The sequence below is a fragment of the Sarcophilus harrisii genome, chromosome 1, assembly GCF_902635505.1.
Source record: "Sarcophilus harrisii chromosome 1, mSarHar1.11, whole genome shotgun sequence".
In the NCBI taxonomy this organism is placed as follows: Eukaryota; Metazoa; Chordata; class Mammalia; order Dasyuromorphia; family Dasyuridae; genus Sarcophilus; species Sarcophilus harrisii.
Genome location: NC_045426.1, coordinates 218,998,798 through 219,287,155, shown reverse-complemented (window position 1 = coordinate 219,287,155; position 288,358 = coordinate 218,998,798). Strand labels below are relative to the sequence as shown.

The window sequence follows — 288,358 nt, the reverse complement described above, 5'->3', positions numbered from 1 at the left end:
TTCCTCACTTCCCTTTCTCATTACAGGGTGAGGGTTGAAGCTGATTAGCAGCTACTTAGCACCCCACGGGTAAGTAATATAAGTGAAAAGTTCCTACTGTATACCTGGGACATTGTGTGGGAGTGGGAAGCCAGGGAATGCGGAATCTGGCACTCCAGAGCACAAAATAAATCTAGATAATCTAGCCTCAGAAACAATACAGAGGCAGTGTATTGGCACTTGTTTGATATTGAAAGGCAGGCTGACCCTATAGGGTCATTCAAAACCAAAGGGGAGCATTTCGGCTGATTAGCTAGATTCATTCAGAAAAGGTTCCTAAGGAGGTAGAGTTTGAGCTAAAATGGATGTATGCTGGGAAAATCCCAGGGGCCTGACACTTGCCTAAACCTGATCTTCCTTTCTAAAAGAGGAAGATTCTTTAGAAGGAGTTTTTATGGAACATACCTTAAACAAGAAATGATAATGTGAAAAATACTGAAAAATTGGGTTTCCACAGAGTGTTGCAAGCTTTGAGGTGGTGAAGAATAGTGGGCGGACCAAGAGGTTTTCAGAATGTGAGAGGCTAAGGAAGGTTGAGATTCCACAGAACAATTGTTTCAGTTTCTCAGAAGCTTCCAGCAAACAAGGACTTGGGAAGTTAGGAAGTCACAGGTGGATTCAGCTAATCAGAAAGAATTTCAGTTTTGAGAAAACCACAAGCTTAAAATAGTAGCTGATCCAATCCATACTTGAGGTAAGTGATTTGATTTGACCAAGTTACTATTAAGTAATTAGACTTACTAGTCTAATTGAGTATTAAACAATACACCCTGTAGAAGGAGTTTTCTGCCATTTTTGAGCATGAGATATATGGAGAAGAAAAGGGAGCATATTTAGGGGGAAACATAAAATGGGCATCAGATAGTAAATGGGAAGGGAATGGACCCATTTGGTCTCTGAAGGGAGGGGCTGCACCAAACTAACAAAGCTTCTCCTGCTTCCATGCTCAGGGGTCCCTCTTCCTGAAAAGGAACACAGTCACTTCTGGCCAGAAACTTTAAGAAGACTCCTTAAGATTCTTCTTTAATAAAATTTCCTGGATATCTGAGAGTATTTCTAACAATAATAATCATTCACATTTACATAAACTCTTCAAATCTACAAAACACCTCACAACAATAAGACTAGATAGATATCTCCATTTTATAGATAAACAAACTGAGGCTTAAATTCTCACAGGTAAAATTTGAACTCAATTTGTCACAATTCTAAATCTGATGCTCCATCTACTTTTCTTTATTACCTCCCATTACCAGCCCATCTGGGGCTAGGATGGATTATGGAGGGCTGAAGATTAGTACTTTAGACTTTACTCTGGAGACAATGGGAAGCCAGCCATTAAATGGGGAGCCATTATGATGATACAAGGAGGGGACCTAGAATAGAGTGAAATTTTATAGCTGGAAAGCTCAGCTGAGACTTTTGCAATAGTTTAGTTTGGAGGTGGTGGGGATCTAAGTTAAGGGAGTGGCAATGAGCACCAGGAAAAGGGGATAGATATAATTCGGAAATGCAATCAACAGGGATTTGTGATAGAAGGAAGGACCTCTCCTAATCAAGGACTGCAAGGGATAGGAAAATAGAAAAATATGCCCACTTTTTTCATGACAGTCAATATTTTATTCTGTTACTGCTTCCCCAACTAGTTACCTTCTCAACTGGTTTCTCTTATTTCCTCTTGTCTCCTAGGACCATATATATCATGGACCAGGGCTGATTGATCTTCATCACTGGACTCATAAAAGCAGACCAATGAATCCTGATTGAAGACATCACCAACCCTAATTTGAAACTCTTCAGTTTTATGGAAGCCTGGGTTTTCATCTACTAGAACATCTTTCAGGGCAGACTTTCAGTCACTGAAACTAAGGGGCTTCTTATTGTTTCCCAATCCTCCTCTGGGCTCCATCTCTCCCCACAAAGTCAGCTTTTGTGCCAGACATCTTGGCTGTCTCCTTATTCCCACCCCCCAGGCCCACCCATTTGGGCATATATTTTTATACATTCAAATCCGCCAAAATCTCGCTGCCTTTGTGCTTATTTATAGACATATTTACATATATTTGACACTATGAGTATTTTATCATTTACATGTATGTATACATGCATGTGAACTACATGGGGAAATATTCATGCATGTGTGTGTGTACTATCTCCTCCATATCTACCATAGTATACAGGTTTAACCAAAAAAACAACTTCCTATGTTTATGATCCCAAGATATGATTCTTTGAAAAATGGCCAAAGTCCCACCTGGAGTCTCACCCATCTGCTCCTTTCACTTACACTTAACTCTACCTTTGATACAAAGCCATGCCTTTGATACTAGTTTTCCAATCCCCACACTTTCCTCTTCTCACAGAAACCCTTTGTTTGTATATATGTGGTAGCAGAGAATTTAGTCTAACTGGAAGCACCTTGATAAAGTTGACTTTTCTTAAACCCAGTTTGAGGCTCAACTCTGACTGGAAGAGGAGGTACTTTAGGGTTATATGCATCAGGATAGACCTCAGAGATTTTTAAAATGTTTCCTCTCTGTCAAGGAAGCCATGGCAAAGAGAGAGTACAGTAAGAAGGCACAATTCAGGTTCTTCTGGAATTCATAATAAGCCCTCAGACACAGAAAATTCTTGTGCCAAATCAAATTCTTTTGACAATCTAAATTTTTTTGCCCAGAATTTTCTACCTAACACTCTTCCTTTTTCCTTTTCCACCAAGAACACCATACTCATTCATCTCTGGTTCATCTCATTCACTCATCCTCATGGGAAGCTGAGGAATAAAATAAAATATAAATAAAAGAAAAAAAATAAAGTTCTATTAAATAATTTGAGGAATTTTGTTCAATTGTTTTAGCCATGTCGGACCCTTCATGACTCTACTTTGGGGTTCTCTTGACAAAGACACTGGAGTGGCTTGCCATTTCCTTCTCCAGCTCATTTTACCGATAAAGAAACTGAGGCAAACAGGATTAAGTGACTTGCTCTGGTCACAAGTTAGTATCTAAGGCTGAATTTGAACTCAGGTGTTCATTGTGACATTTGGCTACCCAAATAATTTGATGAATATATAAGTTCTGTTCCTCAAACTCAGATTCAAAACTACTTCTTAATAGTCCAGCAATTCCTATGACATTTACTAATATGCTCAAATTCTTATAATGTCTACAATGGCCCTGACCTTGAGTTTCAATGCTTATACCATCAGATTCTTCTCTCTAACTTCAGCCATAGCTCTCTCCTTTTTGTTCACATGATTTCCTGGTCACCAATAAGGATAGTTCTTGTAATTGTTTGGTGGTGGGGTGGAGGGGAGGGTAAAAAGATAAAATACTTTACCCCAAATCCTGAAGGTTAGTCAGACAGTCAGACCCTCTTCTCTACCATGCTTTCTGCTTTGTCATCTTTCCAACACACTCTCTATTCTCCCTCCATCTCCAGGTTAATCCTGAGGCAATGTGTCCAAACTGAAACCTCAACCACCCTCCTAAAATGAAAATTGTCTTTTAGATTTCAGGAATTCCTTTCAGCATTCAGGACCTGCTAGCAAATATACCTCATCCAAAGGCCTCTGGAAATAATCCCCTTCATATCCATTCCAAAATCTCTAGATTTTGTATGTACTATTAGGGAAAATACTTCTCTCTGGACCAACCATAAGGTGGTACGAATTGGTCAGCAGCAGGAATGGGACCCTCATTGGAATCAATACCTTCATTCTTTGGTGGGCTTCAGCAGCAGTGACCACACTGTGACCTCGATGCTTGCCCAGACTGGCACAGACTCCACATATCAGTGCTCGGTCCTGCTCACAGTAGACACTCAGGGGGTCCAGATGTTCCTCACAATGGCCCTGTGGCACCTGAGCCAGGCTCTCCACTAACCGTGCCAGCTGTTGGTTGGTACTAAGCCCATCAGGTTTTGTGGGTGCCTGGCAAGAAGGGCAGAGCACGGTCCCAGCCTGAGGATCTGAGGCCAGGCGAAGCAGGCAGTTACGGCAGAAGCTGTGGCCGCACTCAGCTGTGATGGGTGCATCAAAGAGCTTGAGACAGAGTGGGCAGGACAAATCCTGGTACATGCCCTGCATCAGGGCAGGAGCACTCGACATGATGAGACCTGAGGGCAAATAAAGAAGGAAGGAGTTAGAAGTGCTTCTTGAGACAAATGCCAGCATTTCTTGAGTATCCAGTTAAGATTTAAGCATTCTTTTCTCCCAAATCAAACCCAGACATCCCCACCATCTCATTCCCTTCCCTGTCTAATCAGATAGAACATTGGGTCAAGAGGCAGGAAGAACTGAGTTCAAATCTCTGGACAGTGTGATCCCAAATAAGTCAGTTAACTTCTGCCTTAGTTTCCTCAACTTTAAAATGGGGATAATAATAGCCCCGTTCTCCAAGAGTTGTTATGGAGGATCAAATGAGATATTTGTAAAGTACATTGCACTTGGCATATAGTAGTGGTTTAAGAAATGCTCATTTCCTTCCTTCTTTTCTATGTTCCCATCTCCCTAGCTCAGATCAGAATATACTCATTACCTCAACATAAAAATATCTGAGTGTTCCCAGCTGAATCCTAGCAAGGACCTAGTTGTCCCCACAACTTAGAGCCAGAGAACTCTGTCTGCCCAGACCAGATCCCAGCAATCAGATGATATTAACTTAGAAGCAGACATCAGTGTTCCCCCAGCAAGATTTAGAAATCCCCATCCCCCATGAAAGCATGAGGCCAGAAGCAGATACAAGTTCTATAAATAGTTCTAACAGATGTACCACAATCCAAAGAGGGAGAAAGAAAATACCACAGGCCACCACCCCAGAGGACTCAGTTTAGAATCAGGGGTCTTACACCCATGAAAGAACCCAGTCTTCCTGCTGTCCTCTTTGTCTTCCTCTCCACTACCCCAAGACCCAAAATTATAGACCTCCTAGTCCTACCACCTATTCTTTTTGGAAAACTTACGTCCTTCGGGGAACCTCACTTAAATTTTTCAAGTGTTTTCATATCCTAAGGTCTTCCCTCACCTACAGACGAGGGACTTTTCAATAACCCTGTCCTATCACAGATCCCAGAGTTTTTGACCATCCTGTCCTCAGGCCCTGTTTCCTCCAATCTTCAAAACTCTTACTTCTTCCCTCTTTCCCTCTGTCATACCTTTCTCAAAACTCAGACTCCCTAGTCCTTTCTTCTCTACTCCTTTTTATTTTGAAGAAAGGATCTCTTCCCTCTTTGTTTTCACCCCTTACTCTCTCCCCTTATCCCCAATGGGAATAGAATGAAAGAATGTCTTACCAAAATGTGGGGTCTTTGCCTGAGGTCAAAGTTGTGAGATAGAGATAGGAAAGGGGACTCAAGAGCTTGGAGTCACTGTGACCCAAAGTGAGTGTCCCAGCCCAACTCCTCTCTGACTTTACTGGAACTCAGAGTGATATTTATATATCTCAGCCTGTTACATCCCATCAGCCCAACTAGATCTAAATATGGGTTGTGATGGGGGATTGGGGGCGTGGTGTCACATGGCAGAGTCATCTGTCAGGCCTGAAGAATTCTCCTGGAATTAGCCATCTCCCCTCTGTACCCACCCCCAGCCCTAAATATCCTACCATCTCTACTCTCAGGATAGCCCAGAAGCAGGCTCAATCCAGAATCTGCCCCGGTGTATTGCAGAGCCAAGTCTTAAAATTCCAGCCTAGAATACAACCAAAATCCCAGTTGTCTCACAGAATCATAGCATCTAAATTGGAAGGAACCTCAGAGACCATCCAGTCCAACCCATACTTAAGCAAGGACTCCTTCTACAGCATACACAATAAATAGTTATCTAGTCATCTTATATCTTTTTTAATATCATTTTTTATTTTTATCTTTCAATTTCAAATTCTCCCCTTCTGCCTCTTCTTCTCCCACACTCTCCCACTAATGGCAGTTAAATGGTACAGTGAATAGAGTGATAAGTCTGGAGTCTGTCCAAATCTGACCTTGTTAGCTATGTGACTCATTTAATGTCTTTGTCACAGTCCTCAACTGTAAAATGGGGATCATAATAACACCTACCTCCTAGGCTTGTTGTAGGATCAAATAAGATAATATCTGTAAAGTGATCAACATAGTGCCTGGCATATTTTATTGTTTGATCATTTTTCAGTCATTTCTGACTCTTTGTGACCCATTTGGGGTTTTCTTGGGAAAGACACTGGAGTAGTTTGCCATTTCCTTCTCTAAATAATTTTACAGATGAGGAAACTGAGGCAAACAGGATTAAGTGACTTGCCCAGTATCAAACAGCTAATTAAATGTCTGAAGATGGATTTACACTTAGCAAAATCAGTCTTCTGATTCCAGGCCAGAGTTATATTCACTGTACGATCTAACAATTTGGCCCATAGTAGGAACTTAATAAATGCCTGTTCCCTTCCCATTGAGAAAGCAAAAAAAGAAACCAGAACCTGTAACAAATATTTATAGTTATGTCAGATATATACATATATAATACATATACAGATACATATGTGTGTATGCCTCATCTGCACTCTGACTTCATCCCTGATCTAATATAGAAATTGACCCTTCCATATAACTTATATGTACACTGGTTTATATGCTGTCTCTCCTATTAGGCTATAAAGTCTTGAAAGGAAGGACTGACCGTTATTTTACCTCTTTGTTTTTCCAGTGCTTAGCCCAGTACACTTAAGAAGCACTTGATAAGCAAAGTGGGGATCCACCACTGCCATAGCAAGCCATCCCACATTCAGATATCTCTAAATAGCAGGAAGTTGGGGGGGTTTTTTGTTTTGTTTTTTTAATTACAAGGCTAAATCTGCCTGTTCATAGCTTCCATCGATTGTGCTCAAGTCATGATTCTACTTGTAGTCACTTCAAGACAAAAATAACTTAGTACACATTTATACAATCATACAAATAAAATTAAAACTAATTAAACAGAAGAACTGTTTGGGTCTTGAGTTACAAATAGGACATTCAATAATATTTCTCTTCATTTCTCTTCTGTTCTTTTTTCTTCTGACTTGTAACTTTCTCTCACTGTCTCCTTTTGAGACTTTCCCTTAAATTATTTCCCCAAAGGAGACCCTTGTGGTCAAAGAATTATTTCAAACCTTCAAATCAACAGGGAAATATACATGTAACAGCTTCTATCCTATTCCAGAATATGAAGCCACAGATTTTATCAGGGCATTTTCTCATAGGGAGATCAAAAGTAAATGCTGAGAAGAAGAAAATTTGGTTGGTTGGAGGATTAGTGAGAGTTGTTTAGGTAGATGGTTTGTCTCTGAGTCAAAGTTTTGGTTGCTTCTAAATAGAAACCAGTTATCCCTGAATTGTTATTTGTTCTTCTCTGAGATAGGATGATACCACCTTTGGTAGTATCCTCACTATTCCCTAAGGATTATTCATAGGTTCTCCTTTAGCAGGTACATGTCAGTCAATAAGCATTTTTATGAGAAAATATAATATCTATTAGAAGCAACTGCAAGATACCAGACAAAAAGTTTTTCTTTTAAAATAGGAATAGAAAGAAAAAATCATTTTGGGTACATTAAAAAAAAAAAAAACTAACTCGGAATCAAGGTGTCTCTAATAAAGTGAAGTCTGAAACAGCCAGAAAGGATCCTAGCTACAAGTGGTTTAACCAGCAGTTATAAAAACAAAAGGATCATTAGGCAGCAGAATAATAATTAATAAAACCACATGTTCATATAAAAAAGCAAAAAGTTTTAAAAAAGTTAAATTCAAGTAACCCTTTAGTTTGTAAATTGCAGTATATACAATATTTTTGTGGGGAATTGTTGACATAACAATGACTTGATTTTTTAAAATTCTGAATACAAAAAAAAAGGATGTCACAATCCATTTGCCCAAAAAGTTAGCTATAATATTCTGAATATTTTGACAAGCATTAAATAATTAGTTACTTTGTTAAAAAAAAAAGTATATTGGCATCAATAAAAATGTAACCAACATTCTTGAGTAATGGACATAAAATAGCAGTTGTTCCTCTGTGAATTTGTATTACAGAACTCTTGGCTGAAGTATGACAGATTTATAAACCAAGTAGTAGACAGGAGGAAAGGATCCTGTAGAAAACATGAGCAACTTTAAAGGTATGGTAGAATTGTGGAAGCAGACCTCTATAAGCAATATTTATTTTTGCCCTTTTTTTGTACATTTCAACACAGAACATTTCTGATAAAAGAAAGCAAGTCTATTTGAACAAAATAGGAATTCCTGACAGAATAAATCCTTCTAAGAACTAATTTTTCATTTAGGGAGGTATAGAACATTGAAATTTTCTTAGGGCTCTGCACATAAAATGAAGTAGATTTCATATGGAATCTTTTGGAATCACCTTGTGGAATATGAGTAGTAGCTGTTATCAGATTAGATAACAATGGTACAAAAATCTAATGTTAATGAGATTCAATCAATCATTTAAATATTTCCATTCATTGAAATAAGCAAAATAACAAAATATTTTCACTGAGTTATCAACATTATGTACATTTTGTTGTAATGGGTCCTAAAAATACATTATAAGAATAATCATGGTCAGGTTATGAAAATTAAAGACATCCCCTTTGCTAACCTATTGATATGTTTTAAGAATCAATGTGTGCGATTGTTTTGGGAAAACACAGGACATTAAAGTTTTAAAAATTGTGCATTAGGAATGATAAAATGGTTTCATTTATTTTATGTTTTTTCAGTATTTATTATGTTGATTTCAAGAGGAATAAAACCCCAAGATTTGAGTAATGAACAAATGTTCCCCTTTACCCTGGAATTTCTCAATGCAAAACTGTACTGAAATCTAAAGTCAACATTCACAGGTAAAATGAGGAAGCATTTAAGTCAACAACCATTCATAAACTGTTTACTTGGTACTAAACACTGTGCTGAGCAGTAGACATACAAAGAAAGACAGAAATATGGTCCCTGCTAACTTTAGAAGGAAGACCTAATGGCATTGGAGGTAGGATAAGAGGAGGAGGAAATAGGAAAGGCCTCTTGCAGATAGAAGAGATCAAGCTGATTACTGATGAAAACCAAGAAGCTGAGGTAAGGAGATATAAAAGAAAAAAAACTGAATTAGGAATTAGGAGATCTGAATTCTAATCCCAACTTAATCACTTACTTTAGGACAAATCATTTTCCCTTTCCAAAAGATTCAGGATTTTGACCTTGCTGAAGTAGGAAAATGTCTCAACAATTCTAACTCCTTAGATCTAAGGGGCCTGATCCTTTGGCCCCAGTATTTCACCTTTTACTACTTTAGAGTATAGTTTAGATATTGATTCTGCTGCTTACTACCCATTAGATCTTAAGGTCTCATTTCCTCATCCATAAATTGAGGAGGTTAAAGTAGATGACTTCTAATGTCCTTTCTAGCTCTATGACATTCTAAGCTTTCTCTTATTACTAAGTTTGTACTCAAGGACTTGATCTCCAAGTCTGGTTGACTTCTTAGTGCAAAGATTTAATGTATTTTATAAAGGGCCACCAATAAGCAGATCTCCTAAAAAGCTATACAGGAGTTAACATATTCTCTGTGCAGCTGTGAATTGGTTTGCAGCAGGCTCACCACTTCTTCCTGACCAAAGTTGAGAATGGAATGAGCTGATCTGATGGATGCCAAGAAGTGCTGCTGTCAAAAATGTGCAATCTAGGAGTTTTTTATGTGTACATGCAGACATCAGAAAGGCATGTCTAATGTAAACATAGGATGGTCTTGGCAAGGAATGCCCATGTCAGGAAGCATAGATCATAAACTAGACAATTTTATAATTATGTGGCCATTAACAGATTGGTTCTATTAGTTTTTGCTTAATGTTAATTAATGTATGTAACCATGGAATGTAAACTACTTAACTTAGAGACATTTGGTGCTATTGCTATCTTAGCTTAAAGAATTATATAAAGGGGGGAGGGGGGGACCAAGATGTCCCAGAACAGACATGGCTTTCTGTGACCTCCTCTGATCTCTCAAACCAACAGGAGATTAAGTCTCTAAACTGGTTTTGGAGTCAAAGAACCCAAAATATTAGGAGCACAACACATTTCTAGAAGAAGATACCTTCTGAAGAAGAACTTCAGAACAGATCTGTTTCAAACAGGCAGGGGGACAGTCTGCTGACCCCAGATTGCAGCATAGGGAGCTTTGGGGTGAAGAGCCAGAGTGTTACAACTTCCATGCACCTGGGAATCTTCTGTGAGTCTCTTAGGCTACTTGGTCCTGGTTGCAAGTGGGTGATCTAGCAGATTTGCTATAAAAGGCAAATTGTAAACCACTGACCCCTGGAAGAAAGGGGACCTAGCCACGATTACCCAGCACTGAAAGTCAATCAGCAGAACTGTCCCAGGGCAAACTAAAGCAGCTGTTGCTCCTTTGCATTAAGAACAGACCTCGAGCCTTTAAAAAAATGACCAAAAAAACAAAAAGAATTCTCATCATAAACTTCTTTTATGGAGAGAGAGAACAGACCTCAAAAGGAAAATCAACTCCAGATGAGGACCCAAAGGGAGATATGGGCTGGTCGCCATTTCACAAGGCTTTCTTGGAAGATTTCATAAAGGAAGTTAAAAGAGTTAGAAGAAAAATGGGGAAAGGAAATGAGATTTTTACAAGAAGGGATGGGAAAAGCATATAGCTCTTTACAAAATAGATTTGATGAAATAGAACTCCTCACAAAATAGATATGAAAAAAGATACCAATTCATTGAAAAACAGAATTTGTGAAATGGAAAGAAATGCAAAGAATATATAAACCCTGGCTCTCAGATCAATAAATGGACTTCTCTCATGAAGATCCTTTTGTCATACTTTTTCTTCATTGAGTCCCTTAACTGGTCTCAGTATTCCATCTGGTAGCTGCACAGGGGTCCCCAAACTTTTTAAATAGGGGGCCAGTTCACTGTCCCTCAGACTGTTAAAGGGCCAGACTATAGTAAAAACAAAAACTTTGTTTTGTGGGCCTTTAAATAAAGAAACTTCATAGCCTTGGGTGAGGGGGATAACCGTCCTCAGCTGCTGCATCTGGCCCCCGGGCTGTAGTCTGAGGACCCCTGGTAGGAGATAGAGCATGGGGTTCTAAATTCAAATCCTGCTTTAGATACTAGCTGTGTAATCTAGGGCAAGTAACAATCTCCCTCATTATCCCTTTCCTCATCTATTAAATGAGAGAGTTAGACTTAATTATTTCTAAAGTCTATTGCAGCCCTATATTTATGAATCTTTTACCAGTGATTCTATATATAAATTGATTTTATTTTGGCACTTGCTCTTTCTTTCCCTTCTATCCCTTGTTGCCACATACTCCAAATGAGAAAAATGAATTTTCTAAGATTTCTTCACAATGGGGCATATATATATGTTTAGAAATCACAGATATCAAAGAAACACAATTAGAAGAAATACTACCCAGTTCCAGACTGTCTAAACTACTCTGCTTAGCAATAACTCATTTTCTCTGTTCTACACCACAGCACCTAAATACTTGTTCTATAAGAATATCAGGTCTTCTACCTCCAAAACATGTTGATTTGAAATCCCACTGTCTGTGTGTTCCAAACCAGCTCACTTCTAGGTTCTATTAACCATTTACAATTTAGAGAACAATTTCACATGCAGTTGTCCCTTTGATTCTCATAACCTGTAATGTTCTCTTGTTCAGTTTTCTTGAGATTTCTGGGAGCAGCTTTCTTTTCAGTTCAGTAATCACCACACGAGTAGCCAGGGGGTTAAAGTCCAAATCATTTATTATCTCCTTGCCTGATGCTGGGCAGCCTTCTGGAGAGCCTTTCAGTCTGGCCTTGGTCTTAGTGGAGAAACTAAAGAGGAGAGCCTGCCACCAGCCTTCTGTCCATTTGTCTTCTCTGGCTCTGTCTCTAGCTGAGTTTGTCTGAGCTTATATGCTCTCTTATCATAGGCATGAATCTTGTAGAACTATATTAAATACTAAGTACGAGTACTGAACTAGAGAACTGTTAAGCACCATGCTAAATAACTATTGTCTCTATCAATTCCACTGAGTTAACACCTTGTAAGAATCCTTTGTTTCAAGTTCAGAGTTCTGGCCCATAATAATAATCCTCATGTAGGTTGGGTGTTTTTGGCCCCAGGATCACTCTCATATAATCAGGAAATCCCCTAACTGCTTGCCAGGGTTTTTGCAGTATAAAGATAACAATTTACTTCTTCAACGCCTACTTAGGGTAAGAAATCATAACAATTCCAACCATAGGTAATCCCTAAATTTCACATAAGATGATGTCAGTTTTTTCATCTGTAAAAGAACAACAACAACACCTTCCTTGTCTAAATGGGGTTATAAGGATCAAAGGGGAAAATTGGTTGTGAAATCACTTTCTAAAATATAAAATACTAGACATATGAAAGGAATAATTTTGATTATCAGTCTGGAAGGGAGGGAGCATCTATGAAATAGGTAAAAGAGGCCAAAGGGGAAAAAAGGAAAACCCTTCTAATAAACCAGTTTGGGAACATTTTTTGAGAGGGTTTAGTTAGGCTGAGGGTGGGAGTATGAGACATGAAGGAACATGCATGGAGTGAGAAGTTTCAGGTAATCCTTGCTATATAGAATAAATTAATAATCTCCATAAGAATAGCATCTATTTCTTCTCTTCATTTTTTAAGTGAACCTGGCATGGTAACTGGGACATAATTTGAAATTAATAACTGCTTATTAAATTTCATGGAAATATCTAAATTTTGTGTCTCATTACACAGTAGGTAGTTAATATTTGCTGATTTGAAATTGAATTGATTTGAAATATAAAAATCACAAAATGTTAAAGCAAAAAGATACAGATTTGAGTTCACTTTCTTTTGTCTTGTATTTTTTATGGTGGTGAGTAGGTTTTAGCACACAATAGCAAAATTGGTGATTAAGCAAGTTGGTAAACCTTATTTTTTCTAATAATTTACACAATGAATTAAAAATGTATTCTCATAATTAGAAATAGAATCCCTCAACCTCACAGCAATAAGTTTCAGGAAGATTTATTTCAGCACAACATAAACAAAAGCTTCCTAACTATTAGAGCTATTCTAAAGTTGAATGTCATAATTATTAAGTTAGTGAATTCTCCATAACTGGTTATCTTCCACAGGAAGCTAGATTCCCACTTGTGGAAGAGTTATAATTAGCAATATTCAAGGCTAGGGGCTTGGGACATGCCTTCAGTTTACCTTGGAGAACAGATTTCTATATTTTAGTGCTATTCCAGACGATTACTGAAACTCTGGCTATGTTCTCCTCCCTTCCCAGTATTTACTCCTTGGTGAAATATTAAATGAGTTGGAGAAGAAAATAGAAAACCCCAAATGTGATCACACAGAGTTGGACACAATCAACAACCACAATAACAACAACAGGGCCTTCAGTGCAGCAAGACCATTTTATTGCTCCTTGCTAATGGACTTCCTTTTACACTCACTACTGCAGCTGTTCCAAATCTTCTGTTCTCTCCTCGGACCTCTCATGTCAAAGCCTTCCCCAATTTTCTCTTCTGAAAATTTCAGGTCATATTTAGCCAGGCTGTCTAGCAATCTTTCCTCTTGGGCCCTATGACAATGTTTCTGGAAGTCTGTCCACCTGAGTGAATCTGGTGACAGGCACTAAGAGGTGGCCAGAATAAATAAGTTAAGCTTTTAAAGCTCCAACCAATAGGATATTATAAAATTCTTTCTGTAATTGTGGCTATTCCTAGGTATTGTTGTCTTTTACCCTTTTCTGAATCTACCTTCTGGGCTGTATAGAGCTAAACAAAAACACTGTAAATCCCTCAACTCCTACCCAACCCAAATATATGTACCTTAGACTGTCTCAAAGGTATCCAGTACTTTTGAATTTAGCACAGTCCTAGGTATAATTCATTTGGATAAAAAGATCTTTACTTTTGATGCAAGAGCACCATGAAACTTCTGTAAATAATTTTTGTGTACATTTGGTGTGGGCTTAAAAAATGTATTGTAATTGCTCTCTTTATGGAACCATATTGGAAATAATATGAAATTGGGGGTGTTTTTATTTTGGGGGAGCAACTTTATCTCTTCCTTGGAAATGGGGCTACTGCTCAGGTTGTGCATACACATACACACACACACACACACACATAACCCCAAACAAGGTACTCACAGGAGAACTTGCTTGCTTACCTACTTGCTTGCTTACTACTGGGCCCTAGTGTCTACTGAATAGATGTTGTTTCGTCATACAATTATCCTGTGTCCAGAGTTGCCTTGTAAGAGTTGAATAACACAACATGATCCCTCTTTAACAAGGTAAGTAGAGCACAAGAGGCTTCTATCATTAAACAGAAATGACACCCCCAAAGCACCATTGTATGGGATCCTCTGGCATTAGTGCCCTTCCAAAATAAATGATGGGGGACTGCACCAGAATCTGAAGCCTACAGCCCAAATCTGAAATTCTGCTTCTTCTATTGACCCAATGGGCCCTCACCCAATAGGAGCTGGCTCTTAAGGAATATCATTCTATTTTATTATCAATGACTCTGTATGCTATGACAAAGTTATATGAAATTGTTCGTCAGTGGTCCCTAAGCTAGTAACTTAGAGTCCCTTAAAGAATGGAGGCCTTGCAATTCCAATAGACTTGTAATGGAGAATACCATCTACATCCAGAAAGAAGACTATGGGGTTCTGAGGGCTGAAACTCTGAATCAGACAGGAGAGCACTTAAGGCTACTTATTTGATGTAAGACAATGGTTCTCCTCCCCATTGGTGCTTGCTGACTGTCTGGTAGTGAGATAATGATAGACAAGAATTGGAGGGTAAAGGGAGAGAGTCAGAAGTGACTTGGCCACAGGATGAGGAGGAAAGAGGCTGGTGACTCTGGACTGGAGAATCCAGGGGAGATCTTTTGCAAGCCTTGTGGCAGCTTGCCCGCCTCCCTCACTTCTCCCCCTAAAGACCAAGGACTTTAATTTATCCTGATTTTGGCTGACCCTGAGGCCCTCCAGGGAGCTAGCCAGTACTCTACAATAACATAGTATTTTAACTTTTTTGTTGTTTTTTCCTTGCTTTTTCCCTCATTTCCCCCCCTTTTTGATCTGATTTTTCTTGTAAAGTATATTAACTGTGGAAATATGCTTAGAAAAATTGCATATATTTAACCTTTATTGGATTACTTACTGTCTAGGAGAAGAGCTGGGGGAAGGGAGGGAGAAAAATTTGGAACAGTGTTTTACAAGCGTGAATGTTGAAAACTTTCTTTTCATGTATTTTGAAAATAAAAAGCCACTATTAAAAAAAAAGAATGGAGGCTTTGGCAACTCCTTCTATCTTTTAGGTTGCATGATTGACGTGTAAGTGAGTTTTAAAGGATGAGGTAGAAAATATCCTTTACACAAATTCCTGAGTGTTGGCTATGGTTTGACCACGTGGTCTGGGGCTTAGAGAGCACAGAATTGGACAATAAAAGGTGAAGACTAATGGAGAAATTTTGCTAATGCCTCCCACTATGCCAGTTGTATGTGGCACCCATCAAAAATATCACGTGATAAATAACCATATTGGAACTGTTATAAGAACAGCAGAAATTCGAATCTGAGGCTAGTGCCAATACGGATATTGGGTTGACAATACTATGTATGATTCCTGCAAGTATAAGGCAATTGGGGGAAGCTAAGTGGCCCAAGGGATAAAGGGCTAGACCTAGAGTCAGGAACTAGTCTCAGATACTTACTAGCTATGTGGTCTTGGGCAGGTCACTTCACCTCTGTTTACCTTAGTTTCTTCAACTATAAAATGGAGATAATGGTACTTACCTTTTAGGGTTATTGTGAGAATTAAATGAGATAACATTTCTAAAGCATTTTACACAATGCCTGGTACTTAATGTTGCATATATGTTAGCTATTATGGTTATCATTACTATGTTCCTTGTGCCAATTGGAGCACCCACCTAACCCCAGAATACCCCCAAGCTGTCCATAACTGTCAAAATGTCAATCTCCCATCTCAAGGGAAAAAGTTTGCCCCTGCTAATCAACGGCTGCATCATTATGTAACTGACTTCACAGACCAGGTGTCCATTTCCCCAAAAGGCACATCTATAATGACAAATCAATGCCAGCTTTGTAGGGAGAAGGTTCTCTCTGGTGCACTGATTTCTAGGATCCATTCTCTAGGAAGATTTACTTGATGAGAATGGAATGTTTTGGGACTTAATTCTGGATGAACCTCTATGGCCCTTCCTTATTTCTTCCCCACTGCCCTGGCCACAAGATATCAGAAGGCTACATACAGCTTGGAGAAGTCATTCAGGTCCCCCTCAGCCAGTAGGCTTCCTATGGGATAATTCAGACAACTCTTTCCCAGAAATGATTTAGGGGACTAAAGAAGTATAATTGTTATGAGATGCCTTGTTTTCTTTTTTTTTAATATGGTTTTTTGTGGTTATACATGTACATTCACTTTTTAAAATATACATTTCTTTATGAATCACATTGGGAGAGAAAAATCAAAACAAAAGGGAAAAACCATAAGAGAAGTAAAAGTAACAAAAATAAAAGAAAAAAGTAAACATAGCATGTATTTATTTACATTCAGTCTCTATAGTTCTTTTTCTGACAGAAGATGGATTTTTCTATCCAAAGTTTATTGGGATTGCCTTGCATCACTGAACTGCTGAGAAAAAACAAGTCTTTCATAGTTGATCATTGTACAATCTTGCTGTTACTATATACAATGTATTCCTGGTTCTGCTTGTTTTGCTCAGCATCAGTTGATGTAAAGCTTTTCAGGCCTTTTAAAAATCAGCTTGTTCATAATTTTCTTATAGAGCACTAATATTCAATTATTTTCACATAACATAACTTAATCAGCCATTTCCCATTTGAGGGGTATCTACTTGTTTTCCAGTTCTTTGCACCACAAAAAGAGCTGCTGCAAACATTTTTGCACATGTGGGCCCCTTTTCCTCTTTTATGATTTATTTGGGATACGGATCCAGTAATGGGACTGCTGGATCAAAGGGCATGCACAGTTTTACAGTCATTTGGGCATAGTTCCAAATTCCTCTCCAGAATTGTTTAATCATTTCACAACTCTACCAACAAAAGATGCCTTGTTTTCTAATAGCACAAAGGAGATGAAACAGGCATTATATAACTATGGTGGATGTGTATTTACTTAAAACAAAAAAAAATTCCCTAATGTAGTGCTAGTATTCTGAGTCTGTGGTATAGTGGTGAGGTAAAAGTGCTGATTTAGTTCCCGTGAAAATGCGTAAACTCTCCACAGGCTTCACATCTCAATTGTCTCTGATACTAATTTTATCACTTCCTTGTGGCCTTGTAAACCACTTCCATCCTATCTTAGACTTGACTCTCAATTTTTTCTTCTTTTTTTTCTTTTGAATTTTCTTTCCTGATTGGCTTTCTAAACTCAACTCTCCTGAGCTCTTTGAAGTTCTGGCCCTCTAATGGCCCCACAGTCTGGTAGTCCAATTCCATCTCAGCCTGAAAATATTAACCCCAGAACTGGTCACATCACAGAGGATGAGTTTTCTTCTAACTTCCTAGACTTTTTTTTTAATCTAATGATGAGTCTAGTCCCACTGGAATCCATAATTAGCATTTCTGAACCTTAGATGAAACAATTTCTGGCCTCTTAGCTTAGGTCACATCTTCCCTCCTCATCTCTTCCAAAATATTTAGTTCCTTGAGAGCAGAGAATGTTAACCTTTTGTCCCTGTAACCCAAATGCCTAGCAAAGTGTTTTGCACATAATAAATTTGGATCATATATTTCTTTATAAATATCTCTATTGATAAACATATAGCATATTTATAAATATAATAACAGAGGACCTTAAAAAAAGAAATATTTACTTCAAAAGCTCTAATCACAAATATACAAACTTACTCCCCCAATATGTGAGATGTAATCCCTTCCTACATATGCACACACATTATATGCATATATATATATATATATATATATATATATATACATATATTTGATTAATTATATTGAGTTTGACAGAGCTGACTTGTTAGATTTCATTTTTAGCTGTTCTGGAACCTGAGATTCAGAGGGGAAAAAAGGGTGAGAATCATTTAGTTCAAAATTTCTTCAGATATGTACATCTCCTTCTATGGAAGCATCTGGTATTTTTCCTTCTCTTCTACCTCATATTACCAACACAATCCAACCAAAGTCTCTCTAAGTTGAAAAGACACAGGTCAAGTGTCCCTAAAGTGATGAGAGGGAGGGAAAAGCTATGGACTGGGAAAGTTGAGTAATAATGATAGTAATAATAGCTAAAAAGTACCTACAATATGCCAGGTACTGTGTTTGCTAAGTACTTTACAAATATTATCTCATTTTTTTTTCTAGACTTGCTGTGTATATAAGTGTCTGTCAATATGTATGTTTTCTTTTGTAGATGTTTATAAATAAATAGATCAATGTTTCAGCAAATATAAAACAACATGCCTATTACCTGTGTGATTAATTGTGTCAGCATATAACTGGCATTCCTTAAAGCCTAATTTCTTTTTAGCTTGACTTTGCATAGAAACTGTGAAAGATGGAATCCATTGTCAGAGAATAACAGAGCCTTGATAGCAATGATGAGGATGGAACCTAAACAATAGTTGGGTCAGTTCTGCAGCTCAAATTTTATAGGAAGGTTGAGACAAGGAAGGATTTGAGAGTACGACTATGACTTTTTTCCATGCAAACATGTATGTTTCTATCATCACATATGTGCTAATACCTGTATAAGTATTCTGTAGTGATATATACATGTCAGAATATTTGAGTAAGTATTGGGGTGGGGCTATTCCCTCCCTCATATCTGCAAAACCTTTTGAGTTATGCCCTTAGAAAGTCAAATACCTTGAAACTACATATTGGATACGAAAAGGTTAAGAAATTCAGGAAGTTAGGAAGAATATAGAGCTGAAAATAGCCCCCAAGGAGGAAGCCTCTGTATAACAATGAGTTATAAACACTGAAAGCTAGATATGAGACAGAAGGGAAGGGGGAAAGCGGAACAATTAAGGGGAAAGTAACTGTATGAGAGTGGTTTTCACTCACCTGACTTTTGTATTAAGGTCAGGGAGCAGTTTTCAGTAATCTCACATACCAAGGCTAAATCTGTTTTAGAGGATTTGGGAAATTTAGGAAATGGGCAAGAAGAAGCCATAATACAGGGCTGCAAAAGGAGGGAGACAGGAGATAATCTTGGTTGGACCGATAAAGAAATAAGCATTTATTAAGGACCTATTACCTGGCAGGCACTTTGCTAGGCATAGTAAAAATGAAGCTCTCCTTGCTCTCAAGGTACTTCCATTCTATAGGGAGAGATATTTATCCATGTTTACATATGCAAAATAATATATTTTGCATATAAAGTATAAAAAATATATAGAAAAGGAAAACAAGGTAAATTTTGTATGAGCTCTTATAATTGGGTAGGTTAGGGATTCAGAAAAAGTTTGAGTTTTGAAGGAGGTTAAGGAACCTAAAAGTTATAGGTGAAGAGAGAATGAGGAGAGAGACAGGAAATGGAATGTCAATGAATCAATAGCAAGACAGTCAGTTTAGCTGGATTACAGAGTGTATGAAGAGGAATAATGTATAAAAAGTCTGAAAGGTAGGCTGGAATCCAGCTGTGAAAAACTAAATAATAAAGAGTTTTTATCTTATTCTATAGGCAATAGCCACTAGAATTTATGGAGGAAAAGAATAACATAGGCCCATATTTGGGGACTATTATCTATTTTATTTTTAATTTATGGACTAAAACAAGCATTTCCATAAAATAGTACAATTTTTTAAATTGACTATACATGAAACTACAAATCTACTATGCACGACTGCTATTCCTTTCAAATATACAACAAAATTAATCTTTAAATTTATTTTTTTCTTTTTTTTTCTCCCCTCCCCACAGAAGTATAGATGTGTATGAGTGAGTTTGTGTGTTTGTGTGTGTTTGTGTGTGTAAAATTATTCTATACATCTATTTATCAGTTCTTTGAGTGCAGAATTATACTTAATTTAGGTATTTATAATAGACAAAATAACTCATTGCTCAAAGATGTTCTTAAAACAATTTTGCTATTACTATTTACAATGTTACCTTGGGTCTACTCATTTTGTTCCTTATTATTTCATGCACATCTTTCCATATTTTTAAAAAATCCTTGAACTTGGTTACTTTTTTCCTATTAAACCTTTCCAGAGACTGGAGAGGAGTTGGAAGCACAATCCAAACAGTTATGACTATGGCTGGCAGAGTGGAAGCTCTGGAAATTGATATGGGAAACCACACCAAGAATCAAATCCTAACATTATATAGGGTACGGAGGCCTGCAAAAACAATAGAAGAGAAGATGCAAAAGGAGGATGTTAGTATCTACTGGGGACTAGACCACGATCTAAACATATGTAGTACCCATTCTGGACAACAGACAAACTAAAGCATCCTTAGAAGCAGTCACCAAAAGGACTGAGAAAGCAAAGGCTCCACCAAGTATGAATTTGGCCATCAACTGTCTTTTCTATGGTTGTTGTCTCCAATGCCAAGCATAGTACATGGCACTTAATAAGATTAGGAGTTCAATAAAGTCTTTTTTCATTTAAAAATCCTTAAGCTCTTCATTTCTTTTAGCAAAGTAGTATTCTATCTTGACCATATACCACAATTTGTTCAGCTATTCCCCAATTGATGGACATTTTTGCAATTTCAACTTCTTTGACAATACAAAGAAAGCTGTTGTAAACATTTTAGAACATGAATTTTTTGGTTGTTTACCAGATAAAGATCTCATTTTAAAATATATAAAGAACTTTGTCAGTCTATAAGAATGAGTCATTCCCCAACTGATAAACAAAGATTCTGAACAGGCAGTTTTCCAATGGAAAAAAAAATCAAAACAATTTATAGTCATATAAAAATGCTTTAAATCACTTTTGATTAGAGAAATGCAGATAAAAATAATCTTGAGATATCATTTACACTTACCAGATTGGCTAAAATGATATAAGGAAGGGGATGCAGAAAAAAATTGAGACACTAATTCTTTGTTGGTGAAATTGTAAAATGATCCAACTGTTTTGGAAAGCAATCTGGAATTATGTCCAAAGTATGTACTCTATAACTAAGAAATATCAGTAATTAGTCTATTTCTAAAGATCATTAGGAAAAAGGGAATATCTTTCAGGTGAAAGATAAATTGGATAGGGGAGAGACATGAGGGAGAGACCAAGTAGGAAGCTATTCGAATAGCCCAGTGCCTGTTTTGGGATAATGTTTCAATAAGTAGGGATAGGAAGATGGATATGAGAGATATTATGTAAATAGAATCAAGAGACTTAGACACTGATTAAAAGAAGGAGCTGCTGAAGAAAAAGCAGATTGAAAACCTGAATAACTAGAAAGAGAGGGGTGTCATCCACAGAAATTGGGAACATGGGAAAATTATGGGTTTTTAAGGAAACAATTATGAATTCTGTTTTGAACACACGAGTTTGAGATGACTATTGGATGTATATATGGAAATGGTTTGAATGTGCATGGATATGGTTTAAAATGTCAATAGGAAGATGATATGGTACAAGAACTAAAGAGAGAAACAAGGGCAAGTCAGTTGGATTTTGTATTTTTCTACATAGAGATGTAGGGCAGTGTGCTCTAGTGGATAGAAGGTTGTCGTTTGAGTAAAGAATAATTAAGTTCAAGTTCTGACACACACTAGTTGAGTGACCATGGTTGTATTAAACTCTTACTTCTCTAGGCAGCTCTTTAAGACTTAAGTTATAGAGAATTTACTTATCTGCATTGGAGGGAGTGTTTTCATTTGGGAGTTCCCCAATCCAGTGAAACCATAGATCTAGAATCTATCCCTCCATAAAATAATATATAAATTATTTTTTGTTGTTGTTAATTTACTTTAAAAACAGAATAAGAAAAATAGAAAAGGAATACAAAATAAAATAAAACAAAAAAGAACACTGTCATATGCCTAGGAGAACATCAGGGAGGATTAAAAATATATAACAACAAATTACCAATTCAAGAAAGTGTATATATATATACTAGTAAAAGAAATTATATTCTTAAGTGTCCATCTTTTCTTTATTTCCCTATACATTATTGCATTATGATCAAGACAGTTGATGTTGCTTCTACTTACTGAGCTGCCACTTGCTGCTTCCTCAAAGAGAAGAAACATGCCTAGAGCTAATCAGTATATTTTTCACTCTTGAAAATAAGACCCAAAGCCAGAGGACAAAGAACTTTTTGGATCAACATGTTTCTTTTTAATAAACATTTCTTCTCAGCAGGAATACACACAGTCTATTTGATATTAAGGTTGAGATGAGTAATTTTCTTTCAACTTCCATAATGCTCCGATAGCTAGCTCTAGAATCATGCAAATTAATTTAGACCTAGATTTAGCACTAAATGATACAACAAACAGCACTAGCCCTTGAATCAGGAGGATCTGAATTCAAATTTAGCTCCAGACACTTATTAGCTGTGTGACCCTGGACAGATCATTTTACCCTGTTTACCTCAGTTTCCTTATCTGTAAAATCATCTGCAGAAGGAAATGGCAAACCATTCCTAAATGGGGTTACAAAGAATCAGACACAACAAATAGATTAAAAAACAACAAATACTTATCATCATTAAAGGAACTTGTAGCTTTCATCCTGCATTCTTGCCATAATATGGAAGTCCAGTATTTACTATGCTCCCAGTATAACTTGAATTTCCTTGGGGCAGAAATACACTCTCACTCTCTCTCTCTCTCTCTCTCTCTCTCTCTCTCTCTCTCTCTCTCTCTCTCTTTCTCATCTTCTAGGATTTTGCATATAGTAGATGAGTAATAAATTTTGTGGTTGTTATTGTGCTGTTCTTAAAGAGGACCAATGACATCCCAAGAGTGATGCCTTTACTTGCATATGAATTCAATTTAATTGAGGAAGAGCTGCTCAAAGTATATATTAAAAACTATTTATATTTAAATTTATACTTATTTGTATTTGAAAATTAATTTCTAAATACAAATATCAATCCTGGCTTTTTAATTACTCCCTCTGCAAGTTTCTTCCATTTTGTTCCCTCATTTTTTGTTTGTTTGTTTTTGAGTGTCTCTTTTTTTCTTTTTCCTTTTATTTTCATTTGTAGCCAATTCTTTATGTGACTTCTTTACATTGATACATTTCTTTTCACATAACAGACTCTTTCCAACAAACACTACTACAAACCTCCCTAGGAAGAACATTCCATGAAATAAGTTGGCAAAACCACCTATAGTGAGATTGTGTTTGATAGCTGATCACTTTTCACTTTTGTGATTTCCCCATTGTTAACTAACAATAAGGAAAGTATGATAGTTTTGAGTGAAATGGGAAACTGAGGACTTCTCAAAATGATAATTTTGGGTAATTCAAGACAGCATCAAGAGTCTGTTTAATTAGTAGGCTCTGGGAAGAAGAGCAAAGACTTGCTTTTCCAGCAGAAAACATTTAAGAGATAATCCCTTGATCTTTACTCAATTTAGAGAAGAGCCTGACTAATTATTTAATGGCCTGGAGATATTGGAGAAGTCTCCAAACTGGCTATCTCTGTTGATTGAGAAAAGACTGAGGTAAACCAAATCTCCTTAGTTAATCTAGGAAATTTTTAACCCCTTTGGCTTAATTGATTATTTACCATTAAATAAATCTCCTTGTTGTGAGAGATTGTGATTATTAAATCATTAATTAAGGTAGAGTGAATCTATAACTTAAATTTTAGTTTATGAAGGTCTGATGGGTTTGAGAAAAATGAAATTCTTTGTACAAACATTACAATAGAGTGCTCTTATCAGCTCAAGCAAGCATTTACAAACATTGTAACAAGATGACCACAATAAATTTAGGCAAACACACCTGCAATGTCAACTAAATCTTCTAGACTAGAATTTAGCAATCCTTTGCTACTTCCACTTGAGCAAGCAGTGAAAATTAACCAGATAAAAGGAAGGGGTCATGGGTTCCTGTGACTATTTAATCGCTTCTAACTCTGTAATCAGTGGCCATCTCTCAGAGAACTCAGTAAGCAGACTGCCCGCTTCTCTCGAGATTCTAATAAAACTTCTACTCTTCATTTTGAGAAATCTCTGAGTAGTCATTTTGAATCAGGGGTTGCGTTGCAGTCCCACACTATTTGATAGCAAAATGATTCATTGTTTTTAACCTGAATTTTGTTGTCACATAGTATTGACTCAATTTACATTATTGCAGTCATGGATATTGTTCTTTTGGCTCTCTACATCATTTCTTATAAGTTTTCTCATGTTTCTCTGAATTTCTCAAGTTTATTATTTCACAGTCCTCAATCCTGCTAATTACCCTTTTCTCTTAATACTCTCTTCTCTCTAGGTTGGTTTCCTCCTGCTTAACTGACCACTCCTTTTTATCTAAGCATGTCTATGGGTGTTCCACAAGGCTCATTTCTTTTATCTTATTATATACTATTTTATTTAGTTATCTTATTAGCTCCCATGAATTTATTTATCATCTCTCTGTTTTGCATGTTTTGAGAGGTGATTGGGATTAAGTGAATTTTCCAGGATCTCATAGCTAGGATATGAGCTCACATTTGAAATGAGGTCCTGCTGACTTACAGGGCCAGTGCTCTATCCACAGCTTCAACTAGCTACCCCACTATTGATGATTCTGAGAACTACTGAGCTAGACCAAAACTCTCTCCTGCTCTCCAGTCTTGTATTTCCAATTGACTGACTATTGGACATCTCATTTGGAAACTTGGTAAACATCTCAAATTCAATATCCAAAATTGAATTTATTTCTTTTGCTCACCAAAGCTTCCTTCTTCTTAACTTTCTTATGACTATCAAAGATGCCATCATCCTCCCAGTCACCAGGCTTGCAAACTAAGTGTCATCTTCAATTCCTCACTCTTACTCACTCCACATATCCAATCTCTTGCCAAATCCTATTTGTTTTTTTACCTTTGTACTAGTATTTATCATATATATATATACATATATATATATATATATATATATATATATATATGAGTATATTTGAGTTTATCTGCAATGCCACTGCCATTCATAGGTACAGGATCTCATCATCTTATGTTTGGACAATTTCAATAGCCTTTTGGATGGTCTTCCTGCCTTAAGCCTTTTCCCACTCCAATCCCTCCTTCATTCAGCTTTCTTTACACATACAAACATATATACATACATACATGTACAAAATCTCCTCCAATTACATATTAAAACATTTTTCAGCATTTGGGTTTTTTTTTTTACTTTCAAATGTTATCCTTCCCTTTCTCCCTCTCTTTCATACCCCATCTCCACCCCTAGATGATAAGGAAATGTTTTACTTGATTTTACATCTGATTGCTTACCATCTGAGATGGGAAGAGAGGGAGAGAAGAACAAAATTTGAAACTCAAAATTTTAAAGAATAATGTTTAAAAAATTGAGGGAAAATTTCCATATTAATGATTTTGTATAAGAAGACTTGAATAAAAGAACAATTTCAGTTCTTTCTCTGGAGATGGTTAGTATGCTTCATCATTAGTCCTTTGGAATTGTTTTGGATCATTATGTTGCTATCACTGTATATGATATCACATCTTCCTGTCTCTGTTCACTTTCCTTTATGTTAGTTCATGTAAGTCTTTCCAGGTTTTTCTAAAATCATTCTGTTTTCCATTTCTTATAGTACAATAATATTCCATTACAATCATATACCACAACTTGATTAGCCATTCCCCAATTAATGGGCATCCCTTTGACTTTCAATTCTTAATCATCAAAAAAAATGATTATAAAATATTTTTGTACAAATTTTTTTTGCACTTGAACACAAACAATTTCTCCCAACTTAGGACATTTTCTTTGGCTCTTGCCTATGCTTAAACAATTTCTCTTTGCTTTGGGAGCTCTGGAATTTTGCTGTAATATTTCTGGGAATTTTCATTATGAAATCTCTTTCAGGTAGGTAATCAATGGGTTCTTTTCATTTCTATTTTACTTTCAAGTTTCAAAATATAAGAGCAGTTTTCCTTTATAATTTCTTGAAGGATGATGTTGAGGCTCTTTTTTTTTGTTCATGGCTTTTATATCTAAAAGCCAAGTAATTTTTAAATTATCTCTCCAGGTTCTATTTTCTATGTCAGTGGTTTTTTCCAATGTCTCCTTTCAAATTTTCTGCTATTTTTTCATCCTTTCGATTTTTGTTTTATTGTTTCTTGGTGTCTATTGAAGTCATTAGCTTCTACTTGCTCAATTCTGACTTTTAAGGAATTATTTTCTTCAGTGATCTTTTGTACCTCCTTTTGCATTTGTCAAGTTATACTTTTAAAGGCATTTTCTTCAATGGTTTTTTTTTCCAATTTGACTAATTCTGCTTTTTAAGAAATTCTTCTCCTCACTGGCTTTTTCCACTTCCTTTACCATTTGGCCTATTCTTTTCCTAAGGTGTTATTTTCTTTAATCTTTTTATGTGTTTTCTTTACTATTAGGTTGTTGACTTGTTTTTCATGATTTTCTTAACATCACTCTCATTTCTCTTTCCAATTTTTCTTCTACCTCTCTCACTTAATTTTCAAAATCCTTTTTGAGCTCTTACATGGTCTGACACTGATTCATATTTTTCTTGGAGGTTTTGGTTTAGGAGAATTGACTTTGTTATCTTCTAAGTGTGTATTTTGGGCTTCCTTATAACCGTAGTAGCTTTCTATGGTTCAGATTCTTTTTTTTTTTTTTTTTTTTTTTTGCTTATTTCCCCAGCTTAGTGACTGACTTTTAACTCATTATTAATATAAGGCTTTTCTTCCAGGGTAAAAGGTGCACTGTCCCAAGTTCAGGGCTGGGGGTGTGTGATATGTAGTTGTTTTCAGAGGTATTTCTAGGGACTTGTACATTTTTACTTCTTCTAAGGTGGTATAATCTAAGGAGAGGTGTATTTACTACTTTCATGGTCTGTCCTCTGATCTGTGAGAAACTATAGGCACTCTTTTCTGTCCTAGAACTGTGAGGAAAGTCTCTGCTCCACTGTGACTTCAAGCTTTAACATGCTAGCACTCCTTAGCCTGGGAATGCCAGTCAGGCCTGTCCAGACAATGGACATAGCAACAGAGTCTTGCCTCAGTGCTAGTAAAGAGACTCTTATAATCGCTTACTGACAACTTGATAGATTCTTTTACTGCCTCTAGGCTATGAGTTCTGGAAGCAGCCAATACTGCTGACTCAGTTGCTCCAAAGCTTTACTGGAGTCCAGTGTGTACTAGCTCAGTCTGTACTGCACTGCATTCCACTCCTAACTTAGTGTGACAGACTTTTTCTGCTGACCTTCTAAGTTGCCTTTGGTTGGAAAATTGTTTCACCTTATCTGTTTGTGGGGTCTGATGTTCCAGAATTTGTTTTGAGATAGTACATAAAAAATATTCAGAGGAATTTGGGGGAAAGTTCTGGTGAGGTTCTCCCTCTTCTCTGCCTACCTGGTTCTGCCTCCTGGTCCAACAATTCTATAAAACAATTTGGAATTATGCAAGAAAAGTTGGTAAATAAGTTACATACTTTGATCCAAAGATTCTACTTAAAAGTCTATATTCTACAGATGTTGACAGAAAAAAAATTAAAAAGACACATGTGCACAAAAAAGCCTGCAATGGAATTAATTGTATTAAGAAGGAGCTAGATATAAAATATTGTATCTAGAAACTGGATAATAACTAAAAGAATTATGGAATGCTAATGTAGAGCTTTAAGTAGCAGTTCTGGTCTGTGAAGTATGCAGTATGAAAAGTGTCCTGGGGGAAAGTCCAGTCACACTGAGTTATGTCTACATGTATGCATCTTAAGGAATGACAATATAAAGAATTCAAGGAAATTCTTTACTATTTAAGTAGTAAATAGTAAAGAATGAATAAAACAGTATAGTAAATAAAGTAATAGTAAAGAATGAATAAAGCAGAACCAAAAAATATGCACAATGACTATAATAGTGTCATAAAAAAGTTAGCATGAAGAGGCAAACAAACTCTAGTTAGTAAAAAAAAAAAAAAAAAAGTTAGTATTAGTAGCATCCAGTCAAATTTAAGGAACACAAGTCAAATGGGGAGAGAGTAGTGCATCAAACATATCTGATAAAGATCTGATATCCGCCATATGCTGGGAATTTATACAAATATGTAAGAGCTATTCCCCAGTTACTAGTTGGGGACACTTAACCTTCTTGCCTTAGTTTTCTCATCTGTGAAATGAGCTGAAGAAGAGAATGGTGAATCACTTCAGTACTATTGCTGAGAAAACTCCAAACAAGTCATGACTAAACTACTGAACAGGGTATATTTGAACTCAGGTCTTTCTGACTACAGGCTCAGCCCTTCGTACACTGCACTACCTATGTACCTCCAGCTAAATAGAAGTGAAGGGTAGCATTCCAGAATGGGGAACAGCCTTTGGAAATGCTCAGGGTCTGAAGATTGGAAGATTGTATGTGAGGGACAGCAAGGAGGTCAGTGTCATTGGATTGCAGATTATGAGAAGATTGGAAAGAAAGGAAGAGATCATATTGTGAAGGGATTTAAAAGTCAAATAAAATTTTTTATATTTGGTTCTGGAGGTAACAGGGAGTTACCCGAAGTGGGAAAATACTACCCACTTCCAGATAAAGAATTATGGATTCTGAATGAATAATGAATTCAAAGCATCCTATTTTCACTTTTTTCTTCTTTTCCTTCTTGTGGTTTTTCTATTTTGTTCTGATTCTTCTTTAACAACACAACTAATGTGGAAATATGTTTAAATGATTGTACATGTATAATCTATATCAGGTTGCTTGATGCCTTGGGAGGAGGGGACAGAAAAGGGTGAAGGAGGCAAAAAAATTGGAACTCAAAATGTTATAAAAATGAATGATAAAACTATTTTTACAAAAATTTAAATTCAAAAGAAGAAAAAAAAGCCGGAGGAAGGGAAGAGGAGGAGGAGAAGGAAGAAGAGGAGGAGCAGGAGAAAGAGAAAGTTCATTTACTTCTTTGCTTTTTAATCCTTTAGCATAAAGGGATACTTTATTTTATCAAATGCTTTGTCTTTGTCTCCTGTGGATTTAGGCCTTAGTCACTTTCTTTTTGCTTCTCTTTTCACAGTATGCAGTTAAGTATTGGGTTCATCACTGGAGCCCCAGTGGAATATTAGCAATCACTCAGAGTTCAAATCTCCAGTGCCTATATACTGAATTGGTATGGTACCCTTCTATGGTTTCCAATAATCCAAGGAATACGCTACCAGGTTTGGTCTCTCTACCTCATGCTCTTAAAGTAAATTGTGTTTTCTGTTCTGTTCTAAGAGTCCAGGGCTGGGGTCTAATTTCAAGTGTCTGATTCTTAAAGTTGTTCTTGATTTATAAGGATTTTGTGCAGAGTAGTAGCTGATTTCAGATCCCTGCTCCATCTGTCTTCTAGATGTAGATTCCATCCCTTTTATCTGAGCTGGCTTACCTGCATAGTCTTTTGGCTGTCTTTTTGTGCACTTCTAAAATGACAGGAAGATGTTACTTCTTTCTTTTTCAAACTTTCATTGGGGTATCTATGTGAGAAGTGAACACATGCCCCATAAAAAGGGGACAAAGGGGTAAGGGTTTTCAGTGCTAGAGAGGAGTGGAGCAGAGTTTCTTGACTGAAAGAGATTTCCCTGAGGAAGTTAAGGGACCAGGCTCAGTCCTACTTGGAGGAGACCAACGTGAGAGGGAGAAAACAATCAGAGACATGGAAAAGATTCAGTTGTGATAGTTTTATTTGACTTTTAAAGGCAATTTGGGAGACCAAAACAGGAGAGAGAAAACATACATACAGGAAGAGACTCGATTTTGATACTTTGATTTTTTTAAGGCAATTTGCAGTGTCTTGAGAATCAAGCATCAAAGTGCCAGGGTTAGGGCAGAATGCTAGATGCTCCTCAGCTTTTCTCCAGTTCTTCCACCAGAAAAGGGTTGTTTTTCCTCAGAGCTTCTAAAAACATGTCTTTACATGCATCATTCCAGTTTCTCATGAAGGTGTAGAGTTGTCTCATCTGTTTCTGTACGACGGCCTCAGCCCTGATGGTGTCATATTGCTCTGCATTCAGAACCTTCCCAAACAACTCATCTAGGACTGGGTCTAGCACAGTGACACGATTGATGAGGTTTGTCCGATGCTGATCCACAAAATGTACCTCTAGGGTACACAGGAGGAAGAGAAAAATAGGGAAAGGGTGAGATGATGGCTCATGCCTCTTGCAAATTTAAACAGAAGGGGGCAAATGGTTAATTCCTGGGAGGGAGAAAAATCATTCAGACCCATATGGGAAAGAATAGGAGAGGAAGAATGGATACTCCATCATTGATATTGATACTTGATTAGCCCTAGGGCAGGGGAAATCCTTCTAAGCAAGTATATTTTGTTACCCCAAGGTTGTCTGACTGCTCCTCCTCTTCCCCCCATAAAAAGACATTCAATAATCCATAATTATAACTTGTGAGTTTTCAGTGGGACCATTTGCCTATCTATGCCTTTTAGCTAATCCAGCCTTTTCCTCTCTCTCATATCTTCACTAATTGTCTTCTGTGAAGAGACTAACCTCACTGTGTTCACTAATTCCTTTCTTTATCTGTCACCTCCATTCATTCTGCAATCCTTGAACCATTTTGGACTAGCAGAAGCTCTGGTCTTAAGGTTTTCAAACATAGATAAGCCTCAATTGAAATATCCTTCAAACCTTCTTTAAAAAGTCACTACTCTCAGAACATTGAATTGGGATTCTGTTTCCCAAGAATCCTTTAATATAATATAAAACAATGCAATAAAACTATAATAAATAATACAATACATATAATTATATATTATAATATGAATAATACAATTTTATAAATAATGCTATAACATAATAAATATAAATTAATATAGCATAATATTAAAGCACTATGAAGTAAAGCCACTGGCATGTTTTTATGACTTGTTGATATTGGGGAAAGACGTAACATGAAATATCCCCTTGGCTCAATTTCTATTTCTTTTTGACATCTTCCACTCATGTTCTTCCATCTCTTAGAATTTACCAAGACAGACTGCCTGCCTTCTCCTCCCCCTATTATCCTCTCTAACCTTTATTCCAAGCATCCCTGTTAGCTATCCTGTTATCTCTTTTCTTTTCTCCTTCTTTCTAACCCTCTGTAATGTCTGATTAGTGACTGTATCAGTCATCTCAAACTTCTCTCTCCAACATCACCAAAGCTAATTGCTAATCTGATTGCTGATCTGATAATTTTTGTCATCCTTTAGTCCACTTTGCAGCATCTGACACAATTGACCAAGATGATACAGTAGCGCATATCTTGGATCTAGAATCCAAGGACCTGGATTCAAATCATGCTTAATCTTGGGCAAATTATTTAACCTCTAAGAGTCTTGGTTTTCTCATTTGTAAACTAAGGATGATGGATTAGATGGCCTCTGAGATCCCTTTCAACTGTAGATTGATGATCCTCCTGGATACTGTCTCATCTCTGACTTTTCATGATAACTGCTTTCTTTGGGTCTCCTCCTATCCATCTGACTTGTTTTTTCTCAGCCTTCTTTGTTGATCATCAGTTATGTCAAGTCCTCTAACTGTGGGTATTTCTCAAGGCCCCATTATAGTTTCCCTTCTCTTTTCTTGCTATACTCTTCTTACTTGGTGATTTCATTAGCTTGCATAATTTTATTATTGTCATGCAGATGATACACGTTTCATACTCAACATGTTCAAAACAGAAGTCATTATTTTTTCTCCTAAGCTCAACCCTCTGCTGAACTTCCCCATTTCTACTGAAATAATACCAAACTTATAGTCACTGAAATTTTTAATCATGTTTATGTGTGTGTCTGTGTGTGTCTGTGTGTACTCCCTTAATTTACATAGTTTCCACCCTAATTCAGGGTAGTAATCTTTCAACTCTATTATAATAGTTATTCTATTTGGTCTTAAGTCTCTCCCTACTGCAGTCCATCATCTCCAAAGTGACTTCCTTAAAATGCAGGCCTGATTATGCCAATTAAGTACTCAATAAACTCCAATAGTTTCCTATTCTTCTAGCATTCAAAGCTCTTCACAAGCTGGCCTCTTCCTATCTTTCCAGTTTACTTATATATACAAAATTGCAGTCTAAGGATATTTGCTATTCCAAACCTAGGATATTCTATTCCCCATCTCTATTACTTTGTAGTACCCTATGCCTAGAATTGCTCTCCCTACTCACTTCTATCTCTTGGAATCCCTAAATTCTTCCAAGATTAAATTCAAGTACCACCTTTTATAGGAAGCCTTTCCCGGTCCCATCAAATGATAGTACCTTCTTCCCTAAAAACGTCTGATATGTGATTAGTATATGACATATACACATATATAAATATAAACAGTACATATATGCATATACATATATGTGTATATGTATGTGTATATATATATATATATATATATATATCTCCCTCATCAGAATGTCAATTCCTTAAGGGAAGACATCATTTTGATTTTGTCTTTTTATCCCTATGTATGCTTGCTTACTTTACTGATTCCACCCACATGTATCTCAGTGCATAGTCAGAAGTTCAATGCAGGAAGTCTTCCTGAAAGATGTACTGGCTGAATAACAAACAAGACTCTACCTACATTCCACATCTTGGAGGATGCTCCCTGGTCCTGAACCTTTATCCTTCACCCTTAGTGTCTACCTTCCACAAGCTATGAAGAGCAAAAGACTTCAATGTAGAGTTCCTTGGGAGAAAATGAATTAGTACCTACCTGATGCAGTGCATGCTCTAGCTGAATGCTGAGTGGATTGGGCTGCATTTCCTTTTGGGTCAGCCCTTGAAGCTGTAAAGAATAGAAGAGTGATTGTTCCAATTTCTCTTAATTCTGAATTTCTTCTCTCTGGGGATCCCCCTTACCATGTGACACCTCTTCTTCTTTCTTCCCTACCTCATTCCCCAGTCTTAAGCTCCCAGAAAATGTGATTCTTTTGCTCTTTCTCTTGCTGAATGTCTGTATATGTGAACATTCATGAGTGTTAGTATATATCAACTTGTGTGTGTATTAGTGATGATATGACAATGTGTGACAGGATGTGTGTGTTTAAATATTTTCTACAGTCTTTTGTGCCAGTATTTCCTTACCCCAATTTACCCAAGGGCAGTGCAAGAAAATGAAAATAATGCTGAGTGGAAAAGGGACAGTAATGAATGATGTGTCTGGAGGCCAGATATATAGTGAAGAAGCTACGGTAGGCAGGAAGGCAGAGGATGGCTATAGCTTGGGATGGAGGGCAGGGGTTTGTGTCCCAGGTGAAAACTCAGGTCTGTAATGGAGTTCAAGGCGGGAACTTGAGCCTGGAGACTTGGTACAAAGTGTAGGAAGTGGAATGGGAGGGGTTCGAAATGAGCGGGTTGAGGATGGGTCTCGGCCTTTGCGAGGGAATAGGAGAAGAGAGCCTCACCAGGCCTCGCCGCTTGCTGGAGTGCGACAGCTTCTTCTCGTAAACCCATATCTAGGATCACCTCCGCAGTCAGCTCCATCCCATAGTCCTCCAGGTAGTGACAGACGATCTTGTCACTGAGATCCACGCGGTCCAGAGATGACAACTTCCCCCGGGGAATAGGGGTGAAATTTTCCCGCAGCGGCCACGTTCGCAGCTTAAATTTGAACATCTTGAACTCCTCCTCCTCCAGGTTCTCCAGAGTTTTCAGGATGAGGTCCCGGCCGCGAGCCATGGCTCCCCAGATTCAGCGGAATGAACTTTTTGCTCTGTGTCTCTCCCTCCGTGGGCGGGACTGGGGTGGAGACTTCATACTTCCTATTTCCCGTCCTGTTTCTACCTCTCTGTCTCTGCCTCTCTGTGTCTCTGTTTCTGTCAGTCTCCCGTGCATCCCCTCTTTGCCAGAACTCAGGAATGTTCTAGGACGGGATGGAGATGAGATAGCCAATAACACTAGCAAAAGCATGTAATATGCATTCCTCCGTGGCCCCCTCCCTCCTGCCTTTCCTCATGCTGCATCTTGTTAGGAATGGAGGTGGGAGTGTAAAGTGAATAGAAATTTCAGGTCCTTAGGCTCTGGGATCAGTTATAGGGATTTGAGCATACTGTTTATGTAATGTCATATGGTAGAAAATGTTTGTGTGTGTGTATGTGTGTGTGTGTGTGTGTGTGTGTGTTTGCGCGCGCGCGCGCGCAGGGAGAGGAATAGGAGTTGGTTCTCTTTGGATGCTGAGGAACCAAGGCTTAGACAGGGACCTCGGCTTTCATCATCATCCTAATCTTGAGAGGGGGAAGAGAGACAAAAGTGGGGAGGAAGAGAGGAAGATAGCAGAGACAGACAGACGAGAGAGAGAGAGAGAGAGAGAGAGAGAGAGAGAGAGAGAGAGAATTATATATTCTTAGCATAATTCCAAATTGCTTAATTGCTTTCTGACAAAAGTGACAAAGCTCTACCAACAGTAGTAGTAATCAGTAAATAAAATTACTATTTAGAATAACATTATTTAAATAAAACAATTTTTTAAAAGGATTTCACTTTGGATGGGATAATCATCTCCACTGCCTAATTTTCCTATCAATTCCTCCCCTCCCAAGACTTCCTGGGTTGAGGGGGATAATGAAATGGATCACAAAAGCCTTCGGGCTGACCCTTAGAACTGTTGGTAAAATAAAGGAAGAGAGAATTCTTAAGTTTCCATGTCCAGGACTTTTTTATAAAAAAATTTTTTGTTTGTTTGTTTGTTTTTGTTTTTGTTTTAAAGCACAGAGCCAACAACAAATCCCTGGAATCCTACAAGGGAAACCTCTTTCTAATTTGGTATCAAATTATAGATATAGACTATTGACTTCTCCTTGGGGTAATCTATATGAAAATGAGACTTTTTTCCCCACTATGAAACAGAATCATAGCAGTGCTTAACCCTACCATGAATTGATTTGTCTAGCACTGAATTGTAAGTATGCTTACTGACACAGGCTGACATTTCTCAAACCAAATGGTGATTCTATCAGTTCAGAGTCTACTTGAGACAAGATTCCTCGGTTTCTAGCTAAGATCCATTCAAACCACAGGAAGAAATGTCAGAGCCAGGGAGATAAAGAGGAGCTTCCTAACAGTTAGTATATGTGAGTTGTGTTAGAGGAAAGTGAAATGACTCAAGCTCAGAGTTCCACCTGGTGGTATATATTGAGATTGCACGTTGAATAGCTATTGCCACTCATTGCTATTCAGCATAAGACAGGCGTTTCTGTGGAAAGGATTAATTCCTACATGGTTCACATTTATAGAACAAATTACCCTTTTATGTGAGCCATTTTCAAAACTAGAAAAAGATAATGCTGTAATTTTTTCTTCTAAGACAAATTATGGTTGCAATTTCAAAATGAAGCAAAAATAAAGTAGAAAAAGGGAACTATGGACCATCAGTTAGTCAATAAGCATTTATTAAGTGTGCCAGGCATTGCGCTAAAAGTTTGGGATACAAAAAAGACAATAAACAGTTTTTTAACTGGAGAACTTCACAATTTAGTAATTGCCATCAATAAAGAAAATCAATGTGAAACTATTACATTTAAATGTTAATTTTTACCCTGAATTTTACCCCACATACTAAGCCAGAATAATACTTTCTATTTGTATGTGCAGTCTTATACTCAGTCCCAGGGATTTTTTTTTCATTCTTTGTACTTGTAGCCTTAATGTCTAGCATAGAGCCAGAAATATAGTAGGTGCTTGATAAATATATGCTGTGGACCCAGTACTACTGGACCCACACCTAGGCAGGAAGCAGATCCTAAGGCTTGCCTCCAGACATATACTTCTCCCTTTCCACCTCCTAGGACCCATCACTACCAGATTCTGGAAATTTTTTTTTTTTTTTTTTCCATTTTAACCTTTAGGCTTTTTTTTTTTTTTTTTTTTTTTTTTTATTTAATAGCCTTTAATTTACAGGATATATACATGGGTAACTTTACAGCATTAACAATTGCCAAACCTCTTGTTCCAATTTTTCACCTCTTACCCCCCCCACCCCCTCCCCTAAATGGCAGGATGACCAGTAGATGTTAAATATATTAAAATATAACTTAGATACACAATAAGTATACATGACCAAAACATTATTTTGCTGTACAAAAAGAATCAGACTCTGAATTATTGTACAATTAGCTTGTGAAGGAAATCAAAGATGCAGGTGTGCATAAATATAGGGACTGGGAATTCAATGTAATGGTTTTTAGTCATCTCCCAGAGTTCTTTTTCTGGGTATAGCTCAGATTCTGGAAATTTATGAAGCTACCCTGACACAAGCCTGCCGGTACTTATTTTGGAACTCCCTGTGACTCAACTCTACCTACCCTTGACTGTGAGGAGGCAGGTCCACATACAAAATGAGAAAGATGTTAAAAATTAAGGGAAGCCATAGAGTTAAACCCAGACAAAAAGAGTAACTCGACAATAAATATTAGTAGAGGCACAGAGGAAAAAAAAGCGACTTGGCTTTAAGGACTACATGAAGGGTTGGAAGATAAATGAAGAAATGAAATGAAGAAAGGAACAAAAATTCAATTCAGAATAAAAATAATAGCTATGAGAAAAATTAGAAAGAGAATAGTTTAGAGCAGAATGCAGAAAACTTTACACAAGTAATAGATGGATACATAGAATGTAACAGAACTTATTTGTTCATGAGAGAAGAAAAATGCTCAAAGCTAAAGGATTTTTTTTTAAAAATCGAAAAAAAACCATTTACCTGGAAAACATAAAATGTTGCATTAAAATGAAATGCCCCTATACTTGGTGAAATGTTATTGAAACCATTAACAGAGAGTCTAGACACCTCAGCACTCTTAAGCAGTACCAGAGAATGCTGAGAGAGGGGTAAACTGTAACATATCTAAACTATAAATTGTGGAGACCATGTTAGTATTACAAAAATCTTTAATGAAACATTGTACCATGAGAAATGGCTGAAGGGATTGTATCAAAATAATCTGAGAAGACTTAGAGAAACTGATGAAGAATAAAGTGAACAGAACCAGAAGAAAATCTGTATAACAACATTGCAAAGACAAATATTTTGTTTTACTGTACATATTGATAAATTTATTGCCTCAATCACAAGAACAGAGTTCTTATTACTATTCTTATTCAAGAATCAGTGTCCAAAAAACTCAAATCTTTTGACTGAATTAAATCTCAAATTCAATAAAATGTTTTGTTGAAGAACTTCTGCCCAATACCTTGCTAAAGTTTTTCTTACAAATTAAATATTCATGTTTATTCTCTGGTACTTTGGAGAAATGTGTTTTGATATGCTTCTATGCAAAAAAAATTTTTAACTAAAAGAATTAGAAAAATTTGGTTCAGAAGGAATAGACAACCTCTTAGGAACTTTTACTTCAGATTTGAGATTTGTAAAATAGTGTTAAGCTTGTCTAGGAAGAATTGAAGAGAAATAGTTTTGAAAGACCTAAGACCTCTGCTCAATGCAATGACTAATCACAGCTCTAAAAAGCTGAGGATGAAGAATGCTACTCAACTGTCCACCTAAACCCCCACAAAAATAATATACCATCTGCTCTGGGTGGATAGGAGCTATTACACATTTTGTCATCTTTTTTTTTTTTTTTGGGTCATTTTCTTATCTGTTGTCCAAAGAGGTAAGAGATTTAAGATGCAGAATGAGACATTACATTTTTACATGGCCAGTCTAGGAATTTATTTTATTTTATTTTTTATTATAGCTTTTTATTGACAGAACATATGCATGAGTAATTTTTCAACATTGTCCCTTGCAATCACTTCTGTTCCAACTTTTCCCTTCCCTCCCTCCACCTCCTCCCCTAGATGGCAGGGAGTTTCATACAGGTTAAACATGTTAAAGTATATCTTAAATACAATATATGTGTGCGGATCCATATAGTTCTCTTGTCGCACAAGAAAAATTGGATTCAGAAAGGTAAAAATAACCTGGGAAGAAAAAAAAATACAATTAGTCTACATTCATTTCTCAGTGGTCTTTCTCTAGGTGTAGCTGGTTTTGTCCATCATTGATCAATTGGAACTGAATTGGATCTTCTTATTATTGAAGATATACACTGCCATCAGAATATATCCTCATATAGTATTGTTGTTAATGATCTCCTGTTTCTACTCATTTCACTTAGCATCAGTTCATGTGAGTCTCTCCAAGCCTTTCTGTATTCATCCTACTGGTCATTTCTTACAGAACAATAATATTCCATAATACTCATATACCACAATTTACCCAACCATTCTCCATGGGCATTCATTCAATTTCCAGTTTCTAACCACTACAAACAGGGCTGCCACAAAACACTTTGGTACATATAGGTCCCTTTCCTTCCTTTAGTATCTCTTTGGAAAATAAGCCCAGTAGTAATACTGCTGGATCAAAGGGTATGCACAGTTTGATAACTTTTGGGGCATAATTCCAAATTGCTCTCCAGAATGGTTGAATTTGTTCACAACTCCACCAACAATGCATCAGTGTCTCAGCTTTCCCTCATCCCCTCCAACATTCATCATTATTTTTTCCTGTCATCTTAGCCAATCTAACAGGTGTGTAGTAGTATCTCAGAGTTGTCTTAATTTAAATTTCTTTGATCAATAGTGATTTGGAAGACCCTTTCATATGAGTAGAAAAAAATTTCAATTTCATCATCTGAAAATTGTCTGTTCATAATGTCCTTTGATCATTTATCAATTGGAGAATGGCTTGATAGGAATTTATTTTAAATACACATACACACATATTTCTAACAAAAGTTTTGTTTTTCCCTTTTCTTTTTTTACCAAAGATGAGGGGAATTGGAGAGAGAAAATAAGTATTTATTAATTAAAAGTAAACATGAATGTTTTATTATATTTATAATAATTATTATACTTTCTGGGAGGGGGTTGCTAAAAAAATCAGAACAAAAAGGAGTTTATAAGACTGTTGATTTAAGAATCTTGCATTTTACTTTGGTTCTACATTATCCAAATAATTGTTATTTTATGTCTTCTAAAAAAGGCCCAGCCTGGTCCTAGTGACTGGAATAAGGAATAAGGCAAGTCACTCATATCCTCATCCTAGCTTTTCTAGCTTTTCTCTATTTTTATCTTGTCCCCAAATACTTCATTGAAAGAAGGGAATAGAGTTTTGAGGTTGGAGACACCCTCTTTTAGATATATATTGAGTCATTAGTATTTCATATTCCTGTATTACAATTGCCAGTAAGGGGATTCTTCATCATCCTAAAGTGCAAGCCTTTTAGGCATTAAGTTACAAATGGCCAGAAGAGTTCCCCAAAGTAGGGTCAACTGGAAATAGTAAGCACAACCCTGAACATATTTCATGGTCCTTATTACACTAGCAAATAGGATATACCAAAATAGTCCCAATCATCACACTGATCTGGATACCTCAACTCCTAGCCCTTTGCAATCTCTACTCTCTGACATCTACTTTCCATAGCTCTCTTCTTATGTGTTTTTCCTTGCAATAGCTTCCTGTTCTCTCTCTCATTCCAAATGTCACATTCAGAGTTGGGAATTCTTGAGAATTCTGTCCATTTGGTAGATCATTCCCCTCCTCAAAGTCTCTCTACAAACTAATAAGGAATATGGACCCAAGTGACATTGATTTCAGCAAAATAGGACATAAAGTCATCTGTGAAGTCTAAATATGTAGTTGTGTTCACTTCCTCAGATAACATACAAATATTTTGGAATAACTGCTAGCTGGAGTATGAAGAAGAATTGACCCTGAGATGAAAAAAAATTTTTTTGACTTGAAGTAAAGGTGAAAGACTTAGAAAAGTTTCACAATTTCTCCAAAATAAAGTGGTATAAGGGCCACTGCCCCTCTTCTAAAATTACAAAGCCGAATTCAGATATTATCACTAACAGTCATCATATCACTGAGTATTTCTTTGGTTCAGGAAATTGTGGAGTCTCTCATTATCCTTGTGGTATATAAAATGGGCAACTCTATTCAGATATGAAATTATTGGAGCCCCCTTTCAAATCAAGACATGATTCTCTCTCTTCATTATCTCAAATCCCTATTCTGACACTATTCCTCCCACAGGAATACAAAATCATTCTCTAACACTTACTCTTCATTGGGGAGCTGTGTTTCATAGGACATCATTAAAAGTTAGTTTCTTTTGCTCTCTACCATGGAAGTACAAATAGGTTACAGTGGGACTCAATCCCATAAGTAAGTGAAGTATTTAATTTTAAAGGATGATCTTATTAAAACTAAAGTTGCAACTTATTTCTTCTCATTAAGTTTGCATTTTCTCCGAAGTGACATGGTCTCTAAAGTAATAATTGTTGTTGTTTGTTCTTCTTTCCCAAAAAGGACCGTGGCATCAGGAAGCTGCTGCCATGATATGAAAATGAATTGGACTGAAGTTAGGGAGGGCTGTGAAGAGTCATCTGTCTCACTTTGTCCCCTGGAGCCATCTAGTTCCTGTGGTAAGAAATAGATCAAGATGACTGGAGATGGCCCTGGAGGTAGTGGAAGACCCTGGGTTTTTTCAGTTAATGTCTTTAATAGGTCTCAGTTGGACTGAGGCAACTCCCATTCAGTGATTAAGGCTAAATAAGAATTTAGGCAAAGAATGACATATTTTCATTTAGTTAAAAAAAAAAAAGGAGAATTTATACTATATTTTTTTCTTAAGAGCCTAAATGGAGATGAAAAGAACTAAGATTATCCAGAAAAAGATCTCAGGCCCAGGATCTATTGTGAAGAAGAGAAAATTCAGTCTCTGATGATTTCTGCTAATATCAAATAGTTCCAAGGAATGGGACATTAATAATAAAAGTTTCATATATGTTTGGTTGAATATGTGACCTAAGTGATATGGGCACTCCCTTCATATCTTAACCCTATTAATCCTATTTAATTCTCATAATCTCTGATTATTATCCTTTTTTCCTCTTAAATCCTCTGAAGAGAATCTTCATCATTTTTGCTTTCTTTGAGGAAGATGTTATTATAGTCCCCATTTTATGGGTAGGGAAATAGCATAAGAATCTGGGAACATTAAACTTGAAAAGTAGATAGTTCATGTGCTTTAATCTATTTATGTATTTTTGCAGTTTTGCATATTCTGAGAATTTGATATTCCATCATTTGATATTATTTGAAGTATTGATGGGAGAATATATAGTATTAATATTATCTCATGTATATAGTACTTTCCTCATAACAATTCTTTGAGGAGAGTGTTATGATAGCCCCCATTTTAGAGTAGAGAAATAGAATAAGAATCTGGAAACATTAAACTTGAAAAGTAGATAGCTCTACAAACAAGAAGAAAAAATCTCAAAGATACTCTCATTTTTGTTATTTCTTTACTTCCTTAGCTATAAAAGACTGTCAAAACATTCTCTTGACACTGACAATAATTATTTACTAGTATGTGTTTATTCATTCATTCTTTGTTCTTATGGGAATCAGACTCTTTAAATAACATTATACACACACATACGACATATATTCTTTTATTGTTTAAAGAATTTTTATTTTTTAAAATCCAGTTTTATTTTCAGGTTTATATCCTTTTCCTCCTACTTTACTTTCTTTTTTCATTGAGAAAGCAAGAAAAGAAAAACCAATTACAAATATGTGTAGTCAAGCAAGACAAATTCCTACTTTAGCCATGCCATATATGTGTGTGATATTTTATTAAAATATATGTTATAAATATGTGAATATATCTATGCCTCAATTTTTACAAACCCATCATTCCCTATCATGTTCCAATATGTGTTCTTTAAAGTTGTATTTGGTTATCATGCTGACCAAACATGATTCCAGGATACTGATAACAGGTCTACTTCATGGTGGATTCAAGTTGCAGAAGGAGACATACATTATCATAAACATACAATGTGGGACCTTTTGTTCTTGGATAAATTCAGCATACTTATTAATAAGGACTTTGTGTTTGTTTTCAATAGAAATAACTATAGGAAGGGAATAGCTTATATAAAAAAGATCACAAAACTATTTGTCTTTAAAATATAAATAATGTTTATATATTTCCACAAATTCATTTACATTGTATTCATATTTACAGAGTATATATTATTCACACACTAAATATACATAAATATGATATTTTAAAACAACATAGATGTTCAAAAGAGAGGAAAACATCTTAGAGGTAAGTTCTAAATTTTCAAAAAAATTTTATTCTAAACTTAACATCAAATAACAATGATCTTTTTCACATACACACACATATAGAGAATATAGTATATAACATATATAGTATATATACACATATTTGATATAATAGAAATGAGCATCATAGATGAAACTGTGAATCTCTTTTAGATATTGTTACCTATTCTCTAAAAATCTAAAATAAATAAAGCATATAACTTTAAAAGCTGTCCTGGTTATCTGTGACACTTTCAATTCTTCCTTCTGTTTTTTTGTTGTGGTTTTTTTTTTTTTGGTTCATTAAAAAAAATACTTCAATGAAACAATCAGGATACCACATTAAGTAATCTGATTTTTGATTGATGAAAAATTAAGGACTTTCTAAGTTTGGCGGGGGAGGCCAAGCAGGTACAAGTTCCAATACTCAGCAAGAGCTGTCCACTTTACCCAAGTGTCAATAAACAATCAAAGGAACATGGAAGCAATAATTGAATGATAAGTATAGAGTCAGTTTTAGAAGAAGACATAAGGGTTGTTTAAGGGGTATAATTGTGAGATAATTCCTTGGATCAATCTTTAGGTCTGAATTTTTGACCAACATCACCTAAGTTCTTAATTAAAGGTCTCTAAGCCATAAGGAAAGGTGGTCCTGTTTCCCAGACTCAATCCCTTCTCTTTCCCACTTTCTCAGTTCCCAAGCTCCTTCTTTTTTCCCACTCCTTCAACTGAAAATAAGAAAAAAAATTAACTTTTAATATAGTCAAGAAAAATAAGTTTCTACATCATTGATGTCCGAAAATGTGTCTCATTTTATGCTGACTCCACACTCTCTGTCAAAGTGTGTAACTTGCTTCATAAATGATTCTGTGGAATCATTGTTAATCACTGATATTTTCTTACACAATGTTATTGGAAAATCGTTTTGCTGGTTCTGCTCCTTTATCAACATATTAGTTCATAGACAATTCATCTCAAGGTTCTCTGAATGCCTCCCTTTCATCATTGCATTTATATCATTAGCTCAGCTGATTCCAACTTTTGTTTTTAGTGCTTTGTTACACAAAAATTGCTGCTATAAATATTTTTGTACACCTGATTTCTTTTCTCTTCTTTGGAGTAGAAGTAGCAGCATTTTGATCTCTTTGACTCAGTAGTAATTTAGTGACTTTGTGGATACTGATCTACCATTAGAGTGTCTGTTTTCTTGAAGGAACTCCAACAATTGTCATTTTCCTTCTTTGCTCATCTTTGCCATTCTTATGGGTACAAGGTAGAATCTTATAGATGTTTGAATATATATTTATCTAATTTAGAGATGTTAAAAAATGATTATGGATAACATGGGTTTCTTCCTTTGAAAATTTCCTGCTCATTGTGATTTGACCATTTATGATTCAAATAATGGTTTTTGTTCATCTTTCCCTGAAGTTTAAGTAGTTCTTTATATATCTTGGATAAGAAAACTTAATCAGAGAAATTAACTTTAAGTTGTTTTCTCAGTTCACTATTTCCCTTCTATTTTTGACTGTATGGGTTTCAAGTATTTAAAAACATTTTTAGGTTTATCTTCCATGATTGTTTATATTAGCTTCATCCCTTCAATTTCAGTTCTTTGCCTTTATATGCTTTCCTAATATTTTTTCAAGATGATCAAGGTAAAAAGAAAAGAACCTATGTGTTCTAAAATATTTATAGCAGCTTTTTTCTGGTAGCAAGGAACTGGAAATTGAAGGGATGCCCATAAATTGGGGAATAGCTGAATAAGATGTGTTATATGATTTGTGATGGAATATTATTATACTATAAGAAATGATGAGCTGGTTGATTTTAGGAAAACATGAAAGGATTGGATAAGATAATAAGTGAAATGAGCAGAACCAAAAGAAGGTTGTATACAGTAACAGTAATATTTTTCAAAGAATAATTGTGAAAAACTAAGCTATTCTGAGTATTATAAGTATTCAAAACAACTACAAAGGCCATATGAAGAAAGATGATATCTATCTCTGAACATGAATTGATAAATAGAATTTTGCATAGGATGTTGTACACACACAGGATCACACACCCATACACCCACACATCTGTGTCAAATGATGGTCTCTAATATGGGATAGGGAAGGAATGTAACAGTCCAAAATTTTAAAATATAACCAAAAAATACATAAAATTAAATTTTTAAAAAGCCCAACCAATTACTTCCAGAGTGCTTTCCAGTTTTCCAAGTAGTTTTTGGCCAATAGCCTTTACTACAGTAGTTAGAGTCTTTGCACTAAATATGTTTTTGGTGGTTATTTTTTTCCTTATTCAAGAATTCACATAGGATTTACTCCCTTTTCTGTTATAAGTGCTTTTATTTGGTCCAGATTATTTAATTGGAGGAATACAGTTCATCTAGCCCAACTAAATAAATGAAGTAAATTGACTCAAATTACCCAAAACAGCAGAGCTATGATTTAGCTTTATTTCCTCAGAGTTTAGAACATTAAGACCCTTAGTAAGTGCTGCTTGGGATCCAAGGACAAAACTGTTTCTAACTACTGGGACACAAGAAATGTAGAGTGGGAAGTGGAATCAGGGAAGATTTTATAGAGAATGTAGGAATCCAACAGACAAAGTTGGGGAAGGAGGAAATTCCAGGCATAAAGAATGATATAAGTGGGGCATCTAGATGGCACAGCGGATAGAGCAGCAGCCCTGAAGTCAGGAGGAGCTGAGTTCAAATCTGGTCTCGAACACTTAATACTTCCTAGCTGTGTGACCCTGGTCAAGTCACTTAATCCCAACTGCCTCAGCAAAACAAACAAACAAACAAAACAAAACAAAAAAAAAAAAAAAAAAACGATATAAGCAAAGACATGGCAAGTTATTTTTGCAAAGCAAAGTGCACAATTTGGCAAAAACAAAGAGTACATGAAGGAAAGTAATGACCAGTCAAAAAGCATTTATTAAACATTTATCTCATGCCAGAAATTGTGCTGATCACAAGAGAAGTAAAGACAAAAGAAACATTCCCTGCCTCTGAGGAACTTATATTCTAATGGGAAACACATCTATTCAAAACAACCATAAGCCAAATATAAGGAAATTTTGGTGTAGCAGGCACTAGCTGCTTAAGTGACTAATGTAAAAAGCCTTATATAGAAGGTAGCCTTTGGGGTGAGTTGATGGAAACCAGGACTACTAGATGAAGAGATGAGGAAAGAGAGAATTTCAGAAATGCAAGACACTTCAAAAGCTAGTGCATAAGCACATGGAGATGAGATATGAAGTGTTCCTTATGAGAAATGGCTGGACTATAGGGTGTGTAGAGGGGATGGTGGAAGAATACTGTTTAAGTTACCTTAAAAGAAAAAGTAGGATAGGGCTGGGCTAGAAAGATCTTTAAATCACAAACAGAAGAATTTATCCTCAATGTAATAGGGAGCCACTAGAGTTTTTTGAGCCTAGAAATGACATGATTGGATTTATACTTTAGAAAAATCACTTTGGCAACTGTTTGAAGAAATAAACTGGAGTGGGAAAAGATATCTTTTAGGAAAGTATTATAGTAGTCCAGAAAAAGTGATGACAGTCTGCACTAAAATGGTAGCCACTGGAATAAAGAGATGTGTCCAAATGTGAGAGATGTTGTAGTCATAGAAACAAGGGTAGGCATTGCATGAATGAATATTTGGGGTAAGTGAATGCGGAGCCAAGCATGACACCATATTTGCTAACTGAAAGGATAATGTCACCCTTGACAGAAACAGTGAAGTTCTGAAAACGTATGGGTTTGTAAGAGGAAAAAATACTGCACTTTGTTTTGAACATATTGAACATATTGAGTGTGAAAGACCTGCAACATCCATTTTGAAATGTCTAATAGGCAGCTGGTAATGCAGGATTAAAGCTCAGGAGAGAGACTAGAACTAGATATTTAAATCTTGGAGTTGGCTACAAATCATAAATGAATTCCTGGGAGTTGATGAAGTCACCAAATGAAAATGAGATAAAGGGGCTTAGTGACAAACTATAGGAAGCCTTGAATGTCAGGCAAAAAGATAATTATTTTACTTGAATTCATTGGGAAAGACATCCTAGATGTAGTGACTTTTGAAGAGCAAGTATTTTCTAAATTGAGGGAATACAAAAATTGACAGATACAAAGACATAATAACAAATATTAATGCTCACATCTATGGAACATAAAAGAAAAGTAAATAGAAAACATTAATACATATGTGGTGGAATTTACTGTTCTGTGTTTAAGCAAATATTCCATCTACTTATTAAATAATTCACATTTTTATAGCACTTGGGATCTTACAAAGTTCTTTGTTCACAAATAGGTAGGTAGCATGAATATCATTACACTTACTTTACAGATAAGAAAATTGAAACCCAAAGAGATTAAGGGACTTGCCCATGATTCACAGCCAACAAGCACCTGAATCATAACAGAGATCCTGATCCCAAATCCAGCATTTTATTCTATGACAGCATAGTGCCTCTAAGTAAAATATATGTCTCTTATATTGTAATAACTGACTTCTTTTGCTATCAGCTCATACAATAAAGAGTCAAAGACAGAGCTTTAGATGCTAAATGACTTTCCTTGCTATTCTTCAAAGTAGCCACATTATAATGATCTACTCCTGCAGTTACAAAGTGATCTTAACCCAATCAGAATCTTTTATGTTTGTGACAAAGGAGAATTTCTCTTAAATAGTTTTTTTGCAGCCTCTTTGACTTCCTTGTTCCTCAGACTGTAGATGATGGGATTTAGCATGGGCGTCAGCACCCCATAAAGTAAAGAAATGATTTTGTCTGTTTCTTGAGAACTTGCTGTTGAGGGCTTGAGGTACATGGACAGGGCAGCCCCATAGTACAAAATCACCACTGTCAAGTGGGCTCCACAAGTAGAAAAAGCTTTGTTTCTTCCTTCAGCTGAGTTAATTCTCCAGATGGTAGAAAGGATGAAAAAATAGGAAATACAAATTAAGAGCATGGGAATGGGAAGGAGAAGCACACTGACCACTAGCATAATCATGTCCATGAGCAAGGAGCTGCTACAGGCCAATTTTAGCATGGCAAGAATTTCACAAGTGAAATGATCAATCACATTCCCACAAAGAGGCACTTGTAGAGCAGAATTTGTTTCTAGGAGGGCTGTGAGGCAACCAGTTATCCACGATCCAGCTGCCATTTCCACACAGATCCTTTGATTCATGACAATAGTGTATCGCAAAGGGTTACAGATGGCCACGTACCGGTCATATGCCATCACGGCCAAGAGGACACACTCTGTGGACCCCATGGCAAGAGAGAGATACATTTGCAGAACACACCCTGAGAAGATGATCGTTTTTCCTGTGGCCAACAAGTTCACTAGCAAAGTTGGAATAGAGGAGGATGTGTAGCAGATGTCCATGAAGGAAAGGTTCCCTAAGAAGAAATACATGGGGGTGTGAAGGTGAAAATCCAGGATGCTGATTACAATAAGAGTACTGTTACCAAGCAGTGTGATCAGGTACATTATCAGACTGAATGCAAAAAGAACCATCTCTAATTTTGGATACTTAGAAAATCCCTCCAAAACAAAATAGGTCCAAATGGTGTGATTTTCTCCTTCTATCATGTTTTTCCTCTTTTATCTGTGGATATGGAAAGAGGTGAACATTTCATAATATTTAACTGAGTGACAGTAAATTTTATCCTTAGCAAGGATTATTTCTCTAGCTTACACAGAATTTGGCCCAAAAAGATTATGTTAAATGACAAAATTTTATTTGTTTCACAATCTGGCTCTCACTTATCTCTCTATCTTTTCTAGCTTATATTCAAATCCCATACATTTTACTGTTCAACCAAATTGCTGCCTTATTTTTCATTACACATAAAATTTCCTCTTCAGTCTCCCTATCTTTGCAGTCTACCATGCCTGATATACATCCTCTATGCTTCTTAGAATACCTAATTGCCTTCAACTTTCAGTTCACATACTACCTTTTATATGAGTTCTTTACTGATATCTCCTCCCACAATTATTAATGCCTCCTCTCTGAAACCACCTTACATATATATAGCATATGTTTTGTATATGTTTTTATGATTACAAGTTATCTTCCCCCAAAAGAATATAAGTTACTTGAGACAGGGAAATTTCATTGGGTTTTGTTTGGTTTTTGTACACCCACTGCCTAGCACAGTATCTGGCATATTGTTATTGTTCGGTCATCTTAGTTTTGCCTGACTCTATGACTTTCATTTGCATTTTCTTGATAAAGATACAGGAATGGTTTGCCATTTCATTTTTCAGCTTATTTTACAGATGAGGAAACTGAGGCAAACAGAGTTAAATGAATTGCCCAGGATCACACAACTAGGAAATACCTGAGACTAGATTTAACTCAGAAAGATGAGTCTTCTTGACTTCAGCCCCAGCACTCTATCTACCATGCCATCTATCTGATCCACCTGGCTCAGAATACCAAGCTTAATAAATACTCATTGATTGGTTATTGGCTGTTTAATTAAAATGACTTCAGGTTCAGCTTACTCTAGAAAATTGTTTGTGTTGTTCACTAGAACTTAAAACACTTTAAAAATATTTCTTTCATAGTAATATTTATAGCTAACATTTCTATTGTCTACTATGTAGAAGGTGTTTTAGAAATGTTATCTCATTTGATCCTTATAATAACTCTCTGAGGAAGTGCTATTATTATTCCCATTGCACAGCTGAGAAAGTTGAGGCAAAGATAATATTTTGCCCAAGTCACACACTTGGGGGAGAATTTGAATTCAGGTATTCCTCACTCTAGGTCTATCATTCTATCTACTGTCATTATCTTAGTTGACTCATAGCAACTCACTAAGAACATAAAATACTTATAGGAAAGAAATGTGAAAAAGAAATTCATGTTATGGTAGAAATATACAATTTTATATTCTTTTCCTTCAACCCCAGAATACAGTATCCCATGAATGTCATATCTCAAGAAAATGCACCTCCCTCCCCTACTTCTTTATGAATGTGGAAGACAATCAGTGTGAAGCATTGCCTATTCGGTCCAAATTAATTATTAAAACAACTTTGAAAATATAAACTTTGATATTAAGGATTCTTCACTTCACACCTTTTTAACACCATAGATATCTTTGGCAATCTGGTGAAAATGTAAGGACTCCTTAGAATAATTTTTTTTAGAAATTATAATTGTTTATACTTGTTACTTGAATAAATTTTAATTTAAACTTTTAAAAATTCATAGTTGAAGAAAATGCTAAGTTTCAATTAGATAGTGAACATAAAGAGGTAATTTTTTTTTACCACTATATTCATAGTTACCCTGAAATCTATCCCTGCCCTTCTCACATGACTTTGATTCTCTTGCTTGTTAGGAATAAGGATAAGAACTGATCTGTAGTCTCACTAATATAGAAAACTAAGAAATACAAACACTTTGTCTACCATGCAGCTCAGCATCTTCTCTGTACCTTAAAGCTTTAATAAATGTTGGAATGCTGAGAGGATAAGTGAAGACACATATCCAGTCTGCATCACAAGCAGGTTTTGTATTTATTATAACTTTTTCTTTCCTTTCAGTTGTGGTTTTTCAATTAAAAAAACTACCAGAATATCCTAAATTTCAGTGCTAAATTGTGCTATTATTATAACTAGATTGAGCCTGACTTTCTAGGATACGAGGTTGTGTGGAATTTGATAGCATTAAGTATATCAGAAGTAAAGATGGCTTATTAGTTTCCCAATCACTGACACTCTATTTAGCTTCACAGTTGACAAAATTTGATAACACTAGGAAATAATATGCATTGATATTAAAGGTTAAGAATAAGAAAGAATTTAATGCAAAGTCCAAACTCACATATCCATTTCTTTCAAAATTGTTCCGAGATGGAGAGAAAACTCCAAAGAATTAACTATTGAAGCTATGAGCAAATTTAAATCCACTGTTGCTTTCTGGGGATTACTTTTAGTCCCTGAACAATTTAAAGTTTAGAAATTAAAATCCTTCAAAGAGAAAAATTTCAGATGCCTTGAGGATAATGTCCCAAAGAGCTAATTACAAAGAATTTCTGTTAATTGACACTGAATTCAAACAGTGAGGTTCCTGTATTACTTTCAGAGAGTTCATGATGAATTTCTTACCCATTAATCAGTCAATCAACTAGCATTTATTAAGTACTTACTATTTGCCTGGCACAATCCCAATAATGAGACACAAAGAAAAAGCAAAAACAGTTTCTGTCCTTAAGAAGCTTACAATTTGAGCAGAATCAACAAAATTATGTGATGATCAACTGTGATGGACTTGTTTCTTCTCAACAATTTGGTGTTTCAAGGCAGTACCAATAGAATTGGAAATGCCATTCACTAGAGAGAGAACTGTGGAGATTGAATGCTGATCAAAATATAATATTTTCACCATCTTTGTTGTTTTTTTTTTCTTTCTTATGTTTTTTTCCCTTTTAATGTGTTTTTTCCTACAACATGACAAATATGGAAATATGTTTAAAAGAACTGTACATATTTAACATATATCAGATTGCTTGCTGTCTTGGGTTTGGGGGAAGTAAGGGAAGTGGAGAGAAAAATTTGGAATACAAACTCTTACATAAATGAATGTTGAAAATTATTTTTATATGTATATGAAAAAATAAAATACTATTGAAAATTTTAAAAAATTATAAATGAATGGTGGTTTGTTGAAATATGTAAATTAACAATATGTAAAAATGAAACCTGGAAAAATATATTACCCATTCAAAGTATTTTGATGAGCATTTATCAACTAGCTCTTCTAAAAAAATGTACACATAACATCCTCTTAAATTAATCTGCAATATTTTCATTTTATCCTTTTAAAAGTCTAAAAATAAACAAAAGAAATAATCAAGTTCTGATTTCTAACATTTGCCAATTTTTTAGGGGTAGATACTCACAGTGAAAATTTCACAGTAGTCTCTAAAACATGTTCAGGTCTATTCCAGACTACCCCTGCAACCATCCCCTTGTTATTTTTAAGTTCTTTCTTAAATGTTTATCTGGACATACCCCTCTCAGATCTTTGGTCATGGAATAGAAAACATCATTTAACAAATCCAATATTGAATGAATAGCTTATGAACATTAATATAACTATAACTTAGCATATAGGCTACTTGAAGTACACTGTACATACCATCTACATTAAAGTTGCATATAGGGAAATGTATTGCCTCCACCAATGAGCACAATCTAGAGAGATGCATAAACCTCGTTAACCATAATTCCTGGAATGTCTTATATCAGCCTGCTCCCTGGCTAGATAGTCCTAGCATTTCTGTCATGTCCCATTCAGTGATATTCCTGCAACTGTCATATACACACTCCTTATAGGTGGGTCAGTCTTAGCCATCAGTCCCAAATATGGCCCCCAAAAGAGCCCAGGCTAAATAGTACTGTCTCTATAATAAGTCAGAGCACAGACATATTGCAAAGGAAAGATAATAAGCCTGTAATTTATAGACCATAATACAATAAAAATTATAATCAGTTCAGGAAGAATAAATAAAAATATAGACCCAAATAAAGATTTAATAATGAAATCTAAATAATAATGAAATAGGGAACAAAATAAAATACTATTGAAAATTTTAAAAAATTATAAATGAATGGTGGTTTGTTGAAATATGTAAATTAACAATATGTAAAAATGAAACCTGGAAAAATATATTACCCATTCAAAGTATTTTGATGAGCATTTATCAACTAGCTCTTCTAAAAAAATGTACACATAACATCCTCTTAAATTAATCTGCAATATTTTCATTTTTTTTATAATTCCTTCTGTTATTTGCAGTCTACATAGATGAACTCAAAAATGCTTGGCAACAGCTTGGATATGAGGGATGACAGACAGTGGAAATGTAGGATAACTCCTTGGTTGTAAACCCAAGGGACTGGGAGGATGCTCTTGCCTTCTATAGTAATAGGAAAGTTGGGAGGGGGAAAAGTTTAAGAAAAAAGACAAATATTTCTGTTTTAAATATAGTGAGTTTTAGATGTCTACTAGATATCTGATTTAAGAGGTTTAAAATGCAACTAGAAATGTGAGACTGGTGATCGGATGAGTTTGGGGAGAATAGGTAGATTTGATAATCATTAATATGGAGATAGCAATTAAATCCATGGGAGTTGATGAGATCACTCAGTAAAATATTATACAGGGAGACAGAAGCCTGTGGCAATAACATAGAAACTGTTTTGAAGAGGGAACTCAAGATAGGTAACTTAGAAGCTCTATTTTCATAAGGACCATAGAGACTAAAGAAGAAATAGATTAAATGGAAAGACCATGAATCCAAGAATAAAAGTCCAGAGCAGACAGAAAAGGAAGAGAATGAGGGAAATCCTTTTTAGCAAAGGTACAGAAAATGAAATTTATTTATTTAGGACTTTTTCTTTCTAGTTTATTGGTCTCTTCTCTAATTTTTAAAAAATACTTTTATGCTTATATTAAATGTTTATTTTTTTCAGTTTGTTAAAATTTAAAAATGTTTTGTTCATTAATCCTCTTATTTTTTCTATTGTTAATTTATATTTTTGAGACATAATTTTCCTCTTAAGGACCTTAACTGAAGCTTTAATTACATCCTTGAAATTTTGGTATGCTATTTCATCATTATTTTCTTTCACATAATTATTTATTGTTTCTATGATTTGTTCCCTATTTCATTATTATTTAGATTTCATTATTAAATCTTTATTTGGGTCTATATTTTTATTTATTCTTCCTGAACTGATTATAATTTTTATTGTATTATGGTCTATAAATTACAGGCTTATTATCTTTCCTTTGCAATATGTCTGTGCTCTGATACATGGTTAGTTTTTTTAAAAATTACTGAAAAGTATGTACATTCTTTAGCTGTCCCATTTAGAAGATGTCATTAACTTTTATGTAATAATGCTATTAGCTCTAATTTCTCCAGAAATTTGTTCAATTCTATATTTTCCTTTTTGTTTTCTTATTATGTTAGCTTTATCCCAAACTGGAAAATCTCCTACCACTATTGTATTAATATGTTATAATTCAGTTAATTTTTCTTTATGGATTTAGATCTTAAGACATTTGTAACATGTAAGTTAAATACTGAAAAATATTGATATTTATGATTCCTTTCAGTATAATATAGTTTCTTTGTTTATATGTTTTAAGTGTTTGCTTTTTGCTTTGTCTGATAGCATAATTGCAATTCCTGGCTTCAAATTCACCTGATGCATAGTAAATTTTGTTCCAGTTCTTCATTTTTATTCTAAAATGTCTTTGATTTTTAAGTGTGTTTCTTATAAACACTTTTTTATTTTATTTATAAATAAATAAAAGATTATGGGATTCTATTTTTCTAACCAATCTATCACTTTTTTTGCTTTATTGTATTGTTTGATATTTCATTCAGTTATAATATCCTTTTTCAAATTAGGATTTCCCTCTCTTTTTCAGTAAATACAATAATTTGTTTCCTATTATTATATGAAACTGAAAAGCTTCAGCACAAATAAAAGTAAGAGAATAAGAAGGGAAATAGTATAATGGAGGAAAAAATTTTGTATCAAATTTCTCTGAAATACCAACAGTTTGGTGTCTAGGATGCCTAAAGGTAACTAAAAGAAATATATAAAACCAAAAAACAATTCTTGAACGGATAAATGGTCAAAGGATATTAACAAATAATCTCAAAAGAATAATTAGACTTTTAAAAAGTATATTGAAGATACACTCTCCTGCCTTTGATAAAGGAATTAAAAATTATATTAACTAGTAATAAAAGAAATTCAAAACAAAAGAGCCCCAAGGTTTTATTTCATATCCTGCAAATTGACCAAAATGACAAGAAATGTAAATAGTCAATGTTACAGTGGGTTGTGGGAAGAAAGATACATTAGTGCATTGCTGATAAAATTGTGAATTGGTATGATCAATTTGGAAAGCATTTAGAATTTTGCAAATAAAGTGATTAAAATGTTCATATTCTTTGATCCAGAGATTCCATTACTAGGGGTATGCTTTTACGATTGAGTTACTGTATCAGCTTTCCTTTTCATTAAAAGACTGCTCTGCTCAGGACTTTCTGTGATTAAAGTTTGGTGCTAGAGAATCCTTGTCTCTAATGAGAAAGATAAAGCTCCATTTTTTCACACATTACACTACTAACTCTGGGCACCTCAGAGATGATTTATTTAATACTCAGGATAGATTCATGTCTAATATCTCTCCAATGAGGAAAAAAAAGAAATCTATTCAATTTATAGTATGAATCAAATATGGATCAGCTAGTTAAATCTAACACACAAAAGATATGCTAAACACAAATTACTTAAAAGTGTACTTGACAGAAAGACTTTAAATAGGATCTAGTAACTTATAACTTCAGTTCTACCACATATCCCTGGAAGATTATTTAAATCCTATTTAAACATTCAGCATTTTAGGGTACTGCTGAGTTAACATTTTATACTTTACCTTGGCTCTGCATTGTAACCCAATTGTAGATTTCTTCTGGAAAAATCAAGGCTGGATTTGGGCATATCCTCTTTTTGTTGACCATCTGTGCCAAGAGTACTGTAATAATTATCAGCAACTCCCCTTCCTGTTAGTTTGCTCACAACAAAAGGTCCAAACCATAGAAGCTCTCAAACTCATGAGGTAGCCTCTAAACCTTGATCCCATTGATCTGGAAATCAATATTCATTCACCTAAAATAAATAAAAAGCAAACAGAAATGAGTCAGCTCAAAACTCAAGCCCAAGTTTATCTAGATAGGATATAGAATGTATTCATGGTCATATGGGATCTGGGATTGGGTATAGGGCAAGCTGTCCTTACCCAGATCTCTTAGGAAGCAATTCAAAATAGTTCCAACACAATCCACAGCAGGGAAGGATAAAAGATAAAAGGGAAGGGGAGCACGGAGGAAAGGATAGAAAACATTTTCCTTCTAAAGATCCACCAAAGCATTGTCTCTTCTGGATTACCAGTCAATAACGAATTCCCTCATTATCTCTAAAGTTCCAACCTTCTCTTGGTGTTGAGTCACAAATATCGTGGGAAATATCAGTTTTCTTCATCCTCAAAAAGTACAAGTACATATCCAATATATACCAGAATCAGCAGCCAAGCAGCATTGTGCACCTTACTTACTTTTCTTGGATGCCTTTAGTTAAGCCATGAAATCTTTCCTATAGCATGCCAAATAAAAATACCCATTTTTTCCCTCTACTTGTTTAGATCCTAATATAGTACATGTTGTGTATAATGGGTATCATATTGTTGGTATTCTCAATGGATGGTAGAGAGGCTAGAAGGAGGGAAAGAATCTGACTCAAAATTTTTAAATGAATGTGTATGTATATATATATATATATATATATATATATATATATGATCGTGTATGTTGGAAGGGAATTCAAAATATCTGTTCATCAGGACTGCAAAAGTATCTTCAAAGAGGGATACAATATGTGTTATTAAGTATTGGCCTTGGTCACATGTTTCCTGTATGTATCTCTCTTCTTGTAACTGCTTTGTATGTCCACTTCTTAATGATCCTGAATGTATTTTTGATAGAGTTTATTCAAGGTTTTTTGAAGGAGATACTTTATTATTATTATTGCTACTTTTTTCTTGCTATACCATTTCATTGGATTCCTTTGTATTGGGCAAATTGTAGCTTCTGACTTAGGCTGGTGAGCATTTAGTCTTAGAAGTTTGGACCCACACAAGTACCTTCAAATTGAGCTAGTCATCCTCTGGAGTTCTTAATCCCTTGAGTATTAATTAAGGAGAGTACCCCTAGGTGATGGCCTTATGAGGCTGAAGTTAAAATATAAATATTTAATATTGAGTTCTTCCACATTCAAGCCTCCTGGATCCTATCTATTTGTAGCCTTGTGGTATTGATCTCAACTGTCTCCAGTTCTCTTTATTTCTGGGTTGGGGCTGGTTTATTCACCCCACCTGTATCCATGCTGGCAGGTCAGAATGGTGTCTCCAGATACAAAACTATAATTTATTCAAGGTTCTACAGTTTGGGGATATTCTCTTGCTATAGCCATTTTAGCTCTTAGGCCTCCTTCAATGTGTTTTTCATTTATAAAATGCAGTCACAATGACACTATTAAATCTTAAACATAATACATTTATTAGCCAAGAATGCAGAAGCAAGAACAATGAAAACATTTCCCGAAAAGAATAAAAAAGCAGAAAAAATGGAAATATAAGAATTCAATCCATAAACCACTTTCCTATTAATGCCTAAGTCTGGTCTAGACAATGGGAATACATTCACAGAAACCCAGAAGTGGGGCACACAAGTAGAGGATTCCATGGACCGTAGGCAAAAATAGGACTCTGAACTCCAAAGTTCATGCTAGAGTTCTTTGTTAGGTCACACTCTGCACAAGTTCCTATCATACACCCTTTTACTCTCCTCTGGTTAAAAACCACTTCTTTGCTACTCTCAGGCTGCTACAATGTTAACTGAGTAATTGAGTAATTAATTAGTAAAGCTTCAATATTAAACTCTTTCAGTGAAATAGTGATCCTAAACTTAGCGTATTTAGCTTTCTAGGTCTATTCCTTTGCTTGAGGACTGAAATAGAGAGTTAAGCTCTTTCTATGACAAGCAATTAATTCTCTTATTAAGCCATAAATCTTCAAAGTTTTTGGACCTGCTCTTTGGGAGCTCTGAGGAATTGTTTATATATATTTCTCTCTCTCTGCCTCTCTCTGTTTTTCTGTCTCTCTCTATCTCTGTTTCTCTGTCTCTCTCTCTCTCTCTCTCTCTCTCTCTCTCTCTGTCTCTGTCTCTCTCTGTCTCTCTCTGTCTCTCTTTCCTTCCCTTTCTTCCTCTCTTTCTATTTCTCTCTGTGTCTATCTCTGTCTCTATCTGTCTGTCTCTCTCATTCACTCTTTTGTGCTCTCTCTCTCTCCCCCTTTTCTATTTCCCCCCCTTAATGCTGTGGACTGGGCTAAAGGGCAATATAATGCAGCCTGCTCTCCTTTAGTGAGCTTCCAACAGCTACAGAACCTGCTGGGCTTCAGTAAGCTTTCTCAGCTGACTCAGACCAATACAGTTGTTTTTATCTTCTATTTTGTCTCTTTCAGGTAGCAGGGGGTAATATCTGCCATCAACTCCTCTCATTGGGGGACTGCTGCATCTTTTTATCCTTCAGATGTCTGGATTTCTGACTGCTCATATTTTCTATGGCTTCTAAAGCCTCTTCATGATTAGTAATCTATCTCTGACATTTTTTTTTAAATCCCAAATCTACAGTTCACTCATAAAACAGCAATAAGTAATATACAATTTCTCATAGCTCCCAAATAGCTCTGTAATTTATAATTATTTAGCTATAGCCTTCAAAACCTTGAAAATTGTTTTATATAAGGGAACTAATGGACCACGTGCCTTGCAGCCATCTTCATCTTTAGTTAATGCTCCTGACTTTTTTTTTTATAAGAGCTTTTTATTTTTCAAAATATATGCAAAAGTAGTTTTCAACATTCACTGTTGCAAAACTTTGTGTTCTATATTTTTCTCCCTCTCTTCCCCCACCCTTCCCTTAGACAGCAAGTAATCCAATATAGGTTGAACATGTGCTATTCTTTTAAACATATTTCCACATTCATCATGTTTCACAAGAAAAATCAGATCAAAAATGAAAAAATGAGAGAAAAAACAAGCAAGCAAATAACAACAACCAAAAAGGTGAAAATACTATATTGTGATCCAAATTCAGTTACTATAGTCCTCTCTCTGGATGCAGATGGCTCTCTCCTTCACAAGTCTATTGGAACTGGCCCATATCACTTTATTATTGAAAAAGAGCCAAGTCCATCAGAGTTGATCATCCCATAATCTTTTTGTTCTTAAGTACAATATTCTTTTGGTTCTACACTTGGCACCAGTTCATGTAAGTCTTTCCAGGCCTTTCCAAAATCATTCTGCTAATAATTTCTTATAGAACAATAATATTCCATCCCATTCATAAACCATAACTTATTCAGCTATTCCTCAACTTATGGGCATCCACTCAGTTTCCAGTTTCTTAATGTTCCTGCTTTTTGCTCTGCTTTCATATTGATCTCTGTATTTTTATCAATGGGGCAGTTTTCTCTCAGATCATCAGAACCATCTCAAAATTGTTTATTCACTAAATGTCCTTTTTCTTCCCATTTCAGAAATGCTGCTCATGTACAAAAAGGATAATACCTTACAAGTATTTTGTCTGGTTGAGAGGAGAGTCTTATTTTTGCTAATCCTGGGAAATTTTCCTTGACAATTTCTTGTAATATAGCATTCAGATTCTTGCCCTCCTGCCATAGTCATCATTATCTCCTCCTCCAATGAGGAAGGTAGAAGAAAGGAATTCTCTAATCAGCTTCATAAGCTTTGGTGTGGTATTTTATAGCTTCCTGTGAAAGGTTTGGACATGTCCCTGTTAGTTGAGAACAAATGTGGAACTGAAATAATTTAGACCAAAGTTTACTAAGTCATTTAGCAGAGAAGAGTTGAAAAAAAAAAAACAAACAGGCCCACTCCTCCCAAGTGTCTGTAAATTACATATTATATAGAATTCAAACAAAGGAACAAAAAAAAATAGCTGATTGACCAATAGAGAAGTTACCAGATAAGACATGTTAGTGCCTGAGATGTATAACAGGAGAAAACTTTTTACATTACTTAGAATAATCTTTGGATCTTACCGAGTTTCTGGTCAGTATAACCTAGGTCCTGAATCAAACATTAAACACATCTAGAGTCCAAGCAACAGGTCTAGTTTTCCAGCACAGGCTTAGCTTCAAACAATGCCATAAAAGTTTTCCCACAACTCTTAGAGATTCCCAAGGTGTCTGAGACATTTATGTCTGAGACATAAATACTTGCTTTATTGGATATTATTAATAAGGCCTGTCCTCAAGATGAATTTGTTAGTTCTCATTGTTATGGGATAAGCTTTTTTAGAAGGAGCCATTTCTTTGCATTGGCCAGTAAAAGGGATCTTTCCTTACCCCTTTATTCATTTGCCTTTCTTTTGGAGAGAGATTGTGGATGAAGGAAGTCTTGGGTTATGGTAAGGTAGGAAAAGGGGAGACTACATTTGAGTTTCCCCTTTCCCTCTTCCTTAATCATTAATGACTGCCTTAGAGCACATAATGATGAATTGCATGTGTTCAAAGCTGTATGGCTGAGAGAGAACCTTGATCCCAGAGAACAACCAACCATCATCTTCTACTAGTTGGCACAATGATAGAGTCCTTATCTTGAAGTCAGAAAGGCCTAAGTTCAAACTGGGTCTCAGATACTTACTGACTCTGATACCCTGGGCAAGTCACTTAATGTTTATCTGTATTAGTTTCCCCAACTGTAAAATGGAAATAATAAGGGCATCTGTCTCCCTGGGTTATTATGAGGATCAAATACCAATGCCTGGCAAAGAGTAAACACTCAAAAGATGGTAATATATAGGGCAGTGGTGAAATATTAAGAGGGCCTAAGGAGGCACATGGTGGAAGCAGAAATATTCATCTGTATAACCTAAAAGTATATTCTGGATTCTATCAAGCCTGAATCCCAATCCTCAGGTTAGAAGAAGTTTTTGAGCCGCTTAGTTGCTTTATGATTAACCCCTTAATTCTAGAGTTTGCCTTCTATTAAAAGAATCATGATCCTTGGAATAGAATACCTGAATGGTCCCTAATATGGATCATTGTCAAAGGACTCAAACCATAATATGGAAGAGCAAAGGATATGGACTTGGCACTCTGCTAATAATAAGAGTATGAATTATTTAGATGGGGTGGACCTAGTGGGAAGGTGCTGTTTATTTAACAATCACAAGAGTGTTTTCCTTCTGGGGAATCTTAGATTTGTAAGTCTTTATGAAGTAAAAAGTTTTGATTGAAATGTCAGATACTGTTTTTCTAAGTTTATTTCCTTTCTGAGGGGGTCATCAAACTATTTAATATGCCAAAAGTTTAAAAGGACCTCATGCTTCCTTGTGGAAAGAAGATGAATTAGTGATATTTTAGTTTCACAATGGATAACTTAGAAAAGAGAAGTGATTAATTTCCTGTCATTATTTCTTATATTCAGCAGCAAAAGCCTGTCTAAATAAATGATTTCCTGCTAGGAAGGAAAAACATAAACCCATGCACAAAACTTACACATACGAATGGAATATAGTAAAGTATATTTTACAACAGAAGTTTCAAATATATAGCTCCTGGGCTACATGGGGCCCACAAAACTCCTGAGTGCAGACTGAGTTAGATTAAAATGTAATTGGGAAATATTTGAGAAAATAAACAAAAACACAATAAAACAAAGATATTACATTTTGAAAATAAGACAATATATGGTCTGCAGATATTGTCATGTATGGTTTGGTCTCTATTTGAGTTTGACACCGCTGTTTTATAACAATATGAAGCCCCAAGAAACCTGCACTAAAGATGGTTTCCCAGCTAGCACCAATGATAACTATTGGAGGATATATGGGAAAACCAGGACACTAATACATTGTTGGTGGAATTGTGAAATAATCCAACCACTCTGGGAGCAATTTGGAACTATGCCCAAATGGCTATCAAACTATACATACCCTTTGATCCAGCAGTCTCACACTGAATCTGTATCTCAAAGAGATCATAAAAAGGAAGCAAGGACCCACATGTGCAAAAATGTTTGTAGCAGCCCTTTCTGTATTGGTAAGGAACTGAAAACTGAATGGAAGCCCATCAGCTGGCCAATGACTGAATAAGTTATGGTATATGAATGCAATGCAATATTATTGTTCTATAAGAAATGCCAAGCAAGGTGATTTCAAAAAAATCTGGAAAGTGAGCAGAACCAAGAGAACATTGTACACAGTAACAACAAAATCATGTGATGATCAATTATGATGAATTTAGCTCTTTTCAGCAATAAAGTGATTAAAGGCAATTCCAATAATCTAGAGATGGAAAGTGCCATTCAGAGAGAAATATGGATACTGAATGTGGATCAAAGCATAGTATTTTCATCTTTTTTGATGTTTGTGTGTTTTTTCCTCTTGTTTTTTACCTTTTGATCTAATTTTTCTTGCACAGCATGATGAAATATGTTTAGAAGAATGGCACATGTTTAACATATATTGTATTACTTGCTGTATTGAGGGGAGAGGGAGAAAATTTTGGAACATGAGGTTTTGCAAAGGAAAATGTTGAAAACTATCTTTGCATATATTTGGAAAAGTGAAATACTTAAATGAGAAAAATGGGATTCTTTTAAAAAAAGCCCCAAAACCAAAAGGCAAAACTATCTTGGAGCCCAGGAGCTCATCCCTTGTACAAATAGCTTTGGATTCTTTTTTTATTTTTAAAATTTTATTTATTTTTAATACATATTGCTTTAAGAATCATGTTGGAAAAAAATTCAGAGCAAAAGGGAAAAACCATGGGAAAGAAAAAAAAAAAAACAAACAAGAAGGGAAGATTTATATTCAATCTCCGTAGTTCTTTTTCAGGATGCAGATAACATTTTCTATCCAAAGTCTATTGGGGTTATTTTGGATCACTGAACCACAGAGAAGTCTTTCACAACAGATCATCACATATTTTTGCTGTTTTTGTGTATAATGTATTCCTGGTTCTGCTTGTTTCCCTCAGCATCAGTTTGTGTAAATCTTTTCAGGCTTTTCTAAAAATCAGCTTGTTCATCATTTTTTATAAAGCAATCAATAATATTCCATTATCTTCGTTATTTGTCCATTCCCTAATTTTCCATTTATTTGTTACTACAAAAAAGAGCTGCTATAAACATTTTTGTACATGTGAGTCCTTTTCCTTTCTTTATGATTTTTTGGGATATAGACTCAGTAGTGTCACTGCTGGATTAAAGTTTTATAGCCTTTTAGCAGAGCAGGCTTTGGCCTCAACTTCCTGTTTTTCTTCCTGGCAGAAAAAAAAGACTTTCTTGGAGAAGGTGGGAGAGCAGAGAAACTAGGGATTCTTGTTTATTTTGAGCCTTTAGTGAGTGTAATAAAAGACTCAGTAGATGAGAGGAGAGGCAGGGCAGCACACTTCCTTCTTCCACTAACTGGCTCTTGTTCTGGGCTCATTTTGGTATATTGAGTTCAATCCTAAGGTCTGACCCTGAGAGAAGGATCAGGTTCTTTTTCCCATTGTCTATGTCCTTGTAGTCTCTACTGGAGAAACTTTGGAGGAAAATCCCTTAAGGTTTAATTATAATTCAAGTTTAAGGTCTTCTAAAAGACATAGTAGAGTACTTATTATATAATGTAGGTTAGGTATAGAATAGTTATGTATTTCCCTACACAAAAGAAATACTTAAGAAAACAAAAGATTCATTGTAGTATTTGGTCAAAGATTGGAAGCATAATATAGTAATTCTCAGGCTGTAGATACTTTTTTTCTTTTAAACAGTATTTTTTTTTCAATTAACATAAGGACAATTTCTAGCATTCATTTTTTTAAAAATAAAATTTTGAATGCCAAATTTTCTTTGGCCCTCCCTCTTAAAATGGTAAGCAATTTGGTATAGGTTATATATTTGCAATCATGTAAAACATATTTCTATATTAATCGTGTTGTAAAAGAGGAAACAGGATAAAAGAGAAAAACAACAAAAAAAAAAAAGATAAAGTGAAAACAGTATGTTTCAATTTGCATTCAGATTCCAGCATCTCTTTCTCTGGATATGGATAGTATTTTCCATTATGAGTCTTTTGGAATTGTCTTGGATCATTGTATTGCTGAGAAGAGCCAAATTATTCATAGTAAAGCATAGCACAATGTTGCTATTACTGTGAACAATGTTCTCATTCTGCTCACTTCACTTTCCATGAGTTCATATAAATTTTTCCAGATTTTTCTGAAAACCATTTGTCCATCATTTCGGGTAACACAATATATTGTATTCCATTACATTCATGTATTATAAATTATTAAGCCATTCTCCAACTGATGGACATTCCCTCAATTTTCAATTCTTTGCCAGCACAAAAAAGAATTGCTATAAATACTTCTGTATATGTAAGTTCTTTTCCCTTTTTATGATCCCTTTGGGATACTAATCTAGTTTATTAGTGGTAGTGTAAGCTCAAAAGGGACTCGCAGTTTGATTATAAAGAGGTGAAAAAAAATTTCAAGTTGCCAAAAGGTTGATACTTAAAACATTCAGACATGGAGCACTTTCTGGTGATATCGAATAGACATTTTACTTTCACCTCAGCTTTGTTTTTCAGAAGAACTCCCTTAAGATCTATGTGTTCTGCAGTGGCAACAAGATTATGTGATCATCAATTGTGATGGACGAGACTCTTTTTTAACAATAAAGTGATTCAGGACAGTTCCAATGGACTTATGATGGAGAGAGCTATCTGCATTCAGAAAGATCACGTTGGGGACTGAATCTGAACCACAACATCACAACAATCACCCTTTCTATAGTAGTCTGCTCACCTTTTTTCTTTATTTCTCATTTTTTTCTTTTTGATCTGATCTTTCTTGTAGAACATGATAAATGTGAAAATAAATATAGAAAATTGCACATAGTTAACATATATTGGATTGTTTGCTGTCTAGGGGAGAGGTGGGAGAAGAGATGAAGAAAAACTTGGAACACAGTGTTTTGCAAGGATGAATGTAGAAAACTATCTTTTCATGTATTTTGAAAATAAAAAGCTATCATTTAATTTTTTAAAAAGATCTCTGCCTTCTAGCCAATTAGGCCAGGTCAGGGCTTATATTTAATGGTTCTTTAAAGTTGTCTCATCTTAAATGGATATAGTTGCTGAATTTTCCTACTAATGTCAATCTTCTCCATCTGAGGGAACGAGGAACTCCTGAACTCTTAATATCATAAGGATATCTTCAAAGGCTAGAAATTTCAGGATCACTATTTAGACTCATGGACATATTATTTTTTATTTTATTTTTAAAATAGCTTTTAATTCATACAAATATAGTTTTCAGCATTCCCCCTTGCAAAACCCTTTGTTCCAAGTTTTTCTTCCTCCTTTCTCCCTCCCTCTCCCCTAGATAGCAAGCAGTCCCTATATATGTTAAACATGTGCAATTCTTCTATACAAATTTCCACATTTATCATGCTGCAGAAGAAAAATCAGATCAAAAAGGGAAAAAATGAGAAAGAAAGAAAAAAATCAAGCAAACAATGACAAAATATGCAAATACTATGGTGTGATCCACATTCAGTTCCCATAGTCCCCTCTCTGAATGCAGCTGGTTTTCTTCATCACAAGTACATTGGAATTGGGCCTGAATTACCTCATTGTTGAAAAGAGCCAAGTCCATCAGAATTGATCATCACATAATTTTGTTGTTACTATGTAAAATGTTCTTTTGGTTCTACTCACTTCACTTAGCATCGGTGCTAAGTCTCTCCAAGCCTTTTGGAAATTATCCTGCTGATCATTTTTTACAGAACAATTTTATTCCACAGAACAATAACAACTTATTCAGCCATTCCCCAACTGGTGGGCATCTAGTGACCAGTTTCCAGTTCCTTGCCACTACAAAAAGGGCTGTCACAAACATTTTTGCACATGTGGGTCCTTTTCCATTTTTTATGATCTCTTTAGGATACAGACCCAATAGAGACACCGATGGATCAAAGGGTATGCACAGTTTGATAGCCCTTTGGGCATAGTTCCAAATTGCTCTCCAGAATGGTTGGATCAGTTCACAACTCCATCAACTATGTATTGGTTGGACTTCTAAGAGAAAAAAAAATAATAACACAAACAGCAGAGGCAGACAGGGGCCTGAGGCCCAAGTTTGGACTTGTCTGGGCAGTACATTTCATTCCATAGCAGCTCTTCTGACCTATCTTCTTTTGATCATTCCACATCTCTGTTGCTGCCAGGGAAACCAAGGAATTGCTGTATTCTTCCACTAAGTTCTCATCACTGAACCATAGTACTCATAGCCCATCAAAATTAGCACAGCTCAGCTCCATACATGTAACATAAAGAAAGATGTCTTCAAAATCCAATTCACAGCCACTCCCATATCCTTTGTGTTTGCAAAACAAGCCAGAATTATTGCATCTTTTGAGCTTTTTGCATTTTTTTTTTTTTTTGTGAGATAAAGTCTACAGTAGACTTAATAAATATCTTTGTTACTTGAATTCTTGTACAGGAGATTTCGATGAGAAAGCACAGATTTTAAGGAAAGGTCAGGAGCATAAGTCAGGAATCATCTACTTCATACTATCCTGTTTACCTTTTTTTTTTTTTTTTAAAGGTTACTGTATTGAAACACTCAACAACTTGGAATAGTTTAGTCATTCAACAATCAACAAGCATCTATTAGGAGTTTATTATGTGCCGAGCACTAAATGCGCAAAGTGCCGGGGGTACAAAGACAGGCAAAATACGGTTCCAGTCTGCAAGAAGCACACATGCAAAAATAAATAATCACATGAAAAATCAAAACTGTCAATGGAAGAAATTAGTTTGAAAACTTGGTTCTCCTTCCAAGCTTTTTGATAGTTCCCTCCCTTGCCCTGGCCCCCGCAAGCTCTGAAATGAGATGGACCTCTGGATGGTGCAGAAATTCAGGGTGTGCGGAAACAGACGTGAGAGAGGAGAGAAGCGCGCGTGCCGGGACGGGTACCCGCAACAAAGAACAGACCAGACCCTCCCTTGCCTCCCACCCGCCCTCCACTTTGGGGCGCATTCCAGCAGCCTGGACTGTTAGGAATCTCCGCGCGGCCGCAGGGTGGGGCCAATCAGAGGGAGGGAGGGGGTGGAGCCCCTTCCTGAAGGTTGAGGCTGCAGCGGCCAGTCTGGGTCGAGGGGAGAAGCCGCTCGGTTGGATCCCCGGCCCAGCCTGGCCCGGCCCAGCCTAGCCCACGTTATGGAGGAAGAGGCGGCGGTCCCGGCCCCGCGCTACTCTATAGTCTTCCTCCTGGCGGCAGCGGCGGCGGCTGTGGCGGAGGCCGCCGTGGGACTGGTCCCTGGCACTTCTGGTGAGTTGAAGGGGCTTTCGGGCCAGACCCCTTCCGTAAGACTTTACCAACATGGCGGAGGGGGCCCCGGCCGGGACCCTCTGGGCAATGGCGAATAGTCCCCTGGATCCTCGGTCGCACATGGACCGCTCCGACCCAGGCCCACGCCTGTCGCCGCCTGAGGGAAGCAGTGAGAGAGTGAGGGTGGGGTGGTCCTGACCTCTTGGGATGCTGAGCTAGGCCTCCCGTGGTAGGAGAAGCGGGACTACGGTGGGCCGATGCTTTGCCCCCATTTCTTCTCTAGCAGTTCTTGTTACGCGAACCTCCATCTCCCACCTCCGAGCTTTTTTCCTGGCCGTTCCCCCACCTCCTCAGCCCCTACCCCCGGTTCCAGAAATTCACTCCTTTCCCTCCACCACATCTCCATCTCTCCTGTCTTTCTCTCCGTCCGCGTTAAAACCTTTTTTTTTTTTTTTTTTTTTTTGCAAGCTTTCCCTCATTTTTGCCCAAATTATCTTAGGGTTTTTTTTTTTTCTGAGGTGATCTCCAGTTTATCCTGTAATCAGAGTGTCCCAAAAGTATTCGTGCAACCTTCAGCTTTCTTAAAACTTTTAAGAAATTCTGTATATCCTATTTTTACCTGGCTATTTTCGTGTTGTCTTCCTCATTAGAGCCCCTTGAGAGCAGGGACTTTATTTTGCCTTTCTTTGTATCCCTAGTGTTTAACACAGTACCTGGGTTAGTAGCTGGACTGACTTAAGGAGATTCTTAACCTTGGGTTAACGAATTAGGATGGAGGGAAAAGTAAAGTATTTATTTTCCCTAAAATCCTGCTGAAATTAACTTAAATTTCAGTGATTTAAAAACATGATTCTGAGAAGGGAGCAGTCCACAGGATTCTCTGGACTGCTAAGGGGAATCCTCCCCAGACTAAAAAAGAAAAAGAAAGAACCCCTACGTTTGAACATCTGTTTATCCTCATTCTGGCCAAGGAGTAGAAGGATTTGCTATTTGTATTTCCAAAGGAATGACTTTTTTCCTCTTGATCTGAAACAACCTTTGCCGGTCCCCTAACAAAAAAGAAAGAAATTTTACTGCTTATTGCTCTGTTCTTAAAGACTTTGAACTGAGGGAGAATCCTAGCATGTTGTTATTGTTTGAGGGGGGTAAACTTTCTGACAACAATGAGTTTTGGTTTCACTTAGGGTGTTTGCTATAAAGTTAGAGTTAGTTTGGAATAGAGCTTGAGGTACTATCTATTAAAATTCAGAGAAATTCTGAAATAGAGTAGTACAGAGAATAGAAATGTGGGAAACGGTTTAGTATTACATAATTTGAGAGGAAAACCAAATGTCTAGAGAGATGAATTGTGATTATGATCCTCTTGCAAGATCCTCTGGCATTAGAGGGAATTAAAGTAGTAGAAAATTGTAGTTCTTTGTACAATGAAGTCTTTCATATTAGAAATCATAACTAGTAAAATCTAGGAAATTGTTTAGATTACACAATTAAAGTGTCTTTTAGAAGTTGCTAGAAGCGTGGCAAAAGTTCTGTGTATTTTAGTTATAGCCAGGTTATATAACCTCTAAGGCAGATCATAGTTCTTGGGAGCATTGTCTAATAAAGATCATAGCTCTTGAGAGGATTGTCTAATAAAGCTCATAGCTCTTGAGAGCATTGTCTAATAAAACTCATAGCTCTTGAGAGTATTGTCTAATAATTTCCAACTTGAAAATTTACTTCAGGCAAAACCCTGATTAATTATTAGAAGAAAGAAAATGTCTCATGTGACCTTTTTTTCTATTTACCCCTTTTTACAAGTTTTTATTGGTACAATTTTGTTTTTGACACAGTAGACATTTCCCAACAGAAATCCCAGATAAATCCCCTCTTTAAAAGTACATTCCTTGAAAACAGTTTATAGAATATTAAAAGAAAGGAGGGCTATTTTTTGAAATTTGATAGTATGATTCTAACATTGATCAGTTTTGTTGTACATAAATCTTTATTTAATAAACTACTGTAGTTGTATTTTGTCATTTTTGGCTCTGCTTTCTTTACAGTTTGTAATGTCATATAAGTATTTCCAGTTGGTTTGAATTCTTCAAATTAATATTTCTTACAATGTAGTTCTATTCCTTTATAGTCATGTATTACAGTTCAGCCATTCAGTAGTCCTTGAGCACATATTTTGTTTCTGAATTTTTAATGTCACAAATAAAGCTTTTTGGCATAGTTTTGTAAATATGTTTTCTGGCAATAATCTCCTTCATATAACAACACTCTATTGAACCAAAGGGTATGAACAAATTAAAAGTTTTTCTAACATAACTCCAAATTGCGTTCTAAAATACTTAAGTGATTTAAATCAGAACCTAGGTGCTCCAAATATACAGAAAATTGGTCTTTAAGAAAAGTGGATTGTTAAGTGTATTAACTGTAGTGTTGGATAGATAGCAGTATCTCAGTAGGTGAGTAGAAGAGGTTGGAAGACTTTTACTTGAAATAATTTTATCACAATAGGGAAATAAAATTACCCTTTAAAAAGTATTATAGATAAATTATCCTCTCTAGAAGATCCTAAATAAAACCAAGTGATATCACTAATCAATTATTTATTGAATATTTACCATTCTATCTACCTAAAATTCTGGTAGGCTTTTAGGAGGGGAAGGGAAAAAGCTGGGGTTTGGAACAAAGAATACAAAATAAGTGTTAGATTTGATTGCTTCATTCAAAACACCTATATAACCAAAGGAAGTAAAACTAACATGAAAAACACATAGGATAGTTACAACAAAATGATGGGATCATATGGATTAATAGTTCAGAAACTATTGGAGAGATCAAATTTGAAGTAGGATTCATATGAGAAAGCTTTCTGTGGGAAGCAGAGCTTGCTTGAAAGATGAACAAGATTTAAATAATAGGAGCATGAACAAAGTTCATTCTGAAGTGTTTTCATGATAATTTCATCTTCTCTAGAGCCAAAGGATATGGATTTAAATCTTGCCTTACTGATCTTGGATAGATCAACATCCCTGGCCTTCAGTTTTCTTATTTATAAACTGAAGAATTCAGAGTACATGACCTTCTAGATTCTTTTAACCTCTGAATATATGCTCCTAAAGACCTATATGAAGGTTAATATACATCCAACTCTTATCCTGAACCTTACACCCACATCAATATCTCACTGTTAATCATCTCCCTTGGCACCTCAGACATAACATGTCCAAAGCAGAATTCATTATCCCTTTAAACTTGATTCTTCCTCAGACTTAGTTGTTTAGTTGAGAGGAATATTAACTTAATAGGTACTCAGATTTGAAATCTTATTATCACCTTCAACTTTTCCCTCTCAATTTTGTATTCATCCTACCTCCATGTAGTCAAGTCAGTAAATATTGTTGTTCTACCTCCACAATGCCTCTTGTCTACTTTTTTTCTGTTTACTCATTCAATACAGTTCAGGCCTTCATTAACTTTTTACCTGAACTGACAGGACCTTTCATTTAAGTAGAATAAAAACCTCCCAAAGAATGAATGAATGAATGAATGAAACACTTGTTAAGGACTCATTATCACTGTGTCTTTACAAGGGTTCTCACTATTTTTGGTGTCCTCCTGATCGACGTAACTCTCACCTGTTGCTCTAAGAAGCTTTAGCATGCACACTGGCCACACTTTGGGGGTAAACCATTTCAGCAGATGGGCTAAAGCATGTTGAGAGTAACCAAGAGGTCTCAAACCCTGTTGGGGGGGGAATGTCTACCCCTGGTGGAATGGACAGATGAGAACAGTTTGTTCCAATAGCCATGAAGGCAAGTATTGTGGAGCACTTTGAGCTTAGACAAGACACCAAGGTTATTCCCTGCATCTTGAGTCATCATCACTCGTCTTGACTTTATCATGCCATTGTGGTAGCTCTGGAAGAGATATCCAATTTACACATGAGTCAAAAGACATCAACCGCCACCTTCATTTATATTACTTTTAGATGTAATTTCCTTACATAAGATTGTTCTAAGGAACAATTAGTTATTTTTATTTGTAATGATTATCTATCTATGAAATGAGAAATTTGAACCAGATGGCCTTTAAGGTCCCTTCCAATCTTATACCTATGATTGTTAAGGTTTACTTTCTCCAGAAATAAGTCATCTTGGTCATTGGACAAAGATCTTATATTGAATACCAAAGTTGTTTATAGATGGTCTAAAAACTAATTTACTGTATTGTTTGTTCTATCTCCTTTTCTATAACTCCGACCTTGTTACAGTTAGAAGCAGAAGGGAACAACAACATATGGAAGGATATTCTGTGTGGCGTTTTTGTTTTGTTTGTTTCATGAATTGTTCTGGCTAAATAATTTATCTTGTGATGGCGAACTTAGTGGCAATGGATTTTTCCAAATTTACGTAGGCTTAGCTTTAGTTAATTGACATAGACTGCTGCTGGAACTAAATATTTGTTCCTTTCATTTTCCTTTTTTCTTGTTCACAATTTTTAAAACCATTTTTTCAATATATAATGGAGGATATGTACATATTCTCTATTTTGTCCTGTGAGTCCTTTATTTCTCTATCAGAAGATGTGAGAAACATGTTCATCATAAGTCCTGTGGAATTGTAGTTGGTTACTATGTTGGTGAGATATCTTAATTCATTCACTTTTATCTTATTGTAAAAATTGTTCTCCTGGCTCTGCTAACTTTATTGTGTATCTGTTCACAAGTCTTCCTTGGTTTCTTCGAAACTAATCTTCATCACTTATTATAGCACACTAGTATTCTATCACTTTTATATTGCCATAACCTATTCAGCTATTACCCAATTGATGGATATCTCTTAGATTCCTATTCTTTACTGCCTCAAAATGAGCAATAAATATTTTTGTACAGTCTGAGAATTTAGATTACTTAGGACTAAATCCCTCACTTACTCTACCCTCTCTTTTATTTTCCCTTCTTCCTTTTCTCTCCTGTTTCTCTGTTGAATGAAATATATCTTAGAATATCTATTATGTCTATGTGTATTCTTCCTATCATAGATGAGTTCAGATAAAAGTGAGGTTTGCATCTCAGCCACTTCCCTATCCTTTCCTCCCTCTTTAAATAAACTTCTATTTGCACACTTTTGATTATATTAATTTTCCCTAATCTTCCTTTCCTTCCTTCCATCTCTCACCCTCAGTATATTTTTCTTTTCCTTCTTTTCTATTCTATTAAGATCATCAGGACATAATAGCCACAGGTCTTCTGTTTAATTACATCCTGATGACAGAGTTCACGAAGATTTTAAATATGTTTTCTCTCCTTATATTATTACAATATAAATAATTTATCCTCATTTAGTCATTTATGATTGCTTATTCATATTTACCTTTTTCTGTTTCTCCTGACTCCTGTGTTTGCACTTCAGAGTTTCTGTGCAACTATCATTTTTTCATCAGAAATGTTTAGAAGTCCTAAAGTTCATTAAAGTGCATTTCCCCTTCTATGATTACATTTAGTTTTACTGACTGTTTCTTGGTTGTAAGCTATATCTTTTATGTTCTGTAATATAGTATACCAAGCTTTCTATTTCTATTCTTAGAGTAGATACTAAATTTTATGGGATCCTGGTTATGGCTCCTTGATACATGAACTATTTCTAACTGCATTATTTTTTCTTTGACTTGGAAGCTCTGGATTATTGGCTACATTGTTTCTAGGAGTTTTCATTAGGAGTTTGTTTTAGGAGCTGACCATTGGGTTTTGGTTTTTCTCCTCGTTGTCCTTTGACTCTAAAATATTTGAGCAGTTTCTTTTATGATTTCTTAAAATGTGTTGCCTGTGCTCTTTTGGACATGATATTCAGGCAGTCCAATGATTCTTAAATGGTGTCTCCTCAATCTTTTTTTTTTTTTCCAGGACAAGAGATTGATTTTGTTTTGGTTTGGTTTTTGACTATGAGATAATTTATATTTTCTTCTTTTTTCAGTCTTTTGACTTTATTTTAAAATATCTTTTCTTGTTTTATGAAGTCACTGGCTTCTATTTGGTCCAGTTGAGAATTTTCAGGGATTTATTACTTGGGCAAGGCTTTGTATCATGTGCCAAGCTGTTAATTCTCTTTCTAATTCTGTCTTCTCTTGGCTCTTATTTCTCTTCCAAACACCCTCCCCACCATCCCTACATTTTCATTTCATTTAACAAAAAACAAAACAAAACACATTTTAACTCTTTGAGACTTTGTAATTTTTGGAATTACTTTCTTTTGGGTTTGTCTTGAGTATCTTTATGATGGCTTTTTATGGTGGGATTTTTTGTTTGCTCATTCTTCTAACCTACTTCCTGACTTTGCACTTTATATTAAGACCAAGCTTTATATACTTTTGGAGAGAATGTCTGGGCTGCTTCTGCTATTTTTTTTTAGGATATTGAGTTTTGTATTCAAGGATCTCAGGGGACAGTTCAGGTTGGAAATCTGCATGCTTTTTGTGGTCTGGTCCAGGGCAAAGTCTGGTTACTGCCCTCCTGGTCTGAGAAATAGACTTGTGGTTTTAACTCAGTGGGAGCTTGGAAGACTACTACTGGACTCAGCCATGATCAGCCAGCTGGAAAATCCTGATAGTTCATAGTGACAATTCAAGTACTCAACCTTAGCTTATAATTCCTTCTCTTTTTATTCCTCCACAGATTTCACAGTGGTCTAGAAGCTGGAATGGGAATCCTGTTCCACTTCTGGGGTCCAAGTAATACAACTGCTTCTTCTGAATTTAGTCCTTGTTTAACCTAGAGCTCATGATTGATCCTCACCCTAGAATACAATTCTTAGGTGCAAGTTCTCTCCTCAGTCTATTCCAGATCTAAGACTGAACTAGGTAGGGAGTAACAGAGCTGCCAGTTTATTGTTACACAAGGTTAGGCGCCTTTATGTTGAATCTGAAACCTAGGATCTGAGATGTGGCAGGTAGGTAGCAGAGTGAATAAGGCAGTAGACTTGGAATCAGGAAGACCTGAGTTCAAATGTGGCAAACAGACATTTGCAAGCTGAGTTACCCTGGCAAGTTAAGTAACCATTGCCTGGCCTAATTTCCTCAACTCTAAAATGGGAATACTACTACTACTTACTTCCCAAGGATGTTGTGAGGATCATATGAGATAACATGTGCAGTGCTTAAAGTACAGTGCCTGGCATATAGTAGATGCTAAATAAATGCTTATTAGTTTCCTTTTTGCCCTGGTGCAAAACTCATCTTGTTCGGGGCTATTGAGTTTGATTAGCTCCTGGTCAGATCCTATCCTCATTTTTCTCTGTATCTTCCTATTCTAGTCAGTAAAAATGATTCTGTGATTTTTTTCCCCTTGGATTTCTTAATCAGGCCTCAGTGTGTTTTCTGGATCTAGAGAAGTAGTGGGCAAAGCTCAATGTTTTCTTTTTTGCAACTTCATCATCTTGGCTATTGCTAGTACCAGTTGAGATCATTATATTTGAACTGGAATTTATGTAATGGGTTGATAGATTTATTTTTCTTGAGGTGCTAAAAGTGTTTTATAAATAATTCAACTTTGTTCACACTTTGAAATTCTAGATTTCCTGTGCAATAGAAGATAATAAGTACCTTGAAGTGGTAGTCAAAAAAAAAAGTTAATGTTTCTAGAATGTGGGTAGATTATAAAGTCACTGTCAGAGCAATTTCTAGAGTATTACAGGATATGGTATTTTAAGAATACCCATGAACATGCCCAAAATAATGAATAAACCATGCCATTTTAATAAACATTTGAAGGAATTAAGGATGCTTTTCCTGGAGAAGAAAAAGGCTTAGCTATTTTAAAATATTAGAAGGTCTGTCATGTGGAAAAGTCTTGTACAGGTAAGCAGATTTAGGACCAGTAGGATAGAAGTTTGAGGGAGATAAATTTTGGCTCAATATAAAGAAAAAATTTGTAACAACTAGAGCAGGACAAAGGTATATGGATTTTTTTTTTCAGAGACAAACTAGTTTCCTGTTGCTACTAAGAGGATTCGTCTGGATAACCATTTCTTGGGATGTTTCATGTCAGGCTAGTTGACTTCTGAGACTTTTTTACCTCTGAAATTTTGTGATTTTACAAATCATATTAAAAAGGTCTCAGTGTGTTAAGTTCTCAGGATGATTCAAAAATCCAATTGGATGTTTACAGTCTCTTCTTTGGATGCAGTATTTAGTTGTTTCTTTTGTTGTTTAGTCTAATATTTTTAGGGAGGATGTATACGTTATATTTTAATGAGGAAAGTGAGATAGAGATATTAAGTAACATGGAGTTTGGAAAGGCATTTTATAAAATATAAAAACATGTAAATATAGTAAAATTTCACTTCAGAGTCCTGTTTTCCAAAAATTTCCTTGTTTGCTCTTTAAGTACACACACACACACACACACACACACACACACACACACACATATATACTTTTTTCTGTCATTTAATTATCTCTTGTCATTTTGTGATTTTACATTGTTTTCATATCAAATTCATTTTGGGCTGTATTAATAGAGAGATGATAGGCCTGCAGTATTTTGATCTCATCACAGCTGCTGTGTTGTATTCATTTTTGCTACTATTTTTTAAGAAATACATTGATGAGCTAGCCAAAGACTCTGATGGTAAGAGAATTGATAACAATGCCAGTCTTTATGGATTTTTCTAAAACTGAGAATAATGTCATTTTTAAAAATGTTATTTGTGGTATTCTAATTCAAGGTGGAGTGTTTATTGTAGCTATATGTGAGTGTATTTAGTTATGTAATAGTTTGGAAGAGTGAGAATTCTATTTTTTTTTCTCCCTAGGTGCCTTATGTTGTTATCATGCAAAGGATAATCTAATGTGCCGGGATGTTTGTGTACAGGTAAGCTTGTATAATACTTGTAGAGACAGTTATATAAAACTTCGAATCCTGACTCAGTGATGACTTGCATGTCTATTCTTTAAGAATCTGCTTCACTAAATATAAAGAGGTAGAAATTTTTTTAAGGGTGAGGTGGGAACTTAGAAATTCATGGCAAATACAACCTCATAGGAATCACTAAGACATGATGAGATAACAACTCATGACTTGATTATAGCTTGAGTGGATATGACTTAAGCAAAAAAAAATAGGCTCTCAGAAACTAAAATGTAATAAGGGAAGTCAGCCTAGGAGGAATGGGAATTAAGAATGAAATTCTGAAGACACAAGGAATCTCTTTCAGTGAGAAGGGAACAAGGAATTTATTTATATAGGATCTTAATAACTGAAACTCTAGTAATCAAAAATCTGCAAAGAGAAGTGATAACTAAACTGACCAGTAGGGCTACATCAAGAAAGATCATGCCAAATTAACATCATTACCTTTTTTTCTTGACAATATTACTAAGCTTTGTAGGTGAGGGTAATTTGGGATAGAGTTTATGTGGATTTCAGCAAAATTTTTGTTAAAGTGACTCATATTATTCAATGAATTCTGAATAAGTTTGATAACTGCACTCAAAGAGCAGTTATTAATGTATCAGTTTTAATATAGCAAAAGTTTTCTAGTGAAGTACCTTAGATATCTCTGCTTGGTTGAACTATGCCATTTAACATTTTTGGAAATAACTTAGAATAAAATTACATCTTCATTACCTTTACAAATGACATAAACCTGGGAGGAGTAGCTAAGATAACGGAATAAATATGAATAACAGAGTAAATATCCAAAAGGATCTTGATAGTACTAAATCATTGGTCTTCAACAAATAAGATGAAATTCAATAGAGGTAAAAGTTAATTATATTTAGATACACAACAATCAACTTCAGAAATATGAGGCATGGTTAGACAACAATTCTGAAAAAAGATATGGGATTTTGGGGGTATCACAAAATGTTACTTAAAGGCTTTCCAACAAGATATACATGTATCAAAATTATAAAAAAAATTCCTAGAAATATTAAAACACTCAGTTTGCGCTTTTTAAAGTTACACATTTTAAAGTACACATACTGTACAACTAGTACTGTGGAGGAGAAAAGGTACAAAATTGAAATGGTCCCTGCTTTCTAGGAATTTATATTCCTCTAGGAGAGAGAAGTCTGGGGAATACAGTAAACTATATATTAGTGTATATAGGGACAGATAGAAGGGCTGGACCTGATTTATTTAATAGGTATGTGGAACTCCTGAATGAGGAAATTCCTAATCCAGGAAATTGAAATTTATAGTTTTAATTGCCTAGGATACTTATAAGTAATGTGACTTGGCCAGAATGGGTCTTAAACACAGATTTTTTTCTTGGTTCTCTGTTCACTGGACTGCTTCCTTGAATACTAATGGTGTCAAACTCAAATGGAAATAGACCCTTGTAGACTGTATATTGGTTTAGAAAACTATAAATTAACATTATCTATATTGTGATGCATTTTTATATATTTTATTAAACATTTTCCAATTTCATTTTTTTTTTTTTTGATGGCAGTCGGTGTTGAGCTACTTGCCCAGCATCACACAACTAGTAATGTGTCTTACGCCAGATTTGAATTCAGATCCTTCTGACTCCAGGATTGGTATTTTATCCACTGAGCCACCTAGCTGCTTGTCCAATTACATTTTTTCCCTCAATAATAGCTTTTTATTTTCAAAATACATGCAAAGATAGTTTTCAACATTTACCTTTGAAAAACCTTGTATTCCCAATTTTTCTCCCTCCCTTCCCTCCATCCCCATCCCCTTGACAGAATTGCAACATGTGCAGTTCTTTTAAACATATTTTCACATTTATCATGCTGCACAAGAAAAATCAGATCAAAAGGGGGGGGGGGATGAGAGGAAAGAAAAAAGCAAGCGAACAACAACAAAAAGTGAAAATACTATGTTGTGATCCATATTCAGTCAGCTAGGATAGTTAGGCTGAGCAGTATTTTATTTATAACTTTGACTCAGCCTATTTTTCTAGCTCTACTACATATTATTTCCCTTTACAATAGAATCAGAATTAGATTTCTTACTGTTTTTCATAGATAACACAAAGATTTCTTATTATTTTTTATAGATAGTACTCCATCTTTAGTCTCCATGTTTTTGTATTGACTGCCCCTTATATTTGTAGTACCCTCCCTCAGTTTTTTAAGATTAAATTATTTAGTTTCCAATCAGTTTTTGGTCTATTTTCCATGGCACTTTATTTTATGTAATTTTTATTGCATTATGACCCATAAAAGATGCCTTTCTACATTTGATTGTGAGGTTTTTATACTCTAATATGTGATAGTTTTTGTGTAGATGCCATATACTACTGAGAAAAAGGTATATTCCTTTTCATCCCCATTCAGTTTTTCCATAGGGCTACAATATTTAACTTTTCTAAAATTGTATTCTCTTCCTTAACTTCTTCATTATTTATTTTGTGGTTAGATTTATCGAATTCTCAGAGGGGGAGATTGAAATTCTCCACTAGTATAGTTTTGCTGTTGATTTCTTCCTGCAATTCACTTAACTTCGCTGAGAATTTGTATATTATACCACTTGGTAAATATATTTTTAGTATTGATAAATTCTTTATTATCTATAGTACCCTTTAATAGTTTCCTTATCTTTTTAAAATTAGATCTATTTTTGCTTTTGCTTTATCTGAGATCAAAATTACTACCTGCTTTTTTTTTTTTTTTAACTTCACCTGAAGCACACTATATTCTGTTCCATCTCCAGAATTCAAAGAGACAAAAATGAGGAAGGAGAGTATTCCAGGCATTGTGACTAAAAAAATATTGAAGCATATCTCTTTGTTTCAAATGTGTTTCTTGTAATTAGCATATTTTTGGATTCTGGCTTTTAATCTACTCCTCTATTTGTTTCAATTTTATGGGAAAGTTCATCCCATTCACATTCAGGGTAATTATAACTCTGTTTTTCCCTCCATCCTGTTTTTCCCATTTATATGTTTTCTCTCCTTTCACCCTTTTCCCTCCTCACTAGTGTTTTGCTTCTGACCCCAAACTCCCTCAATCTCCCCTCCCTTCTATCAGTCCCCTCTTTCTTACTCCTTTACTCTTCTACTTTTTTCTTCCCTTCTATCAGCCTTCCTTCTTCCTTTTTCTTTCCTTTTCCCCTTTCTACCTCCCTATCAGATAAGATAAATTTCTATACCCAACTGATTGTGTATGTTATTCCCTCCATGAGCTAAATCCAGTGAGAGAATTCTGGAATTTAACAATATTTCTTGGAGTTTTCATTTGGGAGTCTCTTTCAGAAAGTGATTTGTATATTCTTTCAATGATTATTTTGTCTATTGGTTTTAGGATACCATGGCAATTTTCCTTGATTATTTCCTGAAAGATCTTGTTGAGGGTCTTTTTTGATCATGGCTTTTACGTAATCCAATAATTCTTAAATTATCTCTCCTGGATCTGTTTTCCAGGTCAGTTGTTTTCCCAATGAAGTATTTTACAGTTTCTTTTTTTTTTTAATCTTTCTGGTTTTGTTTGATTCTTGATGTCTCATCAAGTCATTTGCTTCTACATGTCCAATTCTAATTTTTAATGAATTATTTCTTTAGTTAGCTTTTTCATTTCTTTTTCCATTTGGCCATTTCGTCTTTTAAAGGAGTTGTTTTCCTCAATATATTTTTGTGATTCCTTTTCTAAGCTGTTGGCTCTTTTTCCCCAGACTGTTAACTTTTTTTTCATAATTCTCCTGTATAGCTCTTATTTCTTTTCTTCATTTTTCTTCCCTCTTGATTTTTTACGCTTACTTTCTTTTTGAGTTCTTCCAAGAGAAAGAACTTTTTGAGCATGAAGCCAATTCATATATTCCTCTGAGGATTCACATGTAGACATTTTGCCCGTATCTTCCTCTTCACTGTGTTCTGATCTTCCCTGTCACAAAATAACTTTCTAATAGTCAGGGCGCTCTTTGCTTATTTTTTTTTTAAATTTAGCTCTGCCCTTAGTCACAAGACACACTGTCTGAAGCTACTTTTGCAAGGAGAACAGAGACCTCTTACTAGCTTACCATGCTGGGGCCAGAGGTTGCTGGTAACTTCCCTAACAAGCTGCATTGGCCTGGCTTCCTGTGAGAGAGCTCACAGTTTTCTTTCTACATTGGGGCTGGAGGTCTTACAGATGGTCTTTTGAATCACTGATTGGGTGAATTAGAACCAAAGGGCCTTCACTGCTAGTCTTTGCCATAGCTAAGAGCCTCCTATTAGATTCCTTCTGCACCATGCCTGGTCTCCCCCTCCACTCAAGTGAGACATATCTTTCCTGAAGTCCTTCTGTGATGTTTTAAGCTAGAAAATTGCTTCACTCAGAATTTTTGTGGGTTCAGTCACTCCAGAATTCATTTAGAGCCTTGATTTCTTGTTATTTCTAAGGGAAAACAAGGAGAGCTCAAGTCAATTTTCTGGCACCTCTCTGCCATCTTAGCTCTCCTTTCCTCACCTCTTCCTAATAAAATCCTTGGCCAAGGTAAGTCAACAACATTTATTTAGCACCAACATTCTCTGAGAATGGATAGCATTTTTTTCATCATAAGTCCTTCATACTTGTATTGCTAGGAATAGCTAAGTCATTCACAGCAGCTCATATTACAATATTTTTACTTTTTACACAGGACATTTCACTTTGCATCAGGTCATGTAAGTCTTCCCAGGTTTTTCTCAGCTCATCCTACTCATCATTTCTTATATCACAATAACATCTCAACAGAATCACATAAAGCCACAATTTGTTCAGCATCCTCTCAATTTCCAATTCTTTGCCACTAGAAAAGAGCTGCTATAAATATTTTTGTACATATTGATTCTTTTCCTTTTTATTTTTTAATCTCTTTTGGGATACAGACCTACTAGTGGTATTGGTAGGTCAAAGGGTATGTATGCATGGTTTTATAAAGCATTGGGCATAGTTCCAAATTGCTATGCAGAATAGTTGATTCAGTTAACAATTTCATCAATAGTGCATTCATTGATGTCAGTGCCAAAGGACAGTAGACATGCTCCTCTGATAGGTTCTCAATAGCAAAAGAAAACAAATATTTTGGGGGGACCTTCTGTGGCAAAAAATGGATGAGAGTTGCATAAATTGAGTAGAATGGACATGTTAACTACATTATTTAAGGAAATCTCATATCTATGAGATCACAGAATAGATCCATTTTGATTGAAAGTAAACTAATTTCTTTGAATCTTAAATATGTTTTTTATACTGACAAGTGATCCTTTATAATTGTTTGTTTTTTTCTTTTTTACTCTAATTCATAACATTTCCTTTGAAAAAAGGGTTAATTTCTATTTAGATTAGCCTAAGATAATTTTCAATTAATTTGGAGATTTTTTTTCCTTCTGTTTAAAATTTTTTTTTTTGAAAGCAGTTTAATGGAACTGTATAGGAGAGTGTTGCTTTGATATTTCACCTTTTTTTTTTCCATTATTGGCTAGTTAAAAGCAATGTCTCAAAACTGTAGCATATGGTGTTTCTTATTATTTCCTAACTTATGATTGCACAGTGTTTAAAAATTAATATAAGCAGCTGTATTTGAAAAGTGGATAAAGATCTTAAGCATTCATTGAAACTAGAAAAAAATGTGATGACTGATAACTCAAAAGTTTATGGAGGGTTTTTTGTTTTGTTTTGTTTAGTTGCATTGATCCTTTTTTTCCTCAAATAGATTTTATCGTCAAAAAGTGAATCTCGTCTAAGACATCTTTTGCAGAGAGCACCAAGTTACTGCCCAGAATCAATGGTATGTCTTATTTTAATTTAAGTATGGGGGGAATGGGAGAGAGGTAGGGCAGAGGGCAGGTATCTGTCTGTCAGTCTTTTTTTTTTTTTTTTTTAAAAAAAAACTTAAGCAAATAGTGAAGCACTTTTCCCCTGGCTTATCAATTTTATGTGCTTGGGGTTTATATTTTGAACAAAATGTTAGATTTAACTTTGTGGAAATAAAAAGTTTCTACATATATTACTATGTTAAGAGATTATTTCATAGTCTCCCACTTTTTCATTCTAAAAATTGTAATTACAAATATGATAGAATTTTTAATGTGAAATATTAATTGAATGTGATGATTTTTCATTTTATACCATTTTATCTTGAGGAATTTTATGAAAACTAGAACAATCATGAAGAGTTAACCACAGTGGTGGTTAGAGTTCAGACCTGGAGTAGCAAAGACCAGGATTCAGAACAATATTGCTTCAGACACATACTGACATTGTAACTACAGGCAAATTACATATTTTTTTAGTCTCCCAGGCAGCTCTTTAAGACTCTGTCACAGAATGTTATTGATCTGTATCAGTGGAGGTGGTTGGTCCAACAATAAAATCACCCTGATTTTTCTACCATTTTCCCAGATGTAATAACTAGGTACTTGAGCCTAATTTTTTTGTTTTAGAGTAATAATCTGGCAAGATTTATTAGCTTGTAATCTCTCATAGTGACACTTTCTCTCATTTTTCTACTTATCATGGGGAGATAGGTTTGCTGTTTGTCCCTTTTCATCTTCGACATTGATACTTGAGATAGCTATAGATATTTCATTATTTCTAGCAGCTTGTGTCATTACAGGGACAAGACCAAGGAATCCCATTGCCTCCTTTGGAGATTCTTTTCAGACATGGAATCATACATAATCAAAAATGTTAAATTGGTAGCTAAATAGTTGGTATTTTAGTTTTATTTTTTGTGCTTTTGTGATTTTTAAAAACTTAAAGCCTTTATCAGTGTAACTTCATTTTGCAGTAGACAAAATAGGCCATATTTTTTTCCCTAGTCTAGTTCTGACAATTGGTCTTACTGGCACTAGGTTTTAAGAAGTGTTCCTACTAATTTTTAGTAAGATTATTTATATTTAGTAATATGATCAGAATAACCATTATTTCAATCTGGAATGAATATGATTTTGCAACAATGAATTGTATTAATCTGGATATAATTAAATTGTCAGCATCTGTTGGATATTTTTTCAAAATTGTAATGCTATTTAAAAAATCACTAATTATTTTTGCATAAAATATATTTTTAGGTTGATGTTTGGAATTGTATGAACTCTTCTTTACCAGGTAAAGATAAACTTTAGCATTATTTTTTTTTTTACTTTGTACTCATATAATAATTATTTGGGCAAGTCATTTAACTTTTTGGCCTCAATTTTCATGTCCTTAAAGTGAGAGGAGAATGTTGGACTTGATCAAGACTTTAAAGTCATTTTCAATTTAGATCTGTAATCATATAATCTTTTATGGAAGTTGAATTGTTTTATTTGATTATTTGACTGCTTTTTTTCATTTGACTATTTATTGCACTTTTTAAAATAACAAAAAATCCTCATGATTATTACAGTGTTTGATTGTTAAAAAACAAAACATAATTAATTATATTAGTAGTAATTGATACACAATTTCAGATAGACTTCTCTATGATTTACTCCTTTGAAATTTCCTGAACCTTTTTCATATATGTGGAATAATTTTAATTTAGTATAGTTATCTATTTGTGTTTTATACAGAAATGTAGTTATGGCATATCTTAAATGTTTATGTGGAGGTGTAATTTTCAATAGCTGTACAGTAATTTCTCTTCATAATTACTAATTTTTTCTTTAATTCTATCCTAATAGCTTTTCATTGTTGTTTTCTAAAGTCTATTTTGAATCTTCCATTCTATGATCTGTGATCATTAAAGGAATTTTTTTAAAATTGCATCATAGATTATGAAAAGTACATAGAAGAGTACAAAGTACTATTAAATTAGATGAAGAAAAGAGCACTATTGGTTTGGAGTAGTGGTTCAAAGTAGGACATAGGAATTTAAAAACTGAGTGAATTGAGTTTTAACTTCTCTTCTTATCCTTTTACTGAGTGATATATTCACCAAAGGTGAGAAATGATTAAGATCTCAGTAATGAAGAAGAATTGTAGGAAAATTATAAAAAGAATTATCATTAGATAATTCTTAAAAATATTAGAAGCAGTTCCATCACCTTTAAAAATTGAGAGATGGAAAAGGGTGGAATTTTCAGAGTTTTTCCAAATTTATATTTCAGTGGTTGATATTTAAGGAATATTATATACAATGCCAACTGTCACTTACATTTGGATTTGAAAGAATTGTAATGTGGTTACTTAAATCACTGGAAAACATATGTGTATTTTTATCTTAAAGGTGTTTTTAAGAAGTCTGATGGCTGGGTTGGTTTAGGCTGTTGTGAGCTTGCTATTGGTTTGGAATGTCGACAGGCATGTAAACAGGTAAAATTTTTTAAAAACCTAAATTCCTAGTTATTGGGAAAAGCATAGTAGAGAACATATTTAGCTGTTAGTTGTAAAAGCCTTTTGTCCCCTGCCCATATCATAGTTCTTGCGATGTGATATAGAAAGAGCTACATGATTCTTACTGCTCACATTGAACATTTTGCTTTGTGTCTCATTGCATTTTCAGTTGTGTAATAGTAATTCCCCCTATTCATGTGGCATCAAGGGTTGCTTAAGTTTCTTTCTAACCTATACTATTCAAAGCAGTCTTGTAGAACTGAATAAATAATTTTTATATATATGTGTACATATTCAACTTATTCAACCAATTATTATTCCATATAATTCAAACTACATTATTTATAAAACTGGTCAAAAATTTTGTCATTGCAAAAATCCATTTCTATGATAAGTGTTTTCTTTCATTTCATCTTCCCTTTCTTGGTTTTGGTTTCTCTTCTAATGTTTTGCTTATTAATTCTTTTTAAATTTTAAATTTTGATACTTTTTTCTACTTCAGTCTAACAATTTCATATTTTTTGTATTTGCTTTTAGTGTATTAGTTTGCCTAATTTAACTTAATTTAATTGTTTTTTTCCTGACAATTCAGCTCGTACAGTTTTTTTTTTTTTTGATGTAAGCATTCTTCTTAATCCTAATTTGACTATACTCCAAAAATTTGGTATGTTGCATTTGCATCGTCATAACTTTAAATGTAATTTATTCTTTAATTCAACATTGGCAAGTGATTTTTTGACTTGTAGATTTGTTTTCTTTTGCTACATTTTTTCTTGTTAATTATTATTTTTATTCTATTGTTTTCTGATGTTTAAAATGTATGCATTAATTGCTTTGAATCCTAGAATGTGATTAGGGTTTGCAAATGTTCCAAATTTATATTTGAAAAAAAAAAGATTTCCTCCCTTCTCCATTCAGTTCTTATAAAAATCAAATGCAGTTTTTTCCCAATACTTCATTTGAAGTCTAATTTCTTAATTTTTAAAATTTTTTAAATATATTATTTCATTAGTAGAGTGCTGAAATTTCCCTCTTAACACTGATAATTCCGTCTAATTATCTTTGCAACTCACTTGATCTTTCTTTTGAAATTTTAGTTGATATGTCAATTGTTACATAGATGCTTTTATTGATTTCTCTGTCAGGATATTTTAAGCATTATGCAATTTACCTATTTATTTCTTGTAAAATTTTATAATTTGAATTCACATTTGTTTGATATTCCAATTCTAAATTTTCTGGAGTTAGCTGAAATTTGGAAAATGTTGTCCATTTTCCCCCATTTAAATATATATTTCTAAATGAAGCATATTTCTTCTAAGCAACATATTATTGGATTATTTCTTGTAATCTATTCTGAAAAACTTTTCTGCTTATCCCATTTACAGTAAAGGTTCTAATTGATAAATTTGACTTAAATATTCCATCATAATCAAATTATTTGTTTTGTTAGAGGGATTACAACTTTCCTTATTTCATTATTATTAATCCTTATCTTTAAGAATGGCAATTAATATCAGTCATTACACATACATAACACTAAACTTATTTCTAATACTCTACACTTTTAATTCAATAATTATCAGAACAGTATACAAAATAATTGGATAAATCCACAACTCTGCAAATAGTGAATTAATGTTCTGCTTTCCTGAATCCCTCTGAACATTGAATTTTTCAAATTTTACCATTTTGTCTATTTGTTGGGTATGAGGTGATACACCAGAGTTGCTTCAAGTTTTATTTATTTAATTATTAATGATTTGAGTTCTATTAAAATAAGTGATGATAATTTACATTTATATTCAGAACTCCTTATTCTCTGACTATATATGTACTAGAATATGGCTATTCATCTTGTATATTTGTATCAATTTCCTGAAAATTTTAGATGCAAAACTTTTACCAATGATTCTTTATATAAAGATTTTTTCTCTTTTCCTATATCTTTTCTTGTTCTAAGTTTATGTATTTTATTTGTGCCAAAACTTTTATTTTTGTCAAATCAAAATAGTCTTTACAATATTCTCTTTGTAATATTTACAAATAGTTATTTATGAATTCATTTCTTATCCATAGCTGCTATGGAAAAGAAATAATCATCTATTCTATTCTGACTTTTAAATGTTAATTATAATATTTTACTTCGGATATTAATTACCTTTATAGTAAAACTTATGATTGCCTTCAGCTCATTTATACATTTGGAATTTATTATGGAATATGTTATAAGCACTAGTCTAAACCTGTTCTGCTTCTAATTATTATCAATTTTTCCAAATGGTTCTTATTCAGTGATGTATTCTGTCTTAAGTAAATTTTATTTTTAAATTGATTCAATATTAGATTAATAACATGTTTCCTTCAAAGCCTTACTTAATCTGTTCCACTGATCAGCTTTTTTTCTTTTACATTATCTCTGGCATCCATCACCTCCTTTATGCTCAGGCAAAAGCTTTAGGCTTTTTTGATTTGTCACTTAGATTATGGTAGCAGCCTCATCATTTATTTTCCTGCTTTAAGTTGCTCTCCATTCCAATCCATTCTTCACATAGCTGCCAATGTGATTTTCCTAAAGTACAGATCTGTCATTTCCTTTCTCAGTAAATTCCAGGGACTCCCTAGTGCTCTTAGATGATATATAATATCCTCTATTTACCATATAATGACTTTTACAGCCTACCTTCATTCTACCTTTCTAGCCTTGTTGTGCATTTTTCAGATACAATGTATTGGGAGTGAGGAATTCAAATTCACACGCACAAAAAAGGGAAGGAATCCTTGTCCTCAAGAAGGGGCTGGAGAAAATAAGAGGGAATGGAATCACGGTGGTTGGCTTTGAGAAAGGAAATTAACCACCTCTTCATCAAAGTCTAAAATAAAATTAGAGTGACTCTAACAGGGAATAATATCAAAAGAAAGGGAAGAAAAAGAAGCTCACAGCAAATAGTTTCTGTATTCTCACTAATATATGACAGAATTCTCAACTGAGGGGATGGGAATGAGAAAGAGGAATAAAGATTGAGGGTAAAAGCAAAGGTTAAGAATAGCTTCTGTCAGGAATAAGATAGAGAATCAATTAATAAATCTTATGCTATGTTGGAGACCTAGCTGGCATTAGATAACAGAAATTTCTAATGGATCCAGTTAGCTTGGTTATATGGCCTTTATCCAGCTCTATTCATCAGCATTTGAGTAGGAGCAAGGAAGTAGATGGTGGGAGTATTAAAGATTTGGGATTTGTGGTGCATCATAATGTGCCATACTTGAATTTTAACAGGATAGTCTGGCCTTGTGGACAATATGTAAAAATGAGGGCTGGATGGTAGTTCATTTAAATGTTTTTTACTGGGTTAAAAGACAGTACAGTGTCTTTTGTGACATTTTATGGTCCCTGTAGTTGTCCTTGTGCTTTTTGGTTTTTAATTAATAAAGTTCTAATTGGTTTGTGGAAACCAGAGAACCTCAGGAATTATTACAAGGATAAAACTATGTGGATACCACGTATTGGCATTTTTATCTTTAATTCCATCAAAAATCATAATTCAGTAAAATAAATACTATAAACATACTGAATTAGTAATATATCTTGGACATATTATCATTGATTATGTAGATATTGTCATGACAAATAAAATACAAATTTACTTAAAAGCATTACTGAATTGATTTTAAACTTTAGTCATATATTTTGTTAATGAATGTCAACAGTACAGCTGTTATGTCAGGACATGTGAGCATTTTGACCTTAAGATGTTTTATGTTTTGTTTTGTGGTATTTAGCATTTCCTAAAAATTAATGAAAAATCTATTGACTTTTAGGCTTCTTCTAAGAATGATATTTCCAAAGTTTGCAGAAAAGAATATGAGGTATGTATTTTGCTTTAGAGTTTATAAATAATATTCACATACTATTAAATTAAGAGAATTCTTATCTTTTATCTCCGAATGAACTAGTTATACAAGTAACATACATTGGCCTTTTTCTAATAGCAAGTTTACTTTAGTTTCTACAAAAAAGTTTCATTTGCCTTATTTGAGAATTTGCTTTTAAACTTAGCACTGATTTTATGAGATACATAAATGTAATGTACAGATAAGTTAAACTGAAGATTTTCTTCAATAGCTTGTTATTCTTTGTTTAAACATGACCCAGTTGTAATTAGAATTTTTAAATGAGAATTTACCAAGCTTCTCCACACATTTCCCCTTTTGCTATTCCCTTTCCTTACATGATTGATTCCCTATCTAGAATCATTACTGTAGTGCTAATTAATGTGAATAACTTAATGTGGTACTTATCTTAGGAGAATTTGTATCTAGAGAACAGTGCTTAATCTTCCAATGAAAAAATTTCAATTATGTGTTAACATGTACAGAAATGGGCTTTTTTGACCCCTTTAAATGAAACTGTCATATAGGCTATTCATTGTCTCTGTAAGATTGAACTTTACAAGATATGTTGAGTTTTCCTGTTGGCTGCCTACAACTTTCAAATTTAAAAGAAGAATGTTCCATTGTTATCCATTGAGAACAGTTTTGCCTTTCATGGGATAAGACTAATAATTTACATATAAAGACCAGGTCCCTTCATAATTTCTTTTGACTGTATAAAATTGGTTAACCTAATAGATTCTTTTTCTTGGGTAAAGAAAAGATTACCAAGTTAAAACTATTCTTTTTTCCCCTCAGTCTGTTTCTGGGTTGTAATCAAGATTTCTTCCTTCCAACATTAACATTTGAAACATTTATTTAAACTGAAGAATTTTGTTCATTTCTTGTCTTTTTGTGCTTTTGACCAAGTTTTTTAATCTTTTATCTGTTCTTCTGAAGACAGTTTTCAAATGAATTATAATTTATTTCTGTTCTTATTGAAAGAGTTCCTTGATTAAAAGAAATGAAAGGTCCCCCTCTTTTTCTTATGCTCTTTACTTTTGAAATGACCACTATTTAATTTCTCTTGGCTAATTTAAATAATCCTATCTTCTCTCCCAAATTATGTATTACACTGTCCATCTTCTGTAACTTTTCCTCTATTATGTTAGTCTGTTTCCTTTCCATTTCTGGATTTCTACATTGCCCTAGAAAGTCTGCCAATATGTGTTGATGGAGGACGAGAAAGGAAAGGTAAGAGAGATTAAAGCAATCTGTGATAGAAGTCCTGAGGATAGCTTTTTTCTTTACTGACTAGTTACCTGACTCATTTGCTCAGTTTCCATTCCATCATTTTTGTCTGAAGTTAAATTCTGGGAGGATTCTTCTCTTTAATATGAAATTTTACCTTTGAGATTTTCCAGACTCACTTAGAGACTCCATTCTATTAATAATATATTTTGGAGATAAATAAGGTGAAAAAACAAATAAAACCTAAATCAAACATAGAATAATTTAGAGATAACATGGCATATACCAAACAGCCAGCGTAACCATATTTATTGAGACCAGATACAATGTGAACATAGAAAATTTGGAGAATGTTTTCTTAGGATCTTTCTCCTTCTAGATGAAAGAGCCATACAAAGAAAGTTTCATCCAGACATATAAACTATGTCCCACTATGGAATTCAGGATATTATAATTTTTCAGAGAACTTGTATTCTCATTTGGTATAAGGGTTAGGAAGTTCCAAATAAACTAATATCAGAGAGATCTAGATAGAAGGAATAAATGTATTAGGTTGCATTATTTGTTGTTAATAAATTTAGTCTGGTGGATGATCTGAAACATTTCTTTAAAAGTACCTCATGAAAGGTTATAAAGGGTTTGTGTAGATTTTTTTTTGCCTTGAAAATACAAAAAAGTATAGTACAAATTAAAGTAAATCAACCGAAAGATTTATAGCAAAGAATACACAGTTATTTACTTAACTAAGTATGGGTTAATTATTTACATTTTTATTATCTTGGCCCATCTTTTTTCAGCTTTGTCTACCTTGAAATTATCAATTTTGATTATCTTTAGTGGATAAAAATTAGTAAAAGAAAATTACTAAGGTCTATCTCCCTGTTGGTAATTTGAGAAAGAATTTTAGAGGAGTGAAAATTTATTAAAATAAGATTTTTGTATTTTACATATTCATCCTTTCCTTACTGCTTTTCAAGCATTTGATATAAAAGCAAAATTATGTTATATAACTTTCCTGTGATAGAAGAAATTTACTCATATTTCTTAAGGTCCTTTGTTTAAAATGTATAATACAGAATTTTTAGGGTTTTTTTTTTTGTTTTGTTTTGTTTTTAAGGTATGTCCTTTTTTTTCATTCAAAGTACTGTGCAGAATATATGACCCATACTAGAAACATCTAGAAGACAATATGAGCACATATAATAAAATAATATACTAAGTATAATAATGCATTAAGTGTATATTTAGTGGCCAGAAAGCATTTTATACTTAAAATATATTGGCGGGAATAAATCATTGTTGACTTGGATTATCATGGAAAATTTAATGAAAAAAAGTGGGAATTGAGATGGTTTCAAGAATGAGATTATAAATGGTTTCTTCTGTAGGAAGTGGTAATCATTTTGTATTCATTCTTAAACTGAAGAATTACATAAAAACCATTGTTTTAGAAAGATTAGTCTGGCAAAGGCATTCTACAAAATGTGTTTTGAAGGGATGTGGACTATGATAAAGAAAGCAGCTTGGAATCTTTGGAGATTTGATGACAATGGAAGTGGAAGTGAAGAAATGAATTTGAGATTTTAAGGAAAGAATAGGACACACTGAATATAGGAATTTGTGACGACCGCGCTAGTACCCAGGATACCTCAGAAGCAAACGGAGTCAGGATAAGCAAAAGTCCTTAGTCTTTATTCTTGGTCTTTAGGGGTAGAAGTGAAGGGGATGGAAGTAGAATTTTTGCGACCCCCTTCTTCCTTGGCTACCACAAAAAGTGACTCTGGCTAATCTTACTCCACCCCCTAGTCCTTCCTACAATCCTCTGTATACACCAATCATTGAGCCAGGAGGACAGTGGGAAGGGCCATTTTCCAAGCATATGCCCATAGAGTATTGTCCAATCAGTAGTTAGTCTCAAGTGCTAGGCTGTCCTGACCTCAGTGCATCGACTCAAGAGTTTCAGCCCTCTACAGGAATTGAGCATGATCAGTTGATAGACATTTACAATTCTATACCAACCAGGCTTATAGATGATGCATTTAGATTTGAACATTGTATATGAGGTTATTTATTGGTAACATGGGGCTTTGAAATTCAAGGTTAAGTGACTTTAGAGTTATCAATTTAGAGTCATAATTGAGAAAATTTTACTAGGGAAGAAAATGTCGAAATAAAAGAAGCAAAGACAAAGATTGGGGGAACTTGGATGTGGGAAGAGAAATTAGCTAAGAATATGAATATTGGTCCAAAACATAAATATTAGAAAGAACTTTATAATAAAATTTAGAGTCATCCCAAAATGAAATGGATTGCCTAGTAAGATAATAACATTCCCAGTAAGGGAATTGGTCAAGTCAAAAATAAAACACACATATTAGAGATGTTGTAGGATGAATTTATGTATTGAGTAACAGGTTTAACAATTCATTTGGAGTCAGCAAACATTTATTAAGCACTTACTATGTTTAAATTGGGTAATGCAGCAATTCTCATTAGCATTTGTGTCCTCAGATGCCATCATACTTTCTCCACATATCCCTACTTGCCATTTGAAATATTGGTGATATACATGCAGGCAGAAATGGAGGCTTTATATAAAAGTTGTATTGAAATTTATTTTTGCATTAGCTATGGAAAAAGGATTTATAAAATGAATGGAGGAATATAAAGGACATACAGCACATGTTCAACTTATTTAAGAAAAACTATTTTAATGACAAACATTATTTTTAGACAATGGATGTAATTTCAACAATACCTCTTGTTTGAAATTTAGAAAGATTATACCTTGCAAGAACTGGTAAGAATATATTTACCTGTATAAGCAAAAAGATTTTAAACTGAAAAGAAAAAAAGAGTGGAAAACTACATATTGATAGTTACCAAGATAAATGTAGTATAAATATACAGCACGCACACGCACACACACACACACACACAAATAGCAGTGATATAGTCATGGTGAAAAAATTTGGGAGCCAGAATTGAGAAATATTTTGGAGAATATTAGAATGAAGAACCTTAGAAATAGAAATAGAAGCAATAACTGGATAAAAGAAATAGATGAAGTTTTTGGGAAATATTCTCAAGTCTGGCACAATGTAGTAGTTATAGAAGACTTCAGTTGTCTGTTCAACTTCAGGAGTTTGGTGCCCAAATCATATCTAAAAGTGTCTCTGTTGCTTTGTTGATAATTTTATCTTTCAAAAAACGAAAGGAGAACTTCTGGTTTAGAATTGATTCTCAATAACAAAAAGTAACTAGTTAGTACTGGGAGGAAATTGATGGAAACCTTTAGGGAAAGTAACTACTGAATCTTCAGATTTGGAATCTTAACATCTTTCAGTTTTAGGACAGGAGATTTTGAAGGATTCATACAGAGGAGGAATGTTAGAATCTTGTGAGCTAAAAATCTAAAGGGAAAATAACCTCAAACAAGATGAGAAGCACTCAAGAAGGAAAATCCTAAAAATACAAGGAGAAAAGCAGCTGAGGAAAAGTGAATTTTCTCAAGAGACTAGTATGGATACACTGAGAATTTATTAATTTAGTTTTTTTAAAAGAAAGTGAGAAGTAGATAATAGAGGATAAATAGAAAATAATAATGGCACAGCCCTGTAAAAATGTGATGGAGAAATACAGAATAAAGTTGGGCCAGAAGGAAGGCTAAAAAAAAGATTTACTTTGCTGTTTAAGGTACACTGGAAGCAATAGTAGAATTTAGCATTGCATAATAGATGAAGAGCTAACATTGGAGTCAAGAAAAATTGGGGTCAGCTCTGCCTCTGGCACTTACTAATTGTGTGATTGGACAACTCCCTACCCTAGACATCTCTCTGAGGCTATAAATTGTAAAATTGTCACTCATGGGGAACGTGTAATTAGATAGCTCTTTGTCTTTTTGCACTTTAGGTTAGCTTGTCCTATTAGAAGATGATAATTCTTCTAATATTCTGAGATATTCTGTGACTATCCTACTGTAATAAAAAGATATGGCAACTCTTAAGAAGTAGATGGAAGAGTAGGACACAGCTATTGTTTTTGTCTTCTTTTTTTAATTGAGTTTAGTTTGCCCACAAGCTGAGATCCTGACATTGAGCTATGGGCTTAATCATTTCAACATAAAATCCTTCCAGCAGGCCTTTTGTAAGGCATCTACAAAAATGGAAAGATAGGTATTGGCACATGTGATTTCTGGGAAGCAAAAAAACCTATACAGAAAACAAAGCTCAAGGCATGAGACTGTCAACAAAGGTAGTGAATAGTTAGTAACAACATATCTTATGATTCAGGCTTTATTGATTCTAACCCATAGTTCTGTCTAATTGGAATTTTTGAGATTTTACTGTATTTGCTTATATATAATTATTTTAGTAAGCATTAGATATTAGTATTTTCTTTTGAGATGCCATTTGTTTTTCATTATATTTCACCAAAATGTGGTCTGCTCTGTGCTGCTACATTCTGGCAACTGAGTAGGGGGCATTCTAGTTGGCATTTTCAAATGGTTCATTGTGATGGGGAATTCCTGTCTTGTATTAGGTTTTTTTGCTTCTTTATAGAGTTATTTTGTTTGTGTTTTGGGAGTTATTGATAAAATTATATTTTATTTTTTGTTTGCCAACCACTGGTGAATAACAAAGAAAGAATTAAGTTAGAATTTAAGATTGAAGCAAAATCGTAACATTTTATGAGGATATGGAATGAGTGTCTGCAATAATTATAAGGAGTAAAAAGGAAAACATATCTTCTTAGTAACTTAGATAATGGTTTTATTTTGATAACTAAAAATTATTTTTCTCCTTAATAGAATAGGTATAATTAAGCTTATTTGATTAGTGGAAAGCTTCATGAAATAAAACTAAAGAAATCCCTTATAAGATATATAATTTTAAAATGTTGAGATTGATTTTCAAGTATGATTTACAGTTAACATATTTTATTGTCAGATCTTGTTCATTTATAGTATCATATTTCTGTTAGCATTACAGATCCTTATTCTAAAGTATAATAGTATCGATTTGTCAAGTGATTTTTTTTCCTTTTAATCCTTCTTTTGTTCCCAAGTCTTTCTACAGTCTTTTCTTTATATTCTCTTTAGAAATCTCTTTTTCCTTCCTTTCTGTTTCTAGCCCTTTTCTGTACTTGATGCTCTTTCAATAAGGTAGGTAAAAGAATACGTATTCTCTAAAAAGACAATATTAGATATTTTGGAAAATAATCTTTTATCACAAACATAGAGGGTTTTAAATAAAAAATTCATTAAGCTTTTATTAATATAGTAGTATAAATATATTCAATAGATAATAATATAAAATGCCTGAGAGTTGTTAGAAAGCATGTTAGTGGCTACAGTGTGGACAATAGTGATTTATTCAATATGTTCAGAATTAGGAGAAATAATATACCCTTGACAGGATATAGTCATTCTGCTTTTTTTTAATGTAGAATATTTAGTATTTATATATGATTTTCATTATTATATAATTAAACCTTTTTTTACCCCTTCTAAAAAGCATGAGTAATTGTAAAGGAAATGAAAGCTGATTACTATACATGTTTTGCTTGATTAAGGAAATATTTCAAAATGATTAGTGAACAAGTGATTATTCCTTTGTTATGTAATATTTAAAATTGTTTGTTTTTTGTACTTGTTTGGAATATTTTCATTGCCCAGAATTGTAATTCCTGCATTAAGAAGACAAATAATTTTTTAAAAAATTACTTCTAAGTGTATAAGACTACTCTTACATCTTCTTTGGTACTATCATACTGAGACATGTGTAATCATTTTTTGTGATACATTTTCCAGTTGATACCCTTAGGTTGTTAGTATAAAATTTATATGTTAACCTTCTTAGTAGAAAATCTAAAGGAGACTAATCTAAACATGGAAAATGAAACTGTCCAATTTGATTATTAGGCCGTTACCTGCAGCTGATGAGCTCCAAAAAGAGCGAAACCAATTAGGTCCTGCAGTACTGGCTTTAGCATAGATAAAGAATCTTTCTTAAGATCACATTCTACTAGGTTTTTGGGATGTCACTTTTATACTATACTTTTCTTTTTTGTGTGTGTTTTAGACAATTAAATTAAACCAGGGTTTTTGTTTTAAAAGAATTATGTGTTAAATAGATAATCTATGCACAATGTCTAGTTAGCCAGTCTCCTTAAGAATTAGTGGAAATGACAGTAATACCAGAGCCTTTCTCCCATAAAGACTTTGTAAAAGAGTTATCTATGAATTTGCTTAGGAATGCTAGTTCAAAAACATTCCTACAGTTAAATAATTAGTTACTTCCCAAGGTCATAGCAAACAAATCATTCTGAGACTTGTTCTTATGTCACATTTTGTTTCCATTTTCAAACTATTAACCCTCAAACTTAGGATGTATGTAGTTGACTTTATAGAATCAGTTGTAGTTTTGAATATATTCCTGCCATTGAGTCTGATTCTTTTGTTTTTTTTTAGTTCCATATAATGTCCTTTTTACTAGCTAATAATCATAGCAGAGAAAATTCTTAAATTCTCATTTTTGTAATTAGTTTTATTCTGAAAGCCAATTATTTAAACTCATTGAATTGTTTGGAGATGTTACCACAGAAGAAGAAAAATTAATGAAACTTAGTTTTTGGTATAAAAGGCACAATGTCAAATATGCAAGAAATTTAAATATATCTGTGAAATGCAAGCAGTTTTTCATTGATTAAAGACTTAGTCAAGGCAGAATATCTTAAATAGCCTTCAGAATAAAAGTATAAAATATTCATGAACTTATTCATTATTCTTCTCTTCTGTGAACCTTAGCTGACATTTATTCTTTAATCATCACATTACTTAAAGTTACCAAATTTTAATGTGCAACTTTAAAAAAATTTTACACTTTTTTTTGTTTATACCATTTCTATTATTAGAATCAAAGATCAGAAGGGAAGAGAATCTATAATGACTGAAATTTCAAGAGAAGAAAGTCACTAGACAGAGGAAGGACTGGGACAAGTAAGAAAAGTAAGAAGAGTTAGAAAAGGAGAACAGATAAGTTGATAGGTGAAAAAACAAAACAAAAAAAAGCTACAGCACCTAGATCCTGAACTAAGGAAGTTATGCCAATATAGTCTTAGAACAAGTTGTTACTACTGAATGAGTATTTTTTATTTATTTAGTACTTTTTCCCCAGTTACATTCAAAACAATTTTTAAACATGTATTTTTAAGATTTTTAAGATTTATCCCTACTCACAATTAAGAAACCACTTGTGAAGTTATGCAAAACATTTCCATAAAAGTCAAGTTGTGAAAAAAAAACAGATCTTCTACCCTAATAAAAATAAAAACTCTGAAGAAGTATTAAATTAAAAAATAAAGAGAAAGAGAAATAGAGAATGTTTCAATCTGTATTCAGATTTGATCAGTTCTTTCTCTGGGTATGGATAAGATTTTTCATCATATGTCTTTCAGAGTAGTTGTGATGACTGTATTACTGAGAATAACAAAGTCATTTACACTGATCATCCCAAAACATTGCTGTTGCTTTGTATACAGTCTATTTCACTTCGTCCATGGAGCACTTTCCAGCATTTATTTTTTCCTCCTGAGAGCATCCTGCTCATCATTTCTCAGAGAATAATAATATTCCATCAGAGAAACTTGCTTCAAATTTTTTTTTACAATTACTGATTGCTAATTGTATTTCCCCCCTATTTATTTTCTCTCTCCTTTCACCCTTACCTTCCTCAAAAGCATTTTGCTACTGATCGCTTCCTCTTCCACTATGCCCTTTCTTTTATCACCCTCTTCCCCCTTTCCGTAATCCCATTCACCTCTTATTTTCCTGCAGGCTAAGATAGATTTCTATTACCTCTATGGAGTATGTATATTATTTTCTATTTAAACCAGTTGTGATAAGAATAAAGTTCACTCACTCTCTCTTCTCCCTTTTCCCCTCCACTATTAAAACTTTTTCTTAACTCCTTTTTTAATGGTAGGTAATTTGTACCTGAATGAGTACTGTTTAAAGAAATTAATATTATGACCAGAACAAAACTTAAGAACATTATCTCTGTCCCCACTCCCATTGACTAAGAATTTCTTTCTTTCTGTTCACTTCTATTTGGGGCCCAAACATTACATTGGATTACAGATTTACAGACTGCAGTATTCTATGCTATTTATATAAATCTTTGTTAGGTTCTCTGAGCATAAAAACAAATACTTTATTGAATAGTCTGCCTGTTTGGAACATAATTGAAGTCTTACTCTTGAAGATATCAGGCCAAAGATATCTGCCACAATAAAAACATTCAGTCAAATGCTGAATTTTCCTAAAGTGGCTATTGAAAATAAATCAGAAAATGTTCTACCCTTATATAAAATTGTTGTGGATTCATACCTAGGATGCTAAGTAGTATTCTGGCCTATAAAAAGGCAACTAAAATAATCAAAACTATCTTGGTCAGAGGGACTAGATTATCAAGAAAGGTCAGATTATAGATAAACTTGATTTTGTCCCATGAGTATCTGGAGATCAGCAGTAAGTAGAATAGATAAAAAGGTTTATCTTACTTTCAGTGTAAATTTACAGACGGTGTGGCATAGTAGATAACCAGTAAGTCCTAGGTAAAAGTCACTTAACCCTGGGCAAAATGCTCTGAGTGACTCTTTTGTTTTGTTATTTTGAGAAGCAATAGAGGCTAAATGACTTGCCCAGAATTATATACATCTAGTTAAGTGATAATGTCTGAGACCAGATTTGAACTCAGCTCCTCTTGACTCCAAGGCTGGTGTTCTATCCACTGTGCCATCTAGCTGCCCTTCTTTAAGACCATAAATTATGACAAGGTTTTCCAAGGGCGAATGTTGAAAACCATCTTTGCATGTATTTCAGAGTTTTTTTATATTAAAGCTTTTTTTTAATTTTCAAAACATATGCATAGATAATTTTCAACATTCACCCCTGCAAAACCTTGTGTTCCAAATTTTTTCCCTCCCTTTCCCCTATCCCCTCCCTTAGATGGCAAGTAATCCAATATATGTTAAACATGTGCAATTCTTCTATAATATTTCCACAATTAGCATTTGCATGTATTTTGAAAAATAAAAAAACTATTTAAAAAAAAAGACTAAGTTATGAAGGAGTTGTAGATCTATAATGGTATAAGGGTTTCTTCATGGGGAGTTACCTGCACTAATAAAAAATCTATGTAAAAAAATAATTTAAACATATATATTAAAAAAAATACTGTGGTACAGAGCAGCATTTGTTTTACTTAGGCTAGACTGGTTCCTTTGAGGACATAAGGAAGATATCTTTAGGATTTGGTTGATTTGGGAAAGTAAGGCATGAACCATTGATATGGTTTTCTTGTTACTTGAAGCATAAAAAAATCCTAGACTAGAAAGGTCTCATAAAATTCCTTTTTCTGTATCTTTCTTACCCTAGTTTTGCCACTATGGATAGTGCAGAAATAGAAGAGGAGAAGCAGCCATTTTAAGCAGTAATTGTGTTCTTTTGCATCTTTTATTGTTAAGTACTTTGTAAAATGAGATAAGGAAGAAAATGACAAACTACTCCAGTATCTTTGCCAGCAAAACTCCAAATATGATCACAAAGAGGAGGACATGAAAAACAACTGAATGCATTTATTTTTATTGAATTTTACACATTCTAGAATGTTCTGTTGCATCCAAACCTGAATCATTGGACTAGCTTGAGCTAAATCCAGCCTGGAACATTTGGCATTAGTTGGCAAGATTGACCCTATGACTAATTTTATTATTTAAGTTGGTCAAGGAATATGGGAAGGCCACATAAATAAAGTAGGTGGCTTCTGATGTAGTAAGGGGTCTTCCATTGACCCTGTAAGATTAGGCTAAGGAAGATAGCATAGAAAAAGGCATATCACACGTTTATATGCCCTGATTCTTGCTCAGTTTTAGAAAAGCTAAATTGCCAGTGTAAGGAAAGTAAAAGTAAGTTATCTTTGTATATTCAGCAATTAGAGGTAGATATGAATGCACTTTTGGTTTTTAAGAATTATGTTTTGGAAACCAAAAAGAGATTCTTATATACTTACTATTAGTATAGGTGAAGGAGTATTATTGATGAGAGTGTGGACCAATAAATTATAGGTAGAAGAATATGGTCTCAAACACTAAGGTTTGATTGGAGAATTTGTTAAATCCATTGGGCAATGAGAAGGGAATAGGAATTAGGATAAGACCTAGAAGACCACCCTGATGGTAAAAAACAAAACAAAACAAAAAAAAAAAAAACCTTAGATTTATCCTATTACTAATCCCAAGATATGACTTCCTCTATAGGTGAGTAGGCTTTCACCACCAAGGAACTTGGAAACTTTCAGGAGAATTAAAACAACATTGAGTTAGAACAATAAATGGTAGAAAAGTGATTTACTGGGGCCAATATAGAACTCTTAGCTGCTTGATTCCATCTTCTTATGGAGCTTGCAGAAAATTTAGTTTCATAAAGTCAAATGAATCAGAATCAAATGGGGATTGACCTTTATCCCTTTTTAGGCAGCTAAGATGGAAAATTCTGCATTTCATAATAAAGATGAGTTCCCTTCTAGCTAGTTCTCTGAATTAACTAGCTAGCTAACAAGAGAGGGAATGAAATTCCTAAAAGAAATAGGTTTAGTGGACTTCATCCATGCTGTTCCACCGTGCCTTGACATATTTTGATCAACATATGTGAGTAACAATTAAATCCCCATTTGAATGATATCAAGCTTTAGCTTTGGGTCTCCCCTGCCACAGCATTGAACAGGCTTGTTCCACCAAAGAATGAAATGTAAGCTGGAGATTGATGCAGCTGTAACTATTTGGACACATGCATCAAGCCATATAAATAAATGCCATGAGGAAGGCAGTGGGCAGTGACAATACTCTTTCCTTTAATAAACATTGGATGTGATTCTTGAAATAAGATAAGATAATTTGCAGCCTATGGGAGTATTAAACTGTATTGGGAATAGTAGGACCAGAGCAATGAGAGTTGTCCTGCTCTATCTAAATTTAGTCTAATAAATCCTATATTTAGAACTTATGTTCCAGATATTGTGTTAAGCATGAGGGATATAAAGAAAAGCAAAATCACACCTTGACCTCAGGCAGTTCGTGTTGTAATGGAAGAGACAATATATAAATAAGTATATAAGATACTTATGGATTAGATGAAAGATGTTTACAGGAAAAGGCACTAGCATCTAGGTTAGGGGAAGAGTGTGGGAGACAGGAAAAAGATTTGAGCTGAATCTTGAAGGAAGATAGGGCCTACACTGAGAGTTGAGGAGAAAGAACATCCCAGACATGGAAAGACAGTTAATGCAAAGGCAAGGAGACAGAAATAGAGTATTATATAAAAGGAACATTAAGGTACAGTGCATAAAACATGGGAATTTAACCAGGCTTTGAAGAACTTGAAATATCAAACACTACAGTTTATGCTTAATCTTGAAGGTAATAGGAAGCAACTGGAGTTTATTAAGCAGGGGCAGAACCATTCTATTTGGTCATTCCAGTCTGAATAGCCTGGATCCAGACCTGAGGGACTCTTGAGATGAATTCTCCTAGGGCACAGATCAAGATTCTCCCAAGACTGGTTAATCTAATTATAAGACAGACATATGTCTAAGCCAGTTACTTAGAGGAAGGGGTTGCCAAATATGTAAAATAAAGAGTTTGGGGGTATTGGAAGCTTTGCTGTTGTTATATTAGAGGATCCTCAGGAGGCCTACAGGGATATTCTAGTTTCTATTGGGGATTTTGGGAAAGGATCCATGGAGGGGATGAAGTATCCTTTTTCAGGTTAAAATTCTTCCCCATCCTCTCTGGATCACAGTTGTGGTGGCTAATCAGGGTGAGTATATATTATGAGAATGGATATTAAGAGTTTTGAGGAGTCAGACCTTATATAGATCCAAATGGAACCTTGGAGTTGCCTGATTCATTTATGTAGTTAACATTAAATAATGAGAAGTTTGGGGGGATGAAGGTAAAATGCTGAAAACTATCTCTTTACTAGCAGTAGAAATGAAGGAAACTAAAATACTTCATTATCTCAGCTCTTCCCATGGGCAAGGCTACTTTCAGAGAGCCCATCCTATTTTAGAGTTGGAAGAATCTATGGTAAAATCAGGGGCATCAGATCAACACAGAAAAAATGAATACATGTTTTCAAATGATTAAACTGGTAAAATGTCAAGCTCTGAAAAATAAGAGTGGGAACTATGTATAGTATTAGGATTTTTCTGTCTGGAAAGATAGGATTATGATTTAAGTCTGTAAAATGAAGGATCTGAAGAGAAATAGTGGTCAGAGATTATCAAGTTCTATGTTGTAAAAGTAAGCACACTTTTACTCTTTGAAAAGATAAATTTGGAATAAATTAAAGAAATACAATAAAAGATGCAGTGGGAGCAAAGCTGTTGTATTCTTTGGTTTAAGAGGTGCCATAGTTTGAAAATATAAATAGGTTCAAAATAAATTTAAATTAATTTTTATGCACAACATCTTCATGACAGAAATCATTAAGAGACATTTTAGATTTAGAAGTAGAAAAGAGGGGCAGGAAATATCCCAAGTCTTTTAAATAGGCATCAAGGAAAAAAGTGATGTCCTTTAAAATTTTTCTGTTGGCATTTTTTTTAAGAAAAAGTAATAGCAGACCATGTGAATTTTGAATCTGGCCTGACATAGTCTAAGAGGCTTCATATATTAGTGGGAATTATGCTATACTTTTAAGAGAATACCTAAGGTCAGACATTTACTGGCTGCTTCACCAATGTCCCTTTTAGAGAATTTGTCGCACCTTTCTAGGGAATATGATAGTGTCACAATAGTACAAGCCTTGGCTCTGTAGCCAGAGGACATTACCTAAATTTGAATTACAGTTTCTCTACTTAACTAGCAGACCAAGGGAGCTATATTTAATCACTTTCAGGGTTCTTTTAGAACCAAATAATGTAAACCTTTTAGCCTCAGTTCCCTTATTCTTTATAATAACTACTTCAGATTTGTTGTAAAGACCAACTAAAGTGATGTGTGGAAAGCATTTTGTAAACCTTAAACACTGTTTAAACTTGTCAGCTATTATTTCTTATCCTCTTAAGGATAAATATCAAGAATCCATATTAACCAAATACAGGACTATTGAGGGACTTGAATGGTAAATAAATGGTAATGATGTAAATGGTTTAAAAAAAAAAGCACTTCAGAGGGAAACAAAGAAATATCAGGTTTGTACATAAAAAATGAGAAATAATAAAGGCTAGTAGCTTGAAAAAATATATAAAAGTGTCAGCAAAATTTTATTCCACTATTTACAGAAGCCAAAGAAAATATCACCTCACACCTTTATAGGGAAAAAATTATCTGGTAACAAATAGCTCTGAAGAAGTCAAAGCCTTTAGTAATAGAATCTCTCATGGAAAAAGTTAACAGAAATCATATAAGCACAATCAGTGCCAGCTGATAAGAAAATGAAAAGCCCAGTTAGACTAGGAAACAAAAATGAACACCATTAAATATGTTTTCATTCTACTATGCATTGCTTGGAGAAGAAAGCTCTGACAAACTCTTTTCCCTAAGTAAATTTTGTTCTTTGCAAGGTTATGTTTAAAGTCTTGCAAAGTCTTGTCTTTCAAATAAATCTGTCACATATCATATTTTTGATTACACTATAGTTAAAAGTCAAGGTGTTCTTTCATTTTCTTCCTTCAACCACAAGAACTTTTCTATTTTCCATCTACTTTATGCCTTTAAAATGCATTTTATCTTTGCTCTTTTACATCAGGGTCCATTTCTTGTTGAAGTTCAGCTAATAAATCATTGCTATTAACCTGTTTTTGTGGATTTTGTTCACGTATCTCTGTTATTTTTTTCCTACTTACATTTTGCTGACAGTTCAATTACATCCTTTAACTTGAGTATGATAATTCTATCTCAAAAAAATGAGAGAAAAGCGGGGTCTTGGTGACAACTTTGCCAGTAATGATCTATATAAATTTGGGCAATTAAGATTCATTACCTGCTATGTGCTTACATCCTAAACAGATCACTTCAGCAATCTAAACCTCTGTTTCTTCATCTGAAAAATGCTAGTCTATACTTGATGATTTCTCAGGTTTCTTTCAGCTCTATCTATGAAATACATGTTTCTACAAGTGTCTAGAATATTTGCATTCAGTTATTTTCTTTATAATGTTTTATATACATTTCTATAATTTATAAGATTTTGTACTTAAGTACAAATTGTCCCTTTATTTAACTTGTATGTAGTTTTCATCATGTAAAAAAAGAAAAAAATCACTTTAGTTTCCTCATGTGCAATATGAAAATTTAATTAAGATCATCTCTATGTTCACTTCTTTTATTACAACTTTTTCTAATCCCATTATGATAGCTATCTCTATACATGGATTTGAAAAGAATATAGTTTAAATCAAGTTGCTGAAAATAACTACATATAGTGAGAATCTGACAGAACATAGTTAGTCTATAAGGTCAGTAATAATTCTGTCTTATACCAGTGTTTTAAATTCTTATTATTTATCATAATTTGTTAAATGTTTTTAATATAAAGTTTCAGATCTAAGACATAGCTAAATATTTTATTATTTTCATATCTTTTGTGGAGTAGAATAAATTATCATATATTAACTACAAAGTTGTGAGAACTATTTCAGAAATTATATACTATTGTTAATTATTTGGATTTGTTTTTATTTACAGAATGCCCTTTTCAGTTGCATTAGCAAAAATGAAAGTAAGTATTTTATTTAAAATTATACAGCAAAATCTCTTGAAATGAAAGTAGTTTGGAGGACATAATTTAAGTGCTCTTTGTATTGGCAGAGTCTTAGCACTAAAAGCGAAAACCAAAATGAATGTTCAGTAACAGAATTCATCTTATGATCAAAATTAAAATAGCTTAGACCATCTATTCTTGGGAACTCAAAGCTATGACATTTTTAATATATATTTTGTCCCAAAGTAGATCTATAAAATAGGGAACTTACAGGTGTTAGGAAAAGACAATTTAGAGGCAATGAATGAATAATTCTGATTATCTTCAAAAACTGAACTACTCTGTCTTTTGAAGAATGCTTCCTATAACAGTGTTCTCAGATGAGAAGACCAGATGGTCTTACCACAGTACTCTAAAAGTGAATTTTCTAAAAAGATATTTTTCTATTATTCCTTTTATTTATTCTCTTATTTATTCTTCCTTTCTAGTGACCTAATAGCAGTATTCCTGCCACTAACATATCATTATCGATTTCAGGCTGAAGGAATGGAGGCTGTGTACCAGTGATTCTCAAAATGTGGTCCAGTTCTTCCAGCAAGATCCCTGAGATCTTTTCAGGGGCTCTTCAAAATCAAAACTATTTTCATAATAATACTAAAAATTCTAATACAATAAATATTGATAGATATAACTTATGTAAACAAATGCTCTTTGGGGAGGAATCCACAATAATTTTTAAATGTATAAAGTATTCCTGACACCAAAAAGTTTGAGTACCACTACTAGATAACCTCTCTAATGTTCTTTTCAAAGCTCACATAACCCTTGTTTTTTCTGAAAAAGAATGAATACAGAATATTATGATACTGCAATTTAATATTCTACAAAGAAAAGAAACAAAAGTTTAAAAAATGGGTACTTCACTTATCCACAGGTCACTGAGATTACAACCTTAGGTAGCTACCATATGGCTAACAATCAGTCTTGAATTTTTGAATTCTTGGGGAATACCCACAGTTGGGTCTGATATGAATTATGATCTAGCAAAAGAAACTGAGGAGTAATCCGTATGGTAGGAGAAGAATCAAGACTAGTGCTCTAAGAGTCTATAGGAGAGAGTATTAAGGAGATAGGGATCAGTAATTTCAAATGCATCAGATTAATCAAAAAGGATGAAGATTGAGAAAAGATGATTCAAATTGACAATTATGAGTTTATTGGTAATTTTTGAGAAAGTATTTCTATTGAGTAATGAGATTGGGAATCATTTTTGGAAAGGATTTTGGAATGGACACAGTTTTGTTTTTGATTTTGATTTTTTCCATCTTAGGAGTTTGGCTAAGAAAGAAAAGCAAAATATAAGAAGATAGCTTGAAGAGATGGTAGGACCAGTTAAACTTATTTAAGAATAGGGTGACTCTGGGCAAGTCACTTTAACCTCAATTGCCTCAGCAAAAAAGAAAAAAAAAAAAAAAGAATAGGCAGCTAGGTGGCGCAGTAGATACAGCACCAGCCCTGAAGTCAGGAGGACCTGAGATCAAATCCAGTCTCAGACACTTAACACCTCCTAGCTGTGTGACCCTGGGCAAGTCACTTAATCCCAATTGCCTCAGCAAAGAAAAAGAATAGGGAAACTTGGGCATTTTTTGAAGGCAGGTGGGAAGGAATCAATCTATGGAGAAAGATGAAGAAGGGCAATGATTGGGGTATAATCTGCTGAAGAACCTAAGAGAGAGATAGAATCAACTTTATATCTAGAGGGAATGAACTAGGCAAGAGGTGCCATCTTCTTGTTAGAGACTGGGGAAAGTAGAATAGTGTGGGAAATGATGGCAAGAGTGGGTTGAGGGAGAGAAGAGGGAATTTCTGTTGATTGGTTTCAATTTTCTCATTAAGAGAAGAAATAAGAGATGTGAGAGACAAGTAGAGATTAGGAAGTTTAGAAATGCTTTTATGGAGAATTGAGGTAGGTAATCATTTAGGAGATAATAAACAGAACATCTTTGGAAGACTTAAGAAATGTGACTAATGCAGTGACCAGTCATGACTAAAAAATAATGATGCTCAGTAGTCCCTCTTAGCAGAGAGGTAATGGTTTAGGACTGCAGAATGGGACATTTTCAGAAAGTAAACATGTTGATCTATTGTGCTTGATTATACTGATTTGTTATAAAGAAGAGATTTCTCTTTGTTTAAGATATCACTTGGAATATTGATAGGAAGTTATAATTCAAAAAAAGAGTCAAAACATGTAAAGGGAAGTTTTGAGAGGGTTATACAAAGAATGACATTTGTTACTGTAGTGTTGAATTTAATGCATATGTTTTTTAAAAATAAACAAACACCAAGAAATTTTAAAAAAGACCAAACTCTGAAAGAAATTCATGGCTTCATATATAGTCTTTTTTCTGTTGTTCTTTTTATATTGAAGCATTCATGTTTGTGGCTTTTCATGATAAAAACACTTATTAAAAAAACTGAGGTTATACCTGAGTGGCTGGGTCAAAATAGTAGATTACTTACTGTTTCTTGGCAGTACAAGAACCTTGCCATGCTTCATTCAGCCTATACTTAAAAATTTCTAATATTTAAAAAAATTATTTCTGAAGGTTACATATTATAAGTCACAAACATACCCTATTTGCTACCTTACATTGTTTCTTGGCTATTGTGTTGAGCTTCATCACTCTCCCATAATGTAGTTCTAGCAAGTAGCTTATTTTTGGAATATGATAAACATTGTTAGGTCTATTGTAAGGTTTGCCCCAATACCTTAATCTCTTTCATAACCACAGCATGCTCTTGCTAATTATCTGAACTTTTTACACCTCTTCCTCTTTTTTTTTATCCTTGCTTCACTAACTTCCAACCAAAAGAAAAAAATCCCTCTTAGCTTCATCATCTGTCCAGATAGCACTCCTGTGTTTTTGCTCTGTGACTCCCCTTTTGTGAATCTCATGCCTACCTCTTTAACTCTCTTTTGTCTTTTGGTCCTTCCCAAATCTCCAGGCCTATTATTTCCCTGATTTAAAACAGAGATATTTTTCTATTGACTGTATATTTTATCTCTTCTTTTCATTTGTATCTCAAATCCTGTCAACACTTAGAGCAAGACTGAAGCTTTTTCTCTTTTTAGAGAGGTCTAATGACAAATTTCAGTTTGGAACCAAGCAAAAATAAATATTAGTTCCATTAGGAATATTTTTTTCCTTGTTAGGCTTCAATAATTACCATTATCTACTTTTCTAACTTCATTATTCTTGAACATATCTTGTACCCACCAGTTATGCCTGTCTAACAGTTTTGTTTTCAGGTTATTTCATCTAAGATTTTTCTATAGCTAGCATTACATTTTGTTTTAAACATTGAAAGGCAGTGGTCTCATTGTCCTGTATTCTCATTGTTATAATGTCTTTATTGCTAGCAAATGCATACCCATTTAAATTTCTTCCTTTCTCCCCCTTCTTCCCACCTCCAGTGGGCTCAGTTTGTTGTAGTTATGCTGGTCATCACACAAACTGCCGGGAATACTGTCAAGCCATTTTTCGAACAGACTCTTCTCCTGGTCCATCTCAAATCAAAGCAGTTGAAAGTTATTGTGCTTCTATTAGCCCACAGTTAATACACTGTGTGAACAACTATACCCAGTCTTATCCAATGAGGAATCCGACAGATAGTAAGTAAAAAAAAAGTGCTATTTTCTAATGTTATAATTTATGAAATCCTTGCAGACAAGTGAGATAACATTCTAAAAGAATTCTGAAGTCTATATTAGTTAAGTACATCAGCACAAATGAATAGCCTTTATCAGTGGACTGAATTCCTACCCTAGAGTTTTGGAAAATTAATAAAATCCCTCCTGCCTCATCTCACCCTCAAAAAAGTAGGTTATGAATGTATACTATTATGGAAAAGCATTTATTGCATATCCACTTAGTACACTATAAGAAATATTTTTAACAGTAATAGGAAGAAAGATATTCTATTCAAGATCTTTTTGACTCGGAGAGAAGAGGGAATTAGAATATAGTCACAGATAAAAATAGCTTTTTTTCTTTTTGTTGCTAATAATATTGCAGCCATTTATATCTATCACAGTGCTTTATAGTTTACAATCCCTTTCCTTCATCCCTGTACTATGCATAACAACAAGCATTATTTTTCCCATTTACATTTGAGAAAACTGAGGTTCAGCATAAGGGAAGCTTGCTCTTGGTCATATTGCAGAAGGTAATAGGAATATTCTGGAAACTGGTCCTTCATCCTCAGCTCTACTACTTTCTGTATTACTCTATCAGAATTCCTTCACTTCTCTCAATCTTGTTTTCTTTATACTGTAAAATAGTTGGATGACATGATGCCTAAGATCTCTCCAGTTTTATAAAGGATGGCAGCAAATAGCAACACGATATCATGTTTTTCTTCTTTCCTTGCCCACTCTCTAATAATATTTATTCAGAGTGAAGTCATCATAGTTAGAAACAAAAGAAATAGAGGACATATCAGATCCCCAAATTGCTAAACTAGGTCCTGCAGTCGTGAAAATAAACACTAGCACACGTGCCCAGGTTCTGAATCAAATGGTCATATGAAAAATCAGACATCAGATATGATGAATAATGAAATATCTTCAGACTTTCTGTAATTTTTTTCAGTTTTCTTGGGAATCTGTAAAGGAGTCCTCAGTATTTTTATTTTATACATATTCTCCTAGCTTAAGGATATAGAAAATAGAAGTATATGAGAATGGAGGAGGTACGGGATTGGCCTTGATAAACATGACTAGGGTCAAAGCAGTTTTAAAGTAAATAAAGTGTTGGTATAGATAATAATTTTTATAAATTACTTGTAAATCTGGTATTTCTGAGGAAAGAGATTAGATGTGAAACTCATCCAGTTGCTAATTTTTAAACTATTTTGTGTATTCTAATTCTGTCTAATGTATATCTCTTAGAATGTCTCACACTTTCCCCAAGCCTCTCCCTTCCCAGAAATTTTCAGTAATTTACCCTTTCCTTAAAAACAAATTCTAGGGGACAGCTAATGCCACAGTGGATAGAGCACCAGCCCTGAAGTCAGGAGAATCTGAGTTCAAATCTGACCTCAGACACTTAACACTTCCTAGCTGTGTGACCCTGGTCAAGTCACTTAACCCCAACTGCTTCAGGGGAAAAAAGATGGAAAGAAAGAAAAAGAAAGAAAGATAGACAGACAGACTGAAAGAAGGAAGCTTAGCTTGACATGGAAGACCTTCCACAATGTGGGCTGATCTCCCTTTCCAGGACTATCTCCCACTACTCTTCCTTATCTCACCCTTTAGCCAGACTAGATACTTTCCATTTTAGAGACAAGTACTGAGCTTTTGTATGACCTCCTGGAATGCCCTTTTCTTTATCTCCAATACTTCAAATCCCTAACTATACCCTTTAAAGAACAGGTCATTTGACTCTTTTAGAAAGCCTTCCCTCATATCTGGTAATGATCTCTAGTCTAAACACAATACTTTGAACTTCTTTTGGGTATTTGCAGCATAACATAAGCTACCTGTGGTTTATTTATTGTCTGTATTAGATTGTAATTTTCTTTAGACAGGAGTTGTTTCTTCTCCAATACCTAGTATAATTAGTGTTGCAAAACATTCAATTGAGTCTTTATATTCCATCAATTTAGGTTTATATTGCTGTGATAGAGCTGAAGATTATGCCTGCCAAAATGCTTGCAAGAGAATTCTTATGTCAATGAAGAAAGAACTTGAAATAGTCGATGGACTCATAGAAGGTTGTAAAACAAAGCCTCTGCCACAGGATCCACTCTGGCAGTGTTTTCTTGAAAGCTCAAGGTCTGTTCATCCTGGTGTTACTGTATATCCACCTCCTTCAACGGGCCTCGATGGCGCCAAATTACATTGCTGTTCTAAAGCAAATACTTCCACATGTAGGTCAGTATCTCTTTTTCTTTATTAAAGCTATTGGAAAGCAACACATCTATGGACTTTAAACATCTAAAACTTCTAATAAATATTTAAGATCCTGCAATTTTAACATTATAAAGACTTTGGAATGACTGGGGAAAAAATCAGTATATTTAGTGGTCTTGTACTTTAGTGTACTTGTACTTGTTGGATGTTTCCATCAACAAATTTTAAACATATGATCTTGAATATATTACTGTTATATTTGTGAATAACTACAACCAAGATTTCATATACAATTTCCCTTCACAGCAAAAAAAAATTAATGATAATTTAGACCTGGGGAATAGACCAGACAACATCCCAAGGTACTGTGAGTGTCAGTTATTCATTCACTATGCCATTAGGATATTTGGCTTTTGCATTCTCTCTCAGCTTCTAATTTCATTATTGTAGGAGATTTTATCTATTGAGTGACAAAATCTCAGAGACTAAAAACAGCACTCTTGATATCAAGACCAGTGGTTCTCTACCTTTATTATACCACAAACCCTCTTGTCTATTTCTATGTTCTCCGATATGTGATGGGCTTTTTGAAATAAATAATCTTAATGAAACTGTTACAACGTATTTTAAATGTTTGTCTAACTCTTCTAATTAGCTAAATATAAATTTGTTTCAGGGAACTATGCACTAAGCTTTATAGCATGAGCTGGGGCAATACACAGAGCTGGCAAGAGTTTGATCGATTTTGTGAATATAATCCTGTAGAAGTTTCCATGCTGACCTGTTTAGCAGATGTTCGAGAACCTTGTCAGTTGGGCTGTAGAAATCTTTCTTACTGCACTAATTTTAACAACAGGTAAAGATGAAATATGTAATTTTAAAAGGAATTCTCATGTTTCAATTGAAAATATGTTTTTGTTGCAAATGTGTTTTTTTTTTTTTTTGGTAGAATAAGTAAAAAAACAAAGCAAAATCCCAAACTCAATTCTGGGGTTATAAGAAACTACTCCTTTTGATTTCCTCTAAAAATGTAGTAAATGGTACAAAATGGTAAATCAACATTCGATCGGAAAATATAATAGCCAAATTCTTAAAACATGGAAAATGTATCATCAGGATATTAATGTTCTTTGAAGTATACTGAAGTACACTGAAAATTAAAATGTAATGATATAGCCATTTGTTCCCAAGCTATAAACCATGGAATTATTGCAAAAGTTCTCTGAATTCATATGTAAATCTATAAATAAGCAATCATGCCTTTTTAGACAGAATAAATATTACTTCACATATTGCTATTTTCATCTGTGTATAATTATGAGTAATAATGTTGCAAATCGATTTTAAAATAACACTAAGTTTTATAGAAACGTTTTTGTTGTGTATTTTCTCAGTCAATGAATGGTACATTTTTTAAAGAGCTTATTCACTTCAGGATGACACATTTTGTGTTCTTAAAATTACTTTGAGCAAGTATATTATTATATTTTTACAGCTGGTATTAAAATATTAGAAAATAAAGGTCTAGCTTAAAAAAAGAAAAAAGTTTGAAATATATCAAAAAGTTTTTTAAAAAACACAGTTCAGTGAACAATGCAGTGATTCGAGGCAATTCCATTGGACTTGGGATGGGCGATGCAGAGATAGAACTATGGGGACTGAATGTGGATTGAGGCATAGTACTTTCACCTTTTTTATATTATTGTTGTTTTTTGCTTGATTTTTTTCTTTCTTGTGATTTTTTCCCCTTTTCTTCTGATTTTTCTTGCATAGCATGACAAATATGGAAATATATTCAAAAGAATTGCCTATATTTAACCTATGTTAGATTGCTATCTTGGGGAGGGAAGAATAAAGAAGGGTAGGAGAAAATTTTGGAACACAGATCTTTACAGGTGTGAATGTTGGAAACTATGTTCATATTTGGAAAAATAAAATACGATTAAAATATTGTTAAGTATATCAATTATTTATTAAAATGTGAGATCCTAGAAATTATTACAGGAACTTTTTGAAAAATTAGGTCATGGCATGTGAACTAAGGAAACACTATGTTATATTAAGTTAAAATCTCATATAATTTTGTTTGATTTTTTCCTTTGGGGGTTTCATGTGATTTTCCATTGACTTAAATTCATTTATCAGTGTTGCATTGTGTACATGCACTGATATTGCTTTACTTTGCAATGGCTTTTATCTGGAAGGCCATTGTCACTACATACGTCTTTTTTTCCCCAGGCCAACAGAGCTTTTCAGGAGTTGTAATGCTCAGTCAGACCAAGGGGCCATGAATGACATGAAGTTGTGGGAAAAAGGAAGCATAAAAATGCCATTTATAAATATACCTGTTCTGGACATTAAAAAATGTCAACCTGAAATGTGGAAAGCAATTGCTTGCTCCCTGCAGATTAAACCTTGTCATAGTAAATCTAGAGGAAGCATTATTTGCAAGTAAGTCTTTTTAAATAATCTTAACATTACAATTTGGAATCACAGTGTTTATTATTTAAATGATAATTACTTTAATGAAAACTTACCTTCTACTAAAGCACTTTGAGGATCCATAATTTCATCACTATGGAAATTCCTTCACTAATGTAGATCCCTGCTCTTTTGAGCCTTAATGGATGCTTTTCATGAATTGTTATATTTGTAAAATACAACACCTTGTTAGGGGCACCCTTTTCATAATTAATTTCTCCAAATTCCGAGTGACAATTATGTAGTTTAATAATGATATGTATTGTATAGTTTAGGTAAACAATCCCTTTAGGCATAGAGCTGTGCTCTTAAAGAGATCTTGAGATTCATGTAAATGCTATGTTTTTGTGCATAATATTTTTCTTTTCAGATCTGATTGTATAGAGATTCTTAAGAAATGTGGAGATCAAAATAAGTTTCCTGAAGACCACACAGCTGAAAGTATTTGTGAGCTTTTGTCTCCTACAGATGACTTGGAGAACTGTATACCATTAGATACATATCTTAGTAAGTAACATGTCTGTATGAGTTTTCAAATATGCTTTATTTATTTTCTTCTCATGGTATTTATTTTTAACACTTGTCCTTTATGTAAAATAAAATAAGTTAATGATAAACCTCTAATTATAAATTCTAATTTGATGTTTTTAATCTAGGAAAGTATTTTAGACATGTCATTACTACCAATGTAATTAGAAAGAAATGACCATTTATTCATATTTCTCGTTTAGTATTAGATTCTTGATTTGAATCTTGGTGTATTAGGATCAAGATAAGTATCCCTTGCCTAGTAGAATTTATATCTTCTCTAGGCAAGGCATCTTGGCTATTAAATAGATTTCTATCAGTGACTCCTGTTGTCTCAATAGCTTTCATTATTAAATTAGAAATTTGTTTTATTAGAAAAATATTTTGGATCCCTGGTGTAATTCAATCATACTTTAAAAAAATAAAAACTTTTAAAATAAAAAAGTAAAAAAATAATTAACAAAATACTAGGAATGCAGATGCACCAAATTTCAAATAACTTCAATATTTGAAAATCCAGATTTTCAGAAAAATCAATCTTCCTTCAGATCTTTCCTCTTCATGCATTTGACATTACAGACTGACTAGACTAGTTGATTGTTGGCCTATCTTGGCCACCCCATTCCCAGTTTTGTCATTCATGCATACCATCTTTCCATAACCTAAGTAGGCTCATTGCCTGCCAAAACCCCTCTTCTTTCACAGTTCATTTTGGGTATCATCTTGTCTATGACATTTTCCCTGATTTTCTCAGTTGTCAATATTTTGTTCATCATATTTTCTTACGGCCCTTTGACTATATTCCTTCTTTGTCCTGGTTTCATTTTACCTCATATTATACTTGTATATATGTTATACTTAAGGAACTATGTTATTTTATTATCTGTATGTCTTCAGTACCTATCATAGTGTCTTAGATGTGATATAATGTGCTTGACAAATTAAAATTAGGTTTTTATTTCCTTTGCACAAGAATTATTTACTCTAGTGAGAGGTTCACAATAGGCTTCTAAGAGAGCAAACTCCTCTAATTTATTTAAAACATGATTTGGTATGCTAAAATTAGATTTGTACTTTTCCCCCAAAAAAACATATTTATTACACAAAATAGTCATATAATTTCTACATGGCTTAGATGACTTAGTTTAGATAAAATTGCAGGAACAGGAACTACTACTACTCCTACTGGGTCAAGGATTGGCTTGAAACTTACAGGACTTAGAGAGGAAACCTTTGCCTTCCTCTTCTACCTGCCTATATGTCCACCCCATGTGTGTATCTGGTTTTCGTTCCCCTGTGCTCTTTTTTCTGTCTTCAGCCTCCACATAATTTTGAACCATGTGCCTCCCTCAGCAGGCAGCCCCTTTCTCCCTCACTCCCCCATCTGCAGGCAAGTTTACATTATCACTTTATGTAGAGGTCTGTTAGAGCAAGACCTGGTTGTATAAAATAATCTGTTGAAAATCTGTAGTACTGTCTTTTGACTATGTATCACAAGGACCAGAACATTGTTAAGTAAGTCAAAACTAATTTTCTTCCAAAAAGCTAACCATTTTCAGTTTTGAAAAATGTTTCTTAATTGGAAACAACTTCTTCTGAAGTTCCTACAATTTGAAGGATCCTGACAACTAAAATCTTAAATTTTCACATATGGTATTCACTAACCCCATGCTGATTACTCAAGTCAGCCCTTTGATCTATGATATACTGTATTCTATATCTATAATAGATTATTTTTTCAAATGTAACTAGAGCTTGCAGCAACAGTAACTGCCATGAAAAGCCTTTGATTTTTCAAAATGAACATATACTGAATATGGGGGGAGGGATGGTATTCTTTTCACTGTGCTCCTAAATTCTTTGAGGAATACAGTTCTGACTAGTGAATTTATTACACATGAATTTTGGAATTCTATTGAGTAGATTGCAATCAAGAAACCTATACTTGTACATAATGTAATCTGTCTGAAAAATTACTAGACTGAACTTAAGATAAGCAGAGACAATCTCAATAAATACATATGTATGTATTTTACATATATAGACGTTTTGATTTGATTGAGTCAATCATTCCACTCCACTTAAAGTAACTAAGAAAACATTCTGCTTCTGGTATCTTTAACCATTGAGTGTATCTTTACCAGCCAAAGATGTTAAAGTAATGATACTCTGTGAAGTCAAATGTATGTGCATTTAAAATGGTATTAAATTTTAATTTAAGTAGTTTTGCATATGGTAGATGTTTAATAAATATCTGTTGAATTGATTATGAAACTGGGCTATGAGTTAACATGATTAAGCATGATTCAGTATAACAGACAAATAGAATTAGTGAAAGGAATAAATAAAAGCATTTGGCTTTATTGTGAGCACAAGAAATCAAGACCATCTGCTTTGGCTCCCTTTTCTGAGAGTATGTCTCTAGGATGTTTGGAGAAGGTGACACAAAGTTTGCATTTTTTGATAACCTATTTCAAAATGCATTATGTCCTATAGAAATGACTATGAAAGAAAAATCAAGTATAAAATCAGGTAGGCAATGTCCAGATACATGCAGATTATTATTAATCCTATCCATTTAGAGGCTAACTACTGTGAAAGGAAAAAAAATTCAGGAAATTTTAAGTTATCTGAATTTCATATGAACATTCTCCATAGCCTATATTTTAACAGTTTAATTCCCACTTTATTGAGTACAATTCAGCAAACATTTGTCAAGTATCTATAGTTAAAATATGATACAAAATCAATGATAAGCAACCCAGAGAAGTACAAAAACAAGCTCTTTTTGATGTCTAAGAGGAATAAGGGAGGCGGTCAGCTCCAGAGGAAGGTAACATTTGAGTTGAGCTTTAAATTATAGGTACTAGGAGGAAGCAAGACACATTATTTATTGTATAAACAATGTGTACTATCTAACTTGCCATAATGAATGTGGCCCATTGTAGAATGACTTCCATCTTGGAATTAGCCAAATTTTAAACCAAATTCAGTAATGAATCAAAACTTGAGATTGGTTGACCAAAAGTGAAGCCAAGCTCTATCTTCATTACCTTATTTTTTTATTTAAAATAATATTCAAAATTCATAGGTTTCCATTAAAAGTCATTTAAACTATCTGCTATTGACTTTTCAGGGCCAAGTTCTTTAGATAGCATTGTCGAAGATGTTACTCATCCCTGTAACCCAAATCCTTGTTCTGCTAATGAATTATGTGAGGTGAATAGAAAAGGATGTCAATCTGGTGATCCATGTCTACCTTATTTTTGTGTTCAAGGTAAGCAGTATGTGTTTGTTTGTTCTTCAGATTTTATGTTTCAAACTAAATTACAGATGACAGGATTTCTTTCCAAAAGAACTTGATGCTAATTTTCTATACTTTTCTTTAAACTTACTTTCCTTCTTCTTATACTCTCGATATTTTTTCTTTTTCTACCTCTGAAGTTCTTTTTTAAAAATCTAAATGACAAAATGATTAATATGGAAATGTTTTACATGATTGCATGTGTATAACATATCTCTGATCACTTACTATCTCAAGGAAGGGGAAGGAGGGAAGGATAGACTTTGGAACTGAAAACTTAAAAAAAAGTTTAAAAATTTTATTTTAACATGTAATTGAGGAAGTGAATAAAACATATGTATATATATTTTAAATGCAAATGATAGATCATCAGTATAATCTATTTATTGTCTCCGTAAAATCAAATAAATATTGAGTGAAATAATAATATAAAACATGAAAAGTTTGCTTAGTAGAATTGTTTCCAGCCAATTTCTTTGGATGCTCTAAGATTATTTAATTATTGCACTATTTTCCTTATTTTGTTCATTTCCTTTCATTAAAAAAAATTCTTCCCATTTAAATCTTTTTTCTTTGCTGTGTTATTGTAAGCATCTGAAGAATAAATGAAAGATGATCTCTAGAAGACTCATTGAACCAGTAATGAAGTCCATTTTTTTTATTTGGATCTCAATGGATACAGTGTATGTTAATTTAAAGAGCATACAAACTGGAATTAGAGAACCTGGGTTCAAATTCCAGCTTTGTTTCTCCATAGATAATCTTGAACAAATCCCAGTTTCCTCATATGTAAAGTGATGAAGTAAGACTACGTTTATCTCCTCTGAGTCTTCTAGCTTGACATTGTAGGGAAGAACTGGTATAGTAGAGAGGTCAAAGGATCAAAAGACTGGATTCATATATCCCGTCTGTCACTTACTGTGCAATTTACCTCCATGACCTAGAGAAGTCATCTAATCTTGCTACGTCTGTTTCCTTATTTGAAAATGAGTGTTGGACTAAAAGGTCTCTAAAGTCAGTTCTAACTCTAAAACTATAATTTTGTGATTAATTTGTATGCTACTTAAGCCTTGGAATCACGATAGAACTGTAAACTTTTTCATTTTGTATTTTGAGGCCAGATTTTTAAAATTCTACTCAAATGTTTACACATTAAAGAATTCCAAATTCTATTGCTAAATATTTTTCATATTTTTATTTCATTTGCTTGAAATTTATACAAACAGTTCTGACTTTATGTAAATTCTTACTACAAATTTGACTTTGCATACAGAAGTCTAAAAAATAATCCTCATTCCCAAAAGTCCTATTTTAATTTTACTGCCAGTACTGTGCTCTCTCTCTCTCTTTCAGCTCCTGCTCCTGGTTTGGTGCTCTGCAAATACCTACCCCTTACAAAAACAAACAAAAAAAAAACCCTTAAAAAACATTAAATACTCTCTGAGTTAAAGCAAAATAGATGTGCAGAAAAATTGCTACTTCCACTGAATTGAGAGTTTGGCTTATGACCTCCAATGCTGACAAAAGAGATCTTTGCCCCACTCTGCTCTCCTCCCCAAAGTGTCTGGCCCTGTCTGTCTACATTTTGAGTACTATATCTTTCCTTAGTCTCCTAACATTTTGCCCATTCTCTCCTGTCTAGTGAATTTCCCTGAAAGTGGCCACTTGCCTGTGGAGGGAAAGGGTCAGTACACAGTTAAAGGACATGCGGGAGGACAGGGACAGAGAAGTGAGAGGAGGAGGAGGAACACATAGGGGCTAGGAACAGCTATGTGGAGACCTGGCCAGAACCAAGAAGAATAAGAAGAGGGGCAGATTTGTGGGGACTGACAGGCAAATTCACATTACATAAAAATCATTTTTACATAGACATCTGTAAAACAGTCCACTTAATATAAAGTGGGAATTATCTGTAGCACTTTTAAATCTTTGAATATTCCCTGTAGAGAAAATGTGCATTTGGATACCACTAAGCTATCTTTGAATAACTCTCAGCAATAAGGGGCCTTAGGCCAATCCTACTTCTGTGCTTATACCCAAAGAAAGTCAAAGACAGAAACAAGTCTCCATTATATACCCAAAGCTCTAACAAATACCAATGCTGTCATGAATATAGAATCATTCTTTGTAATAACTTATAACTATTAACAAAATATAAGACTAACAACTGAAGAATGATTCAAAAAACTATATTATATAAATGTAATATAATAGTTGTTGTATAGTATGAAATAATAAATGTGGAGAATTTATAGCTATATAAAAAAACTTGCATAAATTGATATACACCAAAATAAACTCAGCTTTTATATGCAAAAAGAGGGCATTGGACCATAACTGGCCTCTAAGGTTTCTTTGGTTATAAATCTATGCTCTGTGGTCCTAAGCAGAACCCAAAGAACCATACACATCATGATACTGTTGATATATATATATATATATATATATATATATATATATATATACTTACGAAAAAAATCATCCAAAAGTTCTAAGTAATTTAAAAGTCACTGAAGATAGTGAAACATCACAACTTACTCATGTCAGAGAAGCATGTTATAACAAAATGCTGAATAAATGATCAGGTAGTCATTTTATCTGATATTTTTGTTTAATGGATATTCTTTGTCACAAAAGAGAGTTTAGCCATAGGAGAGGGAGGAGTACTAAATAAACAGATATTTTTCCTCTAGAGATAACCAATTTAAATACAAAATGCATCTGTAAAATGTGTTAAGATAAAAATAAATTTGAGGGGGATAGAAGAGACTTTAGCTAAAAACACTAAGGCAGAAGCTGTATTCTTTTTAATCTACATATAACATAAAATGTTTTTGATAAATATTTTGCAAATTACAAAACAACAACTCTTCTTTAGTTTAGCTCAGTTAATTTTTCTTTGCATAGGTTGCAAATTAGGAGAAGCCTCAGATTTCATTGTCCGGCAAGGAACTCTTATCCAGGTACCATCATCTTCAGGAGAAGTTGGTTGTTATAAAATTTGTACTTGTGGACAAAGTGGACTGTTAGAAAATTGTATGGAAATGCATTGTGTAGACCTGCAGAAGTCTTGTATTGTTGGAGGGAAAAGAAAAAGTGAGTATTGTATGTATTTTATAATTACAAAGACTTATACTAGGTTAAATATAAGTCAAAAGGAAAGCTTTTTTAATAGTTATAGCACTAAGTGAATTCTGTACCCAGCAGTGCCACAGAAGAGATTGTAGCCATTCTGCAAACCAACTATTTCTTATTCTACCATCTTCCCAAATAAAATGTAATGATGTCATATGTTGCAGGAGGTAAGTTTCTGAATGCTGATGCACTATGGGAATGCAGAATAGAACAGATTTAACTTAGTGTGAGCAATAAAAAGTAACATTTCAAGTACTTATATTTTAATTCTGCTTTATAAAACACACTACTGGTTATTTCTTAAACATATGACATATTCCTGGATATATAGTATTCACAAATATTTTCATTCTTTCCTCTCAGGCCATGGAACGTCTTTTAACATAGACTGTAATGTCTGTTCCTGTTTTGCTGGCAATTTGATATGCTCTACTCGTCTGTGTCTAAATGAACATAGCTCAGAAGATGATCGCCACACATTTACAGGTAATCATTTCAAATCACAGGAAACAAGCTGGTCTTTTAGATATCATGGAGATGGGGTTTTGTCCTCTTTTGTGGGATTTATTTCTGAAATTTTGGTACCAAGGTAACTGGGATGTCAGTCATTCTCAGATATTAGATAGTAACAAAAACACATAAATAATGAATTTAAGGGCAAACAGATATGGGGAAAGAAATAGAACCTAAGCTACTTAGCTGGGCCTCAGTTTCTTCATTTATAAGGTGAGGTAGTTGAATCAGGGAAATCTCTCAGGCTCCTTGCTCTAAATTTCCAGAAGAAGACATGGTGGAGGTATCTAAATGATTGGACTATTATTAGTTAGGTCACACCAGTGAGTTTAGTTGATATGCAGTCACTATGTATTGCACAATGTGCAATCACTAAAAGAACTACTCATTAAAAAGGCTTCTTTGGTAGCACATATAAGAGATTTGTTTTTGATTTTTTTTTAACCTCTGGAAATCATTATCCAATTTTACTAAGTTTACTAAACCAGGAAAATTTTTATCCCTTCTCAGGAACTTAAGCATATCATGTGTTTGACCTCTAATGCATAGACTTTGCAAAAATAATCAAGATAAGCCTATTCTTGTTAACACAGCTATCAGACTTAGAGATGGAAGATTGACCCAGAAGGTCACCTCATTCAGACTCACTTTACAAATGAGAAAACAGACTCAGAGATAAGGTGACTTGCAGGTAATCTGCAGACACATGATTTGAATTGAGGTTCTCTGACCTAAGCTAGCATCCTTCCACCACCATACCTCACTGTCTCTCTGTACACCTGTCTCCAGAGAACTCGCTCACTTCCACTTCTTTCTTCCCTGTATCTTAGCAAGCACAACATTAAGATTGCTTCTTCTCTAGTTGAGATTAAAAGTACTCATTTCTCCCTCTTCTCTATTTCCAAGTTGAAAGAAGGCAAAGGAGCTGCCCTGATGGCTATACCTAAGAAGCTCCTTTCTCCTCCTGCCTAGGGAGGAAAAGGGGAATGAGGAGAGAGTGCCAGGGCTGAGAAGACGATGCTTCAGTTGTTTTTCAGTCATGTCCAGCTCTTCATGACCCCATTTAAGTTTTCTTGGCAAAGATACTGGAGAGTTTTGCCATTTTCCTCTCCAGCCCATTTTACAGGAGAGAAAATCGATACAAATAGTTAAATGGCTTGCCCAGGTTCACTGTGCCACTTAGCTACCCCAAAAGACAAATAGAGAACCTAATTTGCAGTTTTTCTTTCTTCCCTGGAGGTGGCAGCAGAGAGAGGCCAGGATTCTAGAATGCTGAATTACTCTTTGCCCCTGCCTAACTTCAAAATGTTAATTTATTTGCTATGTTTGATTCTGATTCTATCATTTCTCATTCCTTGACTTTGCTCAGTTCACTGGCCACTTAAGCTGTGGCAAGCCAAGCTCCAGGAACTTTGCTTTATGTCACCATGTATGATGTCAAATTTCTCATCTATAAAAAGAAAGGTGAACTAAATAATCTCTAAAGGCCTAAATTCTAAAAATTCTGTTCATTTTAAGAGCTATAATTTGGGAATATTGGATTTTAGAAAGAAGTATATCATTTTGGTCACGGAAAACAAAGACTATATAATAATAGCTCCTTTCTTGGGAAGGAATTATTATTGATAATATTATTAAAAGCAACAGTAATATATTAAACTCTACTTATGTTTCCTTAAAGTTTCAAGTCTAAGATTTTTAAGGGGAAGAACTTGCACTCCAGGGGAAGAACCAGGAAACTTCCTATTTCCCAAAGGATTATCTGCATAGTAGGGAAGCAACAATACTAAGCCCCCAACCCAGGAAAAGGGAGCTAGAGAGAGATGATAAAGGGAAGAAGCAGATTGTGGGAAAACTAGAAGAAGAAATACTAGCCAGCTCTCCGTTTCCTTCATCCTAGCCAGTAACAAGTTTTATCTGCTCATTTAATTTAGCTCTTTATCAGCTCTATCCTTAGCTATCATTTTAGTTGTTGTTTTAGAGACCAAGATGGAATTTTGAAAGGGAGAACAGTCTCCAGGATTTTCTAATCACAGCATTTGTGGGAAAAATGCATGTAAATGTGATGAATGTAATCTTATTTTTTTTAGGTCTACCATGTAACTGTGCAGATCAGTTTGTCCCAGTGTGTGGACAGAATGGACGCACTTATCCAAGTGCATGCATAGCACGATGTGTTGGTCTTCAGGACCATCAATTTGAATTTGGATCATGTGTCTCTAAGGATCCATGTAATCCTAATCCCTGTCAAAAATCTCAAAGGTACTTTATAAACTTCATACTTTGTTTTTCAAATGATTGCTTTTAACAAGTAATATAATACAGTAAAACTTTATTGCTCCAAGACTTCACTTTTAGGGAAGAGAAAAGAAATCTGTGGAAAAGCATGCTAACACTTGTTCTTTGACCCTTTGAAATCTAGCTGGATTTAAAGTGAAATTTAAGCAAAACTTGATGGCGATTTTCTCTGTTCAGTGGACAAAAGATATGTGTTCAATTTGACCATTTTATAATTTTTAATTTTCTTTGAGACAACTGGGATTTGAATTCTTCTTGGTTCACCAACACTCCTAAAAGTCTTGATTAGATCATATCATAGTAATGCAATTGGTTTCTTACCAAGATTTAGAATTTAAGCAATTATGTATGAGTCCTGAAAGCTCTTTTCCATGGTAGTGTCAGGCTTTCCCCACATGTTCAAAGAGAAACAGAATTGGCCACTTATTTGGAAAATATATAATGCCTTAGAATCTGAACCAGAAAACATCATAAGGAAAAATATAGAATTGTTTGACAGTCTTTTCCCACTCATACACTGTCCCCAACTTTCTTTCTGGAGTTTCCCTTAATTCTGATCTATCTAGACTTTTAAATTTTGGTTTTTATATGAAATTCCTGGCAGTCATCCCTCCATTGTTAATTAATATAAGCAGTTATAAGTGTTAACTTTTATTTGTACTGGTTTTGAAATTGTTCTTTAGATTCTCTGGAGTTAAACTATAAGTAACACCACTATAATTTACAAATCTAAATCATTATCATAAAAATGTATAATTCTGAAGACATTTTCTAGTTTTTGGTAAATTTGCCCAAATCAACATAGGTTAATTTCTCCTTAAAATCTAAAATGGAGGTGGTTCTTCTTCTTTTTTTGACTTTAAATTTTCCTATATTGTATAAGCCTTATTGTCAGGACACTGGCCCTCATGTGATGAATTATTTTGGCCATAATAAATAATGAATTCATTTATTCAAATATTTTAAGAAATTTCAGTTGCCAGGACCTAGGAATAGAAAGCTAAAATGAAATTAGTCTTTGCCCATAAGGAGCTTCCATTCTACTAGCAGAAACCAGTATATACACAGATGAATAAATAAAAATACATAGACAGCATTTTAAGAGGTAAGTATAGGTTGAAAGATCTTGTATAGAGTGAAAAGCTTGGCACTTGACCCAAGCTGGAAGAGAGCTAGGAGCTCCAAGAAAAGGAAGTGAGAAGAGAATAAGTTGCAGGTATAGGGGAATAGTCTATGCAAAGGCACAATCAATTGGTAAATATTTATTAAGCATCTACTATATGCCAGGCACTGCTAAGATTGAAGCTACAAAAAGAGGCAAAAACAATCCCTTCCCTCAAGGACAATTCAAAATTCAATAGAGGAGAAAATTTGCAAACAAATATGTACAAATAGGATAAACAGGAAATAATTAAAAGAGTGAAGTCATTAGAATTAAGAGGTGTTGGGGAAAGATTTGCTGTAGAAGGTAAGAGTTAGTTGGGACTTAAAAAAAATTGAAAGTACTCAGTAGTTGCAGAGAAGGGAGAACATTCCAGGCCTGGGGAACATCCAGAGTTAATGCCTGGAGCCAAGAGATGGAACAGCCAGGAAGCTAGTGTCACTGGATCAGAGAGTTTGTAAAGGGTAAGAAAACTGGAAAGGTAGGAAGGGGCTAGATTATGAAGCACTTTGAATGCAGTATGAATGAATGTATTTGATGATGGAAGTGATAAAGAGCCACAAGACTTGAGTGCGGAGGGATTATGGTATGGTAGGACTTGTGCTTTAGGAAAATCACTTTGATGATTGAGTAGGGGATGTATTTAAGTGGGGAGAGACTGTGGATTCAGGCATACCCTATACAAGTTATTGCTGTAGCCCAAGCATAAAATATTCTTGTCTGCTTCAGAGGAGAGAAGGGGGCACAGAAGCAGGAAATAAAATATTATAAAGAGAATAAGACAGTTTGGTTAGAATGTGGAATTTTTGAGGGCAGTATTATCAAATCTGTCTGGAAAGATGACTGGCATAATTATAGTATAATTTTAAATAACAGTTTTTATTTTGTGCTTGTGGTAATAAAGGAACACTGAAACTTCTTGAGCAAGGGGTAACATGGGGTAGACAACCATTGGAGGAGATGGATTGGAAAGAAGAGATCCTAGTGAAAGGGAGAAAGTTAAGAGACTATTGAATTGGGCAAGATGATGGAGGCTGATATAGTGTGGTGACTGTGTGAGTAAAAGTGAGTAGGTAGAGTGGGAGGAGAGAGAGAGGCAAATAAAGTCATAGAGACAATTCCACAAGATTCAGAAATCATTGGCGTATGCAGGGTTAGAGGGAAAAATCCAGATTAACTCCAATGTCATAACTAGACAACTGGAAGGATGATGGTACCTTCACAAGGAATAGGGAAGTTAATGAAGAAATGGTTTTTGGAGGAAATATGAGTTTCATTTTAGTTATGCCATGTTTTAGATGCCTAAGGAATATAAGAAGAGATGCATACCAGGTAATCAGTCATATGGCACTAGTTGTGCTTATAAGAAAAATGAAAGTAGGACATGTAGATTTGGGGCTGCATATCATTGGTATGGAGAGGATAATTAAACACAGTGGAACTGATGAGATCACCAAAGGAGAGAGTATAGAGAAAAAAGGTAGAGGACTAAGGATTAAAACCTTGGAATTACATCCACAAATAAGAGGGGACATGTGGTTGATGATGTAGTAAAAAAAAAAAAATGAGGAGCCATGTCTCTACTGGGTTTTTATCCCAAAAAGATTGTAAAAAAGGGAATAGGACCCACATGTACAAAAAATTTTGTAGTGTCAAGAAACAGGAAACTGAGTGGATATCCGCCTATCAGTTGAAGAATGACTGAATAAATTGTGGCATATGAATATTATGGAATATTATTGTTCTATAAGAAATGATGAGCAGGATGATTACAGAAAGGCCTGGAGAGACTTACATGAACTAATGCTAAGTGAAGCGAGCAGAACCAAGAGAACATCATACACGGCAACAATAATATTATGTGATGATGAATTGTGATGAACATGGGTCTTTTTAATCATGAGGTGATTCAGGCTAATTCCAGTGGACTCATGATGGAGAGTGCCATCTGCACCCAGAGAGAGGACTGTGGGGACTGAGTGTGGATCACAACATAGCATTTGTACTTTTTTATTGTTGTTTACTTTTTTTTCTTTCTCTATTTTTTCCTTTTTGATCTGATTTTTTTTGTGCAGCATGATAAATGTAGAAATGTGTATAGAAGAATTGCACGTGTTTAACATATGGATTACTTGCTGTCTAGGGGAAGGGATGGCAGGGAAAGAGGGAGAAAACTTGGAACACAGGGTTTTGCAAGGGTGAATGTTGAAAACTGTATTTGCATGTTTTTGAAAATAAAAAAGTTATTGTTAAAAAAAAAAAAGACTGAGAAGTGGCCAGACAGGTCAGAGAAATACCAGGAAATAGTAGCCAAGAAGGAGTGAATGACCAATAGTGTCATATTATAGAGGGGTCAAGAAGAAGGACTGAAAAAAGATCATTGCTTATAGGAATTAAGAGATTTTTGGGACTTTGGAGAGCTCAGCTCGGATGAGCTCAGGATATCAGAAACCATCTTAAAATGATGGGTTGAACAACATCATCTAAGGTATAGAGGGTTAGGCCTGATCCAATATCAAGTACAGTATTAAGGGCTTTGATTTGTGTTGAAGGAAAATGTAATCACAGTGTAGTATCAAAGTATAAAACTTCAGATTCTTGGCTAAAACTAAACTTTGATGAATGTGTCAATAATTATTGACTATCCCAAAACATGGACATTCTCTGTTAATGGAGATACTTTTTTTTTAAAGATGCATCCCAAAACCTCAAGTTTGCCTGACTACTTTTGATAAATTTGGGTGCAACCAGTATGAATGTGTGCCTCGACAACTCCACTGTGATCAGATTCGGGATCCTGTTTGTGACACAGACAATGTAGAACACAACAACCTCTGTACTTTATACCAAAGAGGAAAAAATGTATCTTACAAAGGCCCATGTCAGGTACAATTGTGATTTTTCTTTTTAAATTTTTTTCATTTTTAATTTCTTTTCTAATAAATATACAAATGATTTCTAAGAATGAAATAAATGTATGCTTTTTGGAAATACAGGTAGGAGTACATATACTTGGGAACATCTATCAAATAAATTTTTGAATTGTTGAGTTAATTAACTCCATTGTTCTCATTAGGGAATAGTGGGTTAGGTGGGAAGTACAACTTATGCCCTGGTCAGTATAGTACATCAATGATGAAAACACCAGGGGCACTTCCAAAAATAGGGCTTTCTTCATTAAAAGTCATTCATATCTGAAGGGATAAAAGAGATTCTTTTCTTTAGACTATGATTTTGACATTTAAGTGCATCTATTTTAAATCAGTATCTATTCCTTTATTCCCTTCTGAAGTCATCACTTGACATTCAGCCAGATATTTGGAAAGCAAGTAGTATTTTTTTTACAGTGTAAGGAATTCTAGGACAGAAATTATGAAATAAGCAAGCAAATTACAGGTAAATATATTAGTTGTAGAATCTTAACTTTGGCCATTTAAAAATATTTCTCTTCTCAGTTCCACTTTCTTTGAAACTCTGAAACTAATGTTTCAAGTTTCAATCACTGAGAAAGATAAGGTCCTTCCTTTCTAGCATTAATTACATTTCACAAAATCAGATTCAAAAGGTTGACCTCTCCCCTCCAAACCAGTTAAAACTCACTAGTGTTAGTTCTTTCTTAGATTGTAGGTGGCATAGTCTTTTCCAGAACCCCAGCCTGAATCATTATACAGCTTAGTCTTCCAATTCTGAGTGATTGAATTTGTGTTTTCTTCTTATTTTGCAGTCTTTTCTCCTTTCTTTTACTCATGGTTCTTCTTAATTAGGATTTTCACTTTATGAGTATTAAATGATATATTAGATTGTGACCTCCCTCCCCAGAACCTGAGTCTACCTTGCCACCAGAGTTCTCTTCTGTGCTGGATCCTTTGTCCCATATGTTTGCAATTATAGAGCAATTGCATTTAAGTAAGATCAAACCCATACATATTTGAGGAAGTTTATCACACTTACATTCATTTTATAAATGTACACCTCAAACTTATAATACCTATAAAATAACTGAACTGAATAGTGCTTTGTTTTTTGACAAAATAATTCTATTGTACAAAAAGAAAAATAACTATACTATGCTACCATCTAAGATTCAGGCACACAGTCTTATTATATTAAATAGCTAGAACTCTTTTCTCTAATCTTTTTAGTTTTAATACACAAAATTTTGACTCTTCTAAATAAATCACAATGACCTAGAAAGATTTGTGAAAGCAGTCCAATTCAACTGCTTAAGCAAGCTTCCTTTCTGCTGTTGTTCTAATTACTGCATGTGATTGTTGGTCCTGTTTTAATGTTAAAGTATCTTGAAGTGGTTTTGAAGATTAAAACTAAAATGAAAGTACCAAACAATTGAAATGTTTCTTCTGCTCCATATGTAAAAAAGATACCTTTTTCCAATTGTTTTATTCTCAGCAGATTATATTATCCTATCGATTGTATGATATTTGTTTGTGACACTTTGAAATTAAAATCTTAATAGTATGGGATCATAGGATTTAGAGCTGAAAGGGCAGAGATCATCTCTTGAATTCAATTTCAACTTTTTACATTTAAGGAGAATGAGACCCAAAGAGTTTAAATGATTTGCCAGAAGTCACCAGATTTTGAATCCACATAATGGAATCACTAAATTTCACACTAGATTTTCTAGTCCAGCCCACACCCATGCAAGCATATTCTTTATAACATCCCCCAAATGATAATTAGTGACTAGTCATTTTACTCAAAAGCAACATTTTTTTCAAAAATATGTTTCAAGTATATAAGAATTAGATATATTTCTATTTTGAGACCTTTATGAAAAAGATATCTATCAATCCACTTGGAAAGGTTTAGATGAAGCCATTCTTGAGGTAAAAAAAAAAAAAATTAGATGATGGCAGTTTAATTTTATTGTCAATAATTGTATTAACATTCACCTGGCTTGGAATTTATTTTGTATTTACAGTTGTAAAATGCTAAGCATTTTATTTTATTTGTTGGTTGTGGCTACCCTGTGAGGCAGTGCAAGTATTATCCCCATTTTACAGAAAAGGAAACTGAATCCTAAAAAGAGTGGCTTACCAAACATCATACAGCTAGTTAAATGGCATTTGTAGAACTAAGACCCAGGTTTTCTGACTCTATATATGTTGCAGAGGCACTGGAATTCTTTCACCTCCCTATATGTATTTAAGTCATTACATAATCATAAAATATAATTTTATATCAGTTTCATTCTTAGCTGTAGAATAGAGCTACCTTAAAACTTGATTCCATGTCTAGATATAGACATATCTAGCAACAATACATTGGAACATTTTTGATTTGCTCATATTATTGTGTAACTGATAAACATCAGCAAAAATACCCAAATGCAATAAATAGCACTTTGTACATATTTTATTAGTTACAATTATAATTTACATTTGTTATAGATAAATTTATTAGTTCACAGTAGATGAATCTATATCAACAGAGCCAGAAGATAGTGAGAAAGTAATCTTCCCTGAATGGCCCAAGTGGCTATTGTCTGGCCCACTGATAAAATGTATACTCTCTCTGGAATTTGGCTCTGTGCTTTTTATTTTCCCATGAGAAGTAGTAAATTCCCTTAGGATACTATTGGTGCAGAAAAGTTTCCATATAATTAAAGTTAAGTGTAAATTTTTTTTCTTTAAGTCTTTTTGCAAATCAGCAAAACCTGTTTGTGGACACAATGGTGAAACCTACAGTAATGTATGTGCTGCCTACTCTGATCGGGTAGCAGTGGACTACTCTGGACCTTGTCAGGCTGTAGGAGCTCTCTCAGAATACAGCTCTTTCACAGAATGTGCTGCAGTCCAATGTCCTCCTCTCCCAGCAACTGGATGTAAACCAGTCATCTCACCTGGTAGGTTTGTAAAGATTCATATGTGTTGGTTATTGGCAGCTTAAAGTCGAGATTTTATTTCCTGCACTATTGCAACAAGTCCTATGAACCAAATCTTTAAAATTGTATTTCTTTTCTTTTATTCTTAATGCAACAGCTCATGTCATAGGTAATGCTTATATTTCCAGCCTCACAAAGGTGTCTCTGTACAGCCTTACATAGGGGCTGATTAAATAATTACCCAAATGTTTTCAGTTTGCTTTATTTTCATTGGTTTCTATTGTACAGGTGCGTGTTGCCCATTGTGTGCAGGGATGTTAAGAGTTTTATTTGACAAGGAAAAGTTGGATACAATTGCTAAGGTAAAAACATAATAAAGAAAATATAAATTTTTAGAATTTATAATCTTTTAAAAACAAATTTGTAAACTAATTTAATAATTAGGATTTTAGGTTTTATAATTTAGAAAAGTAAACCTTTCCTGTAACATTTAAGCTAAGGACATTAGATACCATCCAGGCCAGCTGCCTCACCTTACAAAAATGCAGTTCTGTTATTAATAATTTGCTCTTTCTTAAACCATATTTGTTGTGAATGAAAAGACAAAATAGTAATGAGTAATTTTATTATCTCTGTCACAGTTAAGCTTTAACAGCCCGGGGTATACAGTAGCCAAGACATTGTTAAGATGTGTCTCTGCTTACAACTGTGATGCCAGACTAATTTATTTGACTTGTGATTAGACTCACTAGGAGGAGCTATTAATCTATCAAAAAAGTTAATATTGAGAGTATTAACACTAAGCAAAGTTTGTCATTTTGACATAGAGAATAGCATCTCCTGAAGACTATACCACCATTCTAAGAACCGGAGTCTTAATTATTGGCCAATATTTGACAGTGCGTCTATAAGTCATACAGTATGGAGAGATGAGAAATAGCTGTGGCAGTAGGTAGACAGAGAACCCTCCTTGGAGTCAGAAAGAGTTGGTCCAAATCTAGTCTCTGGCACATTGTGACTTTGGACAAGGTAGTGATATTTTCAGTGTCTCAAGGGATCCACTTCAGCTAGAAGGTGCAAACAAATTGTTCCTCTTCCACTAGACTATAATCTTCTTGAGAGCAGGAATTGTCTTTTGTCTTTCTTTGTATCCTCAGTGCTTAACACAGTGTGTGACATACAGTTGCTTAATAAATGCTTCTTGATTAATTGGCTGATCTAAATAAGCAGAAAAACTTTCTGCAATGAGATTTCTCAACAATAATGAAATTACAGAATGGAGAGAGAATGAAAATTAATAAAGATTTATTAAGTGTGCTAAGTAATAGGGATACAAAAACAACAAAAGACAACTTCTGTTTTCAAGGAGCTTAAAATATAATTGGAGAGAAACATACAAATAACTATGTATAGACAAGCAAAATACAGGATTACTTGGAAATAATTAATGGTGGTAAAGCGCTGTAATTAAGAGGGAGAAAGAAAGGATTCCTTAAAAAGTGGAACTTGAAGGAAACCAGCAAAGGAAGCCAGAAGCAGAGATGAGGAGGGAAAGCATTTCCCATGAGGGAAAGTCAGAAAAAAAGTGTCCCAAGTAAAGATATGGACTATCTTCCTCAAAGAATAGAAAAGAGGCCCATGTCATTGGATTGAGGAGTGCATGGTGGGATATAAGGTGAAAGAAGACTGAAAAGGGAGGGCCAGATTATAAAGGACTTTTAATTCCAAAAAAGAAGTTTGTTTTTTTTTAATCTGATCCAGGGAGGTGTTGGGATTTACTAGAGTTTATTGAGTTAGAGGTAGTGGGGAAAGGGCAGGGTGACTTGTATTTGAGGAAGATCATTTTCACAGGTAAAGACATTCTTTCAAATTTAAAGATCACTTTACCTAAGGTGATTGCTATGTGGGAAAACTAATATGCACAAAAAAAAAAAAAAAAAAAAAAAAGAATGCTGCAAGCCAGAATCCTGATAGTTAGTTGGATATTCATGACTAAAATACTTAACCTCTCAGTTTCCTCATCTGCAAAATGAGACCAGTAAGGAATACTTTTGTTACCTATTTCAGGGATATTATAAAGAGGCACTATACAAATACAAGTTATTTTACAAGTATGACCAGAAAGGTTGATGTGTATCTTTTCCATGCAAACTTCACACATAAATACTTTCCCTATGATATATGATCATAGCCACTATTTACAGAGGCATTAATTATACCTCATATGTTTCACAGTTAGCCTAATGTCTTTGCTCAAAAAAATCCATGTCAGCATGCTGACTTTGGCTAGATGCTGGAATATAATGGAGTAAATCATTCTAGTTAAGCTCCTTCAAATCCAAAGCGTCCAGATATATTTTTTCTCCTCACAGCCCAAAGCACCCCCCCAAAAAATACCTGTGGAATCAATCCATTTCTTCATTGTAAACCATTCCCCACATAAGCCTTCTACTGCATATACAATTTTTCCCCAGTTATATATCATCCCACTTTTTACCAGTATGACTCCAGAATAAGAACCCAAATGTGGGTGTACATACCCATGGGTTTTGAATAAAATACAGTTTTTATATAAGGCTATCTTCATGTATCCCTAGATCAGAAAAATTTCTTTCAAAGAAAGTACCTTTAATAGAAGATTTCTCCTTCCTAATTCAGAGGATTGTACATATAGAGAAGGGCATCCTAATACAAGTAGCTGTGAGATCCCATTTGGAGTTTAGTTACCATCAGGATCCCATTGTAACATAGTCTGAACTTGCAAACTAATGAAATGTAATTTTGTGCATGAACCAGTATTGCAGGTAATTAAAATATGTCTTTTTCTAGGTAACAACCAAAAAGCCCATAACTGTTCTGGAAATACTTGAGAAAATTCGCTTGCACATTTCAGTTCCACAATGTGATGTATTTGGCTACTTAAGCATTGAATCAGAAATAGTGATCCTGATCATTCCTGTTGATCATTATCCAAAAGCATTACAGGTAAGATATAGCATTGAGTTGGAATGAAATACACATTGCTAAACTTTTGTTTACATTTTTAATTTTACATTATAATTTACAACATTTTAATTGGTAATTAAGCCTCAAATTAACTAATGATAAAGTGGCAAAAAAGGTGTCGTAATTTTTAGACAATCTATAAAATTTAGTTTTTGGAGAACTCTGCTCAATGATCTGAAGGAATTCAGTCATATCTACAGTGACATTTCCTTTATAAATTCCCTTATAAAATCAGAATACAAATTGCATCCCAGGAGAAGGTGATTCAAAAACTCATCCAGCTATATCTGTATACCATGAATATTTCCATGAAGAACAATTTAAATAGTTAATAGAGTACTGAAAAACCACTGCACATTGCCATGAGAGCTACAAATATGAGACTTATTTTAGGATCAGCAGTCTAGTCATATTATTTTCTAATTAAAGTCAAAACCAGTACCAAATGAAAGGAAATATAAATGAATTAAGAAGACACTATACATCTATAAACCAGTCCATTTGAGCAATTGATTCTGAAAATGAGACATGGATAAAAATAAAGACTGGTTCTTCTATTTCTTAGAAAAATTTAAATAGTAAAAAACACTTGACCTAATTGGAAAGTAAGAAGAGCTCAGAAATCATAGCCAGCCCTAACTTGTCAAACACACACAAACTTCATTGGTACACAAGCTATGTACAAATTCATATGCAAAGCATTGTAAAGGAGAATAGTAATAGCCAAATGAGGTGATACCACTCCACAAACAGTGAAAAGCAGTGATATGAAACTGAAAACACTGACAAATAGATGTGAAATAAAGCAGGTTTTTCAGTCTTTCCATAGCAAACTGTTTTCATCAGTGATATAAGAATGTCAACTATTATTACTACTACTTTTATCTCATGTGCTTCTCATAGTTATATATTTATCTCATTTGATTCTCATAATAATTCTGTGATTAATGACTATATCTAGCACATTCAAATGCTTAATACTACCCTATCAAATATTGAATATAAAGTAGGAAAAAATACTGAAAACAAATTTGAGAATTCTTCAACTCAACTAAATTAAATATATAAGGAAACATGTGCTTGAGGCACATCTGTGCTTTAAAGGCATTCAGATCAATTTTCAAAGTTTCTTAATGAGAGGGAAGTTAAAAAAGAGGGGAAAAGATGATTTTTTAAAAAGTTATTATGATTAGAAAAATTTAAGAAGATAACAGGTTTGCTTTCTCATTTCTATGAAATTTTGAAAATTGTCTGCACATGTATCAAGGATATCCTTGTTTAATATATAAAAAGGAAATAGATTTATGCAGATGATTGTTTGAAAAGTGAATTAAAAGTATTTATTAAATGCTGAGTCACAAATACTAAAGCAACTCAGTACCTATCCTCAGGAAACCTACTTAAATTCTTGTAAGGAGGAGATAAATACACAGAACAAGGAGTGGTAGTTAAAAAGGAATGTTTTGATTTGAGAAGTGATTGGAATGGTGAGAGGAGCCATAGAACAGTTGACTAGCAACACACCCTTTCCAACTACAGTGGCAATATTGATGTAATTATGATTCCATAATTAGAAGGAAGAAGCAGTCAGGCAGCAACAAGGTCTAGTGGTCTCAAGAATGCCATGGCAGGCATAGCAGATGACAAGAAAAAGGCTAAAGTAGAATAATTCTCTAAAGTATTCAAGATCAGCATAATCTGGAAACTTTGGGGGAATGGCTATACAAATTGTATATTAATATACTCTATGATGTTGTGTATATTGATAAATGTGGAATTCAGAAAAAAACATGGGAAAGCTTTATAATGAAGAATAAAATTTTTAAAAAAACAGACAAACAATGCACACAAATACTATTATTATGTATGTGAAAAAGGCAACTCAACTCTAATTAGTTGTCATGAGTAATCTCTGCCTGGATAACAGATAATAAAATACCTCTTTTTCTCAGATAAGTGAGTGATCCATGGTTTTAGTTCTTTAAATATATATATCTTATATAGGTTTTGCAGATACACATTGAACTGGGCCCAAAGAGGAAGAAATTATGTTATATCAGAGGTAACACATTCAAATAAGGCCTGCAAAACTCCTGATGTGAGAGCAAATTAGGTTAAAAGTAATTGGGAAATACTTAACTAAATAAAAATACAACATCATTGTTCAGTTCTCTCCAACTCTTTGTGACCCCATGGACCATAGCACACCAGGCCCTTTTATCCTCCACTATCTCTTGAAGTCTTTTGAAGCTCATGTTCTTTGTTTGCATGACATCATCTCACCTTTTGCTGTTCTCTTCTGGGTACTACTAAGTTCATCATCAATATGGACAAGGCAACTGTGACACTTTCTAGTTCTAGCAGAAATGGGACCATATGATTCCTTTAATTAAGGATGTTGTTGGTGCTTCTGTTCAATATCACATGCTAATTGGAAAATAACTTTGAAAGATCAATATGATATGATCCTGTATAGTTCTTGACATACTTCTGATTGGCAAATTGATTCTCTATCCCCAGACTGTGCAGTTGATATTTATTCAGAGTATGGGATCACAGTGCTAGTTAATTCTGTTGCCATGGCAGCTACCAACAAAGCTATTAGAGAACATAGCCTTCTTCATTATGGGTCCCCCTATACTATTACATTTAATTCAGGTACCTATTTTTTATGAAGGTATAGTAGGCTTACTATCACATTCACTGAGTTTTGCATTTTCTGTCATCCTTAGCTAAATGGCATTATTGAATGCTAGATTAAACTTTTTAAATGGCACCATCATCATACTCCTAATTATTAGGGTCAAGTATACCACTTCCAAAGGCTATGTCTTGGATAAATCGCTATTCCAAGAAGGGTAAGGGTTTACAACTCCAGCAATTTCTTGGATCAAGAGTCCTCAATAAGGATACTTTTGAAGATAGTCCTTCCCAGTTAATCTCCAGTCCTCTTTCCATTAGTTATGTAGAATTACTAGGGACTTGAGATTTCCACTTTTTCTGAAGGGTCTTTATACAACTTCTAGAAGAAATAGTTCAGGTTCCTCTTCCCTGGCAGTTTTCCTTTCTCTATGACAGATCAATAGTGCTTTTCTAAAAGGATTTAGAGAACCAAGGGTTCAAATTGTTGGAAGGTACTTTTCTTTACAGAATAGGAAGAAGTAGTGAAATTGCTTTTTATAATCCTGCAGCACAGGAATTCACTTGGAAAAAAGGAATCTTTTAACTGACTTAGTAATAATCTTGAGTTCTTAGGAATCTTTATCTTCTCCCCACAGAAGGAGGTAATCTCTAAGTACAGACCTCTAAAGGGGCAAAAGTTGGTAACATTCTCCTGATAGGGTTTTCATGGAGGGGAGGTTTTGACCAATGGGCCAAGGGACACTTGCATTAATAGGAATTTTAATGCCCTCCTGGATAGTCTGTGTGTCAGACACCAATTAACCTCTTAATTTCCTAATGCAGATGACCCAGATCTATAAAGGGGAGCTCTTGCCAACATCATAAATGTCTTAGTCTCTAATGTGGACTTGAAAGTCCTGGTGTTGCATTTGGCCATCATGGTTATTTTGACATGACTCTTACTCTGAATTGTACCCTGACATCCCAACTATATAAATTGTACTTTTAAGACGATTGTATTATGTTTTTATTATTTATATTAAGCTCTTCAATGTTGATTTTGCTAAAATCATTTAAAGATTATTTTAGTGGTAAAAGATTTCTTAGAAAATTTTCAAGACCTAGCCACCAAGGAAGTGGGATATAATAAGAGTGATATCCATTTTATGACGGGCTGGGCTACCTTCCCTTTTAGAGAGGATTATTTATATAGTTATCATTGGTTTGGCTTCCTTGTTATCTGAGACCTAAAAGACCCCAGCCTATGGGATGCTGAAATAAGAATTTTTATTAAGAGTTCTCCTTACTTTCCAGTAACATCTTTCTGACTTACAATGTGTCATACAGTAATTTTGTTATGTTTTATAATCCATCAGCGTCTCATTGTATATTGACCTTGAGCTTGAATCATTGGAGTGAACTGAATTTAGCCTTATCCAGAATGTGCATGTTTCCAAACATAGCAGGATCAATTTAAAATTTTTCTGATCTAATGTGATTGTACTTTTTGATGATTTTTTTCCTTCCTTTCCCCCAGATCGAAGCTTGCAATAAAGAAGCAGAAAAGATTGAGTCATTGATCAATTCTGATAGCCCAACTTTGGCATCACATGTTCCACTTTCAGCACTTATCATCTCCCGGGTGCAAGTTTCAAGTAGCCTTCCATCCACTAGCACAAAAAATCTGCCTCTCTATTGTCCTTTTTTCTTCAGCCTGGTATTTGCCTTATTAGTTTTGCATGGCACATAGCTGCTTACAAAACATGCAAAACAAATTCTCTATGTTTTGTTTCTTTATTGTAAAAGACATTCAGGACTGATGGTCTTTATTATGGCAATCACCAAGTAAAAGCACATGTCACTTCAATAATTCACCACACAGTATTTTTAAGTAATATTTTTCATTAGCAAATCTTCTACATTTTTTATATTTATGAGATAGAAAATGGGATTTCCAAATAACATCTTAAAAAAGTAGATCTTTGACATTGCATTGCTACATAAACTTGATCTGAAATTTGTTTAGAAATGTGCTCTACCATTGGGAAAATCAGTCTGTCTGGTGAATGAGATGCTGTTTCCCATCTTAAAGATGTTTTTCGGGTTTTTTGTTTGTTTGTTTTGGGGGAGGAGTGTTTTTTTTTTTGCTTTGCTTTATAAAAGGATTCACTTCTTGGAAGGATTCCTTGCTGGGTTCCTTTAATAGGAACATTCCCCCAGTGTTTTTCAGTATTTGTTTACATATCAGCTACTTGAATCTGAAGCTTAGATACAAAGAAATATAGTACTAATAAAGTCACTGCCAACCAACTCAGTATCAGAAAAAGAGAATATATTTCTGAAATGATCAGGTTAAATCAGTGGAAATGTGCGACTAAAAAATGCAATTGACACCTTACAGAGGTATACAAGAACATATCTGTTTAATAACAAGTTATCCTTCTTTAGTTAAGTGCTTCATTATATCCTATAGCTAGGTATGTCACTGACATGTTTTTGACTTTTCTGAAAGGGAAAAATCCTCTGAAATATATAAAAAGTAAGAATTTTTAAGCAATAAAGCATCCTACCTTATGCAATTTCTTATGATTCAAACCTAATTTGGATGGGAACAGACAACTGAACCAACAAGGTTTTTAAACGTCAGTCTTATTAACAAATTGCTGCTACTTAAATAATTGCCAAAAAGTGAAGTAATTGTTTGTGTAAATAATATGTGATCCTTATATTCCTTATATTTTATTGTGAAAAACACTAATAGCCATGTTTTTAAAATGACAATCATAAGTGTTTATCCGGTACTTTTTTCCATGAAGATGCATTCTGTCTTTATAGTATATCCACTGTAGATATTATGTATTATGCCTTATTCCTTGTTGCAAAATTTTTTTACATTTGTTTATATATATATATATATATATATATATACACACACATACACACACACACACATATATGTATAGATGCTATTCTAAATATTAAGATGTTTTGCATGTTGTTTATTGAATTTTATGCTTTATATATGTTTAAGTATTTGAAATAAACTATACAATTTAATACTTATTTTATGCACCTGAATTTAGAATCCATATGAAGTATATTTTTCAGTATTAGCCAACTTTTGAAGAATATATGGACATAATTATTTTTTGCCAAAATGATTTTTAAAGTAGGCACTTTGGAAGTATCCATAAGCTAATGTAGCATGCTTATAACACTTGCTTTTGTCTATATAAAAGTCTTCAATGCAATGTACCGGGCACCTCTTTTATTTTAATAAAAACAATTTTTATTTTCTCATGTGTCTTTTGTAAATTATTGAAATCTAAAAAATTAAAATAATGGAAACAATCTGAGGTGAGCAAAAAGTACTTTTCCCTGGAGGAAAAGGTCCTCATGCCCTTGTAATCATAGTTTTTGGAAACTGCCCTGTTTCTGATTAGATGAGTTAGGATTAAGTAGCTAATTTAGGAAATAATATTTCAACATTTCCTCCAGGGGAGCTATGCCCAAGCCTTTCAAGGAGGGGAACTGAGAGAAGAATGTGGGAGGAAACCACTTGGCCTCTAACCTCAGTTTCTGGTTATAAATTCCTGACACATAAATGCTCAATAAATTCTTGTTGATTGAAACTAATTAACTCTGACCCTATTCAATACCTCTAGTCTTTTTTAATCTGTTAAAGGATGTTTCTGAGCATGGGAGAAAGAGCCTCAGGGAAGTAGAATAGCTTAAACTTTGGTTGACTACTCTGTTCTTTTTACCAACTTAGAGGCTAGGAAAGTTCTTCCCTCGTTATATTACGTTGTACTGACTGTTCTTGCTGCAGCCTAACCTTTGACCATCTTGCCAAAACCTTAGTTTATCTTTCTTTGGGTTTCCAGAGAGGTTAAAGAGCCTCTGGAAGATGTTGGACTTCTATGTGTGATTTCTTCCTGTGCCTGATTCTTCATGTTCATGTAAAAATGGGATATTTAACCTGAAAACTAGTTAAGCTCCAGGTTATAGCTTGATTATCAATTTCCTGTCTGATGAAATTTAGGTATGTCCCCAGACTGAGGAGCGAAGTTCAAATGGGAAGAAATATATGCATTAAGTATTCTACAGTGACATAGAAAAGGAGTGATAGTGAAGATGAACCTAAGAAGGAAGAAGCAAGTAAGCTAGATTTGATTTGAAGGCTCAGGGCTTTGGGGAGGAAGGCTTAGAGCATCAAAGAAGAATGAAGGGTATAGTGTTCTTGTTCTCCCAGCCCAGATTTAAATCTCCTAATGCCCACCATGAGGACCTAAGGGCACTAAGTAATCTTCGAATAAATAAATTGGCATTGGGCATTTTTTAAACAAAATAAAGGATATTAAGTTTCTTTTATACTGAAATTTTCTCAAATAACTATTATTTTATATTTGAGCAAAATTGTCATTAGCGTCATCTTCTTTAGTTTACTGGTTTCTCCTCTACTCCTTTTGTCATTGGTTTTACAATTCTCAAAACTACTTTTATTCTCTAGTCCTATCTAGAATCATTACTATTAATAAGTGTTTGTTTGCTCTCCTTCCCGATGTCCTCTCCAATTGAACAAAAAGCTAGGGGAAGGGGAATCCCTTTTACAAATATGTATAATAGTATAATAGTACAAAGCAAATTCCCACATTGGTCCTATCCAAAGGTGTTCTACCTCTTGTGTCTCCTTGGAAGGCATGCTTCTATTCTGGTCCTCTGGAATTGTGGGTCATCATTGTCATCTCAACCTTCTAGAGCAGGCTCTAAAAGTCAAATCTACCCTCTGAGACAGATGAACAGGTAGAAGGAAATCACAGGGCACTCTGGTCACTCACCAACTCTCTGGCCTATTTTTATCATGTAAATTAGAGGGGTTAGACTCTAGCTACAGCCAAGGATCTGAGCCCAATTTCTGCAGAGCACAATAACCTTTGATAATTATGGATCATGGCTTTCAATCATTATTTGACAATGCTCTGGCACCCCTTTGTGGTAGTATAAAGGAAAGAAATTAAAAGGAATCTGGGCAGAAGCTTGGAGCCTTAAGGGATAGAAATTGGTAAATGTTTACACTTAACACACAGATTTCCTTTTGCTGGAGATTGAGAAAACCAAAAGGGACAAGCTCCCCGGGCTTCTTTCTTACCCAAGCATGTAGAAAGAAATCGCTTTAGGAAAGATCGCCATGAATCCCAAAGAAGACCCCAGCGATAAGAAAGGGAGGAAGGACTTGGAGAAATCCACAAGGCCCGACGCGGACATGCACGGGAAGGTTTGGGACCAACAAGTGCAGGAGAACAGCTTGGAAGTGCTCGAGTCCCCAAAGCCGTGCCTGGACAAGGAGATAAAAGCCGCTGATGTGGAACCTGTCGACTTGTCTGCAGAGGATTTCAAGATCCAGAGCAGCGAGACCCTCTTCCAGGTGCTCCAGGACTATGACAATAAGGACCAGAATGTGAGGGTGAGACAAGGAAGGTGGAATGAGACCCTCAAGGAAGGGAACCAAAACCCGGAAAAGATCCAGGGGCTCCAGCCAGTCGACTCCCAGAGCAAGGTGAGGCTGAGTGATTCGGACCTCGAGCTCCTAGAAGAAGGGGCCCTGCCGCAGCCGAGGCCCCAGAGGAAGAGCAGCATCTACAAGCTCAAGGCCGAGAGCTTGCTCAAACTGGCGGATGATTTCAAGAACATGAAACTGGGCGTCGAGGAGGACAAGTCCCAACGATCCTCCAAGAGTAGGCGCCCCAAGAGTTCCTGCATCAAGAAGCCCGTGTCCTCCCACGACCCCGGAGAGAGGCCCTCCCAGAACCTCGCCGCCAAGGACAAAGCCATGCGGCCCTCTAACTACGAGGACAACGGCAACGACGACAGCGACGAGGGCCCGTCGACCGGGACTAGCTGGAGAAGGTCATCCAGTAAGGGCGGGAACCTCAAGCCTTTGCCTGTCAGCCCCCAGAAAGGCTCCCGGCGCGTCTCCGGGCCCAGCGCCTACGGCGCCTCCGGGTCCGGCTCCCAGGGAAGCTCCCGGCCCAGCTCCAGCTCCCGGCCCAGTTCCGGCTCACAGGGCAGCTCCGGGCCCAGCCCCTACGGCGCCTCCGCGTCTGGCTCCCAGGAAAGCTCCGAGCCCAGCTCCAGTTCTCAGGTGAGATCCCAGTCCGGCTCCTACAGCGGCTCCGGGTCGGGCTCCTACGGCGGCTCCGGCTCTGGCTCCAAGGGAAAATCCCGGCCCAGTTCTCACGGGGGATGTCGGCCCGACTCCCGTCCCCCAAGCTTCGACTTGGACAGCTCAGAGTGGCCGTCCTCCTTCAGCTACTTCTCCCCACCCTCGAGTTCTTGGATGAGCCCCCGTGTCTCCCAGGAAATGCAGGGAGGCCAGAAGAAAGAGGCGTACTGCGACACTGGTGAGTGCCAGCCTGGACATGGATCCACTCACCCTGGCGAGCCCGCAGCGTGGGCCTTCTTTCCTTGCCTCCCTCCTTCCTTTCCTTTCTGCTTCTTTCCTTCTTCCTTCCTTCCCTTCCTCCTAACTTCCCTCCCACTCCCTTTTCCACTTCCCCCTTTTATCCTTCCTTCCTTCTCTTCTTTCTGCCTTTCCTCCTTCCCCCTTTCTTTTCCCCCCTCTATTTTCCTTCCTCTTTTCTTCCTTCCATTCATCCTTTCTTTCGTCCTTCCTACCTTTCCTCTTAACATCCCTTCCTTAAAATTTCCTTCTCTCATTCCTTTCTTCTCAATTTCCTCTTTCTTCCCTCCCTCCCTACTTTCCTCTTCCTTTCCTCCTCTTTTCCTCTCCTTCCCTTCCTCTCTCCTTTCTTCTTTCTTCATTCTCTCCTTCCTTTCTTTCCTCCTTCCATCCATCCAGTAAAGATTTAATATTGTTAAATCTTATGATAATAATAGCCTTTTTATAACATTTAAACTTTGCAAAATATTTTGCATATATTACTTCTTTTTTATCTTCACCGGAATCCCTTGAGATAGATGTGGATAAAACTTGCAAGGAGAGTTTTCACACATGGACCTCATTTTTAAGGAACTTTCAGTCTAGTATTCTTGATATAGAAACAAGATATTTGTATTCTAGCAAATAGGCACTTAATTTTATGGATTGATATATAAAACAAATTAGTAGATCTATATTGATGTATAATACAAATTAGTAGAAAAGTAGTTTAAAATCAGATGGTTTAAAAAAAAAAAGTTTTGTTTAATTAGCCAGTCTGTTTTCTCATTCTCCCACCCCAACAGATATTGAGAACATGCAAACAAAACCCATTATACACATACATAGTCAAAGTAAATTTCCAAGTGATCATATCCCACACCTTCCATATTGTCTCCCCCCAAAATTAAAAAGTGCATTCAATCTACATCCAAGCTCCACCAGTACTTTATCTGGATATATATAGTACTTTTCATCAGAAGTCCTTTTTTGGATCATTGTATTGCTGAAGTTATTCACAATGTTTTCTTCTGTATGTTCATTTCATTTTGTATCAGTTCATGTAAGTCCAGATTTCTCTGACAGCATCCTACTCATTATTTGTCATAGCTATCACAATCATTTACAACTTCTTCAGTCATTCTCCACTTGATAGATATCCCCTCAGTTTCCAATTCTTTGCCATCACTAAAAGAGCTGCTGTAAACATTTTTGTATATATAGGTTCTTTTCCTTTTTGTTTTTTATCTTTTGAGGATTAAGATCTAGTAGTGATATTGCTTGGTCAAGTGTTATCCGGGGTTTTATAACCCTTTGGGCATATTTCCAAATTGTTCTGAATGGTTATATCGATATACTACTTCACCAACAATCCATTGCTGTTTTAATTTTTTCGCACTCCCTTCAACATTTGTCATTTTGCTTTTCTGTCATATTTGCCTATCTGATAGGTATGTGGTGGTAACTCAGAGTTGTTTTAATTTGCATTTCTTAGAGTATTTTTTCATATGACTAGATAGCATTGATTGCTTTGTACAAAAACTGCTCGTTCATAAACTTTGATCATTTATTAATTGAAGAATGGCCTTTATTTCTATAAATTTTGGCTCAGTTTTCTATATATTTGGGAAATGAGGACTTTATCAGAGAAACTAGCTGTAAATATTTTCCTACAGTAATGCTTACAATGTATTTCTTTCCATCTTATGTTTTCCATTTATCCTACTCTTTCCTTTCACCCTGTCCATTCTCAAAACTGTTTTGCTTCCGATTTTTATCTCCCCTCAGTCTGCCTTTCCTTTTTGTCAACCTCACCCCACTTCTCATTATCTTCTCATTTTGCTATTGTCTATGGTAAATTGACTTCTATACCCAATTAAATGTATATATCATTCCCTCTTTGGGCTCATTCTGATGAGACTAAGTTTCACATGCTCCCTTCCTCTGTTTTCCCCTGCACTGTAAAATACCTTTTGAACCTCTATTATGACAGCCAATTTACTCTATTTTACCTTTCCCTTCTCCCAATTTATTCTTCTTTCTCACCCCTTAATTTAATTTAATCATTAAATACCCATCCTATCATATTCAATTCAAAACTATTTTCTGTATCCTTCTGACTGCCATAATAATGAGAAAGGTTTTAGAAGTTACAAATATCATTTTCCCATGTAGAAAAGGAAACAATTTTCTCTTATTGAATCTGTAATGATTTTTCTTTCCTAATTACCTTTTTATGCTTCTTTATAGTCTTGTATTTGGAATTGACATTTTCTATTCAGCTCTAGTCTTTTTGTCAGGAATGCTTGAAAGTCCTCTATTTCATTAAATATCTCTTTCCCCCCTTATGGATTATACTTAGTTTTGCTGAGTAAGTGATTCTTAGTTGTAATCCTGATTCTGCCCTCCAGAATGTCAGAAACCTTGAGCCTTTGATGTAGAAACTGTTAAATTTTGTGTTATCCTGACTGTGGCTCCATGATATTTAGACTGTTTTTCTATGACTGCTTGCAATATTTTCTTCTTGACCTGGGAGCACTAAAATTAGCTATGATATTCCTGCAAGTTTTCCTTTTGCAATCTTTTTCAGGAGGTAGATTCTTTCAATGTCTGTTTTACCCTCCAGTCATAATATATCATGGCAGTTTTCCTTGATAATTTCTTGAAAAATGAAATCTGATCTTTTTTTTTTTCCATCCTAGCTTTCAGGTAGTCCAAAATTTTTTTAAATTATCTCTCCTGGATCTGTTTTCCAAGTCAATTCTTTTTCCAATGAAATATTTTACATTTCATTTACTTAATTTTATTTTATTGATTTTTAATATCTCATCATCATTAGCTTTTACTTGATCAATTCTGATTTTAAAAAAATTATTAAAGCTTCTTATTCTTGAAACATATGTATGAATAGTTTTCAACATTCACCCTTGCAAAAACCTTGTGCTCCAAATTTTTTCCCTCCCTTCTCCCTGTCCCCTCCTCTAGATATCAAGTAATCCAATGTGTTAAACATGTGCATTGATTTTAATTTTTAAGGAATTATTTTCTTCAGTAAGCTTTTGTACCTCTTTTCCAGTTGGCCAATTCTACTTTTTAGGGGGTTCTTTTCTTCATTGAATTTTTTATATATATTTTGCCAGTTGGCCAATTTTGCTTTTTAAGGTTTTCTCCTCTTCAGTGGATTTTTGTGCCTATGGCCTATTCTGTTTTATAAGAAGTTGTTTTCTTTGGTATTTTTTTGCTGTCTTTACCAAGTTATTGACTCTTTGTTCCTTTTTTTTGCATCATTCTCATTTCTCTTCCCAATTTTTCCTCTATCTCTCTCACTTGATTTTAAAAATCTTTTAAAAGCTCTTGAGCTTTTTTTTTTTGTTTGCTTTTCCATGGTTTGAGGCCCATTCATATTTTTCTTTGAGGCTTTGGCTGTAGGAATTTTGACTTTTCTTCTGAATGCATTTTTTGATCTTCCTGTCATCATAGTAGAATCTTTTTCTGTTATTTCTTCATTTTTTCAGCCTATTTTAACACTATGCTAGAAGTCCACTTGCAGAGTAGAGGGCCCAAGCTTCAAGATTTTTGTGCAGTTGCTTTCAGAAATAATTCTAGGAATCCATAAGTTTTCAGTTCTTCCAAGGTGGTATGATCTAGAGAGAGGTATGTTTACTGCTCTCCTGTACTGTATTGTACCCTGTATTATATATCCTGTTCTGTGAGCAACCACAAGCATGCTCTTCCACTTTGGAACTATGACTAGCTATAGAGTACTGTTGTTCCTTCTGGCCCTGGGACCAAGGCAGAGCACTATGACCAGATTTTAGTATGTGCAATACAACAAAGTCCTGTGTCCTGTGCCAGTCAAAGGACTGTAATTTCACTGATTCAGTCACTTTCAAAGCCTGCTTGGGAATGGTCTGTATACAGCCAATGTTGGACTATGCTCCTCTCTCACTATGGTGCAACAGACTTTTCCTGCCTACCTTCTAAGTTGTCTTGGGCTAGAAAATTATTTCACTCTATCCTTTTGTGGGTTCTACTATTCAAGAATTTTTTAAAGGTATTATTTAAAGGTATTTGGAAAGGTTTGGGGGAGAGCTCAGGTGAGTCCCTGACATTTCTCTACCATTTTGACTCAGCCTCGTGGATTTTGTTTTGCTGAGAACTAATCCCTCCTTTAATCTACCTTCCTTCTAATTTGCCACACTTCCCTCTCCTCTTTATTTCCTATTTTCCTGTTATTTAAAACAGTTTCCTGTTATTAAATATTTTTTCAACTCCATGTATATATGTGTATATTTCCTTTTTATCAGTTAAGAAGAGAGTGAATTTCAAATATCAGCCTTTTGCCCCACTTTCTTTTCCTTCTTTATACAAATATCATCTTGTACAGTGATTAAGATTTTTTGAAATAGAATCTCTAGTCTCTATTTTTTGGTCATGGTGTTCAAGTAATTCAATAATTCTTAAATTTCTTATTGACCCGTTTTCTGTTAGATGTTTTTACTAGGAAAAAGCTCTACCTTCTCTTCTTTTTGTAATTTTTTTCCCCCAGTCACATGTAAAAACTTTTTTTTTTTTTGGTTTTACATATACATTTATTTTTTCTTTACATATGTCTTTATAAATAGTGTGAGGAGAGAAAAATAAGAACAACAACAAAAAAAAAGAACAAAAGAACCACAAAGAAAAAAAAAGAAAAAGAAGTGAACATAGCATGTTATATTCAGTCTCCATAATTCTCTGACTGGATGTGGATGGCATTTTCCATCCAAAGTTTATTGGGATCATCTTGGATCACTGAACTGCTGAGAAGAACCAAGTCTGTCATAGTTGATCGTCACACAATCGTGCTGTTGTATAAATGTTATCCTGGTTCTGCTTGTTTCACTCAGCCTCAGTTCATGTAAAATTTTCTTTCTAAAATCAGCCTGTTCATTATTTTTTATAGAACAAAAATATTCCATAATTTTCATATGTTATAATTTATTCAGCCCTTCCCCAAGTGATGGGCATCTGTTCATTTTTCAGTTCTTTGCACCCAAAACAAACAAACAAAAAAGCTGTTTCAGATATTTTGGTACATGTGAGTTCTTTTTCCTCCTTTATGATTTCTTTAGAATGAAAACCAACTGGTGGTACTACTGGATCAAAGGGTATGCACAGTTTTATAGCCTTTTGGATCATTTTACAATTCCACCAACAATGCATTAGTGTCCCAGTTTTCGTACAGTCCTTCCAACATTTATCATCACCTTTTTCTCTCATCATAGATGATTTGAGAGATGTGAGGTGGTAACTCAGAGTTGTTTTAATTTGCATTTCTCTAATCAATAGTAGTTTAGAGCATTTTTTTATATGACTATACGTGGCTTTAATTTCTTCATCTGAAAATTGTCTCTTCATATCTTTTAACCATTTATCAATTGGGAATAACTTTTATTCTTATAAATTTGACTCCATTCTTTATATATTTTATAAATGAGGCTTTTATCAGAAACAATGGCAAAAACACTGCTTCCCTTCTAATTTTGATTGCATTAATTTTGATTTTGCAAATTCTTTTTAATTTAATGTAATTAAAGCCTTCCATTTTTCATAAACACATAAATTCCTCCCTTCTCCAAAGATCTGACAAGTAAACTATCCTTTGCTTTCTAGATTTGCTTATAGGATCATCCTTTAGGCCTAAATTATATACCCATTTCATCCTTATTTTGGTATGGGGTGTGAAATGTAGGTCTCTACTGAATTTCTGACATATTATTTTCCAGCTTTTTCCCAGCAATTTTTGTCAAATAATGAGTTTCTTATCGCAGAAGCTGGATTCTGGGGGTTTATTGAATACTAGATTACTAGAGTCATTGATTATTGGATCATGTGTAGCCAATCTATTCTGTCATTTTTATTATATTAACTCAGCCTACCTATGAACAATTGATATTTTTCCAGTTGTTTAGATCTGACTTTAGTTGTGTAAAAAGTGTTTTGCAGTTGTGCTCATTTAGTTCCTGCATTTGTCTTGGCAGGTAGATACCCAAATATTTTATTTTGTCTACAATTATTTTAAAGAGAATCTCTCTTTGCATCTGGTGCTGCTGGGCTTCATTAGTAATATATACATATGCTGATGATTTGTGTGAGTTTTATTTTATATCCTGCAACTTTGCTAAAGCTGTTAATTGTTTCAAATAGATTTTTTGATCTTCTGGAGGATTGTCTAAGTATAGCATCTTATCATCTGCAGGGAGTAATAGTTTTATCTCCTCATTGACTGTTTTAATTCCTTTAATTTCTTTTTCTTTTTTTATTGCTAAAGCCAACATTTCTAGTACAATATTGAATAATAGTGGTGATAATGGGGCATCCTTGTTTCACCCCTGATCTTGTTAGGAATGTATCTAGCTTTTCCCCATTATAAATAATGCTTGCTGATGGTTTTAGATATATTATTTATTATTTTAAGGAAAGCACCCTTTATTGCTATGTTCTCTAGTGTTTTTAATAGGAATGGGTGCTGTATTTTGTCAAAAGCCTTTTCATATGATTTCTGTTAGTTTTGTTATTAATGTGATCAATTATGCCAATAGTTTTACTTATATTGAACCAGTCCAGTTTCCTGGTATAAATCCCACATAGTCATAGTGTATTATCTTGCTGATAAGTTGTAATCTCTTTACTGATATTTTATTTTAAAGTTTTGCAACAATATTCATTAGAAAGATTGGTCTGTGATTTTCTTTCTGTGTTGGCTCTTCCTGGTTTAGGTAATCAGCATCATATTTGAGTTATATAAGGAATTTGGCAGAACTCTTCCTTTGCCTGTTTTTTTAAATAGCTTACAGAGTATTGGAATTAATTGTTCTTTAAATGTAAAAATTCACTTGTAAATCCTTCTGGTCCTGGAGATTTTTCTTAGGGAGATCCCTGGTGACTAGTTCCTTTTTTTTCCTCCTAAAATGGGGTCATTTAAATAATTTTTTCTTTTGTAAATCTGGCCAATTTTATAAATATTCATCCATTTCAATTAATTGTCAGATTTGTTGGCATACATTTGGGCAAAATGGCTCCTAATTATTGCTTTAATTTTTTTCTTCATATATATAAGTTCATCCTTTTCATTTTTTTGATGCTGGTAATTTGTTTTTTTTCTTAACTTTTTAAAATCAAATTAACCAAAGCTTTGTCTATTTTGTTGTTTTTTTTTTTTTAAATAATACCAACTCTTAGCTTTATTAATTAGTTCAATAGTTTTATTTTAATTTTATTAATCTCTCCTTTGATTTTCAGAATTCTTAATTTGGCATTTAATTGAGGGTTTTTAAATTTGTTTTTATTTTTTTAGCGAAACTTAGTTTCATGCCCAATTCATCAATCTCTTCTTTTTCTATTTTATTCATGTAAATTATGATTTGTTGTTTGACCCACTCATTCTTTACAATTATACTATTTAATCTAATTGGTTTTTAGTCTATCTTTCCCTAACCTTTTATTAAATGTAATTTTTATTCCATCATGATCTGAACAGGAAGGATTTACTACTTCTGGTTTTCTGCAGATTTGTGTTTTTTGTGATTTGATTGTGAGATTTTTATGTCCTAATACTAATAAGTTTGTGTGTAGGTGCCATGTACTGCTGGGAACAAAAAAAGTATATTCCTTTTTATTCTCATTCAATATTCTTCAGATGTCCATCTGAAGATTTTATTAACCTCCATAGTCTCCTGCTTGTTTATTTTGTGTTTAGATTTATCCCATTCTGAGAGGGGGAGGTTGAGGTTCCCTACTAGTATAGTTTTGCTATTTTTTTCTGTAACTGGCTTGACTTCTCTAAGCATTTAGATGCTATAGCATTTGGTGCACTTACATTTATTATCGATAACACTTCATTGCCTATGGTACCTTTTAACAAAATGTTGTTTCCTTTCTAATCTCTTTTTAATTAGATTTATTTTTGCTTTTGCTTTATCTGAGATCAGAATTACTGCCCCTGCTTTTTTTTTTTTTGCATCAGCTGAAGCCTAATAAATTCTACTCCAGCCTTTTACCTGTACTCTGTATGTGTATCTCTGTATCAAATGTGTTTCTTGTAAATAACGTTTTGTAGGATTCTGTTTTTAATCCACTCTTCTTTCCCCTTCCATTTTATGGGAGAGTTCATCTCATTTACATTCATAGTTATAATTATCAGTTGTGCATTTCCTTCCATCCTATTTTCTCCCCTGTATAAACTTTTGTTCTTTCTACCCTGTCCTTTCCTACCCTTTCTACTTCTTAGTGTAGTGATTTGTTTCTAACCCACCTATCTCACCTTTAATCTGCTCTCCCTTCTATCTAGCCCCTCCTTTTTCTTTCTCCTTTCCCCTCCCTACTTTCTTATAGGGTAAGAGAAATTTCTTATACCCAACTGAGAGATTTGAGCCAAATCTAATGAGATTAAGCTTCACACAATACTCATTCCTTCTTTCCCTTTATTGTAATAGGTCTTTTGTGCTTCTTCATGTGATCTGATTTATTCCATTTTAGCTCCCCTTTTCCTTTCACCGAAGTACAATACTTTTCCCATCCATTATTGTCTTTTTCTTTGATATCATCACATAAGAGTCAGTTTATATCCACACCCTCTATGTATGCCTCATCTACCTGCCCCAACAAAAGACCAAAGAATTACAGTTATCAAAAAAGAAAAAGAATTAGTTATCATTTTCCCATCTATTGATGTAAACAGTTTAACCTTTAAAATGTTTTATTTTTCTTTCCTGTTTGCCATTCTATGCTTTTCTTGAATCCTGTATTTGAAGATCAAATTTTCTGATTAGTTCTAGTCTGCTGGACTCTGACACTGTAAGCCTTTTAGAAAACTATGTTGCTTCAAAGTGGTAAAAATGTAAGCTCCCCATGAGTCTGGGTTTCCCCTCTCTGCAGGTTGGGCTAGATACAGGAAATTAGACCCTTCTTTGAACCTCAGATCTGAGCCACAGTACTGCTGATGGTTTCTGAACTTTTTCCTTTCTAGGTACATAGCCAGGGATCCCTCTAAGCTGTATGCAGGTCCTCTCCACTTCACCCTGAGTTTTTGACCCAGAATGAATAGTAGGTGACAGAACTGCTTGTTAGCACCTATCCCAGTAGCAGTGCTCCTGTGAGAATATGGGAATGCCTTAGTAAGAGTCCGGGATCTCCTTTTGTACTGGTTTACTTGCTCTCTCTGAGCACTGGAGTACTTTACCAGAAAGGTGCACCTGTCCCAACCCTGTCCTCAATATCTGTGGACTTTCTCTGTTTTCCTATGCTGACTTGGGCCTGACAGAAGATCCTCTGTGTCTTTTTCTGGATTTATCTATTACGATTTGAGTGCATTTTATAGGTCTGTTTGGAGATACTGTAGATAGGAACTTAGCTGTGTTTCTCCCTTCTACTCCATCATCTTGACTTGGGTCATGATTTTGTTTTTGTTAAGAAACAAAGAAAGGAAGTTGGATTGAAATGTTGATTAAATTAACTTTGAGCTATAGCACTATTTCTGTTCTTTTTGTCACCCTTTTACTTTTTTCCCAATAAAATATTAGAAGCCCAAATGTCTTTTATTAGCCATATACCTGTTTCTAAAAATTTTGTAGGCAGTTAAATGCTATAGTAGATAGAGTTACAGGTCTGGAGTGAGGATAATCCAAATTCAAACGCAATATCAGACACTTATTAGAAGACACTTAGTAACCCTGGGCAAGTCACTTAATAACCCTTTTTGCCTCAGTTTTCTCATCTCTACTTGGGATAGAAAATGCTATTTGCATTCAGGAAGAGAATTAGGGAGACTGAATATGAATCAAAGCATAGTATTTTCATCTTCTTTTTGTTTGTTTTTTCTCTTTCAGTTTTTTCCTATTTGGCCTAATTTTTCTTGCACAACATGACAATTTTGGAAATATGTCTAAAAGTATTGTACATGTGTAATCTATATCAGATTTCTTGCTGTCTTGGGAAGAGAGGAAGTAAGAGAGGAAGGGAGATAAAATTTGGAACACAAAATCTTACAAAAGTGAAGTTGAAAACTATCTTTACATGTACTTGGAAAAAATAAAATTCTATTGTTAGAGATAACATTCTGAACCTCCAAAAGGGCACAAGTGAGTGAACAGACTCAGACTAAGTGAAGCAGTTTAAACTTTTTAATACCCTCCTGCAGAAGTTTGTGTGAAAATTCCATATACGTTTACACACAACTTTTCACAGGTATAAGAGCCAACAGTTATACCTTGTAATCTTACCCTAACCCTGTGTTCTCCTGCTTCTCAGTATTTCCATTGGAGGAAACTCTTCAGAAATCTCACATGTCATTTCATTCCCACTATATATACTCTTTAATATGTTCTTCCCTTCCTGATCATACATCCTATATTCAAATATGGTGACAAATCCTGCCCTCAGGGTATGTCAATTGATATGCATGATATTTATTAAGTATTTAGCTTTGCTAAGAGCTTATGTCCTATGATTGACCTCAGCAAGTTTTAACTAGCTTTAGACCTGGACCTCTTTTTTAGGATCTCTGCAGTTTAACTAGCTTTCTGCCTCATAAGGTGACTGGTTGGAGATATCTTAAGAGGATATTTTCACCCTTCCCTTCATACTGTTTTGACAATATCTGTGGAAACCTAACTTCTCATACTCCTCACACTATTGAAAAAACTATTTTCTCATCTGTAAAATGAACTGGAAAAGGAAATGGCAAAATACTAAAGTATCTTTGCTAAGAAAACCTCCAAATGGGGTTATAAAGAATTGGACACAGTTGAACAAAAACAAGGATTCTGAATTATCTTTATCTTTATTCATAATTCATTATTTCCCTCCTACCTGTCTGATCATTCTTTCTAGTCTTCTTTACTGGGGAATTATCCTTTCCCTCTGTTGCACTGATTTATTCCTTTTCCTAAATTCCTAGTTATTTGGGGGGTTCATAGAGAAGAAATGAAAAGAGGAATTAGCCAAGGTCATCCTAATCATATTTCCATCATTTAGCATCAGATGTCTTCCAAATGAATGATTTTGTAATAAACCAGCTGTCTTATCCAGGTTCCATGCTTAAACCTTTTTGACAAAGAGGTTTATTAAAGGATAATATTTGTAGACAACGTAGACTCATTAGTGAAGCTAAGAAGAAATGCTCCTTCTGTGTCTTGGGTTGATTCACACCAACTATCTGGTCATCACAGGCTATTATCAGATTACTGAAGAGGGGGTAAAGAAAGGGAAGGTACCAGAGTCCCTGGTAGTTCTGATAGTGTTAGCTTGTTTACTTGAATGTCAATCAGACCTGTCCTATCACTAGAGAGAATGAAGTGGGAGTGGGAGGAAGGGAGATAGCTGTTGTTTGTACATCGTTGCCCAATTGCTCAGGATTAACACACACTCTCATATACACAGATTTATAATCTTGGAGTCACACTTCTACCTCTCTTTCATCCTTCCCATTTTTTAATCAGTTGCCCCAAGACTTAATCTCAAACTTTCTTTTTATATATACAAAAACAGATCCCATTGCTGGTAGAAAAACTGAGTTTTTTCTATTCCGAAGAATTCTAGGATACAGATTGACTGACTACGATAACAAGCACAGGATCATAAAGTTCTTCTTATCTCTAGTTAGGTTGGAGAATTGTTATATGCAGGAATAGAGGGCTACAACAGAATTACTTTTTGCTGACTCAGATGAGCATTATCACAGTTTTGGAAACAAGGAGAGATCTTCCCAACAGTTGTGGGGTAAAACACAAAAGAATACAATTGAGATAAATTACATTAGTAAATAGAAACAAATAATCACAATATCCTGAGGCATGTTAAATTAAATTGACTAGTGCTGGGGGAAATGACCTTGAGGTATGTTCTTTTACTGAAAGGACAGTAGAACTTTTTTTTTTTTTTTTTGGACAGTAGAACTTTTGCTTTAAAGAATGAGATTTTTTTTAAAAAATATTTTTCCCAATTACATGTAAAAACAAATGTTTAACATTTTTTTTAAATTTTTGAGTTTTAAAATTCCTCTTCTCACTCAGCTCCCCTCACATTGAGAAGGTAAGCAATTTGATATGTTATACATGTGCAGTCATGCAAGATGTATTTCATGAAAGAAAACAGTCCAAAAAAAAAAAAAAAACAAGAAAAATAAAGTTTAAAAAGAGTATGCTTTGATCTGCATTCAGATTCCATCAATTCTTTTTCTGGAGGTGGACAGCATTTTTTATTTTTATCATGCATCTTTTGAAATTGCCTTGAATCATTGTATTGCTGAAAATAGCTAAGTCATTTACAATTGATCATCTACAATGTTGCTGTTAGTGTGTACAATGGTCTTCTGTGGTTCTGTTTCAGTTCAGGTAAGACTTTACAGGTATTTCTAAAAGCATCCTGCTAGTCATTTGCTATAGCACAGTAAAATTCCGTCATGTACCACAATTTGTTCAGTCATTTCTCAGTTCATGAGCATCTTCAGAATTTCCAATTTTATTCCACCACAAAAAGAGCTGCTAGAAATATTTTTGTACCTATAGGTCTTTTTCCCTTTAAAACCTCTTTGGGACATAGACTTCATAGTGGTGTTGCTGGGTTAAAGGGTTGTTGTTGTTTTGTCCTTCTTTTTCACATGAAAAGTCCTTTTTCTTTGATATTTTTGGGAAATTGATATAGTGACATTACTGAGTCAGAAGATATGCATAATTTCATAGTCATTTGGGAATAATTCTAAATTGTTCTCCAAGGTTAATCAGTTTGCAACTCCGCCAACAGTACTTTAGTGTCCCAATTTTTCCCCTTGCCACATTTCTTATTTTCCTTGTCTGTCATGTTAGCCAATCTCATATATGTGAAGTGGTACGTCAGAGTTGTTTTAATTTGCATTTCTCTAAAGAATGATTATTTACAGCATTTTTATATGACTTTAAAAAGTTTTGATTTCTTCATCTAAAAACTTCCTGTTCATATCCTTTGATCATTTATCAGTTGGAGAATGACTTGCAATTTTATAAATTTGGCTCAGTTCTTTATATGTTTGAGAAATAAGGTCTTTATCATAAAAATTTTCTGTAAAATTTTTTCACAGTTATAATTACTGTGCATTTCTTTCCATCCTATTTTCCCCGATTTACTTTTCTCTTTCTCCTTTTACTCTGTCCCCTCTCAAAAGTGTTTTGTTTCTGACCACTACTTCTGCAAATCAATCCTCTCTTCTTTCATCCCCCTTTTCTTCTTTTATTCACTTCTGCTTCTGCTCCCTGTGGGGTAAAATAGATGGCAATATCCAATTGAATGTGGATATTATTCTTTGAACTAGTTCCTCTGAGAGAAAGGTTCAAGCATTGTCTGCCACTACCTCTATCACATTTATCTTCCCATCTACTGTAAAAGCTCTTTTATGCTTCTTTTATGAGAGATCATTTAACCCATTCTGCTTCTCTCTTCTCTTTTCTACCAGTGCATCCTTCTTTCTCACCCTTTAATTTTATTTTTTAAATATCATTCTATCCTAATCATCACACCTATGCTCTCTGTCTACATAGACTCCTCCTAACTGACATAATAATGAGAAAATTCTCAGGAGTTACAAGGATCATCTTCCTATGAAGGAATATAAACTGATGAGATCCAACACCTCATGGTGCTAGTGATGGTGAGGTTGGAATAACAATTCTAATTTGAATATGAGTCACAAGATGTAAGGCACATGGGAAGAATTCACAATGGTGTTATCTTTATTTACGATGAGGTTACAGACAAAATGAACAGATAAAATAGATACCAGGAGTAGAAAAATATGAAATAGTATTGGGAGAGCATATAGTTAGCAACGAAAGGGATTTTAACAATCAACAAGGGAAAGGACAAATTCTTAGTGAAACTCACAGTTAACCAGGAGAAAGGTAATATGCCATGAAGTGCAAGTACACTATTGACTGGCAGGCTAAATCCATAGAGGAGTTAAACAGCCTAAAAGAGCTAGTTTAACAAGGGAAAAGACATCATAACAAGAAGGGGGTGAGAGGAAAAATGCCATGAGGCAGAATGCTATGGCAGGCTAACCCCAAAAGGGATTTGATAAAGATGGTACTGGCCATGGGCAGATTTATAGGAGAAATTTAACCTCAGGGTTTGGGACTGTAAGACTGACCTGATCCATCTTCCCTGCTTGCCTCTGGAACTATTATAACCTTATCAGTTCTTCAGGCTTTCTCTATTACCCCACCTGGTTACCCCTAAAGCTTTACTCTGAGCTGTTGTCTTTTTTTAACATCCTCTCCAATATTGATCTCATTAGTTCTTATAGGTTAATTATGCTTTCGATGTAGTCTAAATCCAAATCTGTTCATTAACTCTGGATCTTCTCTTTATAATATCATTATTATATGGGACTTCTTTCCAGTACCATATTATAATTGCCTGCTGCATATTTCCAGCTAAACTTCCTATAGGCATCTCAAATTTAGCATGTCCTAGACATTACTCCCCAAGTGCATCTCTTTTCCACATTTCCCTATAATGATTATATCTGGCATTTATATTGCACTTTAAGATTTGCAGAGCCCTGTAGTTGTTATCTCATTTGATCCTCAACAACAATCCTGTGAGGTAGATGCTGTTATGAGACTGAGAGAAGTTAAATGATTTTGCTCAGTCACACAGCAAATAATAAATCCTGTCATTTATCCAGATTCACATATTTGGAGTCATCCTTGACTCCAATCTTTCTCTTATCCCACCTTGTATAATCAGTTGTCTAGCCTTATTGGTTTAATTCTAGAAATATCTGGAATGTCACCTATTTATTCATAAGGCTATCGTCCTTGCCAGCATTCTATTTCAGGGCTTTATCATTTCTTTTCATAACTATTGCATTAACTTTCTAATTGGTCTTTCCCATTAGTTTTTCCCTTTCTGATCTGCCCTTCATACAGCTACCAAAGTAATGTTTCTAAAATATAGACTCTCCTGGTCAGAAATTATCAGTGGCTTACTATTATTTCTCATAATTAAATATAGATCCTTCAGCCTTCCATTGAATGTCCTTTTTAGTCAGGCCCTAGTCTACCTTTCAAGCTTATTGCACATTTCTCTTAACATATTTTATATTCTAGACTAAAGTAGCCTATGTTCTGATTTAACACCTACTTCCTCCCACCTCTATACCTTTGTACAAACTGCTCCATGTGAATTCTTTTTTTGCCCCTAGCTTTGTTCAAGACTCAGATCATGAGCTATTTCTTATTTGAAGATTTTCCTACTTCCTTTGGTTATTAAAGCTTTCTCCTGTCTTCTCAAATTGTAGTACATATACTATCATGTTTTATATGTTATATTTCCCAAGGAGGGATATAAGTTCCTTGAGAATAGAGAGTGTTTTTCATTTTTTATTTTTCACTCAATCATTAAGTACTTATTAAGAGCTTATATGCTAGTCACAAAGCTAGGAATGCAAAGGCAAAAAATGAAGAGAGTTCTTCCCCGCAAGGGGCTTTCATTTTAATGTAATTCTACACACACACACACACACACACACACACACACACACAATACAAACAGAATAAGTGGAAGGTATAAAGGAAAAATAACTAGATAAGATGTCATAGTTATTAGTTCCTGGTTTTTTAGTATGATTTTTATTCAATTTTTCATCTTCTGGGTGAATTCATGCCATATTTTATTCATTTTATTAAAATATTGCTATGGCTCTTTTTAGGGAGAGAAAAGTGTCCGAGGGGGAACTTCCTATTGACATGTTTGAATATTACATTGATCAAAGTTAATTTTTCAAAGTCATTTTTCTTTGCAGTGTTGTTATTATATAAATTGTTCCTCTATCTCTACTCACTTTAACCCTCATCAATTTATACTGCCCAGTATAATATACTGCCATTACTCTGAAATTATCTCTTCTTAAAAGAAGTATCATGGCATTATTCTCTCTTTTTTCAGAATCTACAATAAGTTTTGATACGGTTGTTGCCTTTTTGCGTTTATCCATTTCTCCAACTTTAACTTCTGAGTCAAAGATTTGTTGTAGGGCCAGATTCTGCCTGCTATTGTCCTTTTGGGTGAAGTATTTGCTCATACTTGATATTACCCTTTATCTCTTGAGTTCCTGCACTGATCTCTCCCTCCTGGCACTAGGGCCATTGGAATTTCAGAACACTGGATTTTTAGGACCCACTACCTAAGATAGAGTGGTTATGTTCTGGAGTTCTTAAGCACTTGGGATTCCATGTTGCTTTCAAGATCCCCCTCCCTCAGGTTTAACTTCACACTTCCTGGCTGCATGATCCTCAGCAAGTCATTTAACCCCAATTGCCTCCTGCCCCCCCCAAAAAATGGGGATGTTTGCAAAAACCCCAGAAGGAAGTAGCAATCACAAAGATGGTCAGGCCCAACTACCCACATGTTCTGCTTTGACTCTAAACATCAGGAGAAGATCATGTGGATTATAGTTTACAAAATTTTACCAAAGCATTTGATAGCATTATATTCTTGTGAAAGATACAGTGATGTGTACATATGATGGTTTTATTAGATATATTTGTAACTTGGTCCTGTGCTCTTTAACATTTTTATCCATGACTTTGACTTTTAAAAAGCTTTTAAAGCTTTTTCCACTTGTGAACTTCATTTTGCCCAAGAAACTTTTGTGTGATCCTGGGTATACAGGTATATAAATCAAACATTTATTAATAACAAATCATAATTTTGGACCCCCACATTCAGTTATGTGACTCCCTATGGGATCACAATCCACAGTTTAAGGAGCTTTAACTTAGACAAAGACATGTATAGATGACTTGTTTATAAAGTGCATGATAGAGAATCCCCAAGAACTAGAAGTGATTACATCAACCATTTGTTACAGACATTAAAAAAAAATAGCTACTAAAGAAAAAAGAACCCAATCAAAAAAAGTTACCTCAGGAATAGGGAAGACTGGGATTTATCAAAGGAAGATACTGAAGTTTTTAAAAAGGCTCTCCTACCTAAAAGAATAAAATTAAATGCTACCTGCCCAAAAAGAATTCCTAGGGAGAACTTAAAAACAACTTTAAAAATAAAATAGGAAATTTTTTTTTTTAATTCCAAGACAAACAAGAAGACTATGAAAAGAAAGTCAACCAATTAGAAAAGGAGATCTCATGGGACTTGTGTGACTCTTAATTGTAACTCCAGCATATTTGAATTGGTAGAGGTGGTGTTTGCTTATAAAATTTTCTCTTTTATTTGTAGGTTTCAAAATTAAGCAATGATGTTTCTGTATGTTTTCCTTGTAAGATTTCTTTCTTTTGGTAGATTTTTTTTCTATTTGTGCTTTTCCCTTCAACACTTTCAGACGATTTTCTTTAATTATTTTATTGTATCAAGGTTCTTTTTTTGGTCATAGCTTTCAGGTAATCCACTTATTATTGTTTTCTCTTTTTGAGCTACTCTATAGATCTGTTGTTTTTCTTAGGTGTCTTACATTTTCTTAAATTTTTCATTCTTTATATTGTTTGCTTTCTTTTCTTTTTTTTTTGCTGAGGCAATTGGAGTTAAATGACTTGCCCAGGGCCACATAGCTAGGAAGTATTAAGTGTCTGAGATCAGAGTTGAACCAGGTCCTCCTGACTTCAGGGCTGGTGCTCTATCCACTGTGCCACCTAGCTGCCCCAATTCTTTATATTATTTCATTATTTCTTGATCTCACAACTGCAGGCTTCTTCTTGGCCAATTCTAATCTTCAAAGAATCATTTTCTTCCCTAAGATTCTGGATCTCCTTTTCTAGATGGTTGATTTTCTTTTCATAATATTCATGAATTATTCTTTTTTTATTTTTCCTCAGTCTCTTTGATTTTTAAAGTCTTTTTTGAGTTCGTCTAGAAGTTCTTTTTGAGCAGATTACCATTTAATGTTATTCAATAGTTAGATTCTTTCTCCTTTGCCTGCTCATTTTTTAAAAAAGAAGTTAGTGTAATCCCTTCTGATTCCCAGGTGGGAGGACCTCTGGCTTCAGGTCTTCCTTCACTTTCCCCTTTAGCCTGGAACCCCAAACCAAGAATTCCACCCTTCTCTAAGTGCCTGAAGGCAGAAGTTTCCTTGCTCTACTACTTCTTCACTCACCTAGTTTGGGCTGATTCTTTCTAAGCCATTGCCCTGTCACAGTAGCACAGGTGGGCTTGGGGTTCCTTATCAGCAGAGGTTCCCTCAAACTTCCCAAACTCAGACCCCCATCTCCTAACACTGTCAAGGGGATGAAAATTCCTGCTGTTGCTTGTGAGGCTACTTTCTAATCCAGCTAGCCCCAGCTGCCTCCTTGCCTTTCTAGATGAGCCCGTCTATAGATTCTTCACACTGAACAGACCTTTATCTTAGGATCTTGGAATCTTCTCTGATTGTTCCAGGAGGATCCCTGTTCTACCACAAGTCTTATTTGTTTCTCACTAGTCTAAGTTTGTTCTGAGGCACAATTTTGTTTCATTTGTGGGGGCAATCTTGAGAGCTTGGAATTTTCCGTCCTATTTCACCATCTTCCCAAAACTTTCAGCTCAGCCTAGATTTTACACGGAGGTCAGATGGAAAAAACTTTAATTGCCACTAGGTAGTTAAGAGAACAACAGATTTCAAGCCTTAGCTTATCTTTGCATGCTAAGGCAGAAAAAGGGTGTTGGGAATGTTTCTCCATGCAAGATGTATGGCAATGAAGCTTGTGATCTCCCCACAGACAAAGGGTTTAGAGAAAACAATCTTAGCAAGAGGGGGGGCACTCTGCTTGACTTTTATTAGCTGTGTGATGATGGCTCTGGTTACCTCCATCTGGTTTAGGTTGGCTGCCAGCAGGGTTTTCCTAGAATGTGGCCACTATGCACACTATGAGGCCCTTCCGGGCCTCAAGCCCAGAGTCTACCCCCAAACAGTTGAAGACTTCCCCCAGCAAAATAGGCAGATATAAACAGTTTGTTCCAGCAGTCAAGAAAACAGCTGAAGCAGGTACTGAGACGTGCTTTGTGCTCCATCTAAATGGATGGCTTTGTCCCTTACATCCCACATCACTGCTAATCCTCCTGACTTTTGTCTTACCAGTGGATTTCAATGAGTCTGGACTTTGTAATTCTGCCTTACTTAAATATAACTCATGCACAAGTCAAGACATCACCTGGTAATGTCATTGGTCCTCTTTGAACATGAAAGATAAACAGCATGATGGCTCCAACTAAAAAACTGTCAAGCTTGCTCATATTAGGAAGAAGTTCTAGTCATTATATTCTAGTAGATTAAGAGTTAAAAATGGTCATCAGGTAGCCCTGAAGAATTGAACCTAGAAACTAATACAGGGTACCTTATCCAACTGGAGCTATGCATCTAGGAGCTGCCACAGTTCTATGTGAAATCAATAGAGCAACGCACTCAGTGGAATTACAACAGTTTGTGAGGGTAGAGTTAGCATTTTGATGACAATCAGAAATAGAGTGGTCCTCCAGCATTGAAAGCATGAATTGCCCAGACATATTCCTACTCTTGTCAGAAAGATTATCCTTGCCTAGCTACACTGCTACAATAGAGTGGGGTTGAGATGACAGTGTAAATCCAGGATCCCTCTGTGCATCCCCTCCTCTCATTAATGGTGTATGTAGTTGTGAGGAAGTGTGTGTGTGGAGGAATGTTCTATTATCTTAACTATGTAATTTGAGTAAATGTCTTTGCTTTAAACTAATTGAGCGTGAATTGATCACTCCTCAGTTTACTTTGCTGGATCTTCATTTAGGTGTTAACCATCTACAGTGGGTATTCTCTAGGGCTTTGTTCTGAGCGTTCATCTTTTTTCTTTGTGTACTATTTTGCATCAGCTGCCATGGATTCCATTATTATCTTTCTCTTAATTTTTTTTGAAATTTAATTGTCCATCTCTAACTTCTCTCCCAACGTCCAGTCTCATATCTCCAACTGCCAATTGGACACCTGGAACTGAATGTCTTATAGACATCTTAAATTCAATATACCCAAACCCAATTCACCATCATTCCCTTTTAAACCCTTCCCTTTTTTGAACTTCTCTATTGCTGTTGAGGGTACCAACATGCTCCAATCATCCCATCTCTCAATCTGGGTTTCATCCTTGACTCTGATTCTTTCACACACACACACCCCCCATTTCCAGTCTGTTGACAAGGTCTGTGGATACTACCTCTGTGAAATCTCTCCTGATGATATCCCTTGCATGTTTCTCCCACTCGGACACTACTGAAACCCTCATCGTCCTGCTCACCTCACACCCTGACTTACTGCAATGATCTTTTAGTTGCAGTAGGGCTCCTTATTGGTTTCCCTATCTTCTTTGTACTCATTTCAATCCCTTATCTATCCAACTGCTGCAGTAATTGTCCTAGAGTGAAAGTCTGAGTATGTAAGAAGATAAAATATGAACCCCTTTGTTTAGCATTTAAAGCTCTTCACAAACTAACCCATAATATCTTTTCCAGCCTCATTACTCATTACTCCTCTTTGCACACACTGTGACCCAGCCAAACTGGCCTTTGTATTGTTTCTCACACATAGTACTCCAGACTCCAGTTCTCTTTTTTGTGCCTTGACACTTTATCCTCCATGACTGGAATCCGTGCCTTTCTTAATCCTTCCAGTTTCTGGTGCCTTCTTTCCTTCCCCTAATTTATCTCTTACATCTATATTATGCATGTGTGGGTATATATGCATATGTTTGCATAGATATGCATATATACTATGTGTGTATATGTGTAAGCATATATAAGTAGTATTTATGTTTTGCAAAGAATTTTACAAATACTCTCATTTTTCCTCATAATAACCTTATGAAGTAGATGCTATTTTTATCCTCATTTTACAGATGACAAAACTGAGGCAGACAGATTAAATGACTTGCCCAGTGTCACACAAGGAAGTAACTACTATCTGAGGTCAATTTTAAACTGTGGTCTTCCTGGCCTTCACATATAATGCAATATCTGTTGTGCCACCTAGCTAGATTCTAAGAACTTAGAAGTCAGAGACAATTGTTTTTGTCTTTGTCTTTATCTCTCTGTCTTGCACAAAGACTAGCATATGGTAAGCAAGAGCTTTCTGAATGCTTGTTGATTATTACTTTCTTTTTGCCCTTCGACATACCATAAAATCAATTCTGCCAGCTCCCTTATTTACCTCAGAAGACCTATGGACCAGCTTTCCATTTAACTGCAGCTTCCTCTTGTTTATGATTTTTAAAAATTCTGACAATATCTCTATTAGAATATCTACCTATCACTAGATCACTAGATATAAAAAAATTGACCTTTAATATCCTAAAACATAAAACTAACATTTTTAATAATTCCACTTATCAAAAGGATAGAAAGCGAAGTATCTTCATCTTTAGTAGTATAAAAAATCTATACTTTCCAGCAGATTAACCAAAACTTCCCCAAATATTTTATTTTCCATGCTTTTTTGAGTATTTTTAAATGTTCTACACATTGAAACATATATAATATATACATCTTTACTCCAGAAAAGCTTAAAAAAAGGAACATTCAAATAATCCTAGTAGGCAAAAATACAAAAAAAAAAAAAAATATATATATATATATATATGTAAAACTCTAGGTTGAATTGCAAATTCTACTTTGATTTTATTTTTTTAACTTTCCCTTTGGTCCCTCTTCATTTATACCAGTTTTTCTTTTTGCCTCAAAAAGTTCACTATCAGTATTAATTTTAGACATTTTAAAAAATATTAGTATTTTCAGTTTCCCTTAATATATAACTGACTTATAAATGTCTACATTACTTAAGTAAGTTGGTTGGAATGTGATTCCACATGGTGTTTTCTGATCTGCTTTCTTACTCTGGAGGATAAGCAACCTTTGACCCACAGCTGGCATCTTGTTAAGAAAATGTTTCTTTATTCCTTATAAGGCATGGGCAGACTATTGCGTAATGGCAATGGGTGGTTACATTTTCATTGTGCTGTAAGCTGACTGGAACATACCTCCAGGCAGCTTTTCTCTCAGCCTTTGTTACAAGCCTTGAAATAATAAAAATTTAAAGAAACAAGATTAAACTATCTATCAACTGTGAAAAATGGGAGGTTCCGGTAAGTGAACATTATTTGTGTGAAGCAGAATGATGTAGTTCCCAATTGGGGTTTTATTTAGAGAAGCTTGGGTTCTAAAATGCTGATACTTTCTTGAAACTGAGTTAAAATGATTCAGCCTCATCTGTTGCCTTTGGTTTTTCAAACTGCAGTGGTTTTGTGATTACAGTAAAGAATATGTCTTTGAAGTAATGTTAGAACTAAGTTTTTCTTATTATTCAGTTGTAATCTGCATGCAAATGTGACTAGGGGAAGGGAGCCACTTCTATATCCTCCAGCTCCTGAGGCAAAGATCATGTGTTATCTTACTACATCTTCTGTTCTCTGTTTCATTGTGCTGTTAGAAACTTTATGTGCCTGTCAGAGGAATGAAAAACTGAGAGAGAAAATGCATGAATTAACTTAACATGTCTGAGAGGAAATGTTTGAGAACAGTGCTGGATGAAATGAGCTCAAAATGAATCTATGACTCGATGTTCTGTTAGGCAGTGTAACGTTGTGGAAGCCATTTATACTTTGCTGTGGATTTGATCCAGCAGAAAAGACCAAAGCCACAGCATCTGACTACTGGTTTCTGCTGATATGGGAGGGAGCGCCCTTCTTTGTAAAACCAAATTTCCTCAACAAAGCAGGGTGAAGATTTCTTGCAGACAACTTGAATTGTGACAGTTTCCTTCTCTGAAGTTGAGTTATTTTCTAGTGACAAATTTGAAGAGTTAGGGGGGGGAAATTTTAAGTGAATCATAAAAAATAAGAATGACCGTAAAGTGTTAAGCCCACAATTCACAGCTCGGTATTCTGTCCCCCACACCAACCACAAGTGGTTAGGAATATTTATACTCCAAAGCCCTGGATTCCCTTATAAAGCCCTTGGTATTTACCAAAGGATTCAGAAGGTTGTACCTCTGATTTCAGTGGTACCCACTCCCACATACCTACCCAGGTCAGCATCTCTTCTGCTACTTGTAGTTTTTGTTGTCTAAAATACTGAGAGGTAAGATAACTTCCATAGAGTCATATAGTTTGTATGTCAGAGGCAGCTCTTGAACCTAGGTCTTCCTGACTGTAACTACTATTTCATGCTAACTCTCCCAGTATTATATATGTATTTTTAAAAATGAATTTTATAGATGCTTTTTTTTAACATCATCATTTTCAGGTAGTTATATTTCTCTCCCAACCCCCCCCCCAAAAAAAAATTAAAAACAACTGTCTCATGTTTAACAATGTATGCAGCATTCTAATCAAGCAATCCTAAACACTACCAAAAGAGGGGGGGGGGGGGTTTGTTATTTGGTCTCTTAAGCCCATGGTTGATTTTTCAGTTACTCAGTTTCACTAAATAAATTTTGAACTTCATTGAGCTTTTCAGTATATACTGCAGGTTTCCAAAAGTGCCTTCTATTTCTAGTACCTTGAAATTTGGTGAACTAATATATGTTTACTTTCGATAATTTTATAAACTTTACTCTCAGCCTTCATCTTTGTAGGTCCCAAACACCACAGGGTTCTGGATGGAAGAAATTTAATGTACTGATAATAAGCATAAATACAATAGCATAAATACATAAAATACCCCCCAAAGCATAAATACAATAATTTTAAATGCACAGAAAAAATAGAAAGGGGCATAAATAGAGCAATGTTGTTGCTACTTTGTTAAATGTATATATTTATGTGTATATATATATATATTTACATATGTATCTCAAAAATTAACTGTACATAATGGAAGTTCCTTATTTCTTAAATAATAATTTTTCTTGTCCTTTGTATATTATAGTATTTTGTTTATTGATAACTGTTAAATTCACAGTTTAAATTTTTTTTTCAAAGATCACTGAACTTGTCATCAGGATACCTGAATTCAGATTTTATATCTGACACTGTGACCTTGGGAAAATTATCTCACCCTTCTCAGTCTTGGTTTTCATATCTGTAAAATGCAGATAATATTTGCCCTATTCATTTCCCAGGGTTATTATGGAAAAATTTTATTGGAAACCCTAAATATAAACATGAAGTATGATAGATAGTGAAGACTGTTCAAATATTATGATTGATTTTCTCCAAATTTTCTTCAGCTTTTTTATATCTTTCTTGATCTGCAGCCATGAGAACTACATTCACTCTGGTTTTTGTTACCCTCTTACAAATACCCAGAATTTTTTGGCTTTTTTTGGCCCTAGAAACACATTAGACCATTGTCCTCCGTGAACAGGAAACACTTTACATCTAGAGTTAAAATTTTGCCCAACAGAGTGAAACACATCTGCCAGACAGCTTTCTCAGATTTTCCTTTATAGAGAGCTCAATCCTAAGTACATTTAGCTTATCAGTAAGAGATAATGCCATTTACAAAACTGGGAGTGTAGTAGAAAGAGAACAAGAGTAAGTTCATGTTGTTTCAAGTCTCAACTCTTATACTTATATACAACTATCTCCTAGGTAGGCTATTTTATGTAAGTCACTTACCCTCCCTGTAAAATGCTAATAATAATATGTTTGCTGCCTGCATCACAGGGATATTACAAGGATTACAAAGATAATGTGATTAAAGTGCTTAGTACATTATGGTAGGCTATAAAGGTTAGATTGTTTTATTAATTTGTTAAAGATAAGAGTCTCTTAAGAAATTTGAGGATTGGGGACTTCCTGTTTTGAAGTCCTTACACCGATTCACAATTCTAACTGCCGATTCTAATTATATAGAGATGCTACAAATGGGCAGTGGGAGGTTAATGATTTGTCCCTACACACAAAGAAGCAGAACTTTAAGCCTTGTCTTTCAGAGTCCAAGCTTTCTCCTCTCTTCACACTGCTTCCAACATTGTTATTACTACTAATGGTATAACCACCAGATGTCACTAAATATCTTGAAGAGCTACCAAAAAATAACATTAAAAAAAAAAAAATCTCACCCTCAATCCTATGGAGGATCTAGCATTGATATTGATACTTCCTCTAATGATAGTGTTCTTTGTCCTCTTCTCACATTTTGTTTCCTTTCTCTGTATTTTGTTTCTTTTCTCTAATCCATTTCCCTATTAGTGATAAAATATACCACTCTGATTACAGCAAAGGCAAGGATTTTGTCTGGTAGGCAAACCTGTCAAAAACCTTTTTTTTTTAAATCATGCTGACTGGTTTTGTTATGCCACAATTCTCTTTTATTGTCATGGCTCAGTTTCCCTAATTGTTCTACTTCAGTTTATAATTGTCTGCTCAGTCCTGCGAAACCACCCTTCCCTCTTAATCAGAATATTTGATAAGGATAAAAGATCTTATGTTTTATAATATCAGAATGCCTCTCCCCATCCCAAGCAATCAGAATGTCAGATACTGTCTTATCAAGAAGTCTCTCCCCAGGTCCGGGGTTCCTCTCTCTATTATGTCATCCCTCTCTGGAGGCTCACCCTACCCTGTCAGAGTCCTGGTCCGGCTCTCAGAACCTGGGCTCCACTCCTGACTCAGTGTACCCCGAGTCGGAGCCATATGTATATGTGTCATTGAGAACTCTGATTGTTTGCTGGATTCTTGGAAACCGTAGTCTCATTCAGCCCTGGGACCAAACCATGGATCCATTTGGTCCCAGTAATTCTCTCCCTTTTAAATAAATTATTAAATACTCTCTAATCTCTATCTTGCCTCAGTTTCTCAGCATTACAGTTTATCCTTGTCCACATGGCTAACCTTAAATATATACTCTTAACTCCGGTAAAATAGTCAAGAGATCGTTTTCCCCTTACAAAACCCCAGTGCCTTTTTCCTGGACGTTTATTTTGGCTGTAGTACTCTGAATTCCACAAGATGCCTAACGTCAGAGGGAGAGTCCCCAACCTTCACTTCCTAGTCTGATCCCTGCACTCCTGGGAGCTTAGACAGCAGTAGTGAATAAGGTGGTGGCCTTGGAGTCAAGAAAGGGGAATTCATATCAGACTCTTACTAACTTTATGACACGGGGCAAGTCACTGAGTTTCACTTACTTTTAGTTTGCTCTTATTTAAAATGGAGATAAGCACACCCACTTTGCAGTGTTGTCATAAGGATCAAATGAGCTCACGTGAGTAAAGCACTATGCAAACCCTGGTGTGCCGCATAAAGGCTTTAATTATCATGGATGTGGATCCGGAGGTATTTGCTGATATCTGAATGTCTTCCCCTGGCTCTTAGTCACTGCCTGGGGGGTAGGAGGGCCTCTGTGAGAGATGGGACACTTCAGTCAGCTTCCCTTTAGAATGTGAGCTCTTTGAAGGCAGACATGGGTTTTGTTTTGCCAAGTTAAATGATTTGCCCAGAGTCATACATCCAGTAGGACCAGATGAACTCAAGGCTTTCTGACTCTTGAGTCATAGACTCCTAAGTATTGATTATTCTGTTCAAGGTAGAGAGATAAGATTTTTCATTCAGGACAGACCAAACATTTTAGACCATGTTATTTCATAATGGTTTCTAGAAGAAAAAGTTTAGTGAAAATACATCCCATACAGATAATGCTTCTAGTGTTTTTCTATTGTAAATATTGCTAGTTCTTGGTTTTGAGAAACTTTTTGTGCTTTTTAGTATTTTTGAATTCACAAGTTCTTTATTTTATTGAAAATCTTAATATATTTAACACTCTGTAGCCATTTTTGTTATTAGTATCAACCATTATTTTTCATCATTTTCCTAACATTGGACCATCCCAACAATCCTAGTGTAAATCCAACCTGATCATAGTGAATAATTTAAGAAAATGCATCGCTGTGGTCTCATTTCTAATATTTTATTCAGTATTAGGCTGCAAGATTTATTAGTAAGATTGATCTATAATTTTGTCTACTTTAACTCTCCATGGCTTGTGAATCAGGGCCATATTTGTCTCATCAAAGGAGTTTACTACACATGTATTTTTGTGGAAAAGGGTTATTGTTCTTAGGGGTCAATTGTTTATAGGGATTCATTGTTCTCTAAATGTTAGAATTCACTTGTAATTTATGACAATTTCTAAGAAAATTTGCCTTTTGAAGTCTGCCCAACTATATTGTTTTTTGTTTTTGTTTTGTTTTTTATTGCAATGCTCTTGGGGGTTCAGTGATTTGCCTAGGGTCATACAACAAGTGTTTGAAGCTAGGTTTGAACTCAGCTTCTCCTGACTCCATCACCTGTACCACTTAGCTGGCCCTCCCCCCTTTTTAAATTTTCAACAAAAACATCTTTTAAAAGTTCATTTTCCCCTGTATCATTGTGGCATCCTAGATTTAAAGTTGTGAACAGGACATTATGGGTCATCTAGTCCAGTCTTGTTATTTTACAGATATAGAAATTGAAAAGAATTTCAGTGATTTTTCCTATGGTTACCCTGGAATAAACCTTTCTTGGTCAGAGTAGACCTTTTTTCCTTTGCTTCTTGTCTTGTCAGTGTAAGGAATGGAAAGACTAGTTCTGAGTCAAAGTACCCCAGACAAAATCCTGCAACTGCCACTTGCCAAAAAGAACTTGGACAAGTCACTTACCTCTCAGGACATGATTTCTTTTCATTTGTAAAATGAAAGAGTTGGACCAAATATTTTCTTTTTTTTCCTCATAGGTGTGTGGTCCTTTGTAATTCTGACTGGCTTCCTCAATATGTAATCTCTCTTCCTGTTTCCCTACAGCAGTTTTTCTTTAACTAGAAAACTCTAGAGTTGCAGTAGCATTCTTAGTCGTGTTAAATTTAGGGGATTTGGGGGGTGGATTCTGTCTGGTTCTGTTCTTCTCCAATTCCCATACTCCTAGGCAATTTTATAGTTTCTTGAAATATCCTGGGACTTTTATCTCATCATGCTTTTCTGATGTTTTTCAGGTAAATTTTTTTGAATTTAGACATCTTACATATTCTTCTAATTTTGCTGTTTTTTGACTTTGCTCTAATGTTTCTTAATTATCACTAGGTTTTTGAGTTATGTTTCCTTCATTTTTTTCAGTGTTCATTTATTTTTCTGTAGGATTTATCCATTTTCTTTTCTAAGCTGTTTTGTGCTCAAGATTTCTATAAATAACTTTAATTGTACTCATCTTCTTCCCTTCCTTTTAAGAGGTTTTATAACTACTTTCAGTCTTTGTGACCAATCCATTCTCTTTTCTGGTATACTAACTACTTTTAGCTATTGCAAAATCATTTTCTTCTGGTGTATTACCCTTGAGTTAGGGACAGGACAAATCACCCTTACATCCTTTCCTTCCTGATTAACACACTACAGCTGTCTCTGACAATGAAGAAGAATGACACCTACTTCTCTTTGTCTTCCTTCTTTCTCCCTTATTCTCTTTATTTACTGTCTGAATGAAGCTTACAAGAAGCCTTTATTGACATGCAGGCAGCTGTCTCCAACCCAAGAATCAATTTACACCTTAAACTTTATGTTTCTAATTCTTTGTTTAAGAGTGGAGAATGAACACTAAATCATCCTTGCAGATACAGTCCCCACAAGGAATGGGGAAAAGGAGCCGAGAAAAGTAGAGCAAACGGCCTTTCATTTCTAGGCTTTCTATACTGACAAACCAGAAATCTGTTAGGTGAAATAAAGGAGTAAAGTCTAATGTAGTTTCATCTGCTTGTCAGCCTCAATCTGAAAAAAAAAAATTTCACCTTTCATTCTTTCTACAAATTATATAGGAACCTAAAAAACATGTCTTAGAATCATTTTAAAATTGAAGGGATTTTTAGAGTTCATTATTCCAGCCTCCTCATGTTACAAGCTGAGAAAACAGGCAATGAAGAGGGTGAATGGATTTCTGATAATCACACAACTAATTTAGCAATAATAATAATAGCTTCAAATTTAGCTATTTACATAATTTATGTAATATGTTAACATTTGCAAAATCTTTTCCATTCCTTGTCTTATCTGAGCTCCCTCACTAATTTACAGATAAGGAACTTGAGAGGATGAGGTGAAGTAACTTCCTGTGGTCACATAGCTATCAAATATTAGAGGAGGGATTGAGAGTGTTCAATAAAATATATAATCCCTAGTTGCCTTAGTAAACCTTTAGGTAGGTAGGAGGCATAGTTAAAGTAACTATCTCTTGGATAAATGTTCTCTAGAATAGTTAAGACTAGTTTACAACTTCACCAACTGTGCCTTAATTTTCCACATGCCCTCCAGCATTTATCTTATTTTGCTCCTACTCTCTTAACCAACCTGATGGTTGTGAGGTGGTACCACAAAGCTGTTTTGATTTGCATTTCCTTAATTAGTCATGTAAAATTTTTTCATATAACTTTATTTTCTTCTGTAAACTGCCTGCAACAGGAGAAAATTAAAGATTTTTGGAGCATATTGAGGAGGATTTAGGAAGGAAGGAAGATAAAAAGGTAAAGAATGTACACACTCATTAAAAGGTATACAGGCAAACAGAGAAATTGTTGAGGCTTCTTTCAAGTCTCAATTGAAGTCTCAGTTTCTACAAAAAACCTTTACCGGTTTACTTTAATGCTAATGTCTTCCCTCTATTAATTATCTCCATTATATACTATAGAGAGCTTTTTTGTATATAGTTATTTGCTTGTTGCCTCTTCCATTAGATTGTATTCTCTTTGAAAGCAAGGAATGTCTTGTTTGTTTTTAAATTTGCCTATCACTCAGAATACTGTCTAGTATATAGAATGCTTTTTATAAATGCTAGCTGACTGAAGATCCCCATAGGAAAGCCATCTGTGTGGATTTCTTTATGTCGAATCTAGTTGTAACTGCAATAATAGGTACTTTCTCCTTTAGGATAGATAATTTTTAATTGAGACTTAAGTCAGTTACAGTTTCTAATTTTGCTCATATATTTTGAATCTGAATTCAAAGGAGGCAGAATTAGTTTTAACTTTACAAGCTATTTTTAAAACAATTTAATTGAAAAAAAAATCTCATGTTGAAATATACCAAAAAGGAATAACTTATCATTTGAAGAAGAAAAAATAGTTGCTTTGATTAATAGTTTTTTTTTGTTTGGGACAAGTTTTTAGTTTTTTTTTTTTTGTTGTTGGTTTTGGTTTCTTACTATTTGATTAGACAGATGTTAAATCCCTAAATTTAACATTATTTTTTAATTCTGAATTTAAACACTAAAAAGGAGCATTTCCATATGTAATATGTGTGTATATATGTGTATGTGGGTATCAGAATACCAAAAAAAAAGATTGCATATAAACTTTCCATTTCACATAACTTACTTTTAAAAAGCATTTTAAAATTAATCTGTTTCTTCCATTATCTCCACCCCACTCCACTTTCATTGAGCCAAAAAAAAAAAAAAAAAACAAAACTGAAAAATAAAGTCATCAATATATAGCTAGCTGCATCATCTGCCAAAACAAATTCCTACATTAGGTATACCCAAAAAATAAGTTGGGGTTTTTTTGTTTTTTTTTTTTTTTTTGTTTTGTTTTTTGCATTTTAAGTTCCTCACTGCTGGGGCTGGGGGGGGAGGGGAGATAAATGGTATCTTTCATCTTCATTCATTTGGTTTCATGGTTTATCATTGCAGTGATAGGTGACTTTGTTGTTCTAAAGATTCAAGATTGTTTTTATGCAGGATCTTGTTACTTTGAATAAATTTTTCTCCTAGTTCTGTTCAGTTCACTAGAAGTTTTGGTTTTTAGGCTTATCCTCTGCTCTAAGACTAACACTAGCTATTTTCTATATGAATGAATTGTAAAGTAAAAATTTTGTTCATGACCTTATCCCTTATTCTCTTGAATATGTAGATATTCCATTTCTTTTCCAAGACTAGCCTCTCAACCTGAAGGAGTCTTCAGCAATTTACCTCATTTTTTCTCTAGCATTTCAGTTTCTACCTTACTTATTAGGCTCTTTACTTTCTTTCTACAAATATTTATTTATGCCTACCCATCTTAAAACAAAAATCTTCTCAAACCTTTACTTTGGTTCTGTTGCCCCCTCTAGCTCTACCTATAATTGCTTTCATTGCTAAACTTCTGGAATATATAGCAGTCTCTGCCTTTACTTAACACCCATTCTTTCCTCCTTAATATCCTAAAATAATTTTAATTCTTTTTATTCTACTGAAATAGAACACTGGACCTAATTACTAAATCCAGTATCTTTTTTTAGGTACCACCCACTGCTGTGCTTTTCTTTCTCTTGGTTTAGTTTAGCTATTGATAAGTAGGGTTGATAGTCTGGGATTTACATTGGATTGTTAACTAGCAGTATAGAATCACAGAATCTTGGTAGCTAAAAGTCTAAGGGCATTATCTATCTGATAGACAGCTTCGATCTGAACAAAAGTAACCTATCCAACATTTCTAACAAGTGATCATTTCTTTTTAAAATCTTTTTGTTTATTCCACTATTTTGCTGGCTTCTTTTCTATCCTCTACATTATATCTGGATGCAGAATTCTTCTCCTTTTATATTTACTTTCCAGGAGAACTTATCCTTTCCTCTGGGTTTAATAATCTTAGTGATTTTCAGATCAGCATTTCTAGCCCTAATCTCTCATATTCATTTTAATTCCATCTTTTCGTTTGTCTATTGGGCATTTGTTTGATTGCTTTGCTCTATTCAAGTTCACAATATTCAGAACTAGAAATCATTATTGATCAGAAAATAGAAAATTTTGACTATATCAAATTGAAAAGTTTTTTTACAAACAAAACTAATACAGACAAGATTATAAGGGAAGCAATAAATGGAAAAACATTTTTACAGTCAAAGGTTCTGATAAAGGCCTCATTTCCAAAATATATAGAGAATTGACTCTAATTTATAAGAAATCAAGCCATTATCCAATTGATAAATAGTCAAAGGATATGAACAGACAATTCTCAGATGAAGAAATTGAAACTATTTCTAGCCATATGAAAAGATGCTCCAAGTCATTATTAATCAGAGAAATGCAAATTAAGACAACTCTGAGATATCACTACACACCTGTCAGACTGGCTAGAATGACAGGAAAAGATAATGATGAATGTTGGAGGGGATATGGGAAAACCAGGACACTGATACATTGTTGATGGAATGGTGAATACATCCAGCCATTCTGGAGAGCAATTTGGAACTATGCTCAAAAAGTTATCAAACTGTGCATACCCTTTGATCCAGTAGTGTTACTACTGGGCTTATATCCCAAAGAGATCATAAAGAAGGGAAAGGGACCTGTATGTGCACGAATGTTTGTGGCAGCCCTCTTTATAGTGGCCAGAAATTGGAAAATGAGTGGATGCCTTTCAACTGGAGAATGGCTGAATAAATTGTGGTATACGAATATTATGGAATATTATTGCTCTGTAAGAAATGACCAGCAGGATGATTTCAGAAAGGCCTGGAGAGACTTACATGAACTGATGCTGAGTGAAATGAGCAGGACCAGAAAATCATTATAGACTTCAACAACATATATACTATATGATGATTAATTCTGATGGACGTGGCCATCTCCAGCAATGAGATGAACCAAATCAGTTCCAATAGAGCAGTAATGAACTGAACCAGCTACACCCAGGGAAAGAACTCTGAGAGATGACTAAAAACCATTACATTGAATTCCCAATCCCTCTATTTTTGTCTGCCTGCATTTTTGATTTCCTTCACAGGCTAATTGTACACTATTTCAAAGTCCAACTCTTTTTGTACAGCAAAATAACTGTTTGGATATGTATACATATATTGTATTTAACTTATACTTTAATATATTTAACATGTATTGGTCAACCTGCCATCTGGGGGAAAGGAGAGAAAAAGTTGGAAGAAAAGGATTTGCAACTGTCAGTGCTGAAAAATTACCTATGCATATATCTTGTAAATAAAAAGCTATAATAAAAAAGTGAAAAAAAAGAAACTTAAAAAAAACAATATTCAGAACAAAATTCATCATCTTGTCCTTAAAACTTCTCAGCTTTCCTCTTTAGTGATACTATCATCTTCTCAGTTATCTATGCTCAAAAACTTAGCTATCTTTGACTCTTCCCTTTCTCTACCTCATATATAATCATTCAACAAAGTCGTATCAATTTTTTCTTCATTATATTTTTGTTATTTCCTCATTCCCACTTCCATTCTACCACTACCAGTCTAGGTCTTCCTGACTTAATTTCTGGAGATGGTAAAATGATTATCGACTATGAAATTGTCAGTCTGATCTATTTTTCTCTGGTTTTCATCCATTATAATCAAAGTGGCAGCTAGCATGGGATAACAAAACTTTGTTTCGGGGCACCTAATATCCACAGGCTTATGCCTTCTTCATAGTGATTTACACCCTTGCATCCTTCTTCACAGCCTTCTACTATCAGTGTTAAAGAAAGGCACAGTTGCTATCCCTACCACCATTGCCAGTTCTACGACCATTATACCTCTCTCCTAGAACCATCTTTTACCTAAAATTCCATGACTCAAGGATTCAGTTCTCTGAGGGATGGTCTGGTCCTTTTCAGAGGATCAATTCTATCCCTAGTAGACCTCTAGGTCCAGTACGGTAACTTCTCATCACCACCACTATTGAATTTGTATCAAAAATGATTATACCTACTTATAGCATTGGCTTTAACCCACCTTACTTATTAGATAATATTTAATAAGTCATTTTTATCTTATTACTTGTCTATTTAGAAAAATATTAAATGACACAGTTAATTTAAAGCCAGACTCTTTAGCATGGAGATATGAGGTCTTCTACAATTTGTCTTTTCCTTACTTATCCATTTGTTATTTCTCTTCACTCTTCAAGAAAATGCTCGGATACAATCAGGCAGGTCCTCCTTATTGTTCCTACCTCCATATCCCTTTTAGTGCATTTGTCTATTCCCCTACCTCAAATAGCTTCCTCCTTAAGTGAATACTACATATCAAGGCCCAGCTCGATTTCTTTACTAGTCTTATAATAACTGAAATTCTGTTAGTGTTATTGAAAAGGAAGGTACAACCTTATTTCTAAACAATTCTGCTATTCTTTTCTATTTAATGGATTAATTCATCCCATTCTCATTCACAATTATGACTTCTAACTGTATTTCGCCCATCCTATTTTCTTATATTTCTCTACTTTTCCATGTCTCCTCTCCTCTGTCTGTTTTGCTTCTGATTACTGACTTCCTTAATCTATCCTCCCTCGTTCCCCCCCTTTTTTAACCCCTTTCCTTCTTTCCTCCTATTCTTCCCTCTTTTAACTAATTCAGATGAGAGTAGGGTTCAAATGCTTAAACTACCCTCATTCACTCCCACTATCTTCCTCTTATATAAATGCTTCTTTGTACACTTCATTTAAGAATTATGGTACATGAGAATAAGAAAGTTTTGAGGGTTTACATAATATCTCCCCAAATAAGAATGTAAACAATTTAAACTTTAGTCCTTTGTAATTTTTTATTCATATTTACCTTCTTAATGCTTCTCTTGACTCTTTTGTCAGATTTTTTCACTCAGCTCTGGTCCAGAAATGCTTGGAAGTTCTCTATATTATTAAAAAGTCTATTTTTCCCCTGTAAGATTGTATTCAAGTGTTTCTTGGTAGATTATTCTTGATTATAAACTTAGATTCCTTGCCTTGTGGAGTATCATATTCTAAGCTCTTTACTCCCTTATGGTGATGGCTGCTAAATTTTATGTCATCCTTATTGTGGCTCATTGGTACTTGAATCCTCTTTTTGATTGTTTACAATATTTTTTTCCCTTGACCTGGAAACTTTAAATTTTGGATTGCACTCTGGTTCAAAGATAGCAGAACAATTTTCTTTTATGATTTCTTGAAATATAGTGTTCAGATTCTTTGTGACTTTCAGATAATCAAATGATTTTTAAATTATTTCTCCTCTATTTTCCAAGTCAGATTTTTTTTCCTTGAGAATACTTCATTTTCTTCTATTTTTTCTTTCAGTATTTTGACTTGTTTTATTGTTTCTTGATATCTCATGGAGTCATTAATCTCAATTAGCCAATTCTTATTTTCAAGAAGTTATTTTCTTCAGTGAAGTTTTGTACTTCTTTTTCAAACTGTTCTCTTTTTATATCTTCCTTCCCTAACATTAACCTCTTTTCCCATAATTTTCCCTATACTGCTCTCATTTGGTTTTTAAAATAATTTTTAGCTCCTTTTTAAAAAATTCTTTAATTTTAACTCTTCTGGGAATTCTTCTTGGACTTGTATCCCACTGCATCTATCTTCAAGGGTTTGCTTATGGACTTATTTGAGGTTTTTTGTTTTGTTTTTTGAGTCACTCTCTTCTGTGTTGGTGTCATGAGCTTACTTCCCTGTTGTCATAGTAGCTCTTTGTTACTGGTTCTTTTTTTTTTTTTTGTTTGCTCATTCTTCCAGATGACTTCTCATCTTTAGTTGGTGTTGGACTCTATGCACTTATTGGATTGGGGGTGGAAGTAATATCTGGCTTGAGGTTTTATTTTCGTATAACCTTTGCTGCTTTCCAAGGTCTGGCTGGGAGCCTGAAAGTTTTCAGTGCCTCCAAAGTGGTGTGATTTAGGGAGGAATCTGTTCATTCCCCCTCTTTGTCTGAGTTCTGTAAATTCTTGACCCAGTTTTGTCTCAGTCCATTGGCTTATTTCTGAATGGGAGTTTCAACCTACCACCACTTGACTTAGCCACTATTGGCCTGCTTGAAGACTCTGTGAATTCAGTCATCTTTGACCTGGGATGTTGTGCCCTGCAACTAGGATCAGAGCCACATGGCTACCATGGGCTTTCCAAAATGTGTTCAGTATTCAGACACTGCTCAAGGACATTTTTCTCACCTCTGTAACTGGGACATGATAACAGGTGGTGGATTACAATGCTGCTAAATAACATCCATTTCTGTACCTATTGCTTGTACAGGGATCTCCTGTGGTTTCTTTCTGGTGTCCGGTCTTGGCCCTCTTTGAGTTTTCTCTCGATACCAGAATGTTCTCTACTGGGACTTTGGCCGGGGTTACATGATTCTAATTTGCTAATTTTTCTATTTTGTCTATTTTCATCTCCCTAAGTTGTCCTGAGAGGGGGAAGTAGAAAGACTTTTTGTCTTTCCTCATCAGAAATCCATCTTGTACACTCCAGATATTTGTTGAGGAGGTATGGGAAAGGGAGAGTTAGACTCTAATGCTTTTTATCACTTTCCCATTTCAGCTCTGCTCCTTGCTGCAATCTCTTGAAGAGAAATAAAGAAGTAGCCTTTAAAATTTTTTTGAAGTCAGGGTTTAGAAGGGTATGAACCATGCTATCAACTAAAGGTTCCATTTCAAGGTGAAGATGATATCCAAAATCACATGTATATATTTCTTTAAAGAATGTTTGTATTTTCTTTTTCTCAATTACATATAAAAACAACTTTAATATTCATTTTTTAATTCCAGATTCCCTTTTTCTCTTTCTCTTTCCTTGAAAATGCAAACACTTTCACACAGATTATACATGTACAGTTATGAAAAACATATTACCATATTAGCCACATTACAAAAGGGGAAAAATGATAAAAGAGAGAAAGAAGGAAACAAAAAAAGAAATAAAAAAAATACATGGAAGCTTCAATCTGCATTCAGAATCCATCAATTCTTTCTATAAAGGTGAATGGTATTTTTCATCATAAATTTTTGGAATTGTCTTGGATCACTATACTGCTGAGAATAAAGTCAATCACAGTAGATCATCAAATAATATTGCTGTTATTGTGTATAATATTCTAGTTCTGCTCACTTCATTTTGCATTAGTTCGTAGAAATATTCCCAGGTTTTTCAGAGAGCATCCTGCTGATCATTTCTTATTGCACAATGATATTGCATCACAATCATGTAACATAACTTGTTCAGCCATTCCCCCATTGATGGGCATCACTTTAATTTCCAATTCTTTGTCGTCACAAAAAGAGCTGCTACAAATATTTTTGTATGTACAGATCTTTTTCCTTTTTTAAAAAATCTCTTGGGAATACAAACCTACTAGTGGTATTGCTAGGTTAAAGAGTATGAAGTTTTTAATAGCCTTTGGGCATAGAATTCCATATTGCTTCCCATAATGATTAGAACAGTTCACAACTCCACCAGGAGTACATTAGTGTCCTTATTTTTCTACACATTCCAATTTTTGTCATTTTTCATTTCTATCATAGTAGTCAATCTGATAGATATGAAGTGATATCTCAGATATCACATATTTTTTAATATGTATTTCTCTAATCAGTAATGATTTAGAGCATTTTTTCATATGGCTATCTATAATTTTGATTTTTAAAAAAAATGTATCCATCTTTTTAATGTTGATTTATTTTAAAATATATGACATAGTAACATTGGTGGGTATAGATATTGACATGGAAGATAGGATTTCTTAGCTAATAGTTTTTGATACTCCTTTTTTCCTTCTTTTTCTCTAGAGATTCAATCAGCCTGTTATAACAGCTTATTTTTATTGTTTATTATACTATTATATATTGTTTATTGCTGACCTGTTAGATTCACACATTATCTCTTTTGTTTTATGAAGTTTATATTAAATGAAAGTTAGGGAGACAATCACAATAGCTTAGAGACTCCAATTAGGAAAGTTCCTAACAATTAGCCAGAAGTTTGGCTTTGTGCTCTGTTTTAAATTTAGATTGATTGCTAGCTTAACCCTTTTACTCTTTATGTTTGAGGCAAAATTCAGGTTGCTGAGCAACATACTTTACTAACATTTGGTAAAGAATTAAGAAGAGTATTATATGGTGTCTATAAATGGACAGAGTATTGTATACTGTCTATAAAAGGCACCATGAGGGTAAGTTGGAGAAAGAGCAGGCCTTTTCTTTGAACTTCTCCCATCCTTACAAAAATGGTAAAACTGATGACTTTAGACTAAATTTAATGATCTGAGATGCTTGTAGGAGCTGATGATCTTGTCACACAGCTCCTCCTTTTCCCTTTCTTCTGTAGCTCCTTTGCCAGTGATTCTTTCCTGCTTTGCTCATGAAGTCCTAGGCAAGGCTAGAGAAGTTAACTGTGTTGTTGCTGTTGCTCATCTTTTGAGATACCTTCTCCTTCCCTTGGTTTGTCCTTTCAAATTCTTTATTTCTTAAAGAACTTCAGAGCTGAAATAACTCATTGTTCTCTAGCTCAAAGATTGTATAATAATCCCAAAACAAATTAATTGTACCTCTGAAGTACAAATCCTAAAATGCCACTTACTTTCCAAACTTCTGTTACACTATTTTAGTAATTTTGGTTGCTACTGGTATTTCTTTTTACTATTTTGTTAACAGTATTTAATGGAATGCTTCATTGTTTTGGATTGTTTCAGCTTCAAAGCAGTTTTCTTCAGATATCTTAAGAGCCCACAATGACTATAGACGGAAACATGGCTGCCCCCCATTAAAACTCGACAATAAATTGAACCGTGAGGCACAACAGTGAGTCAGTTTTTAACAATTAGTGATTCTGAAATACTCTTGTCTGCCTTTTTGAAAATACTTAGCATCTAAAGTATCCTGTGTGATTATATTGTCTGAGAATCTGCGTAATATTTCCTGTTATAAGGCTCTTAGTGTCATTTTAACATTAGGGAAGAAGTTTGGGGTTTTTTGTTTGTTTTTTAAGAAATTGGATTTTGTGACAATGCATTTTCAAGGTTTAGGCATAAGCATGCTTTATGGAAGGGGGAATTTGGAAGTTTGATTAAGGTTCATTCATTTCTGCTTATAATTTTAGTAAATGCTCTGAGTTTCTTTGCTAGGTATGCAGAGGCACTGGCTACTACAAAGGTTCTCAAACATAGCTCAGAATCCAGTAGGGGAAATTGTGGAGAAAATCTAGCATGGGCTTCCTATGATCAACCAGGTATGTTTGGTTCTTTCATACTCTCCTGTCAGAATTGCTACATTCTAAATTCATATCTTTGAAATTTACTTACTTTATTTTTTTCTGCACTGTGGGAAAAATTTTAAAGTTCTGATTTTTTTCCCCCTAAAAGTTGATTAGTACCTGAATTTTGTTTGTTTTTTCATAATGCCTCTTTGGACTGAATTTGAATGTGTTCTATTTTTTATCTATTTATGTACACTTGGAACCACAATCTAACTCATGGTATAAAAATGAAAACTTTTTTTTCTTTCTTCTCATATGATTTTTCTACTTTATATATCTGCCTATTCATTTCCATTCCCAAATCCTATACTTTAAATTGCATTCCTAAGGCATAACATTGTTACCCAATTCCTGAATTTGTTAAACTGAGAATATCACATAAAATGCATTTGTTACATGAAAGTGTTATTTAAAGACTTACTATATTTTATCTGCTGTGTGGAATTGAATTAGAACTACTCTCAGTATACTATTGAGTACCATTAGTATTTTGAAAACTGGGATATTTTAGTCAGAAATTACTTCATTAGGAAAAAGAACACTTTTTCCTCTTTCAGTCACCAATCTCAGAGATATTTGAAATCAAAAAGTTATTATAGGACACCTAATTACACTCAATAAAATAGGGTGTTCATTGGGTTTATTGAGTTATGTTTTCTTTTGTTTTAAAATTTATTTCCTCAGTTTGAGAGGTTTTTTTCCCTATTGGCTTTTCTTTGGGAAGGCACTTTGTTGTTAAATTGGCTTGCATATGTATACATATTTGTAGTCCAGGTTTCTCTGGCTATGTCCAATTCTGGCACAGAGATACCCTGAGAAGCCTTTTGACCATACCCTGTTTGCCTAATAGGGAGCCTATTATATCAATTACCAGGTAAGTGCGTGGGTTGGGGAACCTACCTCTAATTGGCCACTTGCATCTTTAAAACTGGATTGACTGAGTCTCTCACATCTTTGAACTGCCCTTTTTATGACTCTATTTGCTGTTTCCAGCACTTGAAGCTATGAACTAAGCTGCTGAGAGGGTAAGAAAAATTTTTCCCTTGCTCTGTTCCTGTTATTCCTGACTCCAAGAAATGGGCCTGGAAGCATTTGTTTCAGATAGGGGTGATCACTAGCACAGACCTGGGAATTTGAGCCATGGTAACCTTAATATCTGGAACCAAGATTACAGATCAGATGGTGCAAGCAACCAGTCTGGCATGGAAACCCAGAGAAACCAGTATTGGGACTTGAGCCCAACGGCAATTTTGGACTTGGAACTGGGACTGTATTTTGTGGGGGGAAAAACTACCAATCCTCTTTCCTCTTTGTATCATTTTTATGTTACTTGTACTATGTCCCGTCCTGGGCCCTCCACTCCAACCTAAAACTCTTAAGGCCATTCTAAGAGCAGCAAAGAACTCCCAAAAAAGGATGGGAAAAGGAGCTTCTGGAAACACTTGAGGAAATCCCTCAAATTAAACCCTAAGAAGAAAGTGAATTTGGTATAAATGATAAATATTTGTGGCATGTATGGGAGTCAGCCAGTAGTTACTAATATTGCTGCACTCTGCTTGTTTACAAAATAGTGTAGAAGAGAGGCTTCTTTTGAAATTTTTTTCTCTTACTTTTTGCTCAAATATTAAAAATGTTTAACATTTGTGTTTTAAAATTTTGAATTTCAAATTCTCTCCCTCCCTCTCCCTCTCCTAGTTCATGCATATTTCTATATTAGCCATTTTGCAAAAGAAAACAAAGACCAGAAGAAGAAATAAACAAGCAAAAAAGAATTTTTTTGTAAAAGTATCCTTCGATCTGCGTTCTTTCTTTGGAAGTAGATAGCATATTTTCATCATGAATCATTTGGAACTATCTTGGAATTTTATATTGCTGAGAATGGCTAAGTCATTCATAGTTGATCATCAGACAATATTGATATTACTATGTACAGTATTTTCTTGGTTCTTCACACTTCACTTTGTACCAGTTCATAGAAGTTTTCCCAAGTTTTTTTTAAGAGCATACTGCTCGTAATTTCTTATAGGACAGTAATATTCCATCACAATCATTATACTACAGCTATTCCCCAATTGATGAACATCTCTTGAATTTCCAATTTTTTGCCACAAAAAGAACTACTAGAAATATTTTGTACATATAGGTTCTTTTCCTTTTATGAAAAAAATCTCTTAGGATTCAGATCAAGTAGTGATGTTGGTGGGTGAAAAAATGTGCACAGTTTTATAGCCTTTTGGGTATAGAGTTCCAAATTATTCTCCAAAATAGTTGAACTCACAGCTTCACCAGGAGTACATGAATGTCTCTATTTTCGCCATCCCTTCCAACATTTATCATTTTCCTGACATTCCCTTATATCAGCCAATCTGATAGAAGCTTTCCTTTCCAAGTCTTTCCTTCAGATGTGACTCTTTGCTACCAGCATTTCCACCTCAAGGAAGAAAAGTTTCCTTGAGACAAATGGAAAATGAACTCCCCCAGAGTGTAGCAGGAAGAAAGTTTTTTTCTTACCAAACCTTTGTCTCCTTTACACTGCTCATTCCTGTATGCTGTTAGAGCCAGATTCACTTGATTTATTTATTTTCACTCTTTGGGGGCAGTTACATTCCTGTTTGTTTCATTTCTAACCTCCAGTTGGGAAACTTCAAAAATTTTGAAAGAGTTTCCTCTCTCTGTGTAGCCAAATGTAACTTCCCTCTCAACTGCCCTTGAGCAAACAAAATACATTGAGACTGTTAATTTCTGTTTTATTTTAATACCAGCCTCTAGACCCCAAAGGAAAGAAAAAGAACAAGTATTTCTATAGCGCCTACTAAGTGCCACATACTTAGTGCAAGTACTTTTTATAAATTTCTCATATGGTGGCCACAACCTGGGAGGTAGATACTGTTATTATCTGTGTTCTACATTTGAGGAAACTGAGGCAAATGGAGGTTAAGTGTCTTGCTTGGGGTCATGTAGGTCATAAATGTCTGAGGCCGGCAGGTCTTTGAAACTCCAAGCCCAACATTCCATTGAGTGTTCCTTCTACTGGCTGCCTGACCACGTGAAGAACAATCCAGTATATAAACTTTAGAGAAACAAATAAGCTTGAAAACAAATACATACTCTTCCTAAGAAGGAGAAGGTATTTTAACCATTTAATATTTCCCAGCAAACAAGAACAGCTGCTGTCTTGACTCTGGTGGCTATAGGGGGCCTATATGTCACACCTGATGGGGGCACAGGTAACAGAGGTAGCATTGGTACTCAGTCCAGGTACTCCTGCATCTGGGTCTCCAGCAAGAGGAGGAGGAGCCGATGAACCCCACGTTCTAGTCACTCCCATGGTTGAGCCACTTGGGCACAGAGACATTAGCAGAGGAAACAACCAGGGGCAGCTCCCTGGCCTCCACATTCTGTCATGAATCCAATTATCTTTCATTCATTGTGGTAGCAGAGCACCTCAGGCTTCTTGACTATCCCTCAGCTCTCTTGTGCATGCTTATTTTTTACCTTGTGGGAGATTTTAGCTATCTCTCCAAAATGAATGGAGAAAAAGGCTTCCTTTTCCTGGCACAGTCTCACAGGGGCATATGAGGTATTCCAGGAGGACTAGCACCTCTGGTGTGAGGGCTTGTGAAAGCATTTTCAGGCTTTTCATCCACCTTTCCTGTCTACCAGGCACTGAATTCTCACCTGTGGCTTCAAGAAGTTGTACACAGCAGGGGCATCAGGGCACCCTCACAAACTATCTCAGCAGACAAACTAAGCCAGAAGGAGGGCAACCAAACTGAGTTAGGGCCATGTTGACCCTAAGCTTGGATGATTTCGTCTGGCAGAACGGGCAGATGGAATTTATTTGTTCCAACAGTGATTAAAGGCTGCTGCAGCAGGTTCTGAGGAGCACTTAGAGCTTGGTCAGATATCAAAGGTGTCAAGATCATCCACTGCATCCCAGGCCATTGCCAGTCATCCTTATTTTGTCTTGCCACTGGACATCGAGGGTGATGACTTTGTACAACTTTACCTCACTTAAATCTACTTCACATACCAACCAAGACTTCCTCCCTGAAGTCATTGGTCCTCTTCAAAAACAAAAGAAAAACAATCTCCTAACCCCAAGGAACTCAGGACCTCAAGCAGACAGCCTTTGCATACTTCTTATCGCTGGATCAGATATTTTGCTTGCCCTTACCAAATCAGCCAAAATGCAAGTGGCACCTGGAATTGCATATCACAACATCAAAATAAAGACCCACTCTTAAGAGAACAAGGATAATTATCCAGACATCCCAGGTGGGATCTCAGAATGCACTTCATAGGAAGTATACATCAACGGTATATGTAATAGTCATAGTCCTATTGATACTTTAGTGATAGTAGTACATGCATATCCAAAGAACACAAGCATAACAGCAAAAACAAAAGTAAAGCAATATTATTATCAGTAGCTTTATGAAGTAATAGCATATGCAAAAAACAGCAGGGTTTATAGCAATAGCAAGTAACAAAATTATGAATATTTAATGCATCTACCATATATACATGATATGACATATAAAGGAAATAACATGAACAAATAAAACAGAAGCACACTCAAAACATGAAATAATTAGAATGTAGGTGAACAGACATGTATGCTTGCATGTAAGGTACACATTACAGAGGAAAATATCAAAACTGTCATCTGATTACATGTTTCTACAATTTGCCCTATAAAAACTGTTAATCTGGTCACTGTCAGAGAAATATAGTTCTCCTCTAACCCATCATCTGCTATTCTTTTCATAACTCTGCATGAACTAGGAGGGCACAGGCTGACTATCAGTGCTATATTATTATGTGTCTTTACTCTAGGAATCCTTTTGACTGAAGTTCTTAATAGAAAAAGTATTCCCTTTGGGTTCTGTTTTTTTCCCTCATTTAAACTAGTGGTTGAGTGACAGTATACCAAACCTTCCTTACTTAAAATATTTATTTCTGAGCAATTTTTTTTTGGATCAAAAATCCCGCACAGCTGGAAGAATTTTTTTCCCTGCTTAGAGTTCACCAGGGATAAGGGCCCATCAGTCTTTATTGTCTTATAAAAGAGTTTAACCAGTCACCTATAGGAAATAAGTGGTCACAGTGAATTGTCTATACATGACCCCTACCAGTCATTGAGGGACAACTAGGAGGCACTGAATAGAGTGCCAGGTCTGAAGTCAGGAAGATTCCTCTTCCTGGTGACCCTGGTGAGTCACTTAATCTTGTTCGCCTTAATTTTCTCATCTGTTAAATGAGCTGGAGTAGGAAATGACAAACCTCTCTAGGATTTCTGCCAAAAAATAACCCAAAAGGGGTCATGAAGAGTTGGACATGACTAAAACAACAACAGTTCTTCCAGCCTAATTTGTTAACTGGCAAGTTGCCTACTGTTGGAGGAGGGCCCTTACCCTCTTAATTCAGGTTCATACTTGGAATATGAGACACTCACAAGCCATTGAAAAATTAACAGAAGGAGGCTTCTTTTGCTCTAACACAATAAGGATAGGATAGTCCTTAGAATCTCAGAATATCGCTCCTCTGTGCCCCCATATGGAGAGGAGCTGAGGCAGGTCACATACCTTGAAGGACACAGTGACTATAGGCTTCAGAAATCCACCAAAAGAGGTCCCACCTGCTTGTCTCTGGGTCATCTTAAACCTGTAGGTGACCAGTAAAGCTTGCCTTTAATCAGGTCCAGAGATATCTTTATGGATAGAATCCCTAAGGATTAGATTAAGAGAAGGGTCATTGGCTTCCCCGGTTGGGAGAGGAAAGGGCCTGTGTCAAGAATTACTGCTTAGTTTTAGTCCTCTCACTAGTCGCAGGGGTCCTCAAACTACTCCCGTAGGCCAGATGCAGCAGCTGAGGATGTTTATCCCCCTCACCCAGGGCTATGAAGTTTTTTTACTTAAAGGCCCACAAAACAAAGTTATTGTTTTTACTATAGTCCAGCCCTCCAACAGTCTGAGGGACAGTGAACTGGCCCCCTATTTAAAAAGTTTGAGGACCGACTCTTGGCTAGAGCCACAGAAATATTTGAGGCTTTGTAAGCATTCCAGAAAGCTGAACTCAGGGTTTTTCTTTAGAGCTGGCAGGGATTCAAATGTGGGGTTCCTGCTCCTTTTCCTTCAAACAATTCATGTTCCTGTCAGGTGTTTGCCCACCTTGTAGAAGGATCGTAAGAAAAAAGATTTAGAATAGGAAGAGGACTCATGGAGTCCAACTCTTATCATTTTATGCATGAGGAAACCAAGGCCCCAAATAGTTTAAATGTCTTGACCAAAGCCACATAGACCATCTGAGTTCAGAGCCAGGGTATTTTTCCTCTGTCCTCAAATCACTTAACCCTATTTGCTTCAGTTTCCTTTTCAGATGAATTGGAGAAGGAAATGGCAAACCACTCCAGTTGTTTACAAGAAAATAACAAATGGGGTCATAAAGAATCCCTTGTTGGTATTTATGCCCATCAAAAGACAGTGCGCTGCAATGTAATATTTGTGTTTTCAAAATGTTGATTTATAGTAAGAATATTCTTTTTTCCCCTGAAGAGTTATCTTTAGTTTTGCTGGATAGGTTGATCCTGAAGCCTGTTACTGGTTTACTGTGATAATGATCTATGCTGGCTGCAGCCTGCACTGCATTGTGCCCTACTCTTACTTGAGGGTGACAGACCTTTCTTGTCTACCCTCTGAGTTGTTTTGGTCTAGAAAATTATTTCACCTGTTTCCTTTCGTGGATTTTGCCACTCCAGAATTCATTTTAAGGAATTATTTTAAATTGTTTGGAGGGGAATTTGGAAGAGCTCAGTCAAGTCCCCAACTTTTTTCCACTATTGTGGCTCTGCCTTCCAATTGAATTTTTTTAGTTGTTTTCTTTAGTTTTTTTGCCTCTTTTACCAAAGCTATTAATACTCTTTTCATAATTTTCTCACATCAGTCATTTTTCCCCTAATTTTTCCTCTGCCATTCTTACCTTTTTCTTTAACTCTTCCAGGAATTCTAGTTGGGCTTGAGTTCACTTTACATTTTTCTTTGTATATAGCTGTTTTCACATTGTTGTCTTCTGCATTTATGTCTTAGTCTTCCAATCACTATAGTAGCTTTTTATAGCCAAATTATTTTTGTTGTTATTGTTTGCTTATTTTTCTAGTCTATTCCCTGACTTTGAACTTTATGTTGATATTGGACTCTCGTTACCTGAGGGTGGAAAGGCATAATGCCAAGCTTCAGGCTTTTTTGTGCTTCCTTCTTTAGAGCTAGCTCTAAAGATCTGCAATTTTTTGGTGCTTCTTTAGTGTGGTAAGATATGGTTACTACTCTTCCGATCCACACTATAATCTTTACCCAGGAAGGGCTCTTGTTGCGCTGCAGCCACAAACACTAGTGCCTTGGAACTGTGACCATAGTCTGTGCTCCCTTTTGACCAACTCCCAGCACTCCTTTCTGCCATGGAACTGTGACCCAGAATTGTGTAAGGACATAGTTACCATTCAATGCCAGATGGACCCAATGCCAGCAAAGGGTCTCCTATAATCATTTCTGATGAGCTGTTCAACCCCATACTATCTCTGGGCTGAGAGTTTTCAAAATTGCTGCTTCCTCACTGTAGTGGCTATTTCTGCCAACCTCCTAAATTGTTTTAGGCCAGGAAAATGATGCACCTTAACCTTTTCTTGGCTCTACCACTCAACAATTTGATTTGAGCCTTTATTTTGAGTTGTTTGGAATGGAATGTTGAGAGAGTTCATCTTGGTTGCCTTTAACCTACTATCTTGGCGCCCTCTGTTTCATTTTTTTTTTAAAGTTGTGTCAGTGCCTTTTACTTTCGTAACCCAGTCATTATCAGATATATCCCTCTCCAATTCAGCTAGCCTTCCTTTGTAACAATATTCTCTACACATTTTCCTTGAACTGGAAAAGCAGGCTATTTTCTAAACATCTGTCCCATTTTAACTGAAATACTATTTTAGCCCTATAATAGTTTCCTTGTCGTACTCACCCTAATTTCTGGGTAGAGGAGACTTTTCCACTGAGATCAGGATCATTGGCTTTTCCACTGAGATCAGAATCAGAAGCTTTTCCACTGGAATCGGGATCCTGTCACTTCCACATTTGGGTGCCAAGATGTAGTGTTCTTCTTTTCTAAAATATAATCGTTTTCTGGGAGCAGATTTCTTGCGGGGCTTCTGGAGGCAGCCTTAGTTTCAGCTCAAAGTAATAATCTCCTCAGATGCAGCCAGCTGTTAAAATTTCAGTCCTTTATTGTCTCTTCCAAAATAACCCAGTGAGCTTTCCTTGGTTCCAAGAGCTCTTGTTGCTAGTCCTCTGCTTCTGCCAGCTTCAGCCTCCAGCTGTCTCTGAATCTCCAGTGCTACTCAACTGAATCCTGCTTTCTCAATCTCCTCCCCTCACTCTTCACTGAGGCTCGTCCTTTTTATATGCTCTTTTAGAGGCGTGAACTCAAAGGTTGACTCCTCCTCCAAGAGAATGGGATTGTGGGTTCCTGACTTATGAATCTGGAACACTAATGTGTGAACTAATGTGTGAACTCTTAAAGGTGTGAAAGGTGTGAACTCTGAACTAGAGAACTGCTAAGCACTATGCTAAAATTAGACAACTGACTTATCATTTTGTAAGAACCCTAACAGAACCTTTTTCAATTTTTTGTTTACTTTTTCTTTCTTGTGGGTCTAAATGGGTTCATGATTTAGAAATAAGGGGTGATATTATAAAGTAAATTAGTAGAAGCAAGACATGGTCTTATCTGTCAGATATGTGAAGAAGGGAGGAATTTATGGCCAAAGAAGAACTAGAGAACATTATGAAATGCAAAATGGATAATTTTGATTACATTAAATTTAAAAGATTTTACACAAACAAAATCAATGAGCCAAGATTAAAAGGAAAGCAGAAAGCTAGGGCAAAGGGAATTTTATAAAGGCCTCATTTTAAAATATATAGAGGGTTGACTCAAATTTAGAAGAATATAAGTCATTCCCTAGTTGACAAATGGTCAAAGGATATGAACAAACAATTTTCAGATGAAGAAATTAAAGCCATATATAGTGATATGGAAAAATGTTCTAAATCATTATTAATTAGAGAAATGTAAATTAAAATAATTTTGAGATATTTTACAACATAGAATAGAAAATTGACAAAATGTTGGAGCGTATGTGGGAAAACTGGGATACTAACGCTTTATGAAATGATCCCACCATTCTGGAAAGCAATTTGTAACTATACCCAAACTGTGCATACCTTTTGATCCAACAGTGTCTCCACTGGGTTTATATCCCAGATCATAAAAGAGGGGAAAGGATCTACATAGACAAAAAATGTTTGTAGCAGCGCTATTTATAGTGGCAAGAAAGTAGAAATTGAGTGGATGGCACCTCAGCTGAGGAATAGCTGAATAAGTTATAGTATATGAATGTAATGGAATATTATTGTTCTGTAAAAAATGATGAGCAAGCAGAATTCAGAAAAGCCTGGAAAGACTTAGATGAACTGATGCTAAGTGAGCAGAACCAAGAGAAGATTGTACACAGTAACAAGATTATGTGATGATCAACTATGATGAACTTGGCTTTTTTCAACAATGAGGTGATTCAAGGTAATACCAATAGTGTTGTAATGGAAAGTACCATCCACAACCAGAGAAAGAACTGTGGAGACTGAATATGGATCAAAGCATAGTATTTTCACCTTTTTGTTGTTGTTTGCATGGTTTTTTTCCCATGTGCTTTTTTTCCCCTTTTGACCTGATTTTCTTGCACAGAATGATAAATATGGAAATATGTTTAGAAGAACTACACATGTTTAACCTATATTGGATTACTTGCTGTCTTAGGAGGGAGTGAAGGAGAAAAATTTGGAACACTAGGTTTTGCAAAGGTGAATGTTGAAAACTATATTTGCATGTTTTTGGAAAAATAAAATTGTATTAAAATTTCTAAGAAGAAGAAGACTGATTAAGTGTACGTGGAAATTCTTTGGTAAGATACCTTGCTGACTTATCCTTAATCATAATGCCAGCTGAAGAAGTGTGGTAAGGTAAGGAAGTGGTCAGGTGGGGCAGTGTAGATGTAAATTGCCAGTGGCTTTCTCATGAGGGAATGAACCTAGATTTACTGTTCAAATGATGTAATAATGGAAATGTTAAATAGAAATATAAAAGGGAAGAATTGTTCAATGTGATGTGTTAGACAGTTTAGTGGCTTCATAATTTACATATGTAAGGTTCTTAAGAAAAAAAAATGCATTTTCCCCATTTGGCTGTATAACAAACTGTTTTAATCCACGATTGTGCCTTGTGGTTCCATTAAAATTATATTCTTTGATTCATCAATAAATACATGTAGTTAAAACAAAAATTTTAAATACTATTTAAAAAGACTCCCTTTTAAAAACTAATATAGGAGGGGAAATAAGCCTTTAATTTTTTTTTAAGTAATTTCAAGCATTCTTCATGAAGAAACTAGGAGGTGATTATAAATGTTGGAAGCATATACAGAATCAAAATAATTTTAAAGAGAGAAATAAATACTTGTACAACTAGAAGAGGCTAAGTTGTGGTGGAACACTTTCTAATAAGAGAGAAGATATAAACATCCCCTTTAAAATCTTGTCTTTGGAGCTCTCAGAAAGAGTTTAAAAAATAAACACAAGGCTTCAAAATCGTTTTTGCTTTAAAGCAGGAAAAGAAGGAAAAAAAGCATATAAGTATATAAAAAGCATATGAAGTTATGACTGAGGTAAATCTAAAATTAACTATCATAGCAGCAAATGTGGATAAACAGACTCATAAAAGTAGAGGAGACCAACAAAGGAGTTAGGTAACAGAATCCAATATCTTTTACAGAAAATAGATTTGAAACAACACATTTGGTTCATATGATTTAAAAAAATGATTCTGGAGTAGAATTCAGTATGTTTTAAAGAAATAAGGCTAATCTAGAGGAGGGAGTGGGGGGAAGGAGAGGAAAATTTGGAGCATAAGACTATGCAAGTGTCAATGTTGAAAAATTATCCATGTATATATTTTGAAAATAAAAAACTTTAATAATAATAATAATAAAAAGAAGGCTACACTTACAATCACAGGCAAGGGAATAATTTTAAAATGACATAGTTAAAAGATAAATAAGCAGGAAGACAACATTATATTCAAAAGTATGCTAGATAGTCAAATAATATCGATAACTTAGTTTATAAGGATTGAATGATATGATATCTAAATACTTGAAAAACTAGTTATTCAAATTCCAGGGAGAAATATTCAAATAATAATATTTGGAAAACTCATTATTCCTTTCAGACTAAAGCAACTAGGTGGTTCATTGGATAGACACCAGGCCTGGAGTCTAGAAGATTCATATTCCTGAGTTCAAATCTGGCCTCAGACGCTTGCTAGCTGGGTGACACTGGGCAAGTCACTTATCCCTGTTTGTCTTAAGTTTCCTCATCTGTAAAATGAGCTAGAGAAGGGAATGGCAAGCCACTTCAATATCTTAGCCAAGAAAATCCCCAAATGGGGTTATGGAGAGTCAGACATGACTGAAAAATTACTGAACAATAGAAAAGGACCTAAATAAAACTTCAGAAAAAGTTATATATGATAGATTGATTATTAATTGGTGATGAATTAACCATCCAAATGATAAATGATTATTGATTGGAAATTAACATAAATATACATTTCTCAAGTGACTTTTACCAAAAATTGACCAAGTGCTAAGATATAAAAATTTCATAAGGATGTATAGAAGAGCAGAAATATTAAACCTATATTTGTTGACCATAACACAGTAAAAATTATAATAATTAAGGTTTCTTGAACAAAGCATTCAAACTCAAAATAGATACTAAATAACAATCCTATAGAATCATTGGGTGAAAGAACAGATCATAAAAACAAAAGATAAAAAAAATTTTTTTTTTTAAAAAATAACAAGATAGTTTATACCACATCTTTTGGGTTGTGGCCAAAACAGTCTTCAGAAGAAATTTTATACCTCTAAAGTATTTTGATCAACAAAAGATAGAAAGAGCAAAGCAATTAATTGGTCATTCTAATCTAAAATAATTAGAAAAGCAGCATTTTAAAAAATCAACTCAAAACGAAAATAGAATTCCTGAAAATCAAAGAGATAAACAAAACTGAATTTATAAGTAAAACTAGAAATTGCTTAAAAGGAAAAAATATAAGTCATTGGCCAATATAAATTTTTTTAAAAAGAAAAGAAAACCAAATTGCCTTTATTAACAAGGAAACATTATATAAACGAAGAGAATATGAATGAAGAGGATAATGCCCAATTTACATGTAGCCAACCACACTGATAATGTAAATGAAATGGATAAATTAATGCAAAAATTGAAAATACCCAGATTATCAGAACAAGAAATAATAGTTTGGCTTCAAAAAAGAAATTGAACAAAAAATCTAGGACCAATGAATTTTATCGAGCATTCAAAGGACAATTCCAATGTTACATAAATTGTTTGAAAAAAATAGAAAAGAAAGGCATCTTACTAAACCCTTTCCATGAGACAAATGTGACCTAATTATTTAATTCAGGGAGAGAGAAAGTGGAGGGGAGGAAACTAAATTAATATCTAATAAATATTTCTGAAAAAGTATTTGTAAAAAAGCTATAGCAGCATATTTTAAAGTTGATACAGGATTTATACCAGGAATGCTGGGCTATTTAGTGTTAGAAAAACTTCTAAATTAAGATCTTATTCATACCAAAAAAAATAAAAATTATGCAATTATACAAAAATGTAGAAAAGTTTTTAAAAATAAATTACAATACTCCTTTACCCCTTTATGTTAAAAATATTTTTTGAAAAACCACAAGAATAAATTACCATTCCTTAATATTGACAAACAGCTACCTAAATCCAAGAGCTAGAATTATCTATAACGAGGAAATAATAAAGCCTTTCTAACAAGAAAGGGAGTAAAGCAAAAATGTTTGTCACCACCATTTGACTTTGCCCTAGAAATTCTACATTGAGTAAATAAGCATATAAAAAAGACAATAGCATGAGCTCTTTATGTAGATGATAAAATATTTTATGTAGAGAATCTAAAGCCAATTTTAAAAATTAATTGAAACAATTAACTTCAGTAAGAAAGCAATTAAAGGATATGAACAGGCAGTTCCCAAAAGAAAGAATACAGTTATCAATAATTACATGAAAAATTTCACAGTTCAATACCTGTAAGATAAATACAAATTAAAGTATCCAAGATTTTATGTCTCACTTCTTAAACTGGCAAAAGAAAAATAGCAATTGCTGTATAATGTGTCAGGAAAGGCACATTAATGCACTGTTCCGGGAACTGCGAAATGTTCTAACCATTTTGGAAAGCAATTTAGAACTATACTTTGAAAGTTATTAAACTACTATTTGGCCTAGACATATAAGTACTCCCCAAATTAGTGAAAGGAAGATGTAAAAGGGTCCACATATATAAAAATATTTATAGCAGCACTTAAATAAGTGCCCATCAACAAGAGATTAACTGAACAATTTATCATACATAAATGTAATGGAATATTGCTACTCTATATTAGAAGTGATAAAAAGAATAAATTCAGATATACCTGGGAAGCTTTCTATGAATTAATGCCAAATGAAGTGAACAGAACCAGGAGAAAGCAACCTACAATGTCTATGCATTATTTTTTAAAATGTAGCTTTGAAAAACTTCAAAACTATGATCAAGACAATGATTATTCATGACTAGAAATCTCATAATAAATTATGCCTCCTCACTGCTTAGCAAGGAAGTGGTGAGCTAAAGGTGCAAAATGATACATAAATTTTCATATATGGACAAGAAATTGGAAAGAGATTATATCTTTCTTTTTTTGAAAAAAAAGTTTTTATAAATTATCAGGATATTCCATGACTAGTAATTCTGTTTGAAATTTCTTTTGTACTGTCATTGTTTTTTTGTTTTTTGTTTTTGCTGAGGCAGTTGGGGTTAAGTGACACACAGCTAGGAATTATTAAGTATCTGAGGCCAGATTTGAACTCAGGTCCTCCTGATTTCAGGGCTGGTGTTCTATCCACTGTGCCATGTAGCTGTCGTATTTTGACAGGATCATCTCTTCTTTTCTGTAGGACAAGATGTATCTGACAGATGGTATAGTGAAATGAGAAATTATGATTTTAAGAGTCCAGGATTCACCCCAGAATCAGGTGAGTATTTTTTTGCCATGATTTTATTCTCTAAAGGACAAGGTTTTGTTTTTGTTTTCTTTCAATTATGAAGATAGGAAACCTAGTCAGTTAGCATTTCAAAGGTTATGTTTCTCATATTTCCTTTTTTTTTTCAATTGGGTTTTTGACTAAAATATTTTGGTTCCTTACAGAGCTGCAGGTTTTCAGACAGTCTGGGATAATCTTAGATATAGTAGTGGTTTTTTAAACACACATTTTACACAAACACACAATTTAAGGGGAAATTTGTCCATCACACATACAGTATAATCTTCCCTTGAAATTTTATGCTATACCAAGTATCATAAGACTTGACAATTCAAGAAATTATACTGGGAAAGTTCATAGATCAGTTTTCAATTACTAATGTATTATTTCTCTCTATTTCTGTTAAAGTGATAGATGAAAGTTCTGTTTCATATGACTTATACTAATGAAGAGAATTCATAAATGCTACTTTTTGTTGGACTAGAAAGATTTGGGCAAGAAAAGAAAGATGAGTTATATCCATACATAAGATGTTAGAAGTATCATCAACAGAGGAAAAGAAGGGTCTAATCCAATTGTTATCTGAACAGGAGTCTCCTTTACCAAAGCTTTGCCCATCAATCATCCAAGCCTCTGTTTAAATAATTCCATTGATAGATAATCTATTGCCTCCAAAGGTAACTCATTTCACTTTTATACAGCTTTACTTGTTGAAAAAATTTTCTTTATATCAAGCCTAAGCTATTTCTCTGTAACATCCACCCATTATGTCTATTTTTTTTTTTTTTTTAACTTTTAAGGCTAAGCAGAGCAAGTCTTTTACATGACAATCTTTTCATGTACTTGAAGACAGCTATCCTATTCCACCTAAATATAATTCAATTCAATAACATTTATTAAATACCTCCTATGTGCCAGGTACCTCTTAGATAACTGCTTTGTCATGATTGAGGGGGCTTGTGTAGCTCAATGAAAACATGCTATGCTAGGCAGGTTTGCTCAAGTCAGATGAGTCATCCTGTGTGTGAGTGAACTTTAAAAGATACGATTGGGTGAATTTAATTCAGGTGATCATTACATATAGGACTGTAGGCAAGAATCTCTTATAGTTAATCGAGTAGTCCTCATAATCAACAAAAGGGTGAGAAAAAACAATACTGGAATATAATGTCAGAAGTGACATTTCTTGTTCAAATCAAATGCAAACCATTCAAAATTACAGTAATAAAAAAAAAATCTGTGCTTTAATCACCAATGCCAAAAGCCAAAGTTACTCAGTTCTATGAAGAAATCACATCATCTAAAAATAACAGTCTCCCAAAAAGTCATATTCATCATCAGGAATTGGTATGTTAAAGTAGGAAATCAAAAGATAATAGAAATAACAAGTTTGACCTTGGAGTAAAAATGAAATAAAGTAGAGACTAATGGAGTTTTGTCAAGATAACTCACTGGTCATAGCAAACACACATTTTCAACAATCCAAAAGGTGACTCAACACATGGATATCACCAGATAGTCAATATGGAAATAAAAGTGATTATACACTTTGCAAGCAAAAGTGGAGAATCTGTATATATTTAGTTAAAACAAGACTTAGAGCTGACTTTGACTCAGCTTGTGAGCTTCTTTATTTTGTAAAATTTCGATTTAAAGTGAAGGAAATAAGGAAAACCATTAGATAGAATCTAAATAACATCCCTTATGAATAGGAAATAGAGATGTACAGATTTAAGCGATTAGATCTGGTAGAGGGCCTGAAAAACTGTCTATAGACAGAGGTTTGCAACATTGTACAGGAGGCAAAAAGAGAAACATTTCAAAGAAAAAGAACAACAAGAAAACAAAATTGCTATCCAATGAGGTTTTACAAATAGCTAAGGGAAAAAAAAGGAAAGGGAAAGATATACCTAGCTGAAGGCAGAATTCCAAAGAACAGCAAAAAGAAATAAGGTTTTCTTAAGTAAACAATGCAAAGAAATGAAAGAAAACAACAGAGTGGGAAAAACAAGAGATTTCTTGAAGAAATTCAAATATATCAAGGGAAAGTTTCATGCAAAAATGCATGTGATAAAAGACAAAATTATCAGATTTAATAGAATTAGAAGAGATTAAGAAGCAATGTCAAGAATAAACAAAAGAACTATGCAAGAAACATCTTCTCACCACTGATAACCACTGTGATGTGGTTATTGCTTTAAAAACAGACATCCTGGAGAATGAAGTCAAGTGGGCTTTAAAAAACATTGTTATCAGTAAGGCTAGTGGAGGTGACTGAATTTCAGTTGAGCTATTTAAAATCCTAAAATACTGTTTAATTGCTCTGCTCAATGTACCACCAAATTTGGAAAAATCAAGAATGGTCCTGGAATTGGAAAAGATCAGTTTACATATCTATCCTAAAGAAGGACAATGCTAAGGAACATTCAAGTTTCCACACAGTTGTGCTCATTTCATACATCAACAAGGTTATGCTTAAGATTCTGCAAACTAGGGCTCAGAGATATATGAAACAAGTTACTAGAAAAACAGACTCATTTTCAAAGAGACAAAGTATAGACCAAATTGCCAACATTCACTGGAGTATGGATAAAGCAAAGGAATTCAAGAAAAATATCTACACTAAAACCTTTGCCTGGATGATCACAATAAAATGAGTGGCAAGTCCTCTAAAGGACAGGAGTATCAGATCATCCTTCTTGTCTCCTAGGAACCCATATTAAGGTGAAGAAGCAACAGCTCAAATTGAATATGGAACAACTGATTGGTTTAAGATTGGAAAAGGAGTATGACAAACCTGTATATTGTCACCTTATTTACTTAACTTACATGCTGAATTCATCATGCACAATATTAGGCTGAATGGGTCAAAAGTTGGAATTAATCTGCTGGAAAAAAAATTTTGAATAATCTCAAATATGCAGATGATACCACCCTGATGGCAGAAAGTGAAGAAAGAGGAATTAAAATTCTTGATAAAGAGAAAATATAAACACTGAATTGAAACTTTAATATCAAAAAAACCCCTAATATGTTGGCAACTGGTACTACTACTTCATGGCAAATAAAAAGAGGGAGAAGAAATGAAAACAGTGTCAAATTTTATTCTTGGACTCAAAGATCATTGTAATTGGTGACTATAGCCATGAAATTAAAAAAAAACACTTGCTACTTGCAAGTAAAGCTATGACAAATCGAGACAGCATATTAAAAATTGGAGACATTATCACTTTGTCAAAATCCCTATAAACAAAGTGAGAGCTGTACTATAAGGAAAACTGAATGCTGCAGGATCAATGCTTTTTAATTGTGGTACTGGAGAAGACTTTTGAGAGTCTCTTGGCTAGGAAAGAGATCAAATCAGTCAATACTTAAATTAATTTAGATTGTTCCTTAGAGAGACAAATACTAAAACTGAAATTTAAATCTCTTGGCCACATAATAAGAACATGGGACTCTCTGGAAAAGACTCTGATGCTGGAAAAAAAAATGAAGACATAAAGAGAAGGGGATGGTAGAGGGTGAGATGGAAGCAACAGCAGACTTAGTGAAAAAGTGGAGGCCAGATGAGCCTGGCCTTCCATGGTCTGTAGACGCATAAAGAGTTAGACATATCAGAACAATGATATAGGCCAGTATTGTGCTAAACACTGAGAATATAAATGAAAATAAAGAGTTCCCACCCTTAGTGAACTTACAATCCAATGGGGGAAAACAACACAGAAAAGAAAACTGAAAAGGGAGTGGGAGGGGACAAGAAAACTGGGGAGTACTTGGCTCTAAGACACCAAAGAATAGAATGGAAGAGAGCAATGTATGGAAAAATGGAATTACCAGGAATGTTGTGAGCACTTATAAAAAGAAGAAAGCATTCAGAGGAGTTTAGTATAATGCCCTTCAGTTAGAGGGAAGAGGCAACTGAGTTGGAAAAGTATAATTTCTAAATGTGAGTCAAAATTATGTCATGTCTAAACACCCCAAGTTTCTAGAAATAATCTGAGGAGAGCACAAATGCAAGATGATCTTCCTCTTCATTTGGCATTTGCCTCTCTATGCAGCCTAAGATCTCATTAGTTTTGATGGCTATTATGTTAGATTTTTCACTCATAGTAAATTTGTAGTTCTCTGTAATCTCAGATTTTTCAAACAAACTTATATAGTAATTTATCCTTGTGAAGTTTTTTTTAATAAACCCAAGTATAGGACTATGTTTATCTTTTAATCAAATTTCATCTTACTATTAAGATTTGGCCCATCATTCTAGCCTATTAAAATCTTTGTGGGTCCTGATTTTGTCTTCCAACATGTTAGGTGTTTCATGGAACTCAGAGCTTCTAGCTTCATATTCAGATTTGATAAGCATGCTTTCATCCTAGTCACTGATAAAAATGTTGAAGAATGGATCCTTGGAGCATTCCTCTAGAGACCTCCTTTCAAGAATTAGTCCTATCATTGAACTACTTTGAATTCACATAACTGTATCATCATTTATTCCATGTCTTTCTGTCTTACCCACAAGAATATGATAGACTTAGATGCTTTGCTGAAATGTAAGTATACCACGTATATAGCATTCCTGATCTCTGATTAGATTCCTGATCTGGTAAACTTAAAAAAAAAAAAAAAAAAAAAGAAAAGAAAATAAGCTTAGTGTAGAATGACCAGTTTTCTATAACATGTAGTCATCAGTAGTTCCCCTTAATAAATGCTTACAAAGCTTTCTTATAATAACATATTCAATAATTTTGTCTTTAATTATAATCAAGCTTACTAGCCAATCTGTATATTTTTGTTCTATGAAAATGTGTACTCTGTTACTTTGTCTGATTTAAAGATTTTTTTCTCTCTTAAAAAAGTTTTGTATACGATTTTACATCTGCTCCAGAAAAAGAAATGAGAGGTTTTTTTTCTATTAAGTTTTTTCATGCTTATAATTTAGTAATTATGATTTTTTCATGCTTATAATTCAGTAAGATACTTCCCAGTACCATTCTATTTTCTAATTAATCTGAAGCTGTTTTTCATAATAATTTTCAAATAGATTTCAAACTGATATGAAGATTACTGGATTTGGGGGTTAAACACTATCTGCCTCTGTTGCACTGAACAACCCAAGACTCTTCAGGGCTAACTATTGCATCTAGTTCCACCAGAGTTATGTAAAAAACAAAAAAACAACTTTCCCTTCCCTACCAAACTTAACTTCCCGAGCACTGAAATCATCCAACAGAGGAAGTTTCCAAACCTTACACCTGTATGGTAGTTTCTTATATTATAAGAAACAAAGTTTCTTTATATATATATATATATATATATATATATATATATATATATATATATATATATAAAATTAGGAAATGTTCAGTTAGAAGGAAAGTATATGCAAAGTAAAGTACTATAATAATATTTAAGATTTCCACACTTCAAAAATTCCAGCTATAGACCTCAAGTTCCTGCTTCAGCATGACCCCAAAGAATTAGAGATTGGAATCTCAGATGAATAATACTTAGTGCCCAGATGCCTACTTGCCCGATCTACTAACAGTGGTCACCAAATACTACTAGATCAGCTGTGCAAGAGGAAATGTACAAAAGCACTTGAATTGGGAGTCAAGTCCTGTCCTGACAACCAGTTAGCACTGTGATCTTGAAGAAATAAATTCTTCTCAATGCCTCAATTTTCTCACTTTTAAAATGAGGGAACTAGATTAGGTGTTCTCTCAAGCTCTTTATTCAACTAAATAGTTCTTTCTTGGATATCATAGCTACCTTCTTGTTAGTCTCCCTATTTTAAGTTTTTTTCTACTTTAATCCAACTTCCTCTCAGCTGCTAAAATCTTATTTGACATTTAAAGCTTTTTGCAGACTTTCCCAGACTTTACTCCCCTCCATGTTCTAATCTGCTTATACTGGCCTTTTTGGTATTCCTCATCTATAATACTCCATTTCCTATTTTCCTTTTTCCTGAGTATCTGATAGATTATTCTCCTTCCTCATCTGTCCCTCTTGACTGGCTTCTTTTAAGACTCATCTAGATTCTACCTTTTGCAAAAAGACCCTTTCCTGTCCCAAATTCTATTTTCTCCTTGCCTATTTAATCCAGTAACTTTTCCTATTTTGAGTCTTCTCAAATTAGTTATAGGACCTGTAATATATCAACCCCAACTCTGTCTTTTCTCAAAAAATTCTCCAAAGTTCAACACCTGGCTTAACATCTGAGTCCTCTCCCCACTGCTTAGGCTAGCACAGCCCCTGGTGCAATTAGTGAGTACACAACAAAGGTTTATTGACTGACTTAACTGATTAGACTTAACTGCATGAAGATGCCTCATTAAGCTCCCCAATCTCCTATTCCTTCTCCTTCTTAAATCCCATTATCTACTCCTTCATTCTACCTCAGCCACAAAATCCCTTTCTGTTTTATCTCTACTACACCTGTTCTTTGCCCTCATCAACACTCTCATTCCTTCTACCTACTCAAGATTTTCTCAAATTATTACATCTGCTCTGACTTTCCTTTCCAAGCTCAACCCAGTAGTCAGCCACTGCCTAGCTCTATACTGTCCTCTACCTTTGAATCCCTAGCTGCTCTTCTCTTGTTAAACATCAGTTCTTTTTTGCATCCATCTCTGCTCCTACTTACAATTTACTTAGTGAGGGGAAAGTCTTATAACTATGTTGCCAGAGTTCATTACAAATAAATGTTGTCCAACTTCAGCAGGGCCTTTATTGCATCAAAGCAGTCCTGTTATTTGTCTTTTAATTGATTGATTCCCTATATTGCTACACACAGTGTTCTAAACCTTTCCATTCCTCAAGTTTCATACAACAACTCTTTCCCAGATCTTTCTGTCAGTTGACTTTGCTTCTTCCTTTATCAAAAACTCAGTCCATTCTTTTCCTCTCAAAACTTATCATTCTCTTCCATTAGAATCAGTCTAATCCAGTGAAATACATAGTTTTACCTCTCCCAAGAGTTTTCCAGCTCATGTTGAAAATACAGACACTACAAGGAAATTTCTATAGTTTTTCTTGCCTCATCCCATATTGATTATTAGTTTCAGATCTTCATAGCAATAGAGGAAGAAATGGGTACCTAGGATATTCTAACAGACTTATTAATTTGAATCTTCCCCAAGTACAGCTAGAGATGTCAAAGTCTACCTTCTGCAGTAAGCCTTTCCTGCCCCATCCCCAGCAGCTATTGCTCATTGATATCAAGGATATTCTCAACCAACATCTTCCTATAAATATTCTACAAGAGGTCCAGCCAGCATGCTGGAGACCTTCCCAGGATCTCCCCATTAGAGAGGTACCAGCATAGGATGTAGACTTTCATTTGTATTCTTACCCTTTCTATATTGTGTCACTCTGAGAAATATATCTTGAAGTTCTTTTTATATTACTTTTGGTGTTCATCCCTTCATGGGTAACATCGTCTAATTAATTAATTAGCCTATAAATATTTTCACTAGGTCTCTATTATTTTTGAACTACTTGTCACTTTTATTTTCAGAGATGGTGGATCCCATTATTTACATCACTTAGTATTACCAGAACAAGATTGCTTTTATAAAAATGGTTTCATATTTCAAGGAGAAGTCCAGGGTTTTTTTTTTGTTTGTTTTTTTTTTAAGTACTACAAGCCAAAAACTATAAATTTGTGAAATCCTTTTAGAGATTCCAGGGATTGATCTTTTACCTTTCTTAATCCCTTTCTTCCCCATCTAGGACACTTTACAGCAATGATATGGAAGAACACAAAGAAGATGGGGATCGGAAAGGCTTTTGCAACTGATGGTTCTTCCTATGTGGTTGCCAGATACTTTCCAGCTGGAAATATTGTCAATCCCGGTTTCTTTGAAGAAAATGTCCCTCGTCCTGCAAAGAAATGATTTTGAAAATGCAAACATTAATTGTGGACTGCAGAGTGTAACAGTAAAATGCCTATGAAATCTAAAGCTTGATGCCCATGTTTACCTGTCATTTTTGACAGCACACACTCTAATAGACATTATGAGTGTGAATTGACTTAAGAGGCTTAAAATAAGCATTTAATGATCTGATACAGCTACTTGGACTATCATTATGTGAACTTTATATAAAAGAAAAAGAAGTAATCATTTCTTGTAACTTTTTTTAAAAAGCAATTTGTTGTATATTTGCCTCCTATATACCATGTCTAAATTTTCATTATTTTGAAAACAACTGAAGTGTTATGTTTATCTTTATGCATAGTTTAGTATTATTGTTAAAATATTTAAAATGATAAAAAAAATCAACAAACACCTTATGGTTTATTCACTTTAACTGAAATTAATTTTTGGTCTTAAAATTTTGAAAACTTTGCAACATGAATTTTATTATCTTTGTAAAAATTGATATGATCTGAAAGCTAATTGCATTACTAGTGTGATTTTAAAGATACAAAATCTGTGACACACTTTACTTCCTCTTATAAATCTCTAAACTTTTTAAAAAAGAAAAAGGTTTTAGATTTCAGAATACCATCACATTGGACAGTGTGAACATTGGATTTGGATGAATCCTGTGTTCGTGGCTAAAACCTATCATATCAGCCCATATGTGTTGGCTTCCATACTTTCCTATTTCCAGACTCTGCACACCCTCCTCTTTGACACAAATTATAATCCATCAGTGACAACTCTCCTTGAGTTTTAGTGCCTTCACAATTTATCATTTGATAACTAACATTTTACTTCCAAGCCACTTCACACCTAGCTATACTGGGCTTGGATAATAGTTTGGCAAAACTTGCCTTCAAGAACCCAAGGTCACCTAAGTGCCCACATATCAGAATAAGACTTTAGTGAATGATTAACATGTATACAAATATATAAGTATATACATACATGCATGTAGCATAAAAATTTTCAACATGGTAAAAGAAACATTCTTATTCCCTATCCACAATTTCATATTTCTTTGAATTTGACTTTGATTTACTTAAACTTGGGCAAGCCTTTTAAAGATGGACTTGGATGAGTTCAGTGGATTTGAAGGATTATAAACTATATCTTTGCAATGGCCCCTGAAGTTAGCTATCTCAAAACAGGAAATGAGCAAAACTAATATTTCTGGCAGCTTTATAGTATTACAGATGTGCTAATACTGCCTCCAGGAATTATGTCAAACATGCATAGCTTAAAAGTTATAATAAAAACCACATGTCCTTGAGAGATTTTAGTACAGACAATTTTGTGTTCTTTAGTTTCATTCATTATTCATATTTGTGAAGTATTGGCCTTAAGGTTAAAATATATATGCATTTATTGAGCATCACATATAATTCAAACATTTTAGCTAATTAAAAAGAGCATTCCCCAGAGGGTGGATATATTCTAGAAACTGATGTCTACTATTTCAGTCTTCTCTCCTTTGAAAAGCCAGCTGTAGAATTTGAGACTGGCGTTTACAAGTTCCAACTTAGAGTAAGTTTGAGTATAAACAAATTCTATTTACAGTGTTCTGATGTCTTACATTCTCCAAATTGCATATTGGGGATTTTTGTTTTGTTTTGTTTTTAACGCTAATTCATTATTCCTAATGTAATCCAGGAAGTTAATGTTATGGAGAACATTAGAAAATAAACCATATTTTTCATATAATACATTATTCTGAAATGATTTTTACCAGTTTCTTTATTGAGTGCTAATTATCCCAACTCCTTGTAAGTGGTTTATAATAATTTGCAATTCCCCATCAAATCTCAATATCAGAGATGTTTAGTGTTATGTAAAATGACAGAGTACTAACCAACCAAGATGGATTCTGGTATTTAATTTTTACTGAATGAAATCAGATAGTTTCTGAAGATTTAAAATGAACTATCAACCTAGAATCAGACTTAATTCAGAATGATAAAGATTATGATACTATGGGACTTGGTCAAGTTTAATCAATATCAATCAGTATAATAACAAACTTAAAAAGCATTTTTCTCAATAGCTATAGTATGAATATTCTCACCCCTATCTTATATAGAAACTGAAAAAGATAAAGAAATTTGACAGTCACACAACTAGGAAGGCCCAGAGAGTGAAGTAAAACCCAGGTGTTCTGGGCTAACTCTTAATTAGAGGCAGGATAAAGAAAATTCAAATATACAAAGTTAGTACTTACATATAAACTCCATTCACAAAGATGAATTTGAACAGTTTCTATAAAAACTACGAAAATTATTATTGGGGAAATAGTGAATAAAGCCCCCACCTTCAAATAAGAATTCTATAGTCAGGAAATCAGATTTTTAGTGTGTAGCAGCAAAGACCCAAAACTCAGAAATTTTTTAATGATCAAATCTGACCCAGGCTTAATTAAGTACTACACTTACATTAATATCTGATGAGAAATTATGTTCAGAAGAACTGTTCATAGCAAGATTCTGACTCAACATAAGATGCTATTTTAGACTGAAAAAGATAAATCTTGCACCTTTTATTAGTTTCTTGTCATGACAGTTTGTTAAAAACTCAGGAATGACCAATATTTACTTAGCACCTCTTCAAATAAGGACAAGTTGTGCAATACCTAGATGATTTGTATAGCATTAGTTGGGACCCATTCTAATAGAATGGAAATGTCTTACTTCCTTGACATTATATTTTCCTAGTAATTAATAAGAATGGCTGATATTTATTTAGTACTTTAAGGCACTCCTATTTCTATTGTTTTACCTTTCTGGTTACTTATCCTCCATCCTTCTTGAATTTATCCCTGTTTCCTCTCAACCCCACAACTGGACGTTCCCTAGTTCTATAGCATCATAATAATAGAATGCACTTTAAAATTTACCCATGCACCCCACCTCCCAAAAACTTTACAAATTGAAAAATCTTATGAAGAAGGATGATAGGTGATTATGGACAATATTGTCTCACAAAATAGAAAACAATGGAGGGACAAAGACAGTTTAAAGGAACCTTGGCAAGATTTACAAGTGAAGTCATCCTGGAAGCATTCAAGGGTAAAAATGAAAGGAATATTCAAACTGAAGAAAATTGAAGAAATTTGCAAAAGTCATTATAGCAAGTTTTTCATCATCAGGAGTACTTTGGACCCTAATAATAATGTCCTGGATATGTTTATAAGGGAGATAGAAATATCACTATTAATCAACAAGCTTTTGTTACGAGAACATAAACTAAAAAGAACAGCTGTATTGGATTAAATATATATTCTGTTTCCCAAGTGCAAATAAAAAGTTGTATCACCACTAGTGTCTCTCACATATTGTGTTTCACCTCTCTTGGCCTGTTTTCTCATCTATAGGAAGAGGGTTGAAATAGATGACCCAAAAGAACTTTCAGATAAAAATGTACAATCCAATGAACCTACAATTATATTGCACTTTAAGGCTTGCAAAGGACTTTTCTTCACAACTCTGTGACAGAATTTTTTGTGTTTGGGAATGGTGATTTCACCAGTATGTAGGAACCTCACAACACAGAAACTATCTCCACTGATGCAGGATCAATCTGTAACTTGAAAGAGGCCTAGAAAGTGACTTCTCATCTTATTTAATTTGGATTTTTATTTTGAATATCAAAAAAGCATTTCCATGCACAGATCTGAACACAAAGAAGATTCTATATGAAAACAGATGTCTATTTCATACTATTTACTTTTTTAAAAGCATATAATAAACTTTCAAAGTCATGTTCTTTTGTATATTATTTAAAATGTTACAATGGAGACCTTTTTTTGATATCACTATGTTTTCATCTCCCTCCCTACCACCACCACAACCAGAGAGGAAGGGAAAAAACCTTTTAACAAGTAAGCATATGGTGCATATGGTGAATAAAAGATGAAATAATTGAGGAAACAGGTTCTAACTTTCAAACATTTTGTTCTATTAAGCAATGCGTGCCAATTGCCTAACAAATCAGAGGCAAGTAGGTTCAAAAGATGCAATAAAGTTTTCTCCCAATTCCCACAATTGAATAAAAATTTTCCAACAAGACAGAAATTGGACTAGTCCCATAATTGGAGAGAAAGGAAACAGCTAGCTTCAGATTTGTGTCACAAGATAGAATCAGTATGGATCACTCAATTCCCACAATTAGCCACTTGTTGTCCCAATCCCCCCCAATTCCCTCATCTACAAAGTAACAATGTCCAAAATATACCTCCACTTTCATTTCCATCGCTTCTCTGTCAAGAGATAAGTAACATGCTTTATCACAGTTGCTCTGGAGACATGGTTGGTCATTATTTTAATGGGTTTTCCAAAGTTGTTGTTTATATATAAACTCTCCAGTTGTCTGCTGACTGTGAACTGCACCAGTTCATACTACCCAGGATTCTCTAAAATAATCTCTTTTGTGATTTACTAAAATATCATAATATTGCATTGCATTCATATACTATAATGTGCTCAGCCATTCCTTGATTGTCTAAGAAGCAATCTAATATTTTATTCTACATTTTTTCCCATCCTGACTGCTCTGATACCCTATACCCCTTCAGTTTCAAGTTTGTTTTGCTTATGACATTTCTTCTTTGGTATTATCCTTCCTTTTAACTTGTCGTTTCCTTGTTGAGTTTGGTTTATTCCACCCCAAAATGCTTTTGTATTTATATATTATTATTCTCATATCCCCAAATTGTGAGAAATAGCAAATTCTACCTCTTTCTTCCTCTTTAATACACATTTTCTTTTTGCTTTTCCCTTTTAAAACCCTAAGAACAAATCCATTCTAACCACAATACCTCTGCTTTTCTTATTTAACTCCCATAATATCCTTTAAAGATGACAGGACACTTACTTCTTCACTTAGTGGAATGTGACACCATGTCTTTGTACAGTTTTTCAATTGCTCAAATAAAGTTATCATTTTAGGTTTCTCTAAACTCATGTGTTTGTGAGTTTTTAGTCTGGTCTTTTCATTGAAAATAGACAAAAGTCCTCTCTTTAGGAACTCAAGATCCTCAGACTCCCACTAGAACCAAATTAAAATGAAATTGGGAAATGGTTAGAAAAAGAAATGAAAATTAAAAACAATATGCATAATGTTAATTTGTGGTTTTCTAAGTCACTATGAGACAAGAAAATATTTCTTTTTAAGTCTAATGCCTCTGATCTATTATTACTTTAAAGGTCTGTTTTTCTACAAGGAAGAATTATACTCAGCTTTTCAGGGCAAGTTATTCCTGATTACTGCCTCTATTTTTTGCCTTTTGAAATGTTATATTCCAAGACTTGTGTTTTTTGGTAGAAGTTACAGGGTCGTGGATAGAACACCAGCCCTGAAGTCAGGAGTATCTGAGTTCAAATCTGGCCTCAGACACTTAACACTTCCTAGCTATATGATACTGGGCAAGTCACTTAACTCCAATTGCCTCAACAACAACAAAAAAGTTACTGGATCTTGTGATATCCTGATTCTAGTTGGTATTTTTAACTAATTTTTGAATATTTCTAGCATCTTTTCTTTGATCTAGTAACCCTGGATTTTGAGTATGAACTCTAAGATTTTTCCTTTAGGGTTTCTTTCAAGGGGCAATATGTGTATTCTTTGTATATTTTCCCCCTGGTTTTAATAAATCTGAACAATTTTCATTTATTTCTTGAAATATAGCATCCAGGCTTTTTCTTTTTTTTCTCCTGATCATGGTTTTCAGGTAGTCTTAATGATACTTAATTCACTTTGAACTTTTCCAAGTCAGTTTTTTAAATAACAGATATCTTATATTTTCTCCTATTTTATTAATCTTTTAATTTTGTTCTGATATTTCTTGCTGTCCTATGGAGTCACTGATTTCTGTTTATTCTATCTTAATTTTCAAAAATTTAATTTCTTGAGTAAAGTTTTTTTTTAACTTTCTCATCTAAGCTGCTTTTCTCCTTTTAATTCTTTCCTCCAGGATTTCTTTTCTTAAACTCTCTTTATTTCTTCTAAACATTCATGTAGTCCTTGTCTATGCTTACAGTTCTTATGATGTTAGATTTGCAATAATCTTTTATATTGAGTGGTGTTTTCTTTGATTTACTAATTTTTGTTCCTGAATTGGAGCTTTGCACTAGGGTCAAACACCACACACATATGTGTGTGTGTGTGTGTGTGTGTGTGTGTGTGTGTGTATTAATTTACAAGATATATGCATGGGTAATTTTTCAGCATTGACCCTTGGAAAACTGACATAGTATACAAACTTAAAATTTTCAAAAATTTCTGATAAATTTTAAAATTCATAACTCGCTGTTTGTGTAGCTTAACGCAAAGCAAAGCACTGAAAATGCTTAGATGGACTTTAATCAGTTTAAAGTTCCAGCTTTTCCCCTCCTTCCCCCCACCCCCTCTCCTAGATGGCAGGTAGACCAATACATGTTAAATATGTTAAAGTATATCAAACACCATTCTTGATGCACTTTTTGATTCGGATATTTGGCTTGGCCTTTTCAACCTTGAGGCCCCTGAAACTTTAAGATAACCACCATTCTCAGGGTTCAGCCCCATTGGATCTTTAGGACCCTCTGTGGTACCCCACTTCAAATCAAGCATTAGGGACCTTAGGCCCTTGGCTGTTCAAGTCTGCAAACTGTAGTCCCATGATGAATAATACCACTGATTCCTGGGGCTTCTAAAGTCCCCACCATAGGGCTCTCTGACCACCTTGAAGTTTTTTTCAGGTAGCCCTCTGTCCTTGCTGCCTCCAAGTACAGAGATTTGCAAACTATATATGTCTTATCTCTGTGCTGGGAGGTGTCCAAATTCTGTCACTCTTAATCTTTCCACTGTTGAGACTCAGTATTTGTAATATAAATATGATAATATTTGTACTATCCAATTTCTTTGTTGTCATGAGGAAGATGCTTTAGGCATCTCAAAGTGTCCCATAAGAGATGAATGATTTTTTATCAAGGTTGCCAATCCCCCAATCTCCTGAGAACCCTAAAATTTTTCTCTGTATTTTTTCAGGCTTGTCTGTTACTCTCAGAGCCTACCTTCTTGGTCCGCATTCTCACCTTCTCCTCCAGTTTTTCCCCAATCTAGGCGTGTTACTGACTGGACTTACTGGAATCCCATCTGTCTGTCTCTCCCCTCATCTTAGGGAACCTAAATCATCCAGAGAAAACCTCTTTGTGTGTGGTTAGCGTCACTATGGTTTTCATTTTTGGAAAATATACTTAAATAAACAGATGTTTTATATAGCATCCAGGAACCAAATGAGTGTCCAGGAAATGAAGAAACAACTGATATGAGTCACAGTTCTGGCTAAGGCTGAAAAATCCCCACACCCAGCAACCATACTGAGGGGGTTAAGACTTTCCAAAGAACAGACCCAGAGTTAGGAGATACAAAGCCAGTTAACAAAGGCTAAGTGAATCCACATTCTAAATTATTTCTCATCCAGTGAGGTCTTTCTTGTATCCTACTATCCAAGGAAGTGGGGAGCCTAATCCCAATTGGTTAAGATTTCTTTCTCAGATTCCAACCCCATTCTGAAGTAAAATTGCAAAGAAAAATTTTAAACAAAGTTTAATTAGATGTGGCTCAAATCTAGGGTTACTTGAAATGACAGATAACAGGATCCTCTGTAGAAAAGGTACCCAATGTATAATATAGGTATAAGATTGATTTTTTTTCCATTATAGAAAATTCATAAAATACAAAGGACACAAAGTTACCATGAATAAATACAGAAAAAAAGCAATGAAGTAGACTATTAAATCCATTATGCCCCTGGAAGGTAAAGATTCTTTTTTTTTTTTTTTTTGGCTGAGCCAATTGGGGTTAAGTGACTTGCCCAGAGTCACACAGCTAGTAAGTGTTAAGTGTCTGAGGCCAGATTTGAACTCAGATATTTCACATCCACCTTGAACCTACCACACTGTTTGAGCAATTTGCAGTGATTTATGATTGTGAGTTGGCAAGGTCCCAATCTCCTGGCCAGCCAAAGGAATTATTTTCTTTAGTCCTCTAGCTGCAGGGTGATCGTGGTAGTGATCTATTCCAAGAAATATGCTGTTGTAGAAATGTCCTCCCTTTGGTCCTGGAACATTCAGGAACTTTTGACCCATGAAGGAACTGCCAATTCTGCAAATGTCCATTTCCCAAGATAGTTAGCCATTGACCTCTGCTCAGAAAAGAAAATTAAAAAGTCAGAACAATGCATTCAGAGACTTGAGTTGCAATGTCAAACACATCTAATTAAACACATTTCTTGATGCCGTGCTTTTCTACTGTAAACCTTCTATTGGCATTTTGAGAAGATTTCACTCCTGTTTGCTAGAAAAGAAACCAAGACAGAGAGTACAAAGGAGAGCAGGCCCCAGTCTAGCAGAGGGGAAGCATTTCTCTTATTCATCTTCTGCACATTTATAGTCACTGGGGACCCACCAGGAATTCATGGTTTGTTCCCAGCAAAGTTCATCCTTCTCAGTAAGGGCCAATGTTACATGTCCTTAAGCAAGAGTCCGGGACACTTGTCCGAGTCCATAAAAGGTTCCTTCTCTTTTTGACAAAATTTAATTTCCTGTAACTTCATCAAGTAGACAAGGATATAGGGGAATTCATCAGATTGAGTAGGGTTCTTCTGATCACTCCTATTCTAGTAGACTCTAGCCAGTCAACAAGGGAAACAATTATTTCTGCCTCATGCCTCATATCTACAAGCAATTATTTCTGTCAACAAAGTATGTGTTGAACAAATAAAAGAAACTTTGTTCTGAGAACATACCTCCAGGAGGTGCAGCTGAAGTTTCTGTGTACCCATCTCATGACTTAACATTATACACATTGCAGAGTCAACACTGGTAACTCTGTGGTTAGAAGGTGTGAGCAGCCACTGTGCCAGGGGTATACTAGGTGTCTATTAAGGATTGACTATAAGTCAGGCACCCTGGTTAGCACTGGGGTTACCAAGAAAGGCAGGGTCCTGCTTGCAGGGAGCTCGCATTCTCATCTCCCACCATCATACCTGACCCTGTCCCATCACTACCTCTACTTCGCAGGTGAATAGGAAGGAAAAGAGTAATGTGGTTATGAGAGCTGAATACAGCCCACAATCAGACCAGGCAGAATGCCAGCGTCCTGGAAACACCGAATTCCAGCAGGAACCAGTCCTTATTTGAGTTGGTAAACATTACTAAGAGGACTGGCCCTTCAGCTAATCTGGCAACACCAGATCTGCACACATGATGAAGTTGTTCATGTACATACATATCACATCTCATTCTTTCTTTCCATTCTTCCTTTCTTCCCTCCTTCCCTCCCTCTGTCCACATAGGGTACCACTCCTACCAAAGATGCTCTTAAAAGCACTTTTTTCTTTTTTGTTCCTCTGAACCCTCCAAAGATATCTTGGCAGTTACTGACTAGATTTCTTTATTCAGAACTATGACTTAAATCAAAACCAATCTGTTTCTCATTGGCCACAAATAGGTCCTAGTCCAAGTCCCATTTGGTCCTTGTTTAGGTCCTGATTGACTCAGATTGAATGTAAATGGATAATTTTTGCTTTGGCCACAAATCCTGAAGGTCTTCCCTCAAAAAATAAAAAAAGCATTTATTTATTTAGATTTCTTGGGGGGGAGGGGGAGACTAGATGAAAAAAGGAGATTTTTTTTTTTACCTCAATTGCCAACTAGCCTTAATCACTGAATTTTGAATGTGGCCTCCATCAAATTGAAACTTATTGAAGATCTTAGCTTAAAAAGGCCAAGATTTCCCATTTCATCCAGGGCCATCACCAGTCCTCATGATGGGGGTGCAGCTTCTAGAAAAATACAGCAGTAATCCTGAAGCCTCCAGACCTTAGGAGTGCTTTTGTTCTAATAATCTGTTTTTCAGTGAGATCTCCTGGCTTTAGGAATACTAATAGTATAGTCCTAGAAACTTTGCTGACTGCCAGATAATAATCTGTTGGTCAATGACAACAGTGAGGTGCACACTAGACCATTCCTCACTTGTACCTCTGGACCATAAAATCAGCATATAAGTGACATAAAGAACTAGGTTTCTCTGTCTTTTTCTATAAATTTGTTTTCTTGCTCCTGGTTCTTTGCTAAATCCTCTTGAACTTAGACCACTTCAATTGGCATTACAATTACAACAAACTTTGCCCCTTGACTTGGAGACCAAATTCTTTTGAGACACCTCACAATACTGATCTGAGACCCCAACCTTTTGGGGGGTCTCCTTTTGAACCTCAACACTCATGATCTATATCTAGCCACTGGACCCAAATGGCTCTGCAGGGGAAAGTGAAGCACTTTTGCTATCAAACAAACTCACTTTTGGTCAAGGGATACAGCATGTATGCATTAAATAATAGTAACAAAATTAATTAACATTGATTTAGCATTTACTGTGCTAAGCATTTTACAATTATTATTTCATTTGACTCTCACAACATATCTGGCAGATAGGCAGATTATTATACATTTTTTACAGATGAGGAAGTTAAGATAACAAAGATACCTGGCTGGGAGCCCACAGCTAATAAGTCTCTGAAGCCAGATTTTAATTAAAGTCTTCCTGATTCCAGTATCAGACCTGTACTACCTTGCTTTCCTAAAACATACAATAAATAAATGTACACAAAATATATATATGCAACAGGTCAGGTCCATAAATATGACAAATTTTGTCTTCTTACCACCACATGAAGAAAGTAAAGATTTGGGTGAGCAAAAGACTTTGTGTACCTTATAGCAGGTTTAAAAGATGGATGCTCCATATATAGCATGAACTCTCCTTTGTGGGGCTGGTTTTACTACATTACCCATTCTTGCCTCTAGAGCTTATCTCAGCTAAGCCTAGGGAGATATCCATTTACTATCTATTTTTATTCATTCATTTTCAGTCATGTTTGACTCTTCCTGACCCCATCTGGGGTTTTCTTTGCAAAGATATAGGAGTGGTTTGCCATTTCCTCTCCAGATCATTTTACAGTTAAGGGAACTGAAGCAAACAGGATTAAGTGATTTTCCTAGGGTCATACGATTATAAAGTCTTGCCTGAGGCTAAATTTGAATTCATGAGAAGAGTCTTCCTGTTTTCAGGCACAGCACTCTATCTATTGTACCACCTAGCAGTTCTCTCTCTAGATAGATAGATAGAAGCCAAAATGGCAGAGTAAAGTCAGGAAGCTGCTCGAACTCTCCCAGTTTCCTTCAAAAACTATACATGAAACCAAGTCTCAGAACAGAGTTTGATGAAATGAAACCCCTCTCCAGGGGTAGATAGATAGATAGACTGAAAAAAACTTCAAGAAAGGTAAGTCTCACTTGGGTGAAAAGGATGTTCTGCCTAGGTCTGATAGACTCTGGGAAAGCCAATGACAGGGGCTTAACCACAGCAAATCAGCAATTAAGATCCTCAGTCCTGGCTCAATAGCAGAGCAGATTGGCGGGGCAGCTTCCACTTCCAACTCAGAAGGCAAACTCTGGGAAATCAGGCTGTTTCCTGAAGATAACTGACAAAGCTACCTCCTGAAAACACAAGGGACCCTGTGCTCAAAGCCAACACCCAGAGGTGCACAGGAAGCTAGAGATAGTGTCTTCTTTACCCCAGGAACAGAGGTTGACCTTAAAAGTAAAAAAAAGAGGAAACACCAAAAGAAAAGAAAAGAAAATGAGCAAAAAACAGAAAAGAACTTTGACCATAGAAAGCTACTATGGTGACAGGGAAGACCAAAACACAAACTCAGACAAAAACAGAATGTCCACAGAGGAAATCTCAAAGAGTGATATAAATTGGTCTCAAGCCCAAAGAAGTTTCTTGGAAGTGCTCATAAAAGACTTGAAAAGGCAAACAAGGGAGGTAGAAGAAAAAATGAGAAAGGAAATGAGAGGTATGCATGAGAGAATCAACAGTGTGGAAAAGGAAAGAAAAAATTCTCTGAAGAAAACAATTCTTTAAACAGTAGAATTAACCAATTGGAAAAAAATATACAAAAGCCAACTGAAGAAAATCACATATTAAAAACTAGAACAGGGCAAATGGAAGCTAATGACTTTGTGAGACAACAATAATAAACAGTCAAACAAACTAAAAAAAAAAAAAAAATGAAAAAATGGAAGAAAATGTGAAATACTTCATTGGAAAAACAGCTGACCTGGAAAATAGATCCAGAAGAGACAGTTTTAAAATTATTGGTCTACCTGAGGGACATGACCAAAAAAAAAATAATAATAATAATTAATAAAAAAAAGATCCTGGATAACATTCAAAAAGAGATTATTAAAGAAAATTGCCCCAATATTCTAGAAACAGAGGGGGCAATACTTATTGAAAGAATCCATTGATCATCTTTGCAAAGAGATCCCACAAAGAAAACTTCAAGTAACATTATTGCAAAAGTTCAAAACTACAATCTCAAAGTAAAAATGCTTCAAGCTGCCAGACAAAAGCAAATATCAAGGAGCAACTATAAAAATTACCCAGGATCTGCAGCTTCTACAATAAAGAATTGGAGAGTCTGGAATACCATATTCCATAAGGCAAAGGACCTGGGGTTACAACCAAGAATTAACTATCCAGCAAAACTCAGCATTATCTTTCAGGGGAGATGATGTAGCTTCAATAAAGTAAGAGACTTTTAAGATTTCTATTGAAAAAAAAAAACAGAACTAAACAGAAATTTTAATCTACAATCACAGGACTGAAGAGAAGCATAGAAAGGTAAATGGGGGGGGGGGGTACATATATTATTTAAAGATTAAACCGTTTATATCCCTACATGGGAAAATGTTATCTGTAACTCTTGAGAACTATATCTGTTATGGGAAGACAGAGGAGGACATTACATGATCAGAGGTTGTGACCTCTGAATTCACATTCCATTGGTTGTGAATGGAATCTAATGTGATGACATCAAAGAAAAAGACATTAAGGGGTGGAAAAAAGTCTGTATTGGGATATAGGAAAAGGAAAATATAATGGGACAATTAGCTCATATGAAGAGGTGCAAAAGACCTATTACAATAGAGGGAAAGAAAGGAGGGGGGTGAGCATAATCTGAAGCTTTTATCTCATCAGTTTTGGCTCTAAGAGGGAATAACTTAATCATTCAGTTGGGTATAGAAATTTATCTAAACCTGTAAAGAAGTAAGAAGAGAAAGAGGAAAAGAAAAGGGAGGAACAGGGTGATAGGGAGGGCAAAAACACTAGGGAAAAAATAAGAGAAGGAGGGAAGAGTTCATAGAAGATAAGGGAGTGGGTGGAGTGGATTAAAAAAGCATTACTAAGAGAAGGGAGTAAGGGTGATAAGAGATAAAGTAGTGGGTGTGGTGAGTAAAAACAAAAACACTAATGAGAGAAGGGTAGGAGTGATAGGAGATAGGATAATGGGTGCAGTGGGTAAAAAACCACAAAACTAAGGACAGGGTGGAAAGGGAGAAGAAAAATATATACAGGGGAGAAAATAGGATGGTGGGAAATATAGAGCTGGTAAATCATAACAATCTGAATGGGATGAATTCTCCCATAAAACAGAAGCAAATAGCAGAGTGGATTAAAAAACAGAATCCTACAATATGGTGTTTTCCAGAAATGTATTTGACACAGAGAGACACATACAGAGTAAAGGTAAAAGGCTAGGAAAGAATTTATTGTTCTTCAGCTGAAGTAAAAAAAAAAAAAAAAAAAAAGCAGAAATAGCAATTCTGATCTCAGATAAAGCAAAAATAAAAATAGATTTTATTAAAAGAGATAAAGAAGGTAAAGTTCATTTTGATAAAGAGTACCATAAATAATGATGTAGTAACAATACTAAATGTATATGTACCAAGTAGCAGAGCAGGTAAATTCCTAAAGATTTTAAGCCATTATAGGAAGAAGCAGATAGCAAAACTATTCTATTGGGGGACCTCAACCTTCCTCTCAGAATCAGACAAATCTAACCACAAAATAAACACTAAAGTAAATAGGGGATTAATAGGAGCCTAGAAAAATCTAGATATGATAAATCTTTGGAGAAAATTGAACAGGGGCAGAAAGGAATACACTTTTTTCTCAGCAGTACCTGGCACTTACACAGAAATTGACCATATATTAGGGCATAACATTTATCTTACAATCAAATGCAGAAAGGCAGAAATAGTAAATGCTTCCTTTTCAGACAACAAATCGCCAATAAAAATTATATTCAATAAAAGACCAGGAAAAGAGAGACTAAAAACAATTAGAAATTAAATAATCTAATTCTAAAGAATGAGTGGGTCAAAAACAAATCACAGAAACAATCCATAATTTCATTCAAGAAAATGACAATAATGAGATAATATACCAAAACCTATGGTATGAAGTCAAAGCAGGTTTTAGGAGAAATTTTACATCTCTAAATAGCTACATGAATAAAATATAGAAAGAAGAGATAAAAGAATTAGGCTTGCAACTAAAAAAAAAGCTAGAAAATAAACAAATTTAAAACCCCCAATTAAATACCAATCGAAATTCTGAAACTCAAAGGAGAGATTAATAAAATAGAAACTAAGAAAACTATTGAACTAATAAATGAAACTAAGAGTTGATTTTATGAAAAACCCAACAAAATAGATAAACTTTGGTTAATTTGATCAGAAAAGCAAAGAAAAAAACCAAATCTCCAGCATCAAAAAGAAAAAAAGAGTTACTTGCCACCAATGAAAAAGAAATTAAAAAAATAATTAGGATTTTTCCCAACTGTATGGCAGCAAGTCTGACAATTTAACTAAAATGGATGAATATTTACAAAAATACAAATTGCCAGGTTAACAGAGGGGGAAATACATTACTAAAACAGTCCCATTTTAGAAAAAGAAATTAAATAAGTTGTTAATGAACTCCCTAAAAAAAAAATCTCCAGGTCCAGATGGATTCACAAGTTAATTCTATCAAACATTTAAAAAACAATCCCAATACTATGTAACTATTCAAAAAAATAGGTAAAGAAGTACTGCCAAATTCCTTCTATGACACAAATATGATGATGATACCTAAACTGGGAAAAGCCAAAACAGAGAAAGAAAATTATCTTCATAATGAATATCGATGCAAAAATTTTAAATGAAATATTAGCAAAGAGATTACAGCAAATTATCAACAGGATAATACACTATGACCAAGTGGGATTTATACCAGGAATGGAGTGCTGGTTCAATATCAGGAAAACTGTTACCATAATTGATCATATCAATAATAAAACCATATGATAATCTCAATAGATGTTGAAAAAAAATTTTGACTAAATACAGTACCCATTCCTATTAAAAATATGAGAGAGCATAGGAATAAAAGGAGCTTTCCTTAAAATCATTAGTATCTATCTAAAATCTATGGCAAGCATTATATGTAATGAAGAGAAACTGAACATATTCCCAGTAAGATCAAGGATGAAACAAGGATGCCCATTATCACCACTATTATTCAACATTGTACTAGAAATGCTGGCCTTAGCAGTAAGAAAAAAAGAAATTAGAATAGGCAATGAGGAAATAAAACTATCCCTCTTTGCAAATGACATGAGGATAAACTTAGAGAATCCTAGAAAATCATCCAGAAACCTATTGGAAACAATTCACAGCTTAAGCAAAGTTACATGACATAAAATAAACCCATGCAAATCATTAGCATTTCCATGTATTACTCATAAAGCCCAAAGGCAAGAGATAGAAAAAGAAATTCCATTTAAAATTACTGTAGACAAAATAAAATACTTGGGGGTCTACCTAACAAGACAAATCCTTCTCACACAAATAAAATCAGAACTAAACAATTGGAAAAATATCTATTATTCATGGCTAGGCTGAGCTAATATAATAAAAATGACAATTCTGCCTAAACTCATCTACTTTTTCAGTGCCATGCCAATCAAACTGCCAAAACATTACTTTATAGAATTAGAAAAAATAATAACAAAATTCATCTAGAAGAAGAAAAGGTCAAGAATATTAGGAGAATTAACGAAAAAAAAATACAAAGACTGGTGGTTTAGCAGTACCAAACTTAAAAAATTATACTATATTATAATATATTAATAATATAACATAGTATAATAATATTATACTATTATGTATTATAATAATATATAATAATAATGAAATAATAATATAGTACATTATATTAAAATACTATATTATAAAGCAGAAGTCTTCAAAACCATTTGATACTGGCTAAGAAATAGAGTGGTGGATCAGTGGAATAGATTAGATACACATGATACAATAATCAAGGCCTACAGCAATCTAGTATATTATAAACCCCCAAACTCTAGCTTTTGGAATGAAAATTCACTATTTGACAAAAATTGCTAGGAAAACTGGAAAATAATATGTCAGAAACTCAGCAAATATCTATACCTCACACCCCATCCCAAAATAAGGTCAAAATGGCTACATGATTTGGGCATAAAGGATGATACCATAAACAAATTAGGAAATCAAAGAATAATTTACTTATCAGATATTTGGAGAAGGAAAGAATTTATGACCAAAGAAAAACTAGAAAATATTATAAAAGGCAAAATGGACAATTTTGATTATATTAAACTAAAAAGTTTTTTGCAAAAACAAAACCAACAGAAACAAGAATAAAAGGGAAGTACAATGTTGGGAAAAATCTTTACTGTCAGCACTTTTGATACAAGTCATTTCTCAATTGATAAATGGTCAAAGGGTATGAAGGGATAATTATTAGATGATGAAATTAAAGCCATTTATACTCATATGAAAAAATGCTCTAAATCACTATTGATTAGAGAAATGCAAATTAAAGCAACTCTGAGTACTACTTCACACCTCTCAGATTGGCTATGACAGAAAAAGATAATGATAAATGTTGGAGGAGATGTGGGAAAACTGAGACACTAATAATTGTTGGTGGAGTTGTGAAATGATCCAACCATTCTAGAGAACAATATGGAACTATGCTCAAAGGGCTATCAAACTGCATACCCTTTGACCCAGCAGTGCCATTATTGGGTCTGTATCTTAAGGAAATTCTAAAGGAAGGAAAAGGACCCACAGGTACAAAAATATTTGTAGCAGCTCTTTTTGTGGGAACAAAGAATTGGAAAATGAGTAAATGCTCATTAATTAGGGATTGGTTGAATAAGTTGTGTTATATGAAAGTAATGGAATATTATCGTTCTATAAAAAATAATGAACAAGCTGATTTTAGAAAAACCTAGAAAGATTTACATGAACTGATACTAAGCAAAACAAGCAGAACCAGGAATACATTGTATATAATAGCACGAATGTGTGACAATCATCTATGAAATCCTTGGTTCTTCTCAGTGTTTCAGTGATTTAAAGCAATCCCAATATATTTTGGACAGAAAATGCCATCTGCATCCAGAAAAAGAACTAAGGAGATTGAATGTTATACATGCTATGTATAAACATAGCAATACATGCTATGTTTACTTCTTTTTTCTGTTTTCTTATCTCTCCCATGTTTTTTTTTTTTCATTTTGTTCTGCTTTTTCTCTCCCAACCTGGTTCATAAAGCAATGTGTGTTAAAATAAACAAATTTTTAAAAAACTAAAAAATACAGATAAATATTCTGTGTGTATACATATATATAGAAATACATCTATGATATATGTGTGTGTATACTTCATATCCATATGTTATATCAATATTGTTCTCAGTTTTTAGACTCTCTTAATTATGGAAGCTTGCCCCTTTCTAAGCACAGGATATCAGTATTCTTCCCTTACTTATGGGATTTCCATGTGGAATCAATATCTGCTTCTTCCTTCTCTTTGCATCTTTGTCATCCTAGAGTAAAAAGTTGTAACCTATCTCTCCAAAGAATAAATCCTCTTTCTGAATCCCTATTCAGACCATCATTAATCACATAAACAAGGATTGGTAGGTGACAAACTTCCATATTTAATTATGGGAATAAAAAGATAGAAACTAAAATACAATTATTTCTGCTATTATAATAACAAGCATATTTTAAGTCTTAGTCACTATAAAGTGCCATATTTATTGGATATTTTCTGGTGGACTAAGAGCAATTAGTGGTGAAAGGTTCATTTGGATTTCAAGCCTGTATTCCTTTCAACCAGGCTCAGAGTTGAGGCATATTCAAACTTGTAGACCAAAGCAGAAGATTCAGCCACTATTTATTGTGAGAGTTATGTATTTCCAAACATTTAACATGGGATTCTATAATTTTTTATTAGGTTTTTATCTCTTTGTTTCACTTACGAAATTTTTGAGCATTGTACCTCCAACTTCCTCCATTTAAACACTATCTTCAATTCCCCATTTCCCCCATAAGCTCTGTGGGTTTTATTGCATAATTTTGCATAGCTCAATGCTTCTTGAGAAATAAATAAATCTTATTATAGAGCTGCCTGTATAATGAACAATGTAGGGGTAGGAGATTCAGAAGGAGAGAGAGACCTTGAGGAAAGAGACAGTTCATTTGAATAAAAAGAATCTAGAAGCTTTTATTGATGAGTGAAAAAGCATCTCCTCACATCTTCCTCTCAATGGAGGGAAAGGAGAGACAGAACTCATGTGAATTGGACAATTACTGGAGGATGCTGGGACTGCTCACTCGCTAGGAATGGAGATGGGGAAAGGGAGGTATTCAAGGTCTGTATGGGAATTGTTTCCCCACTTTGTTACTCTCAGCTCTCAGCAATCATCAAGCATTCTACAAATCTGATAACTTTATCCTGTCCCAATATCCCTCAAGATGACAGAGTACAAGAAAAGGTATACCAAGTCAGGTTGGACCTTTAATATCTCAAAACAGCCCCATATTTCCATCTGGTTCTCAAGATGGAGGAATTCTCTTTTCCAACTTCTTTCACCCAAAAGCTTTCACAAGAGTTCAAGAAACATATAACCAAATGTGTAAATTCTGAGATAGCATCTGCATAAGCATTACAAATTCAAAGAAACATCCACAAAAAATTGCTATGGAAAACATATATAATGTAATTTTACAGGAGGAGGCACTGGCATCTCAGAAGAAAAGGAAAGGAAGATGATCTCTGCCAAATGTATAGTCCCTTTGAAAGTCTAGTCTTTCTCATTTCCCTATGCCCATTTCCATTCCAATAATTGTGGCTTTGGGGTGGGGGTGGGGAGGGACTTATTAGGCATGAATGAGATAAAAATGAAGGTCTAGAGAAAGAATATTTCTCTCTTGTGAACTAGAAAGTCCTTATCATTATCTATGGTCATTTCCATGTCTTCCTCAAAACCTTCATAGGTGTAATGGGAGACATTCAATGGAAGGGAAGCAGAAGGAGGTTCTTCTCTTTATACTCAGGAATTTCTAAAATTAGCATCTTTTGGGTTAGAAAGGTAAAATGAAGGTCATAAATTCAGAGATCTAGATTCTCTTTTTGGACCAAGGATGATGGTATTGTCAAATTCAATAGGAATAGAATGTGACAAATTTTTATGGATCATAGTACATTAGCTTATATGGTAGAAATAGTAAACCTATATTTTCATAGTTCTATGTGTATTTTTATTTTGAGTAAATTAAAAGAAATGTTTAGATTTTTTAATTTGCCTTACTCAAATCATATGGTTTGGTGAATTGTCCAATGCATCTTTTAAAAATATATATATTTTTAATATTTTAAATATATTTTTTATTTATTTCACTAAATATTTCCCAATTACTTGTAAAAATTTTAATGTTAATTTTTAAAATTTTAAGTTTCAAATTCTCCCATCCTTTTAGCTCCTCCCTTGGGAAAATAAGCAATATGATATTGATTACACTCATGAAGTCATGAAAAACTTATTTCCCTATTAGCCATGTTGCAAAAGAAAATACACATATACATACACACACACACACACACACACACACACACACACACATATGCCCCAAGAAAAATAAAGAAATCAAGAAAAGTGTGTTTCAATCAGTTCTCTGTCTGGAGGTAGATAATATTTTTCATCATCGATCCTTCGAAGTTGTCTTAGATTAGTGTCTTGAGCAGAGTGGCTAAATCTTTCATAGTTGATCATTGTGATAATATTACTATTCTCCTGGTTCTGTTCACTTCACTTTGGATCAGCACATAGAAGTTTTCTCAAGTTTTTCGGAAACCACCTACTCATCATTTCTTATAGGACAAAAGTATTCCATCACAATCATCTACAACTATTCAGTCCTTCCTCAACTGTTGGACATCCCCTTAATTTCCAAATTTAAATTCTTTGCCACAACAACAACAAAAAGAGCTGCTATAAATATTTTTGTATAAATAGGTCATTTCCTCTTTTCTTTGATTTTTTTTTTGGAAATAGACCTCATAGAGTGTTTGCTGGGTCAAGAGCCTGTCAAGATTTTGAAAGAAAAATACACCAGAAACCCTAACCTTGACTCTAAGACATTCATAAATCCAATTAAAGGTCATATTTTCAGATGCAAAATGCTGCTCTGTTAAGTAAAATTGGAATGTTTTTCTGTGTAAGCTGTTTGTTTTGTGTACTCTTTTTTCCCTCCTTTTCCCAAAGGAACAATTCTATTGGTCCTTTCATTGTCATACTTCTCACAATGAAGAGGATCTGTAGTTTGGATACTTGAGAAGGGAATAAATTAATTTAATCTATAAAATAATCATGTGGGATCAGCACCAAAATGATGTGGTGATGGTAGGCAACAAAAGCTAGTGTGTGGGATGGGTGCTAGACCCCCCTTTCCCAAATTAACTAATCAGAGACATCTTCAGGTATAAAGAGGAAGCATATATTTAATCCCTGTAGGGAGAGGCCCAGATATACCTGGGAACCACCCCAGCTCCCAACATGTGCTCCTGGAACCTGGTCAGCTTCCAGTTTGTCCAGGACTTAAAAAGCAAAAGACCCAAAATATTTAGTAAGGAGGTTACAGACAAAATGTACAATAAACACTGGGAATGATAACTATGAATAGAGTTGGGAGAGCATATGAAAGACAAATTCCTCAGTGGAACTTAGTTACCCAGGAGAAAGGGAGCACCCCATGAGCTTGGGACATGCTCTTAGCTGGCAGCCTAAATCCTGAAAGGAATTTAACACCCTAATAGAGTTAGTTAGCTGCAAGGAGGAGAAGCGGGGTTAGGGGAGATACCACGGGGCATGGGGGAAGGGAAAAGACATCAGGAGACGGACTGACCCAAAGGAAGGCAGCAGCCCTGGGATGACCCATAAATAGTTTTTTATAGGGAAAATTTAACTTGGGGCCATGACTGGGATTTCTGACAGGGCATGGCAAGGTGAGACTGCCTAAGATCCCTACAGAGGGTGGATCTCAGGGGTTTGACATAACTTGGATTTTTGACTGGATGACCTCCCTAGAGGGTGGGACCTTGGAGCCAAACTGATCTCTATCAGTCAGTTCCTTTTCCCTGACTGCCTCAGGGATTAATTTTTATCAGTTCCTCTGCTAGATACACTCATCAAATACAACTTTTGTGTTACTGATTTGTGGGATGCTGCTTGTGAAAATTTGATCATGGTCTTTTGGAATTTTTGACTTGTAACTCAGACCTTGTTACTGAAGAAGCCAGAAAGTCCTGAGTGAAAAAAATTGATTTGTTATATTCTCTGAGCTTAAAAAGAGAAAGAACAGGATTTGGGGAGAGAGAAGGTGCTGTTAAGGTAATAAACGTTTACATAAAATTTTATGACTGTGGGAGTTATTTCAAACCGTTACAAGTAATCTACTCATAAATTTAGAAAAATAAATTCGTTTAAATAAATTCCAATGTTTTTAATGGGGAATATGACAAATTAAACCTATTCTTCAATTCCTTATGTTTCCATCAAGAGTAGATCATCTCCTTTACAAATTTTGATTTGTATGACTATTTTAAAAAGTACTGAATCAAACCTCAGAATGTGTTCCAAATCCATCTTGCAAATTGTTCTTCCAGCCAACCCCAACTATCTCCTTTCTTTATGGTCTTTCCTGCTGCCATGAGTGGGTTGCTGACATAGCTGATACAAAATATAGAGGAAAACAGTGTGAGACAAGAGCAGACAAAGTGGTATTTTGCTGCCTTTGGTCGGTGATATGTAGATCAAGGGCTTTTTTTAATAAGTCAACCCCAATTTAGGAGAAGTGAGAGAAGTTATTATTCCTCTATTACGTTAATAACCAAATTAGAATTGAGGTTTTTTCCCTTTCTGTTTCCTCATTTAGGGCCTAGTCCTTTCAGATCAGTCAATCTCTGAAGACCAGGGCTGAAGATTGGTTCAATCTTTTATTTTGGATGGGATCCCAGTGTAAATAAACTCTAATCTAGGTAAATTCCAGCTCTAAGGCTCATGCCTTCAAAAACCCCACACAGTTCTGTAAAAACAGTTGGGTGGATATGGATATCTTTGTCCAGATTGTAGCTGATTCTCCTGATCAAGTCACATTCTCAACAGGAGAAACTAAAGACTTTTAGCCCAGGTCTTCATAAAATGTCCATCCCCTATTAATTGTTCACAATTAAGGGTTGATTTTCACCTGTCAGTGGCACCTCCTTTTCCAAAGGTATTTAAGCATTCAGAGGTCTCTATAATTTTGTTTTTGGTTACCAAGAGACACAACTGACCATCAATTTGTTAATTATTAGCTAGCCTGATTAATAAATTGATTCTTAATTACCCAGAAACTCTTATATCTCAGATTTTTCATTCATTGTAGGAAGGTTGTTTTGGGTTTAGTTTTTCATTTAAATGGTTGAATTATGTACCATTACATAAAATATATAATGATACCTGAACATCTACTGATTCTTTCAAAATTAAAAAAAAACTTCATAAAGAATATCTATATGATTCAACATTCATATGATATGGGAGAGTCAGGTATAGTTTCCTATTATAGAATCATGTGAAGAATCTTACTGTTGGAAGAAACCTGAGATGTTATCTAGTACCTGGGATCCTTCCTGAGCAATCAATGCCCTCAACAGAATCACTGACAAATGATCATCTAGCTTTTTCTCAAATATCTCCAATGACGGAGAACTCATCATCCTTTCACTTTTTGACAAGAAAAAAGTTTGCAAAAAACAACATAAATAATAGGCATATAATGTAGATCAAATCAAATCATTTCTTAATTTGCTTGTCTTTTCCAAGAAAAATGATTTTTGAATTGGAAAGGACAGAGCAAAAAAATAGTTAATATTTCAAAGGAAGTAACAAATAAATAATAAAATAAATCAATTAATTAGTTCATTAATTTAAAAAAGCTTCTAACTGCCACTGATGAGTTCAAGTCATCAGGTCCAAACAAACTATATCACAAGCTATGAAAAGAACCAGATGATTCCACTATCAAAGGTCTTTGAAAAATTATGGGGAAAAGGAGAGGCGCCACAGGATAAGGAAGCAAAGTTACAGTTTTCAAAAAAATAGGAGAGTAGTCTGTAAACTATAGACCAATGAGTTTGATTTTAATTCCCTTTTTTTCCTTTGGCCCGGCAATTGAGGTTAAGTGACTTATACAGGGTCACATAGCTAGGACATGTCTCTGAAGCCAGATTTAAACTCAGGTCCTCCTGACTTCATGGCTTGTGCTCTATTCACTGTGCCATCTAGCTGCCCCTAAAATATATAATTTAAGGGATGATTAGTGAACCCTTAGAAAGGGAGGAAGTGATGACAAAGAACCTATATGGTTTCAACAGAAACAGATCATATGACAGATTCACCTTATTTCCTTTTTTTGACAAGGTCACTAGATTGATAAATCCAAGATTTGCTATTTGACAGAACATTTGACAATTCCTTTCTATTTGCCTTCATTTTTCTTTCTCAGCATAGACTCCTAGAAAAATCGATCTACACTCACTGCTAACACTTTATGAAAGTCCTTTTTACACCTTACCTTCTGATCTCATCACTCAATTAAAACTGCACTCTCTAAAGTTACCAATGATCTGCTAAATCTAATAATCTTTTCTCAGGCCACATTCTACCAATATTTGACTCTCTAACTGCCTCTTTCTTTTGGATACTCTCTCCTCTCTGGGTTTTCATAATAATCTACTCTCATCATTTTTTATGATAGCTTCCCTCTCATGTTTATTCTCCTACTTGTCTGAATGCTTTTCAGCTTCCTTTTACTGGCCCATCATCCTTATAACATTCTCTTAATTCCTTAATAACAAAAAAATAAAAAAATATTTTTTTAAAATTCCTTAATAATAAGCTGGGCTGTTAAGCACCTATTCTCTGTCTGCATTAGTTCCTTGAATTGTAAAATGGGGAACAACAGGATTTCTGTGAGAATCAAATGAAATAATATTTGTAAATTGCTTAGCACAGTAATAGACAGACAGGAGGGACTTAAATGCTTATGCCCTTCCTCCTCTTAATGTTTGTTGGATTGTACAGTTGTTGAGTGAAGCAAAAGTTATAAATAGCAGAGAAATAATGTTCATAATAATTCAGTGTCTCCAAAAGTGGAGTAGACTCCCTTATGAAATAGCGGGTTCCCCTCTGCAAACAAAAGCTGGATGACCACTGGTTGAATAGGTTATAGAAGGGATTTTTCCTTAGGTACAGAACTAGATGATCTTTGGGCTCCTTTTCAACTCTGAGATCCTATACACTCCATCCCTGTAAAATGAAAATCTGATATAATTGTTTCTAAATTTGTCTCCATCTTACAAAAAGACCATTTGTTTTACATATAGCATTCCATTATTGGAGGAGGAGGGACAATGGGGGCCTCAAAGGGTGGCAAAACAGGGAATTGTAGCTTCTTCTCCCCCCAACCTTCTCCAAGAGAAACTTTTATTCCTGCCAGGAATGAAATAAATGAATGAATGAATGAATGTGTGTGTGTGTGTATATGTGTGTGTGTGTACATAAATATATCTATATATATGTGTGTGTGTGTACATAATATATATATGTTTACTTATTTACATATGTATATATATATGTATACCCACATACATATATGTGCTTCTTTTAAAATATTTATAATATAGTTCATCAATGACAATTCATTTAGAAAATATGATCAGGTTCAATCTTTTTTTTTCCTGAGACAATTGGGGTTAAATGACTTGCCTACGTCACACAGCTAGGAAGTATTAACTGTCCAAGGGCAGATTTGAATTCAGGTCCTCCTGACTTCAGGGCTAATGCCCTATTCGCTGAACCATCTAGCTGCCACCTAGCTGTGCCCTCAATCTAACTTCTAATTTGTTTTTGTTCAGTCATATCAAACTCTTTGTAACCTCATTGACCACAGCACTATCCTATCCTTCACTATCTCTCAAAGTCTGTCCAAGTTCATGTTCATTGTTTTCATTATACTTTCAATCCATTTCATTCTCTACCTGCCCCTTTTCCTTTTGTCTTCTATCTTTGCCAATACCAAGATCTTTTCCAATGAGTCTTATCTTCTGACTATGGGACTAAAGTATTTAAACTTCTGCTTTAGTTTTGACTTTCCAGTGAATAACCTAAATTAATTTTTCATCATATCAACTGATCTGATCTCTTTGCTGTCCAAAGACTCTCAAAAGTCTTCTCCTACACTACAATTCAAAAACGTCAATAATGTGGCATTCAGCTTTCTTTATAATCCAACCTTCACAGTCATATAATGCTACTGGAAAAACCTTAGCTTTGACTATATAAACCTTTATCGGCAAGGCAACTTCTATATTGTCCAGATTTGCATAGCTTCCTTTCCAAAGAGCAAGTATCTCTTAATTTCATGACTGTTGTGATCTTTGAGCCCAAGAATATAAAATCCGATATTGCTTCCATTTCTTCTCCCTCTATGTATTTGCCAGGAAGTGATGAGACAAGTTTCAAGATCTTAGGGAGTTTTGTTGTTGTTGTTGTTGTTGTTATTTTTTTATAATTAAGCTTCAAGCCAATTATTATCCTTTTCTCTTTCATCCTCATCAAGAAATTTCTTAATTCTTCTTCACTTTCTGCCAGCAAAGTGGTATCTGCATATCTGGGATTGTTCATATTTCTCCCAACAACTTTATTCTGGCTTTTGACTCATCCAGCCTAACATTTCATATTATGTATTCTGTATGTAAATTAAATAAATAAGATGAAAATATGCAGCTTTATCATATTCCTTTTCTGATCTTAAACCAATCAGTTGCTCCATGTTTAGTTCTAATTGTTGCTTCTTGATCTGCATATAGGTTCTTCAGGAAACAAGTAAAATGATCTGCTACTTCCATCTCTTTGATGACTTCTCACATTTTTTCATGATCCATACAGTCAAAGGCTTTAGTGTAATCAATGAAGCAGAGGTGGATGTTTTTCTGGAACTCTCTTGCTTTCTTCAAAATCCAGTGAATGTTGGCAATTTGGTCTCTACTTCTTCTATCTCTTTGAAAACCAGCCTGCTCTTCTGAAAATTTTCGGTTTTGCTGGGAGCCTAGCTTGCAGAATCTTAAATATAACTTTGCTGATGTGTGAAATGAGCACAATTGTTGGGTAATCTGAACATTCCTTGGTGTTGTCCTATAGGACTGGGATACAAACTGATCTTTTCCAATTCAGTGAGCACTGTTAACTTTTTCAAATTTGTTGGCATGTTGAGTGCAGCACTTCAACAGCATCATCTTTTAGGTTTTAAGAAGCTCAGCTGGAATTTTATCATCTCCACTAGTTTTATTGTTAGGAATGCTTTCTAAGGCCCACTTAAATTCCTTCTCCTGGTGTTTAGTTCTAAAGCAGTAAGTATTCCCTTGTGGTTATCAGTGATGTGAAAATCTTTCTTGAATCCTTTGTGTATTCTTGCTACTACTTCTTAATCTTTTCTAATTCTGTTAAATCTCTGAGGTTTTTGTCTTTTATCAGGTCCACTTTGAATTTTGCATTTTGCAGGTCCTTTGATATCTCTTATTTTCTTCAAGAGATCTCTTGATCTCTTGGCTTGAAGAAAACCTCATTTCTCCTTGCTATTCTCTGGAATTCTGCATTCAATTGGGCATATCTTTTTTTTTTTCCCCTCCTTGTTCTTTTGGCTCCCTTCTTTCCTCAGCTATTATAAAGTCATTTTGCTTTCTTGCTCTTCTTTTTATTTGGAATATTTCTTTTTGTTGTTGCCTTCTGTACAGTATTGCAAACTTTTGTCCATAGTTCTTCAGACACTACCAAACCCAATCCCTTAAATTTATTCATCACTTCCACTTCATATTAATAAAAGATGTTATTTAGGTCATATCTTTATGATCTAATGTGATTCTCCCTACTTTCTTCAATTTAAGTCTGTATTTTGCAATAATAAGTTTGTGATCTAAGTCAAAGTCAGTTCCAGGGTTTGTTTTAACTAACTGTATAAAACTTCTCCACCTTTGGCTGCAAGTTGATTTCAATTTTGACTATCTAGTGATGTCCATTGTGTGAAATTATCTTTTTAGTTGTTGAAAAACAATGTTTGTTATGACTAGCCCATAATCTTTATAAAAGTCTGTTAGCCTCTGGTGTGTTTCATTTTGTACTCTAGAGACAAAGTTACCTGTTTTTTCAGATTATCTTTTGATTTCCTCTTTTAGCATTCTACTTCCCTATGATGAATATAATGTCTTTTTTGTTGGTCTTATGTTTAAATGTTGTAGATCTTCATACAATTGATCCACTTTGGTCTCTTTGGCATCAGTGGTTAAACTCACATTATTTATATTACTAATTGCTCTTTCAATATTACAAGGAAAGGAAAACCTTAAGCATTATATCCAAGTCTTGTTCCCTTTTCTGCCAGATATCAATTCCACAATGAACATACATAATGAACAGCAAAGAAATCCATTTATCCAAATCAATAGCAAAACAAAGAAGGTATACATAGGAGAATATAGAGCAGATAATCTCAAATGAAAGATTTCTGCCTTCAGGAACAAGGTAACAACCCAACCAAGAGAGAGTCTAAGATCCACTCAATGGGAAATTCCCTAAAATCCCTAATATAACAAACTGGGAATAGGGACATGGTGGAGAGTACCAGCTCGTCTAATGTCTTTTCCTTCAACAAAGGAGTTGACTTCTTTTATCTTCCTTCATGAAGCCAAAAGCCAAAACATCCAATGTAACAAACTTGAAAAATCCCCTATGAAAAGACCACATAAGAACTGAAGAGAATTTAAGCCCTCTTAATTTCTCCAAATCCAGCCTACTGCTTTATGCCAGGCAGGGAATTACCTCCACCAATAAAGGGGGGTCCTATATCAATGTTTTGGCAAAGCAGGAGTTCATCCAAGTTCATCTAAGATCAGTTAAGTGACAGTGAGTGAAGGACTGGACGTGGAAATGAGGAAGACCAAAATTCAAATCCTGCCTCAGTCTTTTGCTATGTGACCCCGAACAAGTTGTTTGACTTATCTGAGCAAAACCAGACATGATGACAGTATTTATCTCCTAGAGTTGTTATGAGGATCAAATAAATAACCTCTGTGAAGAACTTTATGAACCTTAAAGCATTTTATAAATGCTAGCCATCTTTAGCTTGTTTTTTACCCAGGGGGGTTGAATGCAACTAGGATGGAAGCTTGCAAGATAAGATAGAAATTATCAGCATTTTCTAATCCAAGGACCACTGTGAGCCTAAGAAAAGACAGGCACCTTCTCCCCTCACTTCGAAAAAGGAGGAGAGTGGGAATGTCATAATCTCAGCCAGAAATCATATCCTCATTGTCACCTCTCCTTTTTCTGGGGATTTCCATTCTCCAGATCTTTCAGGATGAGAGGAGAAGGAGACTGTCTTTTTTTCTGAGCAGTCACAGCCTCCAACTAAGCTTGGATGAGAATGATTTGTCCCATTTTGGCAGGCTTCCATTCTCTACATTCCAGCTTTTTGAGTCAGAACAGCTGAGGATCGGTTGTGGAGGAGGAGGGGAACTACTGATAAAATTATAAAAGTTGTGTTTATATATCTCAACCTACTTTTTCTCTGCCACTTTATACTCTCTATAGTGCCACCCCTTTCAAGTACTCCATGTACTTAGTACATAGAAAAATTGATTCTGATTTGGCTATGGTTGTGGAACAGTATATCTAAAGTAAGACTTTTTTTCATTGTCTTGATTATTTCTGTTTTCCTCCTTTTTGGTTCTTTTTTTTCTTTTTCTTTTTCTTTTTTGCAAGACATTTGGGTTAAGTGACTTGTCAAGAGTCACACATTTAGGAATTATTAAATGTCTTAAGTCACATTTGAACTCAGATCCTCCTGACTCCTGGGCTTGGTGCTCTATTCACAGGGTCATCTAGCTGTCCCTTTATTCTTTATTATAATGAATGATTTTATGGAAGAGAGGAAGGGAAAGGAATATAATGGGAACTATAAATAATATAAAATAATTTTTTTTAAAGAAAGGATCTATGACTTACAGCTCAGTGTGAATTTAAATCAATCTCAGCCTTTCTCAGGGAACTTAGCAGTCTTTTCTCTATCAGTAGAATGAAAATCTTTCTTCTACCAAAGGAATTCTAAGCGTTAATTAGCATCTGTCTTTGGGTAGGAAATCATAGACTCCTTTTATTTATCACTGTATCTCTATCTCTAACTTAGAATCATACTTTTGGAGGTAAAGGGGACTTCGGGAGGCTTTGTCCTCCAGTACTTGTCTGGGAAAAAAAGTCACACTTTTAATAAGCATGTACTTCTTCTGACTATGGCTTAGCCCAAGATCAGCCTTATTCTTCCCCATAATTAATATTAGAGAACTAGACAACACTAAAGATCATCTGGTCTAATCCAGACTTCAATGAGAACCCCATTTCAGTATTTCCAACACATGTTCCTCTACTTTCATTTACCATACTTGATTTATACCTTCTTCCCTCTGGCATTTTCATTTTCAAATTAAAAGAAGTGAGAGGTTTTTGTTGTTGTTGATGTTGTTTTTTAAGTTTCTGGTTGTCAGGGCTGTTGACTATAACAGCCCCAGTGGGGTCTCCAGGAAAGAAACAACTCTGAAAACTGCTAGTATTGTTGCCACGGACAACCTCCATAACAGATGACACAGATCCTAGTAACCACGGCCCTAAGGCCATGAATCTAGGACCATTCATCAATAGTATTCAAGACAGTTTGTTTTACCAAGGCTTTTAGGACCTTCTTAAACTATTGCAAAGTCAAAAGAAACTTTTCCAAAAGGAGCAATGTCATAGGAAAACATGCCTTTGCTCTTGAATTCTTAGAATGAGTCAGGGTAAAAATTTTTTTAAGTGTGAGAAAGTATGTAAAATCTGAATAAATTTGATAGTTCATCCCCTGACAGGACAGAATCAACTTTTTAAAGACAAATTATAGGAAATAATCAATTAGCCCCACCTAGTGGCTAGAGAGAGTAAAGTCAGTCTTGGCAATCTGAGGTATGTCTGTGTCCACTAACCTTGCTAACCAGTTACTAGTCTATCCATCTCCCCACTACTCCGCATACCATCTCCACTACATCCGCATATCTTGGTTTAAATCAAACCAAGAATAATTGGCATCTTTTCATAGACTTTCTTTTTTCATAGGATAAGAATGGCAATGAATTCTGACACCTACCAATGTGAAATTCTGCAGATTTAGTAAATTTTTTTAAGACCAAAAAAAAAAAAAAAAAAAAAAATCGCAATTCTCATTATTTTTATGACTACACTCATTTAGGATTTTACTCAATCAGCCTGGTCATGGTTGACCACTCAATTCATTGTACACAATCTTGCTATGTCAGGCCTCTGATATTTAAGGAATGCTAGGAGCAACTCAATCCAAAATTTCCCCACCCTGATGTCATAGTCTCTCAAATTTGACAGTAGAGAGAAGGATACTTTGCTTTGAGGGCCTAAGCCTTTAGTGTTCTTTCTTTAGTTTTTTTTAAAGGTTGTACATCATTTTTCTTTTTTTTATTATTATAGCTTTTTATTTACAAATATATGCACAGGTAATTTTTCAGCATTAACAATTGCAAATCCTTTTGTTCCAACTTTTTCCCTCCTTCCCCCCCACTCCTTCACCCAGATGGCAGGTTGACCAATACATGTTAAATATCTTAAAGTATAAATTAAATACAATAAAAGTATACGTATCCAAACAGTTATTTTGCTGTATAAAAAGAGTCGTACTTTGAAATAGCGTACAATTAGCCTGTGAAGGAAATCAAAAATGCAGGCGCACAAAAATAGAGGGATTGGGATTCTATGTAGTGGTTCATAGTCATCTCCCAGAGTTCTTTCGCTGAGTGTAGCTGGTTCAGTTCATTCCTGCTCTATTGGAACTGATTTGGTTCATCTCATTGCTGAGGATGGCCATTTCCATCAGGATTGATCATCATATAGTATTGTTGTTGAAATATATAATGATCTTCTGCCTGCAGTGTTCTTTAAAGATGAAAATCCCTGAAACAGATGAGTGGTAACTTAGTGTAATGGCTAGAACACAACTTGAAGTCAGAGAATCTGTGTTTAATTTCCAGTTCTGTAAGTTATTGCCAGTGCAATTTGCAAAAGTTTCTTTAAGCCTCAGGTTCCTCATCAATAAAGAAAAGGTGTAGAATTGGAATCCTCCTTCTAGCTTTAAATTATATGAACCATTCAATTTTTCAAATGTCAATCACATATGCCTAATTTTAAAAGCTTCATGGTCAGTGTCCTCTAAGATCTTTTTGGCCTGGAGGTGAGGCAAGGATGGCATAGAAAGAGATAGGAAAAAATGCAGTTTGCCAGAGAGGAGGAAGTATATGGCACAAAAGACAAAATTTCCAACTCTTCTTTCCAAGGCTTTTCCTGAAACTTAGTGCAAAGGAAGAAAGCAGCACTTTTTAATTGTTAATTTTTCAGTAATATGTTGACAGGTGGAGAGGAATTGCATGAGTGTTAGACATTGTAGCACAGAAAAAGTGCTCACTTTTACAGTCTCCCACATGATTCCTTTTACCCTACAACTGGTGGTATGAGAGGAATGAAGGTGAATTCATAAATACATCAAGGACATTTAATCATTCACTCAAGAAATTTAAGCACCTACTTCAGGCCTTTTATTTACAGGTTATATGTATGGGTAACTTTACAGCATTAACAATTGCCAAACCTCTTGGTCCAATTTTTCACCTCTTACCCCCCACCCCCTCCCCCAGATGGTAGGATGACCAGTAGATGTTAAATATATTAAAATATAAATTAGATACACAATAAGTATACATGACCAAACCATTGTTTTGCTGTACAAAAAGAATCAGACTCTGAAATATTGTACAATTAGCTTGTGAAGGAAATCAAAAATGCAGGTGGGCATAAATATAGGGATTGGGAATTCAATGTAATGGTTTTTAGTCATCACCCAGAATTCTTTCTCTGGTCGTAGCTGGTTCAGTTCATTACTGCTCCATTGGAAATGATTTGGTTGATCTCATTGTTGAGGATGGCCAGGTCCATCAGAACTGGTCTTCATATAGTATTGTTCTCCTGGTCCTGCTCATTTCACTCAGCATCAATTCGTGTAAGTCTCTCCAGGCCTTTCTGAAATCATCCTGTTGGTCATTTCTTACAGAACAATAATATTCCATAATATTCATATACCACAATTTATTCAGCCATTCTCCAACTGATGGGCATCCATTCAGTTTCCAGTTTCTAGCCACTACAAAAAGGGCTGCCACAAACATTCGTGCATATACAGTCCCTTTCTCTTCTTTATGATCTCTTTGGGATATAAGCCCAGTAGTAACACTGCTGGATCAAAGGGTATGCACAGTTTGATAACTTTTTGAGTATAGTTCCAAACTACTCTCCAGAATGGTTGGATTCGTTCACAACTGCACCAACAATGCATCGGTGTCCCAGTTTTCCGGCATCCCCTCCAACAATCATCATTATTTTTTCAACTGTCATCTTATTCCCAATTACATTTAATTCTACTTTGGGTTGTACTCAGGAATTTTGTGGTGGGAAGTTTGACACTTTTGTTCTAAAATACCGTTAGGACCTTGCCACCAAAGAATGGAATGTGATAAGAATAATAGTTTTTAAGTACATTAGGCCAGTTTTTCTCTAAAAGTATTAAAAGTATTGTCCTCAAAATTTAACTTGCTCAAAGAACTAAGAGTTGGAACTATTGATATAGCTTTCTGATGACCCAAGTACAAAGGTGAGCCCATGTAGAAGGCTGTGGTTGCTATCTCTCAGGATTGTCCAGCTTGTCAGCATGTTGGACATAGAAGCAGGGAAATTACAGTTAGCAAAATAGTTTCATCTCCTTGTTGAATAATATTTCCAAAGTTTTTCTACTTCTTCTTGTTAAATATAAAGATATTCAATAAGTTATTCATTTTTAATTTTTAAAATTTTTAACATTCATTTAAAAATTTTAAGTGCCAGACTCTTTCCCTTCTTGTAACCCCTTTCCAATTTACTGAAAAATCAAGGAAGTAGTCAAATTAAAATAGCTCTAAGGTTCTACCTAAGGCCCATTAAACTAGCAAAATTAACCAGGAAAGAAAATGACAAATGTTGAAGGGACTATACGATTACAGACATACTAATGAACTACTACTAAAGTTTTGAACAGGTCCAACTATTCTGGAAAGCAACTTGGAATAAGACCCAAAAGATCTCTAAGTCATCAATACCACTACTAAACATATATTCCAAAAATATCAAAATGGAGGGAAAGAACCAATATGTACAAAATCACTTATAGAAGCACTTTTATTTGTAGCATAGAACTGGCAACAAATTGGGTGCTGATCAACTGGGGAATGTGAAAACAAATTATGATATATGAACATCATATAATATTATTAACATCATCAAAAATCGCAAATGTTATGGATTTATACTAAAAAAGTCCTGCATGAACTGATGCTTAGTAAAAGGAAAAAGAGCCAGGAAAACTATTTTCCCAATGATTACAATAATATAAGTGAAAACAACTTTGAAAGACTTAAGTAATTTAATTCCAAAAGTACAAAAACCAGCATAGGATGAATCATTAGAGGTTAAACCTTTAGATTTACATCTGCTTCTAACTAGTAAGTTAGCAATGACCAACATAATCATGGAATTTGTGCCTAAATAAATCAATTGTATCTTTGCCAAACATTCTTTCCATGCAATAGCTAAATAAACTTTTTGTTAACTTTTAGAAAGTTTGTGAGTGCTTCATTTCATTCTAATCTTAAACCTAAACCACCAGACACACCTTTGTCAGAAGTGGCTTATAGTCAATTCGTCATTATTCAGACCCTATCAATTACTCATATGAATTTACCTTTCTGCATTACTCTTGATTCCTATTTACGTTTCAAGGTTTCTGTTCAACTTTATTCAAGCATTAAAAACGTTTAAAAGTCATTAAAGATCTATTTTCCCCACCATCACCCCAGTTTTACAATGTAAGTTTGTATAGATTAAAAGCATTTATCTTTTACTTTTTGGAATGATGCATTGTAAGATTTCCTTTACTTTATTGTAGTTGGCACATAGTCATATGTGATCCTGATCATGTTTTCCTTATACTGGAGCCATTTCCTTTTGAGTTTTTGTAATTTTTTGTAATTTCCCCCCCTAGATTCAAAAGCTTTTGATTATGACACTCTTCGGCATTTTCAGTTAGAGATTTTTTTAGGAGATGAATCATATATTCTTTCTACTTTTATGTTATGCTCTGGTACTGATAAATATGGGCAGTTTTCTTTGATGCTTTCTTAAAATATAGCATCTAGGTAATTGTTATTTGGTGATGATTTCTAGAAAATGATTATAATTCTTAAATGATAGCTTCTTGACTTTTTTTTTCCCAATTATTTTTGATAATGGTTATCTTATACTTTCCTTCAGTCTTTTGATTTCTTCAAAAAAAAAAATTCCTTGTCGTCTCTTAGAGTTATTGAGTTTTGATTGTTTCATCTTTTTTCAGAGAATTTAACTCCTTGGAGATCACCTTTAGTGAACTTTTTGTTTTTCCAGTTTTTTTTTCCTTCAGAGCTACTATTTAAATTCTAATTTTGCTTTTAATCTCTTTATTCCTTTCTTCCAGCTATTCTTGTAGTCTTAGAGGCTAAAACTTCTTTTTCTCAGCTTCATTTATACTTGTTTATTTACTTTTCATTCATGCCTCTTTTTGATCCTATTTGTACTTATTGTGGAATTTATTCCCTTCTGAGTTTACCAGTTGGGCTTCTCTTAATCTATAGTAATGCTTTACTGTTTGGTTTTTCTTCTTTATAATCATATTTTCCCTGCTGTGTCTGTAGACTTCAAGAATGTTTGTTTTTCCTTCACTTAGTATCAGTTCATGTAAGTCTCTCCAGGCCTCTCTGAAATCATTCTGCTGGTTGTTTTTTACAGAACAATAATATTCCATAGCATTCATATGCCATAATTTATTCAGCAATTCTCCAATTGATGAGCATTTATTCACTTTCCAGTTTCTAGCCACTACAAAAAGGGCTGCCACACACATTTTTGCACAGGTGGGTCCCTTTCCCTCCTTTAAGATCTCTTTGGAATATAATCCCAGTAGAAACACTGCTGGGTCAAAGGATATGCACAATTTGATAACTTTTTGAGCATAGTTCCAAATTACTTGCCAGAATGGTGGGATCTGTTCACAGTTCCACCAACAATGTATCAGTGTCCCAGTTTTCTCACATCCCCCCAACATTTGTCATTATCTTTTCCTGCCATTTTAGCCAATCTAGAGTAATATTAATTTGCATTTCTCTAATCAATAGTGATTTGGAGCACCTTTCCATGTGACAAGTAGCTTCAATTTCTTCATCTGAAAATTGTCTGTTCACATCTTTTGATCATTTATCAATTAGAGAATGGCTTGTATTTTTGTAAATTTGCATCAATTCTCTATGTATTTTAGAAATGAGGCCTTTATCAGAACCCTTAAATGTAAAAATGTTTTTCCAATTTATTACTTCCCTTCTAATTTTGTCTGCATTTCTTTTGTTTGTATGAAACTTTTTTAACTTAATATAATCAGAATTATCTATTTGATGTTCAGTAATGAGTTCCAGTTCTTCTTTGGTCACAAATTCCTTCCTTCTCCACAAATCTGAGAGGTAAACTATCCTATGTTCTTCTAATTTGCTTATAATATCATTCTTTATGTCTAAATCAGGGCTCCATTTCGAACTTATATTGGTATATGGTATTAGATGTGAACCAATGCCTAGTTCTGCTATATTACTTTCCAATTTTCCCAGCAGTATTTATCAAATAGTGAGTTCTTATCCCAAAAGCTGGAGTCTTAGGGTTTGTCAAACACTAGAATGCTATAGTTATTGACTATTTTGTCCTTGTGAACCTAACCTATTCCAATGATTGACTACTTTATTTCTTAGCCAGTACCAAATGGTTTTTATGACTGCCGCTTTATAATATAGCTTTAGATCTGGCACAAATAGGCCACCTTCTTTGTCATTTTTTTCATTGATTCCTTTGAAATTCTTAACCTTTTGTTCTTCTAGATGAACTTTGTTGTTATTTTTCCTAGATCTATAAAATAATTTCTTGGGAGTTTGATTGGTATAGTACTAAATAAGTAGATTAATTTAGGTAGTATTGTCATTTTTATTATATTTTCTTGGCCTATCCATGAGCACTTCATATTTTTTCAATTGTTTACATCTGACTTTATTTGTGAAGAAAGTGTTTTGTAGTTGTATTCATATAGTTCCTGACTTTACTTTGGCAGATAGATTCCCAAATATTTTATGTTATCAACAGTTATTTTAAATAAAATTTCTTTTATCTCTTGCTGCTGAACTTTGTTGGTAATATATAAAAATGCTGATGATGTCTGTGGATCTATTTTGCATCCTGCAACTTTACTAAAGTTGTGAATTGTTTCTAGTAGTTTTCTAGTTGATTTTCTAGGATTCTCTAGGAATACCATATCATCTGCAAAGAGCGATAATTTGGTTTCTTCATTACCTACTCTAATTCCTTTAATCTCTTTTTCTTCTAATTGCCAAAGCTAACATTTCTAATACAATATTGAATAGTAATAGTAATAGTGGGCAACCTTGTTTCATCCCTCATCTAATTGGGAATGATTCTAGTTAGTCCCCATTACATATGATGCTTGCTGTTGGTTTTAAATAGATACTACTGATCATTTTAAGGAAAAGTCCATTTATTCCTATATTCTCTAGCATTTTTAATAGGAATGGGTATTGGATTTTATCAAATGCTTTTTCTGCATCTATTGAAATAATCATATAATTTTTGTTAGTTTGGTTATTAATATAGTCAATTATGCTAATAGGTTTCCTAATATTGAATCAGCCCTGCATTCCTGGTATAAATCCTACTTAGTCATAATCTATTATCCTGAGGATGACTTTCTGTAATTTCTTTGCTAATATTTTATTTAAGATTTTTACATCAATATTCATTAGAGAAACTGGTCTATAATATTCTTTCTCTGTTTTCACCCTACCTGGTTTAAGTATCAGCATCATATCTGTGTCATAAAAAGAATTTGGTAGGAGTCCTTCTTTTCTTATTTTTTTTTTCAAATAGTTTATATAGTATTGGAATTAATTGTTATTTAAATGTTTGGTAGAATTCACATGTAAATCCATCTGGTCCTGAAGATTTTTTTCTTAGGGAGTTGATTAATAGCTTGTTCTATTTCTTTTTCTAAAATGGTACTATTTAAATAATTTATTTCCTCTTCTGTTAACCTAGGCAATCTCTATTTTTGTAGATATTCCTCCATTTCATTTAGATTATTAAATTTATTGAAATATAGTTGGGCAAAATAACTCCTAATTATTGCTTTAATTTTTCTTCATTGGTGGAAAGTTTTCCTTTTTCATTTTTGAGATTAACAATTTAATTTTCTTCTTTCCTTTTTCTAATTAACTTTTTTAAGTTAATTTTTCAAATTAACTAAAGGTTTATCTATTTTGTTGGTTTTTTTTCATAAAACCAACTCTTCATTTTATTTATTAATTCAATAGTTTTCTTATTTTCAATTTTATTAATCTCCCCCTTTATTTTCAGAATTTCAAATCTGATATTTAATTATTTTTAATTTATCCTTTTTCTGTCTTTTTTAGTTGTAAGCCCAATTCATTGATCTTCCCTTTCTCTATTTTATGCAAGTAAGCAGCTAGAGAGATAAAATTTCCCCTAATAACCACTTTGGCTGCATCCCACAAATTCTGGTAAGTTGTCTCATTATTGTCATTCTCTTGGATGAAGAGTTATTGATTGTGTCTATGATTTGTTGTTTCACCCATTCATTCTTTAAAATTAGATTATTTAGTTTTAATTAATTTTTGGTCTATTTTCCCCTGGCCACGATCTGAAAAAATGCATTTACTATTTCTGCCTTTCTGCATTTGATTTTGAGGTTTTTATGTTCTAATACATGGTCAATTTTTGTATAGATTCCAAGAATTGCCGAGAAAAAAGTATATTCCTTTTGGTCTCCATTCAATTTTCTCCAAAGATCTATCATACCTAACTTTTTAAAAGTTCTATTTAACTCTTTAACACCTTTCTAATTTATTTTGTGGTTCAATTTATCTAACAATGAGAGAGCAATGTTGAGATCCTCCACTAGTATAGTTTTGTTGTCTCTTTCTTCTTGCAGCTCTTTTAACTTCTCTAGGAATCTGGATGTTATACGTCTTGGTGCATATATGTTTAGTATTGATATTACTTCATTATCTATGGTACCCTTTAGCAAGATATAGTTTCCTTCCTTATCTCTTTTAATTAGATCTATTTTTGCTTTTGCTTGATCTGAGATCAGGATCACTATCCCTGCTTTTTTTTACTTCACCTGAAGCATAATAAATTCTGCTCTAGTCTACCTTTACTCTGTGTATATCACTCTGCTTTAAATGTGTTTCCTGTAAACAACATATTGTGGGACTCTGGTTTTTAATCCAGTCTGTTATACATTTCCATTTTATGGGAGAGTTCATCCCATTTACATTCTCAATTAAAATAATTAATTCTGTATTTCCTGCCATCTTATTTACCCCAAGTTATGCTTCTTTCCCTTCCTCCTTCCCTTCTCCCCAATATTTTCTTTCTGATCACCACCTCCCTTACACAGCCCTCCCCTTTTAGAATCCTCCCCCTTTCTTACACCTTTCCCCTACTAGTTCTGTTTTTCCTTCTATTAGTCTCCCCTTTCCTTTCCCCTTTCCTCTCCTACTTCCCTATAAGGTGAGACAAGTTTCTCTGTGAAACCAAATATGTCTGATATTCTCTCTTTGAGGCAATTCTGATGAGAGTAAGATTCACAAAATGCTCACCCCCCTTTCTTTCCCAATTACAATAGGTCTCTTTTGCATCTTCATGAGATGTAAGTTCCCTCATTTTACCTCCATTTTCCTATTTTTCCAGTACAATCCTCTTTCTACCTCTTGTTACTTTTTCATATTATCATAACAAAATCAAATTATACATGTACTTTCTAAGTACATCCATAATAAAAATATAGTTCTCAAGAGTTCTTTCTTTTTTACCTTTTTGTTTCTCTTGTGTTCCATATTTGAAGATCAAATTTTTTGTTCAGCTCATGTTTTTTCATCAGAAATAGATGAGATTCACCTGTATCATTGAATGTCCCTCTTTTTCCCTGAAAGATAATACTCATTTTAGCTGGATAGCTTGGTTATAATACAAGTTCCTTTGCTTTTTGGAATATCTGATTGCAGGCCCTTCAGTCCTTTAAGGTGGAAGCTACAAGGTCCTGGGTAATTCTGATTGTGGCCCCTCAGTATTTGAATTGTTTCTTTTTGGATGCTTGTAAAAATTTTTCCTTGGTCCAATAATTCTGACATTTAGCCACAATATTCCTTGGGGCTTTAATTTGGGGTCTCTTTCAGGAGGTGATTGATGGATTCTTTCAATGGCTATTTTGCCTTCTGATTCTAGGACATCAGGGCAGTTATCTTTTATGATTTCCTGAAGGATAATATCTAGGTTCTTTTTTTCATCATGGCTTTCAGGAAGTCCAATAATCCTTACATTGAATCTTCTAGATCTGTTTTCCAGGTCACTTGTTTTTTCAAGGAGGTATTTCATATTTTCTTCTATTTTTTTACTTTTTTGATTCTATTTGACTGATTCTTGAAGTCTTATTGAATCACTCACTTCCATTTGTTCAATTCTAATTTTCAGTGTATTATTTCTTCACTTACCTTTGCTAGCTCCTTTTGCATCTGGCCAATTGAATTGTTTTGTTCATTGTATTTTTTTTCCCATTTCACAAGTTCTGCTTTTCAGTGAATTGGTATCTTTTTCATATTTATTTTTTAATGAGTTATATGCTTTTTCCATTTCATCAGATCTATTTTGTAGGGAGGTATATGTTTTTCCCATTTCGTCAAATCTATTTTTAAGGAGTTTTCTTCAAATAATTTTTATTTTTCCTTTTCCATACCCTTTTGCAAAGATCTTATTACTTTCCCCCATTTTTCTTCTAAGTCTCTTTTAAGATCCTTTTTGAGATCTTCCAAGAATGCCTTGTGAAATGGGAACCAGCTTGTAACTTCATTTGGGGCTTCATCTGGTGATGTTTTGCCTTTGGGAACTTCAGGGTTTGATGTCTGTTCTCTCTCTCCATAAAAGTTGTCTATGGTCAGAGTTCATTTCACTTTTTTGTTCATTTTTTTAAAGGTTAAGATCTGCTCTTAAGGCAAAAGAGCAACAGCTCCTTTAGTTACAATAATTAATTCTGGTTAAAATTTAGTTAAACTAACTAATTTTGGCCCTGGCTCCAGTGTTTCTAACTGACTTCCAGTGCTGGGTAATCGGCCAGGTGTGGAGTTCTTCAGGGGCTCAGCTGCTTACAATTTGCCTTTTGTATTCGCTTTTGGGTGTTATACAGCCAATGTGGTAAACCACTCACTTGCAACCAGGACAAAGTAGCCTAAGAGCCTCACAGAATATTCCCAGTCTGTGGATGCAGCCACACCCTGACTGCTCACCCCAGCTCCTTGCCCCAACTCCCTCTTCTTTGGTCTGGGCTCAGCAGACTGTCCCCCTGTCCATTTGAATCAGACCTGTTTTGAAGTTCTTGCAGGGTATCTTCTTCTAGAAATGCATTGTACTCCAAATATCTGTGGGTTCTGTGATTTCAAAACCAGTTTAGAGGCTTAATCTACTGTTGGTTTGGGAGAAGGTCATAGGAGGTCACAGAGAGTCAGGTCTGCTCTCCACAGTCTTGGCTTTTTAAAAAATCTGTAGCCCAGGTTTTGAACTCATTCTTCCAACTCACATTGGGTCAAGTAGGTTTGGGTCCTCAGAGTGTGACTGAGTGCTCCCTTCCTCAAAAGGTAGATGTAATTCTGAAGCATTATGAGGTTTCTCCAATATTGTATTTATGAGTATTCACCAGTGTGCTCCCCCATTGATTATCAGTTGATCTAAATTAGCCAGACAGACTTAATTAACTTTTAGAAATGAGTATTTACTAAGGTAGTAGAATTGAAGAAATGGTTCAAAACATCCTACAAAATTGGGCACACACTTTCCAACAAATATGTACATATTCTAGGCATAACTATTACCCTTTCATCTTTGTGCCTCAAAGCACTTAGCACAGTACCTTGTTCATAGCAAACATTTAATAACCCTTGTTGATTGATTTATTGACTCCTATACACTCACACAGTCACTATCCCAGTCTGTGACCTCATCATCTTCCCCTTGGATTATTGCAATCATCTCCTAATTATTCTCCCTGCTTCTAGTCTTCCTTCTCCCATTCACTTTCCACAGAACTGCCAAAGTAAAATGTTAAAATGTTAAAGTCTCCTCATCAATAAACTCTAGTGGCTCCCTATGACCTCCAAGGTCAAGTAAAATATCTTTTGTTTGGATTTCAAAGGCAAGTTTTATAACCTGGCCCTTCCTCCATTTCTAGTCTTTATACAGCTATCCTCCCTCCACATATTCATCCACAATACTTTACAATCCAGTAAAACTGACCCCTTGATGCTTTTTTGAACATAATCCATATTCCATTTCTTAGCATTTTCATTGCCTCTCTCCCATAGGCCTGGAATTCTCTGTCCTTATCTCTGCCTTCTTTGGTTCCCTTAAATTTTCAACTAACCTTTAAATTTCTATAAAGAAGCCATTCTCAGTCTTCCTTAAAGTTAGGGCCTTCCCCCTGAGATTACTTCCAATTTATGCTATATATATCTTGTGTGTTCATACTTATTTGCATGTTGTCTTTCCCTTTAGGCCATGAGTTCCTTTAGAGTTGTAACTATTCTTTGCCTTTCTTTGTATTCACAGTGCTTAACACAGTATGGAACTCATAGTAGAAGCTTAATAAATGACTGATGACTGGTTGATTCTATTAACGCATTGTCATTTTCAGATTGGACCTTGATATCAATAGAAATTCCTCTTTCACTTGAACTGTCACTAGACACCCACCCTCATGACAGTGGCAAATACATTGCTTGAGCATATATATCCCTATTTTATGTTTTATCTGATATTAATAGAAAAATATCAAACAAAGTTATTTATGGTGTTGAAATTCTCATCAAGGTCTCTTGTATGTTTTTATTACCACATTGAAGATTTCTCTTTGGAAAAGAACCTTTGAGATTGAATTTTGTTCTATTGAATCAAATCCTTTTTTATAGTAAAAAAAATAATGAGCACAGCAGAATCTTATATTTTCTTTATTTTTCAGCTGTGCAAAGCCAATTGTGAGAGTATAGAATATTGTTTGTGAAAACCTGTTTATTTCCTTCTTATCTCTTTAATAATTATATCTTTGACGTGCATATAAATCATTTTCATAAAGACTTCATAGAGATGGAATAATGGATATATCTGTTAAATAGTACATTTTATAGATAACTGATATCAAGAGTGTGATGACTGGGTATTTTAAAATCAGCCAGAGTCAGGAATTCAGGTTAAGGGAAAATTCTCGATCTTTATTCTTTGTGGAGGTGAAGAGGGATGGCGATAGGAAGTGTGAGCAGCCGCAACCCAAACCTGGCCACCAGTCTCTCTGCCTCTCTCTCTCCACCCACCAAAATCATCTCTACGTCATCCAAGCACATATTAATAGAGTATCGTCCAATTGCTATTTAGCCTCACATGCTTGGGACCTCAGTGCATCAACTCAAGCTTCAACCCATTACAAAGAGAAGTTAGGTGACTTTTTAAAGGTCTCAAAGCCAATAAATTGGCTGTTAAAACCTAGACAATAAAATCATAATTTTTCAGAGAAGAGAGGAGTCATAGAGATCCGTTTTATCCCTTTCCTTTTATAAATAAGGAAGGACACTGAGGCTCAGAGAAGCGACATGACTTACTTGAAGATATATATACTTTTGGGGCAGCTAGTTTGTGCAGTGGATAGAGCACCACCCCTAAAGTCAGGAAGACCTGAGTTCGAATGTGACCTCAGACACTTAACACCTCCTAGCTGTATGACCTTGGGCAAGCCACTTTACCCCAACTGCCTCTTTTAAAAAAAAAGATATATCTATTCTTATTCTAAGAGTTTTCCTACTAGGCTGTTTCTTAAATAAAGCCAGCTACAATTGTCAATAGATTAAATATTTAGCTAAAATCATGAATTTTATATTTATTCATAATGGATATTTGTAATGGATATTATTCAAAATAGGAAGTCTGAGGTATATTCAGCATGTGCACAGGGTTGGTTTATTTGGTGTTTTTTTTTGGCAGAATGTCTGAAATGATTTGGGAAATGAATGTAAGATCTCCATAATGGCTGGAATTGAAATTATAAGAAAATTTTAACCACAAATGAAAGAGTTATCAAAGATCATGAACTTCAAATAAGTGCCAAACATAAGCATAGATTTAATATTTCAAAATAAGTATAGGAGAGTAAAAAATAGATTTAATACCTCAGGTGCTCTACTTGGCTTTTATTGACTCTTTTTAGTTATATGTGATAACTTATAAGCCTGATAAAGGATAGATTTCTAGTCTTTATCCTTAACAGAGGGAAGGTGAGAGGTTATAGGAGTGTCCTGAAACACTAGAGTGTTGCTCAATATCCAGAATACCAGTATAAATAATGAGGTGAAGCAAAAACAGAAACACTGTGACATTACCCAATACCATCATCAGCAACCTATATGAGTTGCCTGACACATATATGTCCTGCTCATACATGTTCTAGGTATGTGTCTCTTCATTCATAGTTCCCCCTATTTGTTGGCTTCCACCAATGTTCTTTGATTACATATGTTCTCTTCATTCACACTCTCTCAGGCTTATGATATGGTAAGAATTTAGACAACCCTTCTACCATTTATGGGAAAGGATAACCCAAGTATAAATGTAGAAATTTTATTCTTATTTTATTTGCTGTGCTATTTGATGAAATGTCTTTCATTTTGATGATTTTCAAAAATGCATGAGAGAGAAAAGGGGATGCACAGGGAGAAAGGGGAAGAAGTATAACAGGAAAAATTTTCTCACATAAAAAGGGGCCAAAAGGAAGAGTTTTTATGTGAAAGGGAAAATGACTGTGTGGCAGATAATGCTTGAACCTCACTCTTATCTGAATTGGTTCAAAGCGAGAAAAATGTATGTGTGTGTGTATGTGTATACGTATATATGTGTATATATATATATATATATATATATATATATGTATGTGTGTGTGTGTGTGTATGTATACACTCAGTTGGGTATAGAAATCTATTCTATCCAACAGAGAAATAGAAGGGGAAGGAGATGATAAATAGGAAGTCAGTTCAAAAGAAACAGTAATTAGAAATAAAACAGACTTTTGAGGAGGGACAGGAAAGAGATGGAAATAAGCAATAGAAAATAGCTAAGAATGTAAATGGGATGAACTAATTAATAAAATGGAAGTAAATAACAGAGTGGGTTAGAAACTATGATACAATAATATGTTGTGTATAAGAGACTTCTGAAACAGAAGCATACACATAGGTTAAAATAAAGGGTTGAAGCAGAATTTGTTATGTATCAACTAAAGTAAAAAGGAATAGCAATCATAATCTCAGACAAAGCAAAAGCAAAAATAGACCTAATTTAAAGACATAATCAGAGAAATTACATTTTGCTAAATGGCACCATAGACAATAAAGTAATATTTTTAAAAAGCAGCAAATTTCTCTGATAAAGTCCTCCTTTCTCAAATACATGATGAGGATAGAACTGAGCCAAATTTATAAAAATAAGAGCTATTCCTCAATTGATAAATGGTCAAAGGATATAAACAAGTAGTTTTCAGAAGAAGAATTCAAAACTATATATATATAATCATATAAAAATGTTCTAAATCATTGTTTATTAGAGAAAGGCAAATGAAAATAACTCTGAGGTACTACTTATGGAAATGAAAAATGCTGGAGGGAACAAAGGAAAACAGGTATACTAACAAATTGTTGGTAGAGTAGTAAACTGATTCAACTATTCCAGAGAACAATCTGGAACTTTGCCCAAATGATTATGAAACTGCATGAAAATGAAGCCTTTGATCCAGTAATACCACCACTACTAGGTCTTTACCCCCAAAGAAATCAAAGAAAAAGAAAATGGGCCAATATGTACAAAAGTATTTATAGTAGCTATTTTTTATGATGGCAAAGAATTGGAAATTGAGTATATGTTCATTAATTGGGGAATGGCTGAGCAAGTTATAGCATATGATTGTGATACTATTGTGTCATAAGAAATGATGAGCAGGATTTTTCAGAAAAATATAGCAAGACATAAGAACTGAAACAAGTGGGATAAGAAGAACCCAGGGATTATTGTGCACAGTAACAACAATGTTGTAATGATAACCAACTGTGAAAAACTTGGCTACTCTGATTAATATAATTATCCAAGACAATTCCAAAAGACTCATGAAGAAAAAATGCCAAATACTTCCAGAGAGAAGACTAATAAATTAGTACAATTTGAAGTATAACTTTCAATCATTTTTCTTTCTTTTCAGTATAGCTAATATGGAAAAAAATGTTGCATGACTTCACATGTATAATTGACATCATATTGTTTGCCTTCTCAGTGGAGTATGGGAAGAGTGGAAGAGAGAAAGATCTGGAATTTAAAATTTAAAAAGAAAATAATGTTAAAAATATATAATTAATTGACTGATTAACTTTTTAAATTTAAATTTAATTTGTAAAAAGAAATGAAAGTATTATAAAAGAGGTTAACAGTGTTGTAAGAATAAGACAGCTGTAGGGTAAACAAAAAAAAATTACAAAATCAGAAGGAAATATAAAACCAAAAGCTCATTCTGGTATTTTTTTTGTTTTGTTTTGTTTTTTTTATCAGGTTGTATGATCATAAAATTAGGGCTGCAAGTGACCTTAGAGGTTCTCTGACACAACTCTTCCATTGTGATAAGAAAACTAAGATCTAGAGAGAATAAATGACAATCACCCAAGTAATGAGTCTCATAGCTGAGATACTGACCCCAAGTTCAACACTCTTTGTTCTGGACGTGCCACTCCTTGTCAATCACCTAGAGCCACTGATCTGCTTAAAGGGAAGAAATATGTTTGCCAATCTGTAAGTAATGAAGGATACACTGATTAGTCATGTGAACTCATACAAAGAAGGATACTTTTTTTTTTTAATAGCCTTTTATTTACAGGTTATATGCATGGGTAACTTTACAGCATTAACAATTGCCAAACCTCTTGTTCCAGTTTTTCACCTCTTATCGCCCCCCACCCCCTCCCCTAGATGGCAGGATGACCAGTAGATGATAAATACATTTAAATATAAATTAGATACACAATAAGTATACATGACCAAAACGTTATTTTGCTGTACAAAAAAAGAATCAGACTTTGAAATATTGTACAATTAGCTTGTGAAGGAAATAAAAAATGCAGGTGGGTATAGATATAGGGATTGGGAATTCAATGTAATGGTTTTTAGTCATCTCCCAGAGTTCTTTCTCTGGGCATAGCTGGTTCAGTTCATTACTGCTCCATTGGAAATGATTTGGTTGATCTCGTTGCTGAGGATGGCCAGGTCCATCAGAACTGGTCATCATATAATATTGTTGTTGAAGTATATAATGATCTCCTGGTTCTGCTCATTTCACTCAGCATCAGTTCGTGTAAGTCTCTCCAGGCCTTTCTGAAATCATCCTGTTGGTCATTTCTTACAGAACAGTAATATTCCATAGTATTCATATACCACAATTTATTCAGCCATTCTCCAACTGATGGACAGAAGGATACTTTTTTTAACCTAAAACAATTTCCCCCATTCTGGACACACACACACACACACACACACACACACATGCAGTGTGTCTGTGTATACATATATGTATATACACACATATACATTGTATAAATATATGCATAAACATACAGTGTAAATATATGTGCATGCATACATGCACAGTGTAAATATATGTGTACCTATACGTATATAAGCACATGTACTTGCATATATGCACAAAGTGTATTGTATACATATGCATAGTGTAAATATATGTGTGAACATATATTTATATATATACATACACACATATACACAGTGCATATATATATACACATATATACAAATGTGTATATATGTGTGTATATACAGTGTAAATATATATGCATGCACAGATGCACAGTGTAAATATGTGTTTGCATATATATATATATATATATATATATATACATATACACACATATACATAGTATATATACTCACACATATATACACAGCATATTTATATATATCCACACACACATATATAATACACCCATATACACAGTGTGTATATATATATATATATATATACATACATACATACACACATATACAAGTGTATATACATATATGTTTATATATACAGTGTAAATATGTGTGCACATGTGTGTATACATGCACACGCATATGTACTATATAGTGTGGCAACTGTGCACACATGTAAACATACACGGTTTATGTATGTTTGTGTTGTCCTGAATGTAGAGAATATTTTGGTTTTGGCTAAACAAGGAATGTTCCTCAAGATGTATATGTGTGTGGGTATATTTATATGCATGTGCATTTACATTGTGAAGGTACATATGTATGTGTATGTACATATGCATGGGTATATATATATATATGTGTGTGTGTGTGTGTGTGTGTGTGTGTGTTATTTGTAACATTGTCTCCCAAGTCCCCTCTCAGTTTTTTGGTAATTCTAAGTGTTATCATTACTTATACTACATCTGTATAGTGCTTTGGATTTTAGAAGTCACTTCCACACAAAACCGTGAAATATAGGGCAATATTATTATCCCCATTTTACAGATGAGGAGACTGAAAGAGGGGGCAATTTTTCCGAGGTCACGTTGCTAGTAAGTGGGAGGGTCAGTAAAGGGATCTCAGGTCCCCTAGTCCAATGTCCTCATCCACTCTTATTTGTGTACACTGCCTTTGCAAGAGCAACTTCAAGTAAGAATGAGGAAATGATTGTGAGGAATTCCTGCCCTGGATGCTGCATTGTGATGTAGTCACTCTGCTCTGTTACATCACTCTCCCTACTGTAAGCTTTGCTTCCCTGGAGATAACCAGACCAACAGGCACAAGAGAAATTCTATGTTTTCAGTACTTGCTCTTGTGCCTTCTATTTCATCGAAAAAAGAAGAAACATGAAACTGGAATTCACCGAAAAAAACTACAACAACTTTGTTCTTCAGAACCTCAACAAGCAACGAAAGAGAAAGGAGTACTGGGATATGGCCCTGAGTGTGGATGACCATGTCTTTTTTGCCCATCGCAATGTGCTGGCTGCAGTCTCCCCCCTAGTAAAGAGTCTCATCTCCAGCAACGACATGAAGACCACAGATGAGCTCTTCATCACCATTGACTCAAACTACCTAAGCCCTTCTTCTGTGGAACAGCTCATGGACTATTTTTACAGTGGGAAGGTGGTGATTTCGGAGCAGAATGTGGAGGAGCTGCTGAGGGGAGCCCAGTACTTCAACACCCCCCGACTAAGGATTCACTGCACTGACTTCTTACTAAAATCCATCAAAAGGAACAACTCCCTTCGCTACCTATTCTTGGCTGAGCTCTTTGAGTTGAAGGAGGTTTCTGACTGTGCCTACGCTGCTATTCGGGATAACTTTCACTACTGGGCCAGCCATGAAGGGTCAACTCACTTCATGCAATGTCCCCCCGTCATCTTTGGCCGGCTACTCCGGGATGAAAATTTGCATGTGCAGAATGAGGACCAGGCCCTTAGCGCCCTCCTCCACTGGGTACATTTCAAAAAGGAAGAGAGGGAGAAATATTTTAAGAAGTTCTTCTCCTATATCAACCTCAATGGAGTCTCTAACAAAACACTCATATTTGCCAGCAACAAAGTGGCAGCAATGGAGAACAATAGTACCCCCTTGGCCCTAATAGAGAATATCTTGTTGGACCGGAAGCAGGAGAAGCCAGCCAGGTTGCTAAATTTTCAAAGGAAAGGAGCCTTGTTGGATGCTGTAGTGATTTTAGGGGGTCAGAAAGCCCAGGGGAAATTCAATGATGCTGTGTTTGCCTATATTATCGAGGAGGATATTTGGCTGAAACTCACTGAGATGCCATACAAAGCAGCTGCTCTCAGTGCAACTTCTGTGGGTAAGTACATTTACATTTCTGGTGGAACCACGGAGCAGATTTCAGGCCTGAAAACTGCCTGGAGGTATGACATGGATGAGAACTCCTGGACCAAACTGCCTGATCTACCCATGGGGTTAGTCTTTCATACCATGGTGACTTGCGGGGGAGCTGTGTACTCTGTGGGAGGGAGCGTTGCTCCAAGGAGATACGTTTCCAACATCTACAGGTACGATGAGAGGAAGGAGACCTGGAGTCTGGTGGGCAAGATGAGCATCCCAATGGATGGAACTGCAGTGATCACCAAGGGAAACAGGAACATGTACATAGTGACAGGGAGGTGTCTGGTGAAGGGATTCATTTCTCGAGTAGGGGTGGTGGATTGCTTTGACACCTGCACTGGGGAAGTGGTGCAGTGTATCACCTTCCCAATTGAGTTCAACCACAGGCCTCTCCTGTCTTTCCAGCAGGATAACATCCTGAAGGTGCACAGCCACAGGCAGAGTGTAGAAATTAACTTACAGAAGATTAAAGCCAGTAAGACTGCCAACTGTGTGCCCTTGCTACCCAACAACTGTGCCTTGGACGTGTCACATGCAGTATGTCCGATTGGTGACAACAAGGTGTTTGTATGTGGAGGTGTCATTTCTGTGAATGACACACATAATAAAGATTACACTATCAATAAAAATGCCTACCTGTTAGACCAGAAGGCAGGGGAATGGAAGACTATCACTCCACCACCAGAAGCCCTGGACTGTCCAGCATGTTGTATGGTCAAGCTGCCTTGCAAGATTCTTCGAAGGATTGACAATATTTAAGTGAGAAAAATAAGTAAATCCATTATTATTCACAGTTTTAAAAAAGAGAGCGTGTGCACACACATGCATCCTATTGGTTCCATCTCAGGGCTTCTGTTGTCTACTTTTGGCCTTATGGGACATATTTAAGTTACTCAGAGGATGGCAAATGGAGGCTATTGCCCCTAAATGCTTTAGGGGCTTTAACGTGAGGGTGTCAGATGTAATCATTCATGGCTGTTCATTAGTGTGTACACATGCAAATGCTAAATGTAGTTACATAGAAAAAGATGCACTGAGCATAGTGAGACCCTAGGCAACTCCATCATCACCTCTCCAACATGAGAGATGCAAAAAAAAAATAATGGAGTAAGAATTCATTTCATGGGAAAGGATAAAGATCCACAGAGTTGGATATATTGGATTTGAGGGAGGGGGTGGGGATGGTACAATAGAAGGGATGAGGGAATGAATGGATTGAGCAGGTGGGGAAGACAAAAAGATCCATGGGTAAATGAAAGAAAAATACCCAACTGGTATTTAACTTTGAATTAACAATACAGGTTTCATAATTACTTTATGGGATACATTTTTGAAACTAGTTGCAGAGATGGCTATGTGGAAAAAAAAGGGTTCATATAAATAGAAGATTGGGAATTGGGGGTCTGGGCATAGAAGGGAAGGGGAGAGAACTTCTGCTCTGATCCCAACATTCAAGGTGAGAAAGAAGAAAAAGTCTCTCTACCTTGCTCAGAAGAGAACTGGAAAGAGAAAAAGGATGGAAATTCATGGGATTGGAACTCTGCAGTATTTAGAGTAGAAAAGGAGAAAAATAGAGCAGTGTTTTGGCCTGGGTCTACTCATCATCCTCTAGATGGATGAAAAATTAGGAAATTGAACTCCTCGTCAAAGACACCTTCAGTGTCTATCTTTCCGTCCCTGTTTTTTCCTCTGACTCTTCCTTATATCCTACAGATAGAAAAGATAAGTTTTCTCAAGATGATGGTGCTTGAGAAGAAAAGCAAAGAATCCTATCCAGGCTTCTTCCTTGACCATAAATTTCTTACTCTGTACTTCTTCACTTTTCTAATATTCACTGAAATGATTCTCTTTCTTCAACAGTATTCCAAGGATTTGGCCCCATTCAACTGACTATCAGCCAGACAAGCTTAGTTGTCCACACAACCTTAAGGTTCCAGCTGTCAACTCTGGATCACTCACTCTTGTGAATGATAATGATTTTTATGCATTTTTTCTACTAATTTTATTCTACTTTTCTGAAGCCAGTACGTATTTCTTTTGCTGATTCTTTTAGGTTTTCTAGTATGCCAAGAGGTCTTTTGCAAGTAGGAATCATTTTATTTCCTATTTTCCAATGTTTAATTTTATTTTTAATCTTCAATGCCTTTCCCTTCTCTGAATGCTATAATTAGCATTTTCTTAAACTATATTAGATAAACTGGGACAGAGAAACTATCTTGTTTCAACTGAAATTTAGTGGGAAAGATCCTAGTGTTTCTTCATTACAAAAATAACAATTTTAAATCTATACTTTGCATCATAAAAGAATGCTTTCATGCCTATGTTTTTAATATTTTTAAGGTTAAATCAATGCTATATTTTGGCAAAGGTTTTCTGCAACTATTGAAATATGATCTTGTGGGATTTCTTGTTTTTATTATTATATTAATTGTTTAAAGTTGAAACCAATAAAATCATAATGCTTTTTATGCATTGTAGACGTGTGAAGTGTGTTTGCTAAAATTTTACTTAATATGTTGCTTCAATCAATATACATGAGTGATCTTGGTCTATAACTTCATTTCTTTGGCATCCTTTTTGGTTTGAGACTCAGAACCATAGTTATCTCATAAAGGAAATTTAATAGATTTATTTGCTTTTAAGAACAATTTTTGTAGTTCTTTAAAAGTTTGGTAGAATTCACTAGGAAATCTATCAACATTAATGATTTTTCTTTGATAACTTATTTATGGCTTGTTAAATTTCTCTCTCTGTTGCTGGACCACTTAAAATTGCTATTTCTTATTGTGCTCATTTGGGTATTTTACATGTTTTTTCAATTAATTATCCATTTCCTTTAAAGTTTAAGTTCTGATGACATATAATTATATAGTTTCTGATAATTCTTTTTTCCTCTTTGTACATTGTGTATTTGCCTTATTAATTTTTTAATCTCCATGATTTGATTTTTTTCCTTTTAATAGTTAATGGTTTATCAAATTCGTTATTTTTTTTAAAAAAAGCTTTCAATTCATCTGATAAACAGTCTTTATTTTCAATTTTGTTGCTCTTTCTTTATTTTCTTATTTTGGTATTGCTAATGTGGTGATTTTTCTAATTGTTGGGGGTTTTAATGCATTTTCAGCTCATTAATTCCACTTTTTCTCATTTTTAAACATTTTTTTTCAGAAATACCAATTTTTCTCTGCTCAGAGGAAATGCATCTTACAAATTTTGGAATATCATTTCCTCATTTCATTTAAAATAATTTTTTCTTATGATTTGTTCTTTGACTCATTCATTATTTAGGATATTTGTATCTAGTGTACTTATCAGTCTGTTTCTAGCCCGTATCTATTGTTCATGTTTTCTCTATTATTTTATTGAGTTCTGTTCTGTAAAGGACATAATCATTGAAATGTCTTTTTACATTTATTATTTTAATGTGTCTATCACATGACCAGTTACATAAATGTAACATATATTTTAGTAAAGTATGTAAATTCTTTAACATTTCCATTAAGAAATCACCAAAGGGAGTTGTGAACTGATCCAAGCATTCTGAAAAACAATTTGAAACTATACCCAAAGGGCTATCAAACTGTGCACAACCTTTGATCCAGCAGTGTCTCTCCTGGGTCTATATCCCAAAGAGATCATTAAAAGGGAAAAGGACCCACATGAGCAAAAGTGTGAAAACTAAGTGGATCCCTATCATTTGGAGAATGGCTGAATAAGTTATGGTATATGAATGTTATGAAATATTGTTGTTCTATGAAACAATCATCAGGATGGTTTCAGAGAGGCTTAGGAGAGACTTACATGAACTGATGCTAAGTGAAATGAATAGAACCAAGGGAACATTGTACACAGCAACAAGATTATGTGATGATCAACTCTGATGGATGTGGCTCTTTTCAACAACAAAGTGATTTCAGTCTAATTTCACTAGACTTGTGATGGAGAGAGCTATCTGTATCTAGAAAGAGGACCATGTGGATCACAACATAGTATTTTCACCTATTTTTTATTGTGGTTTGTTTGCTTTTCTTTTCTCTCATTTTTTTTTCCTTTTTGATATGATTTTATCTGTGCAATATGATAAATAATGGAAATATATTTAGAAGAATTACACATGTTTAACCTATATTGGATTACTTGATGTTTAGGGGTAGGGGAGTGGGGAGAAGGAAGGGAGAAAAATTTGGAAGACAAGGTTTTGCAAGAGTAAATGCTGAAGCTATTTTTGCATGTATTTTGAAAATAAAAAGCTATTATTCATTTTTTTAAATCATCAAAGGTGCTTCAAATCTAATTTTTCAAAAAATCTTTTTCAGGTTTATATTTTACTTTTTGTTTATCAAATTATAACATAATAACTGTGTTATTATATATGTATGTATATATATATAAACACACACACAAACATATATATGTATATATATACTAGGTAAAATAAACCATTTTTTACCTCAGTTTTTAACCTACCCTTAATTATTGGAGGATATTGTTTCAGACAAATTGAGACCCGGGAAGGACCTTATCTTTAAAAGACCAAGGTCTCTCACTGCATCTGGCATCTCCAGTTGACCTGATTTTTATCTTTCTCCTGGACGCACATAACTTTGGAAGAAAGAATGAGGCTGATGAGACTGCACAGCTCTACCTCACTTAAATCTGATTCACTTGCAAATCATTACCTCACCAGGTTGATATCATGGTCCTCTCAAGAATGATGGACAAACAACAATATACATACATATATATTACCTAAAGAAAGAATATGATTAGCATATCTGGATATATAAAGTATATAATTAGTATATATATATATATTTACATACACATATATACAAATCATACTCTTTCATTGTCTATTGTGCCTATAATCATAATGAAGGCTTTCTTGACATTATGGATTTTCATTGTGACTTTATTTGAAATCATGATTCTGACTCCTGATTTTTTATTTAATGCCCTGAAGCACAATACTTTTTGTTCTAACCTCTCATTATTAACCTTTATGTATCTTTATATTTTTAATGTATTACTTAAACACAGCCATTACTGGCATTAATTCCTTTTTGAGGGTTACACAAATGTGAAGTTTGTGTTTTCTTAAACACTTTTATATTTGTTTTCTTTTCACTCTTTTAAATCATCACAGTCCTTGTGTTTTTTTTTTTGTTTTTTTTGTTTTTGTTTTTGTTTTTTTTTTGCTGTTGTTATTTGATTGATCCTAGTCTCTTCCCACAGATTTTTTCTCTCCCCTACTTTACCCTTATTACCATGATAACCTAAGGTCTTTTGATTTTTTTTTTTTTTTACTTATGCCTTATTTCTTTTCTCTTCTCCCAGTTCATCTATTTCTCTCCTGAACTGTTCTGCAAGTTCTTGAAATTGCTCCATTATGATTCCCAGTGATCTCATTGAATTTATTTTAATATTTTTCCTGTCCTTGGGATTTTTAAATTTTGACTTCGTTTGCTTTTATTCATTGTTTTCAAATTCTTTCTTAGTTATTTACTCATTTTTTTCCTACTTTCTCAATCTCTCTGCTAATTTTCCTGTGATTTCCTTACAGGAAGCCCTATCTCGTCTGTAATACATAGCATTTAAGTATCCCCACATTCTTGAACCCTTCCCTCTATACTGCAAGCAACTGATTAATACATTGACTTTCATCCACTAAGAAAATAAAAATAAGAGCAGATTTCTTGCCATGGCCATCATGAGCCTGAGAAAAGAAATCAGTATGGTGAGCAATCTGGAAGTGTAAAATGGAGTATGTGCTAAGCATAGCTAGAAATAGCAAGTATTTTGGCCTGCTATAATTTTTTTTCTGTTGGAATTGGCTGGTTACCTTAAATGTTTGCTGAGGATTAGTTTTCTTTCTTCTGTTTTTGAAATTATTGCTTTTATTTATATGTTACACTTCTTATTTTGAGGTGGTAAAAAGATGCTAGCCTTAGAAACAACTTCTCACTCCACTGTCTTTCTAGGAATTCATAAATTTCCATTGTGTTTTTCCTTGACAAGATAAATTCATTGAGGCCCTTCATTCTGGCACTAATTACATCTTGACTAGGTCTGAATTTGTGTTGCCTTGGTTATCACTGAATTTATTCTACTGTGATGATAAAGCTGCCATAATTAATTACTCATTTAATATTTTTAAAAATACATTTGCCAGACATGTTTAACATATATTGTATTATTTGCTGCCCAGAGGAGGGAGTGGGGTGAAGGGAGGGGAAAAAATTTGGAACACAGGATTTTGCAAGGGTGAATGTTGAAAATTATCTATACAAAAAAAAAAAGAAAATTATCTATACATATGTTTTGAAAATAAAAAGCTTTAGTAATTTTAAAAAAGTGTTAAATTTTGCCTGATTTATTTATAATTTACAATATTCCAGCAAAGCAGGCCCATTGTTATGTTTCTAATTCTTATACATTTTTCCTAGAAAAATAAGTCAAGTTTTATAATAACTTTGTCTATACATAACAAAAATTTCTCTAGCTATTTCAAAAGGCTTTTCATTTACCAAGATGTTTATTTCAAAATGCTATATTAGCCAGAGATGCTCAAGATTCTAAGATTATACCTTGAAATTGAACTTTTATAAAAGTAGAATAGAAGCAAATAGAATCAGAATTGAACCAAAGAAAAGTATGTCATAAACATATATACACATGCATGTGCAGTCTTATATGACAGCCCTACCAAGGAAATATGTACATTAGGGAGCCAAGTGGTCACAGGAAAAGAAATCACATAGACCCAGAGATAGTAGTGAGCTAAGTCAATACCTGAGTGCTGAAGCATTTAAAGTCATGCTGGGAGCAGCAGAAACAAAAAGAATATTCATTGGCAACAGAGAAGAAAACAAGTTTGTGAACCTAGTGGAAGAATTTCTGAACAATATTGAGTTTATGGACCAAGCCACCTAGACCCAGTGGAGAAGCTCCTGGACCAAGCATAGACCAGACAAAGAATAACAAGGACCATAGTAGTGGGGAACAGCAAACTCGAATCTTGCTCATTTGTACTATGAATTTTGTGGACTGTGCCTTCCTGACATGCCCCATTATATATCTATTTCAACTGGATCCTCTAAATTGCTTAACTATTCTTGCCATTTCTCAATGTCTATACTAGATTTTCTCTATGCTCATCTCCAGTACCTCCGAACCTCACTCCATTCTCCTGAGATGATCTCAACTTCTACTTTACTGAAAAGACAGAAAACAATCAGACAATGATTGAAACTATTTTCTTTTTTCCCCCTCTAGTTTTAGAATTCTGTCTTTATGAGCATAATCTTTTTCCTCCTGCTCAAATCAGACTACAAGATGTTCTTCCTCCTTTCCAAGGTTAACATTTCAATAAGCCCTACTCTTCCTAGGGTAGAGACTGATTATTTTTTGCCTTTGTATCCCCTAGAACCTACATCATTTCTGACATGTAAGAGGCACTTAATGTTTTTTGAGTTGAATTGATTTATAAATTGAGTTGAGTTAAATTAATTTGATTTATAAATTTCTCCTCCTCCACTTACTCTTTCTCAGCTTGAAGAAATGAATAAGTCTCCATTGTCCTAAAAAAAAGAAATTTTTCACTGGAACCCACTATCCCTCTGTCCTTGCTAACCTCATATCCTTTCATTGTCGGATATCTAAATGAACAGCAAGTACCTAACGTCTCCATTTTCTCAACATCCCCAATCTCTCCCAAGCCTCTCATAATCAAGTTTATGCATTACTAAAGCTGTTCCCCAAGAAGTTGCTTATTACTTCTTGGCAAATCTAAGAGTTTTCTCAATCCTCATTCCCTTTCGCCTCTTTGTAGCATTTAATATATTGATCATATCTCTTCTCTCTTTGATATCCCAACCTAGTTTTCTTATCATTCTTTTTCTAAAATTTTTTTAATAGTATTTTCTTTTTCCAAATACATGCAAAGATAGTTTTCAACATTCATTTTGTAAAACTTTGTGTTCTAATTTTTTTCCTTCCCTCTCTTCCTTCCCATCTCTCTAAGACAGCAAGCAATCTGATGTAGGTTAAATATGTGCAATCCTTTTAAACACATTTCCACATTTGCCAAGTTGTATAAGAAAAATCAGACCAAAAAGGAAAGAAAGGAAAAACAAAAAGATGAAAATACTATGTTTTAATCCACATTCAGTCTCCATAGTTCTCTCTCTAGATACAATTTGGCATTTTCCATCCCAAGTCTTGTTGAGAAGTTGATCATCACAGTTGATCATCACATAATTATGTACAACATTCTCCTGGTCATACTCACTTTACTCAGTAGCAGTTCATGTAGGTCTTTTCAAGCTTTTCTGAAAGCAGCCTGCTAATTATTTCTTACAGAACATATATATGGCATAGAGAGTTATGCTATAACTTATTCAGCATTCCCCAACTGATGGGCATCCTTTAGTTTCCAGTTCTTTGCCACTACAAAAAAGAACTGCTACAAATTTTTTTCAAATATGGGTCCTTTTCCCTTATTATCTCTCTGGGATACAGATCCAATAGTAACACTGCTAAATCAAAGGGTATGCACAGTTTGATAATCCTTTGGGCATAGCTCCAAATTTCTTTCCAGAATGGCTAGATCATTTCACAACTCTATCAACAATGTATTATTGTTCCAGTTTTATTATCATTTATTTTCTCCTTCACTGAGTCTTCTATTGGTCTATCAAATGTGGAAATGAAAGTATTCCCCAAAAGCCATTCCTCTGTCCTCTATTCTCTCTTCATTGGTTATTCTCCCTTGGTAAACTCATGTTCATAATTTCAATAATTACATCTGTGATTTCCACATCAGTTGTAACCTCTCTCCTAAACTTCTGTTTTTAATTTATTTTATTTAAAGAAACAGAATAAGAAAAAAATACGGAAATGGAATACAAAACAAAATGAAACAGAAGAGAACATTGTCATGTGTCCAGCAGAACATCAGGAAGGATTCAAAATACATAACAACACATACCAGTTCAAGAAAGTATATATTGGGGCAACTAGCTGGTGCAGTGGATAGAGCACCAGCCCTGAAGTCAGGAGGACCTGAGTTCAAATCTGATCTCAGACACTTAACATGTCCTAGCTGTGTGACCCTGGGCAAATCACCTAACCCCAATTGCCTCAGCACAAAGAAAGAAAAGAAAAAAGAAAAAAAATCATGGGAGGATTCTGATCTGTTATGTTTCATGTTCTGTTTTAGTCTTTCATTCTTCATATTCTGTTTTGTTATTTCTTGGTCTTTCATAGCTTCAGTAGTTTCCCCTTGTCCAATTCTAATTTTCAAAGTGTTATTTTCGTTTTTGAGACACCTCATCTCCTTTTCTAGTTGTTTAACTTTTGTTCATAATAACCTTGTTTTTCTTGGATGGTTATTTTTTATATTTTCCTCAATGTTTCTCATTTGATTTTTAAATTCCTTTTTGAATTCTTCTACAAATTCTCTGTGGGCAGGGAACCATTTCTCCTTACTCTTTCGGATAGAAGCTTTTTTTTACTTCATAATCATCCTCTGAAAATTAACTCCAGTCTTCCCTGTTCCTATAGTATGTTTCTATGGTGGGGTTCTTTCTTCTTTGACAGTTCATTTTTTAAAATAGATATTAGTGTAAGCATTATTCATTTTCAATTATATTAAATTCATTATATCATATTCATCTAAATGTATCTCCTTTCTACTGCTCAACCTCCATGTCTTTCTGACTTAACTGTTTTTGTTAATGGCAAGCTACTATTTTTCTTTAAATAAGCCTTTTATTTTATTTTACTTTTTAAAAATTAATAAAAAAAATTTTCTCCCCCATATCTCCCCAATTGGAAAAGAGAGAGGGGGGAGGAAGGAAGAAGCCCTAAAAATATGAACACTCAGGCAAAATTAATTTTTTTTATCCATGTCCAAAAATGTATATTTTATTCTTCATCTTAAGTCTATTACCTATCAGGAAATGAGTGGCATATTTCTCCATAAAGTCCCTAAAATTGTGGCTAATCATTGCATAGAGTTCTTAAGCTTTTCATAGTTTCTGGCTTTTAAAATGATGCTGTTAATGTATAAATTATTATTTTGGTTCTGATCACTTCATTTTGCAACAATTCATACAAATATTACTAGGTATCTCCAAAATCATCCAATTTATTATTTCTTTTGGCACAAATGGTATTCTATAGCATTGATATACTATGACTTGTGGAGCCATTCCCAAACTGAAGGTTATTCTCACTTCTTTGTCACTACAAAAAAGAGTTGCTATAAATAGGTAACAAACTCTCCATACTTAACGATATTGGTCCTTGGAAAATAAACATATTTACTGCTAAGACCATAATATTAAGCTTTTATGTTACCTATCAGAAATTACTCTCAGAAGGCATATCACTCTCAAAACCAAGGTCATCTCCATGCTATGGTGAGCCATTGAATAGGATTTTGTGGATTATACCTATTATATCAAGCAATTTGGGTGTATGAAAATGTCTGACTTCCTCAATTTTGCTTCAAAATTTTCATGACATTCTCTTCTCCAGGGAAATTTAGTATTTCCAACATCCACCCGCAATAATATTTGTGGATTCCATTAATTTTGAACTCAAAGGTGTTCTGTGACCAAATTTGTTTGGGAAACTATAAGATAAGGTCTAAACTCCTTAGTCTAATAATGTTAGCCCTTTAATAAGAGGATGATGCATTCTATGAATGATTTCAGAAAAACTCTGAAAGACAACATGAACTAAACAAAATTAAGTGAACAGAACCAGAAGAATATTATACACTGTAAGTGCAATATTGTTAAATGAAGAATTGTGAATTACTTAGCTATTCTCATCAATACAATGACCCAAGACAATTCCCAAAGGACTAATGATGAAGCTTACTATACCTCTCCAGAAAACTGATATTGTTTGAATACAGACTGAAGTATGCTATTTTTCACTTTTTTCACATTCTTTTGAGTTTTCTTGCACAAATGACTAATACAGAAATGATTTACATCAATAGTGAAGACTGGGTTCATCTTCAGAGGACACTGAAAATTTTTTAAAGTGTTTCCTACCCCAAAAAGTAACATTAAGTGCTAACCTGCCCAAAATCAATTCATGGAATTCAAAAAAGACTTTAAAAGTCATATAAGAGAAATTGAGGAAAAATTTTAAAAATATATAAATATTTCAAGAAAAACATTATTATGAAAAGAAAGTCAACCAAGTAGAAAAGAAGATCCAGAATCTTAAGAAGATGATTTCTTGAAAACTAGAATTGGGTAAGGGGAAGCCAGAGAAGTTATGAGACTAAGAAATAAAATAAAATAAAGAATGAAAACATAGAAGAGAATATGTGATATCTCATAAGAAAAACAACCGATGAAAAAGAGAAAACATAAGAATAACTGAACTACCTAAAAGCTACAATCAAAAATAATTTTGACATGATAATACAAGAAATAATTAAAGAAAATTGTCCTGAAATGTTAGAACAAAAGGGGAAAGTAGAAGTAGGAAAAATACACCAATCCCCACTTAAAAGAGATCCTACAAGGAAAACCTACAGGAACATTCCAAAACCTCCAGATCAAGGAGAAAATATTATGAGCAACAAGAAAACATTTTAAATACAGTAGAGCTACAATTAAAATATTCAATAAATTGCCCAACAGGATTTTGTTGAAAGAAGACCTGAACTTAATAGAAAATTTGACTTATAAAATCCAAAAGAAATAAAAAGTAAACATCAAAGATATAATTTCTATGAACTCAATAAGGACAAACTGATGTATGGAAAATGTAAATCATATGTCTGAGATTGTCATTGATGATTGGGTAGTTTGAAAGATTAGGGTAGAGCTGAATATGTGATTCTGAAAAGTAAAATTATATAGCAAAAGGTAAAAAGTAATTATGTTATACGAATGAGGTGTAAGAGCAAGAACTGACAGATGAATTAGATGGAAGAGAAGGGCTGGAAGTTCTGGAATTCTATTAACACTGGGAATGGATTAAAGAGGTAACTATACATGTGTGTATACATATGTATGTATATTTATATACATACATATGTATACACACACTCATAGACATGAAAATCTAAATTTATAAAGAAATAAGGGAATAGGATAGAAGGAAGTATAGAAGGCATGTAGATTAACAGCAATGGAATAAAGAGGGAGGGAAAAGATGGGCGGGGGAATAAAGGAGGGATCCTTGGAATAAAGGAGGGAAGGGGGTAGATTAATAACAATAACAAGGCAAGATAGCAGGTAGAAGTAAGCAGAGTAGTCAGCAGGAATAGGAAATAAATATAATGATCGAGTAAAATTTATTAGGAAAAAAAAAAAGCAGGGGTAATCATCATTGGTTTCAGACAAAGTTAAAGCTAAAAGAGATTTAATCAAAAAGAGAAAAGAAAACTAAATTATTTGTCAGTCATATTAATATTGTTTTAGACTATTTAAAATAACCTAGATAGTATAAGGTTGGAATATTTCTGTGATAAATAGGAAATGAGTTGGTGGTTTTAGAAAAACATGGAAAGACTTGGACTAATGAAGATTGAAGCTATCCTCCAACATAGTTCAGCCTTACATAGAGTCATATAAATTTATATATGTATTCAAGTGTATGATTTTAGATTATTATGTATATGTATGTGTATACATGTATATATGTATATGTATATTTCTGTTTTGTATTTAAGTTTTAAATTAATTACAAAAGAAAAGAAAAACTCAAAAGGATACACCAGAATTAAAATTGGCAAAGAGCCTTCTCCGAGACTTAAGCCCAGGAAGAAGTTTGAGTACCCACAGCATCATCCCATGACATTGTATATAAAGAAGATGAATGTTGGATTGAGCAATTCTGTCTAGAATAAAGGAGGACAGAATAGATTTTTAAAAGAAAACTTTTTATTTATAATTCATAAATTAAAACTTATCTTTATTCTGGAACCAATCAATGCTTCTAACCCTGGGAAAGCATAGCCTTCACATCAAAAACATGGACTTTGGGAAGAAAATTATGAAGTTGGAAAAAAAATTAAGGGACAGAATATGTATGGAGAAAGAGAAAGCAGTGTGATATAGTAGAAAGATTATTGGACTGAAAGTTGAGAAATCTGGATTCTAGTACTAATTCTGCCATTAACCAACTGTATATTTATGGGAAAGTCATTTCACCATCTGTAAAAGGTAATGGAGAGACACTTTCTTGTCTTTAAAGTCAGAGGATTAGACTAGATAATCCTTAATGATCTTTCAGTTCTAAGAGTTTATAGTTCTAAGAAATATGGAAAAGTCATGAGCAGCTTCTGTTTATTTTTTTAGCGTCTTATTAGACTTCTGGCAATGAGATGGTTTTTCTTTGTCTTTTTGTTTTTTCATTATTAAATTTTATTTTTAATTTATGGAATAAAATAAGCATTTCTATAACATAGTACAATAAAAAAAGATGATGCACATGAAATTGCAAATCTACTATTCACAATTTGCTATTCCTTTCAAATACACAATAGAATTATTGTGTAAATTTCTTTTTTTTCTTCCCTCCCCCCATTCTATACAACCATATGTGTGTATGTGCATATGTAAAATTCTTCTACACAATCTGTCAGTTCTTTCTCTAGATGCAGATAGTGTCTTTCTTCATATATTATTTTGGGTTGGATTTAGGGTGTGTTTAGGAAAGGCTGGTGCCCTTGGTAAGAGCTGCTTTTCAGGGCTTCTTTCCATCTTTAGTGTCCACTTGATCCACCTAACATTCACCTGTGCCTCGAAGAAGCTGTAGCAGACACAGCAGCCATACCCCAGTAAAGTTTTTGGCAGATGGGCTGAACCAGATTGAGGGTAACCAAGGGGTCTCAAATCTGTCAGTGAATTAGTGAGGGAGGGTATGTACCCCCAACATATGAAGACTTCCCCTGATGGAATGGGCAGGTAAAAATAATTTGTTCCAAAAGCCAGAAGGGCAGCTGAAGCAGGCACTATGGAGTACTTAGAGCTTGGTTAGACATTGAAGAGGTCATCAACAGTTGTGTTGACTGTCCTGCCATTGGATTGTGATGACTCTTGGAGAGTGAAAATGAAAACTTCATGCAACTCTACCTCATTTAAATCAAATTTAAACATGAATCAAAAGATAACATCTCTACTATTTTACCATTTTTACCTATCTCAAAGTCCTGTGGCAATAGACAAATGAAGAAGCAGCAGGTGTGGATACACTGGGATCTGTAGTCATAACTCCGAACATAGGTGGCCCAGTGCTGGAGTGGCAAATTAATCAAAAATACCTGGTTAACAAGGCTTTTTTTCTTTTATTAAAACTTTTTATTTTTCAAAACATATATGTGGACAATTCTTCAAAATTAGCCTTTGCAAAACCTTGTGTTCCAATTTTTCCCTCTTCCCCCCATGACCTCCCTAGACAGCAAGTAGTCCAATAAATGTTAAATATGGTAGAAATATATGTTAAAACCAATATATGCATTTATATTTATATGGTTATCTTGCTGCACAAGAAAAATCAAATCAAACCAGAAAAAAAAGCAAAAAAATGCAAGCAAATAATAGAAAGAGTGAAAATGCTATGTTGTGAACCACACTCAGCTCCCATGGTCCTCTCTCTGGGTGTAGATGGCTCTCTTCATCACTAAACAATTGGAACTGGTTTGAATCATCTCATTGTTAAAGAGAGCCATGTCTAATAGAACTGATCATTATATAATCTTGTTGTTGCCATGTATAACAATCTCCTAAGCAGAACGTTCATTTCACTTAGCATCAGTTCATGTAAGTCTCTCCAGGGCTCTCTGAAATCATCCTGCTGGTCATTTCTTACAGAACAATAATATTCCATAATATTTATAGACCATAATTTACCCAACCATTCTCCAATTGATGAGCATCCCTTCAGTTTCCAGTTTCTGGCCACTACAAAGAGGGCTGCCACAAACATTTTGGCACATACAGGTCCCTTTCCCTTCTTTAAGATCTCTCTGGGATATAAGCCCAGTAGTAACACTACTGGATCAAAGGGTATGCACAGTTTGATAACTTTTTGAGCAGAGTTCCAAATTGCTCTCCAGAATGGCTAGATCCATTCACAATTCCACCAACAGTGTATTAGTGTCCCAGTTTTCCCACATCCCCTCCAACATCCAGCATTATCTTTCCCTGTCATTCTAGCCAGTCTGAAATGTTTGTAGTGGTATCTCAGAGTTGTCTTAATTTGTATTTCTCTGATCAATACTGATTTAGAGCACCTTTTCATATGACTAGAAATAGTTTCAATTTCTTCATATGAAAATTGTCTGTTCATATCCTTGGTCAACAAGGCTTTTATACTTACTGAAAGACTGAACAACAGGCTCATGACAGTGCAATGCAAAAAATGCCATCATCATTAGTGCCTGTTCTCCTACCATGATGAATCCTGATGAGGTCAAAGAAAAATGTTATAAATATCTGGAGATCATTAATCATCAATATGCCAAAAGAGGACAAGTTTATAATTCTGGGTGACTTTAATGTTAGAGTAGATTCAGATATGAAAGGGGGAAATGGAGTTGTAAACAACATTATCATGGTCACTTTGTGCATCACAAGACCGCTTTATCACCAACACTGTCTCCCATTCACCTAAATACAATAAAACCTCTATGATGCACCCTCACAGCAAACATTGGTATTCAATAGACTATGTAGTTATAAGAAGAAATAAACAGTATGAGAGTGAGGAAGGCAATGTGTGGCTCAGAGTGCTGGACTGATCATAGGCTTATATTGCTTATTTTTTTTTAGTTAGCTTAGTTGCAAGCTAAATATTTGCATGCATCAAAAATAGCAGCTCCAAGGTGAAAAGACTACCAAAAAAAATCATGTCAATAGATTAGAGTGCTTCTCTAAATGAACAGCTGCTTGCTAACTTGGAAAGAAAATTGAACCAAAACACACTTGGCAACAGTGAAGCAGAAGAGGAGTGGACAGTTTTCAGTAATTTGGTGTACAGTATTACATTTACACATCTGGGTTAAAACACTTTCAAAGATCAAGACTGGTTTGATAAAAATGATGGGGAAATTCAGAAGTTGCTAAATGAAAAACAACTCCACAGTATTTACCAGCAAGATAATTCATCCAACTCTAAGATGACAATATTTTAATTCCATCAAAAGTGAAATTTGGAAAGATACAGGATTCTTGGCTCAGGAAGAAGGCACATGAAATTCACTTTTAGGCTGATAAGAATCCAAAATGCTTTTATCATACCCTGAAGACTATTCATGGGCCAAAGATACATGGTGCATCTCAACTACTCAGAGCAGATGGAGCCACTTTGATTAGTAATAAGCTCAAGATCTTAGAGAGATACCCTGAATACTAATAGGTTTCTCAACAGAACATCATCCATCAATGCTGAAGCCATTGACCATTTCCCCAGATTGTAGTCAATTCCTCTTTAGCCAAATTTACAACTGAAAAAGAAGTTTTGACTATCATTACTCTCCTTGAATATCATTAGTCAGATTACCACAAAGACCTGATGTTGATTCTATTCCAGCTGAGATTTACTAGGTGAAAGGCCCATAGCTCATACAAAAGCTGAAATTTTCCAGCTTTTATGGCAAAAGAAGATTATCCCCCAGAAGTTCAAGGATGCCTCCCTTAGCCATCTCTAGAAAGGTAAAGTAAATAAGATTGTCCTGTGACAATCATAGTCATTGCTGGCAAGATTCTTGCCAGAGTCATCCTTAATAGGATGATCCTTCACCTGGAAGATGGTCATCTACCTGAGAATCAGCGTGTGTCAGAAAGGACTAAGGAATAGTCAATATGGTTTTTGTTGCCTGACAACTCCAAGAGAAATTCCAAGAACAGAACAGAGACCTACAAACAACATTTGTAGGTCTAAGATCTTTGATACATAAGTTGCAAGGACTTAGCCTAAATCTCAAAATTTGGTTACCCAGAGAAGTTCATCAGTATTATACATATTTTAGAATAGCAAGCTTGCCTGGATTCTGGATAATGGATAATGCTTTCACACTTCCAAGAGACCAATGGAGTGATGTTTTCAGCCATCTTTTCAAATATTTTCAAAAAGAATGAATATGGCAGCAAGGTCAACTACTGCACTGATGGTAAATTCTTCAACTTGAAAAGGCTACAAACTAAGATTAAAGTGGAGGAATGTTGGTGCATGATTTTTTGTTTGTAAATAATTATAACTCAGTGAAGCCTCTGAAGCTGAGCTGCAAGAAAGTATGGTTTGATTCTCTGCTGCTTGTGCTAATTTTGGTGTAACAACACTAAGAAAACAAAGTGCTCCCACCTAGCACCACACCATCCTTATGTGGAACCATCAGTATCAGTGAACGGAGAAATTTTGAATACTGTAGGTAAGTTCATTTACCTTTGCATTACACTTTCCCAGGATGACCAAATTTATAATGAGGTTGACACATGCTAGAGCTAGCTCAGTGTTTGGAAAGGAGTTGGAAAGTGTTGGAAAGAAGTTATTAACTGACCACTAAATTGAACATCTACAGAACCAATGTGCCAACCTCATTATTGTGTGCCTGTGAAACCTGGAAATCAAGTTTCAATCAAGTAAATCAAGATTTACCAAATCAAGTCAGGAAACCAAATCACTTCCACTTGAATTGTTTTAGGAAGATTCTCAAGATCACCTGGCAGGATAAGATATCAGATACTGAGGTCCTTTCTTGAACTAAATTTCCAAGCATTTCAATTATACTGCAGAGAGTGCAATTGTTTGAAAGCCAAATGGATGCTTGCCAAAAAAGACTATTTTATGGAGAACTCATACAGAGTAAGTACTCACATGGTGGTCAAAAAAAGTGATACAGTGACAATCTTGCTCAAGAACTTTGGAACTATCAGTTAGAGAATGGCTGAATAAATTGTGGTATATGAATATTATGGAATATTACTGTTCTGTAAGAAATGACCAACAGGATGATTTCAGAAAGGCCTGGAGAGACTTACACGAATTGATGCTGAGTGAAATGAGCAGGACCAGGAGATCATTATATACTTCAACAATAATACTATATGATGACCAGTTCTGATGGACCTGGCCATCCTCAGCAACGAGATCAACCAAATCATTTCTAATGGAGCAGTAATGAACTGAACCAGCTATGCCCAGAGAAAGAACTCTGGGAGATGACTAAAAACCATTACATTGAATTCCCAATCCCTATATCTATGCCCACCTGCATTTTTGATTTCCTTCACAAGCTAATTGTACAATATTTCAGAGTCTGATTCTTTTTGTACAGCAAAATAACGTTTTGGTCATGTATACTTATTGTGTATCTAATTTATATTTTAATGTACTTAACATCTACTGGTCATCCTGCCATCTGGGGGAGGGTGTGGGGGGTAAGAGGTGAAAAATTGGAACAAGAGGTTTGGCAATTGTTAATGCTGTAAAGTTACTCATGCATATAACCTGTAAATAAAAGGCTATTAAATTTAAAAAAAAAAAAAAAAAAAAAGAACTTTGGAACTGATTTGTGACATAAAAGAAAAGTGATAGAATGAGACTCAACATCTTTCCTAAGAACTTTGGAACTGATTTGTGACATAAGAGATACTGGTGCAGGACTGCCCAGCATGGTTTGCCCTCATCAGAGAAGGTGCTGAATTGAAGCAGCTCAAAAAAAAAAAAAAAAAAAAAACAAACATGAGTTACACAAATTTATGTACCTAATCCAGAGCATTAATTTATGTGCCTAATCCAGAGCATTCCAAGCTCATATTGGTCTGATCTCAGTTTGGCCATAGTCGGACACAGTTACTTAATTCTAACATAGTAGAAAATTGCTTGTTCAGATTGATCATTTATCAATTGGGGAATTACTTGTATTATGGATTTGACAAAATTCTTTATATATTTTACCTAAGAGACTTTTATCTGATAAATTATAAAAATTCCTCTTCAATTTCCTGCTTTCCTTCTGATTTTGGTTGCATTTGTTTTATTTGTACAAAATAAAATTTATACATAAAATTTATAGCAGAACTTTTTGCTGTAACAAAGAATTGGAAATAAAGTTGGTATTCATTAATTGGGGAATGGCTGAACAAGATATGTATATCAATGTAATGAAATTAATGCTTGCATTTTAAAATATTAGTTTTTATTTTTATTAAAAGGTACACACTGTAATACTCAAACAATAGATCAGCAAAGTCGAGTATAATTTTTTTCTCATACCTAATATGTATTTTTAAAAGTCCATAAACTCAACATGGTAGTTTCAAAGCTGTTCTCATCTGTATCTCCCTCTGAACTTCCTTCTGTTCTCTTTTGTATATTTAAAAATTCTTCAATAATTTTTCATTTTTTATTGTCAGGGGAATAAATATTACTTTTATCTCCTTTCAATACCTTCCCCCAAAATGTTTTTGAACTTCTTATAACAAATAACATAGTCAACCAAAGCAAATCCATACACTATCCATGTCCAAAAATATATATCTCATTCTGCACCTCTAATTCATCTACTTTGTCTAAAGAGATAGATAGCATATTTCATGATCTGTCCTTTTAAGTTGTATTTGGTCTTTGCATTATTCATAATTCTTGAGTCTTTTGAATTTTTCTTTACAATTTTTTACTCATCTTATAATTTGTTTTCCTACTTACTTCATTCTGTATCTATTAATACAGATTTTCCAGGTTTTCAGAATATAGGCATACCTTGTTCCAGACCACTGCAATAAAACAAATATCACAATTAAGAGAATTACATGAATGTTTAAATTTCATAGTGCAAATAAAAGCTTCACATTATGCTGTACTATCCTGTACATATCTTAATTTTAAAATGTTGCTTAAAATGCTGATTATTATCTGAGCCTTCAGCAAGACAGAATCTTTTGGCAGATGGAGAATCTTTCCTCAGTGTTGATGACCTATGACTTATCAGGGTGATGATTGCTGAAGGCTGGGGTGGCTGGAGCAATTTCTTAAAATAAGACAGCAAAGAATTTTGCCCATTGATTGACTCTTCCTTTCTCTTGAATACTAAGAGACCATTGTAGGATTACTAACTGGCTTAATTTCAGTATTCTTGTGCTTTAGGAAATTGAGAAATCTAAGGAGAGTGAGAGAGTCCAGGAGTTACTACTCAGTGGAGCAATCAGAACATACATAATATTTACCAATTAAGTTTGCTATCTTATTTAGACATGGGCTGAATCACTCCAAAACAATGAAAATAGTACCATCAAAGATCAATGATCACACATTGCCATAATAAGTATAATAATAATGAAAAATTTGAAATATTCTAAGAATTACCAAAATGTGACACAGAAACATAATGTGAGCACATACTGTTGGAAAAAATGATGCCAATAGACTTGCTTGACACAGTGTTGCCACAAACATGTTTGCAAAGTGTAATAAAGCAAAGTACAATTAAACAAGGTATATTGTATGTCCCTATTGTATTACAATATTTTGTACAATATATTACAATATAATACAAAATATATGTATTTACAATACATTGTAAAATATTAATTCCATTACATTGATATGCAGCTATTCCCTGATTAATAAATATACTCCTCTTTGTTTTCAATTCTTTGCTACAGCAAGAAGTTCTGTTATAAATAGTTTTGTGTATATGGATCCTTTCCACCTTCCTTTGATCTCTTTGATATACTTATTAATGATATTGCTAGGTAAAAAGATATACATAGTTTAGTAATTTTGAGAATAATTTAAAATTATTTTTCACCATAACTGTACCACTTCACAATGTCACCAACAATAAATTACTGTACATGTTCTCCTAAACCCTAATATTATTTTCTTTTTTGCCAGAGGTATCAATCTGATGCATGTGATATGAAATATAAGAATTGTTTGATTTCATCCCCCCCCCCCTTTTTTTTAAAGTAATTTGGAGTATTTTTTCACATGGTTATAGTTAGCTCAGATTTTTTCCCTTGATAGCTATTTATTTCTTTTGGTCATTTATCTATTGGGGAATTTGGGGAATTTTTTTTTTTTTTGTTCTTATATATTTGTATTAGCTCCCTATATATATATTGGATACTAAATCTTTATGAGAAGTTTGTTGCAGAAATTATCTCCCAATTCAGTACTAATTTTGACTGCATTAATTTTGTTTGTGCAAAACCTCTCCAATTTTTTGTAATCAGAACTAGTCATTTTATTTCCTGTATTCCACTCTATCTGTTGGCCTAGAACACTTTCCCTATCTATAACTATGAAAGCTATCTCCTTCCATTCTTCTCTAACTTGTTCATAGTAACATTTTATATAGTTTCTTTATCCATTTGGAACTTATTTTGGAATATGTTTAAAGTTATTTGCCAAACTAATATCCAGGTTCTTTTTCCAACGATTTTTGTCTAATAGGGAATATTTACCCCTAGTACTTAAGGTCTTTAGTTCATTGAACCCTATAGTCTGGGTTCATTTGCTTTTGTATTTTGTGAATCTAATCTGTTCAACGGATCAAACAGCTAAGCATCCTGGGGAGATAAGTGGCTTAGTAGGTAAAGCATCAAATCCAGAGTCAAGAACTGAATTCAAACAATCTCTCAGGACACTTGATGGCAGTGTAACTGTAAGCAACTCAATAACTCAACAAAATTCTCAGAGCCTGTTTCCATATTTGTAAAAAGGGAAAGTAATAACATATCTTAAAGGATAGTGTGAAATCAAATGAGATGATATCTGTAAAGTGTCTTGCAAACTTCAAGGCATTATAAAAATGTTAGGTGATTAATCAACTTTTCTATCTCTTTAACAAGGATCTATTACTCCTTTGTAGTTGAGTTCTTCCTTCAAAATTTTGTAATTCTTGACCTTATGTTCCCCCAGATTAATTTTTATTTAGTTTTCTAGCTCTATAAAATAATCCCTTCTGTTATTCTTATTATTATGGTACTGAAAAAGTAAATTAATTTAGGTATTATTTTTATTATATTGGCATGATTCAAATATAAGCATTTAATAGTTATCTCCATCTAGCTTTATTATACTTGGATTCTTACAGTTTCTCTGTATGCATTCTTAAATATTATATTTTGCATTTATTTTGAATGTATTTTTTACCTCTTATTGCTGAATTGTATTGTTAATATGCAGAAAGACTGATTATTTCTCTAAGCTTATTTTATATCCTGCTACTTGGATGAATTTATTGCTTCAATTAATTTTAACTGAGTCTCCAGGCTTCTTTAAGTAAACCATCATATCATCTATAAAGAAATATTTTAATTTTCTATCTGCCTATACTTATTCCTTCAATTCTTTTTCTTATTGCTCTAGCTAGCATTTCTGAAATTATACCAAATAATCATGATAATAATGGGCATCCTTTCTTGACTCTTGAACTTACTCTACTTACACTCTACTGCTTCTCCAATACATCTAATACTGCTATTGGTGTTATATGTCTACTATTTACCACAGTAAAGAAAGATTCCTTTATTACTGTGCTTTTTAGGGTTTTTAGCAGAAATAGATGTTGTATTTTGTCAAAAATGCTCTTTTTACATTCATTAATATAATCATGTGACTTTTATTGTTTTTGTCATTAAAACTTTCCTAATATGAAACTAACTTTGCATCCCTGACATGAATCCAAATTGACCCAAGTATTTAATCTTAGATATATTATTGTAGTCTCTTTAATTATATTATATTCAATGCTTTTGCAATGATATTCATCAAGGACATTGCTCTAAAATTTCTTTTTCTTATTTATCTTTCTCTGGTTTAATTGCCAAGATAACATTTTTCTCATTGAAGGAGTTTAGTTCTCTCTTCCTTATTTTTACAAACAGATTATACATCAAAAATTATATATCTTTTGAATATTTAATAGAAATCACTTATAAATCTATCTGGTCTGAAAGGGTTGTTAAAGAATTCATTTATGGATTGTTAAATTTCTTTTTCTTATATTAGTTTATTAAAATTCTCTATTTTTATTGTATTAATATGGATATAACATATTTGAAAGAATATTCATTCTTTTCATTTCAATAATCAGTTTCTGGGATGTAATTGTGCAAAATAGTTTCTAACAATTTATTTTGGCTTCATTTATTATCAATCTTTCATTTTTAGTTTTGATACTAATAATTTGGTTTTCTTCTCTCTTTAAAAAATTACAAGAGCTGTTTCTAGTTTTATTTATCAATTCAGTAAGGTTTTGCTTTCAACTTTCTTAGCCTCTTTAATTTTTAAAATTTCTTTTTATTTAGAGTTATTTTTATTTCTTGTTTTCTTATTCTTTTTAGTTGCATGCTGAACCAATAAATCTGTTCTTCCTCTCTTTTGTTGGTGGAAAGATTTAGAGATATATATTTTCTTTTAAGGAATACTTTGACTCAATACCAGAAATTTTAGCAGGGTCTCTTATTTTTGTCCTTTTTTGATAAAAAGCATTTACTATTTTTATGATCTATTCTTTGACTTATACATTCTTTAGGAATAAATTATTTAATATCTATATGAGTTTGAACCCTTCCTTGAAGATGAATTATATTCTTCATTAATTATATCCTTTATTATGTTAGGATCAGTAAATGCTGTATTAATATCTCCATTTTTCTACATTTATTAATTAAGACTTTGTGCTCCCTCCTCCACATGATAAATTTCTGTACAGATGCATTTCACAGAGGCTTAAAATATCTAGCATTTCTAATTTTCTTTCTAAATTTCAAATTTCTAAATTTCTTTTCTCATCTTTACTTCTTTTTTGGCTTTTCTTTTTAGATTTATCTATATCTGAAAGAGATATATTTAGATCCCTAGTAATTCTTCTTATCTTATCTATTTCTCCCTGTAATAAATTAATTTTTTAAGTATTTAGATGCTATCATATTTGATCCATAAATATTTATAATGAATATAAATTTATTATCTTTGATGCCTTTAAGCATATACAATCACATTGTTCATACTTTTGACCACATCTTGTACTTATTATTGCTTTGCCTTATGTTATGATTATTATCATTTTGTGAGTTTACCTGAAACATAGTCAGTTCAAAGATGTCAAGGATGTCAAAAAAAACATGGCCCATGGGCTATATGCAACCCCAAACCAGATTAAAATGTAATTGGAAAATATTTGACAAAATGAATAAAAATACAAAAAACATAAAAATGTTTATATGTGGCTTTCTAAGTCAATATACAATACAAAGGGATCCCTATTTATACTTTAGTAACTCATTTTCCCATTTGAATTTAGTAACACATTAGTTAATAACAACAGATCAGGAGCATTCTTTGAGAAGCACTGAATCAACAGTGGTGACAAGCAGTACCACCAGCAGCAGCATCACCAGCAGCAGCAGCTTCTAGAGCTCTTAGTCACAAATCCATGTGGCATTGCTAGCCCCTGTACAGATCCCTAGAAGAATCTCTAAAAATAGTTACATAAAACCCCTGAACTTGGGACATTGCATCCTTCACCCTGGAAACAGAGCCTTATTATAACAAGGAGTTAAAAATCCAAGTAATAGGCTAAGAAGATGAGCAAACAACAAAAAAGATTCTGATCACAGAAAGTTACTATGGTAGTAAGGAAGATCAAAATACACATTCAGAAGAAGATAACAAAATCAAAGCACCTACAATCAAAGCCTCCAAGAAAAATAAGAATTGGTCTCAATCATGGAAGAATTCAAAAGGGAGTTTGAAAAAAAAAAAGAGAGGGAGAGGAAAAATTGGGAAGAGAAATGAGAGTAATGTAAAAAGAAATACAAAAAGCTAATGAGGAGAATAATTTAAGAAGCAAAATTGGCCAAATGGGAAAAGAGGTACAAATACTCACTGAGGAGAATATTTTCTTAAAAATTAAAATGAAGCAAATGAAAACTAATTACTTTATGAAAAAAATCAAGAAATCAAACAAAACCAAAAGAATGAAAAATTGGAAAATAATATAAACTATCTCAGTGGAAAAATAAGTGACCTAGAAAATAGATTCAGGAGAAATAATTTTAAAATTATTGGTTGACCCAAAAACCATGATCAAAAAAAGAGCTTGGACATCATCTTTTAAGAAATTATGAAGGAAAACTACGCTGATATTCTAGAACCACAGGATAAAATAAAATTTAAGAAAAATCCATTGATCAGCTCCTCAAAGATCACAAGATGAAAATTTCCAGGAATATTATAGCCAAATTCTGGAATTTCCGAGTCAAGCAGAAAATATAGTAAACATCCCAAAAGAAACAATTCAAGTAGAGCAGAGCCACAGTTAGGATAACTCAAGATTTAGCAGCTTCTACATTAAAGGATCTGGAGACTTGGAATATATTATTTTGGAGAGCAATAGAATTAGGATTACAATCAAGAATCACCTACACAGAAAAACTGAATACAATCTTTCAGGGGGAAAGGTGGAAATTCAATGAAATGGAGGATGAAAAAGCATTAATGATAAAAAATTCAGAGTAGAATCAAAAATCAAAATCAAAACTTTCAAATGTAGGATTCAGAAGAAGTATATAAGTATATAAGATAATAAGGAAAGGAAAAATCGTAAGAGACATAATAAGGTTTATTTGTTTACATTCCTACATGGAAGGATACTTGTAACTCATAATAACTTTCTTATTATTATGGAAGTTAAAAGGAACATATATATAGATAGAGGGCACAGATATGAGTTGAATATAAAAGGATAATATCTAAAAAAATTAAGAGATGAGAGAGGAAGGTACTAGAAAAAAGGGAGAGGTGAAATTGCATAAATTATCTCCCACAAAAGAAGCAAGAAAAAGATTTTACACTGGAGGGAAAGAGGGGAAGAAGACATGGATTGAGTAAACCTTACTGTCATCAGTATTGGTCCAAAGAGGAAATAACATATACATTCCATATGGATATAGAGATCTATCTTACCCTGCACTAAAGTAGGAGGGGAAGGGTATATGAGAAAAGGGTAGAATGATAGAAGGGAGGGCATACTGGGGGAGAAGGTTGTCAGAAACAAAGTACTTTTAAGGAGATATAGGGTGAAAGAAGAGAGAATAGAATAAACAGAAGGGGAAAATACAATTATCAATAGAACTGCTATTGTGAAAAGAATTTTGGAGCAAGTTTCTCTGATAAAAATCTCATTTCTCAAACATATAGAGAACTAAGGAAAAACGTCTAAAAATTAAGAGCCATTACTCAATTAATAATTGTTCAAAAGATATGAACTATGCCCAAAGTGCTATAAAATAATGCATATCCTTTTACCTAAGAGTATCATTACTAGGTATGTATCTCAAAAGAAATTAAAAGAAAAAAATGGAAAGGACTTTTATGTACAGAAATATTTATAGCAGCTCTTTTCTCAAGGAAAAGATTGGAACTCCTTGACAGCAGTTAGTCCAGTCTTGCCAAAAGGATTGTTACAAGGTGAATTTCCCTTTTATGAGGTACTCTCTCAAGTTGAAGTCAGTTTTGATTTTCACCCTCTCCCAATTGTATTCTCACTCTAAAACTTCCTTCTCCTCTTAACAGAAGGATAGTATAATGGGTAAGAAAGCAGAACCCAGTAATATGTTATTCATTTAAAAAAAAAAAAACACCTGAAACATAATAACATTCTATTTCTTAGAATGAGGGACAAGAGTAAAATTTGTTATGTTTCAGTTGAACTCAAAAAAGTAGGTGTCATAATCATGATCTCAGATAAGGGAACAACAAAAAATAGACATGATTAAAAGAGATAGACTACATTATGACAAAAATTACCACATACAATGAATTGTTATCAATAGTTAATATATATGACATAGCATCTAAATACAGGAAAATTAAGAGTGCTTCATGGGGGTCTCAATGTATTACCTTTAGAGCTACATAATTTTAAATATTGAGAATGTGTTCTGGCTCTCTCTTTCAGAACCAGGTATATTATATTTTCCCTCAAAGCTCCAGAAGAACCCTAATGAATTTAAAGTGTCTCTTCCCTAATGCCATCACCTTCCCTTTTCCAGGTATGCTTCCCCTCTCTATGGGTATCAGTGAGTAGAACCCCAGTTTCATTTAACCAAGTAATATAAATTCATTTTATAAAAGGTTATTTACTCTAAAAACTGTAGTAAGAACAAAAGTACAACTTTTTCTCTTGAGAATATGCTATTCTCTATACCATCTTAGTTTGGAGGAAAAGTGGGCTCCAATTTAGTCCAATTCTCACCAAGCTTATACCCAGATGCAACGTAATTCCTAGATTAACCCTAAACAAAGTTACTACTGGGCTGGGTCCTGAAATTCATTCCAAAAAGTCATTCCTTGTTTAAGATACAAATGCTGGGCTAGCTTCAAAATCTAAACCCTAGAATTCTCTTTCTAAACTAAAGAATGAATAGTGAGACAAGAATAGAATTCAGGCCTGTATTCACAGGGCTACATGACCTCAGAGAGGAACAGGCCCAAGGACTCTCTCCCCTTACAACTTTGTTTCTCACCAAACATTGTTATTGAAGGAGTCAAAGAGATCTACCAAGATTGAATGAATCAACAAAATGTAATATAATGGATAAGAAAGAATAACTGGTTGCTAGTTTCTTTTTGAAGGTACCCCTATTTCTAGCTATAGTCAATCAAAAACCTTAACAACATGATTAGCATATTAAAATCAATTACAGAAAAACTACACATGCTCCGAGACACTTTTTTTTACATGTCTTTGTGACTCTAGGAAGCAGGCTTCTCAGATTAAAGAGATCCCATATGAGGTATGAAGAGGTATGGCACTCTAAATACGTGCCAGTCCTTGTTATATTACAAAAAGGAAAACCAAGAAGAAAATTAAGAACCTGAGTAGAAGTTTAGAAAAATTAGATATGGTATATTTTTGATGACTACTGGATAGAAATCTAAAGGAGTATAAATTTCTTAGCAACTTGGAAAAAATTCACAATGAAATAGTGAAATAAATCCAGAAAAGTACAACTATTAAATGCATTCTTTACTAAACATATCCCATAAAATATAATCAATAAATGTATCTCTGAAGAAAGGGTTCAATCTCAAATGGAAATTAAGAAATTTATTGCTAAAGAATATGTGGATCAAATAACAAATCATAGAAACAATGATTTCATCAAAGAAAAAAACAAAAATGAGGGACCATACTAAAAGTGTTGGAACTCAACTAAAGCATTCCTTAGAGGGAAATTTATGTTATATTCTTATATCCAGACAGCTAGATGGTTCAGTGGATAGAGTACCAGGTCTGGAGTCAGCAAGGCTCATCTTCCTGAGGTCAAATCTGGCTTCAGAGACTACTAACTGTGTGACCCTGGACAGGTCATTTAACTTTGCTTGCCTTGGTTTCCTCATTCATAAAACAAACAGGAGAAAGAGAAAACCATTCTAATATATTTGCCAAGAAAGCCCCAAATGGGGTCACAAGACTGGAAAATGACTGAACAATGACTGAGCAACACCACACACACCAACAAAAAATTAATAAAACAGACCAATTAATTAAGCATCAACTAAAAAAAAAAAAAAACCAGAAAAGCAACAACCCCAACTTAAACACAAAAGATAGAAATTCTGAAAATCAAAAATTCTCAATTGAATTGATAAAAGAATGAATTCAAAAATAAACTAATAACTTCAATACCTTATCAATTTTTTTAAAAGAGGAAAACCAGGGCACCTAGATGGCATAGTGGATAAAGCATCAACCTTGAAGTCAGAAGGACCTCAGTTCAAATCTGGCCTCAGATTGCTAGCTGTGTGACCCTTGGAAAGTCAGTTAACCCCAGTTCTCTAGCCCAAAAAAACAATTTTTTTTCCTAAAAAGGAAAAACAAATTGCTAATAATAAAAACAAAAAAGAATTCAAAACAGATGAAGAAGAAATAAAGAGAATCATTAAATATTATTGTGCCCAACTACATGCCAAAAAAATTGATGACTGAATTGAAGTATTAACAAAAATATAAAACACTCTGAAATAGAGAATTTAAACAACCAAATCTCAAGAAATTAATCAACTAAAAAAAAAAAACAGAAAAGCAACAATCTAAATTTCCCTCTTTAAAATTCCCACCCATTTTTCTTGGTTCTTCCTTCTGAAGCTAAATTTAAGTCCTACCCCTCTTCTACATGACACATGTTATTAGAACTAAATAACTAGGATCAAAAGAATTTACAATTGATGAGCAACAATCAATCACCTTTGAAATATCTTGGAGACTTCCATTTCTTGTTCATGTTCTCTGGTTTCCCCAGAGTGATATATGAGAGAAGTTAATATTGGCATATTGGCAGAAAATGCCAAGATTGAATACAAAGCCCCAAATTCCAGGCTATAATTGTTATGCCAGTTGGACAGTTCAAAGACATCAGCCTTTATGAACACAAAAGGAAATACATTAAGTTCCTTCATCCCCTGGTGTGTGGTTTGTCCCACAGAGATCAGCATGTTCAGTTTTTATGCAGAAGAGTTTAAGAAACTAAACTAATATGCAATTGGTGCTTCAGTGCATTCCCACTTCTCTCACCTTGCATGGATCAACACATTCAAGAAGCATGGTGGACTGGGAACCATGGTCTCTGAACCCACATGCCCTAATGCCTAAGGCTATAATATCGTACAGGCAAATGAGGAAATTTTATTCTGGTGTTTTCTCATCATTGACAAGAAAGGGATCTATTGCCAAATCACTATCAATGACTCTCCTGTTGGCCACTCTGTAGATGAGACACTGTAACTAGACCAAACAGTCCATAAAGAAGCATAAGGAAGTGTAATGGGCTGAAGTTGAGCAGATGCACTGAGGACCGAGCACTTAAGACTAATTACCAATTGGACAATACTCTATTAATATATACTTGGAGAAAGAATGGCCCTGCCCACTCTCTGTGCAAGTTTGATGTGTTGTATAGGAGATTGTGTAGAGGATTTGGTGGGTGGAGTGTGAGAGCCAGAGGCACTGCTGGCTGGATTCTTGTCTCAATTGCTCTCATTTCCTATAGCCATTCCCCTTCACCTCGACAAAGAATAAAGAACAAGGGCTTTCGCTTATCTCCACCTGATTTTAAAATACTCTGGGTACTAAACGCGGTCATCACAAGGAAGTATGTGCAGCTGGCTAATAACGAGAAATCACACAGTGCAGCCTGCCAGTCACAGATCTAAGGAATATTTCTCCAAGCAAAAGTGAGCTGTTCTCTTCCAGTCTACCCCATTGATACAGAACCATCTTGCCCCCTTAATGTAAAGAAATACTGTTTGCCTTTATGATGCTTTAAACTCCAAGGCCTTAGTAGACTGAACCAAGACATTGTGAGCTGCCTTTTCTTTTATGTTTTTATCTGAACCAGATTATTCTTTTCTCAGAGCAGCAGCTTGTTGGATGAGTAAAGGTTGCTGTTTCTCCCACTCCTCCTTCAATGACCAAATGCTCTGTTAACAACATTTGTACCCTGCTCAGGCCATGGAGCTCATGCCTATCTGGCATTTTTGTAGCTTCATTATACTTGTTCTAAAGGAAGAAAGAGAGAAATATCTTGGAGAGTAGAAAAAGAACAAGAAAGGCAGAAAAAAGGCAATTGTCCTGATTAGGATACCATCCTATAAAAAAGAAAAAGAAAAGGAAAGAAAAATTGGAGTCCTCAAATTACAGGCTAGTGAGCAATACACTGCAAAATGTTAGAATGTAAGTGATTTCTAGTGAATATTTAGAAAAGGAAGTGGTGATCACAAAGAGACAGTATGGCTTCATCAAAAATAGGTCATGCTAGACTAACCTCACTTCCTTGTGTGTGTGTGTGTGTGTGTGTGTGTGTGTGTGTGTGTGAGAGAGAGAGAGAGAGAGAGAGAGAGAGAAAGAGAAAGATACAGAGAAACAAAAAGAGAGACAGAGAAACAAAAAGAGAGACAGACACAGAGAAAGAGTGCTAAAGTGGTAAATTAGGATATCACAGAAAGAGTTTACCTAGATTTTATCAAAGCACTTCAGAAAATCTCATGCTATTCATTTGGACAAAATGTAGTGATGAGAGCTAAATTAAAGTATAATGAAATGAATTTGAACCTGGCTGAATTCAAAGAGTAGTCATTAATGGTTTGATGTTAACTAGGGAGTTCTCTATTGAAGTATCTTCAGGATTTGTACTTGCTATGTGCTGATTAATATTTTTATGAATAACTTGAATAAAGCATAGATGACACATTATCATATTTTCAGATGATATAAAGCTAGGAACAATAGCTAAGATGTTGGATTTCCATAACTTTAAAACATTAACCAAATCTAACAAAATGAAATTTAATAGGTAAAAATGTAGTCTTATACTTCAATTTAAAAAAAAAATTCAGTGCCACAAATACAAGATAGGGAAAAACATGGCGAAATAATTTATCTGAAAAATGTTTTGGGTTATTAGTGGATTGCGAGTTTAATATAAATCAAGAATTCAACATAGCAGCCAAAAAAAATTGAGTGTGATCTTAAATTACATTATTCTAGGATTAGGGAGAAGATAGTTCTGCTGTTCTCTCCCTTGTTGATATCACATTAAATTCAGTCCTGAATGCCACATGATTGACTGACTGACTGGTTACGCCCTAAAATATACAAATGAAGACTATTAAGATGGTAAAGAGTCTCATGATTGTGCCCTCTAAGAGCCAGTTAAAAGAATAGGGCATATTTAGTTTGGTCAAGAGGTAAATGGGAAAGACAGAATATCTTAGCTATTTGCAAGAATTGTCTGCAAGATATTTGAAGAGTTATGTATAAGGTCTTTCGCTGTCCCCCTTTATGATAATGCTTTCACCCTAAGATTATCTACAATTTATCCTGTATATGTTTTGTATGTAGCTAGTTTTCTATGGATTGGACTGGGTGATCTTTGAGAGCCTTACCAACTCTAAAATTGTTTTTTTTCTGAATTCTGTTTAAAGTGTACACACCACTCTTAGCACAGCATTCTTAGCAGTTTACAATTTCACCAGACATATTTTTCCGATACAAATTTAAAGTTAGACCAGCAAAAGAGATCCATAGTTGCAATAAATTATAGTTCATCTGAGAAGTCCCCAGATTAAGGTCAGGGTGCAAGTTGTTTGGGTGTTATTCATTACAAAGTCTCTCCAAAAAGTATGTATATTTAATTAGTAAGCTGGACTAGCATGGACGAGTCATCAAAGCTTTAAAGAGACCTCATTCCTGAAGAATCTTAATCCCAATGCAACTTTATTTTTAAAATAAATATAATTTTTAATTTGACAACTAGTGACAAATAAGGGTATTTTCATATAAAAGAAAAAACAGAAAAGGACAATTTTACATTTACCTCAAATTACCTTACATATAACTTATTTCTTAATGTACATAATAAATTCAACATGTTAACTTCAAAAGCTGTCTTGTCTATTTTCCTCTGAACCTCCTTTTGTCCTGTTCTATGTACTTTAAAAAATATTTAATTTGATACTTATCAGTTTTTTTCTCGCATTACTATCATTATCCCATTATCCCATATCATATCCCATCAAAAAAAATTAAAACTAAAAATCAAAATCAAATAAACAAAAAAATCTTCTTTTGTAATTAATAAGCCAAAGTCAAGTGAAATAAATCCACATAATTGACCAGGACAGCTTCTTCAGTTTTCTGCCTCAATATGTCTTGTGGATTGAGATAGAAAGAGGATTCTTAAAGGGCGTATAGGTCCTAGATTTGCAGACCATGAATCCTTGTACATTTTTGGAACCTTCTTTTGATCCTTCTGGTGAAAACCTAGAGCATGTTAGTGCTTTGAATGGAACTTTAGCATCTCTAAGAATGGAAAAGGAGAAATTTCTAAGATATTTCTTTGAGATAAGTTAAATGGGGGAGTAAGAAAAAATGATCAAGATTAGGGAATCAATTGATCTTCCTCCAGTTCAAGTAATGAAATCGCAGAAGAGAGCAGGTAACAAAGAAAGCAAAATTGTATGGTCTTAAAGTATACAAAGTAAAGAGCATTGACTAGAAAAGGATTGGCCAAGACCTTCACGGCGCTTTAAAAAGATATTTCCCAATGTTAACAGAATTTTAAATGTAGTCTGGACAAGACCCGTCTCTGGTGGGAATAGCCAGGGCCTCAGCAAAGCAGGCCAGAGATGGGAGTGCCAGAAAACAAGTAGTGGTTTAATTAATTACTTTCAGTATGAGGAATTGGTCTACAAAACTTTTGAAGTTCTCCTCAGAAGAGCTCACTCCTCCTTTTGAAATGAAAGCACAGTTTGTATACACAGTAATAAATCACAAGGGAGAAGGGAGGGGAAAAGTGAATTATAATGTAACCATTTTCAGGGCCTGAAGATTTCCCACGACAAGCCCATAAGTGCAGGTCTATATGAGTATTCTCCAACCCTGTGGGAAGTTACCTCAAGTGACTGTTATTTGGTGAGACATAGGACTAGAATTCTATAATGGGAACAGGTTCTGCAATCTTGGATTTGCTTCACTCAACATATACTAGAGAACTCTGTCAGAAATTGATTGATCATTTCAACCTGCATTATGAGACTCTGGACTCCCAAGTCAGAATCTGCTGAGAAAATCATAGCTCTGAAAAATCTAAATTATTATTATATTCGTTGTACATATCACCTCAATTAATATGAAAATCACAATTCCCTTTGTACCAAGTACCAAAATAGATAAGTGATGGTTCTGAGGAGTCTGGCAATAAAGAAGAGAGCTAGTTAGGGAAGAATAAACAAATCCTTTATAAGAAATCATCCTCCCTCCTCTCAGGGAAGAGGGGGAGATATTCTCTTTCCTCCACTGGCTAAAAGATCTTACAATAGGGCTACTGTTGTTCAGAAGACATTGCACCCAGATAGGAACTGAGGTAGGAAACAGCTATGAAAATAAAAACTTAATGAGTCAAGACAAGAGGCAACCTCATTTGTTAGAAAGTGAGCTACTAAGAGGAGCAAGTGAACTTGTTCAGCAGAGATACTGAACCAAGGTGGAGTGGTGTGAGGGCACCAAAGAAAAGAGAAGGACATTAGGGTCTTTCAGTGCTAGAGGTGTTACAGAGGTATATTCCCTAAATTTATGCCTCTCTAGTAGTGTCTTGTTAAGTGTGTGTGTTCAATTTTTCAGATGACTCTGTGTGGTCTCTTTTGAAGAATGTCCTCCAGGTTTATTGGGGGAAATGCTTTGCAACCATTTTTCCTTGTATTCCATCTCAGCAAATGCATTGGCTTTAAGAAAACTGTGTCTAATGGCTGATTATTAAAAATGGGAACTGGTGAAATTTCAGAAGAAAAGATCCCAAAGGTACCTTGAGGAACCTAACTTGTGAGTGTGAGTGAGGGGTGGTTCTCCCAAAAAGGGCTCCACATTCAGAAAGCTACATATAGAAAATTACAAACTGTAAAATTCAGAGAGGAAAGTTCAATACAGAGGAAAGTCCTGAAAAGTCAAATTCAGCAAATATTTGTTAAAAGCCTATTATGTGCAATGCACTGGAAATACAAATAGATAAAGATTAGTTTTATAACCTGTAAGAGCTGGAAGGGATTTTAAAAATGATCAGGTTAAATACACCTCCTCCTTCCTTTGCATTTTATGGAGAAGGAAACTCAAACTCATAGAGATAGTCATTCATCCAAGTCAAAGAGCCAGTTGGCAGTAAAGTTGGAATTCAAAATCAGATTTCTTCTTCCCTAGTCCAGTGCTTATTCTATGATATTACACTGCCCTGCTGTCACTAAATTCACAATTTAATAGAGGTAGAGGGAAGACAGATACATATGTAGCTATGATAAGTGAGTGAGACAAATGTAATGTTTTAAGCAAAACACTGTAAGAAATAAGAAATAAGGAGAATAATCAGATGGTACACAAGGCCTTAAGAAGAATTAAACAGAAAGAAACATCTAGTCAGTGATCAAATCTTTCTCCTTCCAGAATGTCTCTTCAGTTTGTTCTTCTATCAGGTCACCATTGCATCTTATCTGGATTATTCCAATAGCTTCCTAATCGGTCCTCCTTTGGTAATGATCTCCCCTCTCCAATCCACCCTCTACTGAACGTGATTTTCTTATAGGGCACTCCCATACTCAGATTATATATTTATAAGCTCTTTAATTTTTAAAGTCCTTCACAACCTGTGCCCAAGCCACCTTAACAACATCATGATATATTGCCCTTTCCTCCTTCTATTGTTCAACCAAGCCTCTCACCTTGCTGCTCTCTGAACTTTGGCACCAGCCGTCTCCAATCCCTTGACTGCACTTTCACCGTGTCTCTAACACTTAAAATTCCTTGTTAAATTCAAAGAGCAGCTCAGGCAACACCTTCTACAAAAAGTCTTCACAGATTCTCCCAAGATGTTCATGCCCTCCCCTCCCCATTAACAATAAATTTATTTTGTATGCTTATGTGCATATATGTCATATCCTTCATAGACTATAAGCTCCTTGAAGCAAAGACTGCTTTATTTTTGACTTTGTATCCTCAGCACATAGCAGAATGCCTGGCACATACTAAGTGGTTAATAAGAGTTTGTTGACTGGCCATAGTTGGTGCCTTGCCTTGCTTCCTTGATTGTGATAACAACTATAAGGCTCTAAATCTGGATAACAAAGCAAAAGGCGGGATAGAACAAATTTTCTTTGATGAGAAATATAAATTAAATTTGGAATACAGCATTATCGAACTCATAATGGAATGGATTGTAGAAGTCAACTGGTTCAATTTCCTCCCATTAGAGCTAAGGAAACTGAGACCCAAGAAGTTAGGGGTACTTGCCCAATTCAGATTCAAATTCAGGTCCTCTCTTTGTTATATATAAATTCTGCTTTAGCCCATCATTTTAACTTCCTGTGAATCTCAAGGAGATTCTATAGGAATATTCTCTCTGTCTCTCTGTGTCTCTCTCCCTCTGTCTCTCTCTGTCTCTCTCTGTCTCTCTGTCTCTCTCACACACACAAACACATACACATATGAATTTATAGGTACAAATAGCACACAAACACACATTAATCTGCTGTATATCTATATCTCTCCATGTATCTCCTACTATAAATTCTTCTTTTTATAATATATGCATATGTATATCTATATGTGTATTTATATATATATCTTATTATATATAATATATATAATCATATATATTCATATGTGTGTATATAAATACATGTATATGTATTTTAAAAGATATCATAGGACATCCAGATACAGATAACTAGTGGGTACAGGAAGAAATAGGTCTGGAACTCTAACAGATACTGGGAATTGAAATAAATAATTTGTAATCCACAACTTTAGCAAAGTTGCTGGTTATAAAATAAACCCACATAAGTCATCAGCATTCTTATATATCACTAACAAAATCCAACAGTCAGAGTTACAAAGAGAAATTATTTAAAGTAACTACTGATAATATAAAATATTTAGGAATCTATCTGCCAAGGGAAAATCAGAAACTTTATGAGCAAAATTACAGACCACTTTTCACACAAATTAAGTCTGATCTAACCAATTGGAAAAATATTAAATGCTCTTGGATAGGGCGAGCAAATATAATAAAGATGACAATATTACCTAAACTAATCTATTTATTTAGCGCTATACCAATCAGACTCCCAAAAAACTATTTTAATGACCTAGAAAAAATAACAACAAAGTTCATATGGAAAAACAAAAGGTCAAGAATTTCAAGGGAATTAATGAAAAAAAAATCAAATGATGGTGGCTTAGCTGTACCAGATCTAAAATTATATTATAGAGCAGCAGTTACCAAAACTATTTGGTATTGGCTAAGGAATAGATTAGTTGATCAGTGGAATAGATTAGGTTCAAGGGATAAAACAGTCAACAA

The 288,358-nt window shown here is 34.5% G+C and overlaps 7 protein-coding genes across 10 annotated transcripts in view; 4 read left to right on the top strand and 3 right to left on the bottom strand.

Moving 5' to 3' along the window:
- PYDC1 (pyrin domain containing 1) overlaps positions 1-2,050 on the top strand; it is a 2,721-nt gene extending 671 nt beyond the window's left edge. Inside the window, exon 2 of the mRNA XM_012542682.3 lies at positions 1,729-2,050. Within this exon, the coding sequence (XP_012398136.1) occupies positions 1,729-1,760 (32 nt within the window). The 3' untranslated portion in view covers positions 1,761-2,050. The remainder of the gene's footprint in view (positions 1-1,728) is intronic.
- Positions 1-5,466, bottom strand: part of TRIM72 (tripartite motif containing 72) — a 13,811-nt gene extending 8,345 nt beyond the window's left edge. The window contains exons 1-2 of the mRNA XM_023497321.2: positions 5,332-5,466; positions 3,752-4,155 (exon numbers count right to left, since the gene is read on the bottom strand). Coding sequence (XP_023353089.1) covers positions 3,752-4,147 — 396 coding nt within the window. The 5' untranslated portion in view covers positions 4,148-4,155; positions 5,332-5,466. The remainder of the gene's footprint in view (positions 1-3,751; positions 4,156-5,331) is intronic.
- Positions 5,467-29,877: 24,411 nt separating this feature from the next.
- On the bottom strand, positions 29,878-33,961 carry PYCARD (PYD and CARD domain containing). Its single transcript, XM_012542685.3, has 3 exons — positions 33,608-33,961; positions 32,917-32,988; positions 29,878-30,314 (listed from the first exon to the last, which is right to left on the bottom strand). The coding sequence occupies exons 1-3, from the start codon at positions 33,879-33,881 to the stop codon at positions 30,058-30,060; spliced, it is 603 nt and encodes a 200-aa protein (XP_012398139.1). The 5' UTR covers positions 33,882-33,961; the 3' UTR covers positions 29,878-30,057.
- A 12,563-nt stretch (positions 33,962-46,524) lies between these two features.
- LOC100926112 (olfactory receptor 2K2-like) lies at positions 46,525-47,962 on the bottom strand. Its single transcript, XM_031937313.1, has one exon. The coding sequence runs from the start codon at positions 47,954-47,956 to the stop codon at positions 47,012-47,014; it is 945 nt and encodes a 314-aa protein (XP_031793173.1). The 5' UTR covers positions 47,957-47,962; the 3' UTR covers positions 46,525-47,011.
- An 18,092-nt stretch (positions 47,963-66,054) lies between these two features.
- Positions 66,055-137,621, top strand: RECK (reversion inducing cysteine rich protein with kazal motifs). Its single transcript, XM_031937277.1, has 21 exons — positions 66,055-66,381; positions 75,180-75,238; positions 81,014-81,088; positions 82,374-82,410; positions 83,513-83,598; positions 87,442-87,489; positions 103,495-103,528; positions 106,989-107,186; positions 109,181-109,448; positions 110,104-110,283; positions 111,666-111,878; positions 112,279-112,415; positions 115,573-115,713; positions 118,648-118,836; positions 119,239-119,361; positions 121,479-121,650; positions 125,542-125,734; positions 128,504-128,714; positions 128,982-129,055; positions 131,523-131,678; positions 135,859-137,621. Exons 1-21 carry the CDS (start codon positions 66,270-66,272, stop codon positions 136,069-136,071), a joined length of 2,919 nt encoding a protein of 972 aa, XP_031793137.1. The 5' UTR covers positions 66,055-66,269; the 3' UTR covers positions 136,072-137,621.
- Positions 137,622-139,059: 1,438 nt separating this feature from the next.
- On the top strand, positions 139,060-203,545 carry GLIPR2 (GLI pathogenesis related 2). Of its 4 annotated transcripts, none has more exons than XM_031937290.1 (5): positions 139,060-140,722; positions 179,110-179,218; positions 179,542-179,645; positions 193,823-193,900; positions 194,318-194,392. In XM_031937290.1, the coding sequence occupies exons 1-5, from the start codon at positions 139,510-139,512 to the stop codon at positions 194,353-194,355; spliced, it is 1,542 nt and encodes a 513-aa protein (XP_031793150.1). In that variant the 5' UTR covers positions 139,060-139,509; the 3' UTR covers positions 194,356-194,392. The 4 variants fall into 4 exon arrangements, with proteins under 4 accessions (XP_031793150.1, XP_031793156.1, XP_031793146.1 ...); XM_031937286.1 differs by lacking the exon at positions 194,318-194,392 and adding an exon at positions 201,641-203,545 and having other exon boundaries at positions 139,071-140,722; XM_031937304.1 differs by lacking the exons at positions 139,060-140,722; positions 194,318-194,392 and adding exons at positions 162,722-162,869; positions 201,641-203,545.
- Positions 203,546-250,211: 46,666 nt separating this feature from the next.
- Positions 250,212-252,263, top strand: CCIN (calicin). Its single transcript, XM_003761341.3, has one exon. It carries the CDS (start codon positions 250,443-250,445, stop codon positions 252,216-252,218), a length of 1,776 nt encoding a protein of 591 aa, XP_003761389.1. The 5' UTR covers positions 250,212-250,442; the 3' UTR covers positions 252,219-252,263.
- Positions 252,264-288,358: the final 36,095 nt, after the last annotated feature.

Excerpts from the sequence above, each read along its gene's own strand:
- PYCARD (XM_012542685.3), bottom strand. The coding sequence starts at position 33,881 with ATGGCTCGCGGCCGGGACCTCATCCTGAAAACTCTGGAGAACCTGGAG. Across the intron at positions 32,989-33,607 it reads CCAGCAAGCGGCGAGGCCTG|CTTCAAGGGCTGACCCAAAA; the intron begins GTGAGGCTCTCT and ends TATTCTTTACAG. Across the intron at positions 30,315-32,916 it reads TAGAGCATGCACTGCATCAG|AGGTACATTTTGTGGATCAG; the intron begins GTAGGTACTAAT and ends TGTGTACCCTAG.
- LOC100926112 (XM_031937313.1), bottom strand. The coding sequence starts at position 47,956 with ATGATAGAAGGAGAAAATCACACCATTTGGACCTATTTTGTTTTGGAG.
- RECK (XM_031937277.1), top strand. The coding sequence starts at position 66,270 with ATGGAGGAAGAGGCGGCGGTCCCGGCCCCGCGCTACTCTATAGTCTTC. Across the intron at positions 87,490-103,494 it reads TTTGCAGAAAAGAATATGAG|AATGCCCTTTTCAGTTGCAT; the intron begins GTATGTATTTTG and ends TTTTATTTACAG. Across the intron at positions 103,529-106,988 it reads TTGCATTAGCAAAAATGAAA|TGGGCTCAGTTTGTTGTAGT; the intron begins GTAAGTATTTTA and ends TCCCACCTCCAG.
- GLIPR2 (XM_031937286.1), top strand. The coding sequence starts at position 139,510 with ATGAATCCCAAAGAAGACCCCAGCGATAAGAAAGGGAGGAAGGACTTG. Across the intron at positions 140,723-179,109 it reads AGAGGCGTACTGCGACACTG|CTTCAAAGCAGTTTTCTTCA; the intron begins GTGAGTGCCAGC and ends GGATTGTTTCAG. Across the intron at positions 179,219-179,541 it reads TTGAACCGTGAGGCACAACA|GTATGCAGAGGCACTGGCTA; the intron begins GTGAGTCAGTTT and ends TTTCTTTGCTAG.
- CCIN (XM_003761341.3), top strand. The coding sequence starts at position 250,443 with ATGAAACTGGAATTCACCGAAAAAAACTACAACAACTTTGTTCTTCAG.